The following is a 206361-nucleotide window of genomic DNA, read 5'->3' as shown; positions in this document are numbered from 1 at the left end:
AAAACTCCTATCAAGTAGGTACTACTATTCTACTCATTTAATATCAGAAAAAAGTACAAAGTGGGTGAAAGTGGAGATTTAGAGGTCAGGCACCTTACCACTGAGAAGCAGAGCTGGCTTCTGACCTTCGCTGCATGACTCCTGAGAGCATATTCTTAATCTGCGGATTTACCTCCTCCGTTCACTCCATACACAAACTAGCAGAGAAGCTGCCAAAACAAAGCACTCCAAGAGCAGGCTGTAAGCTGTTGCCTTGGGGATGATCTGGAGAGTGAAGGGGGAATCTTCACACATGGAGTCCCTGTGAGGCGTGAGGCACGACAGAGATGATCTCATTTGGTTAAACTCGAAGGAGTGCCTTCATCATAGCTCTTGTAACAAGCACATACTGATGATTAGCCTTGCTTCCTTTTTATTTTTTATTTATTTTTTTGAGATGAGTCTTTCTCTGTTGCCCAGGCTGGAGTGCAGTGGTGCGATCTTGGCTCACTGCAAGCTCTGCCCCCCAGGTTCACGCCATTCTCCTGCCTCAGCCTCCCGAGGAGCTGGGACTACAGGTGCCTGCCACCACGCCCAGCTAATTTTTTGTATTTTTAGTAGAGACGGGGTTTCACTGTGGTCTCGATCTCCTGACCTCATGATCTGCCTGCCTCGGCCTCCCAAAGTGCTGGGATTACAGGCGTGAGTCATTGCGCCTGGCTGCCTTGCTTCCTTTTGTTCTATGTAACAGGTGAAAACACAGAAGGTGGTGTGATTCATTTGCCTGATTTCATGTCACACCATGGGTCAAGGGCTTAGCTGGGAATTAGGAAGTTGGGATCATCTTTAAAAACTAGAGAAAGTACTGGCCAAAGGCCACAACTTGGGGACAAAAGAAGCTACAAAAATCATGGAAGTTTTAGAACTGTTTATTTCCAATTATTCCCACTTCTTCACCTAGGAGTGGCTGCATTAGATCAAGGAAGAGGGCCCTGGTTTCATGAAGAAGGGAATTAGCACCCATTTCAGACTTCCTACACTGAAGAGGGGTGCCAGTGTGGTGGAGGGGGCTCAGGGAACACTCTGGATGGACCATGCTCTGTGGGCTCTGCCTGGCTTCCCTGACAGAGCGGGGACTGCTGGCATCACCTGTCTGATTCCCTCCAGGTGTTTTGGGATTGGAAATGAACTAATTAGAGCTAATGTTGGAAATAGACTTATTGGATAGGCTGCATGATTTGGGCCTGAATTTCCCAAACAGCTATGCAGAAGCAGCTGATGACGCAAATGTTCCCTCACCCTGCCATGTGGTAATTAAGTTGCACTCAGGTGCTTTTCAAAGAGGGGGGCTTCTGCTCTCCAGCTTCAGAAAGAGAAAGATGAGTGATGAGAACAGCGGGGGATCTGACTGCTTCTTCCCAATCCAACTGTAACTTCTGGATGGCAGTAGCCCCCTGCTGTCCCCACCATCCTGCCTGTTGTCAGCTGCAGCTGCAAGGGCAGCCTGCATGTGGGGAGACATTTATCACTCATGAGCAGCTGGGTCATGGCAGTGGCCCTGGCAGCTGGCTGGATCATTTACTGGCCACGGCAGAGAGTTGGTCTCGGATGCGGCCCAGGCCATCTAACATGGTGTCCAGTGTTTCTTTGCTCAGCTCCACGGTGACAGCTGAGATGGCGGGTTTGTCTCCGCATAGGCTGGGATCTTCTTGGATCTGAAAAGAGAACACAGCCCAGAAAGTCAAAGCTGCCTCTTTTCCTATCTCCCTAAGTGAGCCCTGAACCTGCGAGGCTGAGCTCAGTTCTGCTGAACCTCTGAAGAGAGGCTCTTTCCTAAGCACTAGAGAGCAGCAGCCCTTGGGTCATTTAGCAGTAAGGGAGAGTACAGGAGATGCCTCAGAGGCCTGGGTCACTCTCCATTTGCAACAAGTGCCTTGGGTATGTATCAAAGAAGGCCAAGCCAAGGCTCACTCACCTCTCTGATACCCTAACTCTCAGCATTCAAGTAAGAAAACATTATGTGTGTTTACATTGGTACTTTTAAGGAGCAGGCTCTGTTGGATACTTAAGACAATCCTGCATTGGGATGCATGAACAATCTTACAACCTTTAGTTTTAAAAAATAAAGAAGTTAAGCTTTATTTAATATTTAATATTAACACTAATTACTAATTAACACTAATATTTAAAACTTGGCCGGGCATGGTGGCTCACGCTTGTAATCCCAGCACTTTGGGAGGCCAAGGCGGGTGGATCACGAGGTCAGGAGATCAAGACCACGGTGAAACCCCGTCTCTAGTAAAAATACAAAAAATTAGCCGGGCACGGTGGCGGGCGCCTGTAGTCCCAGCTACTCAGAGAGGCTGAGGCAGGAGAATGGTGTGAACCCGGGAGGCGGAGCTTGCAGTGAGCCGAGATTCGCGCCACTGCACTCCAGCCTGGGTGACAGAGCGAGACTCTGTCTCAAAAAAAAAAAAAAAAAAAAAAATTTAAAACTTAATTGCTAGAGGCATCCTTACTTCTTCATTTTCTTACAAGTGGTAAATTTCTGGGTGTCTGGTTATGTAGATATAGCATTACATTTCTAGTTTTAACTAAACAAACACTACAAAATGGATATGCAGCTTAAAAAGATTCCTGAAAATAACTATAAAATGAAGACAACACCAATGAAGCAAAGGTATGTGAGCAAGAAAATGAAGAACTGACACTTCTCCAGCTGCTAGTAGAAACTCTTTTTTTTTTTTTTTTTTTTTGAGACGGAGTCTCACTCTTTCACCAGGCGGGAGTGCAGTGGTGTGATCTCAGCTCACTGCAATCTCCACCTCCTGGGTTCAAGAGATTCTCCTCCCTCAGCCTCCTGAGTAACTGAGACTATAGGCGCCCGCCACCACACCCAGCTTATTTTTGTATTTTTGGTAGAAACGGGGTTTCACCATGTTGGCCAGGATGGTCTTGATCTCTTGACCTCGTGATCTGCCCACCTCGGCCTCCCAAAGGGCTGGGATTACAGGCGTGAGCCACTGCATCCAGCCACTAGTAGAAACTCTTCAGCAGCCACATTACAAATAATGACAGCCTAATCACTGGACAAGGAATTGCTAAAGTACGCTGAAATGATCAGGCAGGCTATTCAAAATCTGGAAGCACACCACTGTTGTTAAAGCTAAACTGCTAAGAGTATAGGGTTACCTTTCGGTATCAGCAAATTATTTTAAAAATATGTTTTGTATTTGTTTTATTGTTTTAATATGTCCATACTATGTTACTATAGTAGTATACATACACGTTGTAACTAAACAAAGGAGGATAAAGGGGATGGTGATTTAAAAAAATATATGGGTTAGAGATCCCAAACCTTGGAGACCGGTGTTTTAGATGGCCCACAGGGGTGCTGCCTCTTCTTTCTAATGGCGTGATAGTGAATGTACCTTCATCTGGAGCAGGCAGGTGGGGACGGCCATGCGGCTGATGCTGTCTGAGGAGGTTTTGATATCCACTCTCCAGTCCAGGTCAACCAGGCGTGGCAGAGAGACTGTGGAAGGAACAGCTCAGCTCAGTGCTCATGCCGCCCGTGTTTCCCAAGCATTTATTCCACGACAGGCAGCTCTGAGGACTGCACACATGCAACGCATTGGTCTATGCAGCACATCCCTGAGAGAGACAGATAAACAAAGCCCGAGACCCACAGCGGGTCATGTGCCTTACCCATTGCTCTGTGCTGCCTGCACTTAGTACTAATTCACAGTGGCAGCATATCCAGGCTTCTGCCTGAACACCCAGCCCTCCAGATGTTAGGGCAGAATGAGAAGTGACATAAGGCACAGAAGAAATCATGGCCTGAGACTTAGGAAACGTGTAGCTTCAGCAATAGTGGTAAGAGCTCTTGTTTTAGAGATAAACGGACTTGCCTTGAATATAGGTGCTACCACTTATCTAACCTCTGAGCTTCTAGCTCACAGCACTGTCAGGAGGACTAAATGACTTAAAGCCAGCACTGTGGCTGGCTCAGAGTTACTGTAATGACCATTTATTCAACATGGACTTTTATTCAGCCTTTCAAACTATTTTTGATTATTGTTAATTTTTTTCACAATTGAAATATCATTATTTTAAGTACTTCACTTTCTGCTTTGGATATTTCTGTTTTTTAACAGCATGCCTATATAATAATGTTTATAATCAGAAAAAAGTTAAAAAGTAGAATTAGGGAAAAAAAACCCACCATACACAGAGTATGGGTTGAGACTAGAATGGTTCACTTTGGTTTCTGTCGAAATCTCTGATCACCTGGCAGACTGAGAGCTGGGGCTGGGAAGACAAGTAAGGGCGGGGCAGATTTCTTGGTACTCACTCTGATTTGCCTGGGCTTCGGTTCTCCAAGTAGACCTGTTTAAGAGGGAAAGATGAGGAAAAAATAATGGAAAGGGGATGAGACTGACTCTTCTGACAGAGAGGGGACCTGGCCCTTCCTGTGATCTTCAGACCTGTCATCACCTGCTAACAGGAAAGGACCACAGAAACCCCTCCCTCCAAGAAAGTCTTTTGTTTATTTGTTTTACAAAGCTCAGTGATGTTAAGGCCATAAGAGTTGTCAGTTTTCATAGTTCAGGACAAAAAAGAAGAAAATACAATGTATCGTAAACTTATTGTGCTATTGTTCTCAAAGACGAAACAGAAAAAAAGGTCAACTTATCTTCTCTTTATTGAGCACCTACTGCATATACAAATATTGCATCTTTTGCAAAAACACATCCAAACAGACCTGACTAATGCTACAACAAACATAGTAAAATGTGATCATGTATGAGAAAGTTCTTAATATACAATAAAACCCTTGGTAAATAGGCATTATCAGTTACTGCTATTAGAGAGGTCTGTTCAAGCCTTCTGCTAACCAACAGTTAATCAATTCTGCTTAAAATGTACATGTTTAAAAGGAACTTCCTAGACAAGAAAATATACAGATACTTCACAAAAGAAAAAAAAAGATCATTAAACATATGAAAAAGATATCTGACATCACTAGTGTCAAAGATAGGGACATTGAAATGAGGTACCATTTGCCATTTGTGGAACTGGGAAAAATGTAGGAAAAAAATCCCCTCAGTGAAGGTGTAGGGAGAGGGGTATACTTGTATCCTACTACTGTGGAAAAATACTGCGATCTTTCTAATGGCCAACTTGAACATTTAAGGCCAAACCCTCAAAATGTCCATTACCTTTAACCCAGTAAAAAAATAATTAAGCACACCAGCAAGGTTTTCACTGTAAATTGTTCACTGAAATGAAAAAGTGCCAATAGCCTCAGTGTCCAACACTAAGAAATTTTAAAATTAAATTATACATTATTTCTTCCTATAACAGGATTATGTTTAACCATTACAATGATATTGAAGGTAAATATTGACCTGACATGTCACTATCGTTAATACTGTTAACAGAAAATAAGCAAGTTACAAAACAGCATGATCCATTTTGTAAAAACAAAAACAAAACATCAACCTCTTACAGAGGAGTAAAGAGAAAAAAAAAACATGTTTTAAAAGGCTTTCCATTAAGAAGAGACTACTGCTAACCTCTGGCTGGTGGAATTGTAGGTGTCTTATTTTCTTTTTGCTTATCCGGGCTTACTAAGTTTTCAACAATGAGCATATTACTACTTCTAGAATGAGAATAAAAATAATAAGAAATGTAAAAGTTAGAAGGGACTTTCAAGAAATGAGCACTTACACATGTTCTAGGATGATCTTTGTCAGCAGGTTTTTGAGGTTTTGGTGGAAATTTTCTGGAAAGAGAGCCAGAATCGCCTCGGCAGAGGACAGGTCACGGAATGCCACCAGCCTAGTGAGGCAGTGCAGAGCCTGGAGCAGCTGCAAGATAACGGAACCACCTGTAGCTGTAACAGAAGCAGCAGGCAGGGGGCACAAGGCAGAGCCAGGGGCAGGGCTCTACACCCCGAAGGCTGCATACTGCTACGGTCATTCAACTGAGTCACAAGTCCAGAGGCCTCTGTGGCACATGCTCATGCCCCACACGCCTTGGCCTGCCTCGGAGTTCACCTGTTGCTTTAGAAGACAGATGCAGCTGCCTGACCTAGGAAGCTGACAGCTTGTCAGAAACTCTCCACTTGTGCGCAAAGAGTTAATATAGCCCTTTTCCTTCTGCATGAGAATCTGACCTTCAGTTAACTTTCTGGTGCTGTTTCCCTGGTAACCTGAGAGCAGTGCAAAGTCAGCTGTGTTACTAAGCAACACTGCATTGGTCCAAGCCTCTGGACTGAGAGGACTGCATAAATACCCGGGGCGCCTGTAGCTCTAGACTTGCCTATGTGTGGCTACAGGCTCCTTTTGAGAACCTGAAGCTGTGCTTACTGAACTGTGACACAAGATACCGGCTCCTGTGGAGTGAGGGCCTTGAATCCAGGGTAGTAGGATTCATGTCCTTTCCTCTCAACTGTCGCCCAGGAGGGCAAAGAGAACAAACAGCTCCTGGCCGGCTGTGCGGGTTTCTCCTGGGAAGAGGCGTGTCTGCCCGTCCTGCTAAAATGCTGTGTTCCCATCCTAGGTCCTTCTAAGTGAATCTGTAACTTCGAAGTGGAAGAGTGGTTTATGGTGGTCTTGTGAATAGAGTAATACTTAGCTAACCTAAAAAAACTCTCTGGAGGTAACTGTTTCCCTGCTTTAGGGCTTTCTCTGATATCACTGCAGATTACCTGACACAACCCAGAAGTGAAGGGAAGTTAACCTTCCACCAATGAGAGTGGGTGTTCATGGATAAATGGCCAAGCCTCTCTGTCCTCCCTGGCAACAATTCTGAGAGGTGTTCTACTTGGTTTCTTACAGGATCCCAAGTTTTCCATAGCAGTAATTGCTCTTAACATCCTCTTTTATTGACTTGCCTTCCCTGTTTGATTTTCCCCACTGCTTTGTGTTTTCTAGAATCATCTCCCAAATAATCTACTTTCGGGGGAACCCAAAATAAGTCTCCAAATCACTTCCAAAATATTGCTTTTTCCTTTTACTTTTCTACAGCTCATTTCAATAAACAAGGTCCAGAATTAAAACAAAAAACATAGGCCAGGTGCAGTGGCTCATGCCTGTAATCCCAGCACTTTGGGAGGCTGAGGTGGGTGGATTGCTTGAGCTCAGGAGTTCAAGACCAGCCTGGGCAACATGGCAAAACCCTGTCTCTACAAAAAATACAATTAGCCAGGCATCGTGGCATACGCCTACAGTCCCAGCTGCTCGTGGGGCTGAGGTGGGAGGACTGCCTGAGCCTGGGGCATCGAGGCTGCAGTGAGCCATGTTCATGCCACTGCCCTCCAGCTTGGGTAACAAAACGAGACCCTGTCTCAAAAATAAAAAAATCCAAAAACATAGGCCCATTTAGATGAAGAAACTGCTGTTTTAAAAACATATTTGCCTTGGAAAGATAAGGCTGTTACTGCTACATAATAACTTAACACAAGTTACCTTAATCTCCCTCTTGGCTACCTGCTGAGATCAGGTGAGCTGAGGAGAAGGGGACCTTCTGTGGGACAGAGGGGTGAGGAGGGAGTGAGATACACAAAGCACCCCTCAGGAAGCCTGATGGAATCTAGCAGTGGCTACTCCTGAATCTTATGCAGGCCGTCCAGCTAACAATTTATGAGCATGAGCAAGTTACAGGTTGGAAAAGAAAATCACAGAAAGGTTGGCTTTTGTTCCACATTGTCTAGGTAATAGGTCTGAAAGAAAATGGTCAGGAGCTCTGATTCTGGGTACAGTTCTCCCATTCATGTCCCATTTATCAAAGTTTGCTACAGTGTCAACAGATGTTTCAAGGGATTTTCCTTGGACATGGCAATGACTGGGAAGTCAAGAAAGAGACTAATAAGAGGGCCAGTGGCCAAAGGTCATTTCTGACCACACTTACTTCCTCTGCCTCCTCCTGGGTCACAGACAAGCTGGAACATGTAATATCCAAGAGTTTTTTCGAGCCAAGGGCTGAACTGGAAAAGCTTTCTTGACACAGCTGTCTGACAACATCTTTTGAGGAGGCCTATGAATTAAATCACAGATAGGAAAAAAAAAAAAACTCAGACTCTGAAAACACATGTTTTGAGTAATAATGTCTTAGTCATACATGATACCTTTGAGACTTAAATTTTAAAGGTACATAAGACTTTGGATTCTAGGAAGATCAAATAGATGTACTTTTCCCTAATCTTTCTGCTAAGTACAACCAAAAACTCTGGACACTATATAGAAAACATACATAAGACTCTGGAAGCAGGAGAGAAGGAGGCAGATCTGCTAGGGACCTCATAATACAAGGAATGACACAGTGGTGAGTTCCCTGGATTTTTTTTGCTTCATATATCCCAGACTTTCAGCTGAAGAAGAGGGCAACCTGGAAATGACAATGGATGCAGAGGGGAAAAAACGCTACAATAAATAGCTCTTCTGTCCAGCTAACGGACCAACAAAGGGGCAGCCTTGGAAGACAGAAAACTTTTAGATGACAACTGCTACACTGCAGCCAAATATCATAGAAAAACTGCAGCCCCACCCACCTCTATGTCAACAAAGGCTGAGTGGGAGGCCTAGACCTGAGTGAGAAGACTTGTGAGGCTATAATGAGGTACCCCAACACTCCTGCTGGGGAGGTATCAGAGAAGGCCAAGTAGGAAGCTGGGACCTTTATCCCCACCAGCTGGTAACAAGCCTCATCATTCTGTGATACTAGTGGAGACCACGTGGAGTCAGAGATTCCACCCCTACCCAGTGGTAACAAGGAACCTCTGCTTTCAGGTATCAACAGAAGCCAAGTGGGGAACCTGGACTTCAACTCCCAACTGATAGTAATGAGGTGGCACCCCCTTCCCCTGCCTAAGCAATGCCACAGAAAGCCAGCTAAAACATAAAATTTAAATAAAATCAATTCTCAGAACACAATATGAAAATGTCCAGGTTTTCATTGAAAATCATTCATCAAACCAAGAATCAGAAAGATCTCAAACTGAATGAAAAAAGGTAATCAATAGATGTCAACATCAAGATGACAGATGTTAAAATTATCTGACAAAGAATTTTAAGTAGCCAGGATAAATATGCTTCAACAAATAATTATGAACTTGCTTGAAACAATTTTTAAAATTGCCTCCTCAGCCAAGAAATAGAAGATATAAAGAACAACAAAATGGAAATTTTAGAACTGAAAAATAAAATAACCAAAATAAAAAGCTCAGTAGATGGGCTCAGCACCAAAATGGAAAGAATAGAGGAAAGAATCAGTGAACCAGAAGACAGAGAAGTAGAAATTACCCAATCAGAAAAGCAGAGAGAAGAGACAAAATTATGAACAGAGCCTCAGGGACATGTGGGACTACAACAAAAAAACCTAACATTTATATCATTGGAGTCCTGGAAGGAGATGATAAAAGAGGGCAAGACTGAAAGAATATTCAAAGAAATAATAGCTCAAAACTTCTCAAGTTTACTTAGAAACATAATCCTATATATTTCAAGAACCTGAGTGAAACCTAAACAGGATAAATCCAAAGAAATTCATACCAGGACATATAATTGAACTTCGAAAATGAAAGACAAAGAAAAAAATATTTAAAGCAAAGAAAAATGACACCGTACCTATTTAAAAAAACCAATTAGAATGAAAGCAGATTTCGTATCAGAAACCATGGAAGCAAGAAAGAAGTAACAATATTTTTCAGGTGCTGAAAGGGAAAAAAAAAACTGTCAACCTGGAATCCTACACCCAGCAAAAATATCCTTCAGGAATGAAGAGGAAATCGAGACATTCTCATTTGAAGAAAAACTAAGAATATCTGTCACAAGATCTGCTGTAAAAGAATGGTTAAAACAAATTCTCTCAACAGAAATGAAACAATGAAACAAGAAACCCTGGAACACCAGTGTACTAGCCAGAGCTCTCCAGAGAGACAAAACCAACAGGGTATGTAAGAGGGGATTTATTAGGGGGAAATGGGTCACATGATCACAGAGGCAAAGTCCCACAATAGGCCATCTGCAAGCTGGAGGACCAGAGAAGCTGGCAGCTTGGCTCAAAGTCTGGCAACCTCAGAACCAGGGAAGCTGATGGTACAGCCCCTAGTTTGAGGCCAAAAGACTGAGAGCCACTGGGAGGCCACTGGTGCAAGTCCCAGAGTCCAAAAAATGAAGAACCCAGAGTCTGATGTCCAAGGGTAGGAGGAGAAAAGGCATCTTGCTTTAGAAGGAAGGGAGAGAACAGAGAGAAAGGGAACCCCCCCATCTTCCACCTGTTTGGCCCAGTTGGGTCCCCAGCCAATGGGATGGTACCTGCCCACATTGAGGGCAGGTCTTCCTCTCTTTGTCCACTGACTCACACATCTATTTTCTCTGGCAACACCCTCACACACTCAGAAAAAATGCTTCACCAACCATCTAGGCATCCCTCAATCAAGTCGACACCTAAAATAAACCATCACAATCAGGAAGTCAGAACAGGGCAAACAAAGACATGGATAAATACTGTAGGCTTTCTTTCTTTTCTTGAGTTTTCTATTATGTTTGAAGGCTGAAGCAAAAAATATATCTGATGTGGCTCTAAATGTATATAGAGGAAATATTTAAGACAATTATAAATGAGGGAAGATAAAGAGGTATAAAGGGAGGTAAAGTTTCTATACTTTGCCCTAACTGGTAAAATGATGACACCAATAGACTGTGATAAGTTACGTATATAGAATGTAGTAATTAGGGCAACGACTAAAAAGGCTATAAAAAGAAATGCACTTTAAAACATTACAGATAAACCAAAATGGGATTCTAAAAAAATGTTAAAATAACCTATGGGAAGGCAAGAAAAAGTAAAATGAAAGAAAAATCAAGAGAGAACAGGCAGAAAACAAAAATAAAATAGTAGACTTAAAAGCCCTAACATACAAATAATTATATTAAATGTAAATGGTATAAGTGTACCAATTAAAAGACAAAAAGTGGCAGAGTGGATTAAAAATATGACTCAAATGCTATCCATAAGAAACTCTTGGCCAGGCGTGGTGGCTTAGGCTTTGTAATCCCAGCACTTTGGAAGGCCACGGCAGGTGGATAGCTTGAGCCCAAAAGTTTAAGACCAGGCTGGGCAACATGATAAAATCCCCTCTCTACAAAAAAATACAAAAATTAGCCAGGCATGGTGGCGCTTGCCTGTAGCAGCAGCTACTCGGGAGGCTGAGGCAGGAAGATTGCTTAAGCCTGGGAAGTCAAGGCTGCGGTGAGCCGAGATTGCACCGCTACACTCCAGCCTGGTTGACAGAGCGAGACCCTGTCTCAACAACAACGACAACAACAACAAATCTCCCTTCAAATATAAGATATAAGGCAGGTTGAAAGTAAAAGAATGAAAAAGGGTATATCATGCAAACATTAATCAGAGGAAAGTAAGAGTGGCTAAATTAATAATAAAGTAAACTTCACTGGCAAAGAAAATTACCAAAGACAGAGAGGGACATTATATAATAATGAAAGATTTTATCCACCAGGAAGATGTCCTAAATGTGTATATACCCAACAACAGAATTGGAAAATATCTGAAGCAAAAACTATCAGAACTGCAAGAAGAAACAGACCGAATGACAAATATAGCTGAGGACTTCAACACTCCTCTTTCAACAATTGACATAACTAAACAGATACTTAACAAGGATATAGAAGAAACTCAACAATACCATCAATCAATTAAATTAATATTCATGAAACAATACCCAGTAACAGCAGAATACAAATTCATTTCAAGTGTCCACTGAACACATACATACCCAGACATACCATATTCTGGGCCATAAAACAAACTTCATCAAATTCAAAAGAAGTAATGAAGAGTGTGTTCTATGGGACCACAATGGAATCGGACTAGAAAGCAATAGCAGAAAGGTAACAGAAAAATATCTGAACACTTATAAACTTAAACAGTCACTTCTAAATAATCCATATGTCAAAGGGGAAGTCTGAGGGATATTTTAAAAATTACACTGAATAAGTGAAAATGAAAAGACACCATATCAACATTTGTGGTACACAGCCTAGCAAGTGGTGAGATGAAATTTTATAGTATTAAATGCATATACTAGAAAAGAGGAAAAGTCTCAAATCGATAATCTAAGCTCCCACCTCAAGAACCTATAAAAAGGAAAGCATAATAAACCCAAAGGAAGCAGTGGAAGTAACAATGATAAGAGCAGAAACCAATGAAATTGAAAATAGAGAAATCAATGAAACAAACAGCTGGTTCTTTGACAATGTCAATAAAAATCGACAAACCTTTAGCAAGACCGACAAAGTTAAGAGGGGAGACACAAATTATCAGTATTAAGAATGAAATAGAGGATATTACCACAGATCCTGCAGACATCAAAAGGATAAGGGGAACTTAATAAAAAATTCTATAAACATAAATTTGATAATTTAAATAAAATGGGCCAATTCCTCAAATAACACAAACTACTTCCACTCCCCTAATATAAAATTGATCATCTGAATAGTCCTATGACTATTAAGAAAATTAAATTCACAATTTTAAGGCTCCTAAAAAAGTCTCTAGGCCCAGATAGTTTAACTGGAGAATTCTAACAAACATTTAAGAAAAGAATGAACTGATTCTATACAATCTCCTCTAGAAAAACAGAAGATGATGGAGTACTCTCTAAATGATTTTATATAGCTACAAAGCTAGTATTACCCTGATACCAAAACCACACAAAATTGTACAGAAAAATAAGAAAATTACAGGCCAATATCCCTCATAAAAATAGATGCGAAAATTCTTAGAAAATATTGGCAAATAGAGATGTTATATATATATATAATATTTTATTAGCAAATAGAGACATATAATTATATACTTATATATTATATATAATTATACACTATGACCAGGTGGTATTTATTCCACAGATGCAACGCTGGTTCAGTATTTGCAAATCTATGTAATCCATCACATTAACAAAGAAAATCACATGACATAAATCAATGCAGAGAAAGCATTTGATAAAATTAAATATCCATTCTTGATAAAAGCCCTCAGAAAAATAGGAATAGAAGAGAACTTCCTTATCTTGATAAACAGTATCTACAAAAAACCTACAGTGAACATTATACTTAATGGTGAAAGACTGAATGCTTTGCCCCCAAAACTGAGAACAAGGCAAGACATCTGCTTTCTCCACTCTGAATCAACACAGTGCTGAAAATTCTAGCCACTAAAATAAGGCAAGAAAAGGAAATAAAATGTGTGCAGATCAGAAAGGAAGAAATAAAATTGTCTCTATTTGTAAATAACATGATTTTCTATGTAGAACATTCCAAGAAATATACCAAAAACTCCTAGAAACAGTGAGTTTAGCAAGTTTGCATGTAGAAGATAAACATACATAAATCAGTTGTATTTCTATATATTAGCAATGAACATGTGGACACTAAAATTAAAAATACGGGCTGGGCGTGGTGGCTCACACCTATAATCCCAGCACTTTGGAAGGCCAAGGCTGGTGGATCACTTGTGGCCAGGAGTTAGAGACCAGCCTGGCCAACGTGGTGAAACCCTGTCTCTACTAAAAATACAAAAAAAAAAAAAAAAAAAAAAAAAAAAAAAAAAAAAAAAAGAAGAAAAAGAAAATCAGCCTGGAGTGGTGGTGGGCACCTATAGTCCTAGCTACTTGGTAGACTGAGGCATGAGAATCGCTTGAACCCAGGAGGCGGAAGTTGCAGCGAGCTGAGATCGTGCCACTGAACTGTAGCCTGGGCCACAGAGCGAGACTCTCTCAAAACAAACAAACAAACCAAAAAAACCCAAAACCATTTGCAATTGCTCAAAAAATGAAATACAGGATGTGCATGCTGAAAACTACACAATACAACACTGTTGGACAATCATTACATGGAATACCACTCAGCAATAAAAAGGAAAGAACTATTGATACACACAACATGGATGAAAATTAGGCTGAGTGAAAAAAGTCAATCTCAGAAGGTTACTTACTGTATTATTCCATTTATACAGCATTCTTGAAATGACAAAATTAGAGAAATGAATAATGCCAAAGGTTAAGGAGGGTGTGGCTATTCATGAGGAATCTTTGTGGTGGTGGAAATGTTTTGTATTTTGACTGTCAATATCAATACTTTTGACATTAGGTATTGACATCCCATTTATCCTTTACCCAATTTCCCCATGCAGAACTATACATAACAGTAAGTATGCTATATATGTATACTATATACTATGTATATCATATAGTATGTATACGATATACTATATTATATAGTATGTATACCATATATTATATACATACTATACATAACAGTATATATACTATATTATGTATAGTTCTGCAGAATCCTGCAGAACTGAGGGAAACTGAGTAAAGGATAAATGGGATCTCTCTACATTATTTCTTACAACTACATATGGATTTATAATTATCTCATGATAAAAAGTCTAAGTTTTTTTTTTTTAAAAGAAAAGAAAGTACATAGGACAGTAGCAATGAAAATCAATGAACTACTGCTACATAATGGTGAGCAAAAGAAGCCAGGCATAGAAAAAAGTATATGCTGCATTATTCCATTTATGTAAAGTTCAAACATGGGCAATATTAAATGAATTGTATCAGAAGCAAACATAGAGGCTACTGTTGGGGAAGAAAGTGAGGAAGCAAAGAAGCGGCAAAAGGGGGACTTCTGGGGTACTGTTAACATTTCATTTTTTGACTTCGGTGGTGGTTACATCGGTGTGTAATAAATCATTTAACTGTGAATGTATGGTTTATGCACTTTTCTGTATGTATACTACACATTAATCTTTTACAGTTTTTAAAAGAAAAGAGTGCATAAGACCAACAACCATGGGGGCGGCGGTAGGTACAGAGCAGCCAAAATGAAGGTGAAAAGGCACTGGGTTGGGAGCTGAGAGCCCTAGATTGCCAGTTCCAGCTCTGTTACTTCATTTATTAATTCATTTAACAGCTATTTATTGAGCACGTGCTGTGTGCCAGGTATTATTGTTCTACTTGTTGGGCATTAACACTTGTGAACAAAAGAGTAGATCCCTTTAGGAGTGGAGAATGGTAATGAACACTGAGAAGGCAATTAAAAAATAAATAAGTAAAACAAAACAGAGACTATTACATAGACCGATGATGATGATGTGCCATAAATTGAGGAAAGTAACTCAATCCTCTTCACCTGGTGTTTTACAAAAAAAAAAAAAAAAGAGAGAGAGGAAGAAAGGAAAGGTCCCTGATGGATCTTACATTCTTATGAAACAGACGGACAACGGGCAAATAGCTAGCGACAAGTTCTACGAAGGAAAATAAAGCTGCCCTTTCTCTTACAGGGAAAATCATGTTAAATAATTCCGGCCAGGCGCGATGGCTCACGCCTGTAATCCCAACACTTTGGAAGGCGGAGACGAGTGGATCACGCGGTCAGGAGTTCAAGACCAGCCCGGCCAAGGTGTTGAAACCCCGTCTCTACTAAAAATACACAAATTTGCCAGGCTTGGTGGCGGGCGCCTGTAATCCCAGCTACTCGGGAGGCTGAGGCATAGAATTGCTTGAACCCGGGAGGCGGAGGCTGCAGTGAGCCAAGATTGCGCCACTGATCTCCAGCCTGGACAACAGAGCGAGACTCCGTCTGAAATAATAATAATACTTCATTTGAGCTTTACAAAGCCTTATGAAGTAGGTCCCTTTCAACCTCACAACTTTTCAAATGATTATCAGGAGTGTGTCCCGCCCCTTTCACAGGTCAAAGCGAGTAGGGAAAATCTGGACCTCAAGGGAACATTGAACGCACAGGTCATTCGGAGGGCTGGGCGGACGCAGTAGGAGATAATTTCTTAATTGTGCAGTGCAGGAGGGGCTACGGGATGAAATGGGGAACTGACAACGTGGGTCTAGCAATTACCAGTTCAATGCACCAATACCGAAAATCAATCCCAAAGACTAATAGCAGAAGGTTGTACGGCGCCTTCATGCCCATTTTTTTTTTTTTTTTTATCTTACGTTCCTGTCAAAATAATATTTTGTTCTTACTTTTTAAAAGCTCAGAAAGACGCAACGATTTGCCTGGGATCACACAGAGAACAAGCAGCAGAGTTGTGGCTCCAAACCAGGGTCAATTTGTTCCCAATTCCTGCTCCGTCTAAAGTCTCGGAGACAAAGGGCCACCTCACGCTGTCCCCATCCCTTCGATTTACCTTGAGCAGGCTGTGGAGTGCTGCAAAATGCTCCGCTGTCAGGGCAGCCATCTTCCCGAAGTCACATGACCGCGGCACCCAGCGAAGCGAAGTCACGTGGCTTTCGCTGTTGTCTCGGGGCCTGCCGGGGGCTGTAGTCCTTCAGAGTGGAAGAAGACGTTTCGGTTGTGGTGCTGCGGCAGTGAGCGCGGATCAAGACGGACGCGGCGGCTGGATGGCTAAACCCCGGGACTCTAGGACCGAAGGACTAGGGGGACCAGGGCGGAAGACGGTTTACTCGGGGAGGAAATTGGCTTGACTTGTCTACTTACCAGGTCAGGGAAACAGGTTTTCCCTTGACCCATGTGAGTGGGCTGGCGCATTTGGGGAATGCACCTGCAAGCTTGGCAGGCGCCTTGGAAACGTAGTTGTTCAGGAGTGACCAGCGTACCAGTGTTTGGAATGAAAATGAGGCTGTGCATATCGGGCTTCTTGGAATTGACACACACACACACACACACACACACACACACACACACACATATCCTGTCTTGAAGAATGTAAAATTACTTCTGCGTGTATAGTTTTTCAGCCTATGTAGTAGGTTGGAGCTGGTATTATTAGTATTATCCAGATTGGGAAATAATCATTTAGGGTTTTTAGTAACTTTCCCATAGTCATAGAGAAGATCTGATTCCAAGAGCAGGTGAGGAAGTGTTTGGGAGAGGGGACAAGAGAGGAATGGAATGAAAGCTACTACCTAGCTAGGTTCTTGTTATACAGGGGTGAGATGGGGGAGGAGGTTTATGGAAATGATTTAGTTCCTTTATTCAAAAAGGTAATTATAATGAATATAATTGTAAAGAGTGATTTTGCATGGGCAGTACTGGACTCTGATTTGCCCTGTTCTCAGAGACCATACATCAAAACAGACATTTCCTTTATCTACCTTTAGTATGTGGGTGGCTCTTTTCTTTTCCTGCCCTCCACTTTTTTTAAAGCAAATGCCAGCTCAAAAAAATGGGTTCTGATATATTCAAGCTTAAGAAAGAATGCCCATTTGTGAAATTCCAGGAACTGGTAAGCTGCTAAGGACATTTGTTCCTTTGTCTCCTCTCCTCCCCGTTCCCCTTCCCCTACTCCATTTTCTGTGGGGATGTTGTCAAGGCCCAGGAAAACAAAAATCAAATTGTCTAAGGAGGAACCCATTCCTGGATTAGAAGATTTCAGAACCATTTTGTCACAGCGTCCTGATTCTAGCTCTCTTTCTTGGCCTCTGTTTTCCATGAACCCTCAGGGCCTGATTCCTGGTTTCTGTTATAACTCAATGTAGGTACTAGGTTTAACTCCTGCCTGTATCTATAGGGCTGGGCCCATTGCCTTGGGTTAATTGAATATTTGTTAAATAAACAACCACCCAAAAAAGTGATTAGACTAAGATGAACTTTTGTGACTTATTTGAGGATATTGCCTTGGTATTTACAGGATTGTGCCTTCTTGTCTTACTTTAGAGTAATGAGGAGTGTGGTCATCAGCCTTCAAGATGGCCCTCAATGATCCCAGCCTCCTGGTATTCACAACCTAGTGTAGACACCTCCCACCTTGTACCAGGATTGGTATGCATGACCAATAGCAAATGGTGAGTGTGAATGGCATATCACTTCTGAGATTAGGTTATACAAGACTGCACCAGAAACAAACAAAAAGACTGAAGTTCCTCTCTCCTGGCTTGGGTGCTCTCTCATGTGCCCTGCTCCCTTTCACTTGAATCCTTTGCTCTGGAGAAAGCAAACTGCCATGTTGTAAACAGTCCTACAGAGAGGCCTAGGTGACAAGGAACTGAAGCATCTGGCCAACAACCTCATTACCAACCTTAGAAGCAGATTCTCTAGGCCCAGTAGAGCCTTAAGAAGGTAGTAGTCTTGGCCAACAGCTTAACTGCAACCTCATGAGAGATTCTGAGCCAGAACCACCCAGTGAAGCCACGCCTGGATTTCTGGCCTTCAAACACTATTAAGATTATAAATGTTTGTTGTTTTAAGCTATGAAGCTTTGAAGTAATTTGTTATACAGCAATAGTAATTAATGCATGGTGGCAGCAAAGCATAGGGGTTTTAGAATTCAACCTGAGTTGAAATCCTAATTCTACACATTATTAACTTTTCCATGTACAAATTCTTGAACTTCTCTGGGCCTCAGTTTCCACCTCTGTAAAATGGTGTTCATCACGCCCATCTAGTTCAGAGAGTAGAGCTGAGCGACAGGAGCTGCTTCAGCGGGAGGATTCCCGGCTCTCCTTGCTCTCGTGGGCTGGTATGGTATGAATGGCACCATGTCATCCCATTTTGGTAGGGCTGCCCAGATTGCCAGTGCCATGTTGCATGTAAAGGTTTGTCTATGGTCTGCAGAATGTCCAGCAATTTCTAAACCATAAACATTTTCATGGGTGGGAACAAAACAGAATGTCAGAGTTCATTTCTATGATTTGGTTCCATTGCCTGGTTTTCATTAGGCCAAATCTGATTTGTTTCCAGTTCTGAATATAGGCATCAGTGCTGACTTTCATTTATTTAATAAACTTGTTATATCCCTGGCTCTGTTCTAAGCCCTTACATTTACTGATTTATTTACTTCCCATTCCTATCCTATGATATTATATATATACATATGTATATACATACACACACATATATACATACACACGTATGTACATATACATATATAAGCACACACACTGTATTATCTCCATTTTACATATGGAGAAACAGACATAGGCAGATTAAGTAGTCTGAGGTCACACAGCTAAGTAGTGGCAAAGCCCAGATTCAAATGTGGGCAGTCTGGCTCCAGATTCTGCACTGTTAACCGTCAGGCTGTACATGTCTCCTTGTTGTCCCACGGCTGTAAATTCATGTTTCTTCTCTTTGCGTGTCTGACTACCTTCCTCAGGCAGCAAGAACAATCTAAGAGTATTCCTGGACAATCAATCTGGTGGTGGTGAGAAACAATATAATGAGTGAGTGGAAGGGCTACCTTGGGCTTTGGAAAAAGACCTAGGTTCAGTTTCCGACTCCTGTGTACTGTTAGCAAATTACTTCCCTTCTTGGAACCTCAGTTTCATCATCCGTAAAATGGGAACAATAATAAAAATACCTTTTGGCCATTAGGGGGAGCTCAAGGATGACTTATACCCTAAAAGGGGAAGGATTGCTTATGTGGATTCTCAGTTCTAGTCATTGGCAACACTAAAGGGCAGAGCTTTCCCGTATTGTGGGCAAAGGTTTGCACGAGGGGGACTGGACATCCCAGTTTTCCCAGGGATGAGGGATTTCCTGGGATGCAGGACTTTCAGGGCTAGCGCTGGGACAGTTCTGGACAAACTAGGCCAGTTAGTCCCCAGAGTTTGAGCCCTGAGCCTTGGAGGAAATCAGCCTTTTGGAACACTTGCCCTGATTTCTCCAGTGGGGCAGATATGAAGCGAGGGATATGGACACAGAATTTATTAGTAGAAAATGATTAAGGGCAGCAATCTTAATATTGAGGGTTTTTAATAATAGCTTTATTGAAATAGAATTAACATTCACATACCATACAATTTGTCCATTTAAAATGTACAATTCAATGGATTTTAGTATACTCACAGAGTTGTCCAACTATCTCCACAATTAATTTTAGAACATGTTCATCATCCCCAAAAGAAACAGCATATCCTTTAGCTATCAACACCCACCTCTGCCCCCAGTTCTCTCCATCACACCCAGCTCTAGGCAATCACTAATCTACTTTCTGTCTCTATAGTTTTGCCTTCTGGACATTTCCTATGAATTGGATCATATGATATGGTTTCTCCTCTTATGCTAAGCAGAGGAAAAGAGTACAAAAGACCACATATCATATGTTTTGTACTCGTTTCCTCTCCTTAGCATAAGAGGAGAAACTTCTTGCAAGGTTCATTCATGTCATAGCCTGTATCAGTAGTTCATTCGTTTTTTGCTGAATAATATGTTTTTGTATAGATATACCATAGTTTGTTCATTCATCAGTTGTAGACATTTGAGTTGTTTCTACTTTTTAGCTGTTGTGAGTAATGCTGCCATGAGCAATCATGTACAAAGTTTTTGTGTGAACATAGGTTTCATTTCTCTTGGAGTATATACTGAAGAGTGGAATAGTGGAGTTTCTGGGCCATATGATTACTCTGTGTTTAACCTTTTGAGGAAGTACAAGACTATTTTCCAAAGTGACTGCACCATTTTACAGTCCCCAGAAGCAGTGTATAAGGGTTTCAATTTCTCCACATCTGCACCAACATGTTTTTTTAAAAAAAAAGAGAGAGAGAGATGGGAGTCTTTGCTCTTTTACCCAGGCTGGAGTACAGTGGTGTCATCATGGCTCACTGTAGCCTCAAACTCCTGGGCTCAATTGATCCTCCCACTTCAGCCTCCTGAGTAGCTGGGACTACAAGCACGCACAACCATACCCAGCTAATTTGATTTTATTTTTCTTAGAGACAAAAAATACGTTTTGTCTCTAAAACATATGTTTGCTATGTTGCTCAGGCTGGTCTCAAACTCCTGGCCTCAAACGATCCTCCTGCCTCAGCCTTCTAAGTAGCTGGGATTACAGATGGGAGCCACTGCATCTGGCTCTGCCTTTTTGATGATAGTAATCCTAGTGGGTATGAAGCAGTATCTCATTGTGAGTGGTCTTGTTTTGAAGTTGCATTGGCATAGCAAACACATTTTGTCACTGGTTCTGTTTTGATTATAGCAATCTTAGTGGGTATGAAGTGGTATCTCATTGTGAGCAGTCTTGTTTTGAAGTTGCATTTGCATAGCAAACACATTTTGTCACATACGCTACTTTGGTTCATTTGAGGTAACTGATGAAGGTTACAGAAGCTTAAATAAACTCCTATTCTCCCCTTTGGTTTCACTACTAAGGCTGGCTGCCTTCTTTGTCAGAGGAATGCCTGCAGGAGGTGGATTAGGCCAAGGGTCCTGTAGTCCTTTAAGGAGAGCCCTTGCCACCCTCCTGTTACTTCCCTAGTTTCCCTTTTCCTCACCTTTATCTCAGTCCAGAGATGAGGGTGGGTTGCAAGGGGAAAGGGCTGATCAATCTTTTTGACTTTATGCCCCTTGCTCTAGGTCAAAGAGTGGCTTTGATCAGCTCACCAGGCGTCTTAGTCCATATGGGCTAATACAACAAAATACCATAAACTGGGTGGCTTATCGACAACAGAAATGTGTTGCTCATAGTTCTGGAGGCTGGGAAGTCCAAGACCAAGGCACTGGCAGATTCTATGTTTGATGAGGACAGTTTCCTGGTTCATAGATGGTGTCTTCTCACTATGTCCTCCAATGGTGGCCGTGGGCAAGGGAGCTCTCTTGGGCCTCTTTTATAAGGGCACTAATCCCATTCATGAGGGCTCCACACTCATGACCTAATCACTCCTCATAGGTCCCACCTCCAAATACCATCACCTGGGGGTGAAGATTTCAACATATGAATTTGTGGGGGATGCATACACTCAGACCATAGTGCAAGTTGGGGACAAAAGCTCTGAGTGTCAGCAGGGTTGCACTGGCTTGGAAATGCTGTCTGTTTCCAGATCAGGCATTACAAACTGCATGATCTAGGGCTCACGTTGCATTAACAATGTTGTGTTTGGTCCATAGTGTTTCAAACTTGGAAAACTTGACATAAAAAATCTAGCCTTCTGGCTTTTCTTTAAAAATGTGCAGGCCCAACCATGCTGTTTCCACCTTTCTGCATTGCAGTAGTTGGCTGAGGCTGAGCCCTGGCTGCCCCCTGAAGACTGGTGTGAGCTTTCAAATCCCCACAGTTCCCACCACACACTGTTCCATCACAGTGGGCCCTCTCCACACATTTGTCACCTGTCTCATACTTGAGAATATTTATTAGTGCCCAATTCCCTCAGGGATCTAACAGGGTGAACTTAGGCCATAGTAGGTAACAGGCCTAAATACAGACACTTGGGATCCTGGCTTTCCAGCCATCCCCATACCATCTCCTCATGAGTACAAGCAAGTTTCAGGTGTAACGTGGGCATCTAATTTGTGATTTGTGGTTCTTGATCACTTTTATGGGCCAGCCACTGTTCTAAGAGTTTTGCATATATTAATTCATTTAATCCTCATAGGAACCCAATCATAATCCCAGTTTACAGATGGGAAAACTAGCACCCAGAGAAAACACTTGCTCACAGTCCATGGGTAATAGTTGCCGAGCCAGAATTTGAAGTCAGGAGCAAATGAGATCATTTTGCAAGGTTGCTCATGACCTAGTGTCTGGTTCATTATGGGGATTCAGTGGGTGCAAGCTTTATAATATTCATCTAGTCTTGCCAACTTCTGCTAACATGCTGCATGGCTGGGGATTAGTCCCAGCCAGATGTCCCATCACAAAAGTTAGGCGTTGAAGTGGATGACATTTGTGTTTAGAGAAATGATATGTCTCATTCTTTACAGTTCTAACTTGGGGTAAGTTTCTGAAAGCAAGTAAGAGAAGAGGAGAGGGACATTTGTGATCTCTCATGTATAGAAGACTAACAAATAGGCAGGTGGTCACACCTGAAGGCACGTCCCCTGACCCTTATTACATAATGCCATGGGCTGAATGTCCAAAATTCCTCTCCCAGCTCTGATTGGCCTGGCTCCTATGATGAGTGAAGTCCACCAGGGAAGATATTGTGGCCTCGTTTCTCATCCTCCTGTCCCCAGGAGTAACACAGAAGCAGCTAGTAACACAACAGCATTGTCCTCACATACACAGGCCTGCTTTGTTTCCCCACCACACAGAGCAGCCGCTGTAACAATGGCCCCGAATGACACTTTACCCTCCTTTCTCCAATGTTGCACTTGTTTTTTTAGTCTGGAATGGGCTAAACAATGGTTTCCTGCAGTGGGTATCAGCTTTTCATATTTTCTGCCTGCTTCTCTGTCAGTCTTCAGGCCCCAGGTCAGTGAGTGGTGAACCAGGCCCAGAGAGCTCTGGGCCCACTGGAACATCCCCTTCTCAGGAGGCTGGAAGGCCATGGTCATTCACCTCTCCCCAGCAAGGTGGCACCTGCCCTGGAAGAAGAAACCAGACCAGGTAACACAAGAGAGACAATGAGAGCTTGGGGCTAGGGGGTGGGGTTGCAGGGGATGGCTGAGTATCCAGCCCAAGGAGGATGGGTTTCTGGCTTCAAGACATCCTGTTTTCTGAAGAGCCACTATTTGCTGTTAAATAAATAATGAAAAGCAACAGAGGTCAAGTTCAGCAGCCTCCCAGTTAGGAAAATACCTTCTGTCTGTCTGGCCCTGTTCAGTGCCTCTGATATCTCTGGGTGACCAGGGTCTTCATGGCCCATGTAGATTTATTGAGGTGACTGTTGCCTTAATAATAGCTGCTAGTACTAAGCTCTTTCTCTATGTATTGCATATGTATACCTATTACTGTATGTCTCTCATTGAATGAATAGTAATGATAGCAAACCCTTATACAACGTGCCTCAGATTCTTGCTTCATTCAAACCCAGGCAGTCGGGTTCTAGAATCTGTGCTTTTCATCATCATGCCCCTTGTAAAGCATTTTTTTTTTTTACAACATCCTGCTAATAAACCATGGTCATCACAATATTTCACTTTGAGAGGCAATGATGTATGATGATAGCTATGTGTATTGTGAGTCCTTTGCCCTGTGCCGGGTAGCATGCTAACTGGTTTGCAGCTATTTCATCAGATAGATACTTTATAATCTCTATTTTATGGATGAGGAAATTGAAGTACGGAGAATTTAAGTCATTCACCCGGGGTCACACAGTTGTTAAATGGCAGAGCCTGGATTTGAATTCAGTTTTCTCTTGAGTATTATGGGAATCTTAGGCCCGCCCAGCCCTGCTGGTCTGGAGTTATTCTGCTTCTCTAGGTCATGGGGTATAGAGAGTGACATTCAGTTTCTGGCTTCATAGAACATCTGCACTCAAGTTGACAGCTTAAGGAATTTTTTTGTTTGTTTGTTTTAAATGATTTTTCTATTGGCATCAGCTTTTGTCTTGCTTGAAGAAGATGGCATTGCTCAATGATGACAGTGAAGGAATTTGAAAGGATAAGAATTGCTCAATGAGTGGCATCTCTTTTTTGGCCAGAGACCAGGCTAAGTTGCCTCATATGTAGGAGAACATATGTCAAATACACAGGACTCACGGTATATTATGGAAGCAAACTTTATTTTTGCCTATCATTGTCCCTGATTTTTTTCAGTGGGTCCTCACTCTTCCCTTGCCCTGGGATGAAAATTAAGGTAGGTCCACATCTCTTCTGGGCCCCCTTCAGGAATCAAAAGTTCTTCAGTCACTTTAGTTCCAGCACAGCCTCATTCAGCAATTGGGATGTCCAGTCCCAGGGAATCTGCCAGATCTTCAACTTTGGTTCCCAGTGGAGACTTTTCTCCCTCCTCCAGTGGGGCCTGCAGCTTGGAAAGGGGCTTCTCATTTCCCATGTTAAGCTTCCATCCTTCTCTCCTCTGGCTTACTGACGATTCTGACTCCTGGCAGGGGAAAGGGGAAAAGAGAAGAGGCAGGAAAGGAGCTGGAAGTCCTTACTTGGTTAATGCTGTGGCAAGCTGGCATTTCACTGGCAGGTTCTGGTGGGTGTATAAACCTAGTTCTTTCTCTCTAGGCACAATCTTGTGGATACTTCAGAGAGCACCATTATTTCTCATCTTTGGGGATCTCTGAGTTGCTGGTCCCTTGAAGTTGGTTGCCTAATAAGACTCCTTCCTTAGTTCCCTGACATCTAAGCAGTGCCGTATTAGTTTGCTGGGGCTGCCATGACAAAATATCACAGACTGAGGGGCTTAAACCAGCAGTCCCCAATTTTTTTGGTACCAGAGACCAGTTTTGTAGATGACACTTTTTTCCACAGACCGGGGTGGGGATGGTTTCAGGATGATTCAAGTGCATTACATTTATTGAGAACCTTATTTCTATTATTATTACATTGTAATATATAATGAAATAATTATACAATTCACCACAGCGTAGAATCAGTGGGAGCCCTAAACTTGTTTTCCTGCAACTAGACAGTCCTATATGGGGGTGATGGGAAACAGTGACAGATCATCAGGCATTAGATTCTCATAAGGAGCATGCAACCTAGACCCCTCACATGCGCAGTTCACAATAGAGTTTGTGCTCCTATGAGAATCTGATGCTGCCACTGATCTGACAGGAGGCGGAGCTCAGGTGGTAATGTGAATGATTGGGAGCAGCTGTAAATATGGATGAAGCTTCGTGCTCTCTCTGTCCCTGCTGTGTGGCCTGGTTCCTAACAGGCCACAGACCAGTACTGGTCCATGGCCCAGGAGTTGGGGGCCCCTGGCTTAAACAACAGAACTTAATTTTCTCCCAGTTCTGGAGGCTAAAAGTCCAAGATCAAGGTGTTGGTAGGTTTGTTTTCTCCTGAGGTCTCTGTCCTTGGCTTGTGGATGGCCACCTTCTCACTGAGTTCTCACATGGTCTTTCCTCTGTGTGTGCATTCCTGGTGTCCCGTGGCATGTGCAAATGTCCTCTTCTTATAAGGACACCAGTCAGAGAGGATTAAGGCCTACCCTAAGGGGCTCACTTTAACTTAATCACACTTTTTAAAGGTCCTGCTTCCAAATGCAGTCACATTCTGAGGTCCTGGGGGTTAGGGCTTCATCATATAAATTTTGGGAGGATAGTTGAGGCCACAACAAGTGCTGTCAGCTTTTTTCTGAAGGTAAATTTCCATTCCTCCTGGTGGTCCTTGTCAGAAGGACCTACACATCCCACAGGTTGGCCACGGTACATCTCTGGCTTATGGAAAATACTCAAGTTTCACTATCCCAGGAAATCCAAAGCTACCACGTTCTCTTCACTCCAGCTGATCACTCCATCTCTCTTGTATTTTGGGATTCGCAGACATGATTCAGACATCAGCCCTCAGTGACAGTCAACCTCCAGGGACACAGCATCTTGGAGGCCACTCTTGGAGGGTGGGTAGTGGGCAATTGGGACTTGGAGTGCTCCTATCGCCTTCTCCAAAATTCCTCCTCTACACCACCAACTGTTCTTCTCACCCAGCCGTCTTTGTGGGCTGGAGATGGTCAGTTAAGAGGGAAACCAGCTTCATGCCACTTCTTTTGTCAGCCCTGCATGATGGTCTCAGTGTCGCAGCTCACTTTGAAACATGTCCTTTGTCCTTGGCAATACCCGAACTAAGACCATAGTCATTTTCCCACTACACAAACAACGTCTCATTTAGTTTTCATAAAGAACCCTAGGAGTTCTTCTACATATAGAAGAGGCATCTGGAGCTCAGAAATGTTAACGAATTCACCCAAAAGAGATTATTCAGCGAGTGGCGGGGAGGGGAGTAGAGATTCAAGCTTTAACCCACTTCATTATTTACTTCTCTGGGCCTTCGTCATCTAGGCTTCTTAGAGCTTTTACCTACTGGAGTTTGGTCTGTGCTGGTAAAACGTTTTCTTCTTAGCAGAAAGCTATAAAAGTAAACAACAGCAACAACAACAAACACTTCATTGCTGCTTGCACCACTTGTGATGCAGGGGCTGGCAACAGGAGTGACAGGTGCATCAGAAGCTTTCTTAGGTATGTTGTGAGATGAGCTCTGTGTACCCAGGAAAGTTCTTTGACTACTTGGAAGTCCTCCATCCCTGCCCCACGATAATTTAATCAGCAGAATAATGAAGTACAAGTGAAATATCTTTTTTTTTTTTGTAGAAATGCATAAAAACAATTCTTTGAGTCTATTTTGTGTTGCTTTAAAGGAATACCTGAGACTGGGTAATTTTTAAAGAAAAGAGGTTTATTTGGCTCACCTTTCTGCAGGCTGCACAAGCATGGCACTTGCTTCTGCTCAGCTTTTGGTGAGGCCTCAGGGAGCTTTTACTCATGGCACAAAGTGAGGGGGGAGCATGTCACACGGCGAGAAAGAGTGCAAGAGAGTGCCAGGCTCTTTTTCAACGACCAGCTTTCTTGTGAACTTACAGGGTGAGAACTCACTCCATTATCACCAGGGCAGCACCAAGTCATTCATGAAAGGTCTGCCCCCATGACCCAAACATGTCCCACTAGACCCCACCTCCAATGCTGGCAATCGCATTTCTACATGACATTTGGAGGAGACAAACATTCAAACTATATCAGCAATATTGCATTCTGAGAAGTTTATTCAAGGCAGAAGGGGCCATATCATCTCACCTTCTAGCTCCCAGGAGGTACTTAACCTAAAGAGGACTTCCGAATATAAAACTATTTAAAAAAAAAAAAAACCTCTTTTTTGTTTAGATTTTTAATTACTTTCTTTACAAATAAAAAATCCCAAGCCTGTCATTGCCCATTCTTCCTTAGGAAAGGGAAAGCTACCTATGGGCCTGGCAGTGGTTCAGAGGCTGCCTGCCAAGGCTGTGTCAGGTTCATCTGGCAGCCGTGCAGAGCTGGGCTGGGCTGGGCTGGGCTGGGCTGAAGTTGGGGCCCAGAGCACAGGCCTGGGATGGGCTGGAGCTGCAGCTGCCTCCATCCAGGGAGGAAGGGGAGGATGATATTTCTGTTCACTCCCTCAGCAATTATTCAACAAACATTTATTGTGCCCAAGACTTTTGTGGGCTCTCTGCCAGGAAAAGGCAGGTCATTGAATGGGCCCTGGGAAAAATGATGTCTGAGCTTCTCTCCAGTTCTCAGAGAAAGGTAAAGCACTGGAAGCGGGTGGTTCAGGGAGAGGGTGTGGAGGAATGGAAAAGCATGGTGTGCTTGGAGACCTATGGATGATTTTGAACTGCTCAAGCACAGACCAGGGGTCAAGGGAGGGCAGGGGTCAGAAGAGGGAGGGGGAAGAAGGTGGAGGAGCTGCCAGATTGGAACTTGGTAGGCAGATTGGGCCCTGGCAGGGCCACAGAAGGGTCTGAAGCAGAGTTGTGACCAGAGTGGGTTTGTCTTTTAGAGGGAACTCTGAGGCAGGACGGGGACACACTTGAGCATCAGAGGCGTCAAGGCTCAGGGAGAGGGGTGAGGGAAGATGAAGGGCAGAACCGAAGCCCTGGCTGAGATCATGGGAATGGGGAGGGGTTAAGCTGGAGAGAGTGGCAGCCAACTGAGGGAGGGGTCGGTCTAGAATGTCTTTCAGGTTTCCGACTTGAACCACAGAAGGGATGCTATGCCATGATGGGTCAGTGTGTGTGTAGGGGGCCGAGGACCCTTCCCAGCTGGGGGAAGTGGGGCATGGGGGGTCAGGGGGTTGTCCTTTCTTTTAATAAACATACAGAGGGGCTGCCCTGAGCTGCATGCTGGGAGAGGAGAGCAGAGGGGACACCTTCCATTCCTCACAGAGCCCTTGGGCCAATGAAGGAGCAATTCAAATGCAATGGAGCAGGAAGACCCTAAGAGAGAATTGGAAAATGACTGGGAAAATTTGAATGTAGACCAAGAATTCAGTGATATTAGAGAATTATTAATTTTTTAAGGTGTGATGAAAGTATTGTGTTTTAAGTGGGAGAATACCCCCTCATCTTTTTTTCTTTTGGGGAGATGCAAGCTGGAATATTTAGGAGTGAAATGTCATGATGTCTGTAATTTGCTTGGAAACAAATAAATACAGAGAGAGAGGAGAGACAGAAAGAGAATGAGCAAATATGGCAAAACGTTACCAATTGTTGGGAGTATATGGGAGTTTACTGTACTATTATTGCACTATACTTTTGGCTTTTGGCTTTTGTGTGTGAAATATTTTGTAGTAAAAACTGTAAAATATAAAGTAGCAAGTGCATTGATGGGAGGTAAGGGTGCCATAGGAACACAATGAAGGGCCTCTAATCAGAATTTGATGCATGAGGGATGCTTCTAAAGAAAACAGCATCTAAGACCTGAGGAAGAGTGATCCTTGAAGGGGGGATGGGGAAGAATTTTGGGGAGAATGTACTAGGCAGAGAGGGAACCGCCTGTGTGTAGGCCTGTTGGCCTGTCTTGCTAGAGGAACAAAAAGACATTTAACGTGAGTGTCAAATGTGAAGCAGAGTCGCCAAGAGATGGGAAGAGAAAGGTAGGCAGGTCCCATAGAGTCTTATAAGGAGTATGGGGGAGTTTGGACTCTGTCCCAACCACAGCATAACTAGGGGGGCTTCATTTCAGAAAGATGCTGGCTCAGCTGGGTTTGGGGTCTCACACCTCTTATCCCAGCACTTTGGGAGGCCAAGGCAGGCAGATCACCTGAGCTCAGGAGTTCGAGACCAGCCTAGGCAACATGGCGAAACCCCATCTCTACTAAACATACAAAAAATTAGCTGGGCATGGTGGCGGGCACCTGTAATCCCAGCTACTTGGGAGGCTGAGGCAAGAGAATCACTTGAGCCTGGGAGGTGGAGCTTGCAGTGAGGTGGAGCTTGCAGTGCACTGCACTCCAGCCTGGGTGACAGAGCGAGACTCCGTCCCAAATAAAAATAAAAAAGAAAGATGCTGGCTCACGTGTGTGCAGTTGCTAGGATCTGGCAGCCCCTGTTTTAAGCACTTTGCCTAATCCTCACCATGCCTTTATCAAGTATGTGCAGATTAGCACCCCTATTTAAGAGAGAAGCCAGCCAAGGCACAGAAGAGTGAAGTCACCTGCTCAAGGTCACGTATCTGGAGAAGTCAGGACTCGAGCCCAGGCATCCTGGCTCCAGAGCCCACGCTGCCCTAATCGCAAGGCAGCACTGAGTTTAGTCTCTCTGTGTGGAGAAGGAAGTGGAGGGAAGCAGGACTCTTCCTCAAGACAGGAAGACAGCTTAGGAAGCAACCGTACACATCCAGACTCAAGGTGTTGGTGACTTGAACTAAAACAATGACAGTGGTGATGGAGGGAAACAGATGTAACAGAAAGTTATTTTGGAGTGAAATCAATAGGACTTGGTACTTGAACAGTTGTGTCAGGGAAGTCAAAGACAATGCCCAATCCATACCCCACTGAACACCTAGCTCTGTGCCTTCTTGGCAAGAGAAAAGGGCTAGAGTAAGAGAATGTGGAGATACCTTGCTCATAAAAAAATTGAGAAGACATTATCAGACCCATAACATCCCCTTCAACTGTGAGGAGCAGCCTGTTGTCCACCCAACTTACGTATCTCTTTCCTGGCTTCCGCTAATCCTCACTTTTGGTGCAACTTGCCATTTTCACTGTTTGAATTTTGTAATCTGCACCTGTTGTAAAATAGAGATCGTTCCTTTATCCTGACTTGACTGGCAAAACAGAGCCAAACCACAGCTCCTGGTCCCTTCCCTAATTGTCTCTCTACTCACTCACCTGCCATTAGCCTTGAGTGATGTGACGTATGCACCTGTCTGTATTTCACAAGAAGCCCTTGATCCTTGGGCCTCTTCAGAGGGCTTAACCAGAATGAAAAATTCAACAAATATTGAAAAAACAGTAGAACGAACAATACATGGTCATGTCCCTCTAATGCTTATTGATTTTTAAGATCTTCTCAGGCATGAAAACAAGATTCACTGCTAGCAATCCAACATTGGATTTCTGTTAACTGAAAGAATAGCTTATTGATCAGGGTGGGATGTCCAGCAGGGCAGGAGCAGGCCTATGTCTGCCCCACCAGCTAATCAACCCCAATTCAACCCTAAGAGGTGGAGCTCAGCTGGGTGAGAGCTGCACTCACTTGAAATGAGGGACACTGTGGCCCAGGAGGGTCCTCGCAGCATCCTCAGAAGAGACAGAGGCCATTCCTCAGTTATATACCAACTCTCTGGGGACCTCATCGTTTTCTTGCTAAAGGCCTCAAGAATTCCTCATTTTTTTTTTCTGTGTCAAAAATAATATAACTACTACATGAATTCATGTATGGAGGACATGGGTCTGCAGAATAAAATGAGTTCATCTACATATATTCCTGCCTTCCATTCCTCTGTCTCAAGGAATTGTTCATTTAACAACAGATTCAGCTGTTATTCTGTGCTGTTTGAAGGCTGGCAATACAGCCATTCACCATATGCCAAATGGCAAAAATCCCTGCTCTCATGGAGCTTTTATTTTAGGGGATATTGTGAACAGTTTGGTGAGGAGCCTTCCAATCCATATATGTATTAATACAAACAGGTTTGTGCTGTACATCTGATTCTGTGGCTGGCTTTTTTCACTGACCATATGTCTTGGAGCTCATTGTGTGTCAGCATAAATGGTCCTTCCTCATGCTTTAATATTTGCATAATGGTTCTCTGCGGGGATAAACCCCTGCTAGTAAACATACAGTTCTAATTTTTGTTTTCACAAATAGTGTTGCAGCGAACTTCCTTTTGCATGGACTGTTGTACACACACAATTTTGGACACTTACTAAGCCATGATATATAAATTAATTACCCTCTCTGTGCCTCAGTTTCCTCATCTGTACATTGAAAGTAATGATAATAATCTTCCTCTAGCCATCAGGGAAAAGCAAATGAAAACCATGATGAGACATACTTTACACTCACTGGGATGGATATAATTTTTAAAAACAGATGACAAGTGTGGGAGAAGACGTGGAGAAATTGGAATCCTCATGCACTGCTGGTGGGAATATAAAATGATGCAGCTGCTTTGTAAACAGTCCGGGCGTTCCTCAAAAGGTTAACACAGAGTTACAATTTAACCCAGCAATTCCACTCATAGGTATATACTCAAGAGAAATAAAAGCACATGTTGCCACAAAAATTTGTTTAGAAATGTTCATAGCAGCATTATTCATAATAGCCAAAAGGTGGAAACAACCCAACTGTTCATCAACTAATGAAGAGATAAACAAAATTTGGCATATTCACACACAGGAATATTATGTCACATTAAAAAGATATGAAGTACTGATACAGGATCCAACATGGATGACCTTTGAAACATTATGCTAAGTGCAAGAAGTCAGTCATAAAAAGCTGCATATTATATGATTCCATTTATATGAAATGTCCAGAATTGCCAAATGTATAATGACAGAAAGTAGATAAGCGGTTTTTAGGGGCTGGGGTTGAGTGGGAAGGGAGGAAATGGAGAGTGACTGTTAATGGGTATGAAGTTTCCTTTTTGGGGTGATAAAAATGTTCTAAAATTTGCTGTGGTGATGGTTGCACCTATCTGTGAATATACTAAAAGCCATTGAATTGTACACTTTAAATGGTTGAATTGTATGGTAGGTTCTGTGGTCTGAATATTTACGTCCCCCTGAAATTCATCTATTGAAACCTAATTACTAATGTGATGAGGTTTTGGAGGTGATTAAGTCATAAGGGTGGGGCCCTCCTGAATGAGATTTTTGCCATTACTTAAAAGGCTGGAGAGAGACCCCTCACCCCTTCCACAGTGAGGATACAGCAAGAAGGCACCGTCTATAAACCAGAAAGTGGGCCCTCAATAGACACTGAATCTGCCAGTGCTTTGATCTAGGACTTCCCAGCCTCCAAAACTGTAGGAAACAAATTTCTGTTGTTGATAAGCCATTTAGTTTATGGTGTTTGTTATAGCAGTTTAAATGGACTGAGTTAGTATATGAATTATATTTCAATAAAGCTGTTATTAAATAAAGTAAGATTGCTGTGAGGACTGAATGAATTACATAAGGTATGTAGAAAGGTGCTGGCACTTTGTCTTTTGGGGCCTAGCTTATGTCACTTAGCCAGGAATCTCCTTGCAAGCGACAGGATCTCATTCTTTTTTATGGCTGAATAGTACTCCATTATGTATATGTACCATATTTTCTTTTTTTAATTATTATACTTTAAGTTCTAGGGTACATGTGCACAAAGTGCAGGTTTGATACATAGGTACACATGTGCCATGTTGGTTTGCTGCACCCATCAACTCATCATTTACATTAGGTATTTCTTCTATCCCTCCCCCAGCCCCCCATCCTGGTGTGTGATGTTCCCTGCCCTGTGTCCAAGTGATCTCATTGTTCAATTCCCACCGATGATTAAGAACATGTGGTGTTTGGTTTTCTGTCCTTGTGATAGTTTGCTGAGCATGATGGTTTCCAGCTTCATCCATGTCCCTGCAAAGGACGTGAACTCATCCTTTTTTATGGCTGCATAGTATTCCATGGTATATATATGCCACATTTTCTTAATCCAGTCTGTCATTGATGGACATTTGGGTTGGTCCCAAGTCTTTGCTTTGTGAGTAGTGGGTGCTGGCACTTTGAATCCATGTACCTACTACCTTCGTTGTTGCTTCCAGGGGATGGATTTCTAGAAGCAGAATTGCTGAGCAAAAGGGGAGGTTCATTATTATTATTTTTTAATCATCTTGCAAAGTTGCCTTCTAATAAAGGCTTTACCAATGCACCCTCCAAGAAGCAGTGCATGAGGATACCAGGTTTTTTCTGTTTCCTTTTCCTTTTCAAAGCAACCACCACCAAAAAAGTCTGAAAGAATACGCACAAGTGTTCACAGCGATTTCTGTGGGCGATGGGATCAGGTGTGAACTTCCTTTTCCTTTTCTTGTATTGCTTATCTCTATTTTCTCAAAGTGCTAAAAAAGAACATGTAATAATTGTGTAATGTTTAAAAAATAAAAGTACCCCCCACATTTCCCTTTGCTACGTCCAGGGCAAGAAGAGAGGGACAGTTTATTTCTAGAGTTTTCTCCTTGGAGTGAGGAAATTTTTCTTGAAATCCCTTTCTCTTCCTTCCAGCAAACTTTCCCCCACAGGCACACTGTGTGTCTCATTGGCCCAATCTAGGTCACTTACCTATTTGGGAACCAATCATTGGCAAGGTGAATGGAATTCCCTCTAGGTCTATCCCTGGGGTTTGTGCTGGAGGTGGGTCATTGTCCTCTGAGGAGGAACATTTCCTGAGCAAAACTGGGATTTTATTAGGAAGAAAGAGGGGAAATTGATGTTGTGGAGTTGGAAGGAAGAACCAATGTGTCCAGCACTGGTAGAGACTCAAACATGCAATTGTGAAACTCAGTAGTCTGTTTTTAGCTGCTGCGCTGTTCTGTGTCTTTGTCAAGACTTCCATTGTTAGAAATTGATTATTGAGGATGGAGAATATAAGTAATCCACATCTGGTCTTTCTCTCTATCTTCAGGCCGCAATCCTCAAAGAAAGGGGATTTGAAAGTTTGGTTTGGGCAGGTTTTTAGAAGTGAAGTCGTTGATTTTTGAAATGCCACGGTCTCCACTAGATAATTTCTACCTTGCTGTCTCTAGCCTGGAAGAGTGCCATTACACATTCCCCCTGGGTCTCTCAGGAAAGGTCCCTTTGGGATGGTCTCCTCCTGGCAGCTTATAGGACTAACTTGATTAATAGTATTGCATTTTAGATTTGGAGGACTTTGGAAGGACCTGCTTGACCGCCCTTCATGGGAATCACATTTTTAGCTGATGTGATAGATTGAGGTATTGTTCAGTAAATCTTCACTCACTTCCCTTCCACCTTGGGACACAGTACACTTCCTGAGTCACTGACTCTGGGCTTGGGCATTGACTTGTTCTGGTCAACGGAATGTGATCAGATGTGACTCTATCAGGGGCTTTAAATAATGCTTGCACTCTTTGGCTTGGCCTTCTGCTATTCTGACAGCCAAGAGAAGAGCATAACTTGGGTAGCCACTGCCCTTTCTCCCTGTGCTCCAGAATTAGTCACATGGAACAGACACAAACCTGAACTAAGGCAGAATTGCCCTAGTCAACCTGCAGATCTGTAAGTGAGAAAAAGAAAGGCTTATTTTCCTCAGTCACAAAGTTTTTATTTTGCAGCAGTATTGCAGCAATAGTAGACTGATACAGGTGAAATTTGGCGACATTCAGAAAAGTGTATGGACAGTGTAGACACATTAGATAAGCTGTGAGAATATGTCTCATCAAAGCAGCTCCTGGAATAACAAGTGTTAAGTATGGCTTAGGGAGGGAATGACTTGGAGTTGTTTTGGTGAGTTTCTTGGAGCAGCCTAAATTCTAAGAACTTTCTATAAACTGTTTTCTGACCTATTCTCACCAAAACAAGCATCAAGGCCAAGAAATTTCTAAACCATGTGTTTCATCATCAATATGCAAATGTAGAGTAATGTAGAAGAAAGAGCACTAGACATGGTGAGGTTTTGGACCACAGCTGTGTACCAGTTTAGCTCACGTCTAGTCTGTGGCTTCAGGCATGTCATTTAATTTCTCTCACCTGCAAATTAGGGGTAATTTTAAGAATAAAATTATCAGGCATATCTATGGTTTTCAAACTGTACATTTGGTGATGGGATTTTTTTCAAAGAAAATCAACATGTAAACCTGAGAACTGAATATCACAGTCAGTTTAAACATTCCTTATTTGGAACCAAGTCTTTTACTGTTGGTGGTAGTGAACATGATGGTGGTGATGGTAATGGGGATGATGGTGGTGGTGGTAGTGGGGATGATGGTGGTGGTGGTAGTGGGGATGATGGTTGTGGTAGTGGGGATGATGGGTGGTGGTGGTAGTGGGGATGATGGTGGTGGTGGTAGTGGGGATGATGGTGGTGGTGGTAGTGGGGATGATGATGGTGATGGTAGTGGGGATGATGGTGGTGGTGGTAGTGGGGATGATGGTGGTGGTTGTAGTGGGGATGATGGTGGTGGTGGTAGTGGGGATGATGGTGGTGGTGGTAGTGGGGATGATGGTGGTGGTTGTAGTGGGGATGATGATGGTGATGGTAGTGGGGATGATGGTGGTGGTGGTAGTGGGGATGATGGTGGTGGTTGTAGTGGGGATGATGGTGGTGGTGGTAGTGGGGATGATGATGGTGATGGTAGTGGGGATGATGGTGGTGATGGTAGTGGGGATGATGGTTGTGGTAGTGGGGATGATGGGTGGTGGTGGTAGTGGGGATGATGGTGGTGATGGTAGTGGGGATGATGGTGGTGATGGTAGTGGGGATGATGGTTGTGGTAGTGGGGATGATGGGTGGTGGTGGTAGTGGGGATGATGGTGGTGGTGGTAGTGGGGATGATGGGTGGTGGTGGTAGTGGGGATGATGGTGGTGGTGGTAGTGGGGATGATGGGTGGTGATGGTAGTGGGGATGATGGTTGTGGTAGTGGGGATGATGGGTGGTGGTGGTAGTGGGGATGATGGTGGTGGTGGTAGTGGGGATGATGGTGGTGGTGGTAGTGGGGATGATGGTGGTGGTGGTAGTGGGGATGATGGTGGTGGTGGTAGTGGGGATGATGATGGTGATGGTAGTGGGGATGATGGTGGTGGTGGTAGTGGGGATGATGGTGGTGGTGGTAGTGGGGATGGTGGTGGTGGTAGTGGGGATGATGATGGTGATGGTAGTGGGGATGATGGTGGTGGTGGTAGTGGGGATGATGGTGGTGGTAGTGGGGATAATGGGTGGTGGTGGTGGGGATGATGGTGGTGGTGGTAGTGGGGATGATGGTGGTGGTGGTGGTGGGGATGATCGTGGTGGTGGTGGTGGGGATGGTGGTGGTGGTAGTGGGGATGATGGTGGTGGTGGTGGTGGGGATGATGGTGGTGGTGGTGGTGGGGATGGTGGTGGTGGTGGGGATGATGGTGGTGGTGGTGGTGGGGATGATGGGTGGTGGTGGTGGTGGGGATGATGGTGGTGGTGGTGGTGGGGATGATGGGTGGTGGTGGTGGTGGGGATGATGGTGGTGGTGGTGGTGGGGATGATGGGTGGTGGTGGTGGTGGGGATGATGGGTGGTGGTGGTGGTGGGGATGATGGGTGGTGGTGGTGGTGGGGATGATGGTGGTGGTGGTGGTGGGGATGATGGGTGGTGGTGGTGGTGGGGATGATGGTGGTGGTGGTGGTGGGGATGATGGGTGGTGGTGGTGGTGGGGATGATGGTGGTGGTGGTAGTGGGGATGATGGTGGTGGTGGTAGTGGGAATGATGGGTGGTGGTAGTGGGGATGATGATGGTGGTGGTGGTATATGATTTCAAAGTCTCCGAAAATGTTTCCTTGTCTTCTCTTTCTTCCAGATCCCTCTCACTGGCTGTAATCTGAAAGCCACAATTAAAGATTCTGTGTGTGTGTTTAGGCACACTTCTAAGATTAAAGGGATGAAGAGACTCACCCATACTCAACAAGTCTACCATAATGATAACACAGTCACTTTTACAGTTCTATGATGTCTCAAAGTGTCTGTACATCACCCATGATTATCCTGTTAGTTATGTGGCAATTCTTTGACTCCATGTCAAAGAATGACTCCATCATCCCCACTACCACCACCACCATCATCCCCACTACCACCAGCACCATCACTATTAGAGCAGAACAATTTACCATCCTGACCTGGAAGCCTGTTGTGTCCTCTCAAAAGAACATATCATCAATCTGTGGCTTAACATAATGCTGGGCTTCTTTACTCATATGTGCTGCAAATGGTAACCCAATTTACTCTGTCCCCAAGGGTATTCTGGGTTCACAACTCTGTCTGGCAGTGAATAACGATAAGTACAATCAGTTGTTGCAAAAATAGATTTTACCGTTAGATCAAAACTTGGCAGCAAGCCCATCAAGAACTCCTGTGTGTCCAGCCCACTGCTTTAGAACTACTGCCTTAAGTATATTTCTGCTTTGAAACTCACTCCCCTGATCCTTAGGAGCTGTTTACACTTTAATAAGAATGAGCCCATTAGAGTCCACCCAGAGAGCATTTAATGGGGGCGAAGTAGAGCCTCTTAGTTTGAATTCACTGAGGGGCAGACCCTGAGACAAGGATACAAATGCAAGTAATTTATTTGGAAGGTTACTGTTACACACTAAGGAAGTTAGGTGGGCAAGGGAAAGAGCCAATAAAAGATGAATTGTCAAGAAAATTACCCATGTGGGTGACTGAAGCTAAATCCTACCAGGGGACTCCCAGAACCAGCATGGAACATGCACCCCAGAGTTCTCCCACCCAAGAGGAAAAGGACTTGCAATATTTATACAGCAACTTCCTCAGTCACTGGTTAAGAATGTTCCCAGGGGCTGGGTGCGGTAGCTCACGCTTGTAATCCCAGCACTTTGGGAGGCCGAGGTGGGCAGATCACAAGGTCAGAAGATTGAGACCATCCTGGCGAACATGGTGAAACCCCGTCTCTACTAAAAATACAAAAATTAGCTGGGCATGGTGGCGTGTGCCTGTGATCCCAGCTACTCGGGAGGCCAAGGCAAGAGAATCGCTTGAACCAGGGAGTCAGAGGTTGCAGTGAGCCGAGATCACGCCACTGCACTCTGCCTGGTGACAGAGTGAGACTCCATCTCCAAAAAAAAAAGAATGTTCCCAGGAACATCAATCCTGAATTTTCTGGCCTTCCATGTGCATGAGCATAATGCACCCCATAGCATCAATTACAGGGAGAATGGGAGGAAAGAAGAGCTTGGGAATGCAGCAATTGAGTTTAGGGAAGGAAAGGATGTCAAGGGTATTCAAAGTTTCTTAATTCTCATTTTGTTCAGTGCTAGTCCCATTCTAAGGTGTGGCTGCTTGGCCTAGCAGTTTTTAGTAAAAACCTTAAAGAGGTAGAAGAAGAAATACCACTTCTTGGTGACATATCTAGCACCAACACGACATTTTCACAACTTCAGGCAAGCATCCCTGGCTTGGATGGGGCAGAGCGGGGGGGAGCAAATGTCTTAGTGGAGAGGGCTATTGCTTGGCTCCTAATGGGCCCAGCCAAAGAAGCAAAGGCCTCCCTGCTTGGCCCCCTCTTGAGTTGGTAGGCTATGCTGGGTTGAATTTTATATTAGCTTAACAAACCATCTGAAGTTATGGTAAAAAAATTGGGGAGGTTTACTACTTTTATGAAAACTCTAAGACATTAAGCACTAATGCTCTATGTATGGGTTACCTAGTTCAAGATGTCACTTTTTTTTCTGGGCTGAGGAGAAATGGGGTCTTTGGAAAAAGGTAGATATGGCAGTCTCCTGGCATAGTAAGATCTTTTCACACAGGGGCTTTTGCTGAATGTTTTGCTTTTTTACTCTGAGAGCTTTTAGTGGTGGATGGTGTTGGAATTTTGGATGTCTATCTATCTTTCTCCTCTCTGAGCTCTAGCCAATTGAGGTATAGATTTAAGGAGTTCAAAGTATCAACTTATGAATAACAAAAGCTTGGAGACCATCTGAATGTTTGGTAATGTGGGAAAGGTTAAATGTTAATATATTATGGTAAATCCATACAATATAACTCTGTGTAGCTATAAAAGAGAATGAAGATGCCCCCCAGAATATTCACATGAAAAAAGTGCCAGTGAAATGGGAAGGAGTGAGAGGAGATAACATATTTGTAGTGTCTTGTATATGCATGAAGTTTGGAAAGAATCACAAGAAAATGCTAATAGGTATGGCTTGGGAGTAGGAACAGGGTAGATGGGAGTGTGAGTGGGAGAGAGAATTTTTACTGAATACCATTTTTTGAGAAGCACGTAAATATATCGCCTGTATATACCTAGACATCTAGAGAAAGACTCAAGGAGGGGAAGACATAGGGGCAACTGATTAAAATACTTGCTTTGTTCCTCAGATCATGAGTCATCTGAGTGTATCTTACCATGACTTTGGGAAAGGGAAAAAAAGTGGGGGAAGAAAAGATGGGAAAGTACAAATGGGAGAACAGGGGTTGTGTACTCTGAAGGTAGAGATTACCGTCTCCATCTGCTAAACACAGCACTGCTGTGCTGTCTACATTTCACTCAGCAGGTGTGCTTTACACCAAGTAGGTGCTTGGAAGTATGCCTGCTAAGGGCTGAGCCAGCCAGAGTGTTGTATGATCTGTTGGACCAGCTGTTCATTGCCACTCACTTCAGAGGCGGTATAAGGTGATGGATAAGAGCATGGTCTCCTCCATCAGAATAAACCAATGTTCAAGTCCTGGCCCTGCCACTTACTGAACACGTGGGCTTAGGTCCCTATTTCATCCTCTCTGAGCCTCTGTCTTCCCTTGTAAAACAGAAATACTGCTATTACCCATCTCGCTATTATGAAGTATAACATACAGAGTGCACAGCACAGTGTCTGGCCCATTGTAGTTGCTCAATAGAGTTTAGTGTTTGTTTTTATGAGTTTGAGTCATCTCTGTGGTGAGGAGCACAGACCCTGAACCCTCTACTTGAGATAGAACCAAGTCTATGGTTTCTCAGCCTGGGCAGGGCAACCTGCCCTTTTCTGACTTTGCTGTGTGATGCAGCAGCTGCATTTCCATTCCGGCTTCCAAGGGCTGAGTGTGGGGGTCTCCGGAGGAGCCGCTTTGCTGACAGATGTATCCTCTAGGATTCCAGAGGCAATGCCAGATGTCGGTGTGCAGCTGTGTTCACAGAACGTCCTATTAATGTTTATTCCCTGTGTAATTGCAAAGCAAATGGCTTAATGCCATTGTAAAAACAACTCTAAAAGTTAATAGTTCTTCTAATAGGAACCCCCTCACAGCTACCTTCAGCAGCACCAAATTGTTAGTTCTCAGTCTTCTGTCTCACAGAAAGAAAACCAGATTACACCTTGGTCAAGAAATGTACCTAAAGTTTCCTTCTTGATGATTTAATCTTGGTTGGGGTGAGAAAAAAGCAGGTATCAGCCGTGCTATTGGGGATTTCCTAACCCTTTATATTATTACATGTTTCATCCTGCCTTGAGGAAGAAGTTTTAAGCTACACCAATATTCGGGGCTCGAAGAGTTATGTGTGTTTCAAGTTTTTAAAATGTTTGATATATCAAAGATGGTTTTTGTCCTGGTCCCTGCATTCTGGCTGGAGACACTTTGCTTTGTTGGGTAGCCAAATGCTGTCTCCTTTTGAAGCAGCAGGTGAGCCAATGACAGATGTAATGGGGAGTGGGGCAGAGATGCTCTAAGAATGGAGGGACCTGGGACTGGACATCTGGCTTGTGAGTCCAAGTTCATTCCCAATGTCTTTTCCTGTATGAAAAAGCCAAGCACCTCAAATTAAGGTTCGAGAAGCAGCCAACCTGTAGTTTTCACAGCATGATTGACCTTGTCTGCATTTCCAGTTCAATCTACCTTGAGGAAGAATACTAAATAGAATTTGTCCATGGTCAACTCAGGAACTAGAGGTGGGAGGTTAGAAGGCACTGCAATTACTGCCATTGCTGATTTCTCCTCACTCCAAGACACTCTAGGCAGCATGCACTGGGCAGTTTGGTGTAGTGGTTCAGATCATGGGCTCTGAAGCCACACTGCCTGAATTCAAGTCCCAGCAGTGCTCTTATTAACAGCTGTGTGGTTATGACCTAGTTATTTAACTTCCATGTGCTTCAGTTTCTCTGATGTAAAATGGTAGTTACAATATCTCTACTTCATAGGATTGTGAGGGTTAAATAATTAACATGGATAAGGTACCTGTTTGATAGTGAGTGTAGAAACTTAGTCTCAAATACCCTGTAATGAGTCTTTTCGTTTATTTGTTTAGTGCCTGGTACTAAAGAGGACCTAATTCAATTGAATCATGTAGTTGGCAAGAAGGAACTGAAATAAGTTCCCTGTAAATTATTTACATAACTTGGATGGGAGGTCAGCTGGTCCCTTGGGCTTGGGCTCCTGTACCCACATGAGCAATCTCTGTTTTTGCCTTGCAACAGTCAACAGCTAGGGTTAAGTTATCTGAAAAGAATCTCCCCACACATCAGTGAGTAAAGTGGACTTGGCTCACAATGAGCTGGTGAGGTCTGAGGAGGGGGTGAGGGGATGTATATTGCACATACTTCAACACACACACACATGCACCTGCACATCCCTGCAAACCACTTTCACAACTTTCAGGATTTCTTCTCTCTAAAGTCCCACTTGGCTATGTTTTAAGGGTTCCCCTTGATGCCCTTTGCCCCATAGCAGCCTCCAGTGTTGTTTTTGCTCTGCCTCTGGGGAACTTCAAATTCCTTACTCTTTTTAGTAAGTACAGCTGTTTAGCCCTGCCCCCGCTCTGACCCACAATATTACTCCATCCTACACATCGCAGCCCAACGTCTTCAACTAGATTCGTTGATGTATGAAGACAGCGCTTTCCTTAAGGGGTCTCAAAGCACTTTGCAGACATCCAAATGTCCATTCCCCAATTAAGTGCCTGCTCTGTTATTTACTATCTATGTGACCTTGGGCGAGTTATTTCACCTCCTGAGTCTCAGGTCACTCAACTGAAAAATGAAGATAATGCAAGGACTGCGGAGGTTGCTAGGAAGAAGTGAAATCATGACTGCAAAACATAGAACAGCGCCTGGTGTCTAATAGCATCGCAATGTATACTTTTTGTATAACTATATAGCAGAATCCTTCATCTAAATTGGATTTCTCACAGTAGAAAATGGGCATTGGCAACTTTTTATGATGTGTGTATAAGGACTGTAGGGCACAAAGGAGTGAACAGGGCTATCTAGACGGCACTAGGAACTTTTGCAGGTTACTTAATCACTACACATTAGTCTCCTCCATTGTAAAATGGGGATAGTAATCGTGCTTATTTATGACTGTCGGGGAGATGAAATGAGTTAATGCATGCAAAAACAGAGTCTAGTCCAATGTAAGAATTTAGAAAAGCGTAGCTGTTATTATTAAAAGTGTATGTTTTTAATTGAACTTTTAGGATAAGAAAGCATATTTGCCTCCTCTCCTGATGTATTTTGTATTTTGATTTGATGTATAGATGTATTTTGGAAATCCCAATGTTATTTTGCTGAAGGCTTTAGTCAAGACAGAAGTTATTTAAGCTGATATTTTTGGCTTTGGAAGTATTAAATCACTACAGAGTCCATAAACTTACTAATAATTGTCTCTTGATATTTCATTTGAAAACGTGAACTTCTTTTTGGGCTGTTAGCTTTGTAGTAATATCCTTTCATCAGCTACACGTTAGAATTAATCTGGAGTATGAGAGAATAGTTCAGTACTCCTGACCAGTGTTCCCTCTGATTTTGTATAAACTGTGAGCAATTGGCCATATTCCACAAGCAACTAGTTATGAAGGTGGAATATGCATGAGCAGACTTTAGTGTTGAGATCAAAGAAAGCTTGCAGCAAATTTAAAGGATATGCAAAATGTATGTAAAGGATATGCAAAATCAATATTGTGCTGTGTGATAATTAGACATAAACGCAGTTCACACAGATGAGTGTAGTTGCCTTGCCTGAAACAAGCTCTTTGAGGATTAGCTACCTAAGAAGTGGGTGGGCCTGTTAGGAGCAGAAAACAGGTTTGGAGCCCCTCAGAATTCTTCTGAACTAAGAGCCTCCAGATGTCTGTTCACGGAGATGGAGCCTGAGTGACCAGGAGGCTTATCAGGACCAGGATGTGACAAAATCAACCTCCTCCTGGTTGTTATAGGGGATTGACTGAGGGGAAGTTTATTGGTCTAGGACAGGAATCAGCAAACTTTTTTTATAAAGGGCGAGATAGAAAATAATTTAGGCACCGAGGGCCATATGGTCTGTGTTGAAGTTACTCAGCACTGCCATTGTAGGGCAAAAGTAGCAATAAAGGATACAAATGGGTCTGGCTGTGTTCCAATAAAACTTTATAGAAACAGGTGATCTGCTGGACATGGCTGTGGTTTGCCACCTCCTCCTGTAACCATCCGATGAGTTCATCTTGCCCACTGCCTAGACAGAGCTGATTTATCAAGACAGGGGAATTGCAATGGAGAAAGAGTAATTCACGCAGAACCAGCTGTGCAGGAGACCAGAGTTTTATTATTACTCAAATCAGTCTCCCTGAGCATTTGGGGATGGGGGTTTTTAAAGAGAATTTGGCAAGTAGGGGCTTGAGAAGTGGGAAGTGCTGATTGGTCAGGTTGGAAATGGAAGCATATGGGGGCGGGGGGGCGGTGGGGGGTGTTGAAATGAAGTTTTCTTGCTGTCTTCTGTTCCTGGGTCAGTTCACAGAACTGGTTGAGCCAGATTACCGGTCTGGGTGGTGTCAGCTGATCCATCCAGTGCAGGGTCTGCGAAATATCTCAAGCACTGATCTTAGGTTTTACAATAGTAGTGTTATCCCTAGGAGCAATTTGGGAAGGGTCAGACTCTTGCAGCCGGAGGCTGCATGACCCCTAAAACATAATTTCTACTTTGGTAGCTAATTTGTTAGTCCTACAAAGGCAGACTGGTCCCCAGGCAAGAAGGGGGTCTTTTTGGGAAAGGGTTACTATCAATTTTGTTTCAGAGTCAAACTATAAACTAAATTCCTTCCTAAGGTTAGTTCAGCTTATGCCTAGGAATGAACAAGGACAGCTTAAATGTTAGAAGCAAGATGGAGTCAATTAGGTCTGATCTTTTTCACTGTCACAGTTTCCTCAGTTATAATCTGTACAGAGGTGGCTTCACTCCTAGTCTAGACTAAGGCTCTGAATGGGAAACTGGAGAAGAGGAGAACCCAAACCAACACTTTCTGGAAAAGGCTAGCATCTGGGTTGATGAATGAAATAGGGCCATGGGAAGTGGGAGCACAGGGAAGCTTCAAACGTTCTTCTGTCTTCTCTGCCTTTACAGGGCTTGTCTGCCTTAGTGAGGGCAACCAGCTGGAGAGGTAGTACGGAATGGATAAGCGTGTGAACACTGACTGGGGTCAGGCTTAAACCCCAGCTCCCTCTCAATTTAGCTGTGTGATCTTCGGCAAGTTATTCTGCCTCTCCGAGCCCATCCCTACAATGGGGTTCATAGAACCTGTCTTGTAGAATTGTGAGGATCAAATGAACTTTGCTATGTAAACTCTTTAGCATGCACCAAATGGTAGAGATAGTGTGTCTGTATACTGTATTTTATGGACAATTGAAGGAAGGTTCAAGGTCTTTTTGAGATTTGTCGCTTTTCCTACAGACTTTAAATTGTAACTCCCCATAAGTTGAGTTTGTGTTTGGAGTTATTTGGCTAGTTCCATAATATGCCTAGGAGTAGAAACGTTGGTTCAGCTTTAGGTTGTCCATGTTCAGCAGGTACTAAGCAGCTTAGCAGACACTAGATAGTTTTCCAAAATGGCTATACCTATTTGCATTTTCATGAGCAGTGTGATGTGAGTTCCAGTTGTTCATTATTCTGGTTCCTGGTGGTTTTAATTGGCATATTCCCAGTGGGTTAATAAGTGTATGCACTTTTTCATATGCTTATTAGCCACCTGAATATCCTGACACTTCTGTGAAATACCTGTTCAAGTGTCAAGTTTTCTTATTGGTTTGCGAAAGTTATTTACATAGTCTAGATATGAGAATTTAGCTGCTATGGGCATTTTCTGATAAACAGAAGTCTCTAATTTTAATATACAGTCATATACCACATAATAACTTTTTGGTCAATGACTGCATATATGATGGTTGTCCTGTAAGATTATAATGCCATATTTTTCCTGTTCCTTTTCTATGTTTACATACACAAATATTTACCATTGTGTTACAATTGCCTACAGTATTCAGTAGAGTAATACGCTGTACACGTTTGTAGCCTAGGAGCGATGTATACCATATAGCCCAGGTGTGGCAATGGCTGTACCATCTAGGTTTGTATCAAGTACATTCTGTGATGTTTGCACAATGATGAAATCACCTAACAACACATTTCTCAGGATGTGTCTCCATTGTTAAGTGCCTGACTGGAGTTCCATTTACCTATCTTTGCTTTACTTTTTTAAGTCAATAATTTAAATGAATTATTTGGTACTATTTACACCATATTGCTTGTAACACTTCCCACTAGTATCTACCAGTTGAGAACCATTGCATTCATTGGCTAATTTCCTTCCAACCCCGAAACTTGGTGAATCTGCGAAGTCCTGCCAGTTGGTGTTCGTTTGGGCTCATTTTCAACGTGCCTGAGAGGGATGGATATGTGGAGCTACTGTTAGCTATGAATCGCGATGGACATTTTGATGTAATTCAGTTTAATCTATTTGCTTGTCTAGCATCTAACTAAAAGTGCAAGTGGTTGGTGCAGAAAAGAAAAGGAGGAAATTTTGGAGTGCACAAATTTGTACTAGGATAGGATTTCAGGGGAAAGGTTAGGTAGTGTAGGGAGACAGAGATTTGAGCAGCCATGGAGTATAGCCAAGGAAGAATCCTGGATATCTGGAAAAATGAAGAGAAATTGAGAGGAAGTTGGGTCACAGGACAGGTGAGAGAGAAGGGAAATGGGAGGGAAAGGCCAAAAAGAAGGTTTCAATTATGTAGCAAATGTCAGAGGCTTAAACATAACAAAGGAAGCTGTTCATGAGAGCTTGGCCTGATGAGAACTGATTTCCTTGACTTTTCTTGATTTTTTACTAGAAAGGTCCTAATACTAAATCATATATCAAGGCTTTCTTTAATAATAGAAGCCATTAATACTCATCACTTTTTTCTCTCCTGATTGGGAATAAAATGGATTATTAACTCTTGAGTAGGCACTGTATGAAATAAAGGGGATAAAGGAAATTTAGGAGCAGAAGCAAACACTCTCAGCTGCAGTTAATCCTGATTGGCTTAAAGCAATCAGCAAGTATCACCCCTGGGACCACAGTGAAAGGCTGATTAGGAGTAGTGAGGGCCTGGCCCAAGAATTTTATTTGCTGGTGGAGAGGATGAAGCTGAGAAGATGTGGTTTGGAGTTGATACAGTCATCTTGCTACCACAGGAAAGAGCCTGAGAATAGAGCTAACACAAGGAAGAAAGCAGACAGAAGCCAAGAGATGGACGGATTGGGTTTTAGAAATGTCATCTGAGTCCCTTGATCTAGTGGCGCCTTTTAATCTACCTAAGTCAGGGATTGGTAAACTTTGCCCGTAAAGGGCCAGATAGTAAGGACTTTAGGCTTTGTGGGTCATATCATCTCTATCACAGCTACTGGTCTCTACCATTGGAGCACGAAAGCTATAGGTGATGCATAAACCAACGGGCTTAGCTGTGTTCCAATCAAACTACTTACAAAGGCAGGGAGTTGTAGGGAGGGCTTGGCACAAGAGCAATACTTTGTGGATCCCTCATCTAAGACACTAAATTTCCTTTTTTTTTGCTTAAGTGTGTTTGGCTTGGGTTTTCTAACACTTGCAACTGAAAAAGGCCTTAAGTGTTATAGGTTCTTAGGTTGTGGACAATGGAAATTGACTCTAAATTCCTTAGGGAAAAACAAAGATTTATTATCAAAATAAAGCATAGACAAAATACAAATTCCCAGGAGAGAAATTTCAATTGTTGTGACTGAAGTCACATGTCCAGGGGAGAGGGATTTACCAGCCCTCTCAAGGCTGCACACAGGAGGAAAGAGGTTGTTTCTGTAGGGAAAATTAGGGGACTATATTAAGACAAACAGGTACTGGAGGCTGGATCTACTCCATTAAGACAGGAAAAAGTTCCCATATCAAGTGTATTCAGCAGGTGCCCTGCAAATGCAGTTCATCAAAGGCAGTCTTATGTATTAGAAAAACATGCTGGTTAACAAAGACTTGTGTTGTTGTACCTCTGCCCCTACCGGCTGTGTTGCCCTGGGCAAGATAAGAAATTTCTCTGGGCCTTAGTTCTTCAAGAACAAAAAGAAGGTGATGAACTGGGAATCTTTTTTTTTTTTTTTTTTTTTTTTGAGACGGAGTCTCACTCTGTCGTCCAGGCTGGAGTGCAGTGGTGCGATCTCGGCTCAGTGCAACCTCTGCCTCCTGGGTTCAAGCGATTCTCCTGCCTCAGGCTCCCGAGTAGCTGGGATTACAGGCGCCTGCCGCCACGCCCGGCTAATTTTTTTTATGAACTGGGAATCTTTATTAAGGGCTCTTTGAGTGCCAAGCTTTGGTGGCTTTTTCCATGTATTCATCATCTTGCCCGTTAATCTCTGAGACGACGCTCTGTGCCCTGTGGCTTATCTTTTTGTAGCTGTGGGACCTCCCTCGTGTTACATAATGTCTGTGAGCGTTAATTTCCTCATCTACTGTTAGCCCTACCTGGTAAGGTGGTGTACGGATTAGAGCTATGCATGCCACTTGCTTAGAAAGGCAGAGTGTGTACTGGTATAGAGTAGGAGCTTCAGAGTTAGATGATCAGGACTCAGTCTTTGTTCAGTCTTTTTCTTACAGTGCAACATTAAACACATTATTTAAACTCTTGGACTCTTTGTTTCCTCATCTGTAAAATGAGGATATTTATAGAACCCTCTTGATGAGATTGTTGTGTGGGTTAAATGAGATACTGCATATAATATGCTTAGCACATGGCTTGGCATGTGGTACTCTGTAAAGAGAAATTGTTATTACTTGTAATGATTTAATTGGTTTCTAGAAATAGGCTCCTGTTAGAAAGAAAGTTTCTCCTATTTTTTTACAGTTCTTATTATGGAATTTTAAAAAATAATTCTCTGAGTTTTGATGTTGTTTGCTTTTAGTTATTTCTTTAAAGTTAAAAAGTAACAGAGGCCTATTTTAAAAATATTTTATTTTCTAACCATTACAGTAGGATGCATTCAGTTATAACAACAGGCTTAAGAAAGAAAAGGTATTTATTGGCCCATGTAATTTGCTGTGCTTAATACAGCACTCAATAATGTCCTCAGATTGTTTTCATCCTCTCTGCACTCTGCCTTCTGTAGGGATCATTTCCTAGTAATACAGTCTCAACTCATGATCACAAGATGGTTGCCAGTAGACCCAGGGCCTGCCTGCTTCCTCCTCCAGATCCTGTAGAAAGAGTAAAGGGGCTCTCTCAGTAGCTTTTTCAGAAAAGCAAGAAAGTTTCTTTTCCATGAGCTTCTAGCAAATGTCTTCTCAAGGCTCATTTGCCCAGGTTAGGTCACGAACCCATTGCAGAAAGAAATTGTGTCCCCAGAGGTTGGGCATCAACTAACGTGTTTAAAAGGACCTGGACCCATCTCTGAAGCTGGCTGGCAGTGCCCACATAGCATGCCTGAGACTACAGAAGCAGCATGCCCTGAAAGAAACAAAGATTGGCAAAGGTTAGGCATCAGCCTGGGTTCACCGCCTCTGCTTTAATCCTCCATGTTGTCGCTAAGTCCCTGTATTAATTTGCTGGGGCTGCCACAACAAAGGACCACAAGCTGGGTGATTTTAACAACAGACATTTATTTTCTCACAACGTGGAGTCTAGATGAAGTGCAAGATCAAGGTACAGCAGGGTTGGTTTCTTCTGAGGCCTCTTCCTTGGCTTGTAGATGGCCATCTTCTCCCTGTGTCTTCATGGGGCCTTCCCTCTGCAGGTGTCTGTGTCCTAATCTCTTCTCATAAGGACACTGGTCGTATGGGGTTAAAGCCCACTTATTTAATGTCGTTTTATCTTAATTACTTTTTCAAAGCCTCTGTCTCCAAATATGGTTGTGTCTGAGGTTCCTGGGATTTAGGACTTCAACATATGAGCTTGTGGGGGATGTAATCAACTCCTAACAGTCTCCCCAGCCCTCAGGTCTACTCCTTAGAATCACTATTTTGAACAGTTTGTACATATCTATCATTCATAATTGTTTCAAAAGTGTTCTTTGAAATGAACCTACATTGACTGCTTCAGAGATTAAGGCAGCTCTTTTATCAATGAAATTATCTCAGCAGTCAGGAAATCTTCTGTGTGCCTGACAGTTTTTCCCTAGAAAGGGTTTAAAGTAGATGTTGCCAGTAATTCAGGGCATCTATTTTTTTAAAGTATCTCAGTAAAATATCTCCACCAATATGTACACCATAAATTCTTGGTGAGCCTCCCAAAATGAATTTTATAATATATACAATACCAGAAAACAGAATGATTTATGGTTTAGAGTGAACTGTTGAAGGTATCGTTTTTATCTGCCTACCATACTTTGGTCATACCATTTTTTTTTTGTTGTTTCTTTGGGGAATTCTTTCTCTAGTCCATATGATTTTTGAATATTTGACAGTCAAATCATTGTGCACCACCACCCACCTCTGGCCTCACCACAGGGTTGAGTATGTGATCCAGACTAAACAAACTATAGTACTGCATCTTTGGGATGCCAAAGATAAGCTAAAGGGCTAGGCACATGACCTGAGGCAGCCCACGCTCAGGTGTTGTGAATTGCCGGGGAAGAGTAGGCCCCCTGTTGTGGATTGGATTGTTACCCACAGAAGATATAGTGAAGACCTAATCCCTCATACCTATGAATGTGACCTTATTTGGAAAGATAGTCTTCACAGATATAATGAAATTAAGATCAGGACATTCTCATTTAGGGTGGGTCTTAATCCAATATGACTGGAGTCCTTATAAAAAGAAGAAGAGGCACAGGGACCCAGGAGGAAAATGTCCTGGGAGGATGGAAGCAGAAATTCAAGTGATGATTAAGGCAAGTGGCATCTACAAGCCAAGGAACGCAAGGATTGCTGGCGACACCAGAAGCTAAGAGAAAGGCATGGACTAGATTCTTCTCTGGAGCATATCCCTGTGCACACCTTGATTTCAGTGTTCCAGCCTCCATAACTGACAGAGGCGAAATTTGGGTTTTTTTAAGCCACCCAGTCTGTGGTACTTTGTTGCAGAAGCCCCAGGACACTGATGCCCCTCCCATTCTCTTGGATAGAAGTTGTCAGAAGCTAAGGATTCTGGGTGGCTACCATCCACAGCCCACAGAGAAAGGCTAAGGCCAAAACAAAGAGATAAAGAGTGATGAGAGTTAGACTAGTAGGAAGTGGGTTCTCGTATCATTGAGTCCCTGTTCTACTACATTGGCCTGGTTCCCATAGCAATTCTTCATTGTGTTACCTGTTACCGACCTCAGAGCTTTCCAGCCAGGGTGCCAAAGGTAGCAGGGTTGAGCATCAACTTGGGTTCGTCGCCTCTGCTTTAGTCCTCTGTGTGTTGATTCCTTCAGCCTGGTAGCCAGGCTGGGCTGAAGCAGGCATGCTGCCTCCAACTGCAACCAGAGTCAAGCCGATTTAAGATGACTCCTGTGGGCTCTTATGCATATTATCATTTTCTGTGTGTGCCATGACATGAAAAACCTGTCTTCACAGCCTTCCAGTGGTATGAACCATATGTTTCTGTTTTTTGCTGACACTATTTTGATTTGACTTTCTATCACTTGGATTTAAAATTGTCCTGGTTAATTTTGAATCATTAGCTATAAATCTGTTAAGCATTGGGAGAAGGCCTACTGAAAATTATTTGAAGGTTGTGAGCACCAGTAATCCCAGTTACTCAAAAGGCTGATGCAGAAAGATTGCTTCAGTTTAGGGAGTTTGACACTGCAGTGAGCTATGATTATGCCACTGCACTCCAGCCTGGGCAACATAGCAAGACTCTGTCTTTTAAAAAATTGAGCTAAAATTTAAAAGACTAATAATACCGTGTATTGGCAAGGATGTGGAACAAATGGAAGTCTCTTACATTGTTAGTAGGAATATAAAATGGTGCTACTTTGGAAAGCTATTTGGCAGTTATTATAATTAACGATTTATTTCACTCCTAGGTATATACCCAAGAGAAATGGGTGTATATGTCCACAAAAGACTTAAACAACAAAGTTACTAGAAAAGTGATTCCTAATAGTCCCTAACTTGAAACAGCTCAAATGCCTCAGTAATAAGATAATGAATAAATAAATTATGACATAATTAGATAATTAAATTCTATATAGTTAGTACAAAAGAATGGATCACTAGAACACACAAGAATATAAGTGAATTACAAACACTGTGCTGTGTTCCAGAAGCTAGATCCAAAAAGTATATACTGCATCATACAATTTAGATAATGTTAAAGAACAGTACAAATCTGACAATATTTATAGATGTCAAAATAATGGTTAATTCTAAGTAAAGGCAATAGACTGGAAATGTGTGTAAGGAAACAGGAGGTGCTGGAAACGCTCTGTATCTTGATGTGGATAGTGGTAACATCTGGGTGTGTACATATGTAAAAAAACCAGTAGGTTGGGCACTTGAAATTAGTGTCCTTTACTGCAAATAAAAAAAAAATTCTAAGAATAAATGCACCTACTATGTACCCACAAAAATTAAAAACAATTTTTTAATTCAAAAAATAGTCATTGCCAAAAAATTCTAAGAAAAAATAGTGCTTTATGCATTTGTAAAGCATGACATTTAACATTAAGAAATTTAACGTATTCTTTTAAAATTAATCTGAAAACAAATATATATTTAGAATTTTAGACAATACTGAAAACTAAAAAGTAGAAAATAAGTCATCTATAGTCCCACTATTTAGAGAAAATCATTGTGACTTTCAAGGTATATCTTTTCATTCTCTTAAGATCTTTTTATTTTCTTAATTTTAGTGCAAGTCTGACTGTAGGGTGCCAATTATTTTGTAATCTTTTTAAAAACCCATTTTGTACATTTTTATATTAGTATTTTTCAACAACATTTTTCATGGTGATGTTACTGGTGGTCCTTGCTCCCAGAGCTCCCAAGATGATGGCGGGCTGCTTCCAAAATGGCGGCGGGTCGCTTCCAACATGGTGGCAAGCCTCGTGTTCTCTGACATGGGGTTCTTGGCCTCACGGATTCCAAAGAATGGAATCTTGGGCCATGCGTTGTGTTTTATAGCTCTATTAGAAGCCATGGGTCACAGAAGAGAACCGTGGAACCCAGTGACAAATGTTCAGCTCGATTAGGACCAACCCGGGCACTTAACCATGCAGGAACGATGGCAAGCCTTTAGCCCAATTTGGAGTGGCAATGGGCGCCTCGCTGGATCAGGAGCACAGCGGACACCCTGCTGGATCTGGAGGGATGGAAGTCAGCGGCAGGTCTGTGACAGCAGCAAACGGCAGTGGTGGACAGGGAGCGAAAGCTCATCTCGAGCCGTAACAAACATGGACCAGAAGAGAGTGCAGTTGCAAGATTTAATAGAGTGAAAACAGAGCTCCCATACAAAGGGAGGGGACCCAAAGAGGGTAGCCGTTGCCGGCTTGAATGCCTGGGTTTATATCCTGATCACTGTCCCTCCTGCTGTGCTCTCAGGCAATAGATGATTGGCTATTTCTTAACCTCCTGTTTTTGCCTAACTAGCATTTTAGTGAGCTGTCTCTACTATCTGATTGGTCGGGTGTGAGCTAAGTTGCAAGCCCCCTGTTTAAAGGTGGACGTGGTCACCTTCCCAGCTAGGCTTAGGGATTCTTAGTCGGCCTGGGAAATCCAGCTACTCCTGTCTCTCGACGGCATGATACACCAACATAGTCTTTTTCCATAAGTTAAACTAATTTTTATTGATGGCAATTACAGTTGTTTTCCATGTTCTGACATTCGAACCTCCCCCAGGACAAATACCCTTTCAGTAATCTTTACACATATCCGGGATGATTTTCTTAGGATAGATTCCTGTGAGTCAGTTGTTGGTCTGCAAAAATGCTGAGGTTTTTTTATTTGTTTGTTTTTTATTAAGAGGTAAACATTTTTATTATTTTTGGTATTTCAAATTCTTTTTCAAAGAATTTGTATTAATTTACACTACCAGCAACAACGTGTGCCTTTTTATTTTACTTTTTTATTATTTAAAATATCAAACATACAAAATTAAAATAGTGAACCTCTACATACCCATCACCCAGTTTTAATAATTATCAGCATTCTTCTGATTTTGTTTAATCTGTGTCCCTTCATCCTCCAATATACACCTTTTCCTTCCAGGTGTATTTAAAGTAAACTGCAAATGTTATAACTTTTTATCTCTAAACACTTTAATGTGTCTCCCCAATAGATACACACACACACACACACACACACACACACACAGGCAAACCATTATTGCTATCACTCACAATTAAATTAACAACCATCTATGATTCAATTCTAACTGGATCTTCTAATACCCGATACACATTCAATTTTCCCAGTTTTCTCAAAAAAAATCTTTTAGCACTTGGTTTATTGGAATCAAGATCCAAACCAAAATTACATTTGATTGATCTACCTCTTGAGTCTCTAATCCTTTAATCTCTAATAGTTTTCCCCTCCCCTCTTTTTACCCAATTCCATTGATTTGAAGACCCTGGGTCAGTCATTTGTTCTTTATTATTATTATTATTATACTTTAAGTTTTAGGGTACATGTGCACAATGTGCAGGTTTGTTACATAAGTATCCATGTGCCATGTTGGTGTGCTGCACCCATTAACTCATCCTTTAGCATTAGGTATATCTCCTGATGCTGTCCCTTCCCCCTCCCCCCACCCCAAAACAGTGTGATGTTCCCCTTCCTGTGTCCATGTGTTCTCATTGTTCAATTCCCACCTATGAGTGAGAACATGCGGTGTTTGGTTTTTTGTCCCTGCGATAGTTTACTGAGAATAATGGTTTCCAGTTTCATCCATGTCCCTACAAAGGACATGAACTCATCATTTTTTATGGCTGCATAGTAGTCCATGGTGTATATGTGCCACATTTTCTTAATCCAGTCTATCGTTGTTGGACATTTGGGTTGGTTCCAAGTCTTTGCTATTGTGAATAGTGCCTCAATAAACATACGTGTGCGTGTGTCTTTATAGCAGCATGATTTATAGTCCTTTGGGTATATACCCAGTAATGGGATGGCTGGGTCAAATGGTATTTCTAGTTCTAGATCCCTGAGGAATCTCCACACTGACTTCCACAATGGTTGAATTAGTTTACAGTCCCACCAACAGTGTAAAAGTGTTCCTATTCCTCCACATCCTCTCCAGCACCTGTTATTTCCTGACTTTTTAATGATGGCCATTCTAACTGGTGTGAGATGGTATCTCATTGTGGTTTTAATTTGCATTTCTCTGATGGCCAGTGATGATGAGCATTTTTTCATGTGTTTTTTGGCTGCATAAATGTCTTCTTTTGAGAAGTGTCTGTTCATGTCCTTCGCCCACTTTTTGATGGGGTTGTTTGTTTTTTTTCTTGTAAATTTGTTTGAGTTCATTGTAGATTCTGGATATTAGCCCTTTGTCAGATGAGTAGGTTGCGAAAATTTTCTCCCATTTTGTAGGTTGCCTGTTCACTCTGATGGTAGTTTCACCAGTCATTTGTTCTATAGCAGGTTTTCTATTCCTCATTTGACTGATGTACCCCTGTGGTATGCTGAACAGGCTCCTCCCTCCTCCCACCCCCACCCCCATCCCCACAAGGAGCTAGCTGGCAGAGGCTCCATTAGATTGTTTCAGTTAAAGTGGCTGAACTCTTGAAATGACTTTTTAAATGCCACCTGGAAAGGTCATAAGTATTTAAAGAATCTAAACTATTCTTAAGAACCCAATTAAATATCATGGTAAGTGGTTGTTAACACCTCACCTAGTTAGGGGCAGAAATAAAACCCTTTTGTCTGCACTGGGTGAATTCCACTAGAAGCCAGTTGGAGATGAAACAGGAGGGTGATATGAAACCTTTAAATCACAAGTTAAAGTGGAGTGGAAAATTGACTTAATGAATTTTCTGACTCTGTGCCCCCAGTTGGGGCCATTGGACAAGCAGAATAATTCTTATATACAGGTAGCTATTAATTTAACACAATCCTGTGGAGGCAGTCTCTGTTTCATTTACACTGTGAGGAGGAAATACTTCTCCTTTACCTTCTTACATTCAGTAATTGAGGAACTGCAAATGAAACTGACTGTAAACCAAAAATAAAACTCTAAGATGCCCACCGAACTGAATGGACCTTTCCTCTCGGCCAAGGGGATTCCAGGGTAAACCTGAAAAACTAGTTCATGCCATGATGGCAATGGGGGTGTTGAACATGTCTTATTTTACCCTCCTCCCTTTGGAATTTCAGGCACAACCAATCAGCATTAACATTCAAACAGAGATCCTAAGACTGACAAAACATACTCTTTGTAACAATAAGATTCCAAATTCCAACCTGACTCTAGTATAGCATCACATGACAGCAGGCCCTGAAAGAAATTATTTTACCCAACATATATTTCTTTGACATGTTTTGGAATGTCCCTGCAAAATTCTCTCTTGTAGGAGAAATTTACATTCTCTAGAGAATCCTCTTCCCTTTCCAGGTCTTTTTCTGATTCTCAAGAGATTGAGAATCTAGCACTTTTAAAGGTCTGAATAGAAATCACTGGTCATCTGTTTCCTCTAAGGGTAGTCACCTATGAGAATTCTTCTACATAATAAGAACCTTAGACTCCACAATCGCTTATCTTAACCCTGACACTCCTTTCTATTGACTCCCGGTCTTTAGATAATAATTCTTTCTACCAACTGCCAATCAGAAAATCTCTGAATCTACCTATGACCTGTAGGTACCCCTATCGGCACCCCCTGTCCCAACTTCAAGTTCTCCTGCCTTTCTGGATTGAACCAATGTACACCTTACACTTACTGATTGATGTCTGCCTGTAGCATTTTCCAAAATCGAGCTGTAACCCTATCTCCTTGGGTACATGTTCCCAGGACCTCTTGGGGTTGTCACAGGTCATGGTCCTTACATTTGGCTCAGAATAAATCTCTTGAAATATGTTACAGTTTACCTTTTCTGTCAACATGACAAAAGACAGGTATAGCAATATTCATGTATGTACATGAAGCTGACAGAAAAATGTGACTTTAAAAAGCAGTTAGAATTTGGGGTCTTACTATCATAATAGGGGAAAGAGGGAGAGAAGGACACTTATGGGGAAACAAATGACTTTTAGGAAAGATAAATGGACTCAGAAATATGAGTGGGAAATATGAGTTTTGAGGCTGATATGGTTTGGATTTGTGTCCCCACCCAAATCTTATGTCCAATTGTAATCCCCAGTGTTGGAGGTGGGGCCTGGTGAGAGGCGATTGGATCATGGGGGCGCATTTACCCCTTTGGTGCTGTTCTTGTGATAGAGTTCCCACAAGATTTGGTTGTTTAAACGTGAGTGGCAACTCACCCCTCTCTCTTTCTCCTGCACCAGCCATGTGGAGTGCCTTGCTCCCTCTTTGTTTTCCACCATGATTGAAAGGTTCCTGAGGCCCCCTCAGAAGCTGAGCAGATGCCAACATCATGCTTCCTGTACAGCCTGTGGAACCATGAGCCAATCAGATCTTTTTTCTTTATAAATTACCCAGTCTCAGGTATTTCTTTAACACAGTGGCAGTATATGTTTTTCCCGATGCCAACTTCTCATCTCCAGTGATAGGAATCTATCTTCCTGAGTTGCGAAACTCCCATAGAGGGCATTAATGGCTATCAAATTTCTTTGGGAGGCTCTGCTTTTAGGCAGATGAGGGATATTCAGAAAAAAATACTCTTTATAGTGGTAAATTCTGGTTCTCTTCATTCCCTCATCTGAAACTTTCCTAGAAATGTCACAGATAAAGAGCAGAATTATTTGATTGCCCCATATTCCATTTAACCAGTCTTCCAATCCTGGGAAAGGTTACACATTTGTAAATCATTTCAGGAGGCAGTGGTGCAGGTGGAAGTTAGGCCTTTATGTGCTGGAAACAATCAGGTATTTAATAAAGGGCATTTCTATGGAGACAAAACAAAAACAAAGATTAATGGTTGAAGCAGACAATAAGCTCATGTTTTTCCTTTTTTTCTTTTAGCCTAGAGTGCAGCCAGTCAAGAAGGTTAATAGAAATTGGGCCCAAAGTGTCTTTGGATGATGAAATGAGGATGACAGTGGCAATGTTATGGTCGTGGTTATTTCCTTGAGCGTGGCATGGAAGATGAGGTGTTCTAGTGAACTTTCTCACTGGCCCAAACTGTTGTGATAAATCCTTTGAAGTTATACGAATTCATCCAGCTTCAACTTCCAGAGCTTTGGGAAAAGGGCAGTTTTAGCTCTCAAGTCAGGAAGGTGGGAGAAAAATTGGAAACATTAATTACTGAAAAAATGTGTAAAAGAGCAGGATCCAATTTACATTGAGATAAAAACAGCTCAAAGACAATGAATAGGACTGGAATCTGATAACCCACAGGGTGAGTCATAGTTTTCCACTGCATATAAAATTTCTCTCTACAATTATTCCCATTTTGCTCAAAGATAATCAAAGTAAGATTACCCTTATTTATAAAATAAGCCATCTCATTAAATGTGGCCTGATCATTTATTTGCATAAGTGCAGCAAAAATGGTAATTGACCATACAAACTTTTTAAAATGTGCTTTATTGGAACTTTTATAATGAACCTCAGATTGGACCTTTAAAAGCCTTTGAGGCAAAAAGTCAAGCCAAGAGCTTGCTATCCGACTTCACTTGTAGTCCCTAGAGATTTGGGTGAATTGCTGTCTTCTTGAGGTCTTCAAAACATACTGTTTCCTGAGACTGCCACAAAAGTGACCTTCATTACTCATCTGTAAGGCTGGGAACCCTGTAGTCCAGGAACCAGGTCTATTTTTCCAAGACGGCTTTTTAAAGCATTGACTCCATAAAGTCAAACTTAGTTGTTAAAATATTGGTCATATCTGATTCAAGGCACGTCAGTCTCAAATATGACAATTTAGTCAAAGCCTTCATAATATAACCTATGTTTCCAATTATCTCTTGTTTCAAGGGGAAGAGATTTTTATTAAACTTACGCAAATAGCTATATTGCCATGAAAATAAGAATACTCAATAAGAGTTTCTGAATTCTAGGGGGGTTATAGAGAGAAAAAGATGAATGTTTCAGTTTTGTTTACAGACATATAATCTACTAAGTTGCTGTAAGTTATAGATAGTTTAAGAGAAAAGAGAAAGGGTTTCCTTATATCCCCGGAAAATAGATCATTAAAGAACTAACAATATTCCAAATAAAAAGGCCACAAAAATTTTAACTCTTCTTCATCAATTCATTTAGTCCTATGCAATTCATTTTTGTTTCGCTTGATCTTAGCAGTTTTATGAAACCCTGTCTCCTCTATTAGTTCTGGAAATCCTAACTCAGTCTAGTGGTATAATCATCAGGTTACTTAGGTAATGTAATTGGAAACCTGTACTCCTGAGTACTTGTCATATCCCTTTCCGTGGGTCTTGAGACAGGCCCTTTTGTTAAACATGAAGCCCTTTGCCCAGTTGCTGATTGTAAAAGCATTCAGGGAGGCATCAGAGTAAAACAGTAACTATCTGTGGATGACAAAAGACTTAAAATGGCTGTGGTTAAAGGTATGATGAGAGTTCATTATAATGTAATTGCTAAGAAAATTTCATTGTCTCTGTGACATATTAATACAACATTTAGAGACAATAACTAGAATTATGACTGATAACATTTGCCAGGACATATCATGGACAGCAAGGACATTGACAGGTTTTTTTTTTTTTTTTTTTGAGATGGAGTTTCCCTCTTGTTGTGTAGGCCGGTGTTAGAGATGTGATCTCAGCTCATTGCAACCTCCGCCTCCTGGGTTCAAGTGATTCTCCTGCCTCAGCCTCCTGAGTAGCTGGGATTACAGGCGTCCGCCACCATGCCTGGCTAATTTTTGTATTTTTAGTAGAGATGGGGTTACACAATGTTGGCCAGGCTGGTCTTGAACTCCTGACCTCAATTGATCCTCCCGCCTTGGCCTCCTAAAGTGCTGGGATTACAGGCATGAGCCACCGCACCTGGTCCACATTGACAGATTTCTAAGAACATTATACATTTCTGAAATATTTATATTAATAACATATACCTGTACTAATACAACATAGAGACAGTTAAGAATCCCTTTTTATTTGACAATGCTTCATAGGCAATTTAGAATGTCAAATAACTTAATTTGTTTAACATCTCTCTTTTTACAAGGCAAGAGAACAAATTCTTTCAGATTTTTCAGGAGCGGTCTTGATCTCAAAATCAGTTTGAAGTTAAGAAGAATTCATTTAGAATTTCATTTGGGAAGTTGTCAAAAATGTCAAAAAGTTTGAACACTTGATGAAATAGAATCATAGGTCATTTAGAGAAAAAGATTTGGTTCTTTTAAATAATCAAAGACATGATAAAGATAACATAAAGCATAGGAAATTATTCTGATAAGACAGAGAATCCTTGTTTCCTCAGTAGATTATTCAAAAAGTAAAAGAAGAAACAAACTTTCATAACTTCCTACTAAGAGCAGAACAATAATCCAAGAAACTTTATCCTTTTAAGAGAGAACAGCAAACTCTAGTTTAGCATCGAAATGCTATTGATATTAAAACTCATTTTCAAACCTTATAATAAATCCATTCAATGTTAGCCAGATTGACCATGAATTAAACTGTGAGCTAAGCTGAAAAAAGAGATTAGCAAGAGAAAAAGACAGATTTTTATTCATGTATATCCACAAGTTCATAGAAAAATGTGATTCAAAGAGGTAGTTATGATTTGGAGCTTGTATTAGTCAGGGTTCTCCAGAAAAACAGAATATGTCTATGTATGTATATATATTTGGAAATGAAGTTCCAAAACATAAGTGTCACTCCTTACAAGCTGTTTGACCTTAGATAGGTTACTTAACCTTTCTGGGTCTTAGTTTCTTTACCTGTAAAATGCAGAAAACCACAGGATTGTTGTGAGGATGAAATAAAAAATCATTCACCTAAAGCTCTTAGTCTAGTTCTTGGCTTTAGATGGGCTCATTCTTATTTAAGTCCTTTAATTTTTATCCCCCCCTGGATTCGAAGTTAAAAGAAGGTACACACAGAAATCAATAACAATAATAATTTCATTAGTATTAACAAAAATGTAATAATATTACAAAAAAAACCCATGGATGCCAACACCATCATTTGTACATCCTCTTTCCTTCTGCCTAAAATGCCCTCTTACACAACAAAACAAAGACACAAACAACCAAACCAGCAAAACTGTAAGTTTGCCATAGCTGAAGCTGCAGCTGTTGCCAGTTCTCCTCCATGTGACTTTGGCATCTTGGGGACAAAGAGGGCGGTAGTTGGGAGTATTCTCTGGCATTAAATAGGCCTGGTTCTGAGACCCCGTTCCTCTACTATATAACCTGAGTGATTTTCTTAACCCTCTAAACCTAATTTATCATGGAATCCTACATCCATTATCTCCTAAATGTCTCACCAATCCATCTGCTATGGTTTGGACATTTGTCCCCTCCAAATCTCATGTTGAAATGTGATCCCCAGTGGTGGAGGTGGGGCCTGGTAGGAGGTGTTTGGGTCATGGGAGTGGACCCCCCATGACTGGCTTTGTGACCTTCCCTTGGTGATGAGTGAGTTCTCACTCTGTTAGTTCATGTGAGAGCTGGTTGTTTAAAGAGCCTGGCACCTCCTCCTCCTGTTGTTGCTCCCTCTCTCACCATGTGACATGCCTGCTCCCCTTTGCCTCCCACAATGAGTGGAAGCTTGTTGAGGCCCCATCAGGAGCAGGTGCTGGCACTGTACTCGTACAGCTTGCAGAACCATGAGCCAAATAAACCTCTTTTCCTTATAAATTACCCAGTCTTGGGTGTTCCTTTATAGCAATGTAAAATAGACTAATAACCCATTCATTTTTCTCCATATCCACTGCCTTTCCCTACTCCAATCTACCATCATCTCTTGTGGGAACTACAGGAGTCTCCTAACTGGTCTTCCTCTTCCTTCCTTGCTTTCTGTATTCAATAGAATTTAGCTTTGGCTAAGAGTGATAGCAAATCCAAAATAATGTGGCTTAAAGACAACTTAAAATTTTATTTTTTATTCATATAAAAATCCAGGTATACCCTAAAACCTAAAGTATAATAATAAAAAAAAAATCCAGGTAGCCTACTGAGAACCCATTAGAATGTCTAAAATTCAAAAGTTTGACAAGACCAGGTATTGGGAAGATCTGGAGCAAATGGCACTCCTATTCGCTGCTCGTAGGGATGGAAAATGACATACTTACCTTGAAAAACTGGCTGTTTCCCATATTGTTAAACATACACCTACCATACAGCCTGGCCATTCCACTCCTAGGTATTCTCCCAGAGAAATGAAGCATACATCTATATAAAGACTATATGTAAATGTTCACATTTATGTACACAATAGCCCCAAACAGTAAACAACCCAAATGTCCATTGACTGGTGAGTGGATTAAATGAAGTGTGGCACAACCATATGACAGAATACAACTCAGTCATAAAAATGAATGAACTATGTATAGAACAGCATGGATTAATCTCAAAATAGTTATGCTGAATGGAAGCAGCTAGACACAGAAGAGTGTGTAACATATGAGTCCATTTATAGAAAGCTATAGAAAATGAGAAATAGACTGTGACAGAAAGCGGATCAGCGATTGCCTCATTCTGGGTGTAGGGTTGGGGATGAATTGCACAAGGGCATGGAAATCTTCTGGGAATGGTAGAAATGTTCTGAACTTTGGTTGTGTTGGTAGTTGCACAGCTGTATACAACTGCCAGAACAAATCAAATTGTACACTTTAAATGGATGCAGGGGTTTATTGTATATAAAAAGTGTATGTAGATTATAGCTCAATAAATTAAAAAGTAAAAGGAGCTGTCCAGGGCTAGCAAAGCAGTCCACGCTGGCAAGAACCCAGGATCCCCTTTTTGTGCTGCTCCTGCACAAGAGGCTTCATCCTCATGGTCCAAGATGGTAGCATCTGGTTTCCAGGCTGCACCATGGAGGAAGGGCCAAAGAAAACGAAGAGCACATGGGAGTCTCTTAGAAGCCCCTCCCACTTGGCTATTCTGTTCACATGCCATTGGCCATCTTCTAGTCACAGAGACACACCTATTGCAAAGGAGGCTGGGAAATGTAGTCTTTATCCTGGATGGTCTTGGGTCCAGGGGAAATTTCATGACTGTGGAAGAAAGGAAAAATGGATACTGAGGGACAATTAACAGGTGTTTTTGACACTGCCACTTGTATGTGGTTTTCAAAATGTACATCTGATTGTATTTCCCTCTCTACTTAAAGTTCTTCTGTGGCTTTCCACTGGTCTCAGAATATAGTCCAAACAAGCTCCTGGCCACGGCCTCCAAGAACCTGTGCAATCTGGCCCTTGCCTGCCTTGTACCTTACTCTTGGCTAGTTCTGAACTCCGCCTAGTATTTGCTGGCTTCGGCTCCTCTGGTACACCATCAAGGTTATTATTTACTCTATTTCTTTTTGCTTGGAGCCCTTTCCCCTCCCTCTTTGCCTGGTTCACCACTCTTTGTCCTTTGGCTTTTGGTTGATCTTAACTCTTCAGCATAGGTCAGGCCCCCTTTTTGTTTTACACTTACCTTTTCTATGTAGCACTCCTCACAGTTTGTAATTCTGTATTTGTGTGGTAATTTGATTACATCTTCCTCATACGCTAGACTGTAGGCTCCTTTTGTTCACCTTTGTATTCTGGCATCTAACTCAGTACTTAGCAAGACAGAAGGAACTAAATAAACTTTTGTTGAGTGATCAAATGAATGAATCCATTATATATAATTCATACTGTTAATTGATCTGAGGTTGCTAAGGAATAATTTTGTACTTCCACTGAGCTCTGACTGCAAAACACTCACTCACCCAGTAATTATCTTTGCTAGGTATTGCTTTTGAAATGCTGAATAGTATTTCATCTGATCATTTGATCTGTACCATCACCAAAAATGTTTATTTAAGTCTCCATCTATGTTTTGAGTGGAGATTTTTTTTTCTTTTAAGACAGAGTCTTACTCTGTGGCCCAGGCTGGAGTGCAGTGGTGCAATGATGGCTCATTGCAGCCTCGACCTCAGCCTTTCTCCCACGTAGCTGAAACTACAGGTGCATGCCACTACGCCAGGCTAATTTTTGTATTTTTTGTAGAGACAGGGTTTCTGCACGTTGCCAAGGCTGGTCTCGAGCTCCTGGGCTCAAGTGATCTGCCTGCCTTGATCTCCCAAAGTGCTGGAATTATAGGCATGAGCCACCATGCTTGGCTGAGTAGAAACCTTTCTATAAATATTGTCTGCTTGGGTGGCGGTGTGTGTGTGTGTGTGTGTGTGTGTGTGCGGTGTTTGGGGGGTAATGTGAAATGAGTGAAGTTTGTGGAAATGAAAGTTACTGTACAGTTCACTAATGCCTGTTTTCCTATAAGGGAAATTTGAATTATTTAGGGTAGAAACAGGACTGGTGTGCAGCAGGCTCCAGGGAAAGCAGCCACATGTTGTGATGTGGTTATATTGTTCATTTAACTGGAGAAGTAGGGCTCTATTGATCTACTCAAGGAGACAAATTATTCTCAAGTACGTGGTATTTATTTAGAATGCAAATACAATATGGTCTACTTAAGTGGGAGCTTTGACAGGATAATTATAGGATATTAATATAGATTCAAAAAACCATGTTCTCCATAGTGTGACTCATGGTTAGCCAACTATATAATAAGCAAAAGTGAAGCCACTTTTCTTTATAAATATTTTCTTATTCAAAGTTTCCTTCGTTTATTCATTTACAAAGCTTTGCCGCGGTGAATCCTATTAGTGGGTTTTCTTACATTTTGAAATGGAAATACTCTGATTTAATCTTGTGTAAGCTGCAGAACGTAGTCAAAGGAGTAACTGCATGACTTGGGGTGAAAACGGGAGGAGGCGAGCAGAACCTGGGAGGGAATGTGGCCATGAGGTTCGAGGAGCACCAGCCTGGACAGCCCTTCTTCCCATGGGTACTTAGTGAGCTGCCTCAGACCCAGCACATCCAAATGCAGCTGATTTTGTATCACCCTCACCATTTTTGCCATATCTGCCAACCAACCAGGGATTGTTTACTTAATAAAATAGACTCTCTTTTTCAAAGTTAAATGTATTTAAAAAAGAAAACTAATTGTTTTTTTTTAAATTCGAGATGAGGTCTCTGTTGCCCAGGCTAGAGTGCAGTGGCATGATCACAGCTCACTTGCAACCTCCTTCTCTTGGGCTCAAGCAATCCTCCCACCTCAGCCTCCCGAGTAGCTGGGACTATAGGCATGCACCACACACCCGGCTAATTTTTGCATTTTTAGTAGAGACTGAGTTTGGCCATGTTGCCCAGGCCAGTCTTGAGCTCCTGGGTTCAAGCGATCTGCCCACCTCAGCCTCCCAAAGTGCTAGGATTATAGGCGTGAACCACCATGCCTGGCCTAATTTTTTTTTTTTTTTTAAGGTATAATGCCAGCGCTGGTATGTCAGGGATTTTTCTGTGTTGCTCTCTGCTGTATTCCCTTAGTGCCTAATCTAGTACCTGGTAGGTGCTTAAGTAATGTTTGTTGAATGAATAAACATCATTCTCATCAATAGAAAAGCATGTATTTTTCTAAGATGTGTTATAAACATATAGCTATTATAATTAAAAATGTCTGCTTTCCACTTAGAATCTTCTTGCATGCCACCTGTAATACACCTATGTACCATAGTTTTCTAAACTGCATAGCAATTGTCACTGAAGAAATTATCTCATATCATTATTTACTTATTGCCTTTGTCCCTCATAGATGGGTACCTCTGTTTCTTAAGAGTTTTGTCGACCTCTGTATCCTGGGCATCTAGCACTGTGTGGGGCCACATTACAGGTATACTACAAACATATATAAATAAATAAATACCTTTACAGTTATCCTGGCATGTAAATTATTATCTCCATTATCATATAGATGAAGAAGAAACCAAGGTATAGAGGAGTTAGGCCATAAAGGTTGTTACTAAAAAGCAACAACCTTTTCAAAATGCATTATATTTGCATGGTCGCTGGGTCATGGGTCATTCCCCCATGGGTCATCCCCCCAAAATTAATAACCCCCAATGCAATAATATTAAGAAGGAGGGCCTTTCAGAGGTGATTAGGCCATGAGGACTCCACCCTCCTGAATGGGATTAGTGCTCCTACAAAAGGGCTTAGAGAAGTCTATTTGCTCCTTCTGGCTTCTCCCCTCTTCTGCCACGTGAGGACTCAGCAAAAGGTGCCATCTATGAAGCAGAGAGCAAGACTTCACCATCTAGCCCTCTAGCTTCTTGATCTTCAACTTCCCAGCCTCCAGAACTGTGAGCAGTAAATGTATGCTCTTTGTAAATTGCTCAGCCTAGGACATTCTGTTACAGCATCCCAAATGGACAAAGAAAATTCTCTTGTGTATTTATGACTTTTTAAAATCCCAATTCTTAGAATGGTTTTAACTCCAAACAGGTTTCAGCACATGCTCATTTATTCTTCTTGCCTGAATGGCTGTACTCAACTTCCTCTCTGAGCTCTTAGCCTCCTTGCGTCCTTGCTGAACAGTTGCTGCCATATTGTTCCTCATGGTATCCTCCACACCACATGTTCATCTTACAACCTGCCTGCTCCTAAACTTCCAATGGTTGCCTGCTGCTCCAGGACAAAAGTGTGAAGTCTTTGGCTTGCTCATCAGTTATGAATAATTTCAGGCACAAGTTAAGATCCAAAATAATAGTGGCTTATATCACAAAGAAGTTTCTTTAATGTGAAACAGTTCAGAGGTCAGACATCCCGGGCTGATATATTCATCAGGGAGGTTGGTCCCTTTCTTTTCCTTTCATCATCTTTAACATTCTGCCTCATGATCTAAGATGGTGCCGAAGTTTCAACCATTGTGTTCACATTCCAGAATTTGTGCATAGGACTTTCCTTTAAGTCTTATTCTTTAGAACTTTGTCACATGGCCACACCCAGCTACCAGTAAGGCTGAGAAATATAGTCTATGCTAGGAAAATAAATTAGATGTCTTGTTAAAAAGGAGGAAGGGGAGACATCTAGTAGTCTCTCAATCAACTATCAACCCAGCTTTTCAGGTTTCCTTTACTTACTTGCAGTTCTTAATACTCTATCCCCATTGAGCTCCTTTGTTCACAGTCTCTAAAACACACCTTGTGTTTTGTCACTTTCTCTCCATTCATTCACCCCTCTTGGAATGCTTTTTTGCTTCACATCCAAGCTATAATTTTGTTTCCATGATTCTTTCCCCTAATTGCAGGAATCTGAAATGACTTCTGATGTGGAACTCTTCTAGAAATGACCATGAGATTTGTTCAGATAATCACTCTCTTCTGCCTTGGATTTCTCTTCTTTGGATTAGTTGAAAAGCTAAAATCTTTCATTGTTAATTTTTTACACACTTAGGTCTTACCCCTCACTTCAACCCCTCATTCTAGATTCCCGAGGGCAGGATCCCCTTACGCAGGGAATATTTATTGGCCACGTAGTTCACATGTGACATCGTGCTCTGTGTTGGGAATTTTGTACGGAATAAGATGTTGGACCACTCCTCAAAATCCTCATATTGCCTATGAAATCTGGTTTTGTTGAGACAGAGTCTCACTCTGTTGCCCACGCTGGAGTGCAGTGGCCTGATCTTGACTCACTGCGACCTCTGTGATATGGTTTGGCTGTGCCCCACCCAGACCTCTACTTGAATTGTATCTCCCAGAATTCCCACGTGCTGTGGGAGGGACCTAATGGGAGGTAATTGAACCATGGGGGCCCATCTTTCCCGTGCTATTCTCGTGATAGTGAATCAGTCTCACGAGATCTGATGGGTTTATCAGGGGTTTCCACTTTTGCCTCCTCCTCATTCTCTTTTGTCACCACCATGTAAGAAGTGCCTTCTGCCCTCTATCATGATTGTGAGACCTTCCTCAGCCATGTGGAACTATAAGTCCAATTAAACCTCTTTCTTTTGTAAATTGCCCAGTCTCAGGTATGCCTTTATCAGCAGTGTAAAAATGGACTAATACACTCCACCTCCCGGGTTCAGGCAATTCTCCCACCTCAGCCTCCTGAGTAGCTGGGATTACAGGCGCCCGCCACCACACCCAGCTAATTTTTGTATTTTTAGTAGAGACACGGTTTTGCCATGTTGGCCAGGCTGGTCTGAAACTTCTGACCTCAGACGATCCACTCGCCTTGGCCTCCCAAAGTGCTGGGATTACACGTGTGAGCCACCATGCCTGGCCTTGGAATCTGGTTTTAAAACTTGCATATATTAAGTACTTCGTAAATCCCTGTTGGTTTATTGAGGAATAAAAGCTGACACTTATTTAAATTATTATAACTTATATTCATAATAATATTTATTAACTTCGATATGCTAGGCACTATGCTAGTCTTTTCATTTCTTTCTTTTGACATCTAGGAGGTACGCACCATTAATTTTTACAGATAAAAATGAGGCACAGAGAGGTTAAGTTACTTGCCCAAACTCACACAGCTGGTAAGGGGTGAAGCCAGGATTTAATCCAGGCAGCATGATTCCTGAGCCTAGGCTTTTAGTCACTGTGGTAAGAAGGTGACTGGAAAACAATGGCGGTCTCAGAATTTAAAGATTTACTGCCTTTATTTAAAATATCCATCCACAACGTGGACAATGCCAGCTACCCCACCCCATTAGGAAGCTTTCTTGGTCTGGGATGGCCTTGCCCCAGCCTAGGCACTGCCAACCTACCACTCCTCATCTGAGTCTCAGCTGCCAGCCATCTGTCCCTCCCTTCCCTTTTGGTTATCAAATGCTACTTTGGATGTGATAAAAACAATTCACCTCTTTCTGTGTTTTGCCTAAACGACTGCACCCAGCTTCTTCTCTGAGCTCTCAACTTCTGGTCTCTCCTTCCTTGCATCCTTACTGCACGGTTGCTGCCATCCAGCGCACAGCTGTGTTTCTCTGTACAGCTTTGATCTCATCCATTCTGCAGTGACAGTAAGGAGTAACTGAGCAAAGGCTTCAGTCTGGAGCCCCCCTGCCGGACCGGGCTCACCAATTTGTGTTGTTTTGTTCTGTCCAGCCCAGTATTTAATAATGTTTCTAAATTTGTTGTCAGCATTTGCAAATTCGATGTCACACAAAATCTGGATTTTTAGTTTCTCTTGAAAAACTGGCATATTTTGGAAACACTGGGTCTGTATGCCCATGGGCTCAGGCTGCCAAGTGCAGATGGGGCATGTGCTGTCTAAGATGGCACAGTCCCTCCTCCCTATGACTTGGGCCCTTATAGCCATATTCATTTTGCTTTCTAGCTTGTCACAAATAATAACTGATAATAGTAATACAGAGCGTGCATGCATATAACCCTGTGTGTCAGACACTGTTCGAAGTGCTTTACTTTTTATCACTGCAGCCACTTTGGGAAGAGGTACTATTACACTGGCACCACTTTGCAGATGAGGGAACTGGGGCCACACTAGTAGTGAAATGGCTGGGACTCACACCCTGGCATTCTGGCTTCAGAGTCTTTGCTTTGAAGCTCTGCACTGTTACCTCTCAATGCAGAGAATGGAATTTGTGTCTCTGCTCTAAAAGGAGAGAGAAGCAGGGAGGAACCTGCCCCTGTCCCCTGTGCTGCTTGAAGCTGACACATCAAAACTACAAAAACCCCAGAGCTGATTTCCTATACAAATAACATGCAAGCAGGGAAAGACTGTTTTTCTTTACTGCTCTAAACAAAGTTGAACTTGCATTAGAGATGGGGGCAATGAAAGGATCCCAGCTGAACACCTAGCAGTGTCTCTGGGGCCATCTCAGCCAGCTGTGGTAAAGAGAGCTTTCTTCTATCTCTCATGGAACAGAGGGAATTAATTAATTCTATTAAGCCTCCGTCCAACTCTCACTTGAAACATAAGCCCATAAACAAGTGTAATCCATCTCCATCCCAGATTCTCTCCTGGAAAGGTAGGCAGATGGAGAGGCAGATATGAAACGTGGTGCTGGACTAAGTAAGCATCCTGGCCTTTATGCCAATGTCCACAGTGGTCACCCAGCCTTCCTGAGCCTCCCTGTGCTGCAGAGTCCACAACATGATAAATGGAGCCTGTCACACAGAGATTAATTTGGGGGCAGGGTTACTTGCCTGGCAGCCATGGGAAAGTGAGCCCTCTATATGCTTGGCTCAAGTCAGAATTTCATTTGGAAGCTTCTGCAATTCAGAGGCAAAGGGAATATGGCTGGTTCAGGGGGGTGACGGCTGTCCCAAGACCAACCTGAGAGCTGAAGATATGCACTGGGTACTTCGATATGCCAGGTGCTGTGGATGCAACAATGGACAAGCCTCTAGCATACATAATTAAGATGATCATAGGATTCCAGATCAGAGTGCTTTGAGAGTGAAGAACACAGGCTTCAATTGGAACTATCTGGAGCTCAATGGGACATGCCGTCACAGTAAGCAGAGCCATTAAGACCACCCACAGCTCTGGAGCTCCCAATTCTGAATCTGGCCAAGTGATCATGGGCAAGTTAACTTCTGAGCTTGTTTCTTGCTGCACAAAATGGGAACAATAACAGTACAGAGCTCTTGCCTCTCATAAATGTTGTAAGGGTTATATCAGATAATAGTAGTGGCTAGAATTTGCTAAGAACCCCCTCCCCACAAGAGAAGAGCTTAAGGTCAAGTTGTTGCGCTCTATGGTATTTACCTGGCTTTCCAGACGCTGAGATGCCAGCTGGGCTTTGCAAGGTTACAGCCAGTGCTTAATGGCTCTGGAATATGCAAGGGAATTAAAGAGGCAAAGGTGGGGAAGAGAACAGGAGAAACGAAGAGACAAGTGGAAGAGGAAAGAAATGTTGGGTGGACATTGGACAGCTAATGGAAATGTTTCAAAGTACCTACTGTTCGATCTACACTGTGATTCCATCTACAAGCCCATCTCTGCATAACGTCGTCAGCAAAATAGCCATTGTTTCTGAACGTCTTGATGGAGGCAGATCTTTTTGGGAGGATACAGCAGACTCAAGGTGGTCGGCAGTGGGAGCTGAGGCACTCCCCATGTCCCACTCCGCACTCCATGAAGGCTCAACTAAGGGTGAATTGGTGAACACCAAGTGCTTAGCCTAGTACCAGTCCACAGAGAAGTTTCTGTAAACCGCATTATTCTCACCATTATCTTTATTATGTAGGCTGGCTTTGGCCTATCAACACTAGCCTGGAAATATAAAGCTGGAAATCAATAGGGCAGACAGACGAGAAAAATATGCCCCATAAGAACAAAGGGGAGTGTTATTACTACACATTATCCCTAGAAAAGCCTAGGGTTCAGCAGAAAGAAATGACTTCGGGAAATCCCAGGACAGTCTCGGGCAGCTCTAAGTGTGCCAGGTGTACTTCCGATAAGACATGGGTGGTACTCCACCCTGATCACTTGTTTGAAGAATGGGAAGAATGTTAATTAATCCTGTTATCTGAGCCGAATACTTTCTGGTTCAATTTCTCTGATAAAACCACCCTGAATGGAGAACTCTCAGAATACCAAAGCAGGCCTCCTTCTGGGATCCCTTGAGGTACAGCAAGACTTAGAATCAGGGGTGGGATGGGGCACCCTTTCTGGCCCTAGGAACTTCAGGGTCAGGGCTGACTCTTTCCTCTCAGTGTTCTGACCAGAGACCTTTTACAATCCAGTCTTCTTCCCCCTCTAAATGTAGCCACACTTTAGAAAGAAATGGGAAAAAATTAATTCATGTGTCACTTTGGCATGTTGTTTTTTTCTCATAGTCTGTCTTTAAAAACCTGCAGGCATTTAAAAAAATACTGGCGATGCACCAGGGACTGCGTGCCGGGCACTGGATAAAACTGCTTTAGAACAGACTTCAATAAGTGAATTGTTAAATTGAAAGGCAAGAACAATTTGATGTTTTGAGGGAGATCATGGTTTTGCAAAAGGGATTCTTAAAGTGATTGGCAGCTTACGGAGATTCACAATTTAGCATGAAGGGCTGACAATCTCAAAGGCAGCTGGGCAAAGACCCCAAAATGATTCCTTCAGGACCAGGATGTGACTGTCTTGTGTGATTTGTATCAGAATTCCATGTTAATCAGAAATGCATTCAGAATTGTTTCAAATGTTAAAAAACAGAAGACAGAGACAAATTCTAGTTCAATATCTGTAAGGGAGTACATGTACTCTCAGTGAGTGATACGCAAGATTTGCAGAGTAGCTAAAAAGTATTATTAGTGTCTACCCTGTGTGAAAACTATATAAGACGCCTTTATAAGGTCCTCTATCTAGCTACTTAGAGGATTTCTTTGTTGCCTGAGGCTGTTTGTAAGGATCTCACAACCTTGCCTCTGAAATATGGTTTCACCTACCTTGGGGATCCTTTCATGCAACGTGGAGGTTGGTCTGAACAGCTAAAAAGACAACGAACAAGGACTTCACTGAGCACGCAGTAAAGGCTATAGGAACAACATCATCGCTGCTCACTCTAAAAGTTTGGCAAACGTTGGCAGTGTGGAAGATTTGGTCTGAGATTTGCTCTTGGGTGGTAGAAGAGTAGCTAACCTTCACCCGTCAGCCTTTATAGTGGTTTCCTTCCCTTACCAAAAAGAAACTAAGAGTACGTACATAAGACACATGATTCTCGCAATGACTCCATGATGTAAACACTATTATTACCTCCACTTACTGTTGAGGAAACAGGTCTAGAAAGCTTAAGTCATTTATCCAAGGACACAGTCAGAATATAGATCTAGGTCATTTGATTCTAAAGCCCATGTTCTTTCTACTATGTAGAAATAAGTTTTATGTTGTTTTTATTTTAAAAATATCACATGCTTGGCGGGGTGCGGTGGCTCACGCCTGTAATTCCAGCACTTTGGGAGGCTGAGGCGGGTGGATCACCTGAAGTCAGGAGTTCGGGACTAGCCTGGCCAACATGGAGAAACCCTGTCTCTACTAAAAATACAAAAATTAGCCAGGCCTGGTGGCATGTGCCTGTAATCCCAGTTACTCAGGAGGCTGAGGTAGGAGAATCACTTGAACCTGGGAGGTGGAGGTTGCAGTGTGCCAAGATTGTGCCACTGCACACTCCAGCCTGGGCAACAAGAGCAAAACTCTGTCTCAAAGGAAAAAAAAATCGCATGCTCATAGAAAAATTAGAAAATATATAAATGTATAAAATAGTTTAATTCCACTACTCAGAGAAAATCATGTTAAGTCTTGGTGTATTACTTCCAGACTTATTTCCATGCACATTTAGTTGAGATTGCACTGTATTTACAGTTTTGTGTTTTGCTTCCTTAACATGTTATAAATATTTCTTGATATTATTAAACGTTTTGACATCATTTTTAAGGCAAACATAAGGTTGCATTCTATGGCTATATTGTACCACCTGTTTTGGACATTTTATTTGTACTTTTTGCTATTGTCAATAACAACAAGACGGCCATCTCTGAAGGTAATTTTTATTTACATTTCTCAGTATTTTATCAGGGCAGATTTCTGGAAAGGGTATTACTGGGTCAACGGGCAAGGACAGTTTAATGGACATAATGAGGCATTAGAATACACTAAAGTGCGCTCTGTTTTTGTAAATAACAAAAAATGAGCATTACTTTTCCAGACTGAGATGAAAAAATCAAGATCAATGAAAACCATGAGCATTCTGACTGAGAATGAACTGACCAGCTGTCAGGTTTATTTAGTGCTACTTTTCTGACCAGTAAGGAAGGGGCAGCACAAATACCCACGGAGCTCCTCCTTGACTATTGAATTTGGCATTTTTGAAGTGTTTTTGCCAAGCTTGATTTGTTAAAATTTAGCAACAACAAAGTCATCAAATTTTCAGGCAGGGGCCAGAAAGGAAAAACTAGTTCACAAAGATTTACAGCTTTCAGGAATGTTCCGGAAGACTTTTCCAGATGGCAAAGGGCTAGAGAGAAAAGGGTCTTTCCGGTTTGGGCTTGACTGGAGGCTAGGAAGGGAGGTCAGGGTGAGAGCAGCGGCAGGAAGGATGGTGTCGGCCCGTGGGACTGATGGTTGTGTTCCGTGCCCGGTGAGAGGTGGTTTGAGGGCTAGAAAGTCCGTTTATCTTCCCAAACAGGATAGGTAGAGGAAAGAGGGGGCACGTGACTGCCAGCCCCAGGAAGTCCTTTGGAACAGCAGGCACAAGGTCGATGATGGGAGGAAGGGAAGTGTTAATGAATCACAGAGAAATATGCTGTGTCTTAAACTCCTGACAAGGGGCGGGTAACCTGCCGTAGAGAACATGATTGCAGTGTGTAACCCGCTGTAGGGAACGTGATTGCAGTGTACCTGGAGCTGGGGTTGTTAACCTAGGGATTGTGCCCCATGGATAGCATCTTCAGGAATTCTGTGCATGCCCTGAATTTATGAAGAATTCATGCAAAAAAAAAAGACATAGTTTTTGGGGAGACAAGGTCTATAGCTTTCAGGAGTCCGTGATCCCCAAAAGATTAGAAACAAGTGACCTGTGTATATATTCCCTCCATCTCTAGGATCAAAGGTATCTTCTCTCCTGAGCCTAACTCCTTCTTCCCTGTTCCAAGGTGCCTCTTGCCCTGGCAGTGGCAGAAAACCCTGCCTGGATGCAGTGGTGGGTGCCCCAGCCTAATGCCTGGGTTGTAATGGAGGGTTTAGTGGGAGGTATGGGTAGGTCAGGTAACAGCAGATGCTCCGGGAGAAGCTCTGTGCTTTGGCAGAAAGCTGGGAAGCATCTAGGTGAGTCTGTCAGGACAAGATTTTCACTTGGAGACATATTCTGTTTCCTAAAAGTATAATTCCTTTCACGGGAGCATGGCAACACCCAGGGCTGGCTATAACTGCTGCTTGAAGAGGCTTATTGACACAGTGAGAGCGTCACATTTGAGATTAGGGCTGTATTTCTCTTGAGACCCCCTTGGCTCTCTTCATTATACCCAATTTCTTTTGAAGGATTTATTTTTTAATTTTTTTGTAGAGATGGGGCCTTATCATCCTGCCCAGGCTGGTCTCAAACTCCTGTGTTCAAGCGATCCTCCAGCCTCAGTCTCCTAAAGTGCTGGCATTACAGTATGAGCCACCAGCCCAGCCTTCTGAAGGATTTAAGAAATAGGTGTTTAGGCCGGGCGCGGTGGCTCATGCCTGTAATCCCAGCACTTTGGGAGGCTGAGGTGGGTGGATCACGAGGTCAGGAGATCGAGACCATCCTGGCTAACACGGTGAAACCCCGTGTCCACTAAAAATACAAAAAATTAGCCGGGCTGGTGGCGGGAGTCTGTAGTCCCAGCTACTCGGGAGGTTGAGGCAGGAGAATGGCGTGAACCCGGGAGGCAGAGCTTGTAGTGAGCCGAGATCGCGCCACTGCACTCCAGCCTGGATGACAGAGTGAGACTGCATCTCAAAGAAAAAAAAAAGAAAGGAAGAAATAGGTGTTTATTACAGCATTGTCCGTAGTGGCAGAAACCTGAAAACAATTTCAGTGTCTAGCAATAGTGAAATAATAGAAGAAACTGTGGATCATTCATATTATGAAATACTAGACAGCTTTTAAAAGAATATTAGCTCCATAGGCAGTGACCTAAAGGGCGTCCACAATGTTTTCTTAAGTGAAAAACCAAGCTAGTATAGTGCATAGGATGGGAATGGGCAAACATTTTTTGTAAAGAGCCAAATCGTAAATGTTGTAGGCTTTGTGGGCCGTACAGTTTTTGTTACAGCTACTCAGCTTGGCAATTGTAGTGCAAAAGCAGCTATAGACAATACACAAAAGAATAGGCATGGCTGTGTTCCAATAAAACTTTATTTACAAAAGCAAGCAGTGCATCAGATTTTGTCTACTGGTCATGGTTTGCAGATACTTTGCATACCGTATGATATCTTTGAAAAGAAACTTTGAATATTGTGTATGTGTTTTATAAGAATGTGCTCCAAACTATTAATACTGGTTACTTTGGGGAGAAAAAGAGTGGGATTGGCAGTAGGGTGATTTTCGTTTTTTTCTTTATTCATTTCTGTTTTCTCTGATTTGAAATGAAACACATGTATTGTTTCGTAAGTTCTTTTTCACATTCCTAAAATGAAATATGTATGCAGTGGGAATTCCCAGATGTATAGAAATGACTTTGCCTATGGAATGGGACAGTTTTGACATGATTTAAGGGGATTTTGGTTGACCACAAGCTTCAAGAAACCAGCAGTTGCTAAAAGCCTAACATAGTTTGAAATGGTGGTAATGAAAGTATAATTTTCTGATTAATAGAGGGGACAGTCCCAGTGATTTTTGTAACAGTCAAACCATATCTAGGACTTTCTTTTAATTTTGGGGTGCTGAGTTGTAAGGCAGACATGGACAAACTAGATGTTTGCTGAAGACGGAGACTGGGAAGGTGAACAGTGTGGAAGTGCTGTGAAGAGGAGCGGAGCTTGCTGAGCCTGAAGAAGAGAGGGCAAGCATGGAAGGAATAAAAGCTGCCCTCACATCCTAGAGAGGAGAAAAGAGCTGTTACCCATGCTCCAGGCTGTGCCCTGAACCACTGACATCCACTTCTTGTCGAGCAGATGATGGTCCAGCCAGCGTGTAAGGACGAGATCCTTACATAGCCTCCTTCTAAAATATTTCAGGAGGACCTGGCCTCTGCAAGATTCAGGAGCTTGGGGAGGGGGAAAAAAGTTCCTATGGTGGTTCAGGGCCTGAGTTTTGGGATAGATAGACCTGGTTTTGCAACCCTGGAAAAGTTTCTGAATCTCTCCAAACCTCCATTTTTCCTCTGTAAAAGAGCCATAATAAGATTATGATAATGATACTTATTTCATGGGGCCATTATGAGAATCAAATGAATCAGTGCACATTTAGCATTTTCCGGTATGTCTGGCACAATCAGTAAGTGCTCAGTACATGTTAACAGTTTGTTGTTGGCTTGGTTCTTATTATTGTGGTCGCTACTATAACAGCTGCCGGAGTAGTCTTCTAGTTTACTCCTCTAGCTGTGTTTGACATGCTGGTCCCCTTAACTTCACAACATTTTACCCCATACTCTTCTTAGCCAAAACCAAGGTGATAGCTTGGCTGCAAGGCTTTCTCTGGGCCTTGGTTGTTTTCATCTGTAAAACAGGCTTCACGGTATCTATTGTCCCTATTTAATAAGGCAGATGATGGATGAAAGACTCCATGGATATATCCTTGGAGAGAGAAATGAAGGATGTAAATCGAAGGTGACACAGTGCCCAAAGCCCGAGTTCCCTGCCTCACCTTTCTGTGCATCAGAATCCCACTCCTGCTTTAGCTAACCAAGTCCCCGTCTCTTCCGACCGTGTGTTTATCTCCTTCCTGGAACTTCCGGGCACCTCTGTCTGCCTTGCCCATTTGGGCTGGTAATTCTATGCTATATTGGTTTGCATCGTAAATGAATAATCTCACATGGCTGTGTCATAACCATAACTGTAAGTAAGATCTGAGAGAGTTGGGTCTTTGTCTTACATATTTTCATATTAATAGCTATTTAAAAAAATTATTTTAAAATGAATAATCGATGCCAAGTTCAAGCAGATTGCTGTGTGTCAGAAATGGTGCCAGATGTCTTCATAGATAATCAATATCGAATGACATCACAACAACCCTATAACTCAGGTACCAATGTCTCTACTTTACTGATGAGCAGTGGAGTTCAGAAAATTAGTTAGCTAGCCCATGACCACTCATGTATAGTAAAAGACTTGTTCTTTCCTATTCTCTCAGGGCCAAGAGGGATATCAGGCACACAGTAGGTTCAGGGTACATTTGATGTAAAATGTACTTAGCATCCCTTGCTGAAAAATTGAAGATTTTGGCTGAGTGTGGTAGCTCACGCCTGTAATCCCAGCACTTTGGGAGACGAAGGTGAGCGAATCACTTGAGGCCGGGAGTTCGAGACCAGTGTGGCCAACGTCGTGAAACATGATCTCTACTAAAAATACAAAAATTAGCCGGGCATGGTGGTGGGCGCCTGTAATCCCAGTACTTGGGAGGCTGAGGTAGGAGAATAGCTTGAACCCGGGAGGCAGAGGTTGCAGAGAGCTGAGATCGCATCACTGCACTCCAGCCTGGGTGACAGAGCAAGACTCTGCCAAAAAAAAAAAAAGAAAAATTGAAGATTTCAAAAACTGTTGTTTCTAAAAGCAACTAAATTAAAGTTTAAAAAAAATTCCATAGGAGCTTGCACTTGCCTCTTTCTGGCATCTGTTTACCAAACAGGCTGATCATTCACCTGGAACTGAACCAGGACCCAGTGAGGGAGGGTAAACAGGAGGCCCAAGTAGGACCCGGGTTTCCTGCAGGGAAGTCCTGGCCAAGTATCCCGCTTCCTTCTGGTCGATTGTTCCTGGGAAGGAAGGCGAGGGGCCTTCTGTTCTTTCTCTGGAATCCCGTGGTGCCCGTCTTTGGCAGGCAGAAACAATGAGCCTACCCCAGCCTCCCACTGTGTGTTTGAGGCACATCTTCCCCATTCTGTGGCCTAGGTGAGGTTTGGACACATTGTAAGCACACAGATATAGGGATTTATTATTATTTCCTAAAACCTATGCTCTGCTGGCTGAGATGCGCCTGGGATTTATAAGCCCTCCCAATTAGCCGAGTGCTGAGCACTGTAACCCAGGGCCAGTACTGCTCTCCTAGCTGCAGGGAAGGGGTGGTGAAAAATCGCAAGAGGAAAATGGAACCTGGCACTAGAATGTGAGCAAAGAAGAGGCGATTCCTCTTACTTCAGAGAAGCCTCCTTGCAGAAGGAATCTGAAACACGAGGACCTCTCTGGGGAGGATGAGAAGAGCACTAGGAGGAGGAAAACATACCTTAGGCTATATAGGAAGGGCTGCTGGGAATCCAGGTTAAAATGTTTAACCCTGGAGACAAAGAGGTCGATTAGGAGTTTCTTGATGTAATCCAGGTGGTGACAATAAGGGTCCGGATGGAGGAAGAGAGTGAGTGTGTTTGAGTGTGTGTGTGTGTGTGTGGGTGTGGGAGGGTGGGTGTGTGGGGGTGGGTGGGTGTGAGTGTGTGTGGGGTGGGTGTGTGTGTGGGGGGGATAAGTGAGTGTGTGTGTGGGGGGGATAAGTGACTGTGTGAATGTGTGAGTGTGTGTGTGTGCATGTGTGTGCCGGGGAGGAGGAAGCGGTGGAGAAGTGAAGAATAAGAGGGAGTGAAGAATAAGAGGGACAGTGGCAAGAGGTTCTTAAAGGTAAACATAAAGCTTGACTTGGGAATGGTCATGAAACAGAGGACCGGTTAAAAAAAGTTCATGTTTCAGAATTTGTTAAAACTAGAGAGTTTTATTTATTTATTTTTTCTTTTTTAAAATTTCAATAGTTTTTTGGGGAACAGGTGGTGTTTGGTTACATGAACAAGTTCTTTAGTGGTGATTTCTGAGATTTTAGTGCACCCATCACCCGAGCAGTGTACACTGTTCCCAATGTGTATAGTCTTTTATCCCTCACCACCCTCCCACCCTTTCCCCCAAGTCCCCAAGTCCACTGTAGCATTTTTATGCCTTTGCGTCCTTATAGCTTAGCTCCCACTTATGAGTGAGAACATATGATGTTTGCTTTTCCATTCTTGAGTTACTTCATTTAGAAGAATGGTCTCCAGTTCCATCCAGGTTGCTGCAAATGCTGTTATTTCATCCCTTTTTATGGCTGAGTAGTATTCCATGGTATATCTATACCACAATTTCTTTATCTACTCTTTGATTGATGGGCATTCCGACTAGTCCCACATTTTTCCAATTGCAAATTGTGCTGCTATAAACATGCATGTGCAAATATCTTTTTTGTATAATGACTTATTTTCCTCTGGGTAGACACCCACTAGCAGGATTACTAGATAAATGGTAGTTCTACTTTTAGTTCTTTAAGGAATCTCCACATCTTTTTCCATGGTGGTTGTACTAGTTTACATTCCCACCAGCAGTGTAAAAGTGTTCCCTTTTCACTGCATCCCCGACAACATCTATTATTTGTTGATTTTTTTGATTATGGCCATTCTTGCAGGAGTGAGGTGGTATGGGATTGTGGTTTGAGTTTGCATTTCCCTGATCATTAGGGATGTTGAGCATTTTTTCATGTTTGTTGGCCATTTGTATATCTTCTTTTGAGAATTGTCTATCCATGTTCTTAGCCCATTTTTGATGGGATTATTTGTGTTTTGTTTTGTTTTTTCTTGCTAATTTGTTTGAGTTCCTTGTAGATTCTGGACATTAGTCCTTTGTCAGATGTATAGATTGTGAAGATTTTCTCCCACTCTGTGGGTTGTGTTTACTCTGCTGATTGTTTCTTTTGCTGTGCAGAAGCTTTTTAGTTTAATTGAGTCCCATCTATTTACCTTTGAAACTAGAGAGTTTTAGATGTAGATAGGGCTCACCTTACTCCTTCCGCCTTTCCCCTTTACAGATGAAAAGTTGAGCCCAGGGAGGTTAAACAACTTGCCTACAGGAGTAACTCATGTCGGTACCTGGCTTCAGGGCCAGTAATTAGATCTCTGGATCCTCAGGCTGGATCCCCAATTTTCCCCTGTTTCTTCTATTCAGCTCAGAGGGCAGTGCTAATCCCAGGTTGCAGTACTTGGCACTCAGCTAAACAGTGGGGCTTAGACATCCCTGGCCCTCCTCAGATACCAGGATACCAGTTTTATGAAGAACAAACCCTGATACTAGTGTTCTCAACCTCAGCACTATTGACTTTTGGACAGAGAGGACAGAGAGGGAATACGGTGTGAGATGAACTGAAGATGTGGACAGCCATATTGGGCACAGTCCTGTGGGTCACATAGATTTCTGCCTTGTCCTGGAAGTGACAGGAAGCCCTTGACCCACTTGACTGAGAAGGATGGTGTAAAAATATTTGGTTTTGTTTGTTTCTTCTTACAGACAGAGTCTTGCTCTGTTGCCCAGGCCGGAGTGCAGTGGCACAATCATAGCCCACTGCAACCTCAAACTCACATAGCTCTTTGTTGTGGGTGACTGTCACCCACATTGTAGGATGTTTAGCAACATCCCTGTCTTGCACATCATATTTTTGGCAGCATCCTTGCCACTAGATGCCATTGGCATCTTCTCCTTCTCTGCACATCTACAGTGGTGGCATTTAAAAACATCTCCACACATTGCCAAGTGTCTCCAGAGGAGTGGGTGTGGAGGGACAAAATTGCCCCTGGTTGAGAACCAATGTCTTATATTGATGAGCTCCAGCATCACATAAGTCAAAGAAAACTAGAAAATTGTAAAGGGTAAGGCTCATATCATTCATTTAGAATGAAATGATTACTATTTTCCAAATAATCTTGAGAAAAGTGATTTGTTCATTCACTCATTCAACAAAAATATATTGTTTATGTACTATTGCCAGGTGCTGTCACAGTCTTTAGGGAGACAGGAATGAATGGGTTGGATTCTAGAGCAGCAGTCCCCAACATTTTTGGCACCAGGGACCAGTTTTGTGGAAACGATTTTTCCACGGAGGGTTAGGGAGAGATGGTTTTGGGATGAAACTGTTCCACCTCAGAACATCAGGCATTAGATTCTCATAAGGAGCACACAACCTATGTCCCTCACATGTGCAGTTCACAATAGGGTTAGCGCTCCTATAAGAATTTAATGCTGCAGTTTAATGCTGCAGCTGATCTGACAGGAGGTGGAGCTCAGCTAGTAATGCTTGCTTGTCCACCACTCACCTCCTGCTCTGTGGCCCCATTCCTAACAGGCCACAGACTGTTACTGATCCGCTGCTTGGCGGTTGGGGACCCCTGCTCCAAAGGGTTTATAATCAAGCTCAGTGACTGAAAATGAGAGACCATTCCTAGGACTTCAAGAATCCATGGAGAAAGGGAAAGAGGAGAGAAGCCAGAGGAGACAAAGAATCAGTAGTCAGAAGTGGCTAGAAAGCCAGGAGAGTAGACCGCGGCAGAAGTCAACCTAGGCAATGGGCGGCTGAGACATAGACTTCATTTCAGGAGCGCCTGTGTCTCAATTCTGGCTTACTATTACTTGGGCAAATTACTTCTTTAACCTCAGTTTCCTTGTCTGTAGAATGGAAATCCTAACAGTAGTCACTTCCTGACTGTTTTGAAGATGAAACAAAAATAAGATAATACATGGGAAGCTCTTAGCATAAAGAGAGCACAATCTGGGACCTGGTAAACATGCAACAAACCTATGGAAGCTGCTCTAGTTATCGTTCAGTTTATACTATTTTATTGCCAGGAACAAAGTTGTGCTCCAGGCAAAGGCACATCAACTGCCACCAAAGATTGGAATAAGTCGTTGGGGCAGTTATTTTAGCTTTGGCCATCTGGCTGTCCCTTATCAATAATTTGTTGGTTGCATCTGTGATGGGTTTTGAGGTATCAGAAAGTTTGCTAAGCCTGTTATTTCCTATATGCACAGAAGCAGTGAGAGGAATGTGCTGCAGTCATACTGAAAGTAGAGGTCATTTTTTAAAGTTGAAAGTGAGAAAATGTATTGCAATAGGACCATTCTGTATTTATTTAAAAAAGAAAAGAAAGTGAGAAAATGCAGAATGCTACATGTGCCTTTGAAGTGAAGCATTGGATGATGGGGATGATGATACATATTAAATACTTAGAAATGAGTTCGGCACATGGTGAGCACTCAAGCAATGTCTTCCTTTGTGATTGTGGTTATGATGGCGCAGAACAAAGAGGGAATCGTACGGTATGTGAAAAATGTTGAGCTTACACACAAGACAGTTATTAGCCAGGGGCAAGGAAAAGTGAAGACTAAACTGGAAAAAATCTGGAATATGTGGCTAGAGCTCAGCATCAATTTCAGATGCCTTATGCAAATTCAGGAGATGGCTAGAGGTTGGAGAATGTAAAGGGGTAGCTGGGAGAAAATGCCGCTTGGAGATGATTGTTGTAAGCCATAGGCATTCCGTGAGGCTAAGTTCATTCATTAGAATCTGTTCCTCATTAAAATGAATCTCAGGTGATTGGTTCATGGATCCCATACCTCTCAGATATTTCCAGAGACCATCAGCAGAGGGAGGTCTCATCTGCCTCAACAGGTTTACAAATTGATCCATTTTAAGGAAGGATGTCCAAGAGAGGAATGTTTTACGGTGGCAAAGAGAAACATAAACTTCAAAGCCTAAACGAACATTTCTATTTGGTGGATATGTGAGTGACGATTGCAAACTTAATCTCTTCTTTTTCACCTTGGATTTACAAATATAGCATGAACAACAACTCATATTTACTGAGAATGCAATATGTGGCAGGCAGTTCTAAGCATATTCACCAAGACTCTGTGAACTAGTTAGTGTTATGTGCCCATTTTATAGATTTAGAAGCGGAGGCACAACTTGCTTAAGGGACCCAGTTAGTGAATTGTACAAGCAAGATTTGAACCAGGTAGTCTGACCCCAGAGCCCATGCTCTGCTTTGCTTTGCCTTTTTTTTTTTTTTTTTTTTTTTGAGACAGAGTCTTGCTCTGTCACCCAGTCTGGAGTACAGTGGTGCAATCTCAGCTCACTGCAACCTCTGCCTCCTGGGTTCAAGTGATTCTCCAGCCTCAGCCTCCTGAGTGGCAGGGATTATAGGTGCGTGTCACCATGCCCAGCTATTTTTTTTTTTTTTTTTTTGTATTTTTTAGTAGAAATAGGGTTTCACCATGTTGGCCAGTCTGGTCTCGAACTCCTGATCTCAGGTGATCTGCCTGCCTTGGCCTCCCAGAGTGCTGGGATTACAGGGGTGAGCCACCACACCCGGCCCCATGCTTTTAACTACTGAATTTACAAACAGCCTATTAACACCTGATCTTTGATTTTTTTTTCTTTTTGAGACAGGGTCTCACTTTGTTGCCCAAGATGGAGTGCAGTGGCGCGAACAGCTCACTGCAGCCTTGATCACCCAGGCTCAAACGATCCTCCAGCCTCAGCCCTTCAAGTAGCTGGGACTACAGGCACATGCCACCATGCTCAGCTAATTTTTGTATTTTTTGTGGAGTCTAGGTTTCACCATGTTGCCTGGGCTGGTCTCGACCTCCTGAGCTCAATTGATCTGCCTGCCTCGGCCTCCTAAAGTACTGGAATTACAGGCATGAGCCACCATGCCCAGCCAACATCTGATCTATTTTTAAGTATCAAAGCTTCTGTATTATTACGATGGCTGTCACTAGTAGGGAAGCATGATCATTGACGTCAAGGATAATTGTGACCAAGTAAAAGCCATTTGATTTTGCAACAAGCAGATCATTGGCCTCTGAGTGGGTGGTTTCTGTAAAGTACTGGGGTGGCAGCCAGACTGTGAGGCCTCAAAGGAGTTGAGGGAAGTGAGAAAAGGGAAGCCTCCAGGGTTTACAGGCATACCTTGTTTTATTCTGCTTCACTTTGTTGCACTTCACAGATGTTGTGTTTTTACAGATTGAATGTTTGTGGCAACCATCTGGCCAAGTCAAGTGGCCCAATTTTTCCAACAGCGTGTGCTCACTTTATGTCTCTGTGTCACATTTTGGTAATTCTCACAGTATTTCCCACTTTTTCATTATTATTTTATCAGTTATGGTGATCTATCATGAGTGATCTTTGCTGTTACCATTGTAATTGTTTTGGGGCACCACACACTGTACCCGATAAGTTGGCGCACTTAATCAATCAATGTTATATGCGTTCTGATTGCTCCATTAACTGGTTGTTCCCCTGACTCTCCCTCTCCTGGGGCCTTGGTATTTCCTGAGACACAATATTATTGAAATTAGCCAATTAATAATGCCACAATGACCTCTAAGTGTTCAAGTGGAGGAAAGATCATGTCTCTCACTTTAAATCAAAATCTAGAAATGATTAAGTTTAGTGAGGAAGGCATGTTGAAAGCTGAGATGGGCCAAAAGCTAGACCTCTTGGGCCACACAGTCAAGTTCTTAATGCAAAGGAAAAGGTCTTGAAATTAAAAGTGCTACGCCAGTGAACTCAATAATAATAAGAAAGCAAAACGGCCTTATTATTGATATGGAGAAAATTTTAGTGGTTAGGATGGATGATCAAACCAGCCACAACATTTCCTTACATCAAGGCATAATTCAGAGCAAAGCCCTAGCTCTCTTTAATTCTATGAAGGCTGAGCAAGGTGAGGAAGCTGCAGAAGAAAAGTTGGAAGCTACAAGACGTTGGTTCATGAGGTTTAAGGAAAGAAACCTATCTCCATTACATAAAAGCGCAAGGTGAAGCAGCAAGGGCTGATGGATAAGCTGCAGTAAGTTATATGGAAGATCTAGCTAAGATCATTGATGAAGGTGGCTACACTAAACAGATTTTCAATGTAGACAAACAGCTTTCACTGGAAGAAGATGCTATCTAGGACTTTCATTTTAGTAAGAAGTCAGTGGTTGTTTCCAAAGCTTCAAAGTACAGGCTGACTCTCTTCGTAGGAGCCAGTGCAGCTAGTGACTTTAAGTTGAAATCAGTCCTCATTTACCTTTTTCAAAATCCTAGGACCCTTAAGAATTATGCTAAATATATTCTGCCTGTGCTCTGTTAGGGGAGCAAGAAGTCCAGATGACAGCACATCTGCTTACAGCATGTTTTACAGAACATTTTAAGCCCACTGTTGAGACTACTATTCAGAAAAAAAAAAAAAAAAGATGCCTTTAAAAACATTACTGCTCATTGACAATGCACCTAGTCACCCAGAAGTTGTGATAAAGATGTACAAGGAGATTAATGCTTTCTGCCTGCTAACACAATGTCCGTTCTGCAGCCCAGGGATCAAGGAGTAATTTTGATTTTCAAGTCTTATTATTTAAGAAATACGTTTTGTAAGGCTAAAGCTGTCATAGATAGTGACTCCTCTGATGGATCTGAACAAAGTCAGTTGAAAACCTTCTGGAAAGGATTAATCATTTCAAGTGCCATTAAGAACATTTGTGATTCATGGGAGGAAGTGGAAACCTCAGCATTAACAGGTGTTTAGAAGAAGTTGATTTCAACCCTAATGAGTGACAGTGGTTTCTTGAGATAGAACCTCCTCTTGATGAAGATGCTGTGAACATTGTCAAAATAACAAAGATTTAGAATATTAACATAACTTTAGTTGATAAAGCAGTGGCAGGGTTTAAGAGGACTGCCCCCAATTTTGAAAGAAATTCCACTGAGGGTAAAATGCTATCAGCTATCTCTTGTGAAAGGAAGAGTTTTTTTGTGAACGGAAGAATCAGTCAATGAGGCTAACTTCATTGTTGTCTTATTTTAAGAAATTGCCACAGCCACCCTAACCTTCAGCACTCACCACCCTGACCAGTCAGTCAGAAGCCATCAACATTGGGGCAACACCCTCCACCAGCAGAAAAGATTACTACTCACTGAAGTCTCAGATGATCAACATTTTTTAGCTGTAAAGTATTTTTAAATTACAGTATGTACATTTGTTAGGCACGATGCTATTGCACACACTTTTAATAGACTACAGTATAGTATAAACATAACTTTTATATGCACCAGGGAACTCAAACATTTGTGTGACTCACTTTATTGTGATATTATTATTCACTTTATTGCTATGGTCTGGAACCAAACCTGCAATATCTCCAAGGTACACGTGTATATAACTTCCAAGAATTTGGCAGTAACTGTCAGGAAAGAAACAGAATTACAACCACAAGGAGTAGCCAGCCATGTAGAGGTTTGTTTTTTCTTCTTCCCAAGGTGATAAATACACAACGGAAGTAAGAAAAAGGGCTGGTAAAGGGGAAGAGGATGAAGATACTGAAGAGGAAGGAAAGACACTTTATACATCTGGGAGGGGATAGTGCTCAGGGCACTGGTTAAGGGCTTTGGCACCTGGCTAGATTTGGAGATGTTTTGCATTTTACTTATTAACGATCCCTGATACATCAGTGCTTGGATTTTTAGTAATCAGTGACTGGATTATCAGTAACCTGGACCCACATTGACTTGCAGGCTCGTATTCTTGTGGTTGGATGGTCCTTTATCTAATGTTAGGAGAACTGCATTTGAGTCCCAGTGCTGCCATTAAATAGCTGTGTGTGATTTTGGACAAATAAGTCACTTCATGTCGCTGAGCCTCAGTTTCCTCATCTGTAAGTGGCAGATTTGAACTAAAGATCCAGGGGTCCTTTGTACTTGGAGCAGTATTAACTTCTAACAAGAATAGAAGGATATTCTGCCATTTTAGGTGAAAGATTAATCCTCTTACTGTAAGATTTTGTCTTGGCATGGGAGAGAGGCCACAGTCACTTCCTTCAGTGTTGGAGAGAGAGGTGATTTTACCAGAATTGTAATAGAGTCTGCATTATATTTATACATGTGTATACTATTCTTTGAAATGGATTAATTTGTTACTTGGAGTCTAGGGCATTAATTTTAATTTTAATTTTTTACATATTAATTATCATTTTATTCTGGTGTTTTGTTCTTTAGGAAGACATAAATGTTTGTGATCAAATGTTGACAATCAATAATGATGCAAAGACATCAGCAATTAGTGTAACACGTTCATTAAAACATAGAAAATAACAGATAAGATACAGACATGACAATTCCAGAGCAGATGCCGTGAGGACACTAACAGTATGTCCCAAAGGAGCGGATCAACAGAAACAGAGACGGGATAAATCCAGACTGTTCTATAACAGAAATTATAGGGCATTGTTTTAAATACTTCAGAAGCCTGGCCGAGTGCAGTGGCTCACGTGTGTAATCCCAGCACTTTGGGAGGCCGAGGTGGGTGGATCACCTGAGGTCAGGAGTTTGAGGGCCAACAGGGCAAAACCCCATCTCTGCTAAAAATACAAAAATCAGCTGGACATGGTGGTGCGTGCCTGTAGTCCCAGCTACTAGGAAGTCTGAGACATAAGAATTGCTTGAGCCTGGGAGGCAGAGGTTGCAGTGAGCCAAGATCATGCCACTGCACTCCAGCCTGGGCGACAGAGTGAGACTCTGTCACACACACATACACACACACACACACACACACAAATACTACAGAAACCTTATGTTCTTTATTAGCTAAATTCATGCCTGAATCTCAGGAGAATCATGAAATATTGCTACCTTGTTTCTAGTAGAATGACAATGACATACTATTCTTCTTTGGACAAGTCTACCTATTATTAGTGGGATGGTTACCTCCCTAAGGGTTGAGTTCTCAGGAAGGAGGATCAAATGGGGTATCTATGTGCCAACCATCAGTTACTAACAGTATTTAATAAGCATAATTTTCTCTAACCACCAGAGTTATAAAATTTAACTCAGCAAATGCTTAGAGTGCCTACTATGTATAAGGTACCAAACAGGAAAATGGGGACTAGAGATATCAGTTTTGCTGATCAAAGCCTGTCACCCAATAAAAACCCAAAACAGGAAACCATGACAAATATCTGACTATCTGGTGTGCAGCCATTTGGAACACAAAGGGGTATGTGCAACCCATCACACATATAACACACACACCCACGTGCATGCAACCCATCAGCTCAAGGGGTATGTGTGTGCATGCATAAATGCGTGTGTGTGTGTGTGTGTGTGTGTTTAGGGTCAGTATGGAATAATAGGCTGAATAAGAGGATAAGGTTTTATGATATACACCCAGGGGGAAAATCTGTGTAAGTTATGCTTTTATTTTGTTAGGTATATGTTAGTACTCAAGAACACTTATACCTGGTGATCCAGCAGCTCAAACACACATACTTGCACACACTCCTAACTTGATATCACCCTGGTGTACGCTAATTGTCTTAAGCCACTCATTTGATTCAAGAAGCAAGTGTAACTCTACAGCAGCAGTTCTCGACACGTGGTCAGAGACCCCTGAAGTTGCCTGCAGGAACTGTGAAGTCACACAGGGCCCCATGCTCAGAGCTCAGTTCAATGTCCTGCTGTGGCTGTCTTGAAATTCTTTGTAACTTTCGGACAAGAAACAGCATTTTCACTTTGCACTGGTCCCCACCTATGTAACTGATCTTAGTTGCTTGAGATCCTTTTAGGAGGTCCATGAGCTCAAAACTATTTTAACAAGAATAACAATATTAATTTATTATTTGCCTTTTCTACTCTGATTTTCATGCAAGTATACAGTGGAGTTTTCTGGAGGTGACATGGCATTGGTATTGCAACAGACTAAGTGCACAGCAGATATGAGAATCCAGATCTCTTAGGCCAGACATTCAAGAGATTTGCAGAAATAAAAAACAAAGCCACTTTTCTTGCTATATATACTTTTTGCTTTTGGAAAATATAGCTATTTTTCATAACAATACGTTACTTATGTGAATTTGTAATGGCTTTTAAAATTATGTTTAAATCGATTAATAAATAACCAAGGATTTTCTCAGTTTTAGTTTCTAATATGTTAAATATCAACAGATATAACTTATAAAAACAAAAGACTTTAAGGCTCATAATAATTTCTAAGACTTTAAAGGGGTACTGAGTTCAAAAAGTTTGAGACACTGATCTCTAGGTATTTACTGTTTCTCACAGAGGAAAGAAATCATTGTGGGAACGTGATGAAATGATAGTGTGTTTGTTTATACTTGTTCATTTATGTGGGCAAATCAATGTCTACTGAAAAAAATGAGGTAAAGAGACAACCTTTTTCATTACCCTTGGACTTCTGCAGAATGTTCCCAAGTGTGACCTAACACAAGTCACTTGTTTTTACTTGTTTTTCTCCTTTGTTTTAGAGCAGCGGGTTCTAGGTTATATCTAACTCTTGTCGTTTTCTAAACTGGAATGGCTGTTAAAGAGAGATCGCGAGCCTCTCTTCCCTGGAGGGGCTTGGGAGAGGTGCTACAGAGGATTCCAGCATGAGGCACAGTTGGATATAGTGACCTCTGAGGGTCCGTTCAGTTTGGAGGGTGCTAGTAGAGAGAGTCTTTTTCCCTTACCAAGTTCAAAGTGGGGGGGGCTGAAGTAATAACAAATGAGTACATAAAAGGCAAAAAAAAAAAAAAAAAAAAAAGACATTCTGTCAGCACCGAGGCAGCAGGCAGTCACCAGAGACTCCTGCCTTCCATAGACGAACGGTCACCAGCTCCGTCCTGAAAACAGAACTTGCTCCAGTGATGTAGGCAAGGGAGAATGCTTCCGATGGGAGGGCAGGGCAGGGTGGGTATGGGAATCGCATGCTCTCATTCTTATGACTCTGACTCACTGAAACGGATCCCTCCCTTCCCTTTTTGGGGCCCCTATTCCTCCACTTTTAGCACCAAAGTGCTGACGTGCCTTTTCCCCACTTGTCTTTAGAAAATCCGTCTTGCAAGTGAATGCTAAGGTGCTTGGCTATTGACAGTTTCACACATCACCCTTGGCGGGGTGGGGGTGGGGGGACGGGGGCGGTGGTTGGTGGGAAACGATGACAAGGAGAACCAGAGACAGTATCTTTACCTCAGGAACAAATCTCCAAAAAAGGACGTTTTAGACACCGGGCAAGCAGAATTGACATATTGGGGAAAGAATGTTTTTCTAGCACTTCTCACACCATGCCTGCTGTTTCTGTTTGAAAGCTTAATCAATTATGTCTGTCCTCCCGTCTTCTCTCCACCCATCTTTCTTTCCTCACTTCCACTTTTCCTCCTTCCTTCCATAAAAGGTCTTATGTATTCTCTGTTATAGCCCAGGCATTGCTTAGATATTGGGGATTCAAAGATAAATAATGTGCTGTCATTGATTTTATAATTTGTGAGTGGCGACAGACAGGTAAACTGATCACTGTAACAAGAGGAGGCAAATGCTGCATGGGTGGTGGCTGGGTGGTGGTTTGTGTGCTGAGTGCTTGGGCAGCCTGCCTGGGATGGAGGAGCAGGGCAGCCCTTTGACCTGGCTCCTGCAGGGGAAGTGGGTGTTTCCAAGGGGGAGAGAGAGAACAAGGTGCTCCAGACCCAGAGACATTAAGTCATGCACCCAGGTTCACATGGCTATGTCACTGCACCAGGCCTGAGCCTGATTTGTCTCTGCACCCTCGACCTGTGTGCAGTAACTACTGCCTTTCCCAGACCACAGGCATCTCTGTGTGCCCGGGCATAGGATGAGGTGAGAGGGAAAGAGTGGCTGGGAATCAGGCTGTGGTCAAGACTCCACACACCATTCTTTGCATCATACCAGAAGACAGAAAGAGAGGCAAATATTTATGGACCAGGAGAAAAGTAAGCCCAATTCTTTGCTGTTAACTGACATTCATGCCACAACTTATTTAAAATATATTCCTGGAGTGCTTTGGAAGTGTGAGCACTCCCTGACCTCTGGGAGCTCGTGTCTTTCTTTCCAGATTAGCTGGGGACAGATTGACTGTACTAAGCAGAATTCACTGTTAATAGCTCAATGCCTTTTCTGCAGATGCTGTGGTTACAGCTTCTCACTGCTTCCTTAGAAGCTCTTTTGCCCCTTCTGATGATAAATGACCTGACTCTTGTCTTTTCTTTTCCCTTCCTCCTGACCCGCCTTTGAGAGATGAATCAACCCCCTGGGCAGGTTTCCTGCAAGTAGTGGAGGAAGGACCCCAGCTCCTAGACCAGCAGAAAAAGCAGGAGTTGACCGATTTCTGCTAAGCTCACTTGACAAAGGGATCTGATCCCCTTTACCTACCAGTCTTTCTGTACCTGCCTGACACTGGCGAGGAATTACTCTTCCAGGAACGGCTGGGCCAGAGGAAAATGGCCCACCCCTCCCACAAGAATGCCAAGAAACAATCGGCTATTAATTTCCAGTACGAGGAACAGGAACCCTTTCAGCCAGGAAATCTAAATTGAACAGTGATTAAGTCATTCAAGCTCCGTGGCCCTGTTTAATTTCCAGGTCTACTGATGGCTCTGCCTTCCTCTTGGAGACCATTTTTAGCCACTGGTCTTGGGAGGGTATTTCACTTTTAAATAAGGCACCTGCGTGTTCTTGTCAGGCCCCACTCTGTGGTGGTTAAACCCACAGACTAGTGGGGGCAGAAAGTCCAGGTGTGAATTTCAGCTCTGCCATATGCTGTGTGTCTTTGGGCAAGTTACTTACCTCTCTGTGCTTCAGTTTCCTCATCTGTGAAATGGAAATAATAATAATTGCACTGGGCTGATAGTGTTGTTTTATGTTTTAGGAGAATTAGTGAGTTGACACTTGTGATGTGCTGAGAGCTATGCATAGTAAACATTTTTGGGGGTTAAATTAATACACATATATAATTATCCAACAGTGGATGGGACTTGCCTTTGTCCTTCCTTCTCTCATGAGGTCTGTCATTAGATAGAGGGAATGAATTTAGTAAAGAGGTTATATGCAGAGATTTGGGGATCAAATTGCCTCAGTTCAAGTCCTGACTCCACCACTTAATTAGAGGTTAAGTCACCTCACCTCTCTACTCTTCAGTGTCTTCATCTGTAAGGTAGGTTATAATTGCACCTATTTCTTAGGATGGTCATGGAGAATGAGCTTTGTAAAGTTCTTAGAGTAGTGCCTGATGCTTAGTAAGTGCTCAGTAAATTTTACCTATTGCATTATTACAAACTCAAAAAAAGTGCTATATGAACACAGCGGTTTTGATTATACAAGCTACAAGTTGCCCAAAGCTAGCGTCCTGAGCAAGTGTAGCCAGGGCCTCAAGCCAGCTCCTAGAGGCTGGCTGTGTGTTAGTGAGCAGGAAGCTTGGCAGTTTGTCCAGGTGTGGAAGAGCTCTGCTCTCCCGTGTTTGAGTCCTGACTCTCCTGCTTGTTAAAGGTGTGACGCTGGACAATTTGACATCTCTCAAACTCAATTCGTTTCCTTTCTCCCTCCCTCCATTCCTTTCTCTCTTCCTTCCTCTAGTGAACATTTATTGAGTGGCTGCTCAGTGGAGGAGGCACTGTGTGAGGTTCTAGATATTCCCCAATGGACAGTTCAGTGATCCGTGCATCACAGGCAGGCTGTAAGGATTAAACGAGTTACTATCTCCTGGGGGCTTAGTCTGGGCCTGGTACTTAATATAAACTCAGTAAATAATGGCTGCTCATGCTGATTTCCTATCGAACGTCCTTAGATCATATCTGTTAGGTCTCATCATCCCTTCCGTGAAGGAGGTAGCTGGTTCTTATGATAAAGCACTTAGGGGGAATGATTGTTCAAGGTTACTTGCTTTATTTCTGCAGTGGAAACTGAAGCAGGGCTTTTTTTTCCCTGTAAATTTGGGAGACTATCAGCAGACCAGTCATCCAAGAAATTAAAAAGCCGAAAGCAGAGTCTACTGAGTAGACTCAATTAAGATCTGCCCTCGTCTTATACAGTCTCGGGCCCTTTCAAAGCAAGTTTGACTGACAGGGAATTCTTTTGTCTAGGACCACATTTCCCAATTATATCCTGCAGAATATTATTTCCTTAAGCTATTAATAGTATTCCATGAAATGAAATTAAACTATTGAATGTTTTTTTTTCTGAAGACCACCTCCAAGTTCTTAATATACGACTGCATTTTCCAGTATTGCATGCTGTATTTTTCCAAAAGTTATTAGACTAAGGAATGTTTCTCCAGCAACACTGGCAAATTTCATGGTATTATCCCTTCCCCTTCTTGGGGAACAGTTTGAGAAATGCCCATCTAGGATAGCTAAGCCAGACTTCATCAATGAAAGCCAGGCCGAAACACCAAAACTCTGGTAATACAAGTATTATATTTAGGAAAAGAATTGAAGCAGATGTTGAGTGATGGGCTAGTCTGTGTTATTGTCAGACTAGAACTGCCCCGCAGTTAATGCTGGAGAAAGAAGAGAGTTCTTTGTGAAGGACAGCCATCCACCTGGCTGGCGTGGCTCACCTTGACTGAGTGAGACATTCAAGCACCGCTAGGTACAGGTTCTGCTAGGGGACAGGGTGTCTTTCCTCTGTTCACTTTCTGCTCTTGCAGAAATCTAATTTCTCACATCCAGCAGAAAACCTCCCTGCAATGAGTGGTTTGGATGAGAATATTTATCTTCCCCAAACAGTTTTGCAACTTCCTCTTCCTTAATTGGGAGGTCAAGATGACTGAAGAACTTACATTGGGAAATAAAACTGTAAAATTTGTAGTTATTTCTACCTCTGTCAAGCTGTGGGACCTTGGGAAATGACTAAGCTATTTCTTCTAATCTCAACTTCTTGATCTATAAAATGGGGATAATAATAGCACCTCTTTCCTGGTGTTGTCTGGAAGTAAGTGAGCCACTGCTTGCAAAGTACCTCACACAGTGTCAGCACATGGTACATCTGCAATTCATATTTTTTTGCAATTAATATTAATGTCAGTTGTAATTTTTTTGTTTTTATCAATTCCATATTTGTGTGTGTGTGTGTGTGTGTGAGAGAGAGAGAGAGAGAGGACAAAAAGGGAGGAAGAGGGAGGCATATGCCATGCTTAGAGTATAATGTAAATTCTATTTTGCAAAGGAAGATTTAGAGTAAAATGAAAAACAAATACATTTTCTATTAATGACATCTCTTTTGCTAAAGAGATAATTTATAAATGTGATTTTAGGTAGAAAGTCCTAGAAATCAAATTGCTGATTAATTAGTATTTTAGTTTATTCGTCACTCTCTGGGGAATGTAGTTAGCATGAGTTAATCCCCCAAAGCTTACTTTTTATGGGATGTACCTTGTATTATGGTGCCTAGGACGCTAAATTAGTGGTTAGAGGGTTGTACAGTAGGCTTTGACTCTGAGGAAAGGGGCTGAGATTGCCTTGAGGAATTTTTGATGGGATCTCTTGAATAGCCTAGATAAACTATCCTGGCCAGAATTCTTTCACAGTAGAGTTTAAAACTCCTCTCTCCTTCTTTCTCCCCTTCTTTGCCCTCCCTTCCTTCCCTTCTCCTCCCTTCTCCCACAGACAGGAATGAATAAGCATACACAAATTTTTGCTTATTCCATTCGCCTTTCTATATATCCAATGCAGACTGCTGTTTTATGTCATTATTTATGTTATATTCATGTGATTATGTTCCGTATCTTGATTTTATCTGTTTCTGAAGTGGGAAGGGTGTAAATGTCATTTTTTATTTTTAAGATTACGACTGTATTTCCATATTCTCGGACCACTTATTGAAGTCTCATTTATATTCAACAGCATGCAGTAATACACATCAGAATGTAAATAAAGGCTAAAACATATGTTCACCAAATTGGGAATAGAATAAAATATGAGGCTTTGCCATGAAAGAATTGAGATTATTTATTTGGGGAAAGAAACATAATGGTTGGTCAATAACACACAAAGTCTCTTATTTTAAATATGGTATCTAATTATTTTTCTTTGTTACTAAAAAATCTATTGCAATGTGCCAAGTATTGTGCTAAGTATTTCACACAGCTCTCCTAAACCTCATTTAAGCCTCACAAAATCCCTGAGAAACAGGTAGTGTCTGCAACTGAGACTGTCACTGCCTTCAAACGTAACTGTCCTTAAATGGTACTACCAGGGCTCAGTCCAAACCTTAGCCTTTTTCCCCACAAGGAAACATTGATTGACCTAAGGTTTGGCTTATACTAGAAGGGATGACTGTTCTGGTCAAGATATTTGGGTTTCAAAGGACACTTGACTTGGACCCTGGACCCCACTATGTCAAATAAAAGGGGTGTCTCATAGAAACAAGCCCAAGCCAGGCTTCATGGGAGCTGGGACCAGAGAACTTCTCTCTCTCTCTCTCTCTCTCTGTTGTTGTCTCTCTCTCAAAGTAAATACAATGAAGTGTATGAGGTAAACAAAAGGGTAAGAGAGTCCAGGGTGTATGTGAGGGAGTTAATATAACAAGGGAATCTAATCTGGGCGAGGAGGGAAGTGAGGACTTGAGGATGATCAGCCGTGGGTTAAGATAGCACATCTCAGGGGAGCTGAAGATTTGTGGGAGCCAAAGCACTACAGGGAATGACCGTGAAAGATGGGAGGTGGTGATAAGAGAGTGGGAGTGGGTGTAAATAGGAAACGACAACGTCAAGCTGACCGTGAGAGTAAGTGGCTGCCGTAGAGTGGGGAACAAGGTCATCAGGGCAGAGGTCAAGGATCTGAGCTTCTGGGATATTGGGAAAATTATTTCTATGGATATTGAAATCATGGAGAATTATGAAATGAGCAACATCTAAGAGAATGATCATAAACCAGGTCTGAAAATTTCAAGGCAAGAGGGAGATAACCCAGGAATCTGTAATGACCGCTACAGGGGCAGGGGATAGCGAGTAGAATAGTCTAGTGGCTTGATGGGGATTTTAGGGAGGGATTGTGGTCTGGAAGTGCACAAAAAAACAAGGAAAACAATAACTCTATCTCAAAGTCCAGTCATGCCATGAGTGTGGGAGAGAAACTACCATCATTTGAGAGGATTTTTAGGGCCTCAGCAGAAAAGCAGAGTTCACTTTGAACAGTGATTCTCAAAATGTGGTTCAGGGACCCTTAGGGAATCTCTAAGACCTGGCAGAGATCCACAGCTCGAAACTATTTTCATAGAAAACTAAGATATTATTCACCTTATCACTCTCATTCTCTCACAAGTCTATAGTGGAATTTTCCAGAGTCTACGTAATGTGTGATAATGCAACAACAGATTGAATGCAGAAGTCCGTAGAAGAATCCAACTGTCTTCTATTAAGCCAGGCATTAAAGAGATTTTCAGAAATGTAAAACAATACCTTCCTTCCCAGTACTTTTGTTTTGTTTTGTTTTGTTTTGGAAAATATAGTTATTTTCCATAAAATATGTGATGGTTTTACTATTATTTTAAACTGAATACATTAATTTTAATTTTTAATTTCAAATACAGTAAGTATTGATAGATATTACCCACGCAAATCAAAGCTGTTAGGGTCCCCAATCACTTTAAAGAGAGTCGTGAGATAAAAATGTTTGAGAACCACTGAGTTAGTACATAAAGGCAAAGGAAATGCTCAGAAAAGAAGTCGAAGTGGAGGGGATTTTGCCGGTGATGGACTATGGGTTTCAGGGTGCACAAAAGGAGGTTTGGGAATGAGGAAGGGCTGGGGGACAGGTCAGAAATTGGGATGGATAAAAGCACATGGTGATGATAATCTGGGGTGATTAAGAGAGCCTTAGGCCCTGATCTTTGAACTGATGGGCAGAGACAAGGATGCAGGGCATAAGGTGGCCAGTCCTGATGACTGCAGTGCAGAGAGTGATGCTGAGGCTGAGGCTGGGTGTTGTGAGGAGACCAGAAGCCAGCTTCTGCTGGGGGAGGATGAAGCTGGGAGACCAGTTATCTTATATAGCATGTGGGTCCCTTAGTTTGAATCCCAAAGGACACTTTGATTGGCACATCTCATCTGTTCATGTGTCAGGTGCCCAGTCCCAGGACCAGTCACCTGATACAGGTCTAGGACAATCCACTGCCCCATTCTGCAGAGTCTGAGGTATGTGATGGTTCCTGGAAAAGGCAGTATGGTCTGGTTAGATGTTCCCCAAAGGCATCTACAATCACCAAGAAAGATGAAAATCTCTTGTGTTTTGGATAACTCTGGGAATTTATTTATTTATTTTTTTTGAGATGGAGCCTCACTCTGTCACCCAGGCTGGAGTGCAGTGGTGCGCTCTCAGCTCACCACACCTCTGCCTCCCAGGTTCAAGCGATTCTCCTGCCTCAGCAGGAGGATCGAGTAGCTGGGACTACAGGCTCCTGCCACCACGCCTGGCTAATTGTTTTGTATTTTTGGTAGAGATGGGGTTTCACCATGTTGGCCAGGCTGGTCTTGAACTCCTGACCTCAGGTGATCCACCCGCCTTGGCCTCCCAAAATGCTGGGATTACAGGTGTGAACCACCATGCCCAGCCTGCAACTTGGTATTTATTTGGAATGTTTCCCATTCGATCCTGTCTTAAGACGCAGAGAGGGATTATTTGCAATGGAGTGTCTTCCACTGATGCAAAAGGCCTTCTAGGAAATGAACTGGGCAATACAATGGCAGCATGTTTGATCGTGGCAGTGGTGACTCCCCACTGTGACCAACTCCTTACCAGGACCTTACCATGACCTTGCTCTGTTGCTTGGATCTCATCTTGTCCCCCACCCCACCTGTTTCCTATGCTTCAACCATAGGGGCTTGCTTTCTCCTTCTAACTTGCCATGCTTCTTCCTGACTCGGGGCCTCTGTACTGACCATTTCTTCTGTTTGGAACATTCTTCGGTTTCCATAGATGCCTCTTTTCATCATTTAAGTCTCAATTTCAAAGTTATCTTCTATGGAAGATCATCCTTGATGACCCTACGTAAAGCATTTCTCTTCTTTATTTCCAGTCACTCTCGTTTATCCACTTCATAGCACACATCAGTACTTGAGATGATCTCCTTTATGCATTTGTTTCCATGTGTAATGTTTGTCTTCTGCTCTTTGGTGTTAGAAACCTTGTCTTTCTTGTTCACCATTGCATCACTGGTGCTTGACACCAGTAAGTGGCCAGCCAGTATTTGTTGACCAACTGACTGACTTAGGATTGTGGGAAGGAACAATTGAAATCCTTGAAAGTTATCCAAGAGGCCGGGTGAGGTGGCTCACGCCTGTAATCCCAGCACTTTGGGAGGCCAACGTGGGCAAATCACAAGGTCAGGAGTTTGAGACCAGCCTGGCCAACCTGGTGAAACCCCATCTCTACTAAAAATACAAAAAATTAGCTGGGTGTGGTGGCGGGCACCTGTAATCCCAGCTACTTGGGAGGCTGAGGCAGGAGAATCGCTTGAACCTGGGAGGTGGAGGTTGCAGTGAGGCAAGATCACGCCACTGCACTCCAGTCTGGGTGACAGTGTGAGACTCCATCTCAAAAAAAAAAAAAAAAAAAACAAGAAGAAAATGATCCAAGAAAAATTCAAGTAGGATCACCAAATTTCTTTTTCCCCTGTTAAGATTTGCTTATTCAAATTATTCTCAAAAGACAGTCAGATTTAATTCACTACGAGCCACTTTAGAATGGAGGGCAGACACTCCCCAATACCAAAAGACAGAAACGATGATAAAACCAAACATACCAGAAATACCCCATTGCTAACAAGAGAAGGAGGAAAGGGACTAAAAAAATTATTTTGTTTATGTCATCCAAAATTCTCCCAAAAAGCAGACTTCAGGGTTCTCAATTTTTCTACTGTGGAAGTTACAAGGAAGGCAGAAGGAGGGCAGACTTTTATCATTTGTGTGCTAAATCTCCATGCTGTACCAAAGGTCACTGATTTTGCACCCTGGTGTTAGATCAGATGCTGAGCATATTTCTCAAATGGTCCCATTTTTATGGATAGTACAGTGCTGTGGTGGTATATTGAGTGCTTTCGCAAGTTTTATATCTAGATTGGTGTTTATCATGAGTAACTACATTAACTCATTTTATTACCTGAGCTCTGAGGACCTGAAAAACTGTGTGTTCTTATGTTGCACGCGGCTGGGAGATCTACCTGTGCTCCTCACAAGTTGTGCTAGGCATTAACAAAGGATCTTGGATTCTCAGGGCCTCCTTTTTTCCATCTACAAAAGGAGAAAACTTATGGGAAGATACATGTTTTTCTTCATTGGAATACTTTTATATCATAGTATGAGACATTGGGGTTATTGTGGAGGGAGATCAAACTTTAAACACCTAAACTTGGGAGACATTTGTTTCAGACCTATTGTATATCAGACCCCTAAGGCATTAAATGCGATAATGTGGGCTGGGCATGGTGGCTCAGGTCTGTAATCCCAGCGCTTTGGGAGGCAGAGGTGGGTGGATCACCCGAGGTCAAGGGTTGGAGACCAGCCTGGCCAACATGGTGAAACCCCGTCTCTACTAAAAATACAAAATTAGCTGGGTGTGGTGGCGCACGCCTGTAATCCCAGCTACTTGGGAGGCTGAGGCAGGAGAGTCACTTGAACCCAGGAGGCAGAATTTGCAGGGAGCCAAGATCGTGCCACTGCACTCCAGCCTGGGTGACCGAGAGAGACTCCGTCTCAAAAAAATAAAAAAAAAAATAATAAAATGAATAAATAAATGCGATGATGCATAAATTGAGTAATTTTCATTATTACTCAGAGATGGAAGCAGTTAATCAGAGGAAGAGAGGACAGAGATCTCTGTCCTGTCCTTTTTTGCCTGTGTATAACTTTAAACAAGTCACCTAACCCTGCCTGAACTTGGTCTGATTAGGCTCTGCGTGGCGTAGAAATGAGTAATGGGAATGGGGTGGGCAGGCATTGTCATGGGAACAAAGCAAAAGTAGAACAACGGACCTCTGGAAGAACAGAATCTGAAAGGTGGTTTTGATCACAAGGCAGCCTCTCAGGGAGGGCCTCTGCTTCTCCTGGTCTTGATGTCCAATTGTCTTCTACTGCTTCCTTTATCTCAATAGTGTTCAAATTATGTGGTTCCAAGCAAGGTTTTCTTTGTAAAATAGTTTGAACCCATGCCATTCTATTGCATAATTTCTGCTTGCTCATAGCTGTGGACCCTTCTAACTATGTGTCCGCATCCCTTGCAAGCTGCATTCAGAGTGGCAGGAAAATGGGTGATCAGGCTGGTAACAAGAGAAGCAGGGAGTGGCTGGGATTGTGGCAAACTGGAAACTGCTTGTTCTCCCTAAAAGGGAGAAAAAGCACTGCAGAACTAGCCAATTACGGAGTGCAGGCCTGTAGCAAGAATGATGCCAGGTCCCCTAGGTTTTTCAAGGCAAGCTGAAAAATCTGTATTTTTGCATGATGTTTTGTAATTTTAAAATATTGGCAAGTAATTCAAACAATGTTGACCTCATGAGGTTCAAACAATACAATCTAATATATAACATTTAACGAGCCCACAGCCAGTCTGCAGCTTTTAGAATCTAGAGTTCAGATAAAGTCACAAACTTCAGCTTTTGCTCTGCTTAATAGTTGTGTGTGTGTGTGTGTGTGTGTGTTCGTATTCCTAAAGTGTAATCTTACTGGTGAAGTGTACTTTTTGGGGCCAAAATTTTCACAGGACACATCTATGGATTGGATGCACCTGGGTTAGGTGCCCACCCTTAGTCTTAAAGGGGGCTGCCTAAGGGATAGCTACTCTTTCAACAGGAGCCTTGATTAGACTGACTTCCATTTCAGAGGTTGTGGACATGGCAAGCTGTGTATATATCTAATAAAGACCTAGAATTTCCTCCTCATAAATTAATGTTTAAATAGAATGACCAACACTGGTTTCTCCTATGAAGATTCTGTTTCTTAATAAGAAAAAGCAAAGTCCCATTGACATTTAGGTAGAATTTTGGTTAGAATTTGGGTGGTGACAAGCATCATATATTGGCATTAATGGTCCTTAAGGAGAAGCTCTGATTTCCATGGAAATACTGACTACTTCTCCTCTTAAGAAAATTCTGGCTTGGCGTGGTGGCTGTGATCCCAGTGCTTTGGGAGGCTGAGGCAAAGGCTCAGTTGAGCCCAGAAATGTGAGGCCATGGTGAGCTATGATTAAGACACTGCAGTCCAGCCTAGGCGAGAGAGCAAGACCCTGTTTAAAAAAAAAGAAAGAAAGAAAGAAAAAATATCTGCTTACAAAATGAGAAACTCTTAGGGTTAGAAAAGAATTTAACCTCTTTAAACTTCCCTTTCAGTCCTTCAATACTTTTTTATGGCATGCTTCTATGTTGTGAATACTTCTCTTTACCAGGAAGTACGCTTCTTCCAGAGGAGCCTCTTTCATCTTTAGATAGGCCTCATGATTAACTTTTTTTTCTTATGGCACAATGCCCTGCCCACCATAGGCAATCAGTACAGCATACGCTAAATTAGTTCATTTCTATGGCATTTGCTGAGTACATACTATGTGCCAGACACTGTCCTAGAAACTTGGGCAATATCAGTGAATTAAAAAAATCGGATTTGTTTAACTAAAGTGATCCCTTATAGAGCTGATGTTCTACCCTGAAAGTAGGAGGTGGTGAAAGAGAGATAATAATTTTTTTTATTTTTCTTTCTCTCTCTCTTTTTTTTTTTTTTTTTTTTTGAGACCGAGTCTTGCTTTGTCTCTCAGGCTGGGGGGCAGTGGTGTGATGTCAGCTCACTGCACCCTCCACCTCACGGGTTCAAGCAGTTCTCTGCCTCAGTCTCCCAAGTAGCTGGGATTACAGGCACCGGCTAATTCTTGTATTTTTAGTAGAGATGGGGTTTCGCTATGTTGGCCAGGCTCGTCTTGAACTCCTGACCTCGTGATCCACCCGCCTGGGCCTCCCAAAGTGCTGGGATTACAGGCGTGAACCACCGCACCCGGCCATAAATTTTTTCTTAAAGTAAACCATACAATATGTTACAAGGTTATAGATGTTATTAAAAAAAAAAAAGCAGAGTTGAATGAGGGAGGCTAGGAGGGAGGGGCAAATTACAACTTTAAATAGGTGGAATAGGGTAGGTCTCATTGAAATAAAACTTGAAGGAGATTGAGAGAGTTAGCAATGTAGAATGGATGTTCCCAAACTGATCTCCCTGCAGCCGGGTAGAACTAGCTCCCTTTCCACTTCCCAGGCCCTAGGGATAATGATAGGAATAATAATAGCTTAATATCCTTTGAATCCCAGCAGGGATTCTAAGCACTTTTTCTGTGTGAATTCACTAAATCCTCATAGCCACCCTAAGACATAGCTACTACTTTTATCCCCTTTTCATATGAGTAAACTGAGGCACAGCAAAGTTAAGTAACTTGGCTAATAACCAGAGGATGGGAAGAAGAGGAGCTGCTGTAGAGACCTTGCCATTTTGGCTCCAGGCTTTGCCTCTGAATCCCTCAGACCAGCCTCTTTTAGGTCTCCTCCCTGCCCGTTGTCTTCTCAGTTTCTGGCCAGGCACGGTGGTTTATGCCTATAATCCCAGCTCTTTGGGAGGCCGAGACATGTGGATCACTTGAGGTCAGGAGTTCTACACCAGCCTGGCCAACATGTGAAACCCTGTCTCTACTAAAAATACAAAAATTAGCCGGGTATGATGGCGCATGCCTGTAATCCCAGCTACTCGGGAGGCTGAAGCATGAGAGTTGCTTGAACCCGGGGAGGTGGAGGTTGCAGGGAGCCGAGATCATGCCACTGCACTCCAGCCTGGATGACAGAGGGGAAACTGTCTCAAAAAAAAAAAAAAAAAAAAAGATTTTGTTTCCCAGGCACGTGTCCCATGCCCAGTCTCTTTCATTGTGTGTGATTCCTGGGACGAAATTTAAAGCGCTTCATCATTCTAGGGCTTCTGTTGAGGATCTTTTAACTTTACCTAATATCGCAGGACAAATGAGACACCCAGAACTTCCTCAACCCGCTCGCATGCCCACAGCCACCCTAACACATAGGTTTTGTAGGGTCGCAATGACCAAATCAAAAAATGAAAATGAGTCTTGCTCAGTTTTGAGATAAAAGGACATGCACATCTTTTTCTTCAGCAAATGTCACTGTGGTTTCAAAGCCTGTGTGTGATGTGCGATCGGGCAGCATTTTAAAAGTATTTCCTGCTCAGCCATAGGGTGAAATGATGCAAGTAGTGAGTCCTGCAAACAGCTGCACTAAATTCTTAACACCTGCCAAAAAAAAAAAAAAAAAGAAAAAAAACACACACACACCAACAGTTTTCAAAATAATTATGAATTGTTTTTAATTTTTGGCTTGTTGGCTTTCTGTGGTTTCAAATTCTGAAGGACCCTCTAATTCATTAAACCTGCAGTTAGAAAATGAGTTTGGGAGCTTTAAAAGAATTTGCAAACAAGGGAAAGATTTCACTTGCATTATATTTTCATCAATGCGCTTAAAACAACTTCTGGAATCGCCCTAGGGACTATTCCTTAAAAAAAAAAAAAAAAAAAAAAAAAAAAAAAGTTCCAGGCTCCAGTCCTCTGTTCAGCTCCGCCCTGCTCCTTTTAAGTGAGCCCCAGAATCACCTCTTGACTTGGCAGTTTCCCACTGCGGGGCAGCGGGGCAGCGGGGCAGCGGGGCAGCGGGGCCGGGGTGGGGGCTGCAGATCTCCCCTTGTGTGAGAGAAACGCAAGCACGGAGCTCCCTTGACCTGCTGCATCCTCCTCGGCATTTTTTTTTTAAGTCAAAAAGCTTGGATTTCCTGAAATTGTTGAACTCGATGTAAGTGCAGGGCCCCCCTGTCTGCTCTCCCAAGCAGGGTGAGAGTTGCTGAAGGGGAGGGGGAGTGGCATGGGGTGAAGTGAGGTGGGGGCTGTTGGAGAGAAACTAAAGCGAGGTGCCTGGGACAGGAAAAGTGGGAGGAGGAGGAGGAAGAGGGGAGGAGGAGGAGGAAGAGGGGAGGAGGAGGAGGCCGCCGTAAGATGAGAGAGGAGGGAAACGTGTCACCAGCCTGGCTGTGGGAGCTCCGCGGCCGAAGCGTTTGTTGACTCGCGCTGGAGAGGAACCGAGGCTGGACGGGACCCCATCGGAAGGCAGAGCTGGGGGAGGAGGGAGGGAGGGAGGAAGAGCTGGGCAGAGCGCGACGGGGAGAACCATCCAGGTCTCTCATTTCCCTCCGGTGAGAAAACTTCCTCGGGAAGACCGGAAACTTTTTCCTAGGCGCGCGGAGTCTGGGGCGGAGGCGGGCGGCGGGTGTGCGCGACTCGGGATGATTCACGCCGGAGACCCCAAGGAGGTGAGTGGTGGGTGGGGGGCGTCTCTGAGAGGGGCCGGAGTCATAGGCTCAGCAACCGCGCAGGATCGAGCAGAAAATTACCGCGCACTAATGTGACGGGGCGGGGCGTGGCGGGGGTAGGAGCTGGGGAAAAGTGTCACATTTGGGGGGCAACCAGGTGGGAACTCCTGCATGGTTAAGGATCCTCCGATCGGACGCTGCAGGCAGGCGTAGCGGATCCTACTCGCGACCACCATGGTGGGGCGGTGGGCAGGCCACGCTCCCGGTCTGCTGTTTAGGGTGGTTGAGGTACCGCCGTGGGGTGGGATGGGGATGCTGGTGATCGTGGGACCTAGGCTGAGCCGGGAGGTCGAAAAAGAAAGTCGGCTTGTTTGACTCTCTCGTTCTCCCTGGGTCTGGAGGGCAAATCCAAAGAGCTGTCCCCGCTTAAGCGCGGGTGATGTCGCGCCTGCAGCAGCCTTTTCCCGGCGGTCCCCCTTTCTCTGGAGGGAGGCGTGGGAGAGAAGGGCAGGGAAGGGAGCCACTTTGTCCCGTGCGCTGCTGCACGGGCGCGCTCTGCGGACTAGGGCGGGCCAGGGCCCAGCCGGTGGGGATCCCACCGGGACCGGCTGCGAGCAAGCCCTGGGACGGCCCGGCTGCTGACCCCGCGCTGGGAGCCCGCAGTATCCCCCTTCCGTTTTATTTCTCCCGCCTGCCCTCCTTTCGGCGAGGCTTTCCTCTGCGCGCTTACTGTGCGCGCACGCCGGGCTGGGTGCACGCAGGGGGCGCTCTGGGGGCCCCGCCTGGGCACCTGGGACCCTGCCTGCCCAACCCTCCGGCCCATTTTCCTAGAGGCCGCAGCCCCTGGTGGGACCAGGCTGTGTGCTTGCTAACTGTGCTTCAGGAATCCTCTCAGGGATGCCTTCCTGTCTGGCAAAAGGGGTTTCCCCCAGTTCTACCCAGCCCCTGTCCTCGGTCACATGCTGCCGCCGCCTCTTCCCCCGCGGTGCCAGGAGCCCGCGTTTTGTTTGTCAGCAGTTAGGCGTTGAGTATTTATAGACGCCACAGCAGTCCTGCGGTGTGCAAGGTTTCAATTACTGCGATGCGCCCCACAAGACGAAAGGTTCACGCGCTGCGTCTGAGCTGCACGTCTGCCCCGGAGACCCGCGCGGAAAAAGCTCTGGGCTGGAATCTCCGGGCTTCCCTGCTTGGGCAGAATTCTGGACCTGTTGCCCAGACGACACGTGCACATTTAGATGACCCATGCTAAGGACCAAAGGGATGCCACCGGCCCAATGGACTGCCTTCATCCCCCACCATCCTCAAGGGACCCTTGCTGATCAAGCCCGGGAGACTACCCTTTTTGACCTCTCTTTGGTGATCCTGACCACCGTAGAAATTTGCAGTCATGACATTTCATTGCCCTACATACTGCAAAATTTCAAAGTGCTGAGCTGTGGTAAATTGCTCTGGGGTGGAAGGCGCTGTTACTGACAACACGAAGCAGCTAGCGAGTCAGGAGGGGAAATGGAGCTTGCAGAAACTAATTTAGCCACATTTAAAATTTAGCCCCTGGTAAGGTTCCCAGTATGACTGAGGAAGGTGCAGGGCTCCTGTCTGTGGAACCTGGCTGGTTAGTCTTCTCTGGTTGCAGCCCTAGAATCAGGATCAAGGGTGCTGTTTAGAGCGGTTTCTGTAGAATGTAGCCTTGCAGATAAGGGAAGTGATGCTTGGTCAATCCACAAAGTTGTCTTCAGTTTTTCCAACTGCAACCATTGTTCTTTGAGTCTGTTACTGATGCTTCTAACAACTGGAACCATTAATATGTAAAAGAAGAAAGGCGCTAGAAATAAGAAAGTCTAACTAGCTTATTTCTCAAAGGCTTAGTTTAGACTGGTTTGTTTCTCAAGGGTGGGACCTCATTTCTTTCAGGTCCAGAGGGCCATGGATATATATTTATTTCTGTGGGGTGACATTTCAATCATGTTCTGTCTTAGAACATTACAAATATGTGCCACTTGTTTTAAAAAGGGGAAAGGTGCAAACACCTCTTGAGGTCTTATGATGTCTTAAACTTTGCACTGAGAGACTTTGATAATATTATATACTCCTCATGCAAACAATGATATAGGTGCTATCATATCCCTATCATATAGATGAGCCCACTGAGGCTTGGAGAATTTAAGTAATTTGTCTAAGGCCATACACGCAGGGATGGAGCTGAGAATGGATTACAGATTTGTTACTCCAGACTCATAGTCTGGACATGTCTTTCCCTTCAATTCTCCATCGTTGATTAGCTCACGTTATAGTTGATTAGATTGATGGCTTTTTATTTATTTTTAAAGTTTCACAGAATGTTACAGATTGGCTCAGTTATTGGGGAAAAAAGCCCTAATCTTGTCTTTAGAAAACTGTTATACTGATTATCTGAAAATCTCTTGCTGATAGTCCAGACCTAAATCATAATTCTCACTTTGCTCCTTGACTTAATGTATCTTCAACATTAAAGCCATTTATCTGTAGAAAATTGAATTCAGTAAGGACTTTGTGGATTACTTAATTTTTTTCAGATTTCTCCATACTAATGATTTGTAGGTATGCATGTGTCTGTTTTCCTGTGGCTGTTCCTTTCGTATAAGGTAAAATATGCTGAAATCTCTTTTAAATTGCAGCCTTTTTCCTTTTCATTCTTTTTGCAGAGCTAGACCCAATACAGAATTGATTTGAAAAATAGTGTGTGAGTTTCTCTGAAAGATCCTTACAATGTCAGATGTTCATCATTAAAGGTTTGTTCTCAAGAGCTGCCTCTCTGTATGTAAAATGTAAATACGTGTTAAAGGCAATGCTTGTAGAAATGACCCTTTGTTAACAAGTCGGTGTGAATTAATATTTTAGTTGCTGAAATATAGGAATAAAATATTTTGTGGATTTTGTACAGAATATTATGGGGTTTGGAATTGGGGAACAAAGAGAGTGGTACCCTGATAAGCAGAAAGCACTGTTTTACAAGAGAAGATTTCACATGGAGCCAAGGAGGGGGATGGATGGCAGTGATGGGGCATCAGAGATGAACTTGAGTTAATTCACATTTTTGTCAGTACCTGGGGATCCAAGATTTACTTTGAAACTTGTACAGTGAAAACAAATGAGCTGACTTATTTATTGGGCAACTTCTGTGAGCCAGGTATAGCTATGGTAATGGTATTTGTGCCTCCCAACAACTCAGGTAGGAAGGTATTTTCTCTATTTTCAGATGAGAAAGCAGAGGCTCAGAGAGGGTTGTTACTTTCCCAGTGTCACACAGCCATGAACTCAAGCGTCTTGTTCTTTTCAGTACATTTTGATATCTACCCTTGAAGGCCTTCCATGGAGAACCCAGGGTCCCAAGTTCTCAAGAAAATCCTAGTGGTTCACATGGAAGTTTCTGGATCAGAAGTCAAGGCCGGAGCTATTCAGGGACTCTAAAATGAGGGGACAGGAGGTGGGTGAACAGTGAAGCCTGAAAGGATAGTCTGGATAATTCTGACAGTAGTGATGCCACAGAAGAAGGAAAGTCAGACCTGTGGATATTCTGAATATAGAGAATTACTAGCATTGGCCTGGGCGAGGATGGCTGTCACATTGCAGAACACACCAGATGAGGTTCCCAGAAGGCAAGAGTGGGGAAGTGTCTCCACCTCCCTCCCGATGCCTTCTGCTGCCCGGTGTTGGCTTTATAGTCAATATAAATTAGGGAGCCTGTGGGACCTGTTTCCATTTTAATTAGACTTGGCCCTTTGAGGTTCCAGTCACTCAGTCTGCCTCTTTAAATATTCTTTTTTTATGCTTTGCCAGTTTATGGCCTTTGTAGATCAATCCTCGGATTTCATGTACGGGAGAGAGAAAGAGAGAAAAAAAGCAAAGGTTAGTGATTACCTAAATTGGATTAAGTTCTGTCTAGCAGCGCTTAAAGAAATGCTGCTTGCTCCCTAATTACCATCAACTAAGAATTTAAACAGTCTATTAAATTTAAGCTGACTTTTTTTTTTAAAACTCCCTGAAATTTCCAGCTGTAACATATTCTGAGATTTTAGAGGCTTTTATATATTCTTCAAATGTGTTGAGGACATTCTCTGCTTCCCTCCCTTTTAAAAACTATTGCATTTCTGGAGCAGGATAATAAATGACATCACTATATACTAGCTTCATTAAAAAGCAGAAGCTCACAGCTAAGCTCAGCTGGAAGGGTTTGTGGAGAGCGGTAGAAATCCATCTGACCGTGGCCTGTGGGAAGACCTCATAAACATCTACCCCCTCCAAACAACCTGTCATCAATTATTTGTTCAATTTATTTAGCATATAATTATATGTTACATAAAATTATGTATTTACTCATGTATTAAACTTGCAAAGCTTTCATTCTTCTTTTTCTCCCCTCAATTTTGAGATGCGAATATGTTTCCCTCACCCACACATCAATATTCTGGTTTCACTTTAGCTGGTTGCCAAATGCCGGCAACACTTCCACTTTCCCGTTCTCTCCTTACTTTACCTATTACAGTACTTTCTCCAACTTTGCTGGTTCTTTTTGACACAGGGCGTGTCCTGTATTTTGTTGATGGCATCTTTGACAGCAGTTGGGTTTCCAGCAAATACTAGGATTAAGGGACTGCAATGGACTCAGCTGTTTAGGAACTGGAGTATATGTTAGCTTAAGTTGAGCCTGGAAGAATAGCTGAAAGGATTTGTTTTTGTCTTTTTCCCAAGGACAGGGGGCAGGGTAGGGTTGGGTGGGGAGGGGAAGAAAAATCTACCATTGGCTGTGATGTGTGTCTGTATCAGACTGAACTAAGCTGCCTCAAACCCTGTCACAACCTGCTTGTGACCTCAGCCACATAAATCCTTGGTGTAAACCCTTTTACGCTTGCCATTTAATTCTAAATGCTTCTCTGGAACTGGTTCAATATCATTCCCCAGATGTCTTTGAGGAGACCACATCGACTGCTGCCATCATTTTGGAGAACTGTTTCATCATGCCAGCTCCCGGACACTACCACTATGGGAGCAATATGGCCACTTTCCTTGTAAAAAATCTCGCAGGCTGAATTAGTGGGTAAACATGGTACTCTTTTGTGGTGTTTGGGATAATTTTTTTTTAAATTATTCACCAACAGGACAATAGATTCCTTTCAGGCCTCAAAAGAGCTCCCCACCAGCCAGACGTGGTGGCTCGCATCTATAATCCCAGCACTTTGAGAGGCCGAGGCAGGTGGATCATGAGGTCAGGAGATCGAGACCATCCTGACCAGCATGGTGAAACCCTGTCTCTACTAAAAATACAAAAAATTAGCAGGGCATGGTGGCACTTGCCTGTAGTCCCAGCTACTTGAGAGGCTGAGGCGGGAGAATCGCTTGAACCCGGGAGGCAGAGGCTGCAGTGAGCCGAGATCGCGCCACTTCACTCCAGCCTGGGTGACAGAGTGAGACTCCATCTCAAACAAAAGAAAACCTCCCCACCAAGGTTAGTATCAACTTTTCAGAGAGGCAGGGTTGTCGAATGAGCCCTCATTTTGGTCCTAATGGGCATCATGGAGACAACACAGGTTGAGGAATTGAGATCTGGAATCTGATCTCAGCTCTGCCATAAGCAAGCGGAGATGACCATGGTGAGTTGCTCAGTTATTCTGGGCCTCAGTTTCCCTATTTACAAAGTAATGACTTTGGCCTACCACTAAGGTTCCATTCTGTTCTAAAATTCCCTGATGGCCAAGGAAGCGTAGTCTGGAGCTGTGCTTCTGAAAGCGCACATGCATCACCTGGAGATCCCGTTAAACCACAGAATCCGATTTAGTAGGTCTGGGCTGGGGCCAGAGTGTCTAAGAAGCTCCCAGGCCATGTTGATTCTGTTGATTCCCAGACTACAATGTGGGTAGCAGGGCACTAGAGCCTTGGTCAGGGCTTCCCAACCTTGGTCCTATTGATGGTTTTGGCGGATAATTCTTTGTGGTGGGGGCTGTCCTGTGCATAGTAGGATTTTTGGCAGCATCCTTGGCCTCTACCCATTAGATGCTCATAGCACCCTCCACTCCCATAGTTACGACTATCAAAAAGTGTCTCCAGGCAGCGGACAAAATCACCCCTAGTTGAGGACATTGGTCTAGACCAGTGTTATCAAGCCTAGTTGTGCATCAGAATCACTTGGAAGATATCTGGGAAGTACAAATTTAGGTATCTTGGGCCCAGTGAATGAAAATGACTAGGGGAGGGCCCAGGAATCTATATTCTTTAAAAATAAGATGATAGAGATGGCCTGGAATTCTTCTCTTTGAGAGTCTGTAAAAGTACAAGATCTACACCTGAGTTCTGGTGTTATCCCTCTATAGCTATGGGACCACACAGGCAAGTTGCTTAAATGCTCTGAACCAGAAACTCTCCACTTCTAAAATAGGAATAATAATAGTGTCTACCTCCTAGGATTGTTGGGGGCCAAGTAGGATAACATGAGGAAGAGCCTTAGTAACTATAAAGTGCTGTGCAGATGTTAGTGGCAAGTGTTATACCACAGGCCTCTGGAGTTTAATTTTTTTGGTTCAATTACTTTATTTATTTTTCCCAGGGCTGTATTTCTTTTTCTCGAGGCTTAGCTCTGTAACCTTCACAATATCTCTTTTCATCATTCCTTTGGCCCTCACAGTCAACAGCTGTGTACATTTGTCCCCACTCAGTCCCATGCAAGGGTCGCATACTGGCAGCCCGTGGGCCAAACTTTGGCATCAGACATGTACTGTTTGGCTTGCATTGTATTTTGGGGAAAAGAAGAAAACAAGATGATTTTTTCCAGTATTTAAAAGTTGGGAGAGTTGACATCTGAACACAGGTTTTCAGCTTTTCTGTAATAAACCGAAAGGAGTCTGACTCTCTTTAGTTTGCCACATTCCCCACCTGGCCTGCTAATCTTGTTCATGTTCTCTGCTTCGGTCTGCTGTAAGCATTGTTTCCCATCCCAGCATTAGGCTTTCCTGTCTTTTTCTTTCTTTTCCCTTTTTTTTTGAGATGGAGTCTTGCTCTGTCACCCAGGCTGGAGTGCAATGGTGCGATCAGGGATCACTGCAACCACTGCCTCCCGGGTTCAAGTGATTCTCCTGCCTCAGCCTCCCGAGTAGCTGGAATTACAGGTGCCTGCCACCACGCCCAGCTAATTTTTGTATTTTTAGTAGAGATGAGGTTTCACCAGGTTGGCCAGGCTGGTCTCAAACTCCTGACCTCAGGTGATCTGCCCGCCTCAGCCTCCCCTGTCTTTTTCTTTAATCATGACCAATTACTATTCCCTTTTATTATTATATTATTGTAGGAGCCATATCTGGCTCATCTTTGTGGAAAGGGTAGTAGGTACTCCCCAGATATTTGTTGAAATGTGATATTTTCATACTACACCTGATCTTTCATAGTTAAGACCTTGGATACACCTTGAACTTTTAAAGCTTCTTACCTATGAAAGCTTGTTTTTCCTTCTCAAAATTTCCTTTCCAGTCTCCAGGCCCCATATTCTTTAGAGTTATGGGCAAGGAAGTGGAGAACCTGTAGTTTTCAGTTGACCTTTCATTAGCTTTGCCTCGTAACTCCAGAATGTTAGTTAACCTTTCTGCCTCAATCTTGTCTCAGTTGTCCATCTTCAATTACAGCCCTTGGTGTCTGCATTTATAGTATTACTTTTGGATATTTCCTTAGAAACCCTGAGCTCCCTGGGAGAAGATAATTTATTCTTCTTTGCACCCTGTAACTTCCTTTACTCAGATCCTGGCATCCAGTGGACACTCTAATGTTTGGTTGAGTTAAATGGACTTGAATTAATCATTACCTCCATGAGATGATCATATGTGGATATTTCCATCAGTTTTCTGAGCCTCTATTCAATGCCTGTTATACCTGGCTATACTACCTGAGAAGAAATTTCCCTTCCTTTCATCTCTTTTTCTCTTCTTTTCTTTTTTCTTTTCTTTTCTTTTCTTTTCTTTTCTTTTCTTTTCTTTTCTTTTTTTTCTTTCTTTCTTTCTTTCTTTCTTTCTTTCTTTCTTTCTTTCTTTCTTTCTTTCTTTCTTTCTTTCTTTCTGGAGATAGTGTCTCACTTTGTCACACGGGCTGGAGTGCAGTGGCGTGATTATAGCTCACTGCAGCCTTGAACTCCTGGGCTCAAGGGATCCTCCTGCCTCAGCCACCTGAGTAGATAGGACTACAGGCATGTACCTCCATGCCTGGCTTTTTTTTTTTTTTTTTTTTTTAGAGATGGGATCTGGCTATATTGTCCAGACTGGTCTCAAACTCCTGGCCTCAAGGGATTCTCCCACTTTGGCCTTCCAAAGTGCTGGGATTATAGGCGTGAGGCACTGCACCCAGCCTCATATCCTTTTCTTATGAAAAAAACATTTTATCTTATTTCTAAAATGAGAGAGTGGAGCTAATTTTTTAAAGTAAGTTGCACATTTTAATCTAGAGCACATTTTCCCACACTTAAAACTCTTGTTGGCCGCCAGACTGTAGCTTTTGACTACTCTTTCACTCACCAGGGTTTGATATACGTTACATGTCAGAAATGTAATTGCCCACCCACATAATGGTCAGTCTTAGCTACTGCTTGTGTCTAGACTTTTTGGCTTACCATCTGGTAGGCGCTGCAGAATCACTCTGGATGACATTTGGGGGTCACACCCAGACAATATGCACTCCAAGAAACTTGATACTTAAAGTGGGCTTATAGATGAGTAAATAAGATGTGTGGTTGTTTCCCACAACTTTGCTTAACTTGTACCACAGAAGGGGATTTTTCTGGTGATTATACAGTGACTTGCAGTCCAATGTGATGATGATGTGATGATATAATTACTTCTAGATGCATCTAAATTGTCAGCTTTCTGAATCCTGTGGACATTTAGTGAACACCGTTAAGCAGAGATAAACACTTGAGCATGTATCCTGTTTGCCCTAATATTTATTGTTGCGCAAATTTGGACTCTCAGACTCTTCTGTCTGCACTCGGTTTCCAGTAGCGCCTGAGAAAGTTGTCTCTTGCTTCCTGTTGAGCCCTTTCCATAGTTCACAGTTGACCCTTAACATTTTCTTGTTTTTAAGAGTCAGTGTTCATTCCTTGGCCGGCTTTTGTCTCCTAAGAGTTGCAAAGATTGGTCCTTAATAGAAACAAATATGCTCTGCTATGTAGCAGGCACTTCTGCTCTGTTATGTCTGTAGGCTCCACTGACCAGCAAACAGACTCAGGATTGCTCACCCATGTGGCCCAGGTCTACGTCCCTGTGGACAATAATGTCTAGGTGGACCCAAGTTTAGTCAGCAGCAAAGAAAATTATTCTGATCTCTCAGAAATGGGAAGGCCACTCTTCCTGGTGGCTTGGAAATGCACCTTTTATTCCATCATTTAAAAATATTTGGACAGGCATAGTGGCTCACACCTGTAATCCCAATAATTTGAGAGGCCACGATGGAAGGATCACTTGAGGCCAGGAGTTCAAGACTAGTCTGGGCAACACAGCAAGACCTGTCTCTACGAAAAATTAGCTGAGTGTGGTGGTACACACCTGTAGTCCTAGCTACTCAGGAGGCTGAGGTGGGAGGATTGCTTGAGCCAGGAGGTCAAGGCTGCAGTGGGCTGTGATTGTGCCACCATACTCCAGCCTGGGTGGCAGAGCGAGACCTTGTCTCAAAAAAAAAAGTAAAAATAATTAAAAATACGTTAAAATAAATAAAATAAAAATATTTATTGGGTACCTTTTATGTGCTCAGTACTGTGCTAGGCACCAGGACATAATAGTGAACAAGACGGGCAAGATTTTTGCCTTTAAGGAGCTTCCATACTGTCAGGGCTCATCAGACACTGAACAAGTAAACAAACACAACAACTGCAGCCTGGTCTGGGTGCCACAAGGAAACAGAGACTCCTTCCTTGAGGGGCAGAGTCCTCTTGCTCTAAGGTAAGAAGCTATGGGTGATGTTTACGAAGGGAAGCAATGGGTGGCGTTTAATCTCTCGGCTCTGTGTGTGGCACCCACGAGCATCGTTTAAAACAGAGGGGTCAGGAGTTCAGGCTCTGGAATCACACAGGATTTGCCTCTTGGTTCCTCTTCCTAGTCTTCTGCCTTTGGGCAAGTGAATCCCTATGCTTCAGTTTCTTCATCTGCAAAATGAGCCTAATGAAACCTACCTCATTGGTTTAGAGTAGAAATTAACTGAGGTAATAGATGCAAATGGAGGCTTGACACAGTCCTGACCATCATGGCCAGCCTCTGATGATAGTTAATATTATTCTAATCGGCAGTCATAATGATAACAAAATAGTCATGGTTGACAATTGATTTGACCAAATGGCCCCACCACTTTTGAAAAATCTGCTTGTGACCTGGTTTCCATCCAATGGGCTGGTGCAGGGGCAGGCGTGGGGTCCAGATCTAGTCTCCTATGCTGGTTTGGAGGGTTCTGCCTTCTGTGTGTTTCCTTTAGCAGTACCTTGGGTGCTGCTGGCTTATCCTGTATCTGGGTGTGTATATAATACATAGGGGAGTATGTATTATATACATACATAAGGCTTCATAGGAAATTGGTGATGGGCCGCATGTTCTCATTCATAGGTGGGAATTGAACAATGAGAACACTTGGACACAGGGTGGGGAACACCACACACTGGAGCCTGTTGTGGGGTGGGGGGAGGGGGGAAGGATAGCATTAGGAGATACACCTAATGTAAATGATGAGTTAATGGGTGCAGCACACCAACATGGCACATGTATACATATGTAACAAACCTGCATGTTGTGCACATGTACCCTAGAACTTAAAGTATAACAAAAAATAAATTGGTGATGGGCTGACAGTGAGATAAGACAGACAGCCGCTAAGTTAAGAGGCTGGTGAATGAGATGATGTGGTAGGTGGGAGTTCAAACATGGCTGAGGGATGGTTCTGAGTTTGTGTTGTGTTAGGGTATCAGCCCCTGCCTCCTCTCTCAAAGGTTCTCAGTGTGTATGGCTCCCAGGGTAGGGGCTGAATGCACAGCCAGAGATGGTGAAAGATCATCGTGGCCATCAGCTGGGCCAAACCGTTAATTAACTGGTGAGTCAGCAGACCCAGAGAAGTGAAGTGACTTGCCCAAGGCCACAGGGACTGATTAGTGCAGGCTTACCTTATACCTGGCTTAGGCTCCGCATAAAAGGTCTGAGAAGGCTGGAGGCTGTAGCTGTGATGGGGTAGAATAAAGGTCACAAACCTACATGTTTGGCCTTCAAAGTGCTGGTTGGCCTGGTGAATTAGTTGCCAACACTTACAAATCCAGTGATTTTCACATTTCTAAAAATTTGGATTTTTGGCTTTTCTTGGGAAAAATCAGATCTGGCAAAACCGGGCTTATATCCTAAGATGGCAAACACCAGATCGGATTGAGTAGTGGCTGCCTCCTTTAGCCAGGGCAGGTGCTGGTAGTAAAGCAAGCTTACTGTCCACACCTGCCTCACTCCCTAAACTGGTCCCAGCCTGGCCCTTTTGGCTCATTTATGATGCATAGTGCAGAAAAAAGAAAAGATATCGGTTTTTCCTTTCATCTATTTTTCCTGCCAGTGTTTATTTGCTAGCCCATATGTTCCTGCACAGGGTCACTCCTATTGTGAAATAAATGCTGAATAAATAAAATTAGTGTCAAATGAATGAACTGTCATTGCTAGAGCCCAACTTGGGATCAGAAGCTGAATCCTGACTTCCTCCTAACAGCTGGGTGACTTTGAAGAAATCATATGACCTTTATTTGTTGTCTTCCTTTTGGGGAAAGGAGGTTAGGGGAGTCACTATTGCCTTTACACTTATGTATTTGAAGAAGTAAGGCATTTTCATGTTTCTGAATTCAAAAAGTCCAAAAGGGCTTATAGAGAAAAGACTTCCCTACCGTGTCGCTGCTACCCAGCTCCTTGCCCTAGGGGAAACCAGTGTTATCTGTTGCTGGTTTGCCCTTCCAGAGACATTTTACGCACATGCAATGAAAAGGGTAAATGCTCTTTTTTATCTTTTTTACATAGATGGTAGCATAATGTACACGTGGCTCAGTGTTTAGCCTTTCTTTCATTCAAGATCAGCTCTTTCTCTTTTTTTGAGACAGAGTCTCTCTCTGTCGCCCAGGCTGTAATGCAGTAGCACGATCTCGGCTCACTGCAAGCTCCGCCTCCCGGGTTCACGCCATTCTCCTGCCTCAGCCTCCGGAGTAGCTGGGACTACAGGCGCCTGCCACGAAGCCCGGCTGATTTTTTGTATTTTTTTTTAGTAGAGACGGGGTTTCACCGTGTTAGCCAGGATGGTCTCGATCTCCTGACGTCGTGATCTGCCTGCTTCGGCCTCCCAAAGTGCTGGGATTACAGGCGTGAGCCACCGCGATCGGCCCAAGGTCGGCTCTTTCTTAGAGCTTCATCACCTTCCAGTATATGGGACACCATAGTTTACATATGGCCAGTTCCCTGTTGGTGAGCACTTAGGTTATTTCCAGCTCATTGTTGTTATAAGGAAGGCTGCAGTAAAAACCCGTGTTACATAAGCCACTTGATGTGCCTTGAATAAAATTCTTGGAAATAGATTTGTTGGGTCAGAGGGTATGGCCTTTGTCACTTCGGTAGATCTTGTCACATTTCCTTCCACAGCAGTCAATTCAGACTGCTCTCCCTCCAGCAATGCGTGTGAGTGCCTGTCTCCCTCAACCCCACCACCCATCACCTTGTGAAGCCTAAGACGGTTTTGTGAAGAACACAACGTTGTATAAAAATATTAATACTAACTATAGCTTTTTGGGCCCCTACTCAGGGCGAGGCCGTGATCTAGGTTATCTCATTTTCATCTTAACAACATGCACATAAGCATTACAACCATTTGACAGGCAAGGACACTGAAATTCAGAGCCTATGAGGAACGTACACAGGTCATCCAGCTAATAAGCTGTAGAGGCTGGCTTTGAAGCCAAGTTAGTCAGAGTTCAATACCATGGTGTTTATCCATGGAGAAGCCCCATGTAATTTTTTTTTTTTTTTTTTTTTTTGGTAGAGTTTTGCTCTTGTCACCCAGGCTGGAGTGCAATGGTGCGATCTTGGCACACTGCAACCTCTGCCTCCCAGGTTCAAGCAATTCTCCTGCCTTAGCCTCCTGAGTAGCTGGGATTACAGGTGTCTGCCACCATGCCTGGCTAGTTTTTGTATTTTTGATAGAGACAGGATTTTGCCATGTTGGCCAGGCTGAACTCGAACTCCTGAGCTCAGGTGATCCACCCGTCTTGGCCTCCCAAAATGTCCATGTAATTTTAAATGTTGGTGTTCTGAGCCAACACCTGCTTATGGTTCCTGTCTCTCAGCAATGATGCCTCACACATAGCTGGCTCATTTACTCGTTCAGAGAATATCTATGGAATTCCTGCTTCACTAAGCCCTGTGCTAAGCCCTGGAGATGTACCTGAGAACATGACAGACAGTGCCTGCCCTTATGGGCCTCACAAACCTATAACAAATAATTCTGTAGTCATTTATTAAGGCAGATTATGACAAGACGACAAAGGAGGTGGGGAGGGTGCTCTCTGGGGAACCTAATCAGGGGTGAGGAGAAAGGAGGGTGTCTCTGAGCAAGTGAAGGTGGACTATAAAGGGGGTGCAGGTTTGAACCTGGAGAGTTGGGTGGGAAATATTTCACATCGAGGCCACAGCACATGGAAGGATCCTGAGGCGGGGCAGAGCAGGTGCTGGTGGAAGACATGAAGGAAGGCCAATGCGCAGAACTGCAGAGTGGTGAGAAGGCTGCCTGTGAGGATGGAGTTTGTGAATTTATTCTAAGACTTGTGGGGAACATTTGAAGGAATCGCAGCAAACAGTGACATAAGCATTGTGGGCTATGGACTGTTGGGTTCTAGTTCCAGCATCTTTCTCATGAGCTGTGTGACCTGAGACAAGTTAAACACTCGGTACCTCCATTTACTTTTCTGTAAGCTGGGGCTGGTAATAGCACCTGCCTTCTGGTGGCTGTAAGATCAGCCACAGGTGCTTCCAAACAGGTGCTTTCATGTAGTTTTGAGTGCCATATGAGGTATGAAATAAATGAGGCATTTTAACCCAGTAAACATGAATAAGTTTATTTTCTCCAAATGTGATGCATTCCGATATTTTCTATTCTATTTCACTAAAAGTCAAGACCCTGTAAGTTCATTTTTAAAATGCTGAGATAATACATGTCAAGTGCCCGCCTCACAGTTGGCAGTCAGTAAATGGTGCTATCATGATCATCAAGGTTGTCATTAGAAAGACCATTCTGACTGCAATTAGAGAATGGATCAGTTGAGTTTGACCGATCATTATCTAAATCCTGGTGGTGTGGAAGGACATTGGGTCATTCCTGTGTTCATGGTCCAGGGAAGGATTGGCATGCTGGGCTTTCTGACTGCAGAAGCTTCCGAGGGTTATGTGTAAAAGAGGCCATCTCTCTTGTTTCCCTGGGAACTAGTTTCTCCTTGTTTTCCAGGCAGTCACATCAGATGGCATGGCTGTTTTCTTTGACTTCTTTGTTATTCACACTCAGAATGGCTTTTTCCTGGAAGCCTCAGAGTTATTATAAGCCACCCACTTCTTTATTTTAAGTTGTTGGGCCATGATTCTACTTACCTTTTCAGAGTCAAAGGTTGGAGCCCTAGTGGAATTCATTTGCATTTTCCACTAAGTGCAGCATCTTCCTCTACCCACTGCCCCAGCAGGCAGGGCTCTGCCCCATCTCCATGCCCTGTTGTGACAGCTGCGAGGAGAGAGTGAGATGACACATTCTTTTTCTCTAAGAAACACATCTTGGAAGTTTTGGAAGAAACTCATATAAGCTGAGTGTTAGCAAGGCCTATGACACCTCCCAGTAATGCTGTAACTGCCACCGAATTTCCTGGACCCAGGGCCTGGGCTTTCCAGATAACTGAAGTTAACCCTTTCAGCACCAAAACTTTTAAGTTGCTTTTGAAGGGAATTTTTCTTAATGTAAATGGCATTGGTCCTTCAGAAAGGAATATGGACCAAAATTCTAGTTTCTCTAACTCGGAGACATTGGGCATAGAACATTTCTTTTAATTTTTAATTTTTGTGGGTACTTAGTGTGTATATTTATGGGGTACATGAGATATTTTTGTACAGGCATGCAATGCATAATAATCACATCAGGGTAAATGGGGTATCCATCACTTCAAGCATTTCTCCTTTCTTCGTGTTACAAAAATTCCAATTATACTCTTAGTTATTTTATTTTATTTATTTATTTATTTTTTTTTTTTGAGACGGAGTCTCGCTCTGTCACCCAGGCTGGAGTGCAGTGGCGCGATCTCGGCTCACTGCAAGCTCCGCCTCCCGGGTTCACGCCATTCTCCTGCCTCAGCCTCTCCGAGTAGCTGGGACTACAGGCACCCACCCGCCACCACGCCCGGCTAATTTTTTTTTTTTTTGTATTTTTAGTAGAGACGGGGTTTCACCGTGGTCTCATCTCCTGACCTCGTGATCCGCTCGCCTCAGCCTCCCAAAGTGCTGGGATTACAAGTGTGAGCCACCGTGCCCGGCCCACTCTTAGTTATTTTAAAACACAGTTGACTGTAGTCACCCTATGGTGCTATCACATACAAGATCTTGTTCATTTTACCTAACTATATTTTTTTACCCATTTAACATCTCCCCTTCCTCCCACCACCACTACCCCTTCCAAGTCTCTAGTGGCCATCATTTTCGTATCTCCATGAGTTCAATCATTTTAATTTTTAGCTACCACAAATAAATGAGAACATGTGAAGTCTGTTGTTCTGTGCCTGGCTTATTTCACTCAACATAATGATCTCCAGTTCCACCCACGTTGTTGCAAGTGACAGGATCTCATTCTTTTTTATGGATGAAGAGTACTCCATTATGTATATGTACCACATTTGCTTTATCTATTCATCTGTTGATGGACACTTAGATTGCATACAGATCTTGGCTATTTTGAATAGTGCTGCAATAAACATGGGAGTGCAGATATCTCCTTTGTATTCTGATTTCCTTTCTTTTGGGTATATACTCAGCAGTGAGATTGCTGAATCATATGGTAGTCCTAGTTTTTGTTTTTTGAGGAACCTCCAAACTGTTCTCTATAGTGGTTGCACCGATTTACATTCCCACCAACAGTATATGAAGGTTCCCTTTTCTTCACATCCTCGCCGGCATTTGTTATTGCCTGTCTTTTGCATAAAAGCCATTTTAATTGGGGGGAGATGATATCTCATTGTAGTTTTGATTTGCATTTCTCTGATGATCAATGATGTATTAGTCTATTTTCACACTGCTGTAAAGAACTACCTGAGACTGGGTAATTTATAAAGCAAAGAGTTTTAATTGAATCACAGTTCCGCATGGCTAGGGAGGCCTCAGGAAACTTACAATCATGGGGGAAGGCAAAGGGGAAGCATAGTGACAGGAGAGAGAGACAGAGAGAGAGCAAGGCTGGAACTGCCACACACTTTAAAACCATCAGATCTCATGAGAACTCACTCACTTTCATGAGAACAGCATGGAGGAAACTGCCTCCATGATCCAATCACCTCCCACCAGGTCCCTCTCCTGACACATGGGGATTATAATTCAACGTGAGATTTGGGTGGGGACACAGAGCCAAACCACATCAAATGACATTGCACATCTTTTCATATACGTGTTTGCCATTTGTAGGTCTTCTTTTGAGAAATGTCTATTCAGGTATTTTGGCCATTTAAAAAATCCGATTATTATATTTCTTTCCTGTAGAGTTGTTTGAGCTTCTTATATGTTCTCTTTGTTAATCCCTTGTCAGAAGGATAGTTTGCAAATATTTTCTCCCATTCTGTGGGTTGTCTCTTCACTTTGTTGATTTGTATCTTTCGCAGGGCAGAAGCTTTTTAGCTCAATGTGATCTCATTTGTCCATTTTTGCTTTGGTTTCCTGTGCTCGTGGGGTATTACTAAAGAAATCTTTGCCTAGTCCAATGTCCTGGAGAGTTTCCCTAATTCTTTCTTTTAGTAGTTTCATAGTATAAGGTCTTAGGTTTAAGTCTTTAACCTATTTTGATTTGATTTTTATATATAAGATAGGGGTCTAGTTTCATTCTTCTGCATATGAATATCCAGTTTTCCCAGCACCATTTATTAAAGAGACTGTCCTTTCCTCAGTGTATGTTCTTGGCACCTTTGTCAAAAATGAGTTCACTATAAATGTATGGATTTGTTTCCAGTTTCTCTACTTTGCTCCATTAATCTGTGTGTCTGTTTTTTATGCCAGTACTATGCTGTTTTGGTTACTACAGCTCTGTAGTATAATTTGAAGTCAGGTAATGTGATTCCTCCAGTTTTGTTCTTTTTGCTCTGGAGACTTTGGCAATTCTGGGTCTTTAATGGTTTCATATAAATTTTAGGATTTTTTTTCCTATTTCTGTGAAGAATATCATTAGTATTTTGATTGGAATTGCATTCTATCTGTAGACTGCTTTAGATGGTATGGACATTTTAACAATAATGATTCTTTCTATCAGTGAACATGGAATGTCTTTCCATTTGTGTGTGTGTGTCCTAGAAGAGGCAATTTGGACATAAAGAGAAACATCAAGGGCATGAGTGCACAGAGGAAAGACCATGTGAGGGCATGGCTACAAGGCAGCCATCTGTAAACCAAGGAGAGAGACCTCAAAGGAAATCAACCCTGCTGACACCTTGATCATGGACTTCTAGCCTCCAGAACTGTAAGAAAACAAATTTCTGTCGTGTAAGCCATGCAGGCTGCTGTATTTTGTAATGGCAGTTTGAACAGGCTAATACAGGGGTAGTAGTAATGGAGGCAATAAAAGAAACCATAGGTAGCATTTATCAAGCACTTGCTGTGTTCAAGGAGTGTTCTAAGCCCTACTTGAGTCATCTCATCCAATATCTTGCAAATCCTAAATTACCTGCTCAGTGCCCCACAGGAAGTGGTGACACCAGCCTGACTTGGGTGCCTTTTCTCTCAGCCTCCACTGTACCTGTGTCTAGCACCTATACAGTTGCAGGAACCATGCAAAGTACTTCATAGACAATCTTTCTAGTCATTACAACTCTCCAAGGTAACTCTTCCTATTCCCACTTTTCAGATGTAGAAACTGCAGCTCAGAGGTGTCCAAGGTCACACTGTGTGTGTATTGGTTTCTTGTGGCTGCTATAACAAATGACCACAGCTTTCATGGCGTCAAACAACAGAAATATATTCTTTCATGGTTCTGGAGGCCGTAAGTGCAGAATTAAGGTGGGGCAGGGCTGTACTCCCTCTAGGGGGGAATCTGCTTCTTTTCTCTTTCGGCTCCTGGTGGCTGCATTACTCCAGTCTCTGCCTCTGTCTCCACATCACCTTCTTCTCTATGTGTGTCTGTGTCTTCTCTTCTGTCTCTAGTACCTTCTGCATCCCCTTTATAAGGACACATGTGATTGCGTTTATGGCCCACGTGGATAATCCAGGACCAGCTTCTTTTCTCAAAATTCTTACTGAATCACATCTTTTGCCATATAAGATAATATTCACAGGTTTTGGTGACAAGTGAATGTATCTTTGTGGGGGATGGGGAGATGTTTTTCTGCCTAACACAGTGAGCAAATGTCAAAGTGACCACTGATTTTAGGGTTTATCTGCCCCCAAAGCTCTGAGTGATACACACCTGTGGCTGTACATCCTTCAGAGCTATAAGCATTATACTTCTCAACATCTTTTCTGCAACGCTAGGCTCTGGTGGGGGTGGGTATTAAGTCATAACTAAGAATTTCTGGGCCCTTTGACTCAGAAGTTCCATTGCTGAGAAGGCACCTTACAAACATGCTCATATCATCCCTAAGACCCACAGATATGCTCATTCTTTCTAGTAACAAAAAAAAGGGGAAACTCCCTAAATATCTACCCATAGGGGACTGGTGAAATAAAACGTAATACCTCCTAAATGGAATAGTCAAGCTACCATTAAACATAATAAAGCAGATCAATATGTGGTGATATGGGAAGATGGCCATGATGTGTTATTAAAAGGAAAGAAAAACATTACTCATTCTTATTAGGATATTAATAAGAATGTGTGTGTACACATGTGTGCAGCTATTAAAAATTAAATAAAATTAAAATTCAGTTCCTCAGTTGCACTACCCACATTTCAAGTTCTCAATAGCCATGTATGGCTAGTGGCTACCATATTGGAGAGCACAAATACGGAACATTTCTGTCATCTCGAAGTTCTACAAGATAGAGCTGCTCTATGCTAAGTGGCTAGAAAGAGGCCTTTCACTATGTTTGTTATAGAGTTATGTGAATGCTTATGTTTTTTATAAAAATTGACCAAGTATGCTATTATCAGAAAAATAGGGGCACATAGAGTTTCCAAGGTAACATTCTATTTCTTAAGTAGGTACTAGTTCGTCATTATTTATTTATTAGTTATTTTTTTTAATAGAAACAGAGTTTTGCTCTGTTGCCTAGGGTGGGGTGCAGTGACATGATCACAGCTCACTGTAACCTTGAACTCCTGGGCTCAAGCGATCCTCCTGCCTTAGCCTCCTGAGTAGCTAAGAGTACGGGCAAACACTACCATGCCTGAATAATTTATTTTTATTTTTATTTTTTGTAGAGACAGGGTCTCACTATGTTGCCCATTCTGGTCTCAACCTCCTGGGCTCAAGCAATCCGCCCGCCTCAGCCTCCCAAAGTGCTGGGATTATAGGTGTGGGCCACTATGCCTGGCCTATTATTATTACTTAAAATGTATGTTTGTGTGTGTATAAACTTTAAAAGTATGTTTCGTAATGAAAATATTTTGAAATATGTAGGAAAAAAGAAAAAAGGAATCTCCTGGCAGCCTCAACAGGGAGCCAGGCGTGAGGCTGGGAGACTTCCGGCCAGGGCTGAGTCCCTGACCTGACAGCTTTCCAGCCATGGCCGAGTCAGGCACCTGCTCAGGCCTCAGTTTCCTAATTTGTGACAGAGTTTGCTCCATCTGCCTTACAGGACTGAGGTAAGACTTAGAAGCTCACCATGTGTAGAAGAACATTTTCAAACTGAGGAACTTGCTACACAGAGGTGTAGATCAGTAAATAATGTCACGAGTTATCAAAGGGCTAAGGAGGCAAGCCTGGGTGCACTGTGATGGGGATGGGGGCTCAGAGGACTTGTCTGCTCCTCAGTGGAGTATTTCCAGATGCTGCTGGGTCACCAGAAGCAGAGGGAGCTGCTATTGTATCCCTACTGCTGTCATGGCTTGGCAATTTAGAAATAACTATGACAACATGGTTTTATTTATTGAATGAGCTCTTATGTAGCACTTCTTTGCCAGGTACAGTTCTAAGTGCTTGACAAATATTTACTCATTTAATCCTCCTCCAACCCTCAGGTAGTCACTCAGGGTCATTTCATGTGGGAGGAATTTGAGACTCAGAGAGGTCAAGTAACTTGATCAAGGTCACACAGCTCGTAGGGAGTGGGTGTCTAAGGCAGCTGTGCTTTCTCCTTTCATCCTTTCTCACCACTCCTCTTGCCACCACTTCCAGTTCCATAAGGAACTGGTCATAGAGTTCCTTATGCCAGTTTATTTATCTCAGCATGAGGCTGAACTTTTGATAGGAAATTTAGTTCCTAACTTAGTGGCTTTGATTCTGGTTTTCTGGCTGAGTTTGGTAGCATGGAAAAGTGGGAATGGGCTGGAGAATGAGGCACCAGTCACTGATCTGCCACTCACTAGCTGTGTGACTTTGGCTAGGTTACTTAACATCTCTGATGTTCAAGTGTTTTTTTGTGTGTTTGTTTGTTTTTTGTTTGTTTGTTTGTTTTGAGATGGAGTCTTGCTCCGTCGCCCAGGCTGGAGTGCAGTGGTGCGATCTCGGCTCACTGCAACCTCCGCCTCTTGGGTTCAAGTGATTCTCCTGCCTCAGCCTCCTGAGTAGCTGGGACTACAGGCACGCACCACCATGCCCGGCTAATTTTTGTACTTTTAATAGAGACAGGGTTTTGCCATATTGGCCAGGCTTATCTCGAACTCCTGACCTCAAGTGATCTGCCTGCCTTGGCCGGGATTATAGATGCGAGGGACTGTGCCCGGCCTTCTTAATTCTTTTCCTTCATCTTTTTCTTTGTTTTCTTGTCCTTTCTTTCTTTCTTTCTTTCTTTCTTTCTTTCTTTCTTTCTTTCTTTTTTTTTTGAGACGAGTTTTGCTCTTGTTGCCCAGGCTAGAGTGCAGTGGCACGATCTCAGATCACTGCAGCCTCCGCCTCCCAGGTTCAAGTGATTCTCCTGCCTCAGCCCCCCGAATTGCTGGGATTACAGGCTTGCGCCCCCTCCATGCCTGGCTCATTTTGTATTTTTAGTAGAGACGGGGTTTCTCCATGTTGGTCAGGCTGGTCTTGAACTCCCGACCTCAGGTGATCCACCCGCCTCGGCCTCCCAAAGTGCTGGGATTCCAGGCTAAGCAGTGAGCTTAGTCTTGAGGATACAGAGGTGAATAAAGCCCGACGCCTGTCTTCAAGGAGTTTGCAAAATGGCCTGGGGGAGCTGGGGAACATGCTCAAACAGGTGTCGGGAAACAGCTCTCACAGTCCTGGCTGGCTTCCCGCCTCGAGCACCTTAGGCGTGTTTCTTTGCTGCTTTGCTATACCTTTGTCATCTGTAAATGGGACCTGGACTGGCCCCACTCCCAGGCCCCATCTGTTCTGTCATTTTCTGACTTGTCAGATATAGGTCAGGACAGGCCTGCACCTGTGGGGCCAGCGCTGTAGCAGGTGAACCCAGGGTGTATCAGCGTTTCCCTTTAGGCCACTCTTGTCAGTGCTCCCAATGGCCTCCTCCTTCCACCCCGTGCTGCTCTGGGGAGGTCTCTTGGCTCCGCCCAGCAGTGGGAACGGTGGAGACAAAGAAAGCTTCACATTCTCTTCAGCTGTCAGGATCGAGAGTGGCGAATTCTGGAGGAGAAAAATGAGTCAGTGGCAACTCGTTGTGTGTGACTCTGCGGTTTATCTGAGTCCGCAGGAGCCACAGTCATAGGCTGAAAATGACCCTTATTTAAGAGAGGCTGAGTGTGTGGATGGGGCTGCCCAGGTGCTTTGCTGGACTAGGCAGCCCGGGGACACTAACTGAGAAGTGGACGGGGACAGAAGCCAGGCTGCGATCCTCAGTGTCTTACAGTTTCCTGGAGAAGTGGGTGTTTTGGCAGGAAGGTGGTGGGTAAACACCTGGAACGATCCATTCTGCTCACTTTTCTACCTCCCTGTACCAGTGCCATGGAATGAGAGGCAGCTCCACTAACTCGTTTAAGATCCTCATAAAGGGAGTTAATTCACACAGGTGAATTGCACTTTGCAGGCCCATTTGAAGAAGGGCAGCGAAACGGATCCTGTCTTAGTAGTGTGACCTTTACTGGGCAAGTTAAATCTCAAAGCTAGCCAGTTTAAGGATACGGAAGGACCTTCTGTGGCTTTTTATTTCTTCGTCACCTCATTTGTTGGTTTGTGTAGATCTTTCCATGTTGCAGTGACATTTATGAAGCTGCTGAGGCCTTCTGAAACTTGACAGGCCTGTTATGCTTCTTTTGTTAATAAAGTTTAACAAACTGTTGAACTCATTCTGAGCAGGAGGTGAAGGGGCAAAGACTGTCCAGGAAAACAGGACATAAGTCTGCTTTCCTTAAAAGAAAAAAGTTAAGAGGCAGCACAAGCCATTTCTTTTCTGCCTCTTCGTATTACAATTTCCTTGTTGCTATGCCTGTTGCCTGCAGATAGCTGCTAACACCTCCTGTGCCCTCTCGATGGCTTGCCTCCGTGTCCATCTGAGTGGCTTAACTCACTCTTCTGACCACAACAGCATGTTTGATTTGGAGGTGAGACTTCGGTTCCCCCTTCTTCAAATGCTAACCAGCTGGAGCTGCAAAACCTTCTCCCCTGGCAACCTGAAGGTTGACTTAAGGCTAGAATATCTTTTTCTTGCATCACTAGTGTTTGGGACATAGCAGAGTTAGCTGGTGAGAGAGATGGCAGTGAAAATACTTCTGGGCTAAACCTACTAAACCCTCAAGTAAAAAGTGACTATGAGATTCGTGGTGTTTCCTTTTGTCCTTCACTCTGCTGAACTCTAATATTCACCTTTTAAGTCATTCATTTAGACTTTAGAGTCACTAAAGAATAAGAGACTGAAATTACAGGTCCAAAGGTGTCGAGGAAAGAAAGAAATTCATCTGAATAGAAATAGCCAGTCTTTGAGGCCCATGGCTCTGCCATTCTGCCAGCCATGTCACATGATCTCACTTCGTCCCTCCAGTCCTGGAAAGTGGGCATTAGTAACAGCTGAGGACTTTAGACTCAGTGTGTTCAAAGTCACACAACTTGGGAGTGGCCAAGTTAAGACTCAAACCTGAAGCCACTGCCTTTAACCACGAAGCCATGAAGTCTCCCAGCAACTGCTACAAGGGGACAGTGTCCTTGAACCCAACCCTGCAGGGTGAGTTGGGTTTAAATAAGCAGAGGGAAAAAGGAAGAGAATTCTGGGCAAGAGGAGTAGTTGGTACAAGCAAAAGCGTGGGGGAAGGACTGTGCATGACATAGAAGAGTGCCTGCTGGTTGCGAGCTCCATGGGGCAGGGCACCAGGGCCTCTGGAGCCATCTTATACCTCCCAGTGCCTAAGTGCCTGTGCATAGTAGCTGCTCAATAAACATTTATTGCATGAGAGAATGCTTAAAAAGACAGTTATCTTCTCCACAGACTGAGTACCCTGAGGGCAGGGATTTGGTCTTAGAAATCTTTGGATGTTCTACAACTCACAGTGGTTAATAGATAGCAAACACTCAGTGAGTGTGTCCTGATGAAATGAGTGAAGGAACAGCAGGTAAGGGAAGGTGAGATGTGCTTGAGTGAAGAGTCACTGATACTTTGAGAAAAACTGAGCAATATATGCAGACTGGCATGGTAAGGGCATATCATGGAAGGTCATCAATGCCAGGATGAGGAGCTCTTGTGTCCTCCTTGAGACATTTTTTAAAAATCCATCTCTTACTGCACAACATCGTGGGCCACAGGAACCCAGGCAGTGCCCAAACTGATGGGTGCATATTGGAACCGGAGTCTAGCACAGCTTAGAAATAATTTTTCTGCAGGACTGGCCTTAGGCTGGCCCCATGGTCACTGTCTTCCCACCTGAGGGTGACCACACTGTTACAACCGAAAAGAGACCTGTACAAACTTGTGAATGGGAACCTGCAAGGGAATAGATGCTGTTGCTGGGTCCCGCAGTTGTTTTCGGGGTAGTTAAGCTGGAAAGTCCCAGCCAACTTCCTCTAAGAGGTGTTCTCAGGCCAGGAGTTCTCAATAAAAGCTGCCCTCTCTTTTCAGGTGTTGGCTATTTGTGGTTTTAAGAAAGCCTGAGGGCCTGAAGGCAGCCCCTGGAGAAGCCCTTTCCGAGGGCATTCGGAACCTTCTGGTCCTAGAGGTGAAGCTGAACTGTCACCAGGACTTATGACCCGCGGCTTCGCTCCCATTCTGCCCGTCGAGTTCCACAAGATGGGCTCCTTCCGTAGGCCTAGACCGCGCTTCATGAGCTCCCCCGTGCTCAGCGACCTTCCCCGATTCCAAGCAACTCGGCAGGCTCTGCAGCTGAGCTCCAGCTCAGCCTGGAACAGGTGAAGGAGGCCGCAGGATGTGGGGTGGAGGGCTGCCAAGGGCCATGGCAGGGAGGCAGGCATCCGGGGGCTGACTGAGCTTCTGCTGATTCTGGGAAGGCCGTGATTATGGGGGTAAATAATGACGAGAGCAAATTTTCTTTTTTTTCCTTTTTTTTTAGAGACAGAGTCTCACTCTGTCACCCAGGCTGTGGAGTGCAGTGGTGCAATTATAGTTCACTGCAGCCTCAAACTTCTGGGCTCGAGCGATCCTCCTGCCCCAGCCTCCCCAGTAGCTGGGACTACAGGCACATGCCACCACACCCGGCTAATTAAAAAAGCAATTTTTTTTAAAGAGATGGGGTCTCACTATACTGTCCAGGCTGGTCTTGAACTCCTGGCCTCAAGGGATCACTCCCACCTCAGCCTTCCAAAGCGCTGGGATTATGGGTGTGAGCTACCGCACCTGGCCAAGAGAGCAAGTTTTTTTTTATATCCAGTGTGTCTGTTAGCTTTCTTTGTTTCAGTAGCCAGAAAATAGACCACTGAGAGCATCTGGCCTGTCAGGAGAGTCAGTTTACCAGACTGGGACAGTTGCACTGGAATTTACAGGCACTATTCAAGCTCATTAGTCACACCTGAAACTGTCAGCATATCCGAGAGTGGGCTTCTTTAAGAAACCTTAAGTAACCTACTTCCCACTTGGGAAGATAAAACATGTCTGTGAAAAATTAAATGATTGGCATAAACCCAAGATTATGAAGACCTGTGAGCCACAGGTGCTTGGAAGAGGAGGCACAGAGCTTTGTTAGGTGTCTCGCCAACCTTTTGTGCACCAAGAATTGAGCAGACTGAATCAGCACTATGTCTTATATGCTTGTGGGCTACTGTTTTTCAAATCTTTGCAGACGCTGGAGTAATTAAATGCATCATTATTTTGAAGCATGACTGAATTCTTTGTAGTTTGGATCGTTATGGATCTTTTCTCTTTTTTCTTTTCTTGAGACAGTCTTGCTCTGTTGCCCAGGCTGGAGTGCAGTGGTGCGATCTTGGCTCACTGCAACTTCTGCCTCCCGGGTTCAAGTGATTCTCTTGCCTCAGCCTCCTGAGTAGCTAGGTTTACAGGTGTGCGCCACCACACCTGACTGATTTTCTATTTTTAGTAGAGATGGGGTTTCACCATGTTGGTAAGGCTGGTCTCGAACTCCTGACCCCAAGTGATCCACCGGCCTCTGCCTCCCAAAGTGCTGGGATTACAGGCGTGAGCCACCGCGCCTGGCCCATTATGGATATTTTCAATGAATGGACACAGAAAGCATGACTCTGATGATAGGGATGGAGAGAGGGGGCTCCAAAATGTTTTGGTGTTAAATGGATCCCTGTTCTTTAAAGAAAACGCCAGGGCCCTTAATATAGACAAGATCGTAAGCAGCTCCTTTGCTGAAACACTGGGCTGTCATCCCAGAGGCTGTGGAGTAAGCCCTGATATGGCCTCTCAAGGGACTAACTCTGCTGCCGGTACACCTCACAGGAGTGGAAATATGAGGGGCCTGTAAGGCTGGCCTGCGAGAAATTCTTCCAAGGAAAGTGCTGTTAAAAAGGAAAGGAATTACCGGTTCATGTTAGCTCAAGGCCACCAAGCTTCCTTGTAAAGACAGTGGCTGTGAAAGAACCGCAGGCATGGGTCAGCTTCTGCTTGCAGGAAATGCCATTTGGAATCTCCCAGGCCCATGCAGTTTCCTGCGATCAGATACCACTGGCTGCCCTTGAGTGTGGCTGCACCAGCAGGACCGCTAGCGAGGTGAGGGAGGAAGACCTGCCGGCTTGCAAGAAAGTGGGGGCTGCTTTTGAGTCCTTTCGGCTTCGGTCTTCCTTTCTCTCCAAGGACACTGAGGAGGAAATGGAGGATGGATGGAGAGTGTGGCCAGGTTTGTGCTATGAGCTTCCTGGTCACTCCACCCACCTTCAGCCCTGAGCTGCTATTGAAATGGCCCAAGAAGGGAGATTCTCTAACCAAGGGTTATTCTCTTTTCCTGTAGCGTTCAGACTGCTGTGATCAACGTTTTCAAAGGGGGCGGCTTGCAAAGCAACGAGCTCTATGCCCTAAATGAAAACATCAGGTATGTGGCAGGCCAGACTTGGTGCCGTTTTCCCCTATAATCCTGAGCAGGGGCAGAGGGCTACCCCCTTAGGAGCTTTAATGGTTTTTTTTTTCCCCTGCTTGATTCTTATTGCTTCTTCTGTCAGCTATGCTGCTTTCATGGCTGTTGCGTTCTGAGACCTGTGTCTGTCTAGACTTCTGATCCAGAGAGAATCATTTGTTCAGTATGTAGTGTGTTTTGTGGGGGAAGGGGTAGAGGTTGATAGATGGCAGCTGTCATTTATTCTGTAAGCATTTATTGTGCCCTTCCTAACCATTAGGCACCATAACAGGTAATTCAGCTTAGCTGTTGGAACCAGACTGCTTGGGGCTTTATTGCGTTCTTCGTTTTACTAAGTGACTTACTAGCAAACATTTGAGTGCATCTCTGTTGGCCAGGCACTGGAGAGACAGCAAGGACCAAAGACAGATATGGACCCTGCCCTCCTGGAATTTATATTCATTGGGAAGAGAATCATTAGTCAACTAGCCACACATGTGAAATGCGAAAGTGCAACTAAGACAGCTACTCCAACACAGCTGATGTGATGAAAGCATATGTTAAAATGACTTGATGTTTGTCAAGGAGGCCAGGAGTGGTGGATGTAATGCTGCTGCTGTGATCTGAAACATCCATGGAAATTACCTAAGTGAACAGGGCTCCAGTTGGTAGAAACTGCGCATGCAAAGTTCCTGTGGTTGCAATGAGCAAGGAACCAAAAGGAGGCCCATCCACGTGCATAGAGCACCAGAAGTTGGGTAGCTGTGCAGTTAGGCGTATGTTTTGGTGAAATGAGAGCAGCAAGTCAGGCAGGGCTCAGAGCACCAGGATCTTCTAGGGACAGGAGATCGATCCATCAGGTTTTTTTTTTTTTTTTTTTGAAACTGAGTCTTGCTCTGTCGCCCAGACTGGAGTGCAGTGGCGCCATCTCGGCTCACTGCAACCTCCGCCTCCTGGGATCAAGCAATTCTCTGCTTCAGCCTCCCAAGCTGGGATCACAGGTGCCCGCCACCATGCCTGGCTAATTTTAGTATTTTTAGTAGAGATGAGGTTTCATCATCTTGGCCAGGCTGGTCTTGAACTGACCTCGTGATCCACCCACCTCAGCCCCCCAAAGTGCTGGGATTACAGGCGTGAGCCACCATGCCTTGCCTCCATCAGGTCTTTTTATGCCCTTGTATTCATCTGTTTCTGGATATGTTGTGCAGAACTTCGAGGCTAAAGACCCAACCCTGGAGTGGGCAGAACAATAAACAAGGCCATTGTTCTTTGTTGTTTGGTCCTGTTTACAGTTAGTTAAGGCCTGCATTAAGGTCACTGAGGTGTTTTAAGAGCTCTACTTTCATTAAAGTATTTAGAATTGTACTAAATTTCCATCCATGTTCTTGAATTTCACATCACACTTACATAAATATGGGAAAAGTCAAAAGATATCTAGCCCAAGGCCTCATTTTACAAAGGAGGAAACTGAGGCCCCAAGAAGTTGAGTGACAGGGGCAAAGCAGGGTCAGCCAACCCCCACGTTGCAAAGCTTCATTTTTCTCTAAGAACTAAAATTCTGGCCTTTCCATGAGGTTCTTTAGTTCACAATAGAAGTATAAATAAATAAAACAGGGACTCAGGAATGTGCTAATTGTTTTTCACTTTGGGAGGCTGATCCTGAAATTGTACTTAAAAGCTCTGTTTGTGGACAGCTGGGAGAAGTACAGACCAAGCCAGATTTCATCAGCCCAGGTAGCCCAGGGGCTGCTAACTCAAAAGACTTCAGGTACCAAGAAGGTCTTCTGAATGGGTGAAGCTGGCGTGGGTGCCTGGCGGTGAGATCGTGCCGTCTGTCAAAAGAGGATTACCCTGGTAGAACACAGGCCCACTGATACATCTCTTATTTTTCAAGAAGAACTGGAAATGGAGATGTTTATGTAAATTTTCTGACTTTTAAATGTTGGTAAATAATCCAAATTTCCCCAAACATTGGTGCAGGCCAAACAAAACACATCTGTGGATTGAATATGGCCAAGAAGCTGCCCTTTTATAATACCAGCTGTTGCATGCATTGGGGAGGCATTGCTGCTTCGGGGTGTTGAGTCCCAGAAAGTGCTAGGTGCCTTCCTCCTACATCAACACATTCAACCCTCCCCACAGCCCTTTGTTATGAGTAGTTGATAAATGAGAAAATCCTGCGATAGAGAAATTAAATAACTTGTCCAAAGTCACACAGCAATGAGCAGTGGCAAAAGGATTTGAACTCCTTTCTGACTTAGATACCTGTAGTAGTCTACTGGGGCTGCCATAACAAATACCACTGACTGGATGACTTAAACAACAAAAATTTATTTCTCAATGTTCTGGAGGCTGGGAAGTCCAAGATCAAGGTGCTGGTCATTTCCATTCCTGGTGATGGCCCTCTTCCCAGCTTGAAGATGTGTACTGCGTGTACACATGCCTCTTTTGCACTCGATGGGGAGAGAGAGCTCTCTCTGATGTCCCTTGTAACAACACTAATCATGTGGGCCCTACTCTTATGACCTCATCTAACCCCAAGTATCTCTCAAAGGCCCATCTCCAAATCCCATCAAATTGGGGGTTAAGGCTTTGACATATAAATTTTGGGGGGACTCATAGCAACACCTTTGTTCTTTGCACTGTATTGTAGTGTCAGAAAGAGAGGTCTTATGTTGGGAGAAGGATTAAGTTGATGGTTCCTGATCTTTTTTTCTGCCATTGTTCCTTTCCCGAGGTCTCTGTGAGCCCATCTCTTATCACATCCTGTGACTAACACCATCCTGAGGAGCAGGACACTCCCCCAGCCCTCCTTTCCAGTGTTGGGGTTAGGGGTGCTAGATGTTCCTCTGTGTCTGCAGTGATTTTTCACACTAGTGGGAAATACATATGGTTGAGGTTTGAAACTATTTGCCCAGATATAAATTGAGCCCAGAATAAGCCAAAGCTTAAAAAAAAAAAAATTAGAGCTTTCTTTCCCCATATTTCTGTACCTTGCATTCTAGCCACACTATTTTAGAGAAGGCCAGAGGATGGAGATAGGCTTTCACATCAGAGATGCAGAATATAACTGAGAATGTGAAGCATCTCCCAGGCATTGACGTGACCTGGATGTCCCAAGTTGAATGAAGCTAGCCCTCCCACATCAGCAAGTGCCTGTGTGGAGGTAAACACAGCTGCCTTTATTCCAGCGTCTTAAACACTGAAATAGGCTGCTCTCTGTTACATTCAGGTAGACACTTGGGCTTTGATTTTCCTTTTGGAAGACTTGTCTGCAGAATAGATCTATCAACTCAACATGGTTGAGGCAGGACTGGTGGAGAGGGTGGGGCACAGGATGATAGGGATGTCAGAAAGAGATGTGCAAACAGAGAAGCCTCAGTTCTTCAGCCCATTTTTCAGTTGTGACAGTCCTGTTATAGCAAGAGGATTTGTGCTAAGTTTAATAGAAGTTTTTAACCGAAGAGAGCAGTTTCTGGATTCAGAGAGACCAGGGATCAAGACTGGGCTAGCTGTGTGACCTTGGGCAAGTGACTTCATTTTTCTAAGTGTGTTTTGTCTTTTATGAAATGAGGATAATAATAGCATTAACCTCATTGTCATTGGAAGGATTGAGATAATGCTAAAAGCATCCTTAGTACAGGGTCTGGTGATTTAATAAAGGTTTAATAAATGTTAGCCATAGGATTCTTATTACTGTGAACAGTTAAGAAATATTAAAGTGATACATAATGGGTGAGTACAATGCATGAGAGCACAGGCCGATGTGATGAATTACCCCATGAATAGTGCTGTGTATAACCCTCTCCAGGCCAGGTGTCGTGCTCCCACCTGTAATCCCAGCTCTTTGGGAGGCTGAGGCAGGAGGATCGCTTGAGTCCAGGTGTTTGAGACCAGCTTGGGCAGCATAATGAAACCCCGGTTTCTTCAAAAAATACAAATAAAATGAAAAGCTGGGCGTGATGATGCACACTGCACTCCAGCCTGGGCAACAGAGCAAGATCCTGTCTCAGAAAAAACTTCTCCAGCAGTTTGGATGAGGTGAGCTCACTTTGAACTAGAGAGTCTGGGACAGGATCCACAAAGAGTGGTGCCTGGAGTTGAAGTTTGGGTGAGGCTAAGTTGTTACAAGGAGAGCCAGCTGTTTCTCCATTCCACAGAGAAAAGAACAAGAGGAAATGACTTTCTCAGTTCTCCATTCTACTGAAGCCAAGTGGTAATAAACTTTTTGATGGAGTGTCCAAGTCTGGGGTCAAAGCCTAAATCAGATTCTTTGGGTCACTCATCCCAGCCCCCCTGGCCACTTTCTATCTGTAGGGTTAGTATGTACCTGGGAAATACAAATTTATTTAAATAGTAGTCAATGCAAAGGATGACTAGGAAGGTAGATGTTTTATGTAACTGGGTCTTGTAGTGCAGTCATTATTATAAGTGGCCTTTCCATTTAAGACATGTCTTTGAAAATAGACTCTAGTTTAAATGTTAGCAGATAGACTTTGAAGTAATTATGAGGAAGAACTTGGGACTGAGGACGGTCAAATTCTAAAACACAGTATTGGATCCAAAGACAGGTTTCTCCACACTTTAAGAATAAATCCGTCAGGCCAGTTGCGGCAGCTCACCCTGTAGTACCAGAACTTTGAGAGGCTAAGGCGGGTGGATCACCTGAGGTCAGGAGTTTGAGACCAGCCTGGCCAACATGGCAAAACCCCGACTCTACTAAAAATACAAAAATTAGCCAGGTGTGATGGTGTGCGCCTGTAATCCCAGCCAGCTATTTTTGGGAGGCTGAGGCAGGAGAATCGCTTGAACCTGGGAGACAGAGGTTGCAGTGAGCCAAGATCGTGCCACACTGCACTCCAGCCTGGGGGACAGAGCGAGACTTTGTCTCAAAAAAAAAAAATCCATCAGAAATGTCTCACCTCAATATAGCAGCCAATGTTGCCCCATGTAAAAGTCAGGGCACGTGGTCTATTGATATGAAAACCATAAATCGGAATATTTCCTATTGAAACTGCCTTAGGAGGCACAGCTTGCACATTGTAATATCTCTCAAGGCAAGAAAATGACCTTTCAGAATAGACGTATTCTAGCTAAATCCCCAGGCATCACAATCAACAATTCTGGCTTCCCTAAATTTCCATCTGTCGGAGTTCGGGCTGATTCTGGGAGTCTTCTTGTTTTGAATTCTCAGTGGAGTGTTAGTGCGGTTTTTAACACCCCTCTCCAGCCTCACCCCTGATGTGGCTGCATTTTGGCAGTGAGGAAAAGTCTGGGTTAGAGGTTTGGGTTTCATGAGCCCTTCCAAGAACAAGAGCAGCTAAGCTGACACAGGAGCACACTCTCCCTAAACAGTCTTTTCTGCCAACTCTCCCACTGATTTTACGTGACTGAGAAGAATTAGAAAAGCGTGAAAAAAGCAAGATTGATGTTTGCTGGTTCTTTGAAGAACCTGATTGCCAATGTTCTTATAAGTGCTTTCAGTCTTTGAGTGTTGGGGTGTGTGTGTCGAAGGAGGGGCCATTGATTCATTGATTTATTTATTGAATAAATGTGGAGTGCTCTGCCCAGTACTGGGCTGTGTACTGGGGTGGTCATTGAGTAGGTGGTTTGTGTTTTGGAGATCTTACAGTAGAATGAGAGAGGTACTGGGCAGGTAGTTCTCAGGCAACGCTTTTAGAGGGGTGATGGTGGAATCTGGAGTGCTGGGGGCATGTGGAGGATGGGCACATAATTAGACCTAGGAGAAAATGATACCCAAGTTGAAATCGGAAGCGGGAGCAGGCAGAAAGGGCAGTTGAGCATCTAACATTCTTGCCACCACCACTCACTCCATGCCCTCCCGCCTCCTCAAACTCCCTGGGAGGACATTTTCTCTGCAGAAATAAATGCTCAGAGATGAGGTTTCCGGAAACCAGAGATGAGTTATCTGCAGCCGGCCTGAGACAGGAAACACACATTTTCCTTCCCTGTCCGACCAACCTGCTTCTGTTCTTGTTGGGAGGGAGGAGGTGGTGTGAAGAAAACCCCAGAGATTTTCAAGGAAAGAGGAGGTTCCAAGAATTGTGTTTGATCCCTGACAGGTCTGAGTTGAAATATCTTCCTTCTGAGTCAGTTGGTTGCCTGAAACCCAAAGGGAAATCCACCTCCAATTTTTCCATCTTGTTAACAGTGTTGACTGTAGGAGAGGGAGACCCACAGTAGGGGGGAGAGCTGGGAGGGGACGGGAGGAAGGTGAGCCTGGATCCAGCTCAGAGGCTGATACCATAGACCAGTCCCAGGCCTGATGCCACGAGGTAATGATAACTGCAGACACTTGCTTAGCCTTTAGTATGTGCCAGGCTCCAAGTGCTTCATATGCGTCAACTCTTTTAAAACTCCCCACACCCTGTGAGATAGATACTGTATCCCTGTCTAACAAGGAGGAAGTACAGATACAGAGAGGTGGAATAACTCACCCAGAGTCATGTAGCCAGTAAGTGCCTGAGCTGGGATTTGAACCCAAGCTTCCCACATACTTAAACCCTTAGTAAGTGGGCTGCAAGAGCCACACAGAGCTGGCATGATCCAGATTTGGGCTTGATGTACCTGGGCATAGGTTCATGAATAGATCATGAGGTAAGGGGGGCCACTGCCCTTCTGAGGAGCCTAGTTTTGGAGGGATTAAGATGAGGTCTCTTCTTGGTCCGGGTGACTCTGCGTGATGCTGTGTTACTACCTTATACCTGCTGTGGCTGAGTAACATACTTGGCTTTCAGGTTAAGAAGGGTTGTTAGAAATGGCAGATTGGAAACCCATGGGGTTGGCGCATGTGGTTTGGCCTAAAAGTTGTTTAGAAATCTGGACATCTCACCTAAAACTCCAGGTTTCCAGCCTCTCTGGAAAGGTCAGATCTGGGCACTGGACTCATGGTCTGGCATGGAGCCTATCAGGGGAGCTGAGGCCTGGCTGCTGGCTTTAGAGGTACTTTCTTGGTCCTTACAGTACACACTCACTTGCCTCCCTTCCTTGCCCGCCTGCCCCTGTGGCATGGGGGGTACCACTGCCTGATTAGGTTGGCCTCCATTTGAGTTGGGATCTACCAATGTATGGCCCCTGGCAAAGCTCTGAGCATCAATCTTATCTGCAAAATGAGGATACACTCCTACCTGTAAGGCTGTTGGAGAATTTGAGATTCTGTGTGCAGACTGCCGAGCATAGTGTGCCACATAGCTAGGAGCTCAATAAATGCTCTGTCGGTTTCCTCCATGTTTCTCACTATTCCCACTGCCACCCACTAGGATGCAGACACCCGAAGGGTGTGAGTACTCCATGTCCTGAGTCAAGGACACCACCTCCCGTGGGCTCCCATGGAATGGACCAGAGAAGGGGAGGGGGCCTTTCTATCTGTTCCTGCTTAAGAGAAGCTGCCTCCTTGAAACATATCCTATTGCAGAATTGAGGTGGGTGATTTCAGAGCATTCAGCAGTCAGGCTAGATGGGCACTGACCAGCTACAGCATTGGGCACAGGACTCTGGAGGACCCCTGCTGTTCCTGGATCTTGAGGCGGTCTGGGCGGATCTCACCAAAGGGCCAGGGTGCAGGGCCAGAGAACTTGGGGCAAACCCTACTTGCCAGATGGCGCAGAAATATTAACTACTGATATGGTTATTCCAACTTATCTTGGCTAACCTGCAGCACTTCTTGCAAGCTGCCTCATCCTCCTTAACCTCATGTGGGAAGAAAGTTGGGACAAGCAGCGGGATTTTGCCGCCTTGGGTCTTTCTCTGTGTGCAAGGCAGACTGACTCCGTCTGAGGTGATTTCCCTCTGTCACTTCTGCGCTTGCCCACTCTGCTGCCATTCTGCTGACCCTGCGCCTCTCCACCAGCTTGATTCCAGCTTTTAGTAATGCCTCCTTTACCTTTAAGCCCACAGAAGTGGGAAGTTGAGTTGACAAGACGGTGAGGCGTGAGATCGCAGGTCTGTGTAATAACAGGAAATCCTGTCAACTGGGGTAGTGTCTCAGCTGGTCAGCCCGGGAGGGAGAAAGGGTGAGATAATGTAGACCAGTCAGTGCTTCCCCATATTTTCCCCCTGTTATGGCTTCTTTTGGCTTCTAGCTGAACTTCATGCCCAGTTTCTCATTTTGGTCAGGCCCCATGTAAGTGTCCCCTTCACATTACCCTCAGCTCCCGGCTTCCCTTTTTCTAGCTCAGTGGCTTGTGGTGGTTGGTAGCAGCAGAATTCTGTTTTCAAATGAAACCAGGCATGGAAGTCCAATATGTGAAACAGATGGCATATGGGGGCTGCTGAGGCTGAGGGGTTGCTTTCATGTCAGTTACACGTCCCGGCAATTCTTTTCTCCAAAGCTCTGCCTCCACCTTCCTACCTTCTTATCCTTTCATCAGCTGGTCTGGCCCTACCTAACATATTACCTGCTTTATGAATTTCTCCTGGGTCCTCAATCCCAGGTGTAGGAAATGCTAGTGTGGTTGTACTTGTAGGAAGATGCTGAGAAGCAGTGGGCTGGGGTTTTCAAGACCCTGGGCTTCAGAGTCCTGGGTGAAATCATAGTAGCTCATGCTTGCCAAGCTTTGCTGTGGGCCTGGCAGCGTTCTAGCAATTTGATGAGGATTAACCCATTTTACTTGTGCAGTAATCCTGTGAAGTAGGTATCCTTATCCTCCCCACATTCTAGGTGAGGAAATTGAAGTATGAAGAACCAGTGAATTTTCCCAGGTCATGGCTAACAACAGCTACTAAGTGGCTGCCAGGATGCAGAGCCAGGCAGCTCTGGGCTCCCTGATCTCAACAAGACACTTGTTATCTCTGGCCTGTGCTTGCTCGGGTCAGTTTCCTTGTGTATTAAAATTGAGGATATTACTGCTGCTTACAGTCTGTTTTAGGCTTAAATGTAGGAATGCCTACATTGTTGACAGTGGTGTCCAGTACCCACTGGACAATGCTCAATAAACTTTAATTGGAGAAAAAATGCCGGGTTCCATCCTAAGAGCAATTTGTTTATTATTCCTTATGATGATGATCATTGTTTGTTCTAACGTGTAATTGCTTTTCTGTTGACAGGGCAGCAACCCTAGGATAGAGTGGGAAAAGCGGAATGGAGGCTGCCAGATTCTAGGCCTGAGCCTTGAAGGAGCTTACGGCCTAGGTATTAGGAATCAGGATTTTCATCTTTCCTGCATCTAGGGAACCACAAACCACAGCCTCTTTAATTTGGCTATCTCTCTCCAGCTTTTCTCTTCTTTCTTGTCCTTTACAAATTAAATTGGCAAAAGTAAGTAAGGCTACAGGGTGAATTGTCCCATTGTGATTTTGGCCTAGGTATCTAATGCCTTGATATTTTTTACTTTCATCTTTTGGGTAAGATGAACCTCCTGGGCCCTATAAGAGAGTGGCCCAGATCACTCTCTCATAGGGCCCAGGAGAAATCATTGAGCTCTGTTTCATCCTTTTCTTCTAGCATCCAGCACCATGTCTAACACATAACATTATGTTTTCAGTAAATGGTTAAGATTGAAAGAATTAATGAATGGGGTCTCCACTCAGTTCCTCTTTTTTTGGTGGGGGGAAGGTAGCTTTTAAGTGGGGAAGCATCTGCCAAGTTCCACTGGAGATGGTGTATCGGAACAGAGGTGTGGAAAATCCCCTTCTCTCAATTCAGCTGAGACAAGAATAGAGGTTTTCTTCAGAAGCATTCTTTCCCTATAAACCAATGCAAGCAGAATAAACAGAGTATAGACATGGATTGTAGATTTGCAACATGACTCAGCCACAGTCTGCTCACAGGCTGGCCTAGCCAGCACTGCTGGGGACTCCTGGCCCTCTTTCCTCATCTCTTCACTCTATAGTCCTGGGAACAAGGGTTCTTGGGTTACCAGCTTGAGGCAGGTCTGGATTGGTGGGTTCCCGGGACTTGTGGGATTCTCTGTTAGCTGGTACACACCCTGCTTCCTGATGTTGTGCCCTTGGTAGAGACTTACTCCTGCGATTCTTTCTCGGGCTTCTGGCCATTCTGCGGTAATCTTGGTGGTGGTTATTAACTTCAGAATCTTAAAAATTTGTTTCTGAATAGGCTTGTATTGACATGGTTCGAAAATTTTACACATATAGCAAGGGCATACAGCAGAGTCTCCACCCCTGTATCCCAGACACCAGTTTTCCATTCTCTTTTCCTTAAAGATAAGTATTAGTAACAGTAGCTTATTGGGTATTCTTCTGGAGTTTCTTTATGCATGTATAAGGAATACATATGGAAACACAGCTGATGATACTGGATACTTTATACAGGGTCTGTGGACTAGACTGGGGTCTGGTGATGTGGTGTTTGCAGGAGAGCGTCTTCCTCGAACTTCAGGGAATCAAGCTGGCTAAAGTGTTGTGTTGCCTTACGTAATTTCCAGCAACAACTTCAAGCTTCTCCAAGGCTTTACGTGTAGACATGGAGAAGAGGACGCACAACCCAGTGCTTTTTTACGTATGATTTTAAAAAATGCATATGTGGGCTGGGCACAGTGGCTCATGCCTGTAATCCCAGCACTTTGGGAGGCCAAGGTGGGCAGATCACCTGAGGTCAGGAGTTCGAGGTCAGTCTGCCCAGCAGGGTGAAACCCTATCTCTACCAAAAATAGAAAAATTAGCCAGGAGCAGTGTTGGGCACCTGCTCTCCCAGCCACTCAGGAGGCTGAGGCATAAGAATCGCTTGAGCCCGGGAGGCGGAGGTTGCAGTGAGCTGAGATCGCACCACTGTACTCCAGCTTGGGCAACAGAGTGCGACTCTGTCTCAATAAAAAACAATTAATTAATTAAAAAATAAATAAAATGCATATGTGTTCTCTGTGTTTAGAAATCAAGGAGATATATATTTCAATTCTAAGGGCCTATGGGGAAACCCATTCATATAGTAATACAGACTTGAACAGCAAGTTATAAGAGTGGAATTGACCAACAAATGTGCTAGTGTTGTGTAAACTAAAATGTGTATTCTTATTTTTCTCTTCCCATTTTACAAGGTAGCCTGTTGTATGTACACACTGCTCTGTATCTTGCATTGTTTCTTTGCTTACTATGACTTAGATCTTTCATATCATTATTTAGAGCACTTCTTCACTCCCTTTTAAAAATAGTTGCATAGAATTCCATTGCCTGGATGAACATAATCTTTTTATTAGCACTTTATTGGTGCATATTTATGTTGATTTCTATATTTTGCTGCAGTGAAAAACTCTGCATATATATAATATGTGACCCTGTCTAACCATGTTATCATGCCCAGACAGAAGGCAGGATTTTGTAAGGGATAAGGGCAGTGTAGCTTACTGATTTGTCCATGTAGAGCAATAGAATCTTGACTTAAATGATTAAGAAAGGTCTTTTCTGTTCAGATAATTCTATGAACAGTACCTAGTGGAGAAGGTTTTGCATTCTGCATTTGATAAAAGGACAAGTGTGTGGTTCTCCTACTGTACCTGGCTATGGCCTATTACATTTAAAGTATATGAAGCAGTACCACGTCGTGTCTGGTTCCTCCTCAGTAAAGAAATGGTTATCACTGTCAGCATGGCGAAAGGCCCCTCTTCATGTTCTGCTTCTTTATTCTTACCCATTACCATCTCATCCCCCCTGTTACAGCTGCTTCTAGCTTCAGGGTCCTTTCTGCTAAGCCTTTGTCTTGGAATTTGCATGTCTGCTCTTTAGCTTCTGCCCCGTTATTGGCTGATTTCTACCTAGACTTTTCTCTTCCTGGGACACTGCGGAATTCTGGCCTTGGCTGTGGCTTGCTGCACCCTAGCTGCAATGTAAGGCTGCTGTGCTTCCACCCTCCCTGTAGAGTGAAGCCCCTTCCTGCCCTCCCTGATAGGAGGGGAGGAGATGTCTTGGATTCCTCAACTGGGTAGCATCCAGATGCTTTTCTGCATCCCACTGTGAGATGCCCAGGGCAACCTTTACTTGTTCAATCATATCCAGCCCAAACTCACAATTATTACACCATCATAGATCCCTCCTGCATGCTGCTCTCCAGGAGGGTGTCCATATTTTTTTATTTTGAAGGCCCCCTTAACCCCGACCTCTTTCTTTTTCAATCTTACCCATGGCATCTTCATGAGCATAGCGTTTTCCCACTGTGGGTTCCTTGGGACACCAATTCAGCATCATGAGTACCCAAGATATCTCCTTGGGAAGCTCTTCCCTAAGTAGCCTATCGGTAGGACTTGTTTTTCCACTTGTGCGCAAAGCTTGGCTTCTTCACCTATGGTTTTGAGACTTCCCAAGGGCCACGAAGACTTTGTTAGGAGGTGTTTCTCCCTCCTGTGGTCAGAAGCAATCTCCTTACCTCTTCCTGTTTCAAAGCCTCCGTCCACTTGGGGCTGCCCCTTAGGTTGCTGTTTCCTGTCTGAGAGACACGTCTAGCCTCTGCCTCAAAGACTAGTGAGGCCCAACCTGCTCTTAGTCCAGTGGCTTTTGATGAAGGCTTCCCTCTCTTGGATCAGACCTGCCCACATCTAGGAGAACTCCTGGGTTGTGTTGACGGGGTGGCCCTCCATGAGACTGCCTTTAAATTGGCCCTCAAAATGCAGCATCCACAAAAGACATATATTCTGTCATGGGAAAAGGAAGGTATTTTCTTTGTTCAACATGTGTTTGTGGCTTTCCAGGGCTTTTTCTGCTACAGTAATTCAAATCATGGGTGGTTCTCTATTCTTTTGTCTTAATTTTATTGTGCCTGTTTTCTCTGTGCATAACATCTTGCTGTAACCACCTGTTTATCCTTCAGTGACATGAGTGAACGTGTTTTGGGGGAGTGAATACTCAGCAAGGGTTGTCAGAAACTTGAGTATTTGCTCCTTAATAGCCATAGCCAATGGGATGAGTAAAGAAAATCATTTGAAATCATAAAGGTTTACTAACTGGATCTGGGGAGCCAGTTATTCTTGTTTTTTGTTCCCTTACCTTGTCTGGATCAAAATTAAGAATAGTATGGATGGATCCATTATTTGTCACAGGGAAAAGGAGAGCTGGTGTCAATAGCCCTATTTTCCATTTGTATTTTATTAGCATTTAAGATTCATTGAAATCATCTTGTTAGTATATTTATTAACGTGCTATCTATCCATCAGCCCCCAAGAAGAGAGCAGAGACCTTGTCTGTCTCATTCACCTTTGAACTCCTTGTGCTAGAACAACGTGTAACACATGAAGAGCCGCTAAATACATCTTCGTTGCTGGATAAATAAAATCTCTCTATTCTCCCTGCGTGGTCCCCTGGGAAGACTGCCTCAGTCTATTGGGCATGGGTTGTAAGACCACCCAAACCATGGTACCAAGTTGAATTTTAAGTTAGGGTGAGGGGAGGGGGTTCTGGATTTGGAGGAGAGACAGGGTGGAGTTATGGGAAAAGATGTTGAATTTGCAGAAAGTCTGGGTTCAAATCTTGGCTCTGCCACTGACTTATTTTGGGTAACTCTCTGAGGCATAATTTTTAAAATCTGTACAGGAAGAATAATAATTACTTCTACCCCACCCCACATACACTTTATAATCCTTAGTTGAAGAATATATGAAAAATGTGTTTTAAACTATAAAGTGCTCTGCAAATGTGGAGGAGTGCAAAATGATTGTCTTTCTCTTCCTTCTTTTTGCTTCATATAAAGTCAGGTGCCCTGGCCTGCCCCTAGCAGCTCTGCTAGAATTAGGATTTCCTGTGGCCAGCTGCCCTCTTCACAGTGCTACTCTCTCAGAGTGAACTGAGGAATGCATCTCCTTCTAGGATTCCCATCACTGCAATTCCATGATAACAATGGGGGAACGGGGACCAGGACCTAAGAAAGTGCCCTCAACATCTCAGACCTGGCCCCACCCTGTGCCACTGGTGAGCACATTGTCACCATGAGCTGTACCATCAAGGGCTGCTTGACAGTGTTTCTCTTCTCCCTTCTCCCCAGGCGGCTGTTGAAGAGTGAACTCGGATCATTCATTACAGACTATTTTCAGGTAAGCTGTGTGGATCTGAGCATCCATCATTATCATGCATGTGGGGGCATGGACCTAAAGGGGGTGGCCAATACTGTACAGTTGGACATTCCTTCAACAGCCAAAATTAGGTATCTCAAGTCCCCGCTGTGTGCTGCACATTGCAGAGGGGCACCAGGCCTGTGTGTCCCGGCAGTTAATGGAGATCACAGTCCCATGCAGCAGTTCTCAGGCATTTGGTCTCAGGACCGCTTTACACTTGTAAAATGTATTGCTTATTTGGGTTATGTCTATCTTTACCATAATACAAATTAAACCCGAAGAGCTTTAAAATATGTCTTAATGTATTTAAGTGATAAGCCTATTACATACTAGTGCTAATTATATTTTTATGAAAAACAACTCTCAGAATAAAATAGTAAGGAGCATGTGTCTTTATAGCAGCATGATTTATAGTCCTTTGGGTATATACCCAGTAATGGGATGGCTGGGTCAAACGGTATTTCTAGTTCTAGATCCCTGAGGAATCGCCACACTGACTTCCACAATGGTTGAACTAGTTTACAGTCCCACCAACAGTGTAAAAGTGTTCCTATTTCTCCACATCTTCTCCAGCACCTGTTGTTTCCTGATTTTTTAATGATGGCCATTCTAACTGGTGTGAGATGGTATCTCACTGTGGTTTTGATTTGCATTTCTCTGATGGCCAGTGATGAGGAGCATTTCTTCATGTGTTTTTTGGCTGCATAAATGTCTTCTTTTGAGAAGTGTCTGTTCATGTCCTCTGCCCACTTTTTGATGGGGTTGTTTGTTTTTTTCTTGTAAATTTGTTTGAGTTCATTGTAGATTCTGGATATTAGCCCTTATTGCGGCACTATTCACAATAGCAAAGAGTTGGAACCAACCCAAATGTCCAACAACGATAGACTGGATTAAGAAAATGTGGCACATATACACCATGGAATACTATGCAGCCATAAAAAATGATGAGTTCGTGTCCTTTGTAGGGACATGGATGAAACTGGAAAACATCATTCTCAGTAAACTATCGCAAGGACAAAAAACCAAACACCGCATGTTCTCACTCATAGGTGGGAATTGAACAATGAGAACTCATGGACACAGGAAGGGGAACATCACACTCCGGGGACTGTTGTGGGGTGGGGGGAGGGGGGAGGGACAGCATTAGGAGATACACCTAATGCTAAATGACGAGTTAATGGGTGCAGGAAATCAACATGGCACATGGATATATATGTAACAAACCTGCACATTGTGCACATGTACCCTAAAACCCTAAAGTATAATAATAAAAAAAAAAAAAAAAAGTAAGGAGATCTCTGCATTGTCTGGCTTCATAGAAGATAGTTGGATTCTTCTATCTGCTTCACTTTCAATTTGTAATGATATTGCATGTCACGTAGTTTTGGGAAAATTCCACTGTAAACTCGTGGAGAATGTAAGGGAAAAAAACAAATAGCTTAGTCTTACCGAGAAAATAGTTTTGACCATGGGGATCCCTTGAAAGAGTTTGGGTAGTGGGGGTCCCCCAGGGGACCCTGAATCATACCACATCTGGATCCATTGTCTGGATCAGATAGACTTCTCCCCTGTCTATACGTTGTTGGTATAAAGCTAGTGAGTTTAAGCTTCCAGGACCAATCAGAGGATGGTTTCTAATTCACAGACACAGGCTGTTTTCGTGACTCTAACCAAAGGCGTATGGTGGAGAGGGAATGGGGAGTGTTGGAGTCACTGACTGGACGGCACCTTAGTGAAGTCAGAATCCCTACTTCTCACTCATTTGCTGAGTGGGCAAGCTGTTTCACCTCCCTGTGCCTCAGTTTCCTCATCTGTAAAATGGGACTAAAAATACAACTTACCTTAAAAGGTTATTATATGCTTTATGTGAAATAACACATGTAAAGCACTCTGTACATAGTGTGTAGGGGGGCAGTATAGGGTAGTGGTCAAGATCACAGCCTTTAGAGGCAGAGTGCTTGGGTTCAGTGCCCAGCATAGCCACTTACTAGCTATGTGACCTTGAGCAAATTGCTTTACCTCTCTGTATTTCCTTTTCTGTGAAACAGCAGTAATAGGACCAAACCTTATAGGGTTGTCGTGAAGACTAAATAAGTTATTTATAAAAAATGCTCAGTGTCTAGCAGAGAGTAAGACAGTAATAAGTGCTTATTAAATTTATATAAGTGCCTGTGTGTTATTCTAAGGTGTAATCCATCTCTTTTAATGGGAAAGTAGCATGAAATGCATAACATCTTGGTTTCAAGTTAGCAATGTTATTCTGTATCCAAATAGAGCATACTTTTAAGACAGTTTAAAGAGATTTTAGGTTTTGAAAACAGTACAGGCATCCTTTTATAATTTTTTTTTATGAGATTCAGGAAGCTTAAACTTTTACGTGCACTTTAAAAGAATGACATGTCAGTTGTTTACACACACACACACACACACACACACACACACACACGGACAGCTCCTCTAAATCTGGTCAAACCAAGACCCAACAGAAGCCTGGAATTCAATCGGGTCATATGTCTCAGCTGCTTGGAAGACAGCTCCTGTTCAGGGAGAGACAAACATAAAGATTAAGAGAGAGATAAGTAGTCACAAATGTGAATCATTGCAGTCGCCCTTGACTGACCTTTGGGTCAGTCTTGGCCTCATTCTCTTCTCTTGCTGTCTCTACTGATTGATTTTTTTAAAATCTAACTGCAGAGAAGTGGTTTTTCAGCCAGTCCTGGAGAAACCTACTGGGTTGAATTGCCTTCCTCCTTGACATTTAAAAGCTCCATGGTTTGGTATGGTTTCAATCAGGTTTTAAATGTCATTTGTCTTTTGGCGCTGGGGGTTACCCCTAGGACAGATAGGAAAGGGTGTTTGGGTGGGGACTTGTTTATCTGGGAAGCCCTGAGGTTTTTGGAGGTGGTTAATACTGCTTATGAAGCATGCCAGATGCTTAAAAACTAATAACCACTTGTCATTTCCTATCGGGAACATAATCAGAGAAGCTGTTTTGTGAATACAGAGTCTCTTGCCGGGGTGTGGGGTGAGGACTGGTTTTCACAGTTTTAAATCGAAGTTTATTTAAGGTGCTGATCTGGAAAGAAGGCTCTCCTAGATACAGTTTTTTTTTTTAAAATAGATTTTAAGTGTCATGTGGGCACACAGCTTTTTTTTCTTTGTCTTTTGGTTCCTCACTCCCTGCAAAGTTCCTGGAACAAAGTAGATACTCAGTAAACCTTCCTGGGAGAGAGGGAAGGATTTTCTGCCACAGATCACTGAAATGATTTTAGGCGATGCATGCAATGACATTAAATGACATTAGGGCTTGTGGTTAGAAACTGCTCTCCTCTTTTTCCTTTTGCCCTTGGAATTGTGCTAGAGAGGATCTTGAGTTGCACCATGGTGTCCTCTCCCCTCCTCCAGGACGTGGCAATCTCCCTTGTTTGAAGAAAGAGGAGCAGTCCTCGAACTTAGTGTCTTCAGCTAGGGACACTGACTAGTTAGGATTTCTTAACGTTATTTTGTTGGCATTGAGTTGATCATTGAGTTCCATTCCACTTAGTGTAAATGATGTTGCTATGGTTTCTGTTTTAAACATGTTTACGTGTTTAAAAAGTGGATTGATATAAGAAAAATAGCATGCAAAGAATAATCATGTAGGTGGCCCTGGCTCTGGCCCTAGTCATGCAGGTGGTTCAAAAGAGACTCAGATTTGGAAAGCCCATTACCAGGCACTGCTTAAAAATGTGCTGGTTTCAAACCATTCACTTTACAGAAGAAATCTCCGTATAAGGAGACACGTCCCAGAGGGAAGGCTTGTAGAGGTGAGCTTAGCCTTCACATTCGACTGTCAGATGTCATTTCAGGAGGAAAAGTCAGGAGGAACTCCAGAAAGCGTGTTCCTCCAGTAAAGGGGCAGAAGGAAGGCCTGGGGACAGATGAGGAATGGAACCCAGGGGGGTGGACAGGAAAGTCACCAAAACCATGGACCTGGCTGTTGGGAAAGGTGAAAGATGGGCTTCCTGGGTGCTGGGCTCCACGCTGCAGAGGCTCAGATGGCCATGCCCAGGCATCTGCATTCAGCAGTCAAGTCTGTCTCCTCACCCTGACCCCCAACTCTGCGCTTGCCACTCGTGCAGCCCTTTATGTGACTCTGCTTTTGAAAGTGAACATTTTCATTTTACATTCTGTGAGTCTTAACACAGAATGTCCTGAGTGGGGAATAATGAAAATGACCCCAGGTGAGGCCAAGAGAAAGCAGGTAGGAAAATTGTGCTTATCTCATGCCTGCACACAGAGAAGACAAGCTGTGTGATCTGCAGAAGCCCAGCTAGACATCCATAAGGCACTGGCTGGAAAAATCTCTGACATTTCCAGTATTGATTTTTTTTCCTTTCCCTCTGTTTTGAATTGTGCCCGTAAGGTAAATTAGGGTTTCCGAGAGAAATGCTATATACTAGTGACAGCTTTGAGGGATAATTAGTTTCTTGTAATTTTTGAAATTGATGATATGAAATGTTCTGAATTTTCCTATTTACCTAATTAGGTATCTTGGTGGTTCAGAGCATGGGCATGTTTGCAGATTGCACTTTCTGCCATTCTCTATCTACTGGCTTTGTTGTGTGTGTTATAACCTTTTCCCCCAAGCCCAGAAAGTTCAATTCCTTTTTTGGAACTGGAGTTTTGCTTGATATAGAAACTCAGGCTAGAGTCAGTGGCTTTGAATGGGTTAATACTAGGAAGAGAGGAAACTTAGCTACCACAGTTGTCAATAGGTCATGGATACCTGGTAATGTGTGAGATACATTTGTGTGCATGTATGTGTATGTGTGGGTGCATGTATGCATATATATGTATTTTTCCATTTGCTGCTCATATCTGCAAGAGTCCCGGGAGGCCAGTTTCCCCTAGAGTTTACAGCGTATGGCAGAGAGCTGAAGGGAGTGTAGCATTAACTGAAGACCTGGATGGATGGCAAAGAGTTTAAATCAGGCCCAGAAAAAGCAATTATACTTTGTTGGGACAGATAGGACTTCCAAGGATTCATGGCAAGCTGGATGGAGAGAAGATCAAGAGTGGTGAAGGTAACTTTTGTGATTTCTAAATCCAAATTGAGGAGGAGAGAGAAGTTTCAGCTCTTCTTTGATCAGCTGGACAGGCTTCTCTAACAAGCAGGACTCCCAAAATGGAAAAAGAGCTAATTGGGTGAACAGAAAGTAGTAAAAGGAATTCCACATACACTCTGCTTTGAAGGTAAAATTGGGGCCTATCTACACAGGGGGTTTTTGAACAAGTGGAGCAGGGATCTGGTGAGAAGACAGAGGAGAAGTTATGATTTTAGGTGAGAGGTCATCAGAGGTTGCATTTTTTGATTTGGCCAGTACTTAGAGAAGAACAGCATTGTGGAATCTATAAGCTTTGGGGTGGCCTAGAAGCTCCCACTGGCCACTGTGAGGGGCGAGAATGAGGTGGAGCCAGACTGGGGGCTTCGAGAAGCACCCCTGGGTGTCTTGGGCTACTCACTGTGGGGCTGGCTGCCTGCCAGAGGTCACTTCTCAGCAGCTTTGCCATTCTTAATCTCCTTAGCAATTATTTGAATTTTGTACAATTAGTTGAATATTTTGATTGTACTTTTATCGTACTTTATGAGTCTCCGTGGAAAAAAATGGATCTTGAAATTGATGACCACAGGTCTTAATATAATTGAGATAAAGATGAAAATCAATAGGCTTGCAGAAGTGGCAAGTCTTTATCCTCATTGGACTCAGGTTATTGCACATCAGTTGTGGAAGAAAGGAACACATGAGTACCAAAGGCTGAAAATATATCACCCGAAAATGAGCTCTGAAGATGAGGTGTAATTAGGGATTTTATAATCCTTTCAAGCTCTATGAGGACAGAATTCCTCCTAAATCATGGAAGTGTGGTATTCTATACGAGTATGTATTTGCAGGAACTCATTATGTATGGAATTTGGTGATTTACTGTAGATGAGAAAGGAATGGCAGGAGCCAACCTTAGGGCATTGATGGGGGAGGCATAAAAGGTAGGAGTAGATGCTGGAAACAACGTGGTATTAAAATAGTGGAAGCACTCAGTGATTCAGTGGGCATGAGAAGTAGAAACCGAGTTGGAAGCGTCGGGAAATTTTTGTTCAATATGGAAAGCAATAAGGTGACTTTCTCTGAGGCTCTTGAAGAGCTATAAGGAGAACAGAATTAATGATAATGGTAATGACAGCTAACATTTTCAAGCACGTACATGCTGGGCATTGTTCTAAGCTGAAGGTTCTCAAAGTATGGTCCCCGAACCAGGAGCTTCAGTATCAGCAGGGAATCTGTTAGAGAAGCAAATTTTAACTGAATCAGAAACTCTGGGGTTAGGGCCCAAGTGATCTATTTTTTTTTTTTTTTTTAGACAAAATCTTGCTCTTGTCACCCAGGCTGGAGTGCAATGGCATGATCTCGGCTCAATGCAACCTCCACCTCCCGGATTCAAGTGATTCTCCTGGCTCAGCCTCCCGAGTAGTTGGGATTACAGGCGCACCCCACCATGCCTGGCTAATTTTTGTAATTTTTAGTAGAGACGGAGTTTCACCATATTGGTTAGGCTGGTCTCGAACTCCTGACCTCAGGTGATCCACCCACCTCGGCCTCCCAAAGTGCTGGGATTACAGGCGTGAGCCACCGTCCCCAGCCACGATCTGTGTTTTGATGAGTCCTGCATGATTGTGAGGCATGCTCAAGTCTGGCAATGCTTTCAGCATTTCTCCTGGGCTAACTCATTTATTCCTCCTGATAACTGATGAGGATGGTTCTGTTATTACGTATCCCCCTTTTACAGATGCTGCCACTGAGGCTCAGAGATGGGGGTTATTTGTCTAAGATACAAATACATACAGCTAGTAAATGGTGGCATGAAGACACAGTCCAGGTCATCTGGCCACAGAAGAAAAATCTCTTGCATTGTATTTTAAATGCCCTCAAGGAATCCCCAGGAAAAAATCCAAAAACCCAGGCAGGAGGAGTTCCAGGGTTACTTTATTTGTTGTTGTTTTTGTTTTGAGTGTTCAGCAAGTCAGACATGGACTGTCTTCCTTCTTGCTTATAAACATAACCTTTTAAAGGCCCCAATGCACACTTTAACTATGGCCGAAACAGTGCTAAATGAAGAATTAGCATTAGCACCAATTCCACTTCTTCAGTCTCCATCTGGGGACTTCTCATGGGTCTCATCACACCCACCCACACCAACATTGGCTTATTAGGAACTCTCTGGGCCTGGGAGTAAGTTGTGTTTGTAAGACTTTGTTGTTTATCTAGGAAGGCATCCAGGTTCACAGGAGATGTGCACATCATTAGCGGTGATGGCTGGCCTTTCAAAGTCATAGTGGAAAAAAAAAAACTGGACGTGGCCTACAATTTACAGCCCTGGGTTTATGCCAAACGACAGGAACCTTCTAAGACATTGATATCACCAGAAGCAAATGTCTGGAGTGAAACTGGTTAACACAGGTTCTGGGAAGGCAGAGCAACACAGCTGCTACCCCTCTGGGGTAGGAAAGAATATCTCATTTGGAAATGGAATCCACTCGAGTGCCAGGCACTCCCCTTGCTAGATGTTGAATGTGGATAGTCGAGAGGAAGGCCCAGCTGGGTGGAAGCCCTGTGGCAGAACCCAGTTACATGGCCTGAGATTGCCAAGCCAACTTTGCCCCAGTATCTGAATCTGTAATGGATCCCATCTGCTTTCTCCTCTGGGCAAGGACATAAGAAACCTCTCTAAGGCAGGAGAGCATGATGTCTAAAAGCACCAGCCCTTCTGCCAGTAGGTCTGGGTTCTAATCCTTGTTAGAACACTTACTAGCTGTGTGCTCTCAGCCCTGTTACTTAGCCTCTCCGATGCTCAGTTTTCTTAATAGTAATCCAGGTGGAATCATGGGAACTACTTCATATGGTTGATGTGGTTACTAAGTGAGATGACGTACACAAAGTGCCTGATTACATAGTGAGCAGTCAACAAGTGATAAGTATTTGTATCAGTATTTTTATTATTATTGCTAAGTAAACCAGAAGAATATAATAGGGGAAAGATATGGGCTTTGGATTCAGACCAACCTTGGTGCAAAGTCTGGTCTCACACTTGCTAGTTGCTTCTTTGAGCCTCAAGTTCTTTATTTGTAAAAAGTGGATGGGTTGTGGCGAAAGTAAAATGTGAGAAGGCAGGAAAAGACTGTAAGACAGTGTCTGACACTGAGTAGAAACCAATAACTGACTCCACTGACATTCTTACTGCATTATCATCACCACTGAAACATTAAAAGGGACGGTAGCTAGCAGCCTGAGTGTTTACAGAATTCCTGCTTCCTGGTCTGTGTGGAAAGTTCTTCCTGCTGGGAAGATGGGGTTCTCCCTGTACCTAGCCTTCTTGGTTACCCATCTCATCTGGGTCCATCCCACCGGGTTGGGAAGGTAACTGCTTGGCAGGAGGCATGCATCATTGGCATGCATCATAGCCCCGCCCCACCCATGGCCACCCTCTGCTCTGTTCTGCCTACACTTCCAACCCGCCCTCTCTGATGACCCAGGAGGAGCTGGGTCTTTTCTTTCCACTGAAGACTGGGTGGTTTTAGACGCCTTTCCCCAAACATCTTGTTTACATTTTTCCTAGCTAAGTGTCATTTTTCTGTTTGCAGCCGGTTTTTCTATGTCTTAGGAAAATTGGATATGTCAGCTGTTTTTCTTTTTCACTTCCATCTCCTTTGCCACTTCATTACAGTGCGACTTGACTGTGTCCAAGTTCACTTATGGGGTGAGGAGAGGATGCATTAAGTAACAATGGGCCCAGTTCCAAGTCCCAAGTTGCTTTCTGGGTGGTTACTATTTAGTAACCGTTTTTGGCTTAGTCTTCCGCCTGGGGAGGTGGTAGGGTTGATGCCATCAGGCAAGGAGTGGGACAAGAGAAACTTGGGTCATCTCCAGCTCTGTTACCATATGGCTCCATCACTACAACAGCTTAACAGCCAGCAAACACTCAGAAACTTCTGGAGTCAGGCATTCATCAGGGGATGGGAATACTGTGAGGTGAGGTCCAGGAAGACTGGACACTTAGGAAGAACGAACAGTGCAAGATGGCTGCCTGAGCCAAGGCTGGGTTTTGCCCCGCCTTCAACCCAGGTGAACAGTCTTAAGCCCCACAGATGTCAAGTTGGCATATCTTTAGGTGAAGTGACAGGGTGAGCTTCATAATTTGCAGAGCCCAGTGCAGAAGGAACATGTGGGTACTCAGCATTCTGTGCAAGGACTCCTGAATGCCATTCTTCTCACCACCTCTAATGTCAACACTGGTGTCCCTGGCTTCTTCTAAAACAACTCTACTAACAAGACTGGTGTGGGGATGCCAATCTCCCCTTCCCATGGGCCCCTTCCCATGGGCCTGCCACTGCAGCTCATAGTGGGCGGGTAATCTCAAGAGATTGCACGTCTGCACTGGGCACTCTTGGTACCTGGATGGAGGGTGGGTGAGAGGTCCCCTTCGAGTCAGCAGCAATTGCACTGCAGCACTGCCAGCCCAGGGAGTGCAGGATGGCTGGCACTATGCCTCTCCCCAAGACGTTGCGGGGTGCACGCCCAGTCCTGACTCTCCCTGTACCGGTGCGGAGGCCTCCACCAACATGACTCTGTCAGCACCTTGGGAGTAGGGTGACATTGGTGGTGGAGCCCAGGCACCAGGGGTGAGGTGTAGGTGCCTGAAAATCCCTCCTGGGGAGGTGGTGAGGAGGCAGGGCCATGAGTGAGCTGGGGCTTTAGACCCCAGTGCATATTCTGTTATCCCTTCAGACTTCACTTATAAAACACAAATTCAAAGATAAAAATACTAAGAATCAACTGCAGAGCACCCAACTGCAAGTGGAGGCCTTCAGAGTACAAGGCCCTTAAGAATGCAAGACCCTTTGGGGTCCAAATTCTCTAGAGAGTAGATTTGGGGTTCAGTATGAGACCCATTAGCAAAGCTGGAAGATGCAGCTGTGGCTCGGTTGTTGGAGCATGAATGAGTGGGCACAGCTCCATTGGGTGGATGGCAGTGGTTCCCCAGTGAAGAGAGTCCTGGGGCTTGGCTAACTCAAAAGATCCTTACTCTGATAGGGTGTGCTGAATAAAACATGAGTAGTACAGAGACTGAGCCTCACTCTCATGTCTTTTATTGGAATTTTGGAGAGGGAGACCCTACGTCTAGCTTCGGTTTATACAACTATAAGATAAGAGCAAAATCTACAGACTCCTGGGGGCAGGGGGTTATATAAGGATTTTCAAGATGCCTTTGAAAGGTACTTTAGCCTCATGGAAAATGGAAATGGATCCACTAAATATCATCAAAATGTGTGTGACCAATTGATTTTGACTGTAGGACTGGGGAGAGGAGAGAATGTATAGATGATTCTTAAGACCCCTTCTAACTTCAAGTTTGTGTTTCTCTTATTTTGGTCTAAGCTATAGAATTTTCATGCTGTGTATTGTGACAAATTTTAAAAGAGTATTTTCTTTATCATTTCTCCATAATATAGGAATAATTACTTTTCCTTGAAAATATATAAAAAAGATTTTTTTTCCTAATGTCTCCTTGAAGGGAGAAGACCTAGAAAGGAGAAGAAAGGAAAATCCAGGCCATGTTTTGAGGTTTATTCCATAAGATATGGACAATGTAATTTTCAAATGATTTTCTAATTCAAATGAAGAAAATGGCAACAAACTTAGGGACCCTATAGCACTTATTCTTCTTTAAAATATTCTGTCTTTTATCTTGGCTTCTTAAAAATAAAAAAATCTTTATAACTAAAATAGTATATATATTCAGTAAATATTTATTAGGTACCTACTATGTTCTAGGTACTATACCAGGAGCCAAGGGTACTAACTAAAATAAGATATGGTCCTCACTCCTAAGGACCTAAAATTCTAACAAATGAATGGTTTGAATTAATTTCTGTTAACTCATGCTATCACCTGGACTAGGTTTTTATTTCTGTCCATTCCTCAGTTCCCCCTATCCTCCCCCCATGTAGATAATTATAGCGATAGAACAACATGATGAAAATTGCATCACAAAGGCAATCTCTATTACCTCTATAGGTGCATCTCAGAAATGTGAAATTAGGGAGGGTTAGGAAGGTTGTTTTAATAGAAGCCTGGGACATCAGTGTTGACACTAGAGGTGCTGAGAAGAATGGCATTCAGGAGCCCGTGCACAGAATGCTAAGGGGATGTTCTGAGAACCTCACCTGGACTAGGTGAAAGGGACCAACCAGGCAGAGACGCAGGGCACAATTGACATTTGTGCTCAGAAGCATTCAGATGGAGTGGTTGCCATCTGAACACACCTCAACAGACCACTCATGTCAAGCTCAGCTGTCACAAGATGTTGACTTGGTGCTGGAGTATTTTCTTGCTTTCTGACCCGGAAAATCTTGCCATGACCCAGCTGGGATTCGTGAACTCGGCTGGAAGCTAAAGAACAGGTTAGGGCTTTGTCTTTATTGCCTGTGGGTTTCACAATTCTTTGTGAAGGAATTGCTTTTTTTTTCTTTAACAAAGTTGGTGTATTCCTATATGGTGTCACTGTGACTTTGATTTGGTGTTCTATCTGCCATCTTGAAACTACATGGTGGCTGGGTGTGGTGTCTCACACCTGTAATCCCAACACTTTGGGAGGCCGAGGTGGGCAGATCACTTGAGGTCAAAAGTTTAAGACCAGCCTGGCCAACATGGTGAAACCACATCTCTACCAAAAAAGTACAAAAATTAGCTGGGCATGGTGGCTGGTGCCTGTAATCCCATCTACACAGGAGGCTGAGGTGGGAGAATTGCGTGAACCTGGGAGACGGAGGTTGCAGTGAGCCAAGATCCCACTACTGCACTCCAGCCTGGGTGACAGATCAAGACTCCGTCTCAAAAGAAAGAACTACATGATGACCAGTTACTTTTTCAAATTAGATCATATTTTGTAAATCTTAATAGGAGTATGAATTTGGTTAAAATTGTGTATCCATTGCAGAAATAGGATAGTACCTTTGATAAAATGTTCTATTAGTACATTTTATAAAGGCCCATTCACTACTGACTCTCAGCCTCCCACTCCTTTTTTGAAGAAGTTGGGCTGAGATAGCAGCTATTACTATTGCTACCACCAGTGCTGATTACTAAGGACATAAAATACTGTGTGTATGTGTTTATAATGATTATAATGAAGAATGTTATGGTATTGTTAGTATTATGCCATTTTACAGATGAGGAGCTTGGGACTCAGGGAAATTAAATACAAAATCACACAGCTAGAATGTAGCTGAGCTGAAACTTGAACTGATACCTAAGTTATTTCCACTCTGCTCCATATGCTTCTTTTATCATTGCAATAGGGTCTAGGGTTTTATAAAGGAGAAGGCTAAAGAATGCATTAGGTCTTTTGGTAAGATACATATCACCTTTGCAGCTGCCTCTCCCGTAATCATAGGCCTAGGTAATCTAATAATGTGACATGAGTGTAAAGACACCAGCCCGTCATTGATCTCTGAGCTTCTGTGACTTGCAGAAGTCTTAGGGGGCCAGCTATAGCCTTTCAAGGGAAGAAAGGGGTCTGGGTGGGAAGACTTGCTGGAAGGCAGTGAAGTGGAGTGGAAAGAACATGGCTTACAGACCCAGGAAGACCAGGTCTGTCTCCCTTGAGCAGTCTCTTCACTGACCATCAGTAAAGTGAGGAAAGTAGCACCAACTTGATAGGACTGAATTAAATGAGATGAAGGATATAAAGCTTATGATGTAGACAGGACATTCAACAATTGTTAGTTGCAGTTGCAAGAGGACTTTACTTCCCCTTTCCACAATTTCCCATGCACACATTCATCGACAGATGCATATTCACTGCTGCTTAAAATTTTGCATGCAGTCTCTTTCATGCTAGTGTGAGAAGCCCAAATTTATCTTTTTTAAAAAAAAAAAATGTTATTTCTGCATAGTTTCTCATTACCTCAATGCTCCCTTTTGTGAGTTTAGATCACCAAGGGCCTCTAGGACACTGGGTGTCAACAATAGCGAATTCATCCAAGTTTGTGTCATGCCTCTTCCCTGGTCTAAGGGATGAGGGCGGCGGTTGGGTTTGCCTCTTATCTCACTCGCTCTTTTGCTATGGGAAGTCTTACTGTCTTCTCCTGAAGCCTTGGCCTTCCAAGAGGAAAAAAGGCTTCTTAAACTCTGAGTCATGGCTAGAACACAAGTGCCTAGAACTCTGTGCCCTTGCCCACTGGAAGTGGAAGAAGGTTCATCACTCATGCGCTGGAGTTGCCCAAATTCTTATGTTCTTTGTTCTCTTTTGGCAGAACCAGCTTCTTGCAAAAGGACTGTTCTTTGTGGAGGAGAAGATCAAGCTGTGTGAAGGCAAGTACAAGACAGCCCTGGTAGACTGGGGCCTCTGTGACTCAGCCTTTGATGTCTGGACAGCTGAGATGCTTCTGTCCAGAAGGGGCAGGCCCCAGGCGAATGATTCACCCTGTCCGTTTCCTCCCTACCTAGGCGGCAGCACTTTCATTTGAATCAGCTGCTCACAGCAGTGCAAGTCAGAACTATGTTTCAGAAAAATGTAGTGGGATGGGTGGTGGTGGTTTCTTTGGAGACCTTGTTCAGGGTTTTTTTTTTTTTTTTTTTTTTTTTAATGGGACGCAGGCTGATGGTCTCCTTTGAAGGTATAAGTTGTACTGTGAATCCTCCATGCTATTTCCTCTGGTCTGTCCCGAGCTATTTCCTACAGGCCTTTGTAATATTTCTGGGGAGTCATAGAAGAGAGGAGTCCTGTCCATTTGGGGGACATTAGGCTAAGCAGGCAGTCACTCAATAGGGTATGATTTGATAGATGAAGGGAAATTTCCTGATCTTAGAGTTTAAAGTCCAACTGACAGGAAAGAAAGGAACTGAATGGAGATGGAAACAGGTTCCAAAGGCAAGAATTAGCCAACCCCATGACTCTACCAAGGGCTACTCTTAGCTCCCACCAAAGTGGGGCTTGATCTTAGCTTGCCACCTCCTTCTTGGGTGACTTGGTTAGTTACTAGTTTCTCCAAGTCTCAGCTTTTATCATTTTTGAAGTGATAAATTGGGGTGAGGGGTTGTAGGGAACATAAGGCACATGAGTGGCATAACACCATACCTGGCACACAGCAGGCAAACATACTGGATCCTTTCTTTTTTTTTCTGCTGCAGCCTAATGACCCGTAGATCAAACTTACTTCCAGATCCAGACTTATTAGGTGTCATGTCATCATCCTTTTGTTTCTTCCCGTTCCCTGGGAAAGACACTAGTGTGTCCAGGAAAGGGACTCCTAGAAAGACAAAGTAGGAAGGAAAATGAGAAACTGACGCTGGAAAATTCCAAGGTCTGACATACAGTAAATGCTTACCAAGCCTTGGGAAGAATAGAAGTTAGAAATTAACCTTTGCACATTTGAGAGTTGGCTGAACCTGTAGCCATTCTTCCCTTGAATACATCGATAACATTTTTTTTTCAACCTTATAAATACCCAATAACCCAAGGCCTTTAGAAAAAAAATTTTAAATTGTGGTTAAACAAAACCCCACACAATATAAAATATACCCTCTTTGTAATTTCAGTACTTTACAGTTGAGTAGTGTTAATTATATTCACATTGTTGTGTAACAGATCTCTAGAACTTTATCTTGCAAAATGGAAACTCCAAGTCCATTGAACAACTCCCAACATTGCCCCCTTTCCTCAGCCCCTGACAGCCACCATCTTATTTTTTGTTTCCATGCTTTGACTACTCTAGGCGTCTCATAAGTGGAATCATACGGTGTTTGTCCTTTTGAGACTGGCTTAGTTTCATTCAGCATAAGGTCCTCAAATTCATGTTGTAGCATGTGACAGGATTCCCTTCTTATTTTAAGGCCAATATTCCATTGTATGTGTATGCTACATTAGCTTTATCCTCTCGTGTGTCAAAGGAAGGGGCTTATTAGGTGACTTGCTTTGACTGAGAATTTAGTGGCTCTTTTGCTTTTTTTTTTTTTTTTTGAGACAGAGTCTCACTTCTGTGGCCCAGGCTGGAGTACAGTGGCATGATTTCAGCTCACTGCAACCTCTACCTCCCAGGTTCAAGTGATTCTCATGCCTCAGCCTCTTGAATAGCTGGGATTACAGGCACGTGCCACCACGCCCAGCTAATGTTTGTGTTTTTAGTAGGCGTTTCACCATGTTGGCCAGGCTGGTCTTGACTCCTGACCTCAAATGATCCACCTCCTTGGCCTCCCAAAGTGCTGGGATTTCAGGCATGAGCCACCGTGCCTGGCCCTCTTTTGCATTTTGGAGTCAGGCTAGTACAAAAATGTGGAAGACAACTGGGTGGTAAAGGGAGGGAAAAGAAACATTATCCCTGGCCATATTAATTGTGTGTATGTTATCTGGGGAGTTATTACAAGCTCCCGGAAATGTGGAAAAACAGCTCTATGAAAAAGATACTGAATAAAACCAGAGGTTCAAGTGCCTTTAAAAGGGGAAGTTGAATGTCTCTCACCCAAGTAACCCTCATCATAGATACACTCAGAGTGAAAACGCAGAGATGGGGCTAGACAGGATGAACAAAGTTCATCCAAGATTCTGTGCCCCTGCCCTGGCATGGCCTGAGAGCACCAGGCCTGGGGTATTCTCTCTGAGTCTCTTCTAGTCCTAGGGTTCTTGGTGTTGGGGCCTTTTCTGTACAATGAATGGGCATGTGGGGAACCTTTAAGGGGCTCTGCCATCTTCAACCAGACATCTCTACTTTTTAATTTTATGTATTAGAACTCCAAGAAAAATTTTGTTTGGATAAAAGGATTCTCTTGCTATAAAACAAAGTTTGAAAACAATTAATATGATCTGTCCAGTCACTGAACAAACTCCTCTTTGTTGACATCTCTGCTTAGGTACTTACATGTCTATATATACACACCCCTTCTTTACTGCTGCAGAAAAGACAGGTGGCTGTTCATATCCACTTGTTGCTGTTTTGTGGGCAGAAGACGCCATGTTAACTTTATCTTTTCTAGAGCCTTAGTGACCTTGAGTCTTAGGAAGTTTCTTATGCTTACCTGTATACTTCTGGTGACCTAAACTGCTGCGTTACATTAGAGGGCAGATTTATAGGACAGTCATCTAGAACCGTCCATCCAACTCCCTTCATTTTTGCAGGGAGCTAAGTCCTTGACTTATGGGCTGTTTCTGGAAGGGAAGGCACCTGTGTTCTTTAACTCTTTCTCCCCCAGGGCTACCCTGTTGCTGTGTCTGTGTCTGTCTGATGTTCTTCTCTGAACACTTTCCAAAACCTCCATTACTCTCTGAAGTTTGCAGCCAGCAATTAGACCTGGGTTCTCGGGAGGCGTTTTATTGCTGCTGGGTTGCAGAATTACCTTGTGTGCCAATGAGCATTCTGTCTTGGTATTGAAAGGGGGAGTAAGTAGGCACCAGTGCTGACCTGCAAGGTTCTCTCTTCTTCCCCTCCTTCAGATCAAGAGGGCCTTTGCTTGTCTTGGTTGTAGAAGGCTTAAGATAAGGGACATCAACAAAGAAGCCGGAGTAACCTTTTGCCCTCTGGGGTACATTATCCAGGTGCTGGAGTTCACCTTGGTTCTAGGGACCAGGATGACTCAGTATTTGAGAGGGTCCTTTTAGACTTCCCCCTCCTCCTCCCTGCAGTGAAACAGCATAGCCTATATTTGAAAGAGGATAGTGACTGCTTCAATCAAATGTTTATTTGATTATCTACTATGAGATGAGCCAGTACTTTGCTAGGTGCTGGGGAGTCAGGAGTCAGAAAAACCATCACAGTGTTACAGGCCCTCATGGAGCTCACACATGAATCAAATCATCACCAAGTATAAAACTGTACCTAGGACAGGTACTAATAATATAATCTGGCCGGGTGCGGTGGCTCACGCTTGTAATCCCAGCACTTTGGGGGGCCGAGGCGGGCGGATCACGAGGTCAGGAGATCGAGACCACAGTGAAACCCCGTCTCTACTAAAAATACAAAAAACTAGCCGGGTGTGGTGGCGGGCGCCTGTAGTACCAGCTACTTGGAGAGGCTGAGTCAGGAGAATGGCGTGAACCCGGGAGGCGGAGCTTGCAGTGAGCCAAGATTGTGCCACTGCACTCCAGCCTGGGTGACAGAGAGAGACTCCGTCTCAAAAAAAAAAAAAAAAAAAAAAAAAAAAAAAAAGAATATAATCTGCAGCGGGGTGGTTTGACCGATGGGAAGAGACTTTCCCCTAGAAGTGATGTTCAAGCTGCAACTAGAAAGATAAACAGAAGTAGGTTAGGTAAAGAAGGGAGAGAAAGAGCAGTCAAGGCAGAAGGGCTAGCACATGCAAAGGCCCTGTGGCATGACAGAGAAGGGTGACTGAAAGAGGGATGATTAGAGCCCAAAGGCTGACAGGAATACAGAAGACAGGATCAAGACCCAGAAGGAGGAGGTGGATTCTCCTGGGCTGTGTAGATCATATTATTGAGGTTTTCTTTATCCTAGGAGCAAAGGAAAATGTTCATGCTAACTATTAAGTCCTGTTCTACACTGTCCCATATTTGGGTTAAATGGTAACCTCCTTCCACTCACCAGCCCCAGTATCTGCAAAAATCTATACACTTGGCACTTTCCATCCAAAGATTTTAAAAGATTGATTTATTGAAGTGGCTGCACCATGCTAAGCACTATGATGAGCAAGACAGATGGGGTTCCATTCCCACTCCCGTTCCAGTGACGAGAAGAAGTGAATAAGCCATTCCAATAAAGTGTGATCAGTGGTTTGCACAGGAAAGTTGAGGGTGCCCTGGATTTGCAATTTCCCCCTGTGAATTTCACCCTGACCTTTCAAAATCTGCACATCTTTGGACCTGCTGGCTACTAGTCATGCCCTTGTTCTATTCTCTGTCCCCAGCCACTGCTTTTATTGCCCATTAAAATAATAGACGGGAGGTGCCAAATGAATCTTTCAAGATTTATTCAGTGGAACTGGCAGTGTCTTGCCAAACGTGTCTCTCAGTGTCTAATCTTGGCTGACCCAGTTTCTCTGCCTGGGATAAGCAGAGGCAGTGACCAGTATCAGCTCTGATATCTAGGTCATTAAACAGCAACTGCTGTGCAGGCTTCTCTCTGCCAGGGCCCGTCTTTCCTGGAGGTGCAGAGTTCCTCACACAGCCTTCCGATGGCACTGGGTGACCTGTGTGCTCTCCAGCCTCGGGTAGCAGGGACACTTGGCCATAGCATAGGCTTCCTGATCCTTGGGGTGTGTAGGGACAGCATCAGGAGGCAGGTGCTGTGTTTTGCAGATGGCCTTTTCAGAGAATGCTGCCTTCCCAGTTACTGTAAAGAAGTGGGTGGAGAAAACAGTTTCCAGGTCCTCTTGCTGTTTCTCTCCATTGACAGCTGAAACCCAGAATAAAGCCAGTATCTTAATGAGTAAGAAAACAAAACAGTATATAGCTGTGCACATGATCTTCCTGGATAAGATTGGCCAAGAGCATGGGTTCTGGCATCACAGCTCTGCCTTCGAGCTGTGTGACGTTGGGGCAGTTAGTTGGCCTCTCTGAGCCTGTAAAGCAGGTATTAGAGTCTAGTCATGAGATATCTTATAGGTAAGTAAACTAGCATAGTGCTGGATAATGTTGTAACCATTCATGTAATAAGAATTACTATGTGATTTTAAGATGTCAGCTCCCTTTTCTGGATTGGAGGATGGAAAGACATATTTGCATATTTTCAGTTGAGTTTTCCCACCCAGTCCTACATTTACTATAGTAAAACCTTGTAGATCAAATGTAAGTAATGCGCTCTCTTTCCTCCCCACACCTAAAGCTGCGCCTCCCATTCAGAGTCTTACTAGTGAAGACTAGTAAGTTTAGATTACTTATTAGTAAGACCAGAGAGTTAGGATCAATACATGCACCCTTGTGAGATGGAATATATTTCTGCCCTGAGAATTTCTGTTGGTCTTAGCCTGGAATTAAGATCCTATAGCACCACACCTCTGCTCTCTGGGCTTTGATAGCTCCTGGCTGCAAGTTTTTTAGCATGTGCAGCTTGACATTTTATGTGGAACTGTCTTCTGGCCTCTCCTACAAGTAATGACGAATTCTTTTCTTTCTTCCTCCCTTCCCATCTTCTCGCCCTCTTGTAGGTGAAAATCGCATTGAGGTTCTGGCTGAAGTCTGGGACCACTTCTTCACTGAGACTCTCCCTACCCTGCAGGCAATATTTTATCCAGTTCAGGTTAGTCTCACTGGGGACCACTTCCTGCCATCCTCAGCGATCTGTCTTCTCTCCTGGCCCTTGCGGCCTGGGGGCTCCTGGTAAATGGGAGAAACCTTGGAGATTGGGCGCTTGCATTGGTTAAGGAGTTTAGAGATTATTTAAGGGCTCTCTGGTTCTATATTTAGTACTTAACTTCAAGTGAAGAAGAGTGCCTGCAGAACTAGCAATTTGTAGGCTCTTGTTACCCTCTTGGTTTTGAGTATGTCTTTATATTCTTGGAGTGGTTTGTTTTTCTTAGTTTTCAGAAGTAGAGAAGATGGGGGAAGGGAGATTTCTTGTTTCTTTTCTTTCTTTCTCCCCTGCCTCTATCTTTCTTCTCTCCCCGCCTTTTTTTTTTTGAAGCACAATTTTTTTTTTTTTTTTGAGACGGAGTCTCGCTCTGTCGCCCAGGCTGGAGTGCAGTGGCGCAGTCTCGGCTCACTGCAAGCTCCGCCTCCCGGGTTCACGCCATTCTCCTGCCTCAGCCTCTCCGAGTAGCTGGGACTACAGGCGCCCGCCACCACGCCCGGCTAATTTTTTGTATTTTTAGTAGAGACGGGGTTTCACTGTGGTCTCGATCTCCTGACCTCGTGATCCGCCCGCCTCGGCCTCCCAAAGTGCTGGGATTACAAGCGTGAGCCACCGCGCCCGGCCTGAAGCACAATTTTAAAGCAAGTTTGCTGTTGCCTTCAAATCATGAAAAAGGAGTAACATTCCGTGTTCCTCTGTAAGGGATCCTACGTGATTTAGTAGGAAGAACACTGGACTAGGAATCTGTAGACTTAGATTCAACAGTGGGTTTGGGCAGAGTCATTTATCTTCTGTGAGCAGAGCTCCATAGTATCTCCTTCAAAACGAGGAATTTAGAATAAAATATGAATGACACCTCTAGTATTCTTATTCTGTGTCCTCCACTCCTTCCACCATTTGTGTTGATACCCTTGCCCCCTTGTCTCTGTAGAGCTAATGCCACGATGATCACTGCCAGGTCGAAGCCACCCCTAAGGGAGGTTGACCTATAGATGTTCCTCTCCAAAATACATGTCTCTCTCACTTAAGCTGCAGTGTACTCACTCTTCTCTCCTCCCGCTGGGGTTGAGGCTTCATATGTAATTAGGTATTGTTGAAGTGTGGGTGTCGTATGCAGAGGAACACAGCCATTAAGCAATGGGTAGAATGACCTTATGCCAGAGGTCAAGGCCCACGTAGATTGTTTGGTCTGAACAGTGCTTTAAAGGAATTTTGGATTGCTGAAAACATGTGTCAAATATTTAAAACCTGGGAGGTTATGCTTATAGATTCCATTTTCCATGTTAGACCTACCCCATAACATTTCCAGTAAGACAGTACAGATAGAAGCCTCTGTCCTGTAGCCTGCAGAAACCTTCCGCTTCCTTACAGTAGTCACCCATCAGCCATCAGTGAGTCTTCTCTCAGGAAGATAGACATGGGGATAAGGTTGCTAGATTAAGCAAATAAAAATACAGGATGTTGGCCAGGCACAGCACTTTGGGAGGCTGAGGCGGGTGGATAGCTTCAGCCCAGGAGTTTGAGACCAGGCTGGGTAACATGATGACAACCCATCTCTATTAAAAAAAAATTAGCCAGGCATGGTGGCTTGTGTCTGTAGTCTCAGGTACTAGGGAGGCTGAAGTAGGAGGATCACTTGAGCCCAGAAGATCGAAGCTGCAGTGAGCCGAGATTGCACCACTGCACTACAACCTGGGTAACAGAGCAAAACCCAGTCTTGAAATAAATAAATAATACAGGATGTTGAGTTATATTTGAATTGCACATATAAGCAAATAATGCAATATTTGGGACATATTTATACTGAAAAACTCTTCAAATTTAACTGGGCATCCTGTGTTTTTATCCAGCAGCCGTACTAGAAGGGGTGTGCAGAAAAGACCTGGATTTGTAGGTGGACAAAGGGGCATGTTGAATCAGTACCTGGTGCCTCCTGTGTTTAAAGGCAAGCTGAACCAGACCCAGGACAGCAACATGGTACCACCATTTCGAGGGGCCCTGGGTCTCTCTTCGGACCATTTGTGTAGGGAATTCCAGGGTACAGGTGTCCAAATGGTTCTAGAATGGAGAATGCAGGATCTGGGTGGACACAGCCCCAGTACAGTCAAGAGGGCAAAGGTGGGGGAGGGGGGTTTTAAAAGCTCAGAGCCAGGCAGGAGCCCAGACATGTGGGTCTAAGGATAGCTCTGATTTGGTTCTCTTGAAATATGGTAAGATCTGGCAACAAATAATATTGCCCCTGTTCACCTCCTCACTCCCCAATGACTGACTTGAATTCTGATTCTCTTCTCGAGTTTGCCATGGCCCCCCCCCACCCACCTTGCTGGCTTCCCTTTTCCTGTCAACTCCTGAGGCCATTCGCGTGTGCTAACCCTGCTTTATTCAATTAGCTGAATTGGGTTTGGGTGAGATGGGCGTGTCCAAATTCAGATTGTGGACAGGGAATATTCCGGGGAGGTGGCGAAGATCTGTAGCAAATGGTCATCCAAGGTATATAGCATACCCAGAAAAAGGCAAACTGTGCCTTCCACCTCCTTTTTGTTCTCAGCTGATCCAGATTCACATATTTATAGTTTTATAGAACTGTATGCTCTTAGGCTTTACTTTTTCTTTGTGCTTAGCCTAGAGAAACTGGATGGTATTTGGCTAACAGGGATATGCACTGTTAATTGTTTTTGGAGTATGTAGTTTGTGAGGAGACAGGCTTGGCTTTGTTATGCTTTCCCCATCAAGCCTAAAACAAGAAAGGTGAATTCTGGATTAGTATGAATTCCTTCTCTGACTCATTGTGGGCCTAAGAGATGGCTAAGGCCTGGTAACAAGCCACTGCTCTGGTTAATGGCCCCAAATGATCCTCTAAGAAAGCAATGATTAACTTGTTTATGTGGCAGGTTGGTATAAACCGGGTACCCCATACCCTCCCTTAAAAGTATTTTCTGCTTGCATCAAAGGCCAGATTCTGCATATAGAAAAGGCCTTTATGGGTTGGGAACCAGTGAGGAGTTCTCAAGATAAAATTTCCCCCCTACCCATGCTGGGGAGGAATTCAGATATTGAGAGATTGGGATATTGGAGCCAGTTCTAACATAAATGGTGGTGGCATGTTGCTGTCCTTGGCCCAGTTAAACTCACCTTTAAACACAAGAGGTACTAGGAACTGATTCAGTGTGCCCTGCTGGTCACTTATAAATCCAGGCCTTTTCTTCTGAGAGTGTAATTTTTAACCATGGTCTTAGAAGTCCCAAAGGCAAAATCCGTCATGTTCTCCAGGTGAGTGCTGTAACTACCCATGCCCAGTCTAGACCCAAATGACTACAGGTATTTCATGTGAAAAAGTGATGGCAACAGAATAATCTGGGGAAGAAATGTGGGAGGGGGAGCAGCACCAAAGAGGAACAAAGTGGTTCAAAGCATGAGATGCAGAGTTAGCTCATGACAGACTGTGTTAGCCTGTTTGTGTTGCTATAAAGGAATACCCGAGACTGGGTAATTTATGAAGAAAAGAGGCTTGTTTGGCTCATGGTTCTGTAGGCTGAACAAGAAGTGTAGTTGCCAGCATCTGCCCCGGGTGAGGCCACAGCAAGCCTTCACTCATGGCGGAAGGCAACAGGGGAGCCAGTGTATCACATGGCGAGAAGAAGCAAGAGATAGGGAGGAGGTGGCAGGCTTTTTAAAACAACTAGCTCTCTCATACTAATAGAGTGAGAACTAATATAGTGAAAACTCGCTGAAGAGTGAGAGCCCACTCATTACCAAGGGGAGGGCACCAAGCCGTTCATGAGGGATCTATCCCCATGCCTCTACCTTCTGCTAGGCCCCGCCTCCAACATTGGAGATCACATTTCAACATGAGGTTTGGAGGGGACAAATATCTAAGCCATATTTTCTGCCCCTGGTACTCCAAATCTCATGTCCTTCTCACATTTCAAAATACAATCATTCCTGCCCAATAGTCCCCTAAAGTCTTAACTTATTCCAGCATCAACTCAGTCCAAAGTTCAAAGTCTCATCTGAGACTCAAGGCAAGTTTCTTGCACCTATGAGCTTGTAAAATCAAGAATAAGTTATTTACTTATAAGATACAATGGTGGCACAGGCATTGGGTACACATTCCCATTCCAAAAGGGAGAATTTGGCCAAAAGAAAGGGACAGCAGGCCCCACTTCAGTCTGAAACACAGCAGAGCAGATATTAAATCTTAAAGCTCCAAAATAGTCTTTGACCCCATGTTCCACATCCAGGGCACACTGATGCAAAGGATGGGCTCCCAAGGCCCTGGACAGCTCTGCCCCTGTGGCTTTGAAGGGTGTCAGCCCCTGGGTCTGCTCTCACAGATTGGAGTTGAGTGCCTGTGGTTTTTCCAGGCTCAGGGTGCAAGCTGGTGGCTCTACCCTTCTTGGGTCTAGAGGGCGGGAACCCCCTTCCCACAGCTCCATTAGGAAGTGTCAGGGGCTCCGACCCCACATATCCCCTTGGCACTGCCCTGGTAGAGTCTCTTTGTGGGGGCACCACCCCTGCAGTAGGCTTCTGCTTGGGCACCCAGGCTTTTCCATACATCTTCTGAAATCTAGGTGGAAGCTGCAAAGCCTCCTTCTCTCTTGCACTCTGTGCACCTGTAGACTTAGCACTATGTGGGAGCCACCAAGGCTTATAGCTTGCTCCCTCCAGAATAACAGCTGGAATGGTACCTGGGGCACTTTGAGCCACTGCTGGAGCCAGAGAAACTGGGATGTGGGCAGCAGTGTCCTGAGGTAGCACTGGGCATCCCCTGAGCATGGCCTCCAAAACCATTATTTCCTTTTAGGCTTCTGGGCCTGTAATGGGAGGGACTGTCCCAGAGGTTTCTGAAATGACTTCAAGGCCTTTTTTAAACTGTGGTCTTGGCTATCAGCACCTGTTTCCCTTTTAGTCATGCAAATCTCTCTAGGAAGTGATTGTTCCACAGCTCTCTTGTATTTCTTTCCTGCAAATGCCTTTTCCTTCTTCATTGCATGGCCAGGCTGCAAATTTTCCAAATTTTTATGCTCTGTTTTCCTTTTAATTATAAGTTCCAACTTTAAGTCATTCCTTTACACCTATTCCTGATCTTAGGCTGTTAGAAGCAGCCATGCCACATCTTGAATGCTTTGCTGTCTAGAATTTTTTTTTGTTTTGTTTGCTTTGAGATAGAGTCTCACTCTGTCGCCCAGGCTGGAGTGCAGTGGCACAATCTCAGCTCACTACAACCTCCACCTCCTGGGTTTAAGCTATTCTCCTGCCTCAGCCTCCCAAGTAGCTGGGATTACAGGTGCCCGCCACCACGCCTGGCTAATTTTTGTATTTTTAGTAGAGATGGGGTTTCACCATATTGGCTAGGCTGGTCTCAAACTCCTGACCTTGTGATCCACCCGCCTTGGCCTTCCAAAGTGCTGGGATTACAAGTGTGAGCTACCATGCCCACCCTAGAAATTTATTTTACCAGATACTCTAAGTCATCACTCTTAAGTTCAACCTCCCACAAATCTCCAGGGCATGGACACAATACAGACAAGTTATTTGCTAGGGCATAAAAAAGGTAATCTTTATTCCAGTTCCCAATAACTTCCTCATTTCCATTTGAGACCACCTCAGCCTGGCCTTCGCTGTCCATATTTCTATTAGTATTTTAGTTATAACCATTTAACTAGTCTCAAAGAAGGTCCAAACCTTCCCTTGTCTTTTTGTCATCTTTTGAGCCCTGAGCCCTCCAAACTCTTCCAACCTCTGCTCATTACCCACACTTTCAGGTATCTTCATAGCAACATTCTACTGCTTAGCACCAATTTTCTGTATTAGTTCATTTTGCATTGCTATAACGGAATACCTGAGACTGGGTAATTTATTTATTTATTTATTTATTTATTTATTTATTTATTTATTTATTTTAAAAAGCAAGGTTTATTATTTGGCTTATAGTCCTGCAGGCTGTGTATGAAACACAGTATCAGCATCTGCTCCTGGTGAGGCTTCTGGAAGCTTATAACCGTGGCAGAAGGTGATGGGGAGCCAGTGTATCACATGATGAAAGAAGGAAGCAAGAGATGGGGGAAGAGGCACCAGGCTCTTTTAAACAATTAGCTCTCATGTGAATTAATTGAGAACTCACTTATCACCAAGGGGAGGGCACCTAAGCCATTCATGAGGGATCCGCTCTCATGACCCAAACACCTCCTACTAGGCCCCACTTGTAACACTGGAGAAAACATTTCAACATGAGATTTGGAGGGGACGAATATCCAAACCATGTCACTGACCTGGGTTCACATCGTCAGTCTGCCACTTACCATCTTGATATTCTTGGGAAGGTAACTTTGCCTCTCTGAGCCTTGGTTTTCTTCTAGAAAATAATAAAACTTGCTTCACAGGAGTGTTAAGAAGAGTAAGTGAGATAATACATGAAAAGCACCTAATTTTGCATATGACATACAGTAAGGGCTTAAGAATTGTCGCCATCATCATCAATATCATTATCATTATTATTCTCTGCACAATAAAATGTGTTGGAATCACAGCAGATAATCCAGTTATTTGGACGAATTTTTCCCATGTCATGGGCTGAGCAGATGAGTTGACAATGGGTGACTGTTGAGTGTCTACCATAGACTGGCACTGTTATGGAAGTGTAGGCACAGCTCCTGAGAGTTGCCTAAGTGGGGTTATGACCGGTATTTTCCTAGTCATGCTACTTAGGAAATCATTCCCCCAGCTGGTGTAAGACAGTAGGCTCTCTTATACACTGTTGCTGGGAGTACAAATGGATGCAATCTTTTTGGAGAGCAACATGGCAGAATTTTTTAAAGACTTTTTAAAGGCATATTTGGATTGAGTAATTTTCCTTTGCAGGAGAATAATCGGGATATGCTGATAAAATATGCCCATGTGGCATGGATAAATATGTTTGAAACACACACACACGTGTGCAAATGAAAGCATCTTGGTCAGGAGATGGTTGGTTACACAGAGTGTGTTCGTATAGTGGTAGAATATTATGCAGCCTTAAGAGTGAGGGAGGTCAATATGTGCTGGTATGAAAAGATGTCCAAAATATACAAAGTGAAACAAAAGCAAGCTGCAGAACAGTAGGAGGGGTATAATCTCTGTGTGGGTTTAAAGGTTTTATATGTGATTTTGTGGATATAGGAACTTTCTGGAGAAATCCAGAACATAAATAAAAACCTCAAGGAGCAGTTACCAGTGTGGAGTGAGAATAAGAGATTAGATGAAGAGGACTTGTAACTTTACCTTAAGCCCCTTTTCTGATCTGTTTTAATCTTTGCCTTTAAATATTTTATAATGTAAATACAAAACCAAAAACAACAGGGCAAAATAATTGTCTATTTGGAGTGCAGCTCGGGGGAATGAAGAGTCCTGCGGGATGCCTTGATGACCTTCTAGGGAATTCCTAGATAATCAGTTCTGGAAAGCGATTTGGCAGTTGTTGGAGCAGGAGGTCCTAGAATTGTTTCCTTTTGCCTTGCAGTCTTTCCTTCCTACCAGAATTGCTGTTCTAATTTCTAGAAGGTTGCCTGCCCCAGTCTTCCTTTTTCTCTCTTCCCACATTCTATAGTTTAAATCAGACAGTTCTATTGTTCACTTCTCTGGAAGGTAGTGAACAAAAAGTTGTTTATGTCCCCTCTGCTTCCAGCATCACACAGGACAAAGAGCCAGGACCTGGCCAGAATAATGCTGCCTAATGCTGGCTCTCTCCTGTTTCCTCAGCATCTCTGTCCATCAATCCATCCAACAGAGGTGGTACCAACTGTCCAACTTATAAAAGATATTGAAGGAATAAAACCCAATCAAAGTCCCTCATTATAAGATAACTTATTTAAAGCACCCAACATAATGTGAGCTCTATTTATAATTTTTTATGTTATTGAAAGGTACGGGTGGTGATTTTGTGTATCTGTTGGATGTGGGGGGGTCAGGGGATATGGAGATAGCAAAACCACTCTTGACCATGTTTCTATAAAACTCTACAGAGTTGCAGGAAATATAAAACATCCTTAAACCTTGGTCAGCTTGGGAGGGTACCCTAATGATGTCTTTGGTTCTACCAGGAACAACCGACTTTTAGAGTGCATTTGTATGTATGTGTGCAAAGGAGAGTCTGAAAAATACACCCTCTTTTCTCTTTTGTTCTTGAAAAACTTGAGCTCTAAAATCAAGAAGTTTGGGTTTGAAACCCAGCTCTACTTTGGGTGTATTATTGTAAGTCTCTGGGTTTTCAGGTGTTTCATCTGTGAAATGGGTTTGGCTCTACCAAGAACAACCGATTTTTAGTGCGCATTGTATGTATTGTGCAAAGGAGAGTCTGAAAAGTGCACCTTCCTTTCTCTTTTGGGCTCGGGAAACTTGAGCAGCTCTAAAATCAAGAAGTTTGGGTTTGAAACACAGCTCCACTTTGGTTGAATTATAGTAACTCTCTGGATTTTTGGGTGTTTCATCTGTGAAATGGGTTTTATAATGGTATCTATCTCAAAGGGTAGTTGTGGGGATTACATGTGTTGTTGTTTGTTGACATCTAAACGATGTAGAATCATGCCTGGCCCATAGAATTTAATACATATTAGCTTATTTATAGTTATTATTTTCACCTTCTTCTCCCTACTCCATCCCCACAACTGAACAAATCCCTTTCCTCCTACTTTCCTGTTTATTTTTCTTCCTAAATTACCGGTATTTATACAACAATCTAAGAGGTCCTGTGTTTTCCTTCTTTATTTGTATGACAGGTGTTCAGATATATTATAGATGAAGTTGAGAAAACAGCCTTGAATGTAGGGAGGTAGTATTGATCTTCTCTTTGTTTCTCCCATTTTGCTCTTTCTCTCCTTCCTGACCACTCATAGCACTTACAATAGTGTGGCCCTGATTATATGTGTCTTGTATTGTCTTTGGGTCATTTAGGTAGGCAGGTTGAGTCATGCCTTATCTTAACAACATTTTTTAATTCTAGAGGAGCCAGGTCTTTGGCTCTTTGAAAGACACACTGGCCCTTGCAGACGCCTCATCCCATCTTTGGTGCTATATAAACGTGTTGTTTTGCACCCCACATGGTTGGTGGCAGATTCAGTAAGCTCTCAGCTCCTGGCCCTCTCTCTGTCCTCTCTAGGGCCAGGAGCTGACTATCCGCCAGATCTCCCTGCTGGGCTTCCGAGACCTGGTCCTGCTGAAGGTGAAGCTGGGTGACCTGCTGCTGCTGGCCCAGTCCAAGATGCCCTCGTCCATTGTCCAGATGTTGCTCATCCTGCAGGTGAGGCTGTGCTGGAGACTTGCCCCAAGGTGGAGGGAGGGAGTGAGGGAAAAGATTGAGGGGGAAGGAACCTAGTGACCAGAGCACCTTAGCTTGGCTTACTACTATTTAGTTTGTTGGCCCTTGTTCATTCATTCATTCATTTGTTCATTTGAGGTGCATTCACTGAGCACCTGTTAGGTCCTGGTGCTGTGCTTGGTGCCAGGACTACACTGGGGAGTGAGGGAAGCAGTCTTTCGTTCAGGAAGTAGATGCCCTTTTCCCCTCTCCAGTGATGCCAGGGAGCCACAAGTTGCAAGTCACAGCAAAGAATACACTTTGGCCTAGCTTAAGCAGATGAGGAACTCCCTGAAAAGCTCCCAGGGCACATGGACTTCAGGAAGGATTACAACCAGGAATGAGGCTGTCCCAGGCCATGAAGCCACCATCCTCTCTCTACTTCCTAGTCTCTACTTTGGGCTAGCCTTGTCTGTCTAGGCTACCTTGTCTGTCTTCATCTTGTCCTATCTTTCCTGGGCTTGGTCTTTTTCTCCCTGCAGGCTTATGTTCTGTGTTTGGTTTGTACCTGATCGAATGTGACACCTCACAGCTGATGTGCCTCCAGTAAGAGACTGCCCAGTGGCTGCCTAGTGTCACTCAATCCCAATTCTAAATCAATACTAGGAATTTGAGCTAACACTTATTGATCCTTGGCTATGTGCCAGGCACAGGCCAAGGACTTTAAGTGTGTTGTTTCCTTAATCAGATAATCCAGACAATCACTGTATGAAGTAGGCATTGTTGTTATTCCCATTTTAGAGGTGAGGAAAATGAAACCTAGTAAGTTTGTGGGCTTGCCTGAGGTCCCTCAGCTAGGAAGAGGCAATAAGATTTGGAATTATGCACACCGTGCTTCCTCCCCAGAGGAAATAATTTAATTGGTCCAGCTTGGGCTAGATGATTCCTCTTTGCCCAATCAGCCATGACCCTTGAATAAGATCAAGCAGTATAAACATGGCCTTGGCAAACTCATTCCTATGGGTGGGGACACACAATTCTCAAAGAGTAGGGTTTTTGGCTAGGGACAGCCCCAAGAGGTGACTACTATGCCTCTTCACCTCTGTAACAAGTTCAGATGCTGCAGCATTAGCTCTGAGCCCTCTGAAGCTGGAAGATGGCTTCATCCTTGATCAGGCTAGTGGTGACCCCTTGCTGCCCTCACAGCAGCTATAGAATGTCAGGCATTGGGGCCCCAATCCTTCCCCCACATCCCCCAGCTGGTGTTCTCTTTCAGTCCTTGAAGCTGGGCCATCCTTCTGGGCATTCTCCCCCTTTCCTGTAATTAGAGAGGAGGAAGAGTTGCCTAATAGGATGAGGGTGGGTGTAATTGGCTGGAATGCCAGGTCAAGTATTTTTATGGAAGAGATGGAGGAGAGGGATAGAAAGATGCATGTGGGGCTCGAGTCTTGAGAAGCCTTAATTAGAATATGCTTCCTGAATAAGGAGTCTTGAAAATGAGCCCTTTGGGATTCTGATAGGAAAATTCGGGAAGTTGGGCTCCCATCTTCCCATTTCAGTTTATAACAGTTTAGGGCTGAGAAGCGATTCCTTTGTTTTGGGCGGTGGTGGTTTGTTTGGTTTTGTGGGAAGGAGAATTGATCCAGTCCTGCAGGTGAAGGCTCTCACCTGTTGCTGCTGGAACAGGAGGGCCTGTGTCTATAATGAAAAACGCCTATCACATTCCAACATTCTGGGCCCTGTGCCAGGTAGCCCTGCAACCATATGAGAAAGCTGTCATCATACCCCTGAGTCCCCAAAGACAGGTGAGACTGCTTGCCCAGGAGAATCTACCCTCATGCACTCTGGTCCCCGCCCCCATTTGCTCTCCATGGGATGGCCTCAAACTCTTCAGTGGTTTCCAATCAATCTTAGAAAAACAGCCCAAGTCTGCACCCTGGCCTTCAGCATCTCCCACCCTTCCATCCCTGCCTAGAACCTGACTTCCCCACTGCTCTGGTCTTCTTGGCTTCTCCTGGCTGCCATGGGATCTTTGTACTCACCATTCCTCCTGCTCAGAACACTTTGTCTTCTGGGCTCCTCAAGCCCCTGTCTAATCAAGGCAGGTCAATGTTTTCTCCTTGCCCTTGTGCCCTCAGCACCCAGCACAGTCTTTGGCACATAATAGGTATTAATTAAACACTGTCCAGGGAATATAGCACCAGCCAGTAGAAGGTTGAGCAGGACTGATGCTGGGTCCCTGACCCCACACCCATGTTGGTGACCGTCATGTAGGGCTTATTCTCTTGGCAGAGGGAAGTACAGTCAAAGAAGCTCTGGGATCATGGTGAATTTCCAGAAAGTCAGGCAAGGGAATGGTTCCTCCTGTGTCTATACCATTATTTTTCCCATCTCACAGCTGAGATGGAGGTTCAGAGAAGGTGGCGACCTTTCTCAAGGTCTTGTACTCATTTATAAGAGAGCTGGATTGCTCCCCATCCCTTAGCCCTTGTCTTCCTACCTCCACTTAGCCTTTCTAGGCAACTACTGCCTCCCTTCTGCAGTCTCCCAGGGTACTCGGAAATGCCCCACAGGCATCCTACAGATCATTAAAGATCGTCCCTCTCTCCTGCAGGGCATCTGGCATCACTTCCCCTGCGGGCTTCCTGGGAATGGTGCCTTTGGCCCATGTTCTTCCTCGCCAGGAGCTCTAGAGCCTGGGCCTGGGGCGGGGGTGTGACTGTGAAGAACCCGGATCTTTCCCCGGCCCACGTCCATCTTGAGCAGCAAGGGCGATGGCCTCTGGATCTGAATGGAACTTCCAGGTGGCACTGCCCTGGGGCCATATCTGCTACAGGAAATTTAGGCCTCGGTACTTAGAATTGTCCATTCTCTCCCTAGACCTGCACTTTCCACAGTGCCATGAGACCTGGGGCTGATATTTTTCAAAATGACCTGACCCTGCTACAGAGAAAAGAGCTCTTAGGCCTTCAGCTCTGTCTTTTCTGTCGCTCTTCCACAATGTCCCTGACCCAACTCCACCCTTCCCAAGATGTACAAATACTCCTACAGTGGGCCATGTGCTCTGCCTTCAAACTGCCCCAGTGAGAGGCAGAATCAGAGATATTGACCAGTGTGAAGATCTGTTTCCTCCCAGCTGATGCAGACAGGTCCTGAGACCACCGTAAGAATGGTGCATTCTCAGGGGCCCCAGCCAGGCAGGGTGTGCAGCCTATGTTCAAAGGACCCTGAGCTTGGTTTTATTTTCTCCCATCACCATTTGACATTCTTAATGATTTTTGAACACGAGGCCCTGCATTTTCATTTTACGCTGGACCACACAAATTCCATAGCTGTTTGGCAGCCAAGCCAAGGGCTGAGGACAGCACCTTCCTAGAGGGCCGTGAACAAGCCAAGTTCTCAGCAGCAACTTTTCTGAGAGAAAACCATCCAGCTCCAAATCACGTGTTCATTATCCATTTTCTTCTCACCTTTTGCCACTTCTCCTTTTTCTGTGGTCCCTCCCTGTTTAGCATGTATGGAAGGTTTGGGGGAGAAGCCACTCATTTTCTCTGCATCTCTTCTGGCCCTGTTTCTACCTCCAAATCTGCACCGTAGCCCCATCCTCAGCCTCCTTGTATTTCCTGAAGCTGTGTCCTCTCTCCCTCAGCCCCTGGCCGCACCCATCTCGGTGTAATGGTACCAAAAAGGGGCCAAGGAAGAGCCTGTTTCCTTAGCAGCTTACCTCTCCCCCTGGGATTGCCAACATGCAGGAGTCAGCCGTTCCTGCCTCATTACCTGAACAGCTTCCCCTTCAATCCCTGCAACACCGCACTGGAGTGGAGTCTACTGTGAAAGTGAAAGTGATTTAGAGTCTACTCCATTTCAAGAATTTGCTTGTTAACCCCTTGGGCTGGGCACAGCCCCACGGAGATTTGTTTCTTTCCTGGCCAGTCCCCTCTCCTGCCAGGTGGTCTTTGCTTCTTTGCAGCCCCTCAACATGACAGCATGTTTGAGTCCTTTCCAGCAAGAAGCTGAACTCCCCAGGAGTCTGCCAGTTTTCTAGAAAACATTGGTTACTGGCTCCTTTCTGGTTTTGACCATTCTTTACTCAGGGCTTCGCTTTGAGGACTCCTGTCATGCCGGGGTTTTTAATTGGCTCTTCATCTTGGTGCTAAAACTATTCCTGGCTCAGAAGGAATTATCCCTTTCTCTTATAGCCCTGAACTTTTCCGTATTCTTTCCTCTCTTCTTTTCTAGCCTGTTAGCATGTGGCAGAAGAGGGGATCAGAGCCAGATAGCCTGGGTTCCAGTCCAGGGTTTTTGCCATTTACTGGCTGTGTTTTTCTGCTCAAGGTATTTAAGCTTTCTGGGTCTTTAGTTCTTCATCCATAGAAGGGGGATAATAAGAGCACCTTCCTCTTTGCATTGTCAGGAGACCTCTGTGCAATAATATATGTTAAATGTCTCTGTGCTGTTTATGAACCTGTCACGATGACAGTATGGGTAGGATTATTGTCTTTGAGACCAGCCAGATCCCAGCCTTGGAGGTGGGACACCCACACTGCATTGGTGGCCCAATGGGAGAGGCTGCTGTGGTACTAACCATGCACAGTTCTAATTGCAGTGACCCATGACAAGTGACTAAGGCTTGAGGCCTCAGTTTCCTTCATTCTAACTGCAAGGATGCTGCCTGCCAGCAACACAGCCTTGTACATTGGAGGAGGACAATCAGGATTTGCGAACCTGCTCGTCATGGCAATGTACACTGACCTTTGTGTATCTTGGCTGTTCATTTTCCAGAGTGTTCACGAGCCCACAGGCCCAAGTGAGAGTTATTTGCAACTGGAGGAGCTGGTGAAGCAAGTGGTTTCTCCTTTCCTCGGCATCAGCGGGGACCGTAGCTTCTCAGGCCCCACGTACACGCTGGGTAAGGAGTGCGGCTCTCAAGTTGTCAAGAGGCGCAGTGATCATGATACAAGCACTGTTTAACTGAGCACTGATACCAGCACTGTTTAACTGAGCACAGCCTTTTGCTTCCTGTGCGGGTCAGTGCAAATCCGTGCATCTTAAGCACTCACGTTCCTGGCCTCTGGAGGTTGCAGTAACCTTCTCCCCCTTGATGATTCCTCCCCAAGGACCGACACTGTGCCTCTGTGGTGGTGCTTGTCTGATCCACATCTTTGATCAGTGGCTTTGATTATTTTGGTGTGCCTAGGACATTAATCTTTCTGTATCTGACACCAGAAACTGTGCTTTGTTACACCCTCCCTCTGGTTGAGTAGAGAAACCGCCTGTGATGGATTTCCCTTTGAAACCAACTGGAAATGTCAGGCCAACTTGTATGCATGGCCAGATGTTACCGAGTTGCTGTCTCCCACTCCATTTCTGTAGGTACCACCACATGGCAAGGAGAGGGGCTCTTGGATTTGGGGACAAATCCTGTTGGGGTCTTTTTTTGATGGCTGTAAACCTAGCATCAGTGAGTGTCAGGCTCTGTACCAGGCACCTTGGAAAATCTGGAGATGAATCAGATCTGTTCCTTCTCTCAGTGACACTGCAGTCTAGATGGGTTCAGTACAAATATCTCTATAATATAATACAAAATAGCTCTCAGACCAGTCTTTGTAGAAATAGCTGTATGATAAGGCTTCCAGTAATAATAATAATAAACCCAGTTATTGTCTGAAATATAAACGCTCAAAATGCAGAAACGTTTTATTCATTGTTCTGTCCCCAGGAATGGTGCCCGGCATATAGTAGGCACTCAAAAAATGTTAGATGATGGCAGCAACGGTACTTCGGGGCCAGGGGAACCAGCACCCACAGAGAGATGCAGAGGCGGAAATGGATTACTCAAATTGGGAACCTGATGCCCCCTCTTCTTGCTTTAATGGAGTTGTAGTTGTTGAGCTTCAAAGAAAGGAGTGTCCTCCAGTGAGGTTCCTGCCCCTTCCTGGGCCCCTCTACCACAGCAAGAGCCAGGGCCAGCTGGCAGTTTTCACCACCCTGCTCATGTTTTTCTGGAGACACCAGCTTAACCACGGCCACCACAGATCGGAGGGTGCTGGCCCTAGCCTGCTGCCTGCTGGTTCTTCTCCCTCCTCCCTCCCTTCCTCACTCATTCCTCCCAGGAGCTGCAATGAGCCAGAGTTTCAATGACACTGAAGGAAAACAGTCTTCTGCAGCCCCACTCTGAGCTGGGTGCCATGTGGCTGCGGTCTCCCTGGAGCCCACCTTCCTGCTGGCTCAGCTCACCAAATTTGGGGGACGGGGGCATCCAGGGAGCTGTCAGGATGTCAGCAGGTTAGCTGGGCCATGGCAGGAACGCCACCATTGTTTGGGCCTAATGCCAGTGTAGAGGAAGAAAAACTGTTTTTCTTCCAACTCTCCTAAGCTCTTAGTTGGAACAGACCCCTGTAACACATTAACAGGAGAAAAACGGCAGCTTATTAATATTGTATGTTTCATACATACATGGGTCACACCCAGGGAGTTAGTAGTTCTTAAATACATGGCTTTGAATTCCAGCTTATATAGCATCTTCAACAACAAAAAATAAATTTCTTTTTTTTTTTTTTTTTTTTTTTTTTATTATACTTCAGGGTTTTAGGGTACATGTGCACAATGTGCAGGTTTGTTACATATGTATCCATGTGCCATGTTGATTTCCTGCACCCATTAACTCGTCATTTAGCATTAGGTGTATCTCCTAATGCTGTCCCTCCCCCCTCCCCCCACCCCACAACAGTCCCCGGAGCGTGATGTTCCCCTTCCTGTGTCCATGAGTTCTCATTGTTCAATTCCCACCTATGAGTGAGAACATGCAGTGTTTGGTTTTTTGTCCTTGCGATAGTTTACTGAGAATGATGTTTTCCAGTTTCATCCATGTCCCTACAAAGGACACGAACTCATCATTTTTTATGGCTGCATAGTATTCCATGGTGTATATGTGCCACATTTTCTTAATCCAGTCTATCGTTGTTGGACATTTGGGTTGGTTCCAACTCTTTGCTATTGTGAATAGTGCCGCAATAAACATACGTGTGCATGTGTCTTTATAGCAGCATGATTTATAGTCCTTTGGGTATATACCCAGTAATGGGATGGCTGGGTCAAATGGTATTTCTAGTTCTAGATCCCTGAGGAATCGCCACACTGACTTCCACAATGGTTGAACTAGTTTACAGTCCCACCAACAGTGTAAAAGTGTTCCTATTTCTCCACATCCTCTCCAGCACCTGTTGTTTCCTGATTTTTTAATGATGGCCATTCCAACTGGTGTGAGATGGTATCTCACTGTGGTTTTGATTTGCATTTCTCTGATGGCCAGTGATGAGGAGCATTTCTTCATGTGTTTTTTGGCTGCATAAATGTCTTCTTTTGAGAAGTGTCTGTTCATGTCCTCTGCCCACTTTTTGATGGGGTTGTTTGTTTTTTTCTTGTAAATTTGTTTGAGTTCATTGTAGATTCTGGATATTAGCCCTTTGTCAGATGAGTAGGTTGCAAAAATTTTCTCCCATTGTGTAGGTTGCCTGTTCACTCTGATGATAGTTTCTTTTGCTGTGCAGAAGCTCTTTAGTTTAATGAGATCCCATTTGTCGATTTTGGCTTTTGTTGCCATTGCTTTTGGTGTTTTAGACATGAAGTACTTGCCCACGCCTATGTCCTGAATGGTATTGCCTAGGTTTTCTTGTAGGATTTTAATGGTTTTAGGTCTAACATATAAGTCTTTAATCCATCTTGAATTAATTTTTGTATAAGGTGTAAGGAAGGGATCCAGTTGCAGCTTTCTACATATGGCTAGCCAGTTTTCCCAGCACCATTTATTAAATAGGGAATCCTTTCCCCATTTCTTGTTTTTGTCAGGTTTGTCAAAGATCAGACAGTTGTAGCTATGCGGCATCATTTCTGAGGGCTCTGTTCTGTTCCATTGATCTATGTCTCTGTTGTGGTACCAGTACCATGCTGTTTTGGTTACTGTAGCCTTGTAGTATAGTTTAAAGTCAGGTAGCGTGATGCCTCCAGCTTTGTTCTTTTGGCTTAGGATTGACTTGGCGATGCGGGCTCTTTTTTGGTTCCATATGAACTTTAAAGTAGTTTTTTCCAATTCTGTGAAGAAAGTCATTGGTAGCTTGATGGGGATGGCATTGAATCTATAAATTACCTTGGGCAGTATGACCATCTTCACGATATTGATTCTTCCAACCCATGAGCATGGAATGTTCTTCCATTTGTTTGTATCCTCTTTTATTTCATTGAGCAGTGGTTTGTAGTTCTCCTTGAAGAGGTCCTTCACATCCCTTGTAAGTTGGATTCCTAGGTATTTGATTCTCTTTGAAGCAATTGTGAATGGGAGTTCACTCATGATTTGGCTCTCTGTTTGTCTGTTATTGGTGTACAAGAATGCTTGTGATTTTTGTACATTAATTTTGTATCCTGAGACTTTGCTGAAGTTGCTAATCAGCTTAAGGAGATTTTGGGCTGAGACAATGAGAAGTGACAAGGCAAAGAAAAACAACTTTGAGTCTTCAGAAGTGGCAGCTTATGGCAAGGGAAATAGATGGCAGATAAGCGCTGGTTAGTGAGGCTTGTTCATGTAGGTTTCTCTGATGCCATTGCTGGCTGATAAGGGTCTAAAATTGTCTTCAGTGGTTAACCTTTGCTCTCCCTGGTAGAAGTGGGATGGGATACCGTTTGTCTTTATACATCTATGTCCTGCCTTTAAGCAAACAGAGGGAGGACAGACAGCTTCCTCTGTCTGCTTCTTAACTGCCTTCAGTTCATAAATCCTTATGCCCAAGAGGCATATTTTGTGGTGGCATATTCTGGTGTCCTATCCCAGGAACAAGAGTCGATTGGGACGTTTGTTCAGTGAGGACTCACTCTAAGAGGGGATAGCTTTAGCTTTCCAACTAAAATAAGAATAATGCACACTTTTGCCAAATTATAAAGCAAAGACTCGAGGTTTTATTCTTGTACCTAGGACAGTACCTGCTTCTGGAGAGTTGTCGCACTAGGGGCAGGGAGGGAAGGATGTGACCCTCTTTTGGTTAATTTTAAATTATCATTTCAGCAAATGTGTACTAAGACCCTGTCCTAGCACCCTGGGAGGTGCTATAGATATATCCGTAAATGAAGCCAACCCATCCCTGCCCTCCAGTGCACACAGCCCAGGGAAGAAGTCACAAACAAGGCAGTGTCTCATCAGTGTACACATGTTCTGAGGGGAAAGTACAGGGGCCACGGGTCCCAGGGCACAGGGACTTCATCTTGACTAGGGAATCAGGGAAGACTACCTGGAGGAAGTAATGATGTGTGTGATGGGACCTGCAGGATGAATATAAGTTAGCTGAGTAAACAGAGAGGGATGACTATCCCAAGGCCAAGGGGAGGACCTTGGGAGGGTTTGGAGGACAGGAGGTGAGCAAGAGGAAGGAGCGTTAGAGGAACTGAAAGGGCTTCAGCGTTGCAAGGAAGCTGATGGCAAGGGAAGCTACTGGACACAGACCTCGTCCTGGGCATGGTGCTGGGGGTGCTGGATGCTGGGCCATGGAGCAGACACTGCTGTTCCCAGGTTTACAGGGGAAGCAAGTGAGGATTAAGGTCACATGGAGCCAGGATTCCAATGCCTCAAGCTGTGGATACTTTATCAGCTGCCCCACATGCTCTACCATCGCCCCCACTCCCACCGACCGCTGCCAACTTTGAGGAGGTGACTTTATTAAGGGACAGCCCAGGAGGTGTTCCTTAGCCCAAGAGGGATCCTAAGCCAGACATTTCACCCCATGTCTCTGGATACTAAGAAGCTAAAGTGGTCACAGCGGTGCCCATCCTGACCGGGGACACTGCTTTCCAGATAAAGAGAGGACTCTCAGGGCCTCCGTCTACCCCTTAGTAAAAGGTTTATTTTGCCTGTGGGAGGGGAGCATTGAGATCGCTGGCTGAAGTAAAAACTAAGGAGTCGGGTTGGGGGTGATAAACCCCTTTACGTATGGGAGGGCTTTGCCGCAGCTCACTTGGGCCAGAGGATAGGTAGGCGTGGTCGCAGGTAGGCGTGGCCGCAGGTAGGCGTGGTCACAGGCAGTGGGCCGGGGTAGGGGGCCACCCATCCCCTCAGAAGCCGCCACTCACACTGGATGACTGACCAGGGTTTTGGCACGTAACTCATTCCATCCTCCAAGGTACTGTTGTGCTTTCAGTCGCCAGGTCACCCACAGGGTAGGTGACCAGAGCCAGAGAAGCGGTTTATTCCCGGGGCTCCGCACTGCACCCACGCACCCGCATCTGTGTTTGACTGCACGAGGATTCTCGGGAGGTGTCCCTTCCTGCCAGCCCGGCCTCACCCCTGGGTATGCATGGGTCAGAGGCCCATGATGAGAGTGAGAGAATGTGCCCCCCTCTCCAAAGCAGCCACTTGTCTGCAACAGTGGGAGCTGGTGAGGGAGGAGGAAGAGGATAGTGAAACTTTTTTTAAAAGGCCGACTCCTCAGAGGCTGGCCTTTGCCCTGTCTTTCAAGTCCCTGAAGTCTCCAGGCTGTTTCCCTGATGTTTGCAGGGCCCTCCCGAGCACACACTCAGCAGCACGCTCGACTTCTCCCACACAAAGGCCCTGGCCTCCCACAGGCCTCTGTCCATTGTGTCTCCCTGGGGGAGGGCCCTTCTCTTTCAGGATACTGTAACTTCTCTGCGTGACAAGCCAGCATTCACGGCTTTCAGGTGCCAGCCTGGAGAGGGACGCCCACCACGGGCTTGGTGTGCTGGGGTCACAATGGCCGTATTATGGCGGTCGCTCCAGTGGGGCCTGGCCAGGGAGCCTGGGAGATCAAAAGCCTGAGAACCAAGTCCCCAACAAAGGGCCCGAGGACGGCCTTATCCAGGCTTTGCTTCTCTCTGGGGGTCTGAAAGGAGCTGGTCTTGCTGGCTCCGGTGTAGGGGATGAATGCCAGTGAATGCCAGTGCTCAGCAGGGCTCCTGGTGAGTGAGGAGGGAATAAAGCCTCCCCTTGGCCTCACCCCGTGTGAAAGGGAAGAGGAGGAGGCAGAGGTGGCCTGGAGATGCCAGCTGAAATGGCAGGACCCGGCCCTCTTCCTGCTAAAAGGGCACCACTGCAAGGGAAGGGCTGGTTTGGAGCCCCAGGGGGTACCCACAGGGTAATCAGTCCCTTAGTGGGAGATTCCCTTCCCTGGGTGACAGGGCCCTGCCTTCCCGGGAGCAAAGAAGAAAAAGGTTGGGGAGGAGAACAAGAAGCAAGAGCGTCGGTCACTGTCTGCCAGCCCCGGGCCTGGCGTTCAGTTTTAAGGCCTCCCAAGGGGCCCAGCAGGCCTGACCTCCCAGTGGGGACACAGCTGACGCACTTGTCTGAGGCTTGGCTCTGAAGTCTGGCGGGAACTGAGCAAGGAAACGCTGTCTGCCCGGGGGACTCAACACAGCCTTGAGGTCCCTGTGGTCCTGGCTCTGCCCACACCCAATCTTGGGAATGAAAACATTCCACCCAGAGTAGAAGGAAGAGCTGTGGCCTCTTCTGTGAGTCATCAGCAGGGGGAGAGAGGCTGAGGCAGCTGTGGAGAGAGCAGGGCCTTGGAAACCACAAGAGCTGGGGCTCAGCTGTGTGGCCTGGAGCAACTTCTGAGCCACAGAGGGCTGAGCACAGAGGCCCTGTCCTTCCATTCAGAGCCAGCAGGAGGAAGAAGCTGCCCTGTCTCAGGGAAGGGCCGGGTAGAGCTGCCTGCTGTGTTATGGACGCCCAGCTAAAGGCGGCCTGGCGCCCGTGGAATCACTCCCCAAGGAGGTTGTGTGTACCTCTCCAATCCCTCCCCTGGATCCCAAACCACATCCTTGGCCTTGCCTTGCTGTATTGCCATGTCCTATTTCTCAGCCGCTCCCTTACGCTGAGCTTGCTCGTTGAGAGCAGGGATTTTGCATCCCAGGACCTGGCACAGACCTCTCCTGTGAGTGAGTGGTTCAGTCTGTAAGTCAAGCCTAGAGAAGCACAGCCCATCTGAAATAGGCTTTCTTTGTGACTTCTCTTCTTCTCCTCTCAATTTCCAGGGTGCTGTCGTCTGTATCTCTGACCTGACATTTGCCACACTGACCTGTTGTAACAGTTATTTGTGTGTGTGGGTCATGAGCTGGGCCTGTGCTCTCAGCTCTGGGTTTGAGTCCTGGTTTCATCACTAACTATGACTGTAGTTATTCCACATCTCAACTTGAGGTTCTTCTGCAAAGTGGCCAGAAGCCATCAGTGGAGCGCCTCCTTTTTGGTGCAGTACCTAGCATATCACAGACGCTCAGCCAATAGCTGCTCCTAAGAACTCTTTCTCCTGACATGTGAACATACATGCATGGAGGTACACAAGTGTGCTGGCCTCAAGCCCCTGTTGGGGGCCCCACATCAGATTTATGTTTCTTTTCTTCTCTGCAGCTAGTGCAGCATTTTGCATGTACAGGTAGTAGTGTTTGTTGAAGGTGGGGACAGGTGGTGTTGGGGTCTCCTCCTCCAGGGCAGCCCCCCTCACTCTGGCTCCAGCTCTTGGCCTGTGAGCAGCCAGAGTGGCTTCTCTTGTCCATTTGCTGCCTGGGCCCTCCAAGGATCATTGGAGACACCTTTCCCTGGCTCATCCCTGTGGGTTGGGACCTGCGGAAATCATCGGACGAATTCTCATTTCCTACAAAGATGCTGCATGTGTCTGCCAGGCAAGTTGATTTCCTGTTCTCTCGATTTACCCTCTGTCCTCTCTGGTCCCAGCCTTTCTTCCAAGTTTCAGTCATGTTATCAAATCTAACATTAATACTGTATCTTTCCAGATACCCCTTCCCCAAAGAGAGGAGTCTCCCATACTCTTATAAAACATTATCGAGGCCGGGCGCAGTGGCTCACGCTGTAATCCCAGCACTTTGGGAGGCCGAGGTGGGCGGATCACGAGGTCAGGAGTTCGAGACCATCCTGGCTAACACGGTGAAACCCCGTCTCTACTAAAAATACAAAAAATTAGCTGGGCATGGTGGTGGGCGCCTGTAGTCCCAGCTACTCTGGAGGCTGAGGCAGGAGAATGGCGTGAACCCAGTAGGCGGCGCTTGTAGTGAGCCAAGATCGTGCCATTGCACCCCAGCCTGGGCGACAGAGCGAGACTCCGTCTCAAAAAAACAAAAAACAAAATAAAACATTGAAATCTCTAGCAACATTAGAAATAATGTCACTACTGTCTACCTCTTTGACCCTACCCTTTGCACAAACCCCTCCTGGCAGGTAGGTACCCAGTCTCAGAGGCCCAGACATCTGCATGCAGCAAATGCTCCCCAGACAGGTCTCGTCCCGTCTCCTGCTAGACTGGTTGTAGGGTTCGGGTCCCAACATGGGTTTCCCAACAGCAATCTGAAGTGTGTACTTCTATCAGCAGTGAGAGAGAAATGAAGGGCATTTTTTTTTTTAAGGACAGTTTTTCAATGGGATCCTTGCTGCTTTGAACTCTTCTGGTGCTTCTGTTTTATAGTTATTGATTTTGGAGATCATAAAAGTAATACAGGTTATTATAAGAATGCCGGAACATTATAGAAATGTGGAACTTGGAGAGTGCAAGCGTCCATGCTTCAGAAAGAACCGCTGCCAATGCCTGGCACATTCTTGGTTGCTCCTTGGCGTTTTGTCTCTTATCCCCAAAGAGGGGCGCCAGTTGTCAGCTTCTTGTCTAGCATCTGCCAGGGAGCAGTGTTTGCTATTACTTGACTTCAGTGGGTGGGCCGCTTCAAGTAACATGTCTTCTGAGGGCAGCAGCAGTCCCCTGAGACACAGCAGCATGTAGTGGGGAAAGTCTGGGCACTGCCATCTAGAACCCAAGAGAACCGGGACTGAGCCTCAGTCTTCCTCATCTGTGCAGTGGGCATACTGAGAACAGCTCTGTTTTGGAGGGAGATTGGGACTAAACAGCGAGATCATGGGTGGGAACACACTCTACACTCTAAATTCTGTGTATTATCCTTTGATTTTGAAACATTGTTCTTGTTACCATCAAATAGGCCCCTTGGGCTTCTGAGCCAGTAGACTCAAGATTTAGTCCAAAGGGTTAGAATTTCATTCTCTTCATTATTTATACACACACACAACAGTCCGATGACGGGAGCTGCTGTGAGCTTTGCAGACGGATGTGGGCAGGTCTTGCTGTGATCTCCTTCTGGGAGCATGGGCTCTGGAAGTGGCTGACACACATGTCTAGGGCCCTCCAGATCCACTGGAAGAGCAGAGAGTAAACTAAAGCAGCATGAGCCACGTGTCCCCATGGCCAGTCTGTGAACAGCATGGTTTGCTGTTAGTATTTATTAGTATTTATTATTCTTGGAAAGTGGGGTGTTCCCCCTCCTGTCTGAGTGTGGTGGAAATACTGATACCATCGGGCCCCGCTCCCTTTCTCCCCACAGCATTGTCCTGCCTGGCTGGCAGAGGGAACACCTTTCTCTTGGGTCTTCAGGGTGTCAGAGATATGGGCACTGTGGAAGGCAGGGACAGGTGAAATGATGTGTGTGATTGGGAAGCTGGGGAGAGGTGTGCACTGGCAGAAAGGGAGGCTGAAAAGAAGAGAAGGCCCAGAAGAGAACCCACCCATCCCCCAGCCCTCTGAAGCTGTGTTTCTCCCATGGCCGTGCCTTCAAACTCACTCTTTCCCGGCCAGACCGGTTGCAGTGGCTGGACCATCCCATACTTCTGCCTCTCTCAGGTCCAGAGCCGCTCAGCTTGTGACATGATACCAGGCCTAGGTGGCAGAGGAGGCAGCACTGCCTCAAGAGGAGCATGGGTTGGGGGACTTCTCTGGGACCAAGGGACCCAGCCTTGTCATGGTGCTTACTCTATTCCAAACTCTGTGCAGGTTTCTGCCCTAGCGCAGCCCATGTGAAGGTGGGAGAGCAGAGGCCCTGGGAGCTGGGGTGTCGCTGTCAGATTTGCTTCCTCTCTTGGGACTCTACTCCCCAGGCTTCAGTTACCTGAGTGTTTTGGTTCTTCTCCTGCCTCTCTGACCCACCCTAGGGTTTCCTTCCTTCTGGAAAGGCAATGGGGCTCACCTGGTTTTTGGAGGCTGCCGTCTGTGCTCCAGTCCCAGCTTTGCCTCTTCTTTGCAATGTTGAACAAGTTATTTAACCTCTCTGTGCTTTAATTTCCCCATCTGTAAAGTGGCAGTGGTGATAACAGTACCCACCTCATTGGGTTGAGAGGATTTAATTATTCACAGATACAAGATGCTCAGATCAGCACCCAACATTCTTAAGTGCTATCCTGTGTGTTAGCTGTTAATACTTTAGCGCCTCTCATTTTATCCACCCAGCATAGGTGTACACATGGGAATAATGTAGTCCTTTACCCCATCTTCATTTTCAGAGAGGTCACATTTACTCAGAGGGCCCCAGACATTACTAAGTTCCAGAGGGCTTTGATTTTCATATCCTGAAATGTTTTCTTCTTGTCGTAAAATGCCCACATATGGAATGAAAATTTTAAAGACGTGTCAATAAAAAGATAATGAAATTTTTAAAATCACCAGGTAATACCTTTACCCAGAGATGGTAACTAGGTATTTTGATGTAGCCTTTCCCAATTTTTATGCATCGGTGTGGTGGGTGAATACAACACCCAGTATAACCCCAGTTTTGCTTAAAAAGGGACAAAATGCATATAATACTGTTGTTTATATTCTGCTTTTGTCACCAAATATTATCATTTCTCACTGTCCTTAAATATTATTTGAAAATGACCAGATTTCTGTCTTTAGATAAAAACTTCTTTTTCCAGCTTAAAACTGCATGTCTGTCAGCCGATGAGGTTGCCCCTTCAGCATCTCAGATGTGATGTGGCCAGGACCCGGCGCTGGGTCTCAGGATCTGCCTCCTCTGCATCCTCCCCATCCCTCGCCCCTCCCCATCCATCGCCCCTCCCCCAATCTGCCGTTCCCTTGTTCCGTCCCACAGCTCCTCCTCCCTGCCCCACTCCCACGATCTCTTAGTTGTGGGGTTCTGTAGTATCTCTGTAGCGTCTCTGTGGTGTCTCCGGCGGCCATCCTCCTCACCTTACTCTCATCACCACAACTCTACTTCCTTTCCTGATCACCTCTCACTTTGACACTGATGTTAGCATTACCTTTTTCATATGCAATCCCTATTTATTATAGAATAGTAATTTCTATATATAATATATATTATATATAGAAACTATATAATATATATTATATATAACTAATATAATATATAGAAACTATATAATATATATTATATATAACTATAATATATATGCATAGTATTATAGAATAATAATAATAGATAATTTCACATGCGATCCCTATTTATTATAGAATATAATAGCCGAGCCTTCTCCCTGGTTTTCCTCGCTGCTGGCCTCGCTGGCTCCAGCCCATTCTGCCACACTTGTGCCCAAGGAAGCTTCCTGAGCACAGCCCAACCTGCCCTATGACCTTCGATGTTAACTGCGTCCCCACAGCTCTGCTGTGACCTGGTACCACGGGTGCTTCCATCTGCCTGTCCGGGCACCTCTCCACTGTCTCCTGGAGTCTGTTCCAGCCAGGTTGTGACCTGATGGTGCACCTGTCTCAGCAGCTTTCTCAGGCTGCTGCCATTGCTCAGAACTCTGTCACCCCTTTCCCGCTTCTGGGAGTTCTGCCATCCTAAAGGTCCATCTGCAGTGTACATCCTCCAGGCAAGTTTCCTATCTCCAGATGGGCGTGCTTTTTCCGGCCCTTGAAGCCCCTCCACTTGGCTCATCCTTCCTTTAAGGTATTTCACCTACCCTAGTTACCTGTGGGCCTTGGATGGGCAGCTAGAAGAGCAAGGGTCTGGAGAGAGACAGACCTTGTTTGAGTCCCAGCTTAAACTACCTTCTATCTATATGTCCTTGGGTAAGCTATTCCCTCTCTGAGACTCAGTTTTCTCATCTGGAAAGTGGAAACTGATACTATACCATGACTTAGGTTCAGTTTTCAGGAGGATTCAAAAGATAAAATGTCTAGGTTTAGCACAGCTTCTGGAACGTGATGAGAATTCAAAAGCAGCAGTTTAGGCTGGACGTGGTGGCTCACACCTTTAATCCCAGCACTTTGGGAGGCTGAGGCGGGTGCATCACCTGAGGTCAGGAGTTCAGGACCACCCTGGCCAACATGGTGAAACCCCATCTCTAGTAAAAATACAAAAGTTAGCTGCACATGGTGGTGGGCGCCTGTAGTCCCAGCAACTCAGGAGGCTGAGGCGGGAGAATCACTTGAACCTGGGAAGCGGAGGTTGCAGTGAGCTGAGATCACACCATTGCACTCCAGCCTGGGTAACAAGAGCAAAACTGTCTCAAAAAAAAAAAAAAAAAAAAAAAAGCAGCAGTTTTATAATTAGTATCCAGCCTTCCTGTGTCTGCCTCCTTGGGGTGATCCATGGAACCTAGCCTGTTCTTTGATGATGCTAAAGGCTGTTTGAGTCCAGGAGAATTGACTTGAACAGAACATAGGTCTGAGACCCTTGACCTGGGAGGAGATGAGGGCCATTGATAGTCGTGGTTCTGTATGATTTGCAAGATAGTCCTGCTACCTTGGGTTTGACAACTGAGGTAACTCCCCAGTTATCTCTTCCTCTGGATTTCAGCTTATGACGGCTCTTTTATGTCACCTGTTGGCATTGGGAGAGGCCACTCCTGCAGGAAGCCAGGGTGCTTCTTCTGGAAGCTGGCCATCCCATGCCCAGGTCCTCAGAGGACATTGAAAGGGAATTTAGGGCAAATCCAATGAAGCCTGGGCAGCAGCTGAGAAACATACCAGATTCCCTTGACTCTTATCTGTCAAGGAAAGTCCGTTGGTGACCACCTAATATGTGGGGTAGTGTTGATTACAGGCAGGATCTGGCATAAACAGGTAAAGTTGCAAGAGAAACATTTAGGTATCACCAGATTCCTCCCTTGCATTGTAGCAGGGCTGCACCTAAGAGCTGCTCCTAAAGGTTGAGCCACCACCTTGTTCTTTTCCCCGTTGGATTAGGAGCTTTTGAGCACCAATACCCCCTCCCCAATAACAGTCTTTGCTGATTTTTCTCTTGCAGCCAGGCGGCACTCCAGGGTCCGGCCCAAGGTGACTGTCCTGAACTATGCCTCCCCGATAACCACAGTCAGCCGGCCACTGAATGAGATGGTCTTGACCCCACTGACAGAACAGGAGGGGGAAGCCTACCTGGAGAAGTGTGGCAGTGTGCGGCGGCACACGGTGGCCAATGCCCACTCGGACATCCAGCTGCTGGCCATGGCCACCATGATGCACTCGGGCCTGGGAGAGGAGGCCGGCAGTGAGGACAAGTGCCTGCTCCTGCCACCCAGCTTCCCCCCACCCCACCGGCAGTGCTCCAGTGAGCCCAACATCACCGACAGCCCTGACGGACTGGAGGAGGGGGCCAGGGGCAGCCAGGAGGGCTCGGAGCTGAACTGTGCTTCCCTCAGCTGAGTCGCCACCCCCAGGCCTTTCCACCTCCTGTTCTGCAACCAGCATGAGGACCCCTCCATCTCTGTGGACTACCGAGAGGGGCTCTTGCTGTATGCGATGCTGCCTTATTTCTTTTAGGGCACTGTCCTGGTCAAAACCGTTGTTGTAAACCTCTTTATTTTGGTGACTGTGACCACTTCTTTGTAGCCACCAACTGTAGTGACCAATTGCCTAATGGTCACTTTCTGACTCCAGCCTTGCCAGCTTGACTCAGATCCTCATCTCTGGGCCTTCCCCCCGCCGATGTTGGACTGCCTGATGCTCACAATGACATATCCAATGCCCCTGGCACTTCTGGAGCAGGAGGTTGTCAGGACCACACACACAACCACCAAGGATGTGTTGGCCTTTGGAGTTCCCCTTTAGGTTCCTTGTGATGCGGAGATTTATGGGTGAAAAATTAGTGGAGAGGGAACTCCTCTCCCCCATTTTGTGTAGAGTGAAAATAGCCTGCAGCCCCTACTCAGCAGGGCTCTGGGAATGTGCCTTCCTTATTTTAGTTTCAGAATTGCTGGGAAAGTTACCCCACTGGTGGGTGAGGATCTATCCTCACCTACATCCAGATCCTATGTGCTGCTTGCACAGAGGCCTTTGGCTTTTGACCCAGGAGGGCTGAGAGGCTGGAGCTGCCCTGTCTTTCATTGAGCCTCAGCATTTCCCTCTCAGGCTTCCTCTCAAGCTTAAGGAACTCACCCCCAGATAAGAAGCTGGTGCCTCTTGTCTCTCTCATTTCAGAAACCGACTTTTCTCATCATGCTTTCCTATGGTGGGTGTGAGGGGCCAACTGATACCAACCAACTGGCCTGTACCTGGATTTGACTTGAATTTTTAAAATGTGTATCGTTTCAAAAAAAAGTTTGCAAATTTTGCACATAGGATCTTGCACTGTTCGTTTCCAGTGGGGTGAGTCTTCACACTAAAAACACAAGCAGAGCTCCTGGGAAAAGAGACTGGAAGTGGTTCAGGATAAAGAGATCCATGGTGGGCAGGGCTCTTAGGTCACAGAGCTCTAGAAGCAGCTGGACTTGAATCCACAATGGCTTGCGTAAATTTGTAAATTTCATGGTTTCTAGGAAAAGCTGCATTGGGGTAGGGAGACCCAGTTTGCCTCATAGGCAGAGGATTCTCCAGGAAGTATGGAAAATGAATGTTTCCATGCTTTACAGTGTGGGGAGAGAGGGGAGATGTGAGCAGGACCTTTTGGAAGGATGTTTATTCTCTGTGGTTAAAGAAATGCTGAGAATTTCTAGCATGTGAAGCACTTGGGGGCAGCAGGCCTTGGCACGGTGCTGCATCCTTCTACTGCTCCCTCCAGGTCTGGGGGCTTTTATCCACCTTGAATCCCTATCCTCCTCTTTGCAGTTGTCGGTCTCACTGATAATAGCTCCAGAAAAAAAGACAAGGCTCCCCCTCTGACCCTTCCTGTTGGTGTTTATGAAATCTCAAAGAGATGAGCCACCTTGGCTTCCAATATGGCAAGAGGGTGCTGAGAGAAGGTGAAGATCAGTCTAAGCTGCCATGGTGATGAGGCCTTCTCATTTAACTCATGATGGCATTTCCCTTCTGGGTGAAGATTTGAAATATGATTAGAATTGTGCTCTTGATGGCTGGGAATTCAGAAACTTTATTTTAAGAGTTATTTCATTTTCATCCTAAGAGCGACGGGAGAGAAATGTCCAAAAGTGATCTGCTGAGAATTTCAAACAAAAAAATAATCTCTATGTATGTGTTAGATAAAGTCTACAGATTGACTAACATGCATTAGCAAATGGAGCCATCAGTAGGTAGCAACATGATGATTTATGTAACTGATAGCTTCTGTCCTTATTAGTACACTTAACATTTGAGACTAGTATTTATTGATCCAGGCAAAGTAATTAATCATGCTTGGGCTTACTTTTTCAGTTTGTAAGGTTAATCACATGTGCATGCGTGCATGTGTATATAAATGCCTTTTCCATGTCTTAAATGTCCCTGATGAGGAGAGCAGTCACCAATTAAATATATAAGCTCTTAAAATGAGAATGGGAGTGTCAGTATAGACCCAGTGTACTTAATTGCTGATGACTGTTAGCCAGTTTACAACTTTACCATCGATGTACACATTTGGTATTTGTGCAGTAAATAGACTGTACTTATAAAAATTTTATTGATGTTTATGGTCATGTTAGCTATCAGAGAGCTGTTGGAAGAGTGACAGCTGGGGTGTTCTTAACCACTTTTTGTCTCCTAGATTCATTTTCATTATTTATGCTAGGATTTTCTTATGGTTGACATTTGATGACAGGAAGCAATCATGACTCTTCGAGTGAGCTCACAGAAACCTTTCATGTTGTCTGTTTCCAAAACAGATTCAATAAACAACATTTTGTCCATGTTACCCTATTCTCATGCTGGGTGACCCAAGGGTGTCTTGATCGAATTTACAAGTATAGCAGTCAAATTAGATCTTTTTTTTTTTTTCCCCAAATTAGATCTTGATGCATCCTTCCCTCAAACTCCCTGCCCCTACTTCTGCCTCCTCTTTTCTTGTTGCCTCTACTCCACAGTCAGACAGCAGCCTTAGCTCAGCCAGTCTTCCCTGGGTTTTGTTTGCAATCCTGGACTGGATTGGCAACTCATTTCCTGGAGAAACAGATTGTGGAGCTAGAAAACACTGAAAAAAAGTCTGAGAAGCCAACACTTTTTCTAAAACCAGCTTGGCCTTTCTTCCCAGAGTTACTTGACCTAGAGGGAACAGTTACCATATGTACTCATGGATGATCTCATATATTCCCCTCTGATTCTGTTTGGCAGAGGAAATTTATAATGTTTTACTCTGCATAAATACTTCTAGGAGGCCTATAGCAGCAACAGTCTGAGACCTCTAAAGACTTAATAAGAGCCTTTGAAGAGGTATGACTGGTTAGTAATCCTGTAGGATGTAAAAGGAGACTGTGTATGTTTTGGTTGAGCCTTTGCAGGTCATAACTATGGTAAATAACCACTGAGCATTCTGCCTCAATAGGTTTCATGTCATTAGTGTGCCCATGACATAGCAGTGCACCATCATATTCATTCATCCACCCATCTACCCATCAAACATTTGTGGAGCTTCCATTGTGTGTAGGCACTTTTCTTGGTACTAGGGATACGGTGATGGACAAATAACCAAGGTGCCTGCTCTCATGGAGCTTACACTGCAGGGAGGAAGGGTGGAAATCAGGTCAACACAAGCATCACAACTACCAAACAACACTGGATGAAATGGCAAAGTGCCAGTGACTGGAGAGTGAAGAAAGGATGACTGTGGGTAGAATGGCCAAAGGAAGTCTCTCTCCAAGTCAACTGATGCAAGAGCTGAGTGACAAGGAGCCAGCCTTACGATCTGCTTTGTTTCCGATCGCTGCCATAACTATCACGGACTTAGCAGCTCAAAACAACACATTTATTATTACAGTTCATCGGTTGGAAGTCTGACGGGTCTCAGCTGAAATCAAGGTGGTGTCAGGGCTGCATTCCTTTCTGGAAGCTTTAAGGGATAATCTGTTTCCTTACCTCTGCCAGCTTTTAGAGGCTGCCCATATTCCTTGGCTTGTGGCTTTCTTCCTCCATCTTCAAAGCCAGCAGTGAATGGTGGGTTGATCCTTTTCACACAGCATCACTCCAAACTACATTCAGCCTCCCTAGGACTCTTGTTGATTACATGGAGCCCATCCAGATAATCCAGGGTTATCTCCCAACTCAAGGTCTTTAATCACATCTGCAAAGTCCCTTTTGCCTTGTAGGATACATCGCAGGTACTGTGGATTAGGATGTGGACATCCTTGATGGGGGAGGGGGAGTCTTTATTCTGCCCCACAGAATAATGATTACCACATAATCCTTAGTTTTTGCTTTTTCTACTGATTACTCTTTGTGGGTACCAAGCTCCTGAAAGAACAGCTTAGCTACTGAGGAAACTCCTTGTCCTCCAGCCCAGTGGAATCTGATGGGAAAAGAGAAGGAAAGCAAGATGGACAAAAAGTGTCCACCCCAGGGGCTCACCCTGCCTTCACGCTAAGGAGCAGTGGTAAGTTGGCTGAAGCTCTTCTGAAAGTCCTTAAATGTCCTTGAGCCCCTCAGCTGGCCAGAGATGCACTGGTGTCCTCTCTGGCATGCTTCTTATTGTCTCCATCCTTCCTCAGCTGGACTGAAGATTTCTGTGGGTACTGCTCTGCTGCCTCCTCTGCTGAAATCTCTCTCCCAGCAGGAGAAAGGCCAGCCATGGGATGTACTGGGGAGCCTGGGAAGATGAAACTGCAGCATACAAGTGCTGGTCTCAGTGTCCAGGGGAGACTGGGTGACATGGCCTGGGGACCTTATGGCCTGACCTCCACCCACCATGGCCTAGACTCCCACAGAGACCACGATTCTGTAGTCCCAGGCTCCAATCTCTAATTGCCTCATTGCCTTCTGTCAGGCCCTCACCATCCCCAGTCTGGACTTATACAACTTGGTACTTCCTGTATTTGTGTACAGACTCCATCTCTCCCTTATGGACATTCCCATTTGATCTAAGATGCAAGCCCTGCTTAAAACTTTTCCTTGGCTTTCAATATAATCCATACGCCTGAACTTGACTTCAAGGTCTTTCACAAGCTGGCCCCACCTACCTTCCCAGCCTCATTGGCTGCTCTTTGACTCCCTTGAGTTGGAGACCAACAGCTTCACCAGGACTGTTCATTGTCCCAGGAAGCTGCCTTCCATCTCCACACCTCCTGCCATGCTCCCACTGCTCTCTCTCCCTGGGGGCCCTCCCCACCACTTCTCCGGATAGAAGCAGGCACTTCAACTTCTATACATTCTCAGGGACTTAATCCAGGAAGGCAAGAATGTGTAGGATTTATATTTGCAGGCTTAGGGCCTCACAATACAGACAAGTTTCTAAGTCATGTGCATTGAATACATGAATGGGATGGTGTAATTCTGATCTCCACCCCGCCCCTCCCAGGTATGTGCAGAAAGGACACTACCTCTCTCCTTTTTCTCTAGGTAGGGATCTTCCCCATGCAGCTCTCTCCAAGCATGTTCCAACTGAGGCTGTGTGGCCAGGTGACCCAGTGAACACAGGTGGGAGTCTGAGCCCTTCTTGCAACTCCTCGTCTTTGCTCCAGCCAATGTCTGCCACTTCCCTGCAGAGAGTTAACCCTGTTCACGGGGCTGATGTTTTGCTCCAGAGCCAGCTCATTTTCTTGGCCTGCCCTCTTTCTGTCTGTGGTAAGAGACTGCTTTGGGACCTGGCAGTCCTGAGGACAGTGAGAGCACCTGTTGTTTGCCATAGGGCCATCTCTTTGAAGAAGCTCTCCTGCCAAGAAGAGGGAGTGTCCCAGGCCAGTGAGCTCAGGCGAGAGCCTCCTTGCCCCAACCCTCTCTGCATTCAGGAATCTAGCTTGAGGGCCGAGTACTATGCTGTTCCTCACAACAACCTCGCAAGGCAGGTATCACCCCCATTTTGCAGATGAGCAAACTGAGCCTTGAGTCTTTTAAGCAATGGAGCTGGGACTTGACCTCAGGTTCACCACAAGTCCAGTGGTCATCCCTTTCTATTCTAGGAGGTACCCTAGCCTGATAGAAAATGAAGAACAGCTAAGCCAGGCGCATAATCTCCTCAGCTTGCTACAAGGTAAGAGATGTTCCAGCGTTTCTAGAAAAGCTGAGGAACAAAGCTGCATCTCTTGCTTTTCTGCAATCATTTCTAGAAAACCTCATGGTGTAGGGACTCTGGTATCCTCGGCAGTAAATTTCTTATGTAGAAAAGATTTTGGGGCTTTTAAAAAAAACTTATGTTAAAATTTGTCTTTAAAAAAGTAATAATTTAGTAAGTTTAATTTAATAAATATAATTTTGTCTTTAGAATCTATTCCATTTCAGATGCAAAGTTTAAACTTTTTTATGCTTTTAAATTCAGCTTACAAATATTATTCTATTTTATAAGTCTAGCAGATCTTGGCAATAACTTTGGAGGAGTGTTTGAATAATGTTTGCTCTTATTTACAAGCATAGCTCAGCACTTCAAACATTTTAAAACAGATTTAGAAATTTAATATATTTATTTTTTAAGTACTTTGGTTTTTCTGACCACAAGCAAAATCATCCCAAATTTTAAACTCTTATAGAAGCTAATAAATTTAACTTAAAAGATAAATCTAAGTGCCCTTAAATGTTTTTATACTCTACTTAAACTTAGATGTCGCCATTAAAAAAATCTCAAGTCGAAATTAATTCTCAATTATACATTTTAAAGTGGAGTTGTAAAACTGTCAGTCTAATGGGCTTTATTCGCTTAAACATCACATTCTGAAACACCAAATAGGCACATATTCCTTCCTAATATAAAATATTAATGCTATAGTTTTGTTTCTTTTAAATACTTCTACCCTTAAATCTAAACCTTCCTGAAGTGTTGGAGACATATTGTCTCTCAGTTTCGAGCCTTTTCCTTTTTTTATGATGCTGTGGCTGAGATTCTGCAGACCACATTGCTGCTTTTGTCAGCTGGGTCCCTGGTAGGTTCTGCCAATGGAGGGCTCTAGAGGGAGCCTGGGGGACTGGTGGAGGGAGAGGAGTTGGGCTCATCCTGTCTTTGTCCACATCACCTAGCACAGACAGCTGGGTCCAGCAGCAGTGTTGAGTTACTGTTTGCAGTTTATCCACATTCCCAGAACCAGCCTCAACATCTCCTCTTAGAGATATAAGCGCTGTCCAGCCTGGGGGCCCTCCTCAGAATTCTGAAGCCCTCTGGGGCCCCTCCTCTAACTTTTTAAATTTCAATAACCCCTAACACTTCTTTTTGTTTCCCCAGTTCTAAGGGTGGTAGTTGCTTCCTGTAGTTACCACCTCTGTGATTCCTCTGGGTCCCCTCTTTGCCATTTTATTTGTCCAATTTTTGATTAATAATTCTTTATATTAAATTCTCTCTGTTAATTGATGTGGCCTTTGTTCTCTGACTAGGCACTGACTGATGAACCAGGGTTGAAAAAATATCCACTAAAGAAGATAATAACCATTCCAGGTAACCAAGGCAAATCACTACCAGAAATTTCCTTTGGGTGTGAGACCCAGAGCTGCAGACATTGAGCGGCTTCTTCTCCTCCCACCTAAGAAAACTATATCCCTTCCAGTAATTTTGGTGGTTGCCTCTCAGCATTCTTGAGTTTATAGGTGGAGCATGATTGATTCTTGTCTGAGTCCCCAAGAGACACTGGGTCCTATTTGTGGTTGCTTAGTCAATGACTTCATAGCTTAAAAGAAGTGACCTCGGAGCCCTTGTTCCTGTATCGTACAATTGCCTAGTTCTTCAGTTACCTTCAGCAGTATGCATTTCTCACTAAGTCACTCATTAGATTGGCTTTTCATTTCCTTGGTGACTCTAGCCTAGGTCTAATGACTTTTGAGAGAAATCCTAAGCCATGTAAATACCTTGAACCAAATAGACTTCTGAATTCTTCTATATTCTCAGGACTGCATAACTCTTAACAAGTGCTTAAATTTCAGTCTGATATCAGTTAAATATCTCAGATAGCTTTGTTTGTGGTCCAGATTATGAGGTCATTTCATTCTCTGTAGGCTGAAGTAAGGATTAAGTCATTTGACTGCCAACAGAAACTTTTGCTGCCTAGTCTAGAGCAGTTTTGAGAAGCGTTCAATAAGTGGAAATCGCATGAGGCTTCTGGTTCTGGCCATATGGGAATGGCTGGTATCAGATTAGTTGTCCTTATAAAATAATTAGGAAAGCTGGGCAAAATATATAAAGGAACTGTTGAAAGGAACTGGAGAACATCCAGTGCAGGCAGGACCTGAGAGGCTGTGATCCCCAAGAGAAAGGAAACATGAGGAAAGCTCCACATTCTTCCTGGCTTTTCCCCTGAGAGGATTTCCCCGAGTCCCTGGAGTGGGTGAGGGTACAAGGGAGTAAACAGCAGAAAGCAGCAGTCTGACTAGGCTAAGAGGAGAGTTTAAAGCTGCCAGAGCTGCTGGAGTTTGAAGGTAAAATGATAGGAAGGGCTGAATGAGAAATATGCACACAAGTTCCCCTCAAGTTGTTGACTGACTCCTAGGATGCACACGTACAGTGAGAACTAGAGGAAATCAGCAGAAAGGAAAACAACTGGGATGCTACATATGTGAACCAAGTTCAGCTGCCACATAATGCTGAGGAGCTAGAGGTTCAAGTCCTACGGAGGTGGAAGGGCTTTGGCAACCATCCTGGGCTTTGGTTGAGACCCCCAAAGGGCCACAGTCTGGGAGTACGGGTCATGCCCCAAAGCAAGCTAGTAGACTTAAACACAACTATATCAGTAATTATGTATGGAGTAAACACTCTGATGAAAAGACAAAGTTAGTAAAACAAGATAAAAAATAATATGTTGTTTATAAGAGACACACATTGAATATAAGGACACAGAAAGATTGAAAATAAAAGAATGGAAAATGATATATCATGTAAACACTAGCAAAAGAAACAGTGTTACCAATTTAGAATCATGGAAATTTCATAATGATAAAAGGTCAATTCAAAGAGAAGATATGAATTGTAATACAGGTTGAGTATCCCTTATCCAAAATGCTTGGAACCAGAAGTGCTTCAGATTTCAGGGTTTTTTCAGATTTTAGAATATTTGCATTATACCTACCTACCAAGTGAGCATCGCAAATCAGAAAATCCAAAATCCAAAATGCTCCAGTGAGAACTTCCTTTGGGCATTATGTTGGTGCTCAAAAAGTTTTGCATTTGGGGGCATTTCAGATTTTGAATTTTTGGATTTGGGATGCTTAACCTGTACATAAATTATCATTTACTGGTCATCGACTATATGCCAAGCACCATCCTATTTCATATTCTTTGTTTTGTGTAGTCCTCTGAGCAATTTTATGAAGTAAATATTATCATCCCCATTTTACTAGATGAGGAAATTAAAGCTCAGAGACGTTGAGCAACTTGAGCAACTTGCCTAAGGTCACACAACCAGAAAATGGTAGAGCGAGCATTCAAACCTAGTTTTGTCTGATCTCTTGCCAAAGAGCTTTTAATCGCTGCTGTGCTCCCTAAGCACCATACTGCCTGTGGTATGCTTGCCTGAACTAGTTGGAGAGGTCCTGTGCACACAGGAGTATTATTTAACCCAAGGGCAGGACATTCTGCAGGGACTCTTGGAACTCTGGACTGAAAAAGGTAGTCTGTCTGACTCTCTCTCTCTCACACACACACACTTCTTTGTAAATGCTCTGCCTTTGGGTACACATGATCCCCAAAAGGCTATCCCAATCTGAGTCTAAGGAACCTTCCAATTCACGGACCACAGCCTAGCTTCTTTGAATTTCTTGTGCCAAATTCTCAAGAATCTGACTGGTCTGATTCAAGAATCATGAATCCATCCCTGATCCAACCAGCTGCTTCTAAGGAGCACCATCTCACATGGTTTTAGACTTCACCTCTGTTAAGTCCTTCCCTTGGAGTTGAAGGGGAAGGGTTCAGCAGTTCTTGGGGATAAAGAGAGACTCGTTTGCCCTGGGCTGAATCCATGCATGCATATGTGGGTGGCCAGAGCAGAAAAATTCAGATAATCTTTCCCAAGCAACCTCTAACCATGGTCTTTCCCCCAAATGTAAATATGGCTGAAAGAGGGGACAGGCAGCAGGCTTATGCAGAAGGGGCTTGGGAGCCCTGAGAGTGAGAAGCAAATGGGCCCATCTTCAGGGTGGGAGGGGGAACATGGAGGAAACCACGAAATAAAGCACTTCCTAAAGTGGGCAGTCTGGGGATGGAGCCTTATATCTGCCCTTGAGCTACCAGAGGGGCACTTTCTCTCAGAATATTGCCATCAACTGCCGCTCCTCTTACTATCTGGGCAGGTGCAATTGGAAAAGCCTCCAGAAAAAATGGGCTAAGTTTGTGGCATCTGCTGTGGTGATGGACAACTAGAATTATGTAGGGGGAGTCCAAAAAACCTGTGTGTTACCTGTGTGTTTTCCAAGCTTCTGAGATCTCCAAGGATATTTCTGTGGCAAATAATTGTAATAATAACATTTAATACTTATTTAGGGTTTACTGTAGCCAGTTGCTAGCATAATCCTTGCTTTCTCTATATTATCTCCTTTAACCCTCGTATCAACCCAGTGAGGTAGATACTATTATTATTAATATTTTACACATGAAGAAACTGAGGCACAGAGATGGTAAGTTAACTTGTTCAAGGCCATGGAGTAATTAATAAGTGGCAGCCCCAGAATGTGGACCAAGACATAGTTCAGCTCCAGAGACTTTGCTTTTAACTCCAATGTAAACTCCTCCACTCTTTGGAAAATGTAGTATCAATTGCCAAGCAGAATTACAGTCATTGAGAAAGGCAAGAGCTTGCTGGGCAGCCCCTCAGAGCCCCTGGTTTCCCACAGGGAAGTTGCTCCACTCAAGTGAAATCCCTTCTGTGGGTTCCAACACAATGTGTGAGAGCCATGAGGCTCAGCCCCAAAACCTGCCCCCAGAAAGCCAGTGGGCACAAGGTAGGGAACCAGCTCACAGAGAAATCAGGGGTCACTATTTAGGGTTTAAACCCCACCTTCTTTTTTCTCTGTCACTCTGCTGCCACTGCCATCAGTCAGATCCTTTCTCATGCCCAGCTAAACTAGCTGTGTGGCCTTTGGCAAGTCTTTTTCTCTTCTGCAAACTGTAGTTAATCATGTCTGCCTACCTTGCAGGATTAGAAGGTACACACACACACACACACACACACACACACGTATTCATACACATATATATACATATGGCAGAGAAAAGGTTTAGGCTGTCTCTGAGTAGGTAAAATCATGAGTGTTGAATGTTATATTGCTCTTTTTAGTTGTCTATATGTTCCTAATTTCTGTAATTGGCATGTGATGTCTTTACTATGAATAGAGTTAAAAAACTTCAAAATTCCAACACCATTCATGATAAAAAAAACAAACAAAACAATTTAACAAACTTAGAATAGAGGGAATTTCCTCAACCTGATGAAGGACATCTGCAAAAACCTACAGCAAAACATCATATGTGATGGTGAGGGACTGAATGCTTTCTCCCAAAGATCAGCAGCAAGGAAAGGATGCCCGTTTTTGCCTCTTCCATTCAACATAGTCCTGCAGATTTTAGCCAGGGCAGTCAGGCAAAAAGGAAAAACAAAGGCATCCAGTTTGAAAAGGAAAAAGCAAAGCTGTCTTTATTTCAGATGACATGATCCTTTATGTGGAAAATCTTGAGGCATACACACACCCACAAGCCCCTCTTAGAAGGAAAAGACAACTATAATACAACAAGGTCAAAGGATACAAGATTGATGTATTTCTATATGTGAGCAATAAATAGTCCAAAAATGAAATTAAGAATAACCTTCCACTTACAATAGCATCAAAAAGAATACAATATTCCAGAATAAATTTGATGAAAGAAGTGTATATTTTTGTTGAGGGAAATTAAGGAAGATGTAAATAGTGGGAGAGACATTTTATGTTCATGAATTGGAAGACTCAGTGTTGCAAAGATGGCAATTGTACCCAAGCTGATATACAAATTCAATGCAATTCTGATCACAATTTCAGCAGGCTTTTTGGGTAGAAATTGAGAAGCAGATCCTAAAATTAAGGTTGAAATACAAACTATTTATAATAGCTAAAATGATTTTGAAAGGGAAGAGCAAAGTTGGTGGACTTTCACTTCTAAATTTCAAAACTTATTATAGCGACAGTAATAAAGACAAACTGCTACTACCACAAAGATAGACAGATCAATGAAACAGAACTGAGAGTCCAGAAATAAATCCTTATATTTATAGTCGATTTTTTTGTACAAAGATGCAAGGCAATTGATTGGAGAACTGTTCTGCATTGTTCAACAACTAGTGGTGGGACAATCAGATACTCACCTCACACCATACAGAAAAATCAACGATAGATTGCAGGCTTAGTGTAAGAGCTAAAACAATAAAACTTTAGAAGAAAACAGAGAAGAAAATTGTTGAGATACTGACTTAGTCAAATATTTCTTAGATATGCTATCAAAAGCATGGTCCATAAAAGAAAACCATTAATTAGACTTCATCAAAATTCAAAACTTTTGCAGTTTAAAAAACACCATTAAAAACCGGAAAAAATAAGCAGCAGGTTGGGAGAAAGTATTTGTAAAACACATACCTGTTCAAGGATTGCACTCAGAATTAACAAAGCACTCTTAGAAATCATTAAAAAGATGACAAACATCCCAATCAAAGAGGCAAAAGAACAGAACAGGCATTTTTATTATTATTATACTTTAAGTTTTAGGGTACATGTGCACAAGGTGCAGGTTTGTTACATATGTATCCATGTGCCATGTTGGTGTGCTGCACCCATTAACTCGTCATTTAGCATTAGGTATATCTCCTAATGCTGTCCCTCCCCGCTCCCCCCACCCCACAACAGTCCCCAGAGTGTGATGTTCCCCTTCCTGTGTCCATGTGTTCTCATTGTTCAATTCCCACCTATGAGTGAGAACATGCGGTGTTTGGTTTTTTTGTCCTTGCGATAGTTTACTGAGAATGATGGTTTCCAGTTTCATCCATGTCCCTTCAAAGGACATGAACTCATCATTTTTTGTGGCTGCATAGTATTCCATGGTGTATATGTGCCACATTTTTTTTTTTTTTTTGAGACAGAGTCTCGCTCTGTCGCCCAGGCTGGAGTGCAGTGGCGCAATCTCGGCTCACTGCAAGCTCCGCCTCCCAGGTTCACGCCATTCTCCTGCCTCAGCCTCTCTGAGTAGCTGGGACTACAGGCGCCCACCACCACGCCCAGCTAATTTTTTTGTATTTTTAGTAGAGACGGGGTTTCACCATGGTCTCGATCTCCTGACCTTGTGATCACGCCCAGCCACGTTTTCTTAATCCAGTCTATCGTTGTTGGACATTTGGGTTGGTTCCAAGTCTTTGCTATTGTGAATAGTGCTGCAATAAACGTACGTGTGCATGTGTCTTTATAGCAGCATGATTTATAGTCCTTTGGGTATATACCCAGTAATGGGATGGCTGGGTCAAATGGTATTTCTAGTTCTAGATCCCTGAGGAATCACCACACTGACTTCCACAATGGTTGAACTAGTTTACAGTCCCACCAACAGTGTAGAACTGTTCCTATTTCTCCACATCCTCTCCAGCACCTGTTGTTTCCTGACTTTTTAATGATGGCCATTCTAACTGGTGTGAGATGGTATCTCATTGTGGTTTTGATTTGCATTTCTCTGATGGCCAGTGATGATGAGCATTTTTTCATGTGTTTTTTGGCTGCATAAATGTCTTCTTTTGAGAAGTGTCTGTTCATGTCCTTCACCCACTTTTTGATGGGGTTTGTTTTTTTCTTGTAAATTTGAGTTCTTTGTAGATTCTGGATATTAGCCCTTTGTCAGATGAGTAGGTTGCGAAAATTTTCTCCCATTTTATAGGTTGCCTGTTCACTCTGATGGTAGTTTCTTTTGCTGTGCAGAAGCTCTTTAGTTTAATTAGATCCCATTTGTCAATTTTGGCTTTTGTTGCCATTGCTTTTGGTGTTTTAGACATGAAGTCCTTGCCCATGCCTATGTCCTGAATGGTATTGCCTAGGTTTTCTTCTAGGGTTTTTATGGTTTTAGGTCTAACATGTAAGTCTTTAATCCATCTTGAATTAATTTTTGTATAAGGTGTAAGGAAGGGATCCAGTTTCAGCTTTCTACATATGGCTAGCCAGTTTTCCCAGCACCATTTATCAAATAGGGAATCCTTTTCCCATTGCTTGTTTTTGTCAGGTTTGTCAAAGATCAGATAGTTGTAGATATGCGGCATTATTTCTGAGGGCTCTGTTCTGATCCATTGATCTATGTCTCTGTTGTGGTACCAGTACCATGCTGTTTTGGTTACTGTAGCCTTGTAGTAGAGTTTGAAGTCAGGTAGCGTGATGCCTCCAGCTTTGTTCTTTTGGCTTAGGATTGACTTGGCAATGCGGGCTCTTTTTTGGTTCCATATGAACTTTAAAGTAGTTTTTTCCAATTCTGTGAAGAAAGTCATTGGTAGCTTGATGGGGATGGCATTGAATCTATAAATTACTTTGGGCAATATGGCCATTTTCATGATATTGATTCTTCCAGCCCATGAGCATGGAATGTTCTTCCATTTGTTTGTATCCTCTTTTATCTCATTGAGCAGTGGTTTGTAGTTCTCCTTGAAGAGGTCCTTCACATCCCTTGTTAAGTTGGATTCCTAGGTATTTTATTCTCTTTGAAGCAATTGTGAATGGGAGTTCACTCATGATTTGGCTCTCTGCTTGTCTGTGA

The 206361-nt window shown here is 43.9% G+C and overlaps 2 protein-coding genes across 15 annotated transcripts; one reads left to right on the top strand and one right to left on the bottom strand.

Annotated features, from left to right (window-relative positions):
- Positions 1 to 892: 892 nt before the first annotated feature.
- COMMD9 (COMM domain containing 9) lies at positions 893 to 16323 on the bottom strand. Of its 2 annotated transcripts, none has more exons than XM_055281913.2 (6): positions 16222 to 16323; positions 7897 to 8022; positions 5713 to 5852; positions 4334 to 4368; positions 3411 to 3514; positions 893 to 1694 (listed from the first exon to the last, which is right to left on the bottom strand). In XM_055281913.2, exons 1-6 carry the CDS (start codon positions 16270 to 16272, stop codon positions 1554 to 1556), a joined length of 597 nt encoding a protein of 198 aa, XP_055137888.1. In that variant the 5' UTR covers positions 16273 to 16323; the 3' UTR covers positions 893 to 1553. The 2 variants fall into 2 exon arrangements, with proteins under 2 accessions (XP_055137888.1, XP_055137889.1); XM_055281914.2 differs by lacking the exon at positions 16222 to 16323 and adding an exon at positions 14002 to 14040.
- Positions 16324 to 16373: 50 nt separating this feature from the next.
- Positions 16374 to 194412, top strand: PRR5L (proline rich 5 like). 13 transcript variants are annotated; one of them, XM_063640993.1, is made up of 12 exons: positions 16374 to 16535; positions 23168 to 23316; positions 121721 to 121886; positions 123982 to 124166; positions 128522 to 128808; positions 130827 to 130907; positions 144871 to 144919; positions 158292 to 158349; positions 164131 to 164222; positions 173407 to 173547; positions 178327 to 178453; positions 191599 to 194412. In XM_063640993.1, the coding sequence occupies exons 5-12, from the start codon at positions 128645 to 128647 to the stop codon at positions 191991 to 191993; spliced, it is 1107 nt and encodes a 368-aa protein (XP_063497063.1). In that variant the 5' UTR covers positions 16374 to 16535; positions 23168 to 23316; positions 121721 to 121886; positions 123982 to 124166; positions 128522 to 128644; the 3' UTR covers positions 191994 to 194412. The 13 variants fall into 13 exon arrangements, with proteins under 13 accessions (XP_063497063.1, XP_055137874.1, XP_063497064.1 ...); XM_055281899.2 differs by lacking the exon at positions 123982 to 124166; XM_063640994.1 differs by lacking the exons at positions 121721 to 121886; positions 123982 to 124166.
- Positions 194413 to 206361: the final 11949 nt, after the last annotated feature.

The sequence above is a fragment of the Symphalangus syndactylus genome, chromosome 6, assembly GCF_028878055.3.
Source record: "Symphalangus syndactylus isolate Jambi chromosome 6, NHGRI_mSymSyn1-v2.1_pri, whole genome shotgun sequence".
Classification (NCBI taxonomy): Eukaryota; Metazoa; Chordata; class Mammalia; order Primates; family Hylobatidae; genus Symphalangus; species Symphalangus syndactylus.
This window is presented reverse-complemented; position numbering and strand designations above follow the sequence as displayed.

Excerpts from the sequence above, each read along its gene's own strand:
- PRR5L (XM_063640994.1), top strand. The coding sequence starts at position 128,645 with ATGACCCGCGGCTTCGCTCCCATTCTGCCCGTCGAGTTCCACAAGATG. Across the intron at positions 144,920-158,291 it reads TCATTACAGACTATTTTCAG|AACCAGCTTCTTGCAAAAGG; the intron begins GTAAGCTGTGTG and ends CTCTTTTGGCAG. Across the intron at positions 158,350-164,130 it reads GAAGATCAAGCTGTGTGAAG|GTGAAAATCGCATTGAGGTT; the intron begins GCAAGTACAAGA and ends GCCCTCTTGTAG.
- COMMD9 (XM_055281913.2), bottom strand. The coding sequence starts at position 16,272 with ATGGCTGCCCTGACAGCGGAGCATTTTGCAGCACTCCACAGCCTGCTC. Across the intron at positions 8,023-16,221 it reads CACTCCACAGCCTGCTCAAG|GCCTCCTCAAAAGATGTTGT; the intron begins GTAAATCGAAGG and ends TTTAATTCATAG. Across the intron at positions 1,695-3,410 it reads CCTGCCTGCTCCAGATGAAG|ATCCAAGAAGATCCCAGCCT; the intron begins GTACATTCACTA and ends TTCTCTTTTCAG.